The sequence below is a fragment of the Triturus cristatus genome, chromosome 5_1 (genome assembly GCF_964204655.1).
Source record: "Triturus cristatus chromosome 5_1, aTriCri1.1, whole genome shotgun sequence".
Taxonomy (NCBI): Eukaryota; Metazoa; Chordata; class Amphibia; order Caudata; family Salamandridae; genus Triturus; species Triturus cristatus.
The window spans coordinates 42116494-42404851 of record NC_140587.1 but is presented as its reverse complement, the minus strand read 5'-3'; the positions used below and the strand labels follow the sequence as shown (position 1 = coordinate 42404851).

Genomic DNA, 288358 nt, shown 5'->3' with positions numbered 1-288358 from the left:
AATAGATCATCATAGAGCGGAGTATCATGGAATGCAGTGTCATAGAGTGGAGTAGAGTTTAATGGAATAGATCATCATGCAGAGTATCATCGAATGTAGTGTTATAGAGTGGAGTAGAGTTTAATGTAATAGATCATCATAGAGCGGAGTATCATGGAATGTAGTGTCATAGAGTGGAGTAGAGTTCAATGGAATATATCATCATAGAGCGGAGTATCATGGAATGTAGTGTCATAGAGTAGAGTAGAGTTTAATGGAATAGATCATCATAGAGCGGAGTATCATGGAATGAAGTGTCATAGAGTAGAGTTTAATGGAATAGATCATCATAGAGCGGAGTATCATGGAATGTAGTGTCATAGAGTGGAGTAGAGTTTAATGGAATAGATCATCATAGAGCGGAGTATCATGGAATGTAGTATTATAGAGTGGAGTAGAGTTTAATGGAATCGATCATCATAGAGTGGAGTATCATGGATTGTAGTGCCTTAGAGAGGAGTAGAGTTTAATGGAATCGATCATCATAGAGCGGAGTATCATGGATTGTAATGTCATAGAGTGGAGTAGAGTTTAATGGAATAGATCATCATTGAGCGGAGTATCATGGACTGTAGTGTCATAGACTGGAGTAGAGTTTAATGGAATAGATCATCATAGAGCGGAGTATCATGGAATGTAGTGTCATAGAGTGGAGTAGAGTTTAATGGAATAGATCATCATAGAGCGGAGTATCATGGATTGTAGTGTCATAGAGTGGAGTAGAGTCTAATGGAATCGATCATCATAGAGCGGAGTATCATGGAATGTAGTGTCATAGAGTGGAGTAGAGTTTAATGGAATCGATCATCATAGAGTGGAGTATCATGGATTGTAGTGTCATAGAGGGGAGTAGAGTTTAATGGAATCGATCATCATAGACCGGAGTATCATGGAATGTAGTGTCATAGAGTGGAGTAGAGTTTAATGGAATAGATCATCATAGAGCGGAGTATCATGGAATGTAGTGTCATAGAGTGGAGTAGAGTTTAATGGAATAGATCATCATACAGCGGAGTATCATGGAATGTAGTGTCATAGAGAGGAGTAGAGTTTAATGGAATAGATCATCATAGAGCGGAGTATCATGGAATGCAGTGTTATAGAGTGGAGTAGAGTTTAATGGAATAGATCATCATAGAGTGGAGTATCATGAAATGTAGTGTCATGGAGTGGAGTAGAGTTTAATGGAATTGATCATCATTGAGCGGAATATCATGGAATGTAGTGTCATAGAGTGGAGTAGAGTTTAATGGAATAGATCATCATAGAGCGGAGTATCATGGAATGTAGTGTCATAGAGTGGAGTAGAGTTTAATGGAATAGATCATCATAGAGCGGAGTATCATGGAATGTAGTGTCATAGAGTGGAGTAGAGTTTAATGGAATAGATCATCATAGAGCGGAGTATCAAGGAATGCAGTGTCATAGAGTGGAGTAGAGTTTAATGGAATAAATCATCATAGAGCGGAGTATCATGGAATGCAGTGTTATAGAGTGGAGTAGAGTTTAATGGAATAGATCATCATAGAGCGGAGTATCATGGAATGCAGTGTCATAGAGTGGAGTAGAGTTTAATGGAATAGATCATCATAGAGCGGAATATCATGGAATGTAGTGTCATAGAGTGGAGTAGAGGTTAATGGAATAGATCATCATAGAGCGGAGTATCATAGAATGTGGTGTCATAGAGTGGAGTAGAGTTTAATGGAATAGATCATCATAGAGCAGATATCATGGAATTCAGTGTCATAGAGTGGAGTAGAGTTTAATGGAATAGATCATCATAGAGCGGAGTATCATGGAATGCAGTGTCATAGAGTGGAGTAGAGTTTAATGGAATAGATCATCATGCGGAGTATCATCGAATGTAGTGTTATAGAGTGGAGTAGAGTTTAATGGAATAGATCATCATAGAGCGGAGTATCATGGAATGTAGTGTCATAGAGTGGAGTAGAGTTCAATGGAATATATCAACATAGAGCGGAGTATCATGGAATGTAGTGTCATAGAGTAGAGTAGAGTTTAATGGAATAGATCATCATAGAGCGGAGTATCATGGAATGTAGTGTCATAGAGTAGAGTTTAATGGAATCGATCATCATAGAGCGGAGTATCATGGAATGTAGTGTCATAGAGTGGAGTAGAGTTTAATGGAATAGATCATCATAGAGCGGAGTATCATGGAATGTAGTATTATAGAGTGGAGTAGAGTTTAATGGAATCGATCATCATAGAGCGGAGTATCATGGAATGTAGTGTCATAGAGTGGAGTAGAGTTCAATGGAATAGATCATCATAGAGCGGAGTATCATGGAATGTAGTGTCATAGAGTGGAGTAGAGTTTAATGGAATAGATCATCATAGAGCGGAGTATCATGGAATGTAGTGTCATAAAGAGGAGTTGAGTTTAATGGAATAGATCATCATAGAGCGGAGTATCATGGAATGTAGTGTCATAGAGTGGAGTAGAGTTTAATGGAATAGATCATCATAGGGCGGAGTATCATGGAATGTAGTGTCATAGAGTGGAGTAGAGTTTAATGGAATAGATCATCATAGAGCGGAGTATCATGGAATGTAGTGTCATAGAGTGGAGTAGAGTTTAATGGAATAGATCATCATAGAGCGGAGTATCATGGAATGTAGTGTCATAGAGTGGAGTAGAGTTTAATGGAATCGATCATCATAGAGTGGAGTATCATGGATTGTAGTGTCATAGAGGGGAGTGGAGTTTAATGGAATCGATTATCATAGACCGGAGTATCATGGAATGTAGTGTCATAGAGTGGAGTAGAGTTTAATGGAATATATCATCATAGAGCGGAGTATCATGGAATGAAGTGTCATAGAGAGGAGTAGAGTTTAATGGAATAGATCATCATAGAGCGGAGTATCATGGAATGTAGTGTCATAGCTTGGAGTAGAGTTCAATGGAATAGATCATAATAGAGCGGAGTATCATGGAATGTAGTGTCATAGAGTGGAGTAGAGTTTAATGGAATAGATCATCATAGAGCGGAGTATCATGGAATGTAGTGTCATAGAGTGGAGTAGAGTTTAATGGAATCGATCATCATAGAGTGGAGTATCATGGATTTTAGTGTCATAGAGGGGAGTAGAGTTTAATGGAATCGATCAACATAGAGCGGAGTATCATGGAATGTAGTGTCATAGAGTGGAGTAGAGTTTAATGGAATCGATCATCATAGAGCGGAGTATCATGGAATGTAGTGTCATAGATTGGAGTAGAGTTCAATGGAATCGATCATCATAGAGCAGAGTATCATGGATTGTAGTGTCATAGAGTAGAGTAGAGTTTAATGGAATAGATCATCATAGAGCGGAGTAACATGGAATGTAGTGTCATAGAGTGGAGTAGAGTTTAATGGAATAGATCATCATACAGCGGAGTATCATGGAATGTAGTGTCATAGAGTAGAGTTTAATGGAATCGATCATCATAGAGCGGAGTATCATGGAATGTAGTGTCATAGAGTGGAGTAGAGTTTAATGGAATAGTTCATCATAGAGCGGAGTATCATGGAATGTAGTATTATAGAGTGGAGTAGAGTTTAATGGAATCGATCATCATAGAGTGGAGTATCATGGATTGTAGTGCCTTAGAGAGGAGTAGAGTTTAATGGAATCGATCATCATAGAGCGGAGTATCATGGATTGTAGTGTCATAGAGTGGAGTAGAGTTTAATGGAATAGATCATCATAGAGCAGGGTATCATGGACTGTAGTGTCATAGACTGGAGTAGAGTTTAATGGAGTAGATCATCATAGAGCGGAGTATCATGGAATGTAGTGTCATAGAGTGGAGTAGAGTTTAATGGAATAGATCATCATAGAGCGGAGTATCATGGATTGTAGTGTCATAGAGTGGAGTAGAGTCTAATGGAATCGATCATCATAGAGCGGAGTATCATGGAATGTAGTGTCATAGAGTGGAGTAGAGTTTAATGGAATCGATCATCATAGAGTGCAGTATCATGGATTGTAGTGTCATAGAGGGGAGGAGAGTTTAATGGAATCGATCATCATAGACCGGAGTATCATGGAATTTAGTGTCATAGAGTGGAGTAGAGTTTAATGGAATAGATCATCATAGAGCGGAGCATCATGGAATGTAGTGTCATAGAGTGGAGTAGAGTTTAATGGAATCGATCATCATAGAGCGGAGTATCATGGATTGTAGTGTCATAGAGTGGAGTAGAGTTTAATGGAATCGATCATCATAGAGCGGAGTATCATGGAATGTAGTGTCATAGAGTGGAGTAGAGTTTAATGGAATCGATCATCATAGAGCGGAGTATCATGGAATGTAGTGTCATAGATTGGAGTAGAGTTCAATGGAATCGATCATCATAGAGCAGAGTATCATGGATTGTAGTGTCATAGAGTAGAGTAGAGTTTAATGGAATAGATCATCATAGAGCGGAGTATCATGGAATGTAGTGTCATAGAGTGGAGTAGAGTTTAATGGAATAGATCATCATACAGCGGAGTATCATGGAATGTAGTGTCATAGAGAGGAGTAGAGTTTAATGGAATAGATCATCATAGAGCGGAGTATCATGGAATGCAGTGTTATAGAGTGGAGTAGAGTTTAATGGAATAGATCATCATAGAGTGGAGTATCATGGAATGTAGTGTCATGGAGTGGAGTAGAGTTTAATGGAATTGATCATCATTGAGCGGAGTATCATGGAATGTAGTGTCATAGAGTGGAGTAGAGTTTAATGGAATAGATCATCATAGAGCGGAGTATCATGGAATGTAGTGTCATAGAGTGGAGTAGAGTTTAATGGAATAGATCATCATAGAGCGGAGTATCATGGAATGTAGTGTCATAGAGTGGAGTAGAGTTTAATGGAATAGATCATCATAGAGCGGAGTATCAAGGAATGCAGTGTCATAGAGTGGAGTAGAGTTTAATGGAATAAATCATCATAGAGCGGAGTATCATGGAATGCAGTGTTATAGAGTGGAGTAGAGTTTAATGGAATAGATCATCATAGAGCGGAGTATCATGGAATGCAGTGTCATAGAGTGGAGTAGAGTTTAATGGAATAGATCATCATAGAGCGGAGTATCATGGAATGTAGTGTCATAGAGTGGAGTAGAGTTTAATGGAATCGATCATCATAGAGCGGAGTATCATGGATTGTAGTGTCATAGAGTGGAGTAGAGTTTAATGGAATAGATCATCATTGAGCGGAGTATTATGGACTGTAGTGTCATAGACTGGAGTAGAGTTTAATGGAATAGATCATCATAGAGCGGAGTATCATGAAATGTAGTGTCATAGAGTGGAGTAGAGTTTAATGGAATAGATCATCATAGAGCGGAGTATCATGGATTGTAGTGTCATAGAGTGGAGTAGAGTCTAATGGAATCGATCATCATAGAGCGGAGTATCATGGAATGTAGTGTCATAGAGTGGAGTAGAGTTTAATGGAATAGATCATCATAGAGTGGAGTATCATGGATTGTAGTGTCATAGAGGGGAGTAGAGATTAATGGAATCGATCATCATAGACCGGAGTATCATGGAATGTAGTGTCATAGAGTGGAGTAGAGTTTAATGGAATAGATCATCATAGAGCGGAGCATCATGGAATGTAGTGTCATAGAGTGGAGTAGAGTTTAATGGAATCGATCATCATAGAGCGGAGTATCATGGATTGTAGTGTCATAGAGTGGAGTAGAGTTTAATGGAATCGATCATCATAGAGCGGAGTATCATGGAATGTAGTGTCATAGAGTGGAGTAGAGTTTAATGGAATCGATCATCATAGAGCGGGGTATCATGGAATGTAGTGTCATAGATTGGAGTAGAGTTCAATGGAATCGATCATCATAGAGCAGAGTATCATGGATTGTAGTGTCATAGAGTAGAGTAGAGTTTAATGGAATCGATCATCATAGAGCGGAGTATCATGGAATGTAGTGTCATAGAGTGTAGTAGAGTTTAATGGAATCGATCATCATAGAGCGGAGTATCATGGAATGTAGTGTTATGAAGTGGAGTAGAGTTTAATGGAATCGATCAACATAGAGCGGAGTATCGTGGAATGTAGTGTCATAGAGTGGAGTAGAGTTTAATAGAATAGATCATCAGAGAGCGGTGTATCATGGAATGTAGTGTCATAGAGTGGAGTAGAGTGTAATCGAATAGATCATCATAGAGCGGAGTATCATGGAATGTAGTGTCATAGAGTGGAGTAGAGTTTAATGGAATAGATCATCATAGAGCGGAGTATCATGGATTGTAGTGTCATAGAGTGGAGTAGAGTTTAATGGAATCGATCATCAAAGAGCGGAGTATCATGGAATGTAGTGTCATAGAGTGGAGTGAAGTTTAATGGAATCGATCATCATAGAGCGGAGTATCATGGAATGTAGTGTCATAGAGTGGAGTAGAGTTTAATGGATTCGATCATCATAGAGTGGAGTATCATGGATTGTAGTGCCTTAGAGAGGAGTAGAGTTTAATGGAATCGATCATCATAGAGCGGAGTATCATGGATTGTAGTGTCATAGAGTGGAGTAGAGTTTAATGGAATAGATCATCATTGAGCGGAGTATCATGGAATGTAGGGTCATAGACTGGAGTAGAGTTTAATGGAATAGATCATCATAGAGCGGAGTATCATGGAATTTAGTGTCATAGAGTGGAGTAGAGTTAAATGGAATAGATCATCATAGAGCGGAGTATCATGGATTGTAGTGTCATAGAGTGGAGTAGAGTCTAATGGAATCGATCATCATAGAGCGGAGTATCATGGAATGTAGTGTCATAGAGTGGAGTAGAGTTTAATGGAATCGATCATCATAGAGTGGAGTATCATGGATTGTAGTGTCATAGAGGGGAGTAGAGTTTAATGGAATCGATCATCATAGACCGGAGTATCATGGAATGTAGTGTCATAGAGTGGAGTAGAGTTTAATGGAATAGATCATCATAGAGCGGAGCATCATGGAATGTAGTGTCATAGAGTGGAGTAGAGTTTAATGGAATCGATCATCATAGAGCGGAGTATCATGGATTGTAGTGTCATAGAGTGGAGTAGAGTTTAATGGAATAGATCATCATAGAGCGGAGTATCATGGAATTTAGTGTCATAGAGTGGAGTAGAGTTAAATGGAATAGATCATCATAGAGCGGAGTATCATGGATTGTAGTGTCATAGAGTGGAGTAGAGTCTAATGGAATCGATCATCATAGAGCGGAGTATCATGGAATGTAGTGTCATAGAGTGGAGTAGAGTTTAATGGAATCGATCATCATAGAGTGGAGTATCATGGATTGTAGTGTCATAGAGGGGAGTAGAGTTTAATGGAATCGATCATCATAGAGCGGAGTATCATGGAATGTAGTGTCATAGAGTGGAGTAGAGTTTAATGGAATCGATCATCATAGAGCGGAGTATCATGGAATGCAGTGTCATAGATTGGAGTAGAGTTCAATGGAATCGATCATCATAGAGCAGAGTATCATGGATTGTAGTGTCATAGAGTAGAGTAGAGTTTAATGGAATAGATCATCATAGAGCGGAGTAACATGGAATGTAGTGTCATAGAGTGGAGTAGAGTTTAATGGAATAGATCATCATACAGCGGAGTATCATGGAATGTAGTGTCATAGAGAGGAGTAGAGTTTAATGGAATAGATCATCATAGAGAGGAGTATCATGGAATGCAGTGTTATAGAGTGGAGTAGAGTTTAATGGAATAGATCATCATAGAGTGGAGTATCATGGAATGTAGTGTCATGGAGTGGAGTAGAGTTTAATGGAATTGATCATCATTGAGCGGAGTATCATGGAATGTAGTGTCATAGAGTGGAGTAGAGTTTAATGGAATAGATCATCATAGAGCGGAGTATCATGGAATGTAGTGTCATAGAGTGGAGTAGAGTTTAATGGAATAGATCATCATAGAGCGGAGTATCATGGAATGTAGTGTCATAGAGTGGAGTAGAGTTTAATGGAATAGATCATCATAGAGCGGAGTATCAAGGAATGCAGTGTCATAGAGTGGAGTAGAGTTTAATGGAATAAATCATCATAGAGCGGAGTATCATGGAATGCAGTGTTATAGAGTGGAGTAGAGTTTAATGGAATAGATCATCATAGAGCGGAGTATCATGGAATGCAGTGTCATAGAGTGGAGTAGAGTTTAATGGAATAGATCATCATAGAGCGGAGTATCATGGAATGTAGTGTCATAGAGTGGAGTAGAGGTTAATGGAATAGATCATCATAGAGTGGAGTATCATGGAATGTAGTGTCATAGAGTGGAGTAGAGTTTAATGGAATAGATCATCATAGAGCGGATATCATGAAATTCAGTGTCATAGAGGGGAGTAGAGTTTAATGGAATAGATCATCATAGAGCGGAGTATCATGGAATGCAGTGTCATAGAGTGGAGTAGAGTTTAATGGAATAGATCATCATGCGGAGTATCATCGAATGTAGTGTTATAGAGTGGAGTAGAGTTTAATGTAATAGATAATCATAGAGCGGAGTATCATGGAATGTAGTGTCATAGAGTGGAGTAGAGTTCAATGGAATATATCATCATAGAGCGGAGTATCATGGAATGTAGTGTCATAGAGTAGAGTAGAGTTTAATGGAATAGATCATCATAGAGCGGAGTATCATGGAATGAAGTGTCATAGAGTAGAGTTTAATGGAATCGATCATCATAGAGCGGAGTATCATGGAATGTAGTGTCATAGAGTGGAGTAGAGTTTAATGGAATAGATCATCATAGAGCGGAGTATCATGGAATGTAGTATTATAGAGTGGAGTAGAGTTTAATGGAATCGATCATCATAGAGTGGAGTATCATGGATTGTAGTGCCTTAGAGAGGAGTAGAGTTTAATGGAATCGATCATCCTAGAGCGGAGTATCATGGATTGTAATGTCATAGAGTGGAGTAGAGTTTAATGGAATAGATCATCATTGAGCGGAGTATCATGGACTGTAGTGTCATAGACTGGAGTAGAGTTTAATGGAATAGATCATCATAGAGCAGAGTATCATGGAATGTAGTGTCATAGAGTGGAGTAGAGTTTAATGGAATCGATCATCATAGAGCGGAGTATCATGGAATGTAGTGTCATAGAGTGGAGTAGAGTTTAATAGAATCGAACATCATAGAGCGGATTATCATGGAATGTAGTGTCATAGATTGGAGTAGAGTTCAATGGAATCGATCATCATAGAGCAGAGTATCATGGATTGTAGTGTCATAGAGTAGAGTAGAGTTTAATGGAATAGATCATCATAGAGCGGAGTATCATGGAATGTAGTGTCATAGAGTGGAGTAGAGTTTAATGGAATAGATCATCATACAGCGGAGTATCATGGAATGTAGTGTCATAGAGAGGAGTAGAGTTTAATGGAATAGATCATCATAGAGCGGAGTATCATGGAATGCAGTGTTATAGAGTGGAGTAGAGTTTAATGGAATAGATCATCATAGAGTGGAGTATCATGAAATGTAGTGTCATGGAGTGGAGTAGAGTTTAATGGAATTGATCATCATTGAGCGGAATATCATGGAATGTAGTGTCATAGAGTGGAGTAGAGTTTAATGGAATAGATCATCATAGAGCGGAGTATCATGGAATGTAGTGTCATAGAGTGGAGTAGAGTTTAATGGAATAGATCATCATAGAGCGGAGTATCATGGAATGTAGTGTCATAGAGTGGAGTAGAGTTTAATGGAATAGATCATCATAGAGCGGAGTATCAAGGAATGCAGTGTCATAGAGTGGAGTAGAGTTTAATGGAATAAATCATCATAGAGCGGAGTATCATGGAATGCAGTGTTATAGAGTGGAGCAGAGTTTAATGGAATAGATCATCATAGAGCGGAGTATCATGGAATGCAGTGTCATAGAGTGGAGTAGAGTTTAATGGAATAGATCATCATAGAGCGGAGTATCATGGAATGTAGTGTCATAGAGTGGAGTAGAGGTTAATGGAATAGATCATCATAGAGCGGAGTATCATAGAATGTAGTGTCATAGAGTGGAGTAGAGTTTAATGGAATAGATCATCATAGAGCAGATATCATGGAATTCAGTGTCATAGAGTGGAGTAGAGTTTAATGGAATAGATCATCATAGAGCGGAGTATCATGGAATGCAGTGTCATAGAGTGGAGTAGAGTTTAATGGAATAGATCATCATGCGGAGTATCATCGAATGTAGTGTTATAGAGTGGAGTAGAGTTTAATGGAATAGATCATCATAGAGCGGAGTATCATGAATGTAGTGTCATAGAGTGGAGTAGAGTTCAATGGAATATATCACCATAGAGCGGAGTATCATGGAATGTAGTGTCATAGAGTAGAGTAGAGTTTAATGGAATAGATCATCATAGAGCGGAGTATCATGGAATGTAGTGTCATAGAGTAGAGTTTAATGGAATCGATCATCATAGAGCGGAGTATCATGGAATGTAGTGTCATAGAGTGGAGTAGAGTTTAATGGAATAGATCATCATAGAGCGGAGTATCATGGAATGTAGTATTATAGAGTGGAGTAGAGTTTAATGGAATCGATCATCATAGAGCGGAGTATCACGGAATGTAGTGTGATAGAGTGGAGTAGAGTTCAATGGAATAGATCATCATAGAGCGGAGTATCATGGAATGTAGTGTCATAGAGTGGAGTAGAGTTTAATGGAATAGATCATCATAGAGCGGAGTATCATGGAATGTAGTGTCATAAAGAGGAGTAGAGTTTAATGGAATAGATCATCATAGAGCGGAGTATCATGGAATGTAGTGTCATAGAGTGGAGTAGAGTTTAATGGAATAGATCATCATAGAGCGGAGTATCATGGAATGTAGTGTCATAGAGTGGAGTAGAGTTTAATGGAATAGATCATCATAGAGCGGAGTATCATGGAATGTAGTGTCATAGAGTGGAGTAGAGTTTAATGGAATAGATCATCATAGAGCGGAGTATCATGGAATGTAGTGTCATAGAGTGGAGTAGAGTTTAATGGAATCGATCATCATAGAGTGGAGTATCATGGATTGTAGTGTCATAGAGGGGAGTGGAGTTTAATGGAATCGATTATCATAGACCGGAGTATCATGGAATGTAGTGTCATAGAGTGGAGTAGAGTTTAATGGAATATATCATCATAGAGCGGAGTATCATGGAATGAAGTGTCATAGAGAGGAGTAGAGTTTAATGGAATAGATCATCATAGAGCGGAGTATCATGGAATGTAGTGTCATAGCTTGGAGTAGAGTTCAATGGAATAGATCATAATAGAGCGGAGTATCATGGAATGTAGTGTCATAGAGTGGAGTAGAGTTTAATGGAATAGATCATCATAGAGCGGAGTATCATGGAATGTAGTGTCATAGAGTGGAGTAGAGTTTAATGGAATCCATCATCATAGAGTGGAGTATCATGGATTGTAGTGTCATAGAGGGGAGTAGAGTTTAATGGAATCGATCATCATAGAGCGGAGTATCATGGAATGTAGTGTCATAGAGTAGAGTAGAGTTTAATGGAATCGATCATCATAGAGCGGAGTATCATGGAATGTAGTGTCATAGATTGGAGTAGAGTTCAATGGAATCGATCATCATAGAGCAGAGTATCATGGATTGTAGTGTCATAGAGTAGAGTAGAGTTTAATGGAATAGATCATCATAGAGCGGAGTAACATGGAATGTAGTGTCATAGAGTGGAGTAGAGTTTAATGGAATAGATCATCATACAGCGGAGTATCATGGAATGTAGTGTCATAGAGTAGAGTTTAATGGAATCGATCATCATAGAGCGGAGTATCATGGAATGTAGTGTCATAGAGTGGAGTAGAGTTTAATGGAATAGATCATCATAGAGCGGAGTATCATGGAATGTAGTATTATAGAGTGGAGTAGAGTTTAATGGAATCGATCATCATAGAGTGGAGTATCATGGATTGTAGTGCCTTAGAGAGGAGTAGAGTTTAATGGAATCGATCATCATAGAGCGGAGTATCATGGATTGTAGTGTCATAGAGTGGAGTAGAGTTTAATGGAATAGATCATCATAGAGCAGGGTATCATGGACTGTAGTGTCATAGACTGGAGTAGAGTTTAATGGAGTAGATCATCATAGAGCGGAGTATCATGGAATGTAGTGTCATAGAGTGGAGTAGAGTTTAATGGAATAGATCATCATAGAGCGGAGTATCATGGATTGTAGTGTCATAGAGTGGAGTAGAGTCTAATGGAATCGATCATCATAGAGCGGAGTATCATGGAATGTAGTGTCATAGAGTGGAGTAGAGTTTAATGGAATCGATCATCATAGAGTGCAGTATCATGGATTGTAGTGTCATAGAGGGGAGTAGAGTTTAATGGAATCGATCATCATAGACCGGAGTATCATGGAATTTAGTGTCATAGAGTGGAGTAGAGTTTAATGGAATAGATCATCATAGAGCGGAGCATCATGGAATGTAGTGTCATAGAGTGGAGTAGAGTTTAATGGAATCGATCATCATAGAGCGGAGTATCATGGATTGTAGTGTCACAGAGTGGAGTAGAGTTTAATGGAATCGATCATCATAGAGCGGAGTATCATGGAATGTAGTGTCATAGAGTGGAGTAGAGTTTAATGGAATCGATCATCATAGAGCGGAGTATCATGGAATGTAGTGTCATAGATTGGAGTAGAGTTCAATGGAATCGATCATCATAGAGCAGAGTATCATGGATTGTAGTGTCATAGAGTAGAGTAGAGTTTAATGGAATAGATCATCATAGAGCGGAGTATCATGGAATGTAGTGTCATAGAGTGGAGTAGAGTTTAATGGAATAGATCATCATACAGCGGAGTATCATGGAATGTAGTGTCATAGAGAGGAGTAGAGTTTAATGGAATAGATCATCATAGAGCGGAGTATCATGATATGCAGTGTTATAGAGTGGAGTAGAGTTTAATGGAATAGAACATCATAGAGTGGAGTATCATGGAATGTAGTGTCATGGAGTGGAGTAGAGTTTAATGGAATTGATCATCATTGAGCGGAGTATCATGGAATGTAGTGTCATAGAGTGGAGTAGAGTTTAATGGAATAGATCATCATAGAGCGGAGTATCATGGAATGTAGTGTCATAGAGTGGAGTAGAGTTTAATGGAATAGATCATCATAGAGCGGAGTATCATGGAATGTAGTGTCATAGAGTGGAGTAGAGTTTAATGGAATAGATCATCATAGAGCGGACTATCAAGGAATGCAGTGTCATAGAGTGGAGTAGAGTTTAATGGAATAAATCATCATAGAGCGGAGTATCATGGAATGCAGTGTTATAGAGTGGAGTAGAGTTTAATGGAATAGATCATCATAGAGCGGAGTATCATGGAATGCAGTGTCATAGAGTGGAGTAGAGTTTAATGGAATAGATCATCATAGAGCGGAGTATCATGGAATGTAGTGTCATAGAGTGGAGTAGAGTTTAATGGAATCGATCATCATAGAGCGGAGTATCATGGATTGTAGTGTCATAGAGTGGAGTAGAGTTTAATGGAATAGATCATCATTGAGCGGAGTATTATGGACTGTAGTGTCATAGACTGGAGTAGAGTTTAATGGAATAGATCATCATAGAGCGGAGTATCATGAAATGTAGTGTCATAGAGTGGAGTAGAGTTTAATGGAATAGATCATCATAGAGCGGAGTATCATGGATTGTAGTGTCATAGAGTGGAGTAGAGTCTAATGGAATCGATCATCATAGAGCGGAGTATCATGGAATGTAGTGTCATAGAGTGGAGTAGAGTTTAATGGAATCGATCATCATAGAGTGGAGTATCATGGATTGTAGTGTCATAGAGGGGAGTAGAGATTAATGGAATCGATCATCATAGACCGGAGTATCATGGAATGTAGTGTCATAGAGTGGAGTAGAGTTTAATGGAATAGATCATCATAGAGCGGAGCATCATGGAATGTAGTGTCATAGAGTGGAGTAGAGTTTAATGGAATCGATCATCATAGAGCGGAGTATCATGGATTGTAGTGTCATAGAGTGGAGTAGAGTTTAATAGAATCGATCATCATAGAGCGGAGTATCATGGAATGTAGTGTCATAGAGTGGAGTAGAGTTTAATGGAATCGATCATCATAGAGCGGGGTATCATGGAATGTAGTGTCATAGATTGGAGTAGAGTTCAATGGAATCGATCATCATAGAGCAGAGTATCATGGATTGTAGTGTCATAGAGTAGAGTAGAGTTTAATGGAATCGATCATCATAGAGCGGAGTATCATGGAATGTAGTGTCATAGAGTGTAGTAGAGTTTAATGGAATCGATCATCATAGAGCGGAGTATCATGGAATGTAGTGTTATAAAGTGGAGTAGAGTTTAATGGAATCGATCAACATAGAGCGGAGTATCGTGGAATGTAGTGTCATAGAGTGGAGTAGAGTTTAATAGAATAGATCATCAGAGAGCGGTGTATCATGGAATGTAGTGTCATAGAGTGGAGTAGAGTGTAATCGAATAGATCATCATAGAGCGGAGTATCATGGAATGTAGTGTCATAGAGTGGAGTAGAGTTTAATGGAATAGATCATCATAGAGCGGAGTATCATGGATTGTAGTGTCATAGAGTGGAGTAGAGTTTAATGGAATCGATCATCAAAGAGCGGAGTATCATGGAATGTAGTGTCATAGAGTGGAGTGAAGTTTAATGGAATCGATCATCATAGAGCGGAGTATCATGGAATGTAGTGTCATAGAGTGGAGTAGAGTTTAATGGATTCGATCATCATAGAGTGGAGTATCATGGATTGTAGTGCCTTAGAGAGGAGTAGAGTTTAATGGAATCGATCATCAAAGAGCGGAGTATCATGGAATGTAGTGTCATAGAGTGGAGTGAAGTTTAATGGAATCGATCATCATAGAGCGGAGTATCATGGAATGTAGTGTCATAGAGTGGAGTAGAGTTTAATGGATTCGATCATCATAGAGCGGAGTATCATGGATTGTAGTGTCATAGAGTGGAGTAGAGTTTAATGGAATAGATCATCATTGAGCGGAGTATCATGGAATGTAGGGTCATAGACTGGAGTAGAGTTTAATGGAATAGATCATCATAGAGCGGAGTATCATGGAATTTAGTGTCATAGAGTGGAGTAGAGTTAAATGGAATAGATCATCATAGAGCGGAGTATCATGGATTGTAGTGTCATAGAGTGGAGTAGAGTCTAATGGAATCGATCATCATAGAGCGGAGTATCATGGAATGTAGTGTCATAGAGTGGAGTAGAGTTTAATGGAATCGATCATCATAGAGTGGAGTATCATGGATTGTAGTGTCATAGAGGGGAGTAGAGTTTAATGGAATCGATCATCATAGACCGGAGTATCATGGAATGTAGTGTCATAGAGTGGAGTAGAGTTTAATGGAATAGATCATCATAGAGCGGAGCATCATGGAATGTAGTGTCATAGAGTGGAGTAGAGTTTAATGGAATCGATCATCATAGAGCGGAGTATCATGGATTGTAGTGTCATAGAGTGGAGTAGAGTTTAATGTAATAGATCATCATAGAGCGGAGTATCATGGAATTTAGTGTCATAGAGTGGAGTAGAGTTAAATGGAATAGATCATCATAGAGCGGAGTATCATGGATTGTAGTGTCATAGAGTGGAGTAGAGTCTAATGGAATCGATCATCATAGAGCGGAGTATCATGGAATGTAGTGTCATAGAGTGGAGTAGAGTTTAATGGAATCGATCATCATAGAGTGGAGTATCATGGATTGTAGTGTCATAGAGGGGAGTAGAGTTTAATGGAATCGATCATCATAGAGCGGAGTATCATGGAATGTAGTGTCATAGAGTGGAGTAGAGTTTAATGGAATCGATCATCATAGAGCGGAGTATCATGGAATGCAGTGTCATAGATTGGAGTAGAGTTCAATGGAATCGATCATCATAGAGCAGAGTATCATGGATTGTAGTGTCATAGAGTAGAGTAGAGTTTAATGGAATAGATCATCATAGAGCGGAGTAACATGGAATGTAGTGTCATAGAGTGGAGTAGAGTTTAATGGAATAGATCATCATACAGCGGAGTATCATGGAATGTAGTGTCATAGAGAGGAGTAGAGTTTAATGGAATAGATCATCATAGAGAGGAGTATCATGGAATGCAGTGTTATAGAGTGGAGTAGAGTTTAATGGAATAGATCATCATAGAGTGGAGTATCATGGAATGTAGTGTCATGGAGTGGAGTAGAGTTTAATGGAATTGATCATCATTGAGCGGAGTATCATGGAATGTAGTGTCATAGAGTGGAGTAGAGTTTAATGGAATAGATCATCATAGAGCGGAGTATCATGGAATGTAGTGTCATAGAGTGGAGTAGAGTTTAATGGAATAGATCATCATAGAGCGGAGTATCATGGAATGTAGTGTCATAGAGTGGAGTAGAGTTTAATGGAATAGATCATCATAGAGCGGAGTATCAAGGAATGCAGTGTCATAGAGTGGAGTAGAGTTTAATGGAATAAATCATCATAGAGCGGAGTATCATGGAATGCAGTGTTATAGAGTGGAGTAGAGTTTAATGGAATAGATCATCATAGAGCGGAGTATCATGGAATGCAGTGTCATAGAGTGGAGTAGAGTTTAATGGAATAGATCATCATAGAGCGGAGTATCATGGAATGTAGTGTCATAGAGTGGAGTAGAGGTTAATGGAATAGATCATCATAGAGTGGAGTATCATGGAATGTAGTGTCATAGAGTGGAGTAGAGTTTAATGGAATAGATCATCATAGAGCGGATATCATGGAATTCAGTGTCATAGAGGGGAGTAGAGTTTAATGGAATAGATCATCATAGAGCGGATTATCATGGAATGCAGTGTCATAGAGTGGAGTAGAGTTTAATGGAATAGATCATCATGCGGAGTATCATCGAATGTAGTGTTATAGAGTGGAGTAGAGTTTAATGTAATAGATCATCATAGAGCGGAGTATCATGGAATGTAGTGTCATAGAGTGGAGTAGAGTTCAATGGAATATATCATCATAGAGCGGAGTATCATGGAATGTAGTGTCATAGAGTAGAGTAGAGTTTAATGGAATAGATCATCATAGAGCGGAGTATCATGGAATGAAGTGTCATAGAGTAGAGTTTAATGGAATCGATCATCATAGAGCGGAGTATCATGGAATGTAGTGTCATAGAGTGGAGTAGAGTTTAAAGGAATAGATAATCATAGAGCGGAGTATCATGGAATGTAGTATTATAGAGTGGAGTAGAGTTTAATGGAATCGATCATCATAGAGTGGAGTATCATGGATTGTAGTGCCTTAGAGAGGAGTAGAGTTTAATGGAATCGATCATCATAGAGCGGAGTATCATGGATTGTAATGTCATAGAGTGGAGTAGAGTTTAATGGAATAGATCATCATTGAGCGGAGTATCATGGACTGTAGTGTCATAGACTGGAGTAGAGTTTAATGGAATAGATCATCATAGAGCGGAGTATCATGGAATGTAGTGTCATAGAGTGGAGTAGAGTTTAATGGAATAGATCATCATAGAGCGGAGTATCATGGATTGTAGTGTCATAGAGTGGAGTAGAGTCTAATGGAATCGATCATCATAGAGCGGAGTATCATGGAATGTAGTGTCATAGAGTGGAGTAGAGTTTAATGGAATCGATCATCATAGAGTGGAGTATCATGGATTGTAGTGTCATAGAGGGGAGTAGAGTTTAATGGAATCGATCATCATAGACCGGAGTATCATGGAATGTAGTGTCATAGAGTGGAGTAGAGTTTAATGGAATAGATCATCATAGAGCGGAGTATCATGGATTGTAGTGTCATAGAGTGGAGTAGAGTTTAATGGAATCGATCATCATAGAGCGGAGTATCATGGAATGTAGTGTCATAGAGTGGAGTAGAGTTTAATAGAATCGAACATCATAGAGCGGAGTATCATGGAATGTAGTGTCATAGATTGGAGTAGAGTTCAATGGAATCGATCATCATAGAGCAGAGTATCATGGATTGTAGTGTCATAGAGTAGAGTAGAGTTTAATGGAATAGATCATCATAGAGCGGAGTATCATGGAATGTAGTGTCATAGAGTGGAGTAGAGTTTAATGGAATAGATCATCATACAGCGGAGTATCATGGAATGTAGTGTCATAGAGAGGAGTAGAGTTTAATGGAATAGATCATCATAGAGCGGAGTATCATGGAATGCAGTGTTATAGAGTGGAGTAGAGTTTAATGGAATAGATCATCATAGAGTGGAGTATCATGAAATGTAGTGTCATGGAGTGGAGTAGAGTTTAATGGAATTGATCATCATAGAGCGGAGTATCATGGAATGTAGTGTCATAGAGTGGAGTAGAGTTTAATGGAATAGATCATCATAGAGCGGAGTATCATGGAATGTAGTGTCATAGAGTGGAGTAGAGTTTAATGGAATAGATCATCATAGAGCGGAGTATCAAGGAATGCAGTGTCATAGAGTGGAGTAGAGTTTAATGGAATAAATCATCATAGAGCGGAGTATCATGGAATGCAGTGTTATAGAGTGGAGTAGAGTTTAATGGAATAGATCATCATAGAGCGGAGTATCATGGAATGCAGTGTCATAGAGTGGAGTAGAGTTTAATGGAATAGATCATCATAGAGCGGAGTATCATGGAATGTAGTGTCATAGAGTGGAGTAGAGGTTAATGGAATAGATCATCATAGAGCGGAGTATCATAGAATGTAGTGTCATAGAGTGGAGTAGAGTTTAATGGAATAGATCATCATAGAGCGGAGTATCATGGATTGTAGTGTCATAGAGTGGAGTAGAGTCTAATGGAATCGATCATCATAGAGCGGAGTATCATGGAATGTAGTGTCATAGAGTGGAGTAGAGGTTAATGGAATAGATCATCATAGAGCGGAGTATCATGGAATTTAGTGTCATAGAGTGGAGTAGAGTTAAATGGAATAGATCATCATAGAGCGGAGTATCATGGATTGTAGTGTCATAGAGTGGAGTAGAGTCTAATGGAATCGATCATCATAGAGCGGAGTATCATGGAATGTAGTGTCATAGAGTGGAGTAGAGTTTAATGGAATCGATCATCATAGAGTGGAGTATCATGGATTGTAGTGTCATAGAGGGGAGTAGAGTTTAATGGAATCGATCATCATAGAGCGGAGTATCATGGAATGTAGTGTCATAGAGTGGAGTAGAGTTTAATGGAATCGATCATCATAGAGCGGAGTATCATGGAATGCAGTGTCATAGATTGGAGTAGAGTTCAATGGAATCGATCATCATAGAGCAGAGTATCATGGATTGTAGTGTCATAGAGTAGAGTAGAGTTTAATGGAATAGATCATCATAGAGCGGAGTAACATGGAATGTAGTGTCATAGAGTGGAGTAGAGTTTAATGGAATAGATCATCATACAGCGGAGTATCATGGAAAGTAGTGTCATAGAGAGGAGTAGAGTTTAATGGAATAGATCATCATAGAGAGGAGTATCATGGAATGCAGTGTTATAGAGTGGAGTAGAGTTTAATGGAATAGATCATCATACAGCGGAGTATCATGGAATGTAGTGTCATAGAGTGGAGTAGAGTTTAATGGAATAGATCATCATAGAGCGGAGTATCATGGAATGTAGTGTCATAGAGTGGAGTAGAGTTTAATGGAATAGATCATCATAGAGTGGAGTATCAAGGAATGCAGTGTCATAGAGTGGAGTAGAGTTTAATGGAATAAATCATCATAGAGCGGAGTATCATGGAATGCAGTGTTATAGAGTGGAGTAGAGTTTAATGGAATAGATCATCATAGAGCGGAGTATCATGGAATGCAGTGTCATAGAGTGGAGTAGAGTTTAATGGAATAGATCATCATAGAGCGGAGTATCATGGAATGTAGTGTCATAGAGTGGAGTAGAGGTTAATGGAATAGATCATCATAGAGTGGAGTATCATGGAATGTAGTGTCATAGAGTGGAGTAGAGTTTAATGGAATAGATCATCATAGAGCGGATATCATGGAATTCAGTGTCATAGAGGGGAGTAGAGTTTAATGGAATAGATCATCATAGAGCGGAGTATCATGGAATGCAGTGTCATAGAGTGGAGTAGAGTTTAATGGAATAGATCATCATGCGGAGTATCATCGAATGTAGTGTTATAGAGTGGAGTAGAGTTTAATGTAATAGATCATCATAGAGCGGAGTATCATGGAATGTAGTGTCATAGAGTGGAGTAGAGTTCAATGGAATATATCATCATAGAGCGGAGTATCATGGAATGTAGTGTCATAGAGTAGAGTAGAGTTTAATGGAATAGATCATCATAGAGCGGAGTATCATGGAATGAAGTGTCATAGAGTAGAGTTTAATGGAATTGATCATCATAGAGCGGAGTATCATGGAATGTAGTGTCATAGAATGGAGTAGAGTTTAATGGAATAGATCATCATAGAGTGGAGTATCATGGAATGTAGTATTATAGAGTGGAGTAGAGTTTAATGGAATCGATCATCATAGAGTGGAGTATCATGGATTGTAGTGCCTTAGAGAGGAGTAGAGTTTAATGGAATCGATCATCATAGAGCGGAGTATCATGGATTGTAATGTCATAGAGTGGAGTAGAGTTTAATGGAATAGATCATCATTGAGCGGAGTATCATGGACTGTAGTGTCATAGACTGGAGTAGAGTTTAATGGAATAGATCATCATAGAGCGGAGTATCATGGAATGTAGTGTCATAGAGTGGAGTAGAGTTTAATGGAATAGATCATCATAGAGCGGAGTATCATGGATTGTAGTGTCATAGAGTGGAGTAGAGTCTAATGGAATCGATCATCATAGAGCGGAGTATCATGGAATGTAGTGTCATAGAGTGGAGTAGAGTTTAATGGAATCGATCATCATAGAGTGGAGTATCATGGATTGTAGTGTCATAGAGGGGAGTAGAGTTTAATGGAATCGATCATCATAGACCGGAGTATCATGGAATGTAGTGTCATAGAGTGGAGTAGAGTTTAATGGAATAGATCATCATAGAGCGGAGTATCATGGATTGTAGTGTCATAGAGTGGAGTAGAGTTTAATGGAATCGATCATCATAGAGCGGAGTATCATGGAATGCAGTGTTATAGAGTGGAGTAGAGTTTAATGGAATAGATCATCATAGAGTGGAGTATCATGAAATGTAGTGTCATGGAGTGGAGTAGAGTTTAATGGAATTGATCATCATAGAGCGGAGTATCATGGAATGTAGTGTCATAGAGTGGAGTAGAGTTTAATGGAATAGATCATCATAGAGCGGAGTATCATGGAATGTAGTGTCATAGAGTGGAGTAGAGTTTAATGGAATAGATCATCATAGAGCGGAGTATCAAGGAATGCAGTGTCATAGAGTGGAGTAGAGTTTAATGGAATAAATCATCATAGAGCGGAGTATCATGGAATGCAGTGTTATAGAGTGGAGTAGAGTTTAATGGAATAGATCATCATAGAGCGGAGTATCATGGAATGCAGTGTCATGGAGTGGAGTAGAGTTTAATGGAATTGATCATCATAGAGCGGAGTATCATGGAATGTAGTGTCATAGAGTGGAGTAGAGTTTAATGGAATAGATCATCATAGAGCGGAGTATCATGGAATGTAGTGTCATAGAGTGGAGTAGAGTTTAATGGAATTGATCATCATAGAGCGGAGTATCATGGAATGTAGTGTCATAGAGTGGAGTAGAGTTTAATGGAATAGATCATCATAGAGCGGAGTATCATGGAATGTAGTGTCATAGAGTGGAGTAGAGTTTAATGGAATAGATCATCATAGAGCGGAGTATCAAGGAATGCAGTGTCATAGAGTGGAGTAGAGTTTAATGGAATAAATCATCATAGAGCGGAGTATCATGGAATGCAGTGTTATAGAGTGGAGTAGAGTTTAATGGAATAGATCATCATAGAGCGGAGTATCATGGAATGCAGTGTCATAGAGTGGAGTAGAGTTTAATGGAATAGATCATCATAGAGCGGAGTATCATGGAATGTAGTGTCATAGAGTGGAGTAGAGGTTAATGGAATAGATCATCATAGAGCGGAGTATCATAGAATGTAGTGTCATAGAGTGGAGTAGAGTTTAATGGAATAGATCATCATAGAGCGGAGTATCATGGATTGTAGTGTCATAGAGTGGAGTAGAGTCTAATGGAATCGATCATCATAGAGCGGAGTATCATGGAATGTAGTGTCATAGAGTGGAGTAGAGGTTAATGGAATAGATCATCATAGAGCGGAGTATCATGGAATTTAGTGTCATAGAGTGGAGTAGAGTTAAATGGAATAGATCATCATAGAGCGGAGTATCATGGATTGTAGTGTCATAGAGTGGAGTAGAGTCTAATGGAATCGATCATCATAGAGCGGAGTATCATGGAATGTAGTGTCATAGAGTGGAGTAGAGTTTAATGGAATCGATCATCATAGAGTGGAGTATCATGGATTGTAGTGTCATAGAGGGGAGTAGAGTTTAATGGAATCGATCATCATAGAGCGGAGTATCATGGAATGTAGTGTCATAGAGTGGAGTAGAGTTTAATGGAATCGATCATCATAGAGCGGAGTATCATGGAATGCAGTGTCATAGATTGGAGTAGAGTTCAATGGAATCGATCATCATAGAGCAGAGTATCATGGATTGTAGTGTCATAGAGTAGAGTAGAGTTTAATGGAATCGATCATCATAGAGCGGAGTATCATGGAATGTAGTGTCATAGAGTGGAGTAGAGTTTAATGGAATCGATCATCATAGAGTGGAGTATCATGGATTGTAGTGTCATAGAGGGGAGTAGAGTTTAATGGAATCGATCATCAAAGAGCGGAGTATCATGGAATGTAGTGTCATAGAGTGGAGTGAAGTTTAATGGAATCGATCATCATAGAGCGGAGTATCATGGAATGTAGTGTCATAGAGTGGAGTAGAGTTTAATGGATTCGATCATCATAGAGCGGAGTATCATGGATTGTAGTGTCATAGAGTGGAGTAGAGTTTAATGGAATAGATCATCATTGAGCGGAGTATCATGGAATGTAGGGTCATAGACTGGAGTAGAGTTTAATGGAATAGATCATCATAGAGCGGAGTATCATGGATTGTAGTGTCATAGAGTGGAGTAGAGTCTAATGGAATCGATCATCATAGAGCGGAGTATCATGGAATGTAGTGTCATAGAGTGGAGTAGAGTTTAATGGAATCGATCATCATAGAGTGGAGTATCATGGATTGTAGTGTCATAGAGGGGAGTAGAGTTTAATGGAATCGATCATCATAGACCGGAGTATCATGGAATGTAGTGTCATAGAGTGGAGTAGAGTTTAATGGAATAGATCATCATAGAGCGGAGCATCATGGAATGTAGTGTCATAGAGTGGAGTAGAGTTTAATGGAATCGATCATCATAGAGCGGAGTATCATGGATTGTAGTGTCATAGAGTGGAGTAGAGTTTAATGTAATAGATCATCATAGAGCGGAGTATCATGGAATTTAGTGTCATAGAGTGGAGTAGAGTTAAATGGAATAGATCATCATAGAGCGGAGTATCATGGATTGTAGTGTCATAGAGTGGAGTAGAGTCTAATGGAATCGATCATCATAGAGCGGAGTATCATGGAATGTAGTGTCATAGAGTGGAGTAGAGTTTAATGGAATCGATCATCATAGAGTGGAGTATCATGGATTGTAGTGTCATAGAGGGGAGTAGAGTTTAATGGAATCGATCATCATAGAGCGGAGTATCATGGAATGTAGTGTCATAGAGTGGAGTAGAGTTTAATGGAATCGATCATCATAGAGCGGAGTATCATGGAATGCAGTGTCATAGATTGGAGTAGAGTTCAATGGAATCGATCATCATAGAGCAGAGTATCATGGATTGTAGTGTCATAGAGTAGAGTAGAGTTTAATGGAATAGATCATCATAGAGCGGAGTAACATGGAATGTAGTGTCATAGAGTGGAGTAGAGTTTAATGGAATAGATCATCATACAGCGGAGTATCATGGAATGTAGTGTCATAGAGAGGAGTAGAGTTTAATGGAATAGATCATCATAGAGAGGAGTATCATGGAATGCAGTGTTATAGAGTGGAGTAGAGTTTAATGGAATAGATCATCATAGAGTGGAGTATCATGGAATGTAGTGTCATGGAGTGGAGTAGAGTTTAATGGAATTGATCATCATTGAGCGGAGTATCATGGAATGTAGTGTCATAGAGTGGAGTAGAGTTTAATGGAATAGATCATCATAGAGCGGAGTATCATGGAATGTAGTGTCATAGAGTGGAGTAGAGTTTAATGGAATAGATCATCATAGAGCGGAGTATCATGGAATGTAGTGTCATAGAGTGGAGTAGAGTTTAATGGAATAGATCATCATAGAGCGGAGTATCAAGGAATGCAGTGTCATAGAGTGGAGTAGAGTTTAATGGAATAAATCATCATAGAGCGGAGTATCATGGAATGCAGTGTTATAGAGTGGAGTAGAGTTTAATGGAATAGATCATCATAGAGCGGAGTATCATGGAATGCAGTGTCATAGAGTGGAGTAGAGTTTAATGGAATAGATCATCATAGAGCGGAGTATCATGGAATGTAGTGTCATAGAGTGGAGTAGAGGTTAATGGAATAGATCATCATAGAGTGGAGTATCATGGAATGTAGTGTCATAGAGTGGAGTAGAGTTTAATGGAATAGATCATCATAGAGCGGATATCATGGAATTCAGTGTCATAGAGGGGAGTAGAGTTTAATGGAATAGATCATCATAGAGCGGATTATCATGGAATGCAGTGTCATAGAGTGGAGTAGAGTTTAATGGAATAGATCATCATGCGGAGTATCATCGAATGTAGTGTTATAGAGTGGAGTAGAGTTTAATGTAATAGATCATCATAGAGCGGAGTATCATGGAATGTAGTGTCATAGAGTGGAGTAGAGTTCAATGGAATATATCATCATAGAGCGGAGTATCATGGAATGTAGTGTCATAGAGTAGAGTAGAGTTTAATGGAATAGATCATCATAGAGCGGAGTATCATGGAATGAAGTGTCATAGAGTAGAGTTTAATGGAATCGATCATCATAGAGCGGAGTATCATGGAATGTAGTGTCATAGAGTGGAGTAGAGTTTAAAGGAATAGATAATCATAGAGCGGAGTATCATGGAATGTAGTATTATAGAGTGGAGTAGAGTTTAATGGAATCGATCATCATAGAGTGGAGTATCATGGATTGTAATGTCATAGAGTGGAGTAGAGTTTAATGGAATAGATCATCATTGAGCGGAGTATCATGGACTGTAGTGTCATAGACTGGAGTAGAGTTTAATGGAATAGATCATCATAGAGCGGAGTATCATGGAATGTAGAGTCATAGAGTGGAGTAGAGTTTAATGGAATAGATCATCATAGAGCGGAGTATCATGGATTGTAGTGTCATAGAGTGGAGTAGAGTCTAATGGAATCGATCATCATAGAGCGGAGTATCATGGAATGTAGTGTCATAGAGTGGAGTAGAGTTTAATGGAATCGATCATCATAGAGTGGAGTATCATGGATTGTAGTGTCATAGAGGGGAGTAGAGTTTAATGGAATCGATCATCATAGACCGGAGTATCATGGAATGTAGTGTCATAGAGTGGAGTAGAGTTTAATGGAATAGATCATCATAGAGCGGAGTATCATGGATTGTAGTGTCATAGAGTGGAGTAGAGTTTAATGGAATCGATCATCATAGAGCGGAGTATCATGGAATGTAGTGTCATAGAGTGGAGTAGAGTTTAATAGAATCGAACATCATAGAGCGGAGTATCATGGAATGTAGTGTCATAGATTGGAGTAGAGTTCAATGGAATCGATCATCATAGAGCAGAGTATCATGGATTGTAGTGTCATAGAGTAGAGTAGAGTTTAATGGAATAGATCATCATAGAGCGGAGTATCATGGAATGTAGTGTCATAGAGTGGAGTAGAGTTTAATGGAATAGATCATCATACAGCGGAGTATCATGGAATGTAGTGTCATAGAGAGGAGTAGAGTTTAATGGAATAGATCATCATAGAGCGGAGTATCATGGAATGCAGTGTTATAGAGTGGAGTAGAGTTTAATGGAATAGATCATCATAGAGTGGAGTATCATGAAATGTAGTGTCATGGAGTGGAGTAGAGTTTAATGGAATTGATCATCATAGAGCGGAGTATCATGGAATGTAGTGTCATAGAGTGGAGTAGAGTTTAATGGAATAGATCATCATAGAGCGGAGTATCATGGAATGTAGTGTCATAGAGTGGAGTAGAGTTTAATGGAATAGATCATCATAGAGCGGAGTATCAAGGAATGCAGTGTCATAGAGTGGAGTAGAGTTTAATGGAATAAATCATCATAGAGCGGAGTATCATGGAATGCAGTGTTATAGAGTGGAGTAGAGTTTAATGGAATAGATCATCATAGAGCGGAGTATCATGGAATGCAGTGTCATAGAGTGGAGTAGAGTTTAATGGAATAGATCATCATAGAGCGGAGTATCATGGAATGTAGTGTCATAGAGTGGAGTAGAGGTTAATGGAATAGATCATCATAGAGCGGAGTATCATAGAATGTAGTGTCATAGAGTGGAGTAGAGTTTAATGGAATAGATCATCATAGAGCGGAGTATCATGGATTGTAGTGTCATAGAGTGGAGTAGAGTCTAATGGAATCGATCATCATAGAGCGGAGTATCATGGAATGTAGTGTCATAGAGTGGAGTAGAGGTTAATGGAATAGATCATCATAGAGCGGAGTATCATGGAATTTAGTGTCATAGAGTGGAGTAGAGTTAAATGGAATAGATCATCATAGAGCGGAGTATCATGGATTGTAGTGTCATAGAGTGGAGTAGAGTCTAATGGAATCGATCATCATAGAGCGGAGTATCATGGAATGTAGTGTCATAGAGTGGAGTAGAGTTTAATGGAATCGATCATCATAGAGTGGAGTATCATGGATTGTAGTGTCATAGAGGGGAGTAGAGTTTAATGGAATCGATCATCATAGAGCGGAGTATCATGGAATGTAGTGTCATAGAGTGGAGTAGAGTTTAATGGATTCGATCATCATAGAGCGGAGTATCATGGAATGCAGTGTCATAGATTGGAGTAGAGTTCAATGGAATCGATCATCATAGAGCAGAGTATCATGGATTGTAGTGTCATAGAGTAGAGTAGAGTTTAATGGAATAGATCATCATAGAGCGGAGTAACATGGAATGTAGTGTCATAGAGTGGAGTAGAGTTTAATGGAATAGATCATCATACAGCGGAGTATCATGGAAAGTAGTGTCATAGAGAGGAGTAGAGTTTAATGGAATAGATCATCATAGAGAGGAGTATCATGGAATGCAGTGTTATAGAGTGGAGTAGAGTTTAATGGAATAGATCATCATACAGCGGAGTATCATGGAATGTAGTGTCATAGAGTGGAGTAGAGTTTAATGGAATAGATCATCATAGAGCGGAGTATCATGGAATGTAGTGTCATAGAGTGGAGTAGAGTTTAATGGAATAGATCATCATAGAGTGGAGTATCAAGGAATGCAGTGTCATAGAGTGGAGTAGAGTTTAATGGAATAAATCATCATAGAGCGGAGTATCATGGAATGCAGTGTTATAGAGTGGAGTAGAGTTTAATGGAATAGATCATCATAGAGCGGAGTATCATGGAATGCAGTGTCATAGAGTGGAGTAGAGTTTAATGGAATAGATCATCATAGAGCGGAGTATCATGGAATGTAGTGTCATAGAGTGGAGTAGAGGTTAATGGAATAGATCATCATAGAGTGGAGTATCATGGAATGTAGTGTCATAGAGTGGAGTAGAGTTTAATGGAATAGATCATCATAGAGCGGATATCATGGAATTCAGTGTCATAGAGGGGAGTAGAGTTTAATGGAATAGATCATCATAGAGCGGAGTATCATGGAATGCAGTGTCATAGAGTGGAGTAGAGTTTAATGGAATAGATCATCATGCGGAGTATCATCGAATGTAGTGTTATAGAGTGGAGTAGAGTTTAATGTAATAGATCATCATAGAGCGGAGTATCATGGAATGTAGTGTCATAGAGTGGAGTAGAGTTCAATGGAATATATCATCATAGAGCGGAGTATCATGGAATGTAGTGTCATAGAGTAGAGTAGAGTTTAATGGAATAGATCATCATAGAGCGGAGTATCATGGAATGAAGTGTCATAGAGTAGAGTTTAATGGAATTGATCATCATAGAGCGGAGTATCATGGAATGTAGTGTCATAGAGTGGAGTAGAGTTTAATGGAATAGATCATCATAGAGTGGAGTATCATGGAATGTAGTATTATAGAGTGGAGTAGAGTTTAATGGAATCGATCATCATAGAGTGGAGTATCATGGATTGTAGTGCCTTAGAGAGGAGTAGAGTTTAATGGAATCGATCATCATAGAGCGGAGTATCATGGATTGTAATGTCATAGAGTGGAGTAGAGTTTAATGGAATAGATCATCATTGAGCGGAGTATCATGGACTGTAGTGTCATAGACTGGAGTAGAGTTTAATGGAATAGATCATCATAGAGCGGAGTATCATGGAATGTAGTGTCATAGAGTGGAGTAGAGTTTAATGGAATAGATCATCATAGAGCGGAGTATCATGGATTGTAGTGTCATAGAGTGGAGTAGAGTCTAATGGAATCGATCATCATAGAGCGGAGTATCATGGAATGTAGTGTCATAGAGTGGAGTAGAGTTTAATGGAATCGATCATCATAGAGTGGAGTATCATGGATTGTAGTGTCATAGAGGGGAGTAGAGTTTAATGGAATCGATCATCATAGACCGGAGTATCATGGAATGTAGTGTCATAGAGTGGAGTAGAGTTTAATGGAATAGATCATCATAGAGCGGAGTATCATGGATTGTAGTGTCATAGAGTGGAGTAGAGTTTAATGGAATCGATCATCATAGAGCGGAGTATCATGGAATGCAGTGTTATAGAGTGGAGTAGAGTTTAATGGAATAGATCATCATAGAGTGGAGTATCATGAAATGTAGTGTCATGGAGTGGAGTAGAGTTTAATGGAATTGATCATCATAGAGCGGAGTATCATGGAATGTAGTGTCATAGAGTGGAGTAGAGTTTAATGGAATAGATCATCATAGAGCGGAGTATCATGGAATGTAGTGTCATAGAGTGGAGTAGAGTTTAATGGAATAGATCATCATAGAGCGGAGTATCAAGGAATGCAGTGTCATAGAGTGGAGTAGAGTTTAATGGAATAAATCATCATAGAGCGGAGTATCATGGAATGCAGTGTTATAGAGTGGAGTAGAGTTTAATGGAATAGATCATCATAGAGCGGAGTATCATGGAATGCAGTGTCATAGAGTGGAGTAGAGTTTAATGGAATAGATCATCATAGAGCGGAGTATCATGGAATGTAGTGTCATAGAGTGGAGTAGAGTTTAATGGAATAGATCATCATAGAGCGGAGTATCATGGAATGTAGTGTCATAGAGTGGAGTAGAGTTTAATGGAATAGATCATCATAGAGCGGAGTATCAAGGAATGCAGTGTCATAGAGTGGAGTAGAGTTTAATGGAATAAATCATCATAGAGCGGAGTATCATGGAATGCAGTGTTATAGAGTGGAGTAGAGTTTAATGGAATAGATCATCATAGAGCGGAGTATCATGGAATGCAGTGTCATAGAGTGGAATAGAGTTTAATGGAATAGATCATCATAGAGCGGAGTATCATGGAATGTAGTGTCATAGAGTGGAGTAGAGGTTAATGGAATAGATCATCATAGAGTGGAGTATCATGGAATGTAGTGTCATAGAGTGGAGTAGAGTTTAATGGAATAGATCATCATAGAGCGGATATCATGGAATTCAGTGTCATAGAGGGGAGTAGAGTTTAATGGAATAGATCATCATAGAGCGGATTATCATGGAATGCAGTGTCATAGAGTGGAGTAGAGTTTAATGGAATAGATCATCATGCGGAGTATCATCGAATGTAGTGTTATAGAGTGGAGTAGAGTTTAATGTAATAGATCATCATAGAGCGGAGTATCATGGAATGTAGTGTCATAGAGTGGAGTAGAGTTCAATGGAATATATCATCATAGAGCGGAGTATCATGGAATGTAGTGTCATAGAGTAGAGTAGAGTTTAATGGAATAGATCATCATAGAGCGGAGTATCATGGAATGAAGTGTCATAGAGTAGAGTTTAATGGAATCGATCATCATAGAGCGGAGTATCATGGAATGTAGTGTCATAGAGTGGAGTAGAGTTTAAAGGAATAGATAATCATAGAGCGGAGTATCATGGAATGTAGTATTATAGAGTGGAGTAGAGTTTAATGGAATCGATCATCATAGAGTGGAGTATCATGGATTGTAGTGCCTTAGAGAGGAGTAGAGTTTAATGGAATCGATCATCATAGAGCGGAGTATCATGGATTGTAATGTCATAGAGTGGAGTAGAGTTTAATGGAATAGATCATCATTGAGCGGAGTATCATGGACTGTAGTGTCATAGACTGGAGTAGAGTTTAATGGAATAGATCATCATAGAGCGGAGTATCATGGAATGTAGTGTCATAGAGTGGAGTAGAGTTTAATGGAATAGATCATCATAGAGCGGAGTATCATGGATTGTAGTGTCATAGAGTGGAGTAGAGTCTAATGGAATCGATCATCATAGAGCGGAGTATCATGGAATGTAGTGTCATAGAGTGGAGTAGAGTTTAATGGAATCGATCATCATAGAGTGGAGTATCATGGATTGTAGTGTCATAGAGGGGAGTAGAGTTTAATGGAATCGATCATCATAGACCGGAGTATCATGGAATGTAGTGTCATAGAGTGGAGTAGAGTTTAATGGAATAGATCATCATAGAGCGGAGTATCATGGATTGTAGTGTCATAGAGTGGAGTAGAGTTTAATGGAATCGATCATCATAGAGCGGAGTATCATGGAATGTAGTGTCATAGAGTGGAGTAGAGTTTAATAGAATCGAACATCATAGAGCGGAGTATCATGGAATGTAGTGTCATAGATTGGAGTAGAGTTCAATGGAATCGATCATCATAGAGCAGAGTATCATGGATTGTAGTGTCATAGAGTAGAGTAGAGTTTAATGGAATAGATCATCATAGAGTGGAGTATCATGGAATGTAGTGTCATAGAGTGGAGTAGAGTTTAATGGAATAGATCATCATACAGCGGAGTATCATGGAATGTAGTGTCATAGAGAGGAGTAGAGTTTAATGGAATAGATCATCATAGAGCGGAGTATCATGGAATGCAGTGTTATAGAGTGGAGTAGAGTTTAATGGAATAGATCATCATAGAGTGGAGTATCATGAAATGTAGTGTCATGGAGTGGAGTAGAGTTTAATGGAATTGATCATCATAGAGCGGAGTATCATGGAATGTAGTGTCATAGAGTGGAGTAGAGTTTAATGGAATAGATCATCATAGAGCGGAGTATCATGGAATGTAGTGTCATAGAGTGGAGTAGAGTTTAATGGAATAGATCATCATAGAGCGGAGTATCAAGGAATGCAGTGTCATAGAGTGGAGTAGAGTTTAATGGAATAAATCATCATAGAGCGGAGTATCATGGAATGCAGTGTTATAGAGTGGAGTAGAGTTTAATGGAATAGATCATCATAGAGCGGAGTATCATGGAATGCAGTGTCATAGAGTGGAGTAGAGTTTAATGGAATAGATCATCATAGAGCGGAGTATCATGGAATGTAGTGTCATAGAGTGGAGTAGAGGTTAATGGAATAGATCATCATAGAGCGGAGTATCATAGAATGTAGTGTCATAGAGTGGAGTAGAGTTTAATGGAATAGATCATCATAGAGCGGAGTATCATGGATTGTAGTGTCATAGAGTGGAGTAGAGTCTAATGGAATCGATCATCATAGAGCGGAGTATCATGGAATGTAGTGTCATAGAGTGGAGTAGAGGTTAATGGAATAGATCATCATAGAGCTAAGTATCATGGAATTTAGTGTCATAGAGTGGAGTAGAGTTAAATGGAATAGATCATCATAGAGCGGAGTATCATGGATTGTAGTGTCATAGAGTGGAGTAGAGTCTAATGGAATCGATCATCATAGAGCGGAGTATCATGGAATGTAGTGTCATAGAGTGGAGTAGAGTTTAATGGAATCGATCATCATAGAGTGGAGTATCATGGATTGTAGTGTCATAGAGGGGAGTAGAGTTTAATGGAATCGATCATCATAGAGCGGAGTATCATGGAATGTAGTGTCATAGAGTGGAGTAGAGTTTAATGGAATCGATCATCATAGAGCGGAGTATCATGGAATGCAGTGTCATAGATTGGAGTAGAGTTCAATGGAATCGATCATCATAGAGCAGAGTATCATGGATTGTAGTGTCATAGAGTAGAGTAGAGTTTAATGGAATAGATCATCATAGAGCGGAGTAACATGGAATGTAGTGTCATAGAGTGGAGTAGAGTTTAATGGAATAGATCATCATAGAGCGGAGTATCAAGGAATGCAGTGTCATAGAGTGGAGTAGAGTTTAATGGAATAAATCATCATAGAGCGGAGTATCATGGAATGCAGTGTTATAGAGTGGAGTAGAGTTTAATGGAATAGATCATCATAGAGCGGAGTATCATGGAATGCAGTGTCATAGAGTGGAGTAGAGTTTAATGGAATAGATCATCATAGAGCGGAGTATCATGGAATGTAGTGTCATAGAGTGGAGTAGAGGTTAATGGAATAGATCATCATAGAGCGGAGTATCATAGAATGTAGTGTCATAGAGTGGAGTAGAGTTTAATGGAATAGATCATCATAGAGCGGAGTATCATGGATTGTAGTGTCATAGAGTGGAGTAGAGTCTAATGGAATCGATCATCATAGAGCGGAGTATCATGGAATGTAGTGTCATAGAGTGGAGTAGAGGTTAATGGAATAGATCATCATAGAGCGGAGTATCATGGAATTTAGTGTCATAGAGTGGAGTAGAGTTAAATGGAATAGATCATCATAGAGCGGAGTATCATGGATTGTAGTGTCATAGAGTGGAGTAGAGTCTAATGGAATCGATCATCATAGAGCGGAGTATCATGGAATGTAGTGTCATAGAGTGGAGTAGAGTTTAATGGAATCGATCATCATAGAGTGGAGTATCATGGATTGTAGTGTCATAGAGGGGAGTAGAGTTTAATGGAATCGATCATCATAGAGCGGAGTATCATGGAATGTAGTGTCATAGAGTGGAGTAGAGTTTAATGGAATCGATCATCATAGAGCGGAGTATCATGGAATGCAGTGTCATAGATTGGAGTAGAGTTCAATGGAATCGATCATCATAGAGCAGAGTATCATGGATTGTAGTGTCATAGAGTAGAGTAGAGTTTAATGGAATCGATCATCATAGAGCGGAGTATCATGGAATGTAGTGTCATAGAGTGGAGTAGAGTTTAATGGAATCGATCATCATAGAGTGGAGTATCATGGATTGTAGTGTCATAGAGGGGAGTAGAGTTTAATGGAATCGATCATCAAAGAGCGGAGTATCATGGAATGTAGTGTCATAGAGTGGAGTGAAGTTTAATGGAATCGATCATCATAGAGCGGAGTATCATGGAATGTAGTGTCATAGAGTGGAGTAGAGTTTAATGGATTCGATCATCATAGAGCGGAGTATCATGGATTGTAGTGTCATAGAGTGGAGTAGAGTTTAATGGAATAGATCATCATTGAGCGGAGTATCATGGAATGTAGGGTCATAGACTGGAGTAGAGTTTAATGGAATAGATCATCATAGAGCGGAGTATCATGGATTGTAGTGTCATAGAGTGGAGTAGAGTCTAATGGAATCGATCATCATAGAGCGGAGTATCATGGAATGTAGTGTCATAGAGTGGAGTAGAGTTTAATGGAATCGATCATCATAGAGTGGAGTATCATGGATTGTAGTGTCATAGAGGGGAGTAGAGTTTAATGGAATCGATCATCATAGACCGGAGTATCATGGAATGTAGTGTCATAGAGTGGAGTAGAGTTTAATGGAATAGATCATCATAGAGCGGAGCATCATGGAATGTAGTGTCATAGAGTGGAGTAGAGTTTAATGGAATCGATCATCATAGAGCGGAGTATCATGGATTGTAGTGTCATAGAGTGGAGTAGAGTTTAATGTAATAGATCATCATAGAGCGGAGTATCATGGAATTTAGTGTCATAGAGTGGAGTAGAGTTAAATGGAATAGATCATCATAGAGCGGAGTATCATGGATTGTAGTGTCATAGAGTGGAGTAGAGTCTAATGGAATCGATCATCATAGAGCGGAGTATCATGGAATGTAGTGTCATAGAGTGGAGTAGAGTTTAATGGAATCGATCATCATAGAGTGGAGTATCATGGATTGTAGTGTCATAGAGGGGAGTAGAGTTTAATGGAATCGATCATCATAGAGCGGAGTATCATGGAATGTAGTGTCATAGAGTGGAGTAGAGTTTAATGGAATCGATCATCATAGAGCGGAGTATCATGGAATGCAGTGTCATAGATTGGAGTAGAGTTCAATGGAATCGATCATCATAGAGCAGAGTATCATGGATTGTAGTGTCATAGAGTAGAGTAGAGTTTAATGGAATAGATCATCATAGAGCGGAGTAACATGGAATGTAGTGTCATAGAGTGGAGTAGAGTTTAATGGAATAGATCATCATACAGCGGAGTATCATGGAATGTAGTGTCATAGAGAGGAGTAGAGTTTAATGGAATAGATCATCATAGAGAGGAGTATCATGGAATGCAGTGTTATAGAGTGGAGTAGAGTTTAATGGAATAGATCATCATAGAGTGGAGTATCATGGAATGTAGTGTCATGGAGTGGAGTAGAGTTTAATGGAATTGATCATCATTGAGCGGAGTATCATGGAATGTAGTGTCATAGAGTGGAGTAGAGTTTAATGGAATAGATCATCATAGAGCGGAGTATCATGGAATGTAGTGTCATAGAGTGGAGTAGAGTTTAATGGAATAGATCATCATAGAGCGGAGTATCATGGAATGTAGTGTCATAGAGTGGAGTAGAGTTTAATGGAATAGATCATCATAGAGCGGAGTATCAAGGAATGCAGTGTCATAGAGTGGAGTAGAGTTTAATGGAATAAATCATCATAGAGCGGAGTATCATGGAATGCAGTGTTATAGAGTGGAGTAGAGTTTAATGGAATAGATCATCATAGAGCGGAGTATCATGGAATGCAGTGTCATAGAGTGGAGTAGAGTTTAATGGAATAGATCATCATAGAGCGGAGTATCATGGAATGTAGTGTCATAGAGTGGAGTAGAGGTTAATGGAATAGATCATCATAGAGTGGAGTATCATGGAATGTAGTGTCATAGAGTGGAGTAGAGTTTAATGGAATAGATCATCATAGAGCGGATATCATGGAATTCAGTGTCATAGAGGGGAGTAGAGTTTAATGGAATAGATCATCATAGAGCGGATTATCATGGAATGCAGTGTCATAGAGTGGAGTAGAGTTTAATGGAATAGATCATCATGCGGAGTATCATCGAATGTAGTGTTATAGAGTGGAGTAGAGTTTAATGTAATAGATCATCATAGAGCGGAGTATCATGGAATGTAGTGTCATAGAGTGGAGTAGAGTTCAATGGAATATATCATCATAGAGCGGAGTATCATGGAATGTAGTGTCATAGAGTAGAGTAGAGTTTAATGGAATAGATCATCATAGAGCGGAGTATCATGGAATGAAGTGTCATAGAGTAGAGTTTAATGGAATCGATCATCATAGAGCGGAGTATCATGGAATGTAGTGTCATAGAGTGGAGTAGAGTTTAAAGGAATAGATAATCATAGAGCGGAGTATCATGGAATGTAGTATTATAGAGTGGAGTAGAGTTTAATGGAATCGATCATCATAGAGTGGAGTATCATGGATTGTAATGTCATAGAGTGGAGTAGAGTTTAATGGAATAGATCATCATTGAGCGGAGTATCATGGACTGTAGTGTCATAGACTGGAGTAGAGTTTAATGGAATAGATCATCATAGAGCGGAGTATCATGGAATGTAGTGTCATAGAGTGGAGTAGAGTTTAATGGAATAGATCATCATAGAGCGGAGTATCATGGATTGTAGTGTCATAGAGTGGAGTAGAGTCTAATGGAATCGATCATCATAGAGCGGAGTATCATGGAATGTAGTGTCATAGAGTGGAGTAGAGTTTAATGGAATCGATCATCATAGAGTGGAGTATCATGGATTGTAGTGTCATAGAGGGGAGTAGAGTTTAATGGAATCGATCATCATAGACCGGAGTATCATGGAATGTAGTGTCATAGAGTGGAGTAGAGTTTAATGGAATAGATCATCATAGAGCGGAGTATCATGGATTGTAGTGTCATAGAGTGGAGTAGAGTTTAATGGAATCGATCATCATAGAGCGGAGTATCATGGAATGTAGTGTCATAGAGTGGAGTAGAGTTTAATAGAATCGAACATCATAGAGCGGAGTATCATGGAATGTAGTGTCATAGATTGGAGTAGAGTTCAATGGAATCGATCATCATAGAGCAGAGTATCATGGATTGTAGTGTCATAGAGTAGAGTAGAGTTTAATGGAATAGATCATCATAGAGCGGAGTATCATGGAATGTAGTGTCATAGAGTGGAGTAGAGTTTAATGGAATAGATCATCATACAGCGGAGTATCATGGAATGTAGTGTCATAGAGAGGAGTAGAGTTTAATGGAATAGATCATCATAGAGCGGAGTATCATGGAATGCAGTGTTATAGAGTGGAGTAGAGTTTAATGGAATAGATCATCATAGAGTGGAGTATCATGAAATGTAGTGTCATGGAGTGGAGTAGAGTTTAATGGAATTGATCATCATAGAGCGGAGTATCATGGAATGTAGTGTCATAGAGTGGAGTAGAGTTTAATGGAATAGATCATCATAGAGCGGAGTATCATGGAATGTAGTGTCATAGAGTGGAGTAGAGTTTAATGGAATAGATCATCATAGAGCGGAGTATCAAGGAATGCAGTGTCATAGAGTGGAGTAGAGTTTAATGGAATAAATCATCATAGAGCGGAGTATCATGGAATGCAGTGTTATAGAGTGGAGTAGAGTTTAATGGAATAGATCATCATAGAGCGGAGTATCATGGAATGCAGTGTCATAGAGTGGAGTAGAGTTTAATGGAATAGATCATCATAGAGCGGAGTATCATGGAATGTAGTGTCATAGAGTGGAGTAGAGGTTAATGGAATAGATCATCATAGAGCGGAGTATCATAGAATGTAGTGTCATAGAGTGGAGTAGAGTTTAATGGAATAGATCATCATAGAGCGGAGTATCATGGATTGTAGTGTCATAGAGTGGAGTAGAGTCTAATGGAATCGATCATCATAGAGCGGAGTATCATGGAATGTAGTGTCATAGAGTGGAGTAGAGGTTAATGGAATAGATCATCATAGAGCGGAGTATCATGGAATTTAGTGTCATAGAGTGGAGTAGAGTTAAATGGAATAGATCATCATAGAGCGGAGTATCATGGATTGTAGTGTCATAGAGTGGAGTAGAGTCTAATGGAATCGATCATCATAGAGCGGAGTATCATGGAATGTAGTGTCATAGAGTGGAGTAGAGTTTAATGGAATCGATCATCATAGAGTGGAGTATCATGGATTGTAGTGTCATAGAGGGGAGTAGAGTTTAATGGAATCGATCATCATAGAGCGGAGTATCATGGAATGTAGTGTCATAGAGTGGAGTAGAGTTTAATGGAATCGATCATCATAGAGCGGAGTATCATGGAATGCAGTGTCATAGATTGGAGTAGAGTTCAATGGAATCGATCATCATAGAGCAGAGTATCATGGATTGTAGTGTCATAGAGTAGAGTAGAGTTTAATGGAATAGATCATCATAGAGCGGAGTAACATGGAATGTAGTGTCATAGAGTGGAGTAGAGTTTAATGGAATAGATCATCATACAGCAGAGTATCATGGAAAGTAGTGTCATAGAGAGGAGTAGAGTTTAATGGAATAGATCATCATAGAGAGGAGTATCATGGAATGCAGTGTTATAGAGTGGAGTAGAGTTTAATGGAATAGATCATCATACAGCGGAGTATCATGGAATGTAGTGTCATAGAGTGGAGTAGAGTTTAATGGAATAGATCATCATAGAGCGGAGTATCATGGAATGTAGTGTCATAGAGTGGAGTAGAGTTTAATGGAATAGATCATCATAGAGTGGAGTATCAAGGAATGCAGTGTCATAGAGTGGAGTAGAGTTTAATGGAATAAATCATCATAGAGCGGAGTATCATGGAATGCAGTGTTATAGAGTGGAGTAGAGTTTAATGGAATAGATCATCATAGAGCGGAGTATCATGGAATGCAGTGTCATAGAGTGGAGTAGAGTTTAATGGAATAGATCATCATAGAGCGGAGTATCATGGAATGTAGTGTCATAGAGTGGAGTAGAGGTTAATGGAATAGATCATCATAGAGTGCAGTATCATGGAATGTAGTGTCATAGAGTGGAGTAGAGTTTAATGGAATAGATCATCATAGAGCGGATATCATGGAATTCAGTGTCATAGAGGGGAGTAGAGTTTAATGGAATAGATCATCATAGAGCGGAGTATCATGGAATGCAGTGTCATAGAGTGGAGTAGAGTTTAATGGAATAGATCATCATGCGGAGTATCATCGAATGTAGTGTTATAGAGTGGAGTAGAGTTTAATGTAATAGATCATCATAGAGCGGAGTATCATGGAATGTAGTGTCATAGAGTGGAGTAGAGTTCAATGGAATATATCATCATAGAGCGGAGTATCATGGAATGTAGTGTCATAGAGTAGAGTAGAGTTTAATGGAATAGATCATCATAGAGCGGAGTATCATGGAATGAAGTGTCATAGAGTAGAGTTTAATGGAATTGATCATCATAGAGCGGAGTATCATGGAATGTAGTGTCATAGAGTGGAGTAGAGTTTAATGGAATAGATCATCATAGAGTGGAGTATCATGGAATGTAGTATTATAGAGTGGAGTAGAGTTTAATGGAATCGATCATCATAGAGTGGAGTATCATGGATTGTAGTGCCTTAGAGAGGAGTAGAGTTTAATGGAATCGATCATCATAGAGCGGAGTATCATGGATTGTAATGTCATAGAGTGGAGTAGAGTTTAATGGAATAGATCATCATTGAGCGGAGTATCATGGACTGTAGTGTCATAGACTGGAGTAGAGTTTAATGGAATAGATCATCATAGAGCGGAGTATCATGGAATGTAGTGTCATAGAGTGGAGTAGAGTTTAATGGAATAGATCATCATAGAGCGGAGTATCATGGATTGTAGTGTCATAGAGTGGAGTAGAGTCTAATGGAATCGATCATCATAGAGCGGAGTATCATGGAATGTAGTGTCATAGAGTGGAGTAGAGTTTAATGGAATCGATCATCATAGAGTGGAGTATCATGGATTGTAGTGTCATAGAGGGGAGTAGAGTTTAATGGAATCGATCATCATAGACCGGAGTATCATGGAATGTAGTGTCATAGAGTGGAGTAGAGTTTAATGGAATAGATCATCATAGAGCGGAGTATCATGGATTGTAGTGTCATAGAGTGGAGTAGAGTTTAATGGAATCGATCATCATAGAGCGGAGTATCATGGAATGCAGTGTTATAGAGTGGAGTAGAGTTTAATGGAATAGATCATCATAGAGTGGAGTATCATGAAATGTAGTGTCATGGAGTGGAGTAGAGTTTAATGGAATTGATCATCATAGAGCGGAGTATCATGGAATGTAGTGTCATAGAGTGGAGTAGAGTTTAATGGAATAGATCATCATAGAGCGGAGTATCATGGAATGTAGTGTCATAGAGTGGAGTAGAGTTTAATGGAATAGATCATCATAGAGCGGAGTATCAAGGAATGCAGTGTCATAGAGTGGAGTAGAGTTTAATGGAATAAATCATCATAGAGCGGAGTATCATGGAATGCAGTGTTATAGAGTGGAGTAGAGTTTAATGGAATAGATCATCATAGAGCGGAGTATCATGGAATGCAGTGTCATAGAGTGGAGTAGAGTTTAATGGAATAGATCATCATAGAGCGGAGTATCATGGAATGTAGTGTCATAGAGTGGAGTAGAGTTTAATGGAATAGATCATCATAGAGCGGAGTATCATGGAATGTAGTGTCATAGAGTGGAGTAGAGTTTAATGGAATAGATCATCATAGAGCGGAGTATCAAGGAATGCAGTGTCATAGAGTGGAGTAGAGTTTAATGGAATAAATCATCATAGAGCGGAGTATCATGGAATGCAGTGTTATAGAGTGGAGTAGAGTTTAATGGAATAGATCATCATAGAGCGGAGTATCATGGAATGCAGTGTCATAGAGTGGAATAGAGTTTAATGGAATAGATCATCATAGAGCGGAGTATCATGGAATGTAGTGTCATAGAGTGGAGTAGAGGTTAATGGAATAGATCATCATAGAGTGGAGTATCATGGAATGTAGTGTCATAGAGTGGAGTAGAGTTTAATGGAATAGATCATCATAGAGCGGATATCATGGAATTCAGTGTCATAGAGGGGAGTAGAGTTTAATGGAATAGATCATCATAGAGCGGATTATCATGGAATGCAGTGTCATAGAGTGGAGTAGAGTTTAATGGAATAGATCATCATGCGGAGTATCATCGAATGTAGTGTTATAGAGTGGAGTAGAGTTTAATGTAATAGATCATCATAGAGCGGAGTATCATGGAATGTAGTGTCATAGAGTGGAGTAGAGTTCAATGGAATATATCATCATAGAGCGGAGTATCATGGAATGTAGTGTCATAGAGTAGAGTAGAGTTTAATGGAATAGATCATCATAGAGCGGAGTATCATGGAATGAAGTGTCATAGAGTAGAGTTTAATGGAATCGATCATCATAGAGCGGAGTATCATGGAATGTAGTGTCATAGAGTGGAGTAGAGTTTAAAGGAATAGATAATCATAGAGCGGAGTATCATGGAATGTAGTATTATAGAGTGGAGTAGAGTTTAATGGAATCGATCATCATAGAGTGGAGTATCATGGATTGTAGTGCCTTAGAGAGGAGTAGAGTTTAATGGAATCGATCATCATAGAGCGGAGTATCATGGATTGTAATGTCATAGAGTGGAGTAGAGTTTAATGGAATAGATCATCATTGAGCGGAGTATCATGGACTGTAGTGTCATAGACTGGAGTAGAGTTTAATGGAATAGATCATCATAGAGCGGAGTATCATGGAATGTAGTGTCATAGAGTGGAGTAGAGTTTAATGGAATAGATCATCATAGAGCGGAGTATCATGGATTGTAGTGTCATAGAGTGGAGTAGAGTCTAATGGAATCGATCATCATAGAGCGGAGTATCATGGAATGTAGTGTCATAGAGTGGAGTAGAGTTTAATGGAATCGATCATCATAGAGTGGAGTATCATGGATTGTAGTGTCATAGAGGGGAGTAGAGTTTAATGGAATCGATCATCATAGACCGGAGTATCATGGAATGTAGTGTCATAGAGTGGAGTAGAGTTTAATGGAATAGATCATCATAGAGCGGAGTATCATGGATTGTAGTGTCATAGAGTGGAGTAGAGTTTAATGGAATCGATCATCATAGAGCGGAGTATCATGGAATGTAGTGTCATAGAGTGGAGTAGAGTTTAATAGAATCGAACATCATAGAGCGGAGTATCATGGAATGTAGTGTCATAGATTGGAGTAGAGTTCAATGGAATCGATCATCATAGAGCAGAGTATCATGGATTGTAGTGTCATAGAGTAGAGTAGAGTTTAATGGAATAGATCATCATAGAGTGGAGTATCATGGAATGTAGTGTCATAGAGTGGAGTAGAGTTTAATGGAATAGATCATCATACAGCGGAGTATCATGGAATGTAGTGTCATAGAGAGGAGTAGAGTTTAATGGAATAGATCATCATAGAGCGGAGTATCATGGAATGCAGTGTTATAGAGTGGAGTAGAGTTTAATGGAATAGATCATCATAGAGTGGAGTATCATGAAATGTAGTGTCATGGAGTGGAGTAGAGTTTAATGGAATTGATCATCATAGAGCGGAGTATCATGGAATGTAGTGTCATAGAGTGGAGTAGAGTTTAATGGAATAGATCATCATAGAGCGGAGTATCATGGAATGTAGTGTCATAGAGTGGAGTAGAGTTTAATGGAATAGATCATCATAGAGCGGAGTATCAAGGAATGCAGTGTCATAGAGTGGAGTAGAGTTTAATGGAATAAATCATCATAGAGCGGAGTATCATGGAATGCAGTGTTATAGAGTGGAGTAGAGTTTAATGGAATAGATCATCATAGAGCGGAGTATCATGGAATGCAGTGTCATAGAGTGGAGTAGAGTTTAATGGAATAGATCATCATAGAGCGGAGTATCATGGAATGTAGTGTCATAGAGTGGAGTAGAGGTTAATGGAATAGATCATCATAGAGCGGAGTATCATAGAATGTAGTGTCATAGAGTGGAGTAGAGTTTAATGGAATAGATCATCATAGAGCGGAGTATCATGGATTGTAGTGTCATAGAGTGGAGTAGAGTCTAATGGAATCGATCATCATAGAGCGGAGTATCATGGAATGTAGTGTCATAGAGTGGAGTAGAGGTTAATGGAATAGATCATCATAGAGCGGAGTATCATGGAATTTAGTGTCATAGAGTGGAGTAGAGTTAAATGGAATAGATCATCATAGAGCGGAGTATCATGGATTGTAGTGTCATAGAGTGGAGTAGAGTCTAATGGAATCGATCATCATAGAGCGGAGTATCATGGAATGTAGTGTCATAGAGTGGAGTAGAGTTTAATGGAATCGATCATCATAGAGTGGAGTATCATGGATTGTAGTGTCAAAGAGGGGAGTAGAGTTTAATGGAATCGATCATCATAGAGCGGAGTATCATGGAATGTAGTGTCATAGAGTGGAGTAGAGTTTAATGGAATCGATCATCATAGAGCGGAGTATCATGGAATGCAGTGTCATAGATTGGAGTAGAGTTCAATGGAATCGATCATCATAGAGCAGAGTATCATGGATTGTAGTGTCATAGAGTAGAGTAGAGTTTAATGGAATAGATCATCATAGAGCGGAGTAACATGGAATGTAGTGTCATAGAGTGGAGTAGAGTTTAATGGAATAGATCATCATACAGCGGAGTATCATGGAAAGTAGTGTCATAGAGAGGAGTAGAGTTTAATGGAATAGATCATCATAGAGAGGAGTATCATGGAATGCAGTGTTATAGAGTGGAGTAGAGTTTAATGGAATAGATCATCATACAGCGGAGTATCATGGAATGTAGTGTCATAGAGTGGAGTAGAGTTTAATGGAATAGATCATCATAGAGCGGAGTATCATGGAATGTAGTGTCATAGAGTGGAGTAGAGTTTAATGGAATAGATCATCATAGAGTGGAGTATCAAGGAATGCAGTGTCATAGAGTGGAGTAGAGTTTAATGGAATGAATCATCATAGAGCGGAGTATCATGGAATGCAGTGTTATAGAGTGGAGTAGAGTTTAATGGAATAGATCATCATAGAGCGGAGTATCATGGAATGCAGTGTCATAGAGTGGAGTAGAGTTTAATGGAATAGATCATCATAGAGCGGAGTATCATGGAATGTAGTGTCATAGAGTGGAGTAGAGGTTAATGGAATAGATCATCATAGAGTGGAGTATCATGGAATGTAGTGTCATAGAGTGGAGTAGAGTTTAATGGAATAGATCATCATAGAGCGGATATCATGGAATTCAGTGTCATAGAGGGGAGTAGAGTTTAATGGAATAGATCATCATAGAGCGGAGTATCATGGAATGCAGTGTCATAGAGTGGAGTAGAGTTTAATGGAATAGATCATCATGCGGAGTATCATCGAATGTAGTGTTATAGAGTGGAGTAGAGTTTAATGTAATAGATCATCATAGAGCGGAGTATCATGGAATGTAGTGTCATAGAGTGGAGTAGAGTTCAATGGAATATATCATCATAGAGCGGAGTATCATGGAATGTAGTGTCATAGAGTAGAGTAGAGTTTAATGGAATAGATCATCATAGAGCGGAGTATCATGGAATGAAGTGTCATAGAGTAGAGTTTAATGGAATTGATCATCATAGAGCGGAGTATCATGGAATGTAGTGTCATAGGGTGGAGTAGAGTTTAATGGAATAGATCATCATAGAGTGGAGTATCATGGAATGTAGTATTATAGAGTGGAGTAGAGTTTAATGGAATCGATCATCATAGAGTGGAGTATCATGGATTGTAGTGCCTTAGAGAGGAGTAGAGTTTAATGGAATCGATCATCATAGAGCGGAGTATCATGGATTGTAATGTCATAGAGTGGAGTAGAGTTTAATGGAATAGATCATCATTGAGCGGAGTATCATGGACTGTAGTGTCATAGACTGGAGTAGAGTTTAATGGAATAGATCATCATAGAGCGGAGTATCATGGAATGTAGTGTCATAGAGTGGAGTAGAGTTTAATGGAATAGATCATCATAGAGCGGAGTATCATGGATTGTAGTGTCATAGAGTGGAGTAGAGTCTAATGGAATCGATCATCATAGAGCGGAGTATCATGGAATGTAGTGTCATAGAGTGGAGTAGAGTTTAATGGAATCGATCATCATAGAGTGGAGTATCATGGATTGTAGTGTCATAGAGGGGAGTAGAGTTTAATGGAATCGATCATCATAGACCGGAGTATCATGGAATGTAGTGTCATAGAGTGGAGTAGAGTTTAATGGAATAGATCATCATAGAGCGGAGTATCATGGATTGTAGTGTCATAGAGTGGAGTAGAGTTTAATGGAATCGATCATCATAGAGCGGAGTATCATGGAATGCAGTGTTATAGAGTGGAGTAGAGTTTAATGGAATAGATCATCATAGAGTGGAGTATCATGAAATGTAGTGTCATGGAGTGGAGTAGAGTTTAATGGAATTGATCATCATAGAGCGGAGTATCATGGAATGTAGTGTCATAGAGTGGAGTAGAGTTTAATGGAATAGATCATCATAGAGCGGAGTATCATGGAATGTAGTGTCATAGAGTGGAGTAGAGTTTAATGGAATAGATCATCATAGAGCGGAGTATCAAGGAATGCAGTGTCATAGAGTGGAGTAGAGTTTAATGGATTAAATCATCATAGAGCGGAGTATCATGGAATGCAGTGTTATAGAGTGGAGTAGAGTTTAATGGAATAGATCATCATAGAGCGGAGTATCATGGAATGCAGTGTCATAGAGTGGAGTAGAGTTTAATGGAATAGATCATCATAGAGCGGAGTATCATGGAATGTAGTGTCATAGAGTGGAGTAGAGGTTAATGGAATAGATCATCATAGAGCGGAGTATCATAGAATGTAGTGTCATAGAGTGGAGTAGAGTTTAATGGAATAGATCATCATAGAGCAGATATCATGGAATTCAGTGTCATAGAGTGGAGTAGAGTTTAATGGAATAGATCATCATAGAGCGGAGTATCATGGAATGCAGTGTCATAGAGTGGAGTAGAGTTTAATGGAATAGATCATCATGCGGAGTATCATCGAATGTAGTGTTATAGAGTGGAGTAGAGTTTAATGGAATAGATCATCATAGAGCGGAGTATCATGGAATGTAGTGTCATAGAGTGGAGTAGAGTTCAATGGAATATATCACCATAGAGCGGAGTATCATGGAATGTAGTGTCATAGAGTAGAGTAGAGTTTAATGGAATAGATCATCATAGAGCGGAGTATCATGGAATGTAGTGTCATAGAGTAGAGTTTAATGGAATCGATCATCATAGAGCGGAGTATCATGGAATTTAGTGTCATAGAGTGGAGTAGAGTTTAATGGAATAGATCATCATAGAGCGGAGCATCATGGAATGTAGTGTCATAGAGTGGAGTAGAGTTTAATGGAATAGATCATCATACAGCGGAGTATCATGGAATGTAGTGTCATAGAGAGGAGTAGAGTTTAATGGAATAGATCATCATAGAGCGGAGTATCATGGAATGCAGTGTTATAGAGTGGAGTAGAGTTTAATGGAATAGATCATCATAGAGTGGAGTATCATGAAATGTAGTGTCATGGAGTGGAGTAGAGTTTAATGGAATTGATCATCATAGAGCGGAGTATCATGGAATGTAGTGTCATAGAGTGGAGTAGAGTTTAATGGAATAGATCATCATAGAGCGGAGTATCATGGAATGTAGTGTCATAGAGTGGAGTAGAGTTTAATGGAATAGATCATCATAGAGCGGAGTATCAAGGACTGCAGTGTCATAGAGTGGAGTAGAGTTTAATGGAATAAATCATCATAGAGCGGAGTATCATGGAATGCAGTGTTATAGAGTGGAGTAGAGTTTAATGGAATAGATCATCATAGAGCGGAGTATCATGGAATGCAGTGTCATAGAGTGGAGTAGAGTTTAATGGAATAGATCATCATAGAGCGGAGTATCATGGAATGTAGTGTCATAGAGTGGAGTAGAGGTTAATGGAATAGATCATCATAGAGCGGAGTATCATAGAATGTAGTGTCATAGAGTGGAGTAGAGTTTAATGGAATAGATCATCATAGAGCGGAGTATCATGGATTGTAGTGTCATAGAGTGGAGTAGAGTCTAATGGAATCGATCATCATAGAGCGGAGTATCATGGAATGTAGTGTCATAGAGTGGAGTAGAGGTTAATGGAATAGATCATCATAGAGCGGAGTATCATGGAATTTAGTGTCATAGAGTGGAGTAGAGTTAAATGGAATAGATCATCATAGAGCGGAGTATCATGGATTGTAGTGTCATAGAGTGGAGTAGAGTCTAATGGAATCGATCATCATAGAGCGGAGTATCATGGAATGTAGTGTCATAGAGTGGAGTAGAGTTTAATGGAATCGATCATCATAGAGTGGAGTATCATGGATTGTAGTGTCATAGAGGGGAGTAGAGTTTAATGGAATCGATCATCATAGAGCGGAGTATCATGGAATGTAGTGTCATAGAGTGGAGTAGAGTTTAATGGAATCGATCATCATAGAGCGGAGTATCATGGAATGCAGTGTCATAGATTGGAGTAGAGTTCAATGGAATCGATCATCATAGAGCAGAGTATCATGGATTGTAGTGTCATAGAGTAGAGTAGAGTTTAATGGAATAGATCATCATAGAGCGGAGTAACATGGAATGTAGTGTCATAGAGTGGAGTAGAGTTTAATGGAATAGATCATCATACAGCGGAGTATCATGGAATGTAGTGTCATAGAGAGGAGTAGAGTTTAATGGAATAGATCATCATAGAGAGGAGTATCATGGAATGCAGTGTTATAGAGTGGAGTAGAGTTTAATGGAATAGATCATCATAGAGTGGAGTATCATGGAATGTAGTGTCATGGAGTGGAGTAGAGTTTAATGGAATTGATCATCATTGAGCGGAGTATTATGTAATGTAGTGTCATAGAGTGGAGTAGAGTTTAATGGAATAGATCATCATAGAGCGGAGTATCATGGAATGTAGTGTCATAGAGTGGAGTAGAGTTTAATGGAATAGATCATCATAGAGCGGAGTATCATGGAATGTAGTGTCATAGAGTGGAGTAGAGTTTAATGGAATAGATCATCATAGAGTGGAGTATCAAGGAATGCAGTGTCATAGAGTGTAGTAGAGGTTAATGGAATAAATCATCATAGAGCGGAGTATCATGGAATGCAGTGTTATAGAGTGAAGTAGAGTTTAATGGAATAGATCATCATAGAGCGGAGTATCATGGAATGCAGTGTCATAGAGTGGAGTAGAGTTTAATGGAATAGATCATCATAGAGCGGAGTATCATGGAATGTAGTGTCATAGAGTGGAGTAGAGGTTAATGGAATAGATCATCATAGAGTGGAGTATCATGGAATGTAGTGTCATAGAGTGGAGTAGAGTTTAATGGAATAGATCATCATAGAGCGGATATCATGGAATTCAGTGTCATAGAGGGGAGTAGAGTTTAATGGAATAGATCATCATAGAGCGGAGTATCATGGAATGCAGTGTCATAGAGTGGAGTAGAGTTTAATGGAATAGATCATCATGCGGAGTATCATCGAATGTAGTGTTATAGAGTGGAGTAGAGTTTAATGTAATAGATCATCATAGAGCGGAGTATCATGGAATGTAGTGTCATAGAGTGGAGTAGAGTTCAATGGAATATATCATCATAGAGCGGAGTATCATGGAATGTAGTGTCATAGAGTAGAGTAGAGTTTAATGGAATAGATCATCATAGAGCGGAGTATCATGGAATGAAGTATCATAGAGTAGAGTTTAATGGAATCGATCATCATAGAGCGGAGTATCATGGAATGTAGTGTCATAGAGTGGAGTAGAGTTTAATGGAATAGATCATCATAGAGCGGAGTATCATGGAATGTAGTATTATAGAGTGGAGTAGAGTTTAATGGAATCGATCATCATAGAGTGGAGTATCATGGATTGTAGTGCCTTAGAGAGGAGTAGAGTTTAATGGAATCGATCATCATAGAGCGGAGTATCATGGATTGTAATATCATAGAGTGGAGTAGAGTTTAATGGAATAGATCATCATTGAGCGGAGTATCATGGACTGTAGTGTCATAGACTGGAGTAGAGTTTAATGGAATAGATCATCATAGAGCGGAGTATCATGGAATGTAGTGTCATAGAGTGGAGTAGAGTTTAATGGAATAGATCATCATAGAGCGGAGTATCATGGATTGTAGTGTCATAGAGTGGAGTAGAGTCTAATGGAATCGATCATCATAGAGCGGAGTATCATGGAATGTAGTGTCATAGAGTGGAGTAGAGTTTAATGGAATCGATCATCATAGAGTGGAGTATCATGGATTGTAGTGTCATAGAGGGGAGTAGAGTTTAATGGAATCGATCATCATAGACCGGAGTATCATGGAATGTAGTGTCATAGAGTGGAGTAGAGTTTAATGGAATAGATCATCATAGAGCGGAGTATCATGGATTGTAGTGTCATAGAGTGGAGTAGAGTTTAATGGAATCGATCATCATAGAGCGGAGTATCATGGAATGCAGTGTTATAGAGTGGAGTAGAGTTTAATGGAATAGATCATCATAGAGTGGAGTATCATGAAATGTAGTGTCATGGAGTGGAGTAGAGTTTAATGGAATTGATCATCATAGAGCGGAGTATCATGGAATGTAGTGTCATAGAGTGGAGTAGAGTTTAATGGAATAGATCATCATAGAGCGGAGTATCATGGAATGTAGTGTCATAGAGTGGAGTAGAGTTTAATGGAATAGATCATCATAGAGCGGAGTATCAAGGAATGCAGTGTCATAGAGTGGAGTAGAGTTTAATGGAATAAATCATCATAGAGCGGAGTATCATGGAATGCAGTGTTATAGAGTGGAGTAGAGTTTAATGGAATAGATCATCATAGAGCGGAGTATCATGGAATGCAGTGTCATAGAGTGGAGTAGAGTTTAATGGAATAGATCATCATAGAGCGGAGTATCATGGAATGTAGTGTCATAGAGTGGAGTAGAGGTTAATGGAATAGATCATCATAGAGCGGAGTATCATAGAATGTAGTGTCATAGAGTGGAGTAGAGTTTAATGGAATAGATCATCATAGAGCGGAGTATCATGGAATGCAGTGTCATAGAGTGGAGTAGAGTTTAATGGAATAGATCATCATGCGGAGTATCATCGAATGTAGTGTTATAGAGTGGAGTAGAGTTTAATGGAATAGATCATCATAGAGCGGAGTATCATGGAATGTAGTGTCATAGAGTGGAGTAGAGTTCAATGGAATATATCACCATAGAGCGGAGTATCATGGAATGTAGTGTCATAGAGTAGAGTAGAGTTTAATGGAATAGATCATCATAGAGCGGAGTATCATGGAATGTAGTGTCATAGAGTAGAGTTTAATGAAATCGATCATCATAGAGCGGAGTATCATGGAATGTAGTGTCATAGAGTGGAGTAGAGTTTAATGGAATAGATCATCATAGAGCGGAGTATCATGGAATGTAGTATTATAGAGTGGAGTAGAGTTTAATGGAATCGATCATCATAGAGCGGAGTATCATGGAATGTAGTGTCATAGAGTGGAGTAGAGTTCAATGGAATAGATCATCATAGAGCGGAGTATCATGGAATGTAGTGTCATAGAGTGGAGTAGAGTTTAATGGAATAGATCATCATAGAGCGGAGTATCATGGAATGTAGTGTCATAAAGAGGAGTAGAGTTTAATGGAATAGATCATCATAGAGCGGAGTATCATGGAATGTAGTGTCATAGAGTGGAGTAGAGTTTAATGGAATATATCACCATAGAGCGGAGTATCATGGATTGTAGTGTCATAGAGGGGAGTGGAGTTTAATGGAATCGATTATCATAGACCGGAGTATCATGGAATGTAGTGTCATAGAGTGGAGTAGAGTTTAATGGAATATATCATCATAGAGCGGAGTATCATGGAATGAAGTGTCATAGAGAGGAGTACAGTTTAATGGAATAGATCATCATAGAGCGGAGTATCATGGAATGTAGTGTCATAGCTTGGAGTAGAGTTCAATGGAATAGATCATAATAGAGAGGAGTATCATGGAATGTAGTGTCATAGAGTGGAGTAGAGTTTAATGGAATAGATCATCATAGAGCGGAGTATCATGGAATGTAGTGTCATAGAGTGGAGTAGAGTTTAATGGAATCGATCATCATAGAGTGGAGTATCATGGATTGTAGTGTCATAGAGGGGAGTAGAGTTTAATGGAATCGATCATCATAGAGCGGAGTATCATGGAATGTAGTGTCATAGAGTGGAGTAGAGTTTAATGGAATCGATCATCATAGAGCGGAGTATCATGGAATGTAGTGTCATAGATTGGAGTAGAGTTCAATGGAATCGATCATCATAGAGCAGAGTATCATGGATTGTAGTGTCATAGAGTAGAGTAGAGTTTAATGGAATAGATCATCATAGAGCGGAGTAACATGGAATGTAGTGTCATAGAGTGGAGTAGAGTTTAATGGAATAGATCATCATACAGCGGAGTATCATGGAATGTAGTGTCATAGAGAGGAGTAGAGTTTAATGGAATAGATCATGATAGAGCGGAGTATCATGGAATGCAGTGTTATAGAGTGGAGTAGAGTTTAATGGAATAGATCATCATAGAGTGGAGTATCATGGAATGTAGTGTCATGGAGTGGAGTAGAGTTTAATGGAATTGATCATCATTGAGCGGAGTATCATGGAATGTAGTGTCATAGAGTGGAGTAGAGTTTAATGGAATAGATCATCATAGAGCGGAGTATCATGGAATGTAGTGTCATAGAGTGGAGTAGAGTTTAATGGAATAGATCATCATAGAGCGGAGTATCATGGAATGTAGTGTCATAGAGTGGAGTAGAGTTTAATGGAATAGATCATCATAGAGCGGAGTATCAAGGAATGCAGTGTCATAGAGTGGAGTAGAGTTTAATGGAATAAATCATCATAGAGCGGAGTATCATGAAATGCAGTGTTATAGAGTGGAGTAGAGTTTAATGGAATAGATCATCATAGAGCGGAGTATCATGGAATGCAGTGTCATAGAGTGGAGTAGAGTTTAATGGAATAGATCATCATAGAGCGGAGTATCAAGGAATGTAGTGTCATAGAGTGGAGTAGAGTTCAATGGAATATATCATCATAGAGCGGAGTATCATGGAATGTAGTGTCATAGAGTAGAGTAGAGTTTAATGGAATAGATCATCATAGAGCGGAGTATCATGGAATGTAGTGTCATAGAGTAGAGTTTAATGGAATCGATCATCATAGAGCGGAGTATCATGGAATGTAGTGTCATAGAGTGGAGTAGAGTTTAATGGAATAGATTAGGCCTGGGCGGTAAATTCCGTTCCGCTCGCGGAATTTGCGGAATTTGCGTAATTTCGCGTTCCGCGGAGAACGCGAAATTGCTAAGAAGTCTGCTTTCCGCAATTTCGCGAAATTTTTGCTTGTTCGCGATCTCAAAATGCGTGTTCGCGAGATATTTCTCCCCGAGCACGCAAACAGCAATTGTGAACAGGAAAAAAGCATCGCGAACAAGCAATTCCGCGTGTTCGCGGAATTTCTGCGTGTTCGCGGAGATTTTTTACCGTTTCGCGGAGATTTGCGTAACGCAATTCCGCAAATTCCGCCCACCCCTAGAATAGATCATCATAGAGCGGAGTATCATGGAATGTAGTATTATAGAGTGGAGTAGAGTTTAATGGAATCGATCATCATAGAGTGGAGTATCATGGATTGTAGTGCCTTAGAGAGGAGTAGAGTTTAATGGAATCGATCATCATAGAGCGGAGTATCATGGATTGTAATGTCATAGAGTGGAGTAGAGTTTAATGGAATAGATCATCATTGAGCGGAGTATCATGGACTGTAGTGTCATAGACTGGAGTAGAGTTGAATGGAATAGATCATCATAGAGCGGAGTATCATGGAATGTAGTGTCATAGATTGGAGTAGAGTTTAATGGTATAGATCATCATAGAGCGGAGTATCATGGATTGTAGTGTCATAGAGTGGAGTAGAGTCTAATGCAGAGCTTTCCAAACTCTGTGTCGCGACACGGTACTGTGTCGCCTGCCATGTGTGGGTGTGTCGCGTGAGGATGACATCTGGGGCAGATTAGGGCGAATGCTGTACGCGAAGGAATGAGAGGCGTTAGGTGAGCGTGAGCGCACGGCCTCGGACGTCCATTGAACGCGCTACTGTCCACGGAGCTGCCTCTGCTCCCAATCCCAGGCGCTCGGTACGGTAAGTTTAACAATTTAAAAACTCGCCATTAAATTGGCATTAAATTGTATCCCCTGGTGCTTCATTGAAACGGAGAGCCCGTGGGTGGAATGCGCTGTGTGTCTTTCGGAACACTGTATTTTTTCACAGTGAACCACGTGTGATGGACAGGGATAGGCGTGTGATAGCATCGGGTGGCATGCTGGAGTTTCCGACTAAATTTTTTGTTACGCCTCACATGCATGCATGTCTTAAAAGGTTTGCAGTTTCAGATAGCTCATCGCATTCACTCCCATGTGCCAGTATCAACAAACAGACTATGGTTGTTAATTGCAACACCACGAGACCATAGTTCCTGGGCCCTGCCTACATAAACTAGAAATTCAGCCTCTTAGACCCCGCTATGATGACAAGACTCCGGCGAAAATGGAGCGCTAACTATATTTTCTGCACTCTGTTGATATTCATTTATTTTCACCCGCTCCCTTTACTGGGCAATTTACGAGACTGCAGGCATAACCCACACTGTCTTACAGAGTTGAGACCATGGCACGCTGGTGTTAGATGCCTTTCCTGCACCACTCAGGCACGCGAAAGGCGTAAACAGGGAAACTTCCCCCGTTTTTTTTCTTTGAGGACTGCAGATTGGAATCCAACATTGTATAATAATCATTCTTGAGTTTTGATAGTGGCGCTGTGATGCAGACCGGTTCTGCGCCTCAATGTAGCAGTAGTTGTTGCGGTTTAGATCTGGCAGTGCTTGGAGTATTTTACAGAAAGGGAATACTCAATGCCCTCCGTTATTCAATTATTACCCACAGCGTTTTCTCAGCATCAGAGATTTGTGATTCTTGGTGCGTGCTTGATGTATGTATTCCCTGCTCTTTTGTGCACACTTTACAGCCCTGCTGATTTCGTCAACAGTAGAGATTGTTGGGCTATGTAGCCCAGTGCATATATTACTTCGAGGCTGTACACAACGCCCACGGACTGACACTTATTGCTCTGTATTACCGACCGCAGATAGAGTACTTTCCCAGCAAAAGGGACACATGGCAGCGATATAAACTACCCTCGTTACGTACCCCATATGAGCAGTGGAATAGACTATGCGTTTTCTCGTGGCCTCCATATAGGATAAAGATGGAGGCGAGGCAGATGTAATTTCTCTGAATCTGTTTGTAAAAGCACCGTCCCTGCGCGGACATATTGGAGGGTGAAGAGTGTGAAATAATGAAGTCGGGAAAATATGAATGAGCATGCAAAAGGTCACACGGTGTGCTACCTAGCTGCTGTTTTGGATTTTGAGGAATTTGAGCAAGAGAGTGCCCTGTGCATGTGTAACCAGGGCAATCCCAAAGCTTCCCGAAGGAAAGATGCACAATGTGGATTTTTGAAGTTTATTTAACTAACTGTTTTGTGATAGCCACTTTGTAGCGTTGCTGAACACGGTTATCTATGGTTTGTGGTTTAACCAGGTTCCTTTTCTGGGTGATGCAAAGTGGGAAGGTTTTGGCAGTTGAATAATACTTGTGGTATTTTCAGCTCTAATATTTGGCTGGGGTGAATGCAGTTATTGATATGGAACAATAAAACTGCAGGTTCTTAGTATCCCGGAGTGCCTGCGTGCTGTTGACTACTGGCAGTGCTTAGTTTGCGAACAGAAGAGTGCCGGGGCCCGAAACTGTGGTCAAAAAAAGTCGCCGTCCGGTGCACTTAAATTAAAGGTGCACTTACACGTCGACAGGTACAAAGGCTGGTAGTCTTAAATCTGCTCACAGCACTCTCTTGCAGGTTCCTGCTTTCTACCTTCGCAAGTTCCTGCTTTCTACCTTTGTGACGGTTTTGCCATTAAACACTGTAGAGCAGTTTCACATTATACTTATTGCGTCTGTGCTGAAAGGTGAAAAAAATCTCCCTTCCAAATTAAATATGCGTGGGCACTTTGAACTGCCTGAATGTAGTGGTCCTCCAGACAGAGCACCAGGAGCAGATGGGTTGGAAAGATCTCCGTGTTCATCACACGCCATGGTTTGTTTACACATCATAGCTGTGAAGGAGTTCTGGTCTGAACTCTTGGTGCATTCGAGAGTGATTGCGTTAGCTAGAATTACTAATGCTAAATAGTCCGTCCTGAGACATACCTACACCCTCGCTGTATGTGTACGGATGTCAGCAGAACAAGTGATGGATAAACAGTTTTGCCAGTCACTGTCTTTGTTAGAACAGATTCACAATTGCCTTATTAATCTTCCTGCTTTCTCAAATTTGCTTGAAAATGCACCATTTTCCCACTCTTTATTCAAAATTTTCTCGGGGGGGGGGGAGATGAACCCCCTAAAACCCCCTTAGTTGGTTAGGGCTCACGCGCTACGCACGCTCGCTACACTGCATCACCGTGTCACAAAATGTTGCATTTCTAAAAAGGGTGTCACCAGCATGAAAAGTTTGGAAAGCTGTGGTCTAATGGAATCGATCATCATAGAGCGGAGTATCATGGAATGTAGTGTCATAGAGTGGAGTAGAGTTTAATGGAATCGATCATCATAGAGTGGAGTATCATGGATTGTAGTGTCATAGAGGGGAGTAGAGTTTAATGGAATCGATCATCATAGACCGGAGTATCATGGAATGTAGTGTCATAGAGTGGAGTAGAGTTTAATGGAATAGATCATCATAGAGCGGAGTATCATGGATTGTAGTGTCATAGAGTGGAGTAGAGTTTAATGGAATCGATCATCATAGAGCGGAGTATCATGGAATGTAGTGTCATAGAGTGGAGTAGAGTTTAATAGAATCGAACATCATAGAGCGGTGTATCATGGAATGTAGTGTCATAGATTGGAGTAGAGTTCAATGGAATCGATCATCATAGAGCAGAGTATCATGGATTGTGGTGTCATAGAGTAGAGTAGAGTTTAATGGAATAGATCATCATAGAGCGGAGTATCATGGAATGTAGTGTCATAGAGTGGAGTAGAGTTTAATGGAATAGATCATCATACAGCGGAGTATCATGGAATGTAGTGTCATAGAGAGGAGTAGAGTTTAATGGAATAGATCATCATAGAGCGGAGTATCATGGAATGCAGTGTTATAGAGTGGAGTAGAGTTTAATGGAATAGATCATCATAGAGTGGAGTATCATGAAATGTAGTGTCATGGAGTGGAGTAGAGTTTAATGGAATTGATCATCATTGAGCGGAGTATCATGGAATGCAGTGTCATAGAGTGGAGTAGAGTTTAATGGAATAGATCATCATAGAGCGGAGTATCATGGAATGTAGTGTCATAGAGTGGAGTAGAGTTTAATGGAATAGATCATCATAGAGCGGAGTATCATGGAATGTAGTGTCATAGAGTGGAGTAGAGTTTAATGGAATAGATCATCATAGAGCGGAGTATCATGGAATGTAGTGTCATAGAGTGGAGTAGAGTTTAATGGAATAGATCATCATAGAGCGGAGTATCAAGGAATGCAGTGTCATAGAGTGGAGTAGAGTTTAATGGAATAAATCATCATAGAGCGGAGTATCATGGAATGCAGTGTTATAGAGTGGAGTAGAGTTTAATGGAATAGATCATCATAGAGCGGAGTATCATGGAATGCAGTGTCATAGAGTGGAGTAGAGTTTAATGGAATAGATCATCATAGAGCGGAGTATCATGGAATGTAGTGTCATAGAGTGGAGTAGAGGTTAATGGAATAGATCATCATAGAGCGGAGTATCATAGAATGTAGTGTCATAGAGTGGAGTAGAGTTTAATGGAATAGATCATCATAGAGCGGATATCATGGAATTCAGTGTCATAGAGTGGAGTAGAGTTTAATGGAATAGATCATCATAGAGCGGAGTATCATGGAATGCAGTGTCATAGAGTGGAGTAGAGTTTAATGGAATAGATCATCATGCGGAGTATCATCGAATGTAGTGTTATAGAGTGGAGTAGAGTTTAATGGAATAGATCATCATAGAGCGGAGTATCATGGAATGTAGTGTCATAGAGTGGAGTAGAGTTCAATGGAATATATCATCATAGAGCGGAGTATCATGGAATGTAGTGTCATAGAGTAGAGTAGAGTTTAATGGAATAGATCATCATAGAGCAGAGTATCATGGAATGTAGTGTCATAGAGTAGAGTTTATTGTAATCGATCATCATAGAGCGGAGTATCATGGAATGTAGTGTCATAGAGTGGAGTAGAGTTTAATGGAATAGATCATCATAGAGCGGAGTATCATGGAATGTAGTATTATAGAGTGGAGTAGAGTTTAATGGAATCGATCATCATAGAGCGGAGTATCATGGAATGTAGTGTCATAGAGTGGAGTAGAGTTCAATGGAATAGATCATCATAGAGCGGAGTATCATGGAATGTAGTGTCATAGAGTGGAGTAGAGTTTAATGGAATAGATCATCATAGAGCGGAGTATCATGGAATGTAGTGTCATAAAGAGGAGAAGAGTTTAATGGAATAGATCATCATAGAGCGGAGTATCATGGAATGTAGTGTCATAGAGTGGAGTAGAGTTTAATGGAATAGATCATCATAGAGCGGAGTATCATGGAATGTAGTGTCATAGAGTGGAGTAGAGTTTAATGGAATAGATCATCATAGAGCGGAGTATCATGGAATGTAGTGTCATAGAGTGGAGTAGAGTTTAATGGAATCGATCATCATAGAGTGGAGTATCATGGATTGTAGTGTCATAGAGGGGAGTGGAGTTTAATGGAATCGATTATCATAGACCGGAGTATCATGGAATGTAGTGTCATAGAGTGGAGTAGAGTTTAATGGAATATATCATCATAGAGCGGAGTATCATGGAATGAAGTGTCATAGAGAGGAGTAGAGTTTAATGGAATAGATCATCATAGAGCGGAGTATCATGGAATGTAGTGTCATAGCGTCGAGTAGAGTTCAATGGAATAGATCATAATAGAGCGGAGTATCATGGAATGTAGTGTCATAGAGTGGAGTAGAGTTTAATGGAATAGATCATCATAGAGCGGAGTATCATGGAATGTAGTGTCATAGAGTGGAGTAGAGTTTAATGGAATAGATCATCATAGAGCGGAGTATCATGGAATGTAGTGTCATAGAGTGGAGTAGAGTTTAATGGAATCGATCATCATAGAGTGGAGTATCATGGATTGTAGTGTCATAGAGGGGAGTAGAGTTTAATGGAATCGATCATCATAGACCGGAGTATCATGGAATGTAGTGTCATAGAGTGGAGTAGAGTTTAATGGAATAGATCATCATAGAGCGGAGTATCATGGAATGAAGTGTCAGAGAGTGGAGTAGAGTTTAATGAAATAGATCATCATAGAGCGGAGTATCATGGAATGTAGTGTCATAGAGTGGAGTAGAGTTTAATGGAATCGATCATCATAGAGCGGAGTATCATGGAATGTAGTGTCATAGAGTGGAGTAGAGTTTAATGGAATAGATCATCATAGAGTGGAGTATCATGGAATGTAGTATTATAGAGTGGAGTAGAGTTTAATGGAATCGATCATCATAGAGCGGAGTATCATGGAATGTAGTGTCATAGAGTGGAGTAGAGTTTAATGGAATAGATCATCATAGAGCGGAGTATCATGGAATGTAGTGTCATAGAGAGGAGTAGAGTTTAATGGAATAGATCATCATAGAGCGGAGTATCATGGAATGTAGTGTCATAAAGTGGAGTAGAGTTTAATGGAATAGATCATCATAGAGCGGAGTATCATGGAATGTAGTGTCATAGAGAGGAGTAGAGTTTAATGGAATAGATCATCATAGAGCGGAGTATCATGGAATGTAGTGTCATAGAGTGGAGTAGAGTTTAATGGAATCGATCATCATAGAGCGGAGTATCATGGAATGTAGTGTCATAGAGTGGAGTAGAGTTCAATGGAATAGATCATCATAGAGCGGAGTATCATGGAATGTAGTGTCATAGAGTGGAGTAGAGTTTAATGGAATCGATCATCATAGAGCGGAATATCATGGAATGTGGTGTCATAGAGTGGAAGAGAGTTTAATGGAATAGATCATCATAGAGCGGAGTATCATGGAATGTAGTGTCATAGAGTGGAGTAGAGTTTAATGGAATCGATCATCATAGAGCTGAGTATAATGGATTGTAGTGTCATAGAGTGGAGTAGAGTCTAATGGAATCGATCATCATAGAGCGGAGTATCATGGAATGTAGTGTCATAGAGTGGAGTAGAGTCTAATGGAATGGATCATCAGAGAGCGGAGAATCATGGAATGTAGTGTCATAGAGTGGAGTAGAGTTCAATGGAATAGATCGTCATAGAGCGGAGTATAATGGATTGTAGTGTCATAGAGTGGAGTAGAGTTTAATGGAATAGATCATCATAGAGCGGAGTATCATGGATTGTAGTGTCATAGAGTGGAGTAGAGTTCAATGGAATAGATCGTCATAGAGCGGAGTATAATGGATTGTAGTGTCATAGAGTGGAGTAGAGTTTAATGGAATAGATCATCATTGAGCGGAGTATCATGGAATGTAGTGTAATAGAGTGGAGTAGAGTTTAATGGAATTGATCATCATAGAGCGGAGTATCATGGAATGCAGTGTCATAGAGTGGAGTAGAGTTTAATGGAATAGATCATCATGCGGAGTATCATCGAAAGTAGTGTTATAGAGTGGAGTAGAGTTTAATGGAATAGATCATCATAGAGCGGAGTATCAGAGACTATAGTGTCATAGAGTGGAGTAGAGTTCAATGGAATATATCATCATAGAGCGGAGTATCATGGAATGTAGTGTCATAGAGTAGAGTAGAGTTTAATGGAATAGATCATCATAGAGCGGAGTATCATGGAATGTAGTGTCATAGAGTAGAGTTTAATGGAATCGATCATCATAGAGCGGAGTATCATGGAATGTAGTGTCATAGAGTGGAGTAGAGTTTAATGGAATAGATCATCATATAGTGGAGTATCATGGAATGTAGTATTATAGAGTGGAGTAGAGTTTAATGGAATCGATCATTATAGAGTGGAGTATCATGGATTGTAGTGCCTTAGAGAGGAGTAGAGTTTAATGGAATCGATCATCATAGAGCGGAGTATCATGGATTGTAGTGTCATAGAGTGGAGTAGAGTTTAATGGAATAGATCATCATTGAGCGGAGTATCATGGACTGTAGTGTCATAGACTGGAGTAGAGTTTAATGGAATAGATCATCATAGAGCGGAGTATCATGGAATGTAGTGTCATAGAGTGGAGTAGAGTTTAATGGAATAGATCATCATAGAGCGGAGTATCATGGATTGTAGTGTCATAGAGTGGAGTAGAGTCTAATGGAATCGATCATCATAGAGCGGAGTATCATGGAATGTAGTGTTATAGAGTGGAGTAGAGTTTAATGGAATCGATCATCATAGAGTGGAGTATCATGGATTGTAGTGTCATAGAGGGGAGTAGAGTTTAATGGAATCGATCATCATAGACCGGAGTATCATGGAATGTAGTGTCATAGATTGGAGTAGAGTTTAATGGAATAGATCATCATAAAGCGGAGCATCATGGAATGTAGTGTCATAGAGTGTAGTAGAGTTTAATGGAATCGATCATCATAGAGCGGAGTATCATGGATTGTAGTGTCATAGAGTGGAGTAGAGTTTAATGGAATCGATCATCATAGAGCGGAGTATCATGGAATGTAGTGTCATAGAGTGGAGTAGAGTTTAATGGAATCGATCATCATAGAGCGGAGTATCATGGAATGTAGTGTCATAGATTGGAGTAGAGTTCAATGGAATCGATCATCATAGAGCAGAGTATCATGGGTTGTAGTGTCATAGAGTAGAGTAGAGTTTAATGGAATAGATCATCATAGAGCGGAGTATCATGGAATGTAGTGTCATAGAGTGGAGTAGAGTTTAATGGAATAGATCATCATAGAGCGGAGTATCAAGGAATGCAGTGTCATAGAGTGGAGTAGAGTTTAATGGAATAAATCATCATAGAGCGGAGTATCATGGAATGCAGTGTTATAGAGTGGAGTAGAGTTTAATGGAATATATCATCATAGAGCGGAGTATCATGGAATGCAGTGTCATAGAGTGGAGTAGAGTTTAATGGAATAGATCATCATAGAGCGGAGTATCATGGAATGTAGTGTCATAGAGTGGAGTAGAGGTTAATGGAATAGATCATCATAGAGCGGAGTATCATGGAATGTAGTGTCATAAAGTGGAGTAGAGTTTAATGGAATAGATCATCATAGAGCGGATATCATGGAATTCAGTGTCATAGAGTGGAGTAGAGTTTAATGGAATAGATCATCATAGAGCGGAGTATCATGGAATGCAGTGTCATAGAGTGGAGTAGAGTTTAATGGAATAGATCATCATGCGGAGTATCATCGAATGTAGTGTTATAGAGTGGAGTAGAGTTTAATGGAATAGATCATCATAGAGCGGAGTATCATGGAATGTAGTGTCATAGAGTGGAGTAGAGTTCAATGGAATATATCATCATAGAGCGGAGTATCATGGAATGTAGTGTCATAGAGTGGAGTAGAGTTTAATGGAATCGATCATCATAGAGCGGAGTATCATGGATTGTAGTGTCATAGAGTGGAGTAGAGTTTAATGGAATAGATCATCATTGAGCGGAGTATTATGGACTGTAGTGTCATAGACTGGAGTAGAGTTTAATGGAATAGATCATCATAGAGCGGAGTATCATGAAATGTAGTGTCATAGATTGGAGTAGAGTTCAATGGAATCGATCATCATAGAGCAGAGTATCATGGATTGTAGTGTCATAGAGTGGAGTAGAGTCTAATGGAATCGATCATCATAGAGCGGAGTATCATGGAATGTAGTGTCATAGAGTGGAGTAGAGTCTAATGGAATGGATCATCAGAGAGCGGAGAATCATGGAATGTAGTGTCATAGAGTGGAGTAGAGTTCAATGGAATAGATCGTCATAGAGCGGAGTATAATGGATTGTAGTGTCATAGAGTGGAGTAGAGTTTAATGGAATAGATCATCATAGAGCGGAGTATCATGGATTGTAGTGTCATAGAGTGGAGTAGAGTTCAATGGAATAGATCGTCATAGAGCGGAGTATAATGGATTGTAGTGTCATAGAGTGGAGTAGAGTTTAATGGAATAGATCATCATTGAGCGGAGTATCATGGAATGTAGTGTAATAGAGTGGAGTAGAGTTTAATGGAATTGATCATCATAGAGCGGAGTATCATGGAATGCAGTGTCATAGAGTGGAGTAGAGTTTAATGGAATAGATCATCATGCGGAGTATCATCGAATGTAGTGTTATAGAGTGGAGTAGAGTTTAATGGAATAGATCATCATAGAGCGGAGTATCAGAGACTGTAGTGTCATAGAGTGGAGTAGAGTTCAATGGAATATATCATCATAGAGCGGAGTATCATGGAATGTAGTGTCATAGAGTAGAGTAGAGTTTAATGGAATAGATCATCATAGAGCGGAGTATCATGGAATGTAGTGTCATAGAGTAGAGTTTAATGGAATCGATCATCATAGAGCGGAGTATCATGGAATGTAGTGTCATAGAGTGGAGTAGAGTTTAATGGAATAGATCATCATATAGTGGAGTATCATGGAATGTAGTATTATAGAGTGGAGTAGAGTTTAATGGAATCGATCATTATAGAGTGGAGTATCATGGATTGTAGTGCCTTAGAGAGGAGTAGAGTTTAATGGAATCGATCATCATAGAGCGGAGTATCATGGATTGTAGTGTCATAGAGTGGAGTAGAGTTTAATGGAATAGATCATCATTGAGCGGAGTATCATGGACTGTAGTGTCATAGACTGGAGTAGAGTTTAATGGAATAGATCATCATAGAGCGGAGTATCATGGAATGTAGTGTCATAGAGTGGAGTAGAGTTTAATGGAATAGATCATCATAGAGCGGAGTATCATGGATTGTAGTGTCATAGAGTGGAGTAGAGTCTAATGGAATCGATCATCATAGAGCGGAGTATCATGGAATGTAGTGTTATAGAGTGGAGTAGAGTTTAATGGAATCGATCATCATAGAGTGGAGTATCATGGATTGTAGTGTCATAGAGGGGAGTAGAGTTTAATGGAATCGATCATCATAGACCGGAGTATCATGGAATGTAGTGTCATAGATTGGAGTAGAGTTTAATGGAATAGATCATCATAAAGCGGAGCATCATGGAATGTAGTGTCATAGAGTGTAGTAGAGTTTAATGGAATCGATCATCATAGAGCGGAGTATCATGGATTGTAGTGTCATAGAGTGGAGTAGAGTTTAATGGAATCGATCATCATAGAGCGGAGTATCATGGAATGTAGTGTCATAGAGTGGAGTAGAGTTTAATGGAATCGATCATCATAGAGCGGAGTATCATGGAATGTAGTGTCATAGATTGGAGTAGAGTTCAATGGAATCGATCATCATAGAGCAGAGTATCATGGGTTGTAGTGTCATAGAGTAGAGTAGAGTTTAATGGAATAGATCATCATAGAGCGGAGTATCATGGAATGTAGTGTCATAGAGTGGAGTAGAGTTTAATGGAATAGATCATCATAGAGCGGAGTATCAAGGAATGCAGTGTCATAGAGTGGAGTAGAGTTTAATGGAATAAATCATCATAGAGCGGAGTATCATGGAATGCAGTGTTATAGAGTGGAGTAGAGTTTAATGGAATATATCATCATAGAGCGGAGTATCATGGAATGCAGTGTCATAGAGTGGAGTAGAGTTTAATGGAATAGATCATCATAGAGCGGAGTATCATGGAATGTAGTGTCATAGAGTGGAGTAGAGGTTAATGGAATAGATCATCATAGAGCGGAGTATCATGGAATGTAGTGTCATAAAGTGGAGTAGAGTTTAATGGAATAGATCATCATAGAGCGGATATCATGGAATTCAGTGTCATAGAGTGGAGTAGAGTTTAATGGAATAGATCATCATAGAGCGGAGTATCATGGAATGCAGTGTCATAGAGTGGAGTAGAGTTTAATGGAATAGATCATCATGCGGAGTATCATCGAATGTAGTGTTATAGAGTGGAGTAGAGTTTAATGGAATAGATCATCATAGAGCGGAGTATCATGGAATGTAGTGTCATAGAGTGGAGTAGAGTTCAATGGAATATATCATCATAGAGCGGAGTATCATGGAATGTAGTGTCATAGAGTAGAGTAGAGTTTAATGGAATAGATCATCATAGAGCGGAGTATCATGGAATGTAGTGTCATAGAGTAGAGTTTAATGGAATCGATCATCATAGAGCGGAGTATCATGGAATGTAGTGTCATAGAGTGGAGTAGAGTTTAATGGAATAGATCATCATAGAGCGGAGTATCATGGAATGTAGTATTATAGAGTGGAGTAGAGTTTAATGGAATCGATCATCATAGAGCGGAGTATCATGGAATGTAGTGTCATAGAGTGGAGTAGAGTTCAATGGAATAGATCATCATAGAGCGGAGTATCATGGAATGTAGTGTCATAGAGTGGAGTAGAGTTTAATGGAATAGATCATCATAGAGCGGAGTATCATGGAATGTAGTGTCATAGAGAGGAGTAGAGTTTAATGGAATAGATCATCATAGAGCGGAGTATCATGGAATGTAGTGTCATAGAGTGGAGTAGAGTTTAATGGAATAGATCATCATAGAGCGGAGTATCATGGAATGTAGTGTCATAGAGAGGAGTAGAGTTTAATGGAATAGATCATCATAGAGCGGAGTATCATGGAATGTAGTGTCATAGAGTGGAGTAGAGTTTAATGGAATAGATCATCATAGAGCGGAGTATCATGGAATGTAGTGTCATAGAGTGGAGTAGAGTTTAATGGAATAGATCATCATAGAGCGGAGAATCATGGAATGTAGTGTCATAGAGTGGAGTAGAGTTTAATGGAATCGATCATCATAGAGTGGAGTATCATGGATTGTAGTGTCATAGAGGGGAGTAGAGTTTAATGGAATCGATCATCATAGACCGGAGTATCATGGAATGTAGTGTCATAGAGTGGAGTAGAGTTTAATGGAATAGATCATCATAGAGCGGAGTATCATGGAATGAAGTGTCATAGAGAGGAGTAGAGTTTAATGGAATAGATCATCATAGAGCGGAGAATCATGGAATGTAGTGTCATAGCGTGGAGTAGAGTTCAATGGAATAGATCATAATAGAGCGGAGTATCATGGAATGTAGTGTCATAGAGTGGAGTAGAGTTTAATGAAATAGATCATCATAGAGCGGAGTATCATGGAATGTAGTGTCATAGAGTGGAGTAGAGTTTAATGGAATCGATCATCATAGAGCGGAGTATCATGGAATGTAGTGTCATAGAGTGGAGTAGAGATTAATGGACTAGATCATCATAGAGTGGAGTATCATGGAATGTAGTATTATAGAGTGGAGTAGAGTTTAATGGAATCGATCATCATAGAGCAGAGTATCATGGAATGTAGTGTCATAGAGTGGAGTAGAGTTTAATGGAATAGATCATCATAGAGCGGAGTATCATGGAATGTAGTGTCATAGAGTGGAGTAGAGGGTAATGGAATAGATCATCATAGAGCGGAGTATCATGGAATGTAGTGTCATAGAGTGGAGTAGAGTTTAATGGAATAGATCATCATAGAGCGGATATCATGGAATTCAGTGTCATAGAGTGGAGTAGAGTTTAATGGAATAGATCATCATAGAGCGGAGTATCATGGAATGAAGTGTCATAGAGAAGAGTAGATTTTAATGGAATAGATCATCATAGAGCGGAGTAGCATGGAATGTAGTGTCATAGCGTGGAGTAGAGTTCAATGGAATAGATCATCATAGAGCGGAGTATCATGGAATGTAGTGTCATAGAGAGGAGTAGAGTTTAATGGAATAGATCATCATAGAGCGGAGTATCATGGAATGTAGTGTCATAAAGTGGAGTAGAGTTTAATGGAATAGATCATCATAGAGCGGAGTATCATGGAATGTAGTGTCATAGAGAGGAGTAGAGTTTAATGGAATAGATCATCATAGAGCGGAGTATCATGGAATGTAGTGTCATAGAGTGGAGTAGAGTTTAATGGAATCGATCATCATAGAGCGGAGTATCATGGAATGTAGTGTCATAGAGTGGAGTAGAGTTCAATGGAATAGATCATCATAGAGCGGAGTATCATGGAATGTAGTGTCATAGAGTGGAGTAGAGTTTAATGGAATCGATCATCATAGAGCGGAATATCATGGAATGTGGTGTCATAGAGTGGAGGAGAGTTTAATGGAATAGATCATCATAGAGCGGAGTATCATGGAATGTAGTGTCATAGAGTGGAGTAGAGTTTAATGGAATCGATCATCATAGAGCTGAGTATAATGGATTGTAGTGTCATAGAGTGGAGTAGAGTCTAATGGAATCGATCATCATAGAGCGGAGTATCATGGAATGTAGTGTCATAGAGTGGAGTAGAGTCTAATGGAATGGATCATCAGAGAGCGGAGAATCATGGAATGTAGTGTCATAGAGTGGAGTAGAGTTCAATGGAATAGATCGTCATAGAGCGGAGTATAATGGATTGTAGTGTCATAGAGTGGAGTAGAGTTTAATGGAATAGATCATCATAGAGCGGAGTATCATGGATTGTAGTGTCATAGAGTGGAGTAGAGTTCAATGGAATAGATCGTCATAGAGCGGAGTATAATGGATTGTAGTGTCATAGAGTGGAGTAGAGTTTAATGGAATAGATCATCATTGAGCGGAGTATCATGGAATGTAGTGTAATAGAGTGGAGTAGAGTTTAATGGAATTGATCATCATAGAGCGGAGTATCATGGAATGCAGTGTCATAGAGTGGAGTAGAGTTTAATGGAATAGATCATCATGCGGAGTATCATCGAATGTAGTGTTATAGAGTGGAGTAGAGTTTAATGGAATAGATCATCATAGAGCGGAGTATCAGAGAATGTAGTGTCATAGAGTGGAGTAGAGTTCAATGGAATATATCATCATAGAGCGGAGTATCATGGAATGTAGTGTCATAGAGTAGAGTAGAGTTTAATGGAATAGATCATCATAGAGCGGAGTATCATGGAATGTAGTGTCATAGAGTAGAGTTTAATGGAATCGATCATCATAGAGCGGAGTATCATGGAATGTAGTGTCATAGAGTGGAGTAGAGTTTAATGGAATAGATCATCATATAGTGGAGTATCATGGAATGTAGTATTATAGAGTGGAGTAGAGATTAATGGAATCGATCATTATAGAGTGGAGTATCATGGATTGTAGTGCCTTAGAGAGGAGTAGAGTTTAATGGAATCGATCATCATAGAGCGGAGTATCATGGATTGTAGTGTCATAGAGTGGAGTAGAGTTTAATGGAATAGATCATCATTGAGCGGAGTATCATGGACTGTAGTGTCATAGACTGGAGTAGAGTTTAATGGAATAGATCATCATAGAGCGGAGTATCATGGAATGTAGTGTCATAGAGTGGAGTAGAGTTTAATGGAATAGATCATCATAGAGCGGAGTATCATGGATTGTAGTGTCATAGAGTGGAGTAGAGTCTAATGGAATCGATCATCATAGAGCGGAGAATCATGGAATGTAGTGTTATAGAGTGGAGTAGAGTTTAATGGAATCGATCATCATAGAGTGGAGTATCATGGATTGTAGTGTCATAGAGGGGAGTAGAGTTTAATGGAATCGATCATCATAGACCGGAGTATCATGGAATGTAGTGTCATAGATTGGAGTAGAGTTTAATGGAATAGATCATCATAAAGCGGAGCATCATGGAATGTAGTGTCATAGAGTGTAGTAGAGTTTAATGGAATCGATCATCATAGAGCGGAGTATCATGGATTGTAGTGTCATAGAGTGGAGTAGAGTTTAATGGAATCGATCATCATAGAGCGGAGTATCATGGAATGTAGTGTCATAGAGTGGAGTAGAGTTTAATGGAATCGATCATCATAGAGCGGAGTATCATGGAATGTAGTGTCATAGATTGGAGTAGAGTTCAATGGAATCGATCATCATAGAGCAGAGTATCATGGGTTGTAGTGTCATAGAGTAGAGTAGAGTTTAATGGAATAGATCATCATAGAGCGGAGTATCATGGAATGTAGTGTCATAGAGTGGAGTAGAGTTTAATGGAATAGATCATCATAGAGCGGAGTATCAAGGAATGCAGTGTCATAGAGTGGAGTAGAGTTTAATGGAATAAATCATCATAGAGCGGAGTATCATGGAATGCAGTGTTATAGAGTGGAGTAGAGTTTAATGGAATAGATCATCATAGAGCGGAGTATCATGGAATGCAGTGTCATAGAGTGGAGTAGAGTTTAATGGAATAGATCATCATAGAGCGGAGTATCATGGAATGTAGTGTCATAGAGTGGAGTAGAGGTTAATGGAATAGATCATCATAGAGCGGAGTATCATGGAATGTAGTGTCATAAAGTGGAGTAGAGTTTAATGGAATAGATCATCATAGAGCGGATATCATGGAATTCAGTGTCATAGAGTGGAGTAGAGTTTAATGGAATAGATCATCATAGAGCGGAGTATCATGGAATGCAGTGTCATAGAGTGGAGTAGAGTTTAATGGAATAGATCATCATGCGGAGTATCATCGAATGTAGTGTTATAGAGTGGAGTAGAGTTTAATGGAATAGATCATCATAGAGCGGAGTATCATGGAATGTAGTGTCATAGAGTGGAGTAGAGTTCAATGGAATATATCATCATAGAGCGGAGTATCATGGAATGTAGTGTCATAGAGTAGAGTAGAGTTTAATGGAATAGATCATCATAGAGCGGAGTATCATGGAATGTAGTGTCATAGAGTAGAGTTTAATGGAATCGATCATCATAGAGCGGAGTATCATGGAATGTAGTGTCATAGAGTGGAGTAGAGTTTAATGGAATAGATCATCATAGAGCGGAGTATCATGGAATGTAGTATTATAGAGTGGAGTAGAGTTTAATGGAATCGATCATCATAGAGCGGAGTATCATGGAATGTAGTGTCATAGAGTGGAGTAGAGTTCAATGGAATAGATCATCATAGAGCGGAGTATCATGGAATGTAGTGTCATAGAGTGGAGTAGAGTTTAATGGAATAGATCATCATAGAGCGGAGTATCATGGAATGTAGTGTCATAGAGAGGAGTAGAGTTTAATGGAATAGATCATCATAGAGCGGAGTATCATGGAATGTAGTGTCATAGAGTGGAGTAGAGTTTAATGGAATAGATCATCATAGAGCGGAGTATCATGGAATGTAGTGTCATAGAGAGGAGTAGAGTTTAATGGAATAGATCATCATAGAGCGGAGTATCATGGAATGTAGTGTCATAGAGTGGAGTAGAGTTTAATGGAATAGATCATCATAGAGCGGAGTATCATGGAATGTAGTGTCATAGAGTGGAGTAGAGTTTAATGGAATAGATCATCATAGAGCGGAGTATCATGGAATGTAGTGTCATAGAGTGGAGTAGAGTTTAATGGAATTGATCATCATAGAGTGGAGTATCATGGATTGTAGTGTCATAGAGGGGAGTAGAGTTTAATGGAATCGATCATCATAGACCGGAGTATCATGGAATGTAGTGTCATAGAGTGGAGTAGAGTTTAATGGAATAGATCATCATAGAGCGGAGTATCATGGAATGAAGTGTCATAGAGAGGAGTAGAGTTTAATGGAATAGATCATCATAGAGCGGAGAATCATGGAATGTAGTGTCATAGCGTGGAGTAGAGTTCAATGGAATAGATCATAATAGAGCGGAGTATCATGGAATGTAGTGTCATAGAGTGGAGTAGAGTTTAATGAAATAGATCATCATAGAGCGGAGTATCATGGAATGTAGTGTCATAGAGTGGAGTAGAGTTTAATGGAATCGATCATCATAGAGCGGAGTATCATGGAATGTAGTGTCATAGAGTGGAGTAGAGATTAATGGAATAGATCATCATAGAGTGGAGTATCATGGAATGTAGTATTATAGAGTGGAGTAGAGTTTAATGGAATCGATCATCATAGAGCAGAGTATCATGGAATGTAGTGTCATAGAGTGGAGTAAAGTTTAATGGAATAGATCATCATAGAGCGGAGTATCATGGAATGTAGTGTCATAGAGTGGAGTAGAGGGTAATGGAATAGATCATCATAGAGCGGAGTATCATGGAATGTAGTGTCATAGAGTGGAGTAGAGTTTAATGGAATAGATCATCATAGAGCGGATATCATGGAATTCAGTGTCATAGAGTGGAGTAGAGTTTAATGGAATAGATCATCATAGAGCGGAGTATCATGGAATGAAGTGTCATAGAGAAGAGTAGATTTTAATGGAATAGATCATCATAGAGCGGAGTATCATGGAATGTAGTGTCATAGCGTGGAGTAGAGTTCAATGGAATAGATCATAATAGAGCGGAGTATCATGGAATGTAGTGTCATAGAGTGGAGTAGAGTTTAATGAAATAGATCATCATAGAGCGGAGTATCATGGAATGTAGTGTCATAGCGTGGAGTAGAGTTCAATGGAATAGATCATAATAGAGCGGAGTATCATGGAATGTAGTGTCATAGAGTGGAGTAGAGTTTAATGTAATATATCATCATAGAGCGGAGTATCATGGAATGTAGTGTCATAGAGTGGAGTAGAGTTTAATGGAATCGATCATCATAGAGCGGAGTATCATGGAATGTAGTGTCATAGAGTGGAGTAGAGTTTAATGGAATAGTTCATCATAGAGTGGAGTATCATGGAATGTAGTATTATAGAGTGGAGTAGAGTTTAATGGAATCGATCATCATAGAGCGGAGTATCATGGAATGTAGTGTCATAGAGTGGAGTAGAGTTTAATGGAATAGATCATCATAGAGCGGAGTATCATGGAATGCAGTGTCATAGAGTGGAGTAGAGTTTAATGGAATAGATCATTATAAAGCGGAATATCATGGAATGTAGTGTCATAGAGAGGAGTAGAGTTTAATGGAATAGATCATCATAGAGCGGAGTATCATTGAATGTAGTGTCATAAAGTGGAGTAGAGTTTAATGGAATAGATCATCATAGAGCGGAGTATCATGGAATGTAGTGTCATAGAGAGGAGTAGAGTTTAATGGAATAGATCATCATAGAGCGGAGTATCATGGAATGTAGTGTCATAGAGTGGAGTAGAGTTTAATGGAATCGATTATCATAGAGCGGAGTATCATGGAATGTAGTGTCATAGAGTGGAGTAGAGTTCAATGGAATAGATCATCATAGAGCGGAGTATAATGGATTGTAGTGTCATAGAGTGGAGTAGAGTTCAATGGAATAGATCATCATAGAGCGGAGTATCATGGAATGTAGTGTCATAGAGTGGAGTAGAGTTTAATGGAATCGATCATCATAGAGCGGAATATCATGGAATGTGGTGTCATAGAGTGGAAGAGAGTTTAATGGAATAGATCATCATAGAGCGGAGTATCATGGAATGTAGTGTCATAGAGTGGAGTAGAGTTTAATGGAATCGATCATCATAGAGCTGAGTATAATGGATTGTAGTGTCATAGAGTGGAGTAGAGTCTAATGGAATAGATCATCATAGAGCGGAGTATCATGGAATGTAGTGTCATAGAGTGGAGTAGAGTTTAATGGAATAGATTATCAGAGAGCGGAGAATCATGGAATGTAGTGTCATAGAGTGGAGTAGAGTTCAATGGAATAGATCGTCATAGAGCGGAGTATAATGGATTGCAGTGTCATAGAGTGGAGTAGAGTTTAATGGAATAGATCATCATAGAGCGGAGTATCATGGATTGTAGTGTCATAGAGTGGAGTAGAGTTCAATGGAATAGATCGTCATAGAGCGGAGTATAATGGATTGTAGTGTCATAGAGTGGAGTAGAGTTTAATGGAATAGATCATCATTGAGCGGAGTATCATGGAATGTAGTGTCATAGAGTGGAGTAGAGTTTAATGGAATTGATCATCATAGAGCGGAGTATCATGGAATGCAGTGTCATAGAGAGGAGTAGAGTTTAATGGACTAGATCATCATAGAGCGGAGTATCAAGGAATGCTGTGTCATGGAGTGGAGTAGAGTTTAATGGAATCGATCATCATAGAGCAGAGTATCATGGAATGTAGTGTCATAGAGTGGAGTAGAGTTTAATGGAAGAGATCATCATAGAGCGGAGTATCATGGAATGTAGTGTCATAGAGTGGAGTAGAGTTTAATGGAATAGATCATCATAGAGCGGAGTATCATAGATTGTAGTGTCATAGAGTGGAGTAGAGTTTAATGGAATAGATCATCATAGAGCGGAGTATCATGGAATGTAGTAGAGTTTAATGGAATAGATCATCATAGAGTGGAGTATCATGGAATATAGTGTCATAGAGTGGAATTGCAGAGAGTGAAGTGGTATAAAATACAAAGTAGAGTAGCACAGAGTGCAGTGGCATAGAGTGCATTGGTTTTGAGCAAGTGGTGTAGAGTGCATTGGCGTAGAGTGCAGTGACGTAGAGTACAGTGGAGTAGAGTGAAGAGGCACAGAGTGGGATGACACAGGGTGGAGTAGAGTGGTGTAGAGTGCAGTGGCATAGAGTAGATTGTTTTAGGGTAGAACAAAGTGGCATAGAATGAAGTCGTGCACGATAGAGTGCAGAGGTGTAGGGTAGAGTGCAGTGATGCAGAGTAGGCTTACAATGAGTGGAGGGATGCAGATTAGAGTGGCATAGAGTGCATTAGAGCAGAGTAGAGTGATTTAGAGTTCAGTGGTGGAGTGCACAGTTTTGTAGAGTGTTGTAGAATGCTGTGGTGTGATGTAGAGTGCATTGGCATAGAGTGCAGGTGTATAGGGTAGAATGGTGCAGAGTAGAGTTGTGTAGAGAGCAATAGGATAGAGTACAGTGGTGCAGAGTAGAAAAGAGCGGCGTAGAGTGCAGTGACGTAGAGTGCAATGGTACAGGGTGGCATATTGTGCAGTGGTGTAGCGTGCAGTGGCATAGTGTTGTAGAGCATAATGGCACAAAGTGCTGTGGTGCAAAGTAGTTGGCCTAGAGTACATTGGTTTTGAATAAAGTGATGTAGAGGGCTCTGGTTTAGAGATAGAGTCGTGTTGAGTGCAGTGGTTTAGAGTAGAATGGTGCAAAGTAGAGTAAAGTGGAGCAGCATAGAGGGCAATGGCATGGAGAGCAGTGGCATATAAGAGGGGCGAAGAGTGCACCGGCCTGGAGTGGTACAGAGTACAGAGCATTGGCGTAGACTGCAGTGTTGCAGAGTAGAGTAGCATATAGTTTAGTGTCGTAGAGTGGAGTGGCCTAGACTGGAGCCCTGTAGGGTGCAGTGGCGAAGACTGTAATGGTGCATAGTAGAGTAGAGTGGGGTAGAGTGCATTAGCACAAAGTGAAGTGGTGCAGACTGGAGTAGAGAGGCGTACAGTGTAGTGGTGTATAGTGCAGTAGAGTGATACAGAGTGCAGTGGCATAGACTACAGTGGCACAGATTAGAGTGGCGTCGAGTTCGGTGGCAGAGAGTTCAGTGTTGCATAGTAGAGGGTTAAAGAATACAGTGGTGTAGAGTGGTGCAGAGTAGAGTGGGATAGAAAGCAGTGGCATAGAGAGCAGTAGTGCAGAGTAGAATATAGTGGCATAGAGTGCAGTGACATAGAGTGCAATGGTGTAGAGTTTTGCAGAGTAGAATGCAGCTGTGCAGAGTACATTGGTATAGAGTGCAGTGGCCTAGAGTGCATTTATTTTGAGGGAAGTAGTCTTGAGTGTATTGATGTGGAGCGCAGTGGCATAGAGTGTAGTGGTTAGAGTAAAGTGCAGTAGCATTGAGAAGAGTGGTTCAGAATAGAGTCGAGTGGCGCAGACTGGAGTGATGCAGCATAGACTGAAGTCGCGTGGAGTAAAGTGGAGCAGAGTGGAGTTGCGCAGAATAGATTGTTACAGAATAGAGAGATTTGGCATGGAGTGGAGTGGTGACAGGTAGAGAGCAGTGATGTAGAGTGCAGTGATGCAGAGTAGAATCGAGTGGCGTAGAGTGGATTTTCATAGAGTGCACAGGCGTAGGGTGAAGTGGTTCAGAGTAGAGGGCATTGGTGTGTAGTGCAGTGTTTCAGAGTAGAGACAAGTGGCGTGGAGCGGTGCGTGGTAGAGTGGAGTGGTGCAAGGTAGAGAGCAGTGATGTAGAGTGTTGTGGTATTGGGTGCAGTGGTGCAGAGTAGATATGAGTGGCCTAGATTGGATTTCCATAGAGTGCACAAGCGTAGAGTGGTATAGAGTAGAGTGGATTGGTGTGGAGTGCAGTGTTTCAGAGTAGAGTGCTATAGAGTGAAGTGCCATGGAGGGGAGCCATGCAGAGTAGAGTGGCCTATACTGGAGTGGTGTAGAGTGCATTGGCAAAGAGTGCTGTGGTGCAAAGTAGAGCCAAGTGGGGAAGAGTGCATTGGGATAGAATAGAGTGATGCAGAGCAGAGAGGCATAGAGTTAAGTGGTGTAGACTGGAGTGGTGCAGAGTAGAGTGCAGTGACACAGTGTGGAGTGGGGTAGAGTGCATTGGGATAGAGCAGTACAGATTAGAGAGGCGTAGAGTTAAGTGGTATAGAATGGAGTGGTGCAGAGTAGACTGCAGTGATGCAGTGTGGAGTGGTGCAGAGTAGAGTGCAGTGATACTGTGTGGAGTGGTGCAGACTAGAGTGTAGTGATGCAGTGTGGAGTGGTGTAGAGTGAATTGGAATAGAGTGCAGTGATGCAGTGTGGAGTGGTGTGGAGTGCATTGGAATAGAGTGCAGTGGTGCATAGTACAGCAGAGTGGGGTAGAGTGCATTGGGATAGAGTGATGCAGAGTAGAGTAGAGAGGCGGAGAGTTAAGTGGTGTAGACTGGAGTGGTGCAGAGTAGAGTGCAGTGACACAGTGTGGAGTGGTGCAAGGTAGAGTGCAGTGACACAGTGTGGAGTGGGGTAGAGTGCATTGGGATAAAGCGGTACAGAGTAGAAAGGCGTAGAGTTAAATGGTATAGAATTGAGTGGTGCAGAGTAGACTGCAGAGACGCAGTGTGGAGTGGTGCAGAGTAGAGTGCAGTAATGCAGTGTGGAGTGGTGCAGAATAGAGTGCAGTGATGCAGTGTGGAGTGGTGTGGAGTGCTTTGGAATAGAGTGCAGTGGTGCATAGTACAGCAGAGTGGGGTAGAGTGCATTGGGATAGAGTGGTGCAGAGTAGAGCAGAGAGGTGGAGAGTTAAGTGGGGTAGACTGTAGTGGTGCAGAGTAGAGTGCAGTGACACAGTGTGGAGTGGTGCAAGGTAGAGTGCAGTGACGCAGTGTGGAGTGGGGTAGAGTGCATTGGGATAGAGCGGTACAGAGTAGAGAGGCGTAGAATTAAGTGGTACAGAATGGAGTGGTGCAGAGTAGACTGCAGTGAGACAGTGTGGAGCGGTGCAGAATAGAGTGCAGTGATGCAGTGTGGAGTGTATTGAAATAGAGTGCAGTGGTGCATAGTACAGCAGAGTGGGGTAGAGTGCATTGGGATAGAGTGGTGCAGAGTAGAGTAGAGAGGCATAGAGTTAAGAGGTGGAGACTGGAGTGGTGCAGAGTAGAGTGCAGTGACGCAGTATGGAGTGGGGTAGAGTGCATTGGGATAGAGCTGTACAGAGTAGAGAGGCGTAGGGTTAAGTGGTATAGACTGGAGTGGTGCAGAGTAGAGTGCAGTGACACAGTGTGGAGTGGTGCACAATAGAGTGCAGTGATGCAGTGTGGAGTGGTGTGGAGTGCATTGGAATAGAGTGCAGTGGTGCATAGTACAGCAGAGTGGGGTAGAGTGCATTGGGATAGAGTGGTGCAGAGTAGAGTAGAGAGGCGTAGAGTTAAGTGGTGTAGACTGAAGTGGTGCAGAGTAGAGTGCAGTGACGCAGTGTGGAGTGGTGCAGAATAGAGTGCAGTGATGCAGTGTGGAGTGGTGTGGAGTGCATTGGAATAGAGTGCAGTGGTGCATAGTACAGCAGAGTGGGGTAGAGTGCATTGGGATAGAGTGGTGCAGAGTAGAGTAGAGAGGCGTAGAGTTAAGAGGTGTAGACTGGAGTGGTGCAGAGTAGAGTGCAGTGACGGAGTGTGGAGTGGTGCAAGGTAAAGTGCAGTGATGCAGTGTGGAATGGGGTAGAGTGCATTGGGATAGAGCGGTACAGAGTAGAGAGGCGTAGGCTTAAGTGGTATAGACTTGAGTGGTGCAGAGTAGAGTGCAGTGACTAGGCCTGGGCGTAGTTCGCGAAGTAGCACTACGCGAAGCTACGCAAAGTGAAGTTCGCACTACGCGAGCTACGCGTAGCACTTCGCGAACTGCGTAGTACCTTGTTCGCACTGTGCCAGATGTCGTTTTCAATGATTGCACAGTGCGGACAAGCAACCGGCACTGTGCAATCATTGAAAATGGCATCTTGCACAGTGCGAGCTGTAGTTTTCTGCTGCTCGAGTAGATTTTTACTCGAGCTTCAGCTTTCTCAACGCGAACTGGTAGTTTCTCATCGCGAGCGGTCGCGAGCATACGCGACCACTCGCAATGAGAAACCTGACCTCCTCGCGTTGGGAATCTCGCCAGGAGGTTTATTTTCCATGCTCGCGATCGCCAACTTGAAGTTGCTGATCGCAAACAAGGAAAAAGTCTCGCCGGGATGTCATTTTGCTTGCTCGCGGTCGCCAACTTGACGTTGAGGACCGCGAGCAAGCAAAAAAATGACCGTAGCACTACGCAACACTACACTACGCGTGTTCGCACTGTGCTACGTGCAGTTCGCGCAGTGCGAAGTAGCACGAACTTCGCAAACTACGCGAGCGTAGCGTAGTGCTTCGCCCAGGCTTAGCAGTGACGCAATGTGGAGTGGTGCAGAGTAGAGTGCAGTGATGCAGTGTGGAGTGATGTGGAGTGCATTGGAATAGAGTGCAGTGGTGCATAGTACAGCAGAGTGGGGTAGAGAGGTGGAGAGTTAAGTGGTGTAGACTAGAGTGGTGCAGAGTAGAGTGCAGTGACGCAGTGTGGAGTGGTGCACAGTAGAGTGCAGTGACACAGTGTGGAGTGGGTAGAGTGCATTGGGATAGAGTGGTACAGAGCAGAGAGGCATAGGGTTAAGTGGTATAGACTGGAGTGGTGCAGAGTAGAGTGCAGTGACACAGTGTGGAGTGATGCAGAATAGAGTGCAGTGATGCAGTGTGGAGTGGTGTGGAGTGAATTGGAATAGAGTGCAGTGGTGCATAGTACAGCAGAGTGGGGTAGAGTGCATTGGGATAGAGTGGTGCAGAGTAGAGTAGAGTAGAGAGGTGTATAGTTAAGTGGTGTAGACTGGAGTGGTGCAGAGTAGAGTGCAGTGACGCAGTGTGGAGTGGTGCAGAATAGAGTGCAGTGATGCAGTGTGGAGTGGTGTGGAGTGCTTTGGAATAGAGTGCAGTGGTGCATAGTACAGCAGAGTGGGGTAGAGAGGCGGAGAGTTAAGTGGTGTAGACTAGAGTGGTGCAGAGTAGAGTGCAGTGACGCAGTGTGGAGTGATGCAGAGTAGAGTCATGCAGACTTGAGTTAGTGGCATGGCGTGGTAAACAGTAACGTGGAGTGGTGTAGAGTGGAGTATGCATGTGGTAGCACACTGGCATTACAGGTAACACATCTTCAATTGAAATGCCCATTACATTTGCATAGACAAACAGTTTTACTGATTAAAGTCTACAGTGCACAAACGATCATGTGTGGAAATGCCATCACCAAGTATATTGGGTTTTTTTTCATCCCATTGAAATTTGTTTCCAACACACTTCAGTTTTACTGTAAAATGTGCTTCTTTTGTGCTTTTCCAATTCTGATATATTCTGAAATAGCAGCACCGATCATTTACAGCCATTTAAAATGTGTTGTGTGCTGGAAAAAACAAAACAGTGTACAGCCTTCCGTCCAGCACACCACCCGGAGCCAGCATGATTGAAAATACTGTCCACGAGAGCCGGTCTGAAATCCATTCTCCATAAGGAAACACTGTCCACAGGAGCTGGTCTGAAATCCATTCCCCATAAGGAAACACTGTCCACGGGAGCCGGTCTGAAATCCATTCCCCATAAGGAAACACTGTCCACGGGAGCCGGTCTGAAATCCATTCCCCATAAGGAAACACTGTCCACGGGAGCCGGTCTGAAATCCATTCCCCATGAGGAAACACTGTCCATGAGAGCCGGTCTGAAATCCATTCCCCATAAGATAACACTGTCCACGGGAGCCGGTCTGACATCCATTCCCCATAAGGAAACACTGTCCACGGGAGCCGGTCTGAAATCCATTCCCCATGAGGAAACACTGTCCACGGGAACCGGTCTGAAATCCATTCCCCATGAGGAAACACTGTCCACATGAGCCGGTTTGAAAACCATTCCCCATGAAGAAACACTGTCCACGGGAGCCGGTCTGGAATCCATTCCCCATGAGGAAACACTGTCCACGGGAGCCGGTCTGACATCCATTCCCCATAATATAACACTGTCCACGGGAGCCGGTCTGAAATACATTCCCCATGAGGAAACACTGTCCACGGGAGCTGGTCTGAAATCCATTCCCCATAAGAAAACACTGTCCACGGGAGCTAGTCTGACATCCATTCCCCATAAAATAACACTGTCCACGGGAGCCGGTCTCAAATTAATTCCCCATAAGATAACACTGTCCACGGGTGCCTGTCTGACAGCTATTCCCCATAAGATAAAACAGTTCACAGGCCCCAGGCCTTCTACAGGCTCTGGTCCAACATCCATTCTCTGTATTACAACACTGTCCACAGACCTGGTCCAAAATCAATTCCCCGTAGAATAACACTGTCCATAGACCCCGGGCTGACATCCATTCCCCATAGGAAAACCCTGTCCACAGGCTCCAGTCTGACATCCATTCCAAATAGGATAACACCTAGCACAGGCCTTGGTCCGACATACATTCCCTGTATTATAACACTGTCCACAGGCCCCAGTATGACATCTATTCCCATTACGATTACAATGTTCACAGGCTCCGGGCAGACATCCACTACAAATAGGATAACACTATCCACAGGCACCAGTCTGGCATCTATTACCCATAGGTTAACACTGTCCACAGACTCTGGTCCAGCGTCCATTCACAAAAGGATAACACTGTCCACAGGCCCCAGTCTGACATTTATTCCATATAGGATAACACTGTCCACAGGCCCCAGTCTGGCATCCATAACAGATAGAAAAACACTGTCCACAGGCTCCAGTCTGACATCCATTCCCCATAGGGTTACACTGTCTACAGGCCCCAGTCTGGCATCCATATCCCATAGGGAAACACTGTCCACAGGCTCCAGTCTGACATCCAATCACCAAAGGATAACACTGTCCACAGGCCCCAGTCTGGCATCAATAACCCATAGGTTAACACTGTCCAGAGGCTCCAGTCTGGCATCCATTCATCAAAGGATAACACTGTTCATAGGCTCCAGTCTGACATCCATTCACCAAAGGTTAGCACTGTCCACAGGCCCCAGTCTGACATCCAATCACCAAAAGATGATATTGTCCGCAGGCCCCGGTCTGACATCCATTCCCCATAGATTAACACTGTCCACAGGCCCCAGTCTGGCATCCATAACCCATAGGAAAACACTTTCCATGGGCTCCAGTCTGACATCCATTCAAAAAATGATAACACTTTCCACAGGCCCCAGTCTGACATCCATTTACCAAAGGATAAAACTGTCCACAGGCCCCAGTCTGGCATCCATTACCTATAGGTTAACACTGTCCACAGGCCCCAGTCTGGCATCCATTACTCATAGGTTAACACTGTCCACAGGTCCCAGTCTGGCATCCATTCACCAAAGGATAACAATGTCCACAGGCCCAAGTCTGGCATCCATGACCCATAGGTTAACACTGTCCAGAGGCTCCAGTCTGGCATCCATTCACCAAAGGATAACACTATCCACAGGCCCCAGTCTGGCATCCATTACCCATAGGTTAACACTGTCCGTAGGCTCCAGTCTGGCATCCATTCACCAAAGGATAACACTGTCCATAGGCTTCGGTCCAGCATCCATTCCCCATAGGTTAACACTGTCCACAGGCCGCAGTCTGGCATCCATTACCCATAGGTTAACAATGTCCACAGGCTCCAGTCTGACATCCATTCACCAAAGGATAACACTGTCCACAGGCCCCAGTCTGACATCCATTCCTCATAGGTTAACACTGTCCACAGGCCCCAGTCCGGCATCCATTACCCATAGGTTAACACCGTCCACAGGCCCCAGTCTGGCATCCATAACACATAAATTAACACTGTCCACAGGCCCCAGTCTGACATGTTTTCCCCATAGGATTACTATGTTCACAGGCCTTAGGCTGACATTCATTCCTCATAGGATAACACTGTCCACAGACCCGAGTCTGGTATCCATAACCCATAGGAAAACACTGTCCACAGGCTCCAGTCTGATATCCATTCACCAAAGGATAAAACTGTCCACAGGCTCTAGTCTGACATCCATTCCCTGTATTAAAACACTGTCCACACACCCAGTCCAGCATCCATTCCCCATAAGATAACAGTGTTCACAGGCCCTAGGCTGACAGCCATTGCCCATAGGATAACACCTGCCACAGGCTCTGGCCCGAAATCCATTCCCTGTATTACAACACTATCCACAGACCTTGTCTAACATTCATTCCCCGTAGAATAACACTGTCCATAGACCCCGGGCAGATAAATAAATACGTTAGACTCATTCACATATCCTGAACAACAGTGGAAACATTGAAGAAATATCTACTTTTAGCAAAAGGTACCCCATCATATGTGATCATAAGAAAATATAGAGATTCAAATCTTAATACAGTAAATAGCATTAGATCATAATAAAATATGGACAATAAAATGGTGATATGTTTTATATACTAAAAGTAAAAATAATTGTGAGGTTGTAGACCATAATTAGAGAGTCGTTTGAAATAAACTTTCAATTAAATTGGGATGATTTTATATAAAAATCCAGCTAACTATTCACTTTTAACTTTCTGACTGTTTCTTCGTATTGGAAGATAAAAGATGCAATAATGAATGCACAATATTAGACAACGCTCTAAGGAAGAATGCACTGCTTTGTGGATCGCGGTGACTGCACGCGGTGTTGTTTGATTTTAATTATCCAAGACCTTAGTTTCAGGAGCATCATTTGATTGTTTCTATATATATATATATCAAAAGTATCTAGTTTTGGCGCACTTATATAGCTCTGGATGATAATCGTTATTTATATTTATATATAATTTTTGAATTTTCATTTTAGAATACTCACTGGTAAAAGAAAATCCTGAAGAAGGCATTTGCCGAAACGCGTTGGTGGTATTCCTCAAATGACTGCCAGTGTTTTATTCACATTGGCTCGATTTTATTGTAAATTGTGGTTGATTACAACATATATGAAAAATATAATGTGCTGCTAGAATTGTTGTCTCCACATTGTATTGTGATCAAATTAATGTAACACAAAATGTAATGCCAATTTACCTATGTATTGAAAAAGATTATGTTTGAATTGAATTTGCACAAATATGTAATCGTTTATAGATGAACAAAAAGGGTGATAAAATTATAAAAAGATTAACATAAAAGAAAAAAAGTATATTCTTTTAAAAAATAAGAAATAAAAAAGATTATAATCAATTCACGTTGTATGTTATATTATATAGATGTGAGTCCAGAGCTGCGTCATCTCTATGTTATTGTAAAACGGCACTTTACCCGGTGCAACCATTCCTTTTCCAACATAGACCCCGGGCTGACATCCATTCACCATAGGAAAACCCTGTCCACAGGCTCCAGTCTGACATCCATTCCAAATAGGATAACACCTCCCGCAGGCTCTGGTCCGACATACATTCCCTGTATTATAACACTGTCCACAGGCCCCAGTCTGACATCTATTTCCCATACGATTACAATGTTCACAGGCCCCGGGCTGGCATCCACTCCAAATAGGATAACACTGTCCACAGGCCCCAGTCTGACATCCATTACCCATAGGTGAACACTGTCCACAGTCTCCGGTCCAGCATCCATTCACCAAATGATAACACTGTCCTTAGGCCCCAAGTCTGATTTTCATTCCTCATGGGATAACACTGTCCACAGGCCCTAGTCTGGCATCCATAACCCACAGCAAAACATTGTCCACAGGTCTTAGTCTGGCATCCATAACCCATAGGTTAACAATGTCCACAGGTCTTAGTCTGGCATCCATAACCCATAGGAAAATACTGTCCACGGGCTCCAGTCTGACATCCATTCACCAAAGGATAACACTGTCCATAGGCCCCAGTCTGGCATCCATTACTTATAGGTTAACACTGTCCACAGGCCCCAATCTGGCATTCATTACCCATAGGTTAACACTGTCCACAGGCCCAAGTCTGGTATCAATTCACCAAAGGATAACACTGTCCTCAGGCCCCAGTTTGGCATCCATAACCCATAGGTTAAGACTGTCCACAGGCTCCAGTCTGGCATCCATTCCCCATAGGTCAACACTGTCCACAGGCCACTGTCTGACATCCATTCACCAAAGGTTAACACTGTCCACAGGCCCCAGTCTGGTATCCATTACCCATAGGTTAACACTGTCCACAGGCTCCAGTCTGCCATCCATTACCCATAGGTTAACACTGTCCACAGGCCCCAGTCTGGCATCCATAACCCATAGGCTAACACTTCCACAGGTCCCAGTCTGGCATCCATTACCCATAGGTTAACACTGTCCACAGGCCCCAGTCTGACATTCATTCCCCATTGGATAACACTGTCCACAGGTGCTAGTCTGGCACCCATAACCCACAGGAAAACACTGTCCACGGGCTCCAGTCTGATATCCATCACCAAAGGATAAAACTGTCCACAGGCTTTAGTCTGACATCCATTCCCTGTATTAAAACACAGTCCACAGACCCGGTCCAACATTGATTGCCCATAGGAAAACACTGTCCATAGGCCCCAGTCCGACATCTATTCCCCATACGATAAAAATGTTCACAGGCCCCCGGCTGATATCCATTCCAAATAGGATAACACTGTCCACAGGCAGCAGTCTGGCATCCATTACCTATAGGTTAACACTGTCCACAGGCACCGGTCCAGCATCCATTCACCAAAGGATAACACTGTCCACAGGCCCCAGTCTGATATTCATTCCTCATAGGATAACACTGTCCACAGGCTCCAGTCTGGCATCCATAACCCATAGGAAAACACTGTCCACAGGCCCCAGTCTGACATCTATTCCCCATACGATAACAATGTTCACAGGCCTCATGCTGACATCCATTCCATATAGGATAACACTGTTGACAGGCCACAAGCTGGCATCCATTACCCATAGGTTAACCCTGTCCACAGGCCCCAGTCTGGCATCCATTACCCATAGGATAACACTTTTCACAGGCCCCAGTCTGGCATCCATTCCCCATAGGTTAACACTGTCCACAGGCTCCAGTCTGACATCCATTCACCAAAGGATAACACTGTCAACAGGCCCCGGTCTGACATCCATTCCCCATAGGAAACACTGCTCACAGGCTCCAGTCTGACATCCATTCACCAAAGGATAACACTGTCCACTGGCCCCAGTCTGACATCCGTTCACCAAAGGATAACACTGTCCACAGGCCCCAGTCTGGCATCCATTACCTATAGGTTAACACTGTCCACAGGCCCCAGTCTGACATCTATTCCCCATATGAAAACAATGTTCACAGGCCTCAGGCTGACATCCATTCCATATAGGCTAACACTGTCCTCAGGCCGCAGTCGGGCATCCATTACCCATAGGTTAACACTGTCCACAGGCCCAGTCTGGCATCCATTACCCATAGGATAACACTGTTCACAGGTCCCAGTCTGGCATCCATTCCCCATAGGTTAACACTGTCCACAGGCTCCAGTCTGGCATCCATTCACCAAAGGATAACACTGTCCACAGGCCCCAATCTGGCATCCACTACCCATAGGTTAACACTGTCCACAGGCTCCAGTCTGGCATCCATTACCCATAGGATAACACTGTCCACCCGCTCTGGTCCAGCATCCATTACACATAGGTTAAGACTGTCCACAGGCCCCAGTCTGGCATCCATTACCCATAGGTGAACACTGTCCACAGGCTCCAGTCTGGCATCCATCGACCAAAGAATAACATTGTCCACAGGCTCCAGTCTGGTATCCATTACCCATAGGTTAACACTGTCCACAGGCCATAGTCTGGCATCCATTGCCCATAGGATAACACTGTCCACAGGCTCTGGTCCAGCATCTATTACCCATAGGTTACGACTGTCCGCAGGCCCCAGTCTGACATCCATTACCCATAGGTTAACACTGTTCACAGACTCCAGTCTGGCATCTATTACCCATAGGATAACATTGTCCACAGGCTCCGGTCCAGCATCCATTACCCATAGGTTAACACTGTCCACTGGTGCCAGTCTGGCATCCATTACCCATCATAGGTTAACACTGTCCACAGGCTCCAGTCTGGCATCCATTCACCAAAGGATAACACTGTTCACAGGGGCCAGTCTGACATTCATTCCTCATAGGATAACACTGTCCACAAGTGCCAGTCTGGCATCCATTCACCAAAGGATAACACTGTCCACAGGCTCCAGTCTGAGAGTCATTTGTCATAGCATAACACTGTGCACAGGGGTAGGGGTACAGGGTGGGAAGTTAATTAAGTTATATAAAAAAATGCTAATTAGTTTTCCATTTTAATTAATTATATAATTTATTGTTAATTATGTAAATAGTATATTACCTCATGTCAAGTTTAATCTTTTTTCGGTTGGAAGCAAACCATAAAAGCACAGATATAAAATAAATTTCCTTCATTAACAACAGATATATAGTAAAATCACCATACAAAAAATTAGGCTCATTAATCGTCGCAAGAATTTTAGAACAAACCACATAAGATCAATAAAAACATTTTAAAATGTCAATCTTGTCCTAGATCCTTAGCATACTTTGCTATTGATAAAGTGACTAGGTGCATAAGATATTGAAAACGAATCCGAATAAAGATTAAAAAGAAAACATATGAAAAAAAGAATCCCGGAAGAATGAGAAGGAGTAAGTCACCAATTAGCTCATTTTTATTTTTTTTTAATTCTTTTTATTGAACAATCACCAAAACATAATAACCATTACAGAGGAAGCAAATACAGTACATTCAGCAATGGTAGTAATGAATAGCAGATAGTGTATGAACACAATGGGTACAAATTTTGGGGTTGGGGGATCGTCGTGGTCCATTACAAGCGGGGGGTACAGATATGACCTCTGTAGGCGTTCCAGGGGTACCAAATCCTGGATAATTTTTTTGGGGCAGCCACGAGCCGTGTAGACAGTCTTTTCTCTATACATATACCAGTCTAGGTCCTCTTTCCAGGCGTGCACTGCAGGTGTGTGAAGCGCCCCCCACTTTCGCGCTATATTCCTTTTTGCCACCATAAGTCCTAGCGTGGTCCATTGCGTGTGAGAAACATTGAGATCAGTGGGCTTCCAGATGTTTAAGAGGCATCGCCTTGCTTCAGGGAGTAGGACGATAGAAAGCCCCTCACTCCGTACTTAATGGTTCTGGCGCCAATATGTTTGGATATATTCACATTCCCATGTCGCGTGCAAAAATGACCCCTCCGCCCGCACCCCATCCTACAATCCCCAGAGTCGGATCTACCCATACGGAGGCCCTGTGATTTAGACTCTGTGAAGAATTTTAAGTTGGACTAGCCTAAGTATTGCCGAAATGGCCACAACTCTAGGTGAGGACACTGCCTCCTGCCAATCTTCATCGTCTAATTCGAGGCCATCTCGTACCCATTTCTCATGTAGTAGCCCAAGTGGGTCTATCATATTGTTTATGAGTTCTTTGTAGGTTAGTGATATGGCTTTTTTGGGTAGGTGTGCGTCCAACAACCTGTCTTCTAAAGGTGAAGATGCCGGAGGGGAGGAGCCGGCAGGGATTTGGAATTTTAGTGCATGACGAAGTTGTATGTACCTGAAACGTTCTGAGTTAGCCAGTTCATGCTGCTGCTGCAGAGAGGTAAAGGACTTCACTTCGCCCTTGTCCCACATGTCTTTAATCAGTGAGATTCTGATAAGATCCCACCTATCAAATCCCTTGGACTGCCATAAGCTGCCTAGTTGCTCAGAGTCCCACAGGGGGGTTGCCAGTGTTAGTCTCTGCTCCCAGCCCAGATTTTTGTTAACTGTGTGCCAGATGTGGACAGAATGGTTAGTTGGACCGGTAAGGGGGTACCGCTTGGGCTTGGAATATAGAACCCGATTGAAGTTCCCACCTGGTAAAGTCCATCTGTCCATGGCATAGCCAGGGTCATCACATCAAGTGGACCATAGGTCCCCTGATTAATGGCTGTAAGGTGCGCTGCCCAGTAATATTTTTTAATATCGGGGAGGCTGATCCCCCCCATCATACCACTTAAGTGTGAGTTTTGTCAGAGCAATACAGGGTTTTCCGTCCCACAGCAGGTCTCTTTAGAGGCTTTCAACCTTTCTGAAATATCCAGCTGGGACTGGGTCCATGGCATTCTGCAAAACGTATAGGAAGCGGGGCAGTGACATCATCTTGAAGAGGGCCACTTTGCCTAACAGTGACAGTGGGAGAGTTTTCCAACGGGCTATGTCGACCTTAAGCCTTTCCAATGGTGGGAGAAGGTTTCAGGTATAACGGAGTTTGGGGTCTACTGTAATATAAATACCCAGATATTTGAAGCCCACGGTGTTAACTGGGATTGGGCAATTGCCTGGCATAACAGGAGGGTCTCCTACTAGAACGCAAATAAGGTTTTTTTTCCAGTTGATGGAGAATCTGGAATATCTACCAAATATTGCCATGATGTCGAAGACACACACTAACGATTTCCTCGGGGAGGCAAGGTATAAGAGGATGTCATCAGCATAAAGGGAGATACGGTCCTCCCACTCAGGGGACCAGCGCAGGCCTCTTATCTCTGGGTCTTGACAAACCCATGCTGCCAGTGGTTCAAGGGCAAGGGCAAAGAGGAGGGAAATGAGGGGGCATCCCTGTCGAGTACCCCGACTTAGTGTGAATGGGGCTGATTTCTTATTGTTGACCACAACTTGTGCATGGGGTTCTGAATACAGGACCCACACCCATCAGATAAATTTGGGGCCAAGGCCCAGTTTTGAGAGCACCGCAAACAAGTAGGGCCACTCAATGGTGTCAAATGCCATGGTGGCGTCTAGTGACATCACGAGGGTATCATCACGGATAGTGGCTACTCTACCCAGTACACCCTGTAGTCTGCGGAGGTTCAGCGAGGTGTTACGGTGCGGCATAAAACCTGGTTGATCAGAATGGACTGGGCCCCAATCGCTTTGATCAAGCGGTTTTCCAGGAGTTTGGCAAGGATTTTGGGTTCAGCATTTAGAAGGGAGATTGGTCTGTATGAGGCACAATCTGTTCTAGGTCGACCCTCTTTGTGGATAGTGACTAATGTGGCTATCCTCTGGTCCTGCGGTAGTATTCCCAACTCTTTACTTTCTTCAAACATGGATTTTAGATATGGGGCTAGTTTGTCTGGCTTAAGTTTGTAGAGCTTGATGGGCAGGCCGTTGGGGCCCAGGGCTTTCCTGGAATGCAGAGCTCTAATGGCCTGTGCGATTTTGTCATTAGTTAAGGCACTTTCTAGAAAGTGGCAGTCATCTACTGAAAGGGTTGGAAGTCGAATGTCTTGCAGAAGGTCCTGCGCTTCCTCCTCTGTGTGGGAGGAGCTGGAGATATAGACCGTATGGTAGTGGGCGGGAAAATGATTTGCAATAGATTGAGGGTCAGTAATGGATTCTGCATCAGTACCTATGAGTTTGGGCACCAGTCGATCCGTCAACTCCCTCCTGTCAAGCCAGGCAGCTAGTTTCCCTGCCTTGTCTCCCAGTTTGTATATTCTACCCAGCTTTTCCCTACCGAAGCATTCGGCCCCGTCAGTCACTAGGGCTTTATATTCATCCTGTTTGAGGTGCAGAGTGTGAAGTTTTGCCAGTGTGACCACAGTCTTCTAGCCTGCCTAGTTCCACCTCCTGGTCCACTATCGCTTTCTGCTTCTCTTTTTTGACGACAGAGATGAGTGATATCTCTTGACCCCGAATCACGGATTTGAAGGCTTCCCAAAGGGACTGAGAGGAATCCACTGTTCCGTCATTGTCCTGGAAGTATGGGTCGATAGCTATTGACAATGCCTTCCGGATTTTAGGATTACGGAGATGCCAAGGGTTAATGGGGGCGATGCATCCCACCCATGCCTGGCCAAGTACTATCTGAACGCATAATGGAGATTGATCTGCTATACATCTAGCTAGATGCTTAATTTCGCGGATTTGTGCCACTTGGGAAGCTGGGGTCAAGACATAGTCAATGCGGCAAAGGCTATGATGGGCTCCGGAGTGGAATGTATATTGGATATTCTCTGGGTGATAGGTTCTCCATCCGTCAACAAGCCCCAGCGCATCCAGAAAGTCAGGCAGCCACTTGTGGGAAGGTCCAAGTATCCGCAGAGGGTATCGATCCAGTGCACCCGAAGCAACCGAGTTAAAGTTCCCCCAACCACCAAAAGACCTTCCGGAAGAGAGAGTAGGAGAGTGCCCAAATCTGTGAAAGTTGTATTCTGTAGACCTGGTGGTACATAAACTGACAGTAGTGTGAGCGTGTAGCCCTCCCAGGAGCCCGTGACTCCTATGTATCTACCTCTGTCATCAGTCAATCAGATTGATTGAACGGCCAGAGGGAAAGAATTCTTCACCAGGATGCCTACTCCCCGCGAGCTAGTAGTGAAGCCTGCGTGAGCTAGTAGTTTGTAGCCCCACCGGTGAAGTGCTTTGCAGGAGGTACCCACAAGATGTGTTTCTTGTAGCAACACTACATCCAGGGCGTGATGTTTAATGTATTGCAGGACAACACTACGTTTGACTTTATCCCTAAGCCCATTGACGTTCCAGCTAAGTATGTTAATACTTTTGTCCCATTGCGTCGTCATAGTGCCAATGAAAAAATATGAGTTCCTCTGTATCAAGAACAGGACATACCATTGATGTAACCTCAACAAAAAATAACAATTGTACAGTGTCAACCCACCAACCCCCCACCCTGTCCCATTCCCGGTTCCTCAACAATAGGGAGAGGATAAACAATAGAAGAAAAACTCCCCAGAACATCCCTACCCACCCTGCTATCCTGCTGTGTAGGCTCAAAACTACCCCCATCCCCAACTAGCAGAGCACCTGTCATCCCAATAAATTGAAAACTACTACGGGCCCACCAGAGCCCAACTCCAGCCCCAATGAGGAAGGAGGCCTTGTTACGTATTACTAGTAGCACAGTGTCCCGCACACCAAGTGTCCACAACCCTTTATAAAGAACGGATTGTATACATTACAATACGACGTGAAGAGTCTCGGTTGTTGTCGCTTGTCAAGGGAAGTTCATTCACCGCCAGTCACAGACAGAACCGGGCTCATGGATCGAGATCTCCAGGATCGCTGGCTCCGTTTGTCTGATTCCACCCTGCCGTCGTGGGAGCTGGATGGACTCTCACGGGAAGTCCGCTAATCCCCAGTGTTTGTAGGCCTCGTCGCTTGTGCATCTCCTCCATCTAGCCATGACTGTACCTTCGATGGGGTTGTAAAGAACCATGTTTTGCCGTTCACCATGATTTTAAGCTTCGCTGGAAAGAACATCATGTATTTGATGTCCCTGTCTCTGAGAGCACGCTTCACTCCGTCAAAGGAGCGGCGTTCTTGTTGAACTTTGAGGGTAAAGTCTGGGAAGAACCTAATAGTTGTGCCCTCGTACTGTAGATCTCCATGTAGGCGGGCTGCCTGCAGTATTGCATCCTGATCCCTGTAGTTAAGGGTTTTGTTTGTTTGTCCTGGGGGCAGCCCACGGTTTTGGTCGGGGGATGGGGGCCCTATAGGACCGCTCCACGGTGAAGAAGGTAGAGAGGCATTTGGGTTTGAGGTTGTTTAGTATGAGGTCTTCTAGGAAGAGGTCCACACTGGGCCCCTCCGCCCCTTCCGGAACCCCGACCACGCGGATATTGTTGCGACAGGCCCACCCTTCCTGGTCCTCCATCTTGAGAGCCACCTGACGCTGTTGGTGGACCAACTGTTGTACTCTTTCCTCCAGCGTCCGAGTTTTGCTCTGGAGTTCCGAGACATTAATTTCAGTCTGTGTAACGCGCTCTGTTATTTTATTCACATCAGCCCGAAGAAGGTTCATTTCAATGGAGACTTTGTCGATCTTTGTTTCCAGTGTGGTTCCAAGTACTTGGTTCGCTGTCATTATGGAGCTCAGTGAAAGTTCAGAGTCACTAGCAGTGCCACTCGCAGCCCCATCCTCTTGCGTGAGTTACTTGGGAACTGCATATTTGTCCAATTTGTTAGATTGTACAGGTGGACCTCCTTTAGGCTTCATCATGATATTTGGTCAAGCGGTCACGAATAGGAAGTAGTTCGATAACTGGACTGCTGGCTGTAGTTTGGGGCAACGATAAGTTGGCGTGGAGGGCGGTCCAGCGGTGGATGCACAATCTATGGTGTGACGCGAGAGGCGCTGCTGCAGGATTGTGAGGACACACCAGCCCTTGAAGGGAGCCGGGTGACACTCGTGGCTAGCTGTTCTACCTTGTCAGGGGAGTCAGTACCGTGGGAAGTTCGCAATTTATCGGGTGGTGAAGGTTGTGAGACATGCAGGGTGGACGTCTCAAAGACAGCGCCCCGAAATCATAGACAATATGTGTTCTGCTTCCGGGCTCTCCCCCGCCCGCCAACCACTGCGCAGGGACGGAGACCCACTAGTCCGCACTCCAGGTATGTATCCACCAGGCGCCAGGCCATTGAAGGAGCCACTCCCGCCGCAGTGCAGGGGGCTCTGTCCTCAAGAGAGACGGGGCAGCAACAGAGCGATAATGGCCTCGGCCAGGTAGAGGGATATACCATCCGGCGGCGGGACGAGTGTATCCACTTTAGGGTGGCCCCGGAGTGAGCCATCTCACCAGCAAAAAAGAGCAGGTGCACATCACCATAACTGCGCAGTACAGGGGAGCGTTATCTCGGCCACCGGTTCTCTGCTCTTTCAGTAGCTGCTGCAGAGGAGGGGAGGGCTTTCCAGCCGGGCGGAGCAAGGTGGCCAAGCCGAGCACATGGCAGGCGCCAACAGAGGGGATAAAGTGCTGCCGCTGGGCCGACGCCGTCACAAGTGCGCTGTAGAAAATGGCGCCTGGTCCCTGGTTGAAGGAGGAGGACAGGTCTGTGGTTAATATGCAGGCCGCTCCGCCGGTAGGGTTCAGCAGGAGAGTACTCGGGGGGTGGGAGAGGCAAATCCTTACCCCCGGGTTATGGCAGCGGTGTATGTAGGGCATCACGTCCTCTCCTTCAAGACGGGGCCAGGCGGGATGTAGAGATGGCACATGGCGAGTGCAGCAAGGCACGACTCACTCCCCCACCAGGGCCGCAGCCCCACCGCCGGACGCTGATGCCGGTCGGATGTCACTGGCAGTGGCAGACTCCTCAAGGCCCCGTCGTCCAGTGGGTGGATCACAGGCCGCTCAGAGCAGGGGATCGGCCCGGCCGGGTCCCGTACCAGCGCTCGCCGCAGGAGAAAAAGGGGGAGGCAGGAGAAGACCACTGCGAACAGGAGATCCACCGCCCAATGCAGCGGGTGCTCCGCAATGACTGATGACACCCTTGCCTCGTGAGATGCGGATGATGGCAGGATATTAGGGGCTTTTGTCGAGGCTCTGCCGTAGCTTTTCCTTTAGGCCGCCATCTTCATCGGCACCAAGCCACGCCCCCCCAATTAGCTCATCTTTTGACGACCATATACGCATGGTGCTTGGGACCTATTCCCATTACCTATTACCTATTTAATTAACTTATACATTAATTGAGGGTTGCTGGGTTTGTAGAGGTATAGGGTAGACATTTTAATAATTAAAAAGAAAAAGGAAGTATTATTAATTAGGTTTATATTGTCAATTAACTATAACATTGATTCTTAATTGTATAAATGATGTAATACCGATTTATTTAAGTTAAATCATTGTGTAACTTTTGAAAAGGTTTATTTATTTTAATATGTATATTTGTTTTTATATGTTTATTAACATGTATATTGTGATACTGTGTTACTTGTTGGGATGAGTTGGTTGATTAGAAAATAAAGATATATTGATGTTTGATATTAATGTATATATTTATGTAATTTAATAATTGTGAATTGATTATAAATTAATGTGTTTATATGTATTAGTTTGCTAATATTTTATTTAATAGTGTTTGTGAGAATTTGTTACTTTGATGACATTTGTTGTTTAAAATTATTTTTTAAATTATTTTAAATTAAATAGATAAATTATCATCTATTATTGAGTTATGTTTTATAGTTAGTGAAGTTGATAAGATTAAATTTAATTTTCTTTTTTATCTTATATGTTAAAATTCTTTTTTATAAATAATTATATTTATTTTTGTGTACTCTAAATTAATATGTAACCCCTCCGAAGTCCAACACTTTCCCTATTGCTGCTTAGATTTTATATTCTTAGATTGCAATAGTTTTCCTAATAGTGGTTACATTTATTTTATAGTACTATTTGTCTGTTTTATAATAATATTTAAATAAATGCATAATTAAATAATATAAAAAATTATTTATATCATTTGTTTCATTTTTTTAAACAATTTTAATGTTTATAGTATTTTTAGTAACTGTGTTTTTTAGGTTTTTTTAATTTTTCATATTTTATTTATTACCTACCTTGATTAATATAGTTTGGGGTGCCGCTCGTGTGCTGAGACTCTGTGCTGATCGGAGGAGGATTGTCCCCTGCCGGAATACCTAAACCAGCGGGAAGGCTGGGACTGCGCTGGACGCTGTGGGGGCTTGACTGCCGGGACTGCGAGGACCAGGGTTCCTTGTGCGGACTTAATTGAGCACACCTGGTTGCTCTTCTCGGCCCGCCTCCCTCCACAACAAAACGACTCGCGGCCCCCGCTTCGCGGGAGCCGCTCGTGTGCTGAGACTCTGTGCTGATCGGAGGAGGATTGTCCCCTGCCGGAATACCTAAACCAGCGGGAAGGCAGGGACTGCGCTGGACGCTGTGGGGGCTTGACTGCCGGGACTGCGAGGACCAGGGTTCCTTGTGCGGACTTAATTGAGCACACCTGGTTGCTCTTCTCGGCCCCGCCTCCCTCCACAACAAAACGACTCGCGGCCCCCGCTTCGCGGGAGCCGCTCGTGTGCTGAGACTCTGTGCTGATCGGAGGAGGATTGTCCCCTGCCGGAATACCTAAACCAGCGGGAAGGCTGGGACTGCGCTGGACGCTGTGGGGGCTTGACTGCCGGGACTGCGAGGACCAGGGTTCCTTGTGCGGACTTAATTGAGCACACCTGGTTGCTCTTCTCGGCCCCGCCTCCCCACGGTAACGCCTATTGCTATATGAACATCCGCCCACACGCGCTAGCGGGACGCGTGCGGGGCGCACCCCGGGGCGAAGCCCGGGCAAAGGGCGGGCCCTCTTAGGCCCTCAGAGGCCGCAAGAGGCTGGGCAGGGCCTATTCCCCAACGCCCCCATTGTGTTGTACTGATCTGTGCTTGTGCGCTGCTGCTATGGCTCAGAGTGTGGCCAATGCTATCGGAGAAAAGTCGGGGGGGTCCTCAATTGGTACAATCGACAGCTATTTTATAAGGGTCCCCACTGAACTAGACAGGGAGTCAATCTTGGAAGAGCGAAGGTTGGAGCGTCGTCGCTCGGTCGAAAGTCTGAGAAATCGGCCTCTTACAGATCTGATTTCTCAGACTCTCCTCCCGAGTGGCGACAGCCATAATGATATAGATGACCTTACACCTTCTGCGAGCGTCCCTTTTCTGCTACGAGACTCTACATGTACTCCTACCCCGCTAACTGACCAGATTGGCAGCCACCACATGCCTCCTAGCCCTAGTATAATAACTGCTAATCTAACTAGTCCTATTACCAATAGGAGTATATCTGTCCGTCATAAGGTGATTAAAACAATCCCGCCTAAGGCTCATGGCCCCCCTCCAGGTAAAAGAAGGCGAAAAGGGGGCGAATACCAAAAATGTAAGACTAGTTATAAAGATTTTGGTAGGCATGCCAAATTGGACATTAGACCACATCAGGCGCCTACTGCTGTTTCAGCTAATTTTCGCAAATCCACTCTCCTAGACAAGGAAGTTAGTACTATTGTACCTGCCGCCCCTTCTGTTGATTTGGGATTGAAAATAGCCCCCCCCCTCTCCTCTACTAGACAGTATAGAACATCTATTTAGGTCCCTTGTTTCTCCAATCATAGAGGAGCTTAAGAGGGTGGAGAAACGTCTCGAAACCATTGAGTGTGCTATTAGGAGCAAGGACGCTGCAATAAGGGATGTTGCGAACATGGTGATGCCCTCTCCACACCTGGGTGCACAATCGAATAGTCAAACCCCCAAAGCTGCATCAGTACCTTTTAATCTAGGAGAACCCCTTCAACAGAGGCTACCTCCTCCTAAGGTGGCAAATATACCAGCAGCTACATCTGATAATGAATCGAAGAGAGGAACGGATAACGTATCTGCAAATAAACAGCAGGAGGGGGTGGGGAGCCCCAGATATAAAAGGATGCCATTGAACAAAGGTCCAATGGTTGAACTCCCCCCTGAAGCCGTGCCTTATGTGGTTGTTTTGACTGGGGTTCCCTCATTGACAGATCATAAAAGGGAAGGGTTCGTCCAACTAAAAAATAAAATCATGCACTTGCTTAATATTTTTAGACCTATTAAAAGTAATATTAATGGAGAAATAGTGCATGTCAGACGACTCTAATGGCTGGGTGGTAGGAGCAAAGATCTTGAGGGTGATGTAGTTGTAGTGAACTTTAGAGTCCCTCGAGTGGTGGACCATATTTTAAATTGGCCCTCGGGCAATGGAATGAATTCCATCATACCCCGTGCACTTACGTACTTCTATCCAAGATCACTGGTCTTCCCTACATCTTATGCAAGAGGCCAAGGACCTATTTACCAGAACTACCTAGCTCCTCTTGATATGGGATGCCCTGCACAGATTCAACATCCAGTATCTGTTGCCGATCCCTTTGGGTGGAATATTGTCCCCCCCAGGCACAATCTAAACATCATAAGGGGAATGGAGCATCTAAGACCATTTACACCGCTGGAGACTGTAAATAGGTTCGATGTGTTAACAGACATGGAAGGGTGCGACTGAAGTTTACAGCAGTCGAGGGGTTTGAGGACTCTCCAGGACGGGGGCGTGATTAGTGGGAAGCCACTATGCTTTGATCCTCCCAGCAAACAAGTAGCTGGTCTTGTTCCCCCTTTTGAACGAGACACCTCCATTGTTCATGATGATGTTGACGCCAAGAGAGATCATGGTGAACAACTGGTGATGTCTGTTGAGGGCCCAGCTTCCCTGGAAGCAGAAGTCAATTACGTTAATTCTAATGGTCCTATGCGGGATGCTTGTACTGAACCCTTAGCTCTGAGGGGTGTTACTGAGACACAACCAATTCTTACAGCCCCCCCACCCGCCCATCTTAATTATGAAGAGTCTGTTCCAAATTTCGATAACCAGTTTAAAGTTCTTAGCTGGAATATTGCGGGTCTTGCTACTAACATTGGCAATCCAGAATGGTGCTCCTTTATTGACCCCTTTGGAATTTGTCTCTTTCAGGAAACCTGGTCAACTGAACCCATCCATCGATTAGGTTATACAACTTATATGCTTCCTGCTGTAAAGGGACATCGAGGGAGGCCTTCGGGGGGCTTGTGTGTCTGGGTAGGCACTCATCTTGGTTTTAATATCAAGAGGGTTGATATAATAAGCTCCGATATACTGTGCATTCTTTTGTTACATAAAAAGATTCCTAAGATTGCACTTATTAATATCTATTCGCGAAGTACTCAAGGAGGTGGTCGTTCTACCACTATAGATTCCCTGTCACAACTTCTGGAATCATTCCATGACGAGGTAGCGTTGATGATTGGCGGGGATTTTAATTGTCACTTTGAGCCTTTGTCCGGAGTGACTTCACTGACAAATGTAGAAGATGAGGCTAGACTTATACCTCCCCTTAATATGTATCCAGCTAAAAACTGGACTCCGAAGGCCCTTCAGCTAACTTCCCTTACTTATGCTTCCTCTATGAGAGCATGTAATGGTCGATTTGGCGGTGATACCCCAGGACAACCAACTTATAGGGGAATGGGACATGAATCTGTGATCGACTACGTTTTGGTGAGCCTAGATTTATGGCCCAATATCCTGGATTTTAAAGTAATTAGACGCACAGAGAGTGACCATGACCCCCTGACAGTTGCTTTAAACTTTTATTTATTGAACTCAGGGCTAGATACAGCTATTCCTCCAGTGGGTAATTTAAGAATTATACAAGGGGGGAAGAGGATTCGCTGGCAAACCATAAAACAGTCCGAAACAGCAATAGCCAGCTTGTACTCCGATATTCTCCCCCTACTTGATAGGGTGTTTAAGGGTGAGACTAATAGCAGTGCAGATGATGAAACCCTAGATATAGTCAAAATTCATAAAAATCTAGTAGCTATATTGGGCGGTTCCTTTTACATCTCAGGTGCGCCCAATACAAAGATGTCAGGCAAGTCTAATTCTTGGTTTACCAAGAAATGTAGGTTAGCCAAACAGGAACTACTTCAGGCCATTAGAGGAGGTAACCCTCTACTTATCAGGGAAGCCAGGCGAGTTTATAAAAAGCTAATTTCTGCAGCTAAGTCTGAGTGGGAAGAGCAAAGATGGGTCGCAATGAGGCAAGCTCTCGTGGCAAAGGACCCAAGAACATTCTGGAATCTTGTCCACTCTGGAAGCCCTGAGGGCAACACCATGATTGATCCAAATGTTTCCGAGGATGCTTGGGCTTCCCATTTCGAAAAACTATACTCGATTAACACTAGTAGGTGCATCGATCCCCCAGCCACCATAATGTCAAAGGATCCTTCCTGGCTGGCACCCCCCTGGACCCTATCAGCTCCGGGGTTGGATCGTATTCCAGGGGACCTTTACAAAGACGAACCAAAGGTTTGGGCCCCTTACTTCCAAATTCTCTTCAATTCCATCCTACAAGGCTCACCGATTCCATCTACCTGGACGGGCGCGGAAATTATCCCTATTTACAAAAAGGGATCCCCCCTTGATCCAGGCAATTATAGGCCTATAAGCCTAATAGATGTGAGCCAAAAAATCTACTCTAGGCTTCTTCTCCAACGCCTACAGAGTTGGATAGAAGAGAATAATATACTAACCCCACTTCAAGCTGGATTCAGGGCCAAAACGTCCACTATGGACCAACTATTTAGGCTCCAGTTGCTCCATTGGAAACATGTTATTCTGGACGGGGGTAGCCTATATATGACCTTTGTGGATTTGAAATCCGCCTTTGATATGGTGGATCGTAACCAGCTATGGCACCTACTGCTGGACATGGGAGTCCCGCCTTATTTATGTCATCAATTGAAGATTCTCCATGACGGGACCTATGCTAGAGTCCGCTACGGAAAAGTTGGAAATCTGACTGGCCCATTTCCTGTTGCTAAGGGAGTTCGACAAGGCTGTGTACTTGCCCCAACCTTGTTTTCCCTCTTCCTCAATGGCCTTATTGCCGATCTTTTAGATGCTATTGACATTGATGCACCGAAATTGGCCTCCAGAAAATTCCCTGCCCTTATGTTCGCTGACGACACCCTGCTGCTGTCCAAATCCCCGATGGGCATGCAGAGGGTGTTGGACCAGTTCACAAGCTTTTGCAAACAAAGGAACTTGGTGGTCAATATTGACAAAACAAAGTATATGGCCTTCAATGTAAAATCCTCTAATTACCCACATCCTAAAATGGGAGGAGTCACTTTGGATCGGGTTTCTATCTTTGAGTATTTAGGTTTGACCCTAAATGACAAGATGGGTTGGTCCCCACAAATTTCTAAAGCCAATTTAAAACTCAACCAGGCGGTGGGGGGCATCCTTAAAGTTCATAAGAACTGTTGTTTAAAAATTATAAGTGCCCCTCTAGAAATTTACTGTGTCCAATCTAGATCCTCTACACTGTACGGGGCTGAGCTATGGGGTTCTAGTAGCACAAATGATCTGACTATTACTGAAAATAATTTTTTGCGGAAACTATTATCACTCCCAATTAATACTCCGCTCATGCCATTGCGGTTGGATCTTAATATCCGTCCTATTTCTGAGGTCATTGCCATACGTCCGGTGATGTATTGGAAAAGGCTTTGGAGCACACCAGAGTTGGCATGTTACAGAGACGAATTGAAGGTAATCTTGAGTTTACTTGGGGCTGATAAGATTCCCTGGCTCCAGTATGTTAGGCAGTCACTATCCAACATTGGCCTTGCCCATCTCTGGACTAATCCAGAGAATTGTTTAGGCATTTCCAAAAAAAGTCTTGCCCTAACACTCCAAGACTACTTTCTCATTAAAGCTTACCGTCTAGTCAGGCCTTCTAGCCTGACTGATCAGTTCTTGGACGTTAAGTGTAATTACGCCTTTGTATCTGACCTCGACGTTATCCAGCCCACCCTAGCAAAGAAGCTGTTCCTACAGTTCAGATATGGGACCCTTCCTTTATATTCATTTACTGATAAATGGGTGGGTGTCCTTGAGCACAATTGTCCGGGGTGCTCATCTGAACAGGAAACTATGATTCATGTTATGCTTTTTTGCCCAGCATACGCTAGAATTCGGAAGAAATGGATTATTCAGCTTTGCTTGAATCTGGGTATTAGGAGCTACCTTGACTTTTTCAGGGTCTTGCGAAGTGATCTAAATCCACTTGTCGTGGTAACAGTTTCCAGGTTTCTACTTGCAATGTGGCTAATCCGTAGGAAACTGATATGTAACAATACAGATTGATCGATTGCTATAACTTCAATGGGGGGTTTTAATTGTTGATAAAATAGTTAGTCACCTTTATTTCTATCATGGGTATTGTACTGATTGAATATATTACTATGAATTGTTTCATTTATGTACTTTTATGATTTTAAACAATCGAAATAAAGGTTTTTGAATTGAATTGAATAATATAGTTTGTTATTGAATTTTTTGTATTATTTTTATGATTGTTTGTGGCGGGGGCACAAGTTATAGTTATGTTAACTGGGGAATTTTTGTGTTTTTATTTAGTTCTCAACTTTACGTGGCACTGAAATAATCACCTAACTATAATGCCACTTAACCTTTGGTGTTTTCAGGGAATCTGTAAGGTTTTTAAAAAAACCACAACAGATCTTATTATCACACCTAACTATAATGTCACGTTAACCCTTAGTTTTTTCAGTGAATTTGAAGGTTTTTTTAACATAAAGAAATATTTTATCACCATACTTAAAGCCAACCACATCGCACACGGCCAGGGTCGGTTGCAGGGCATGAGCAGCAGTCGGACCCTGCGGCCAACCCACCGCAAGCAGCCAACCCCCCTCCAAGCATTCTTAGCACCCTGGGCAGCGCCAGAGCAGCGCACTGCACTTACCTCTCATTGGACACTGCTAGTTCCTAGTGTGATGCGAACTCTCACTGGACACCGCTAGTCCCTAGCATCACACGAATAAAAGGGCACAAACTATAGATACTGAGAGCCCCATGAATCAACCTAAAAGCCGGTCGCAAACAGGCAGATTCGCAGAATCTGCCCATTTGCGACTGGTATTTTTACATTTGGGATGCATCATCTGGGCCCATAGGAATTAATTGTAATCAATTCCTTAATTGAGACTTGCAAATTGCGAGTCGCATTCAAGGAATTTGTAGGAATCGCAATTTTTTTGCGATTACTACATGCATAGGCAATAGTGATTATTTAATTGCGATTCCTTAATAATCGCAATTAAAATATCGCTATTGTCTATGTTGATGCATGTGCACCTGAATCTCTTATTGTGGGCTAGAGCTACAAACACGAGACTACTACCAGGCTGCCTTGCTTTTACTGCACTATAATTCCAAGGTGCCTCTTAAAACTAAGTCCTTTTTTTAAGCAATGGCTGGCTGGACCGGCATATTTATAACGTGTGTGATGCTCGCATTACATTGGATTTGACTCAGTACTTAATTTAAGCTGGTAGTTTCTGGTGCTCAGCACTGGCACTTATATGAGTCTGTAACATAATGGTGATGTTTGTCTAATTTAGAGATGAGCACAATAACTATTGTTTATGGATTTAATATACATCAAATATGACTACCATCTGCTGCCCAAGCTGTTCTTATAGCTTTGAGGGACTGAAAAAGTCTGAATTGTCACACTTGTAGGAGTGTAAGGGTTGGCAGCTGTGTTGGTAGTGTCATTGGCAGTGCCAGAAGGAAGGGGCTATGGGTGATGCAAGCAGCAATGGCCTCCTGACGAGGGCCCTGGCTCTTATGGTTTTTTTCGTTTTTACAAATTAAGCACTGATTTGACTCAACATAAGTTTCACAATTCCCAGTAGTGAGGCTTTGAGTGTTCAGCAAAATACTTTGGAGAGCAAAGAAGGAAAATTCATCTGTGTATGTGTGTGTGTGAGGGGCTATGTATGTATGTCTTTGTGTGTGTTACTGTGTGTCAGTGTACGTTGCTCTGTGTGTGTGTGTGTGTCGCTTTGTGTGTCGTTGCGCATATGAAAGTATGTGAATATGTGTGTCGCTATGTGTGTGTCTGTGTCGCTGTGCTTGTATGTGTCTCGCTGTGTGTTTATGTCTATGAGTGTGCTTGTATACAGTTATACAGGTGGTGTGTTGAATAGTGTGATAGCATCCTTGAAGCAGGGTGTTCCAGAGGCAATAAAGGGCTGTGTGTGTATGGAGGTGTGTAGGGGAGGATACTGAGGTATAAGTGTAATGTAAGAACTCAGAGGAGGTTGCACCAGAGCCTCTGTGGTGCATCAGAGGCTGTGAAGAGCAGTGTGTGTGTATGGAGGGGTGCAGGAGAGAGTGCTGAGGTGTATGTCTAGTGTGAGAGGGTGCTCATGTGTAAGTGTAGTAGGAGAGAGCTAGGACATGATTGTACCAGGGGCTGTGAAGGTGCTGCAGAGGCAGTGAAGGGCAGAGTATGTTTATGGGGAGGGCATAGGAGAGGTGCTAAAGTATAAGTGTAGTGTGAGAGTTGGGGGGTTTGTACCAGGTGCAACAGAGGCAGTGAAGGGTAGAGAGTGTATAAAAGAGAAACACATACATTTGTGTGAGAGAGAGAGAAAGAGAAGGAGAAATGTAGACCTGGTAGACGGGGGGATGCACATAGGCGTGAAAGTAATGCAGGAAGGAACACCTTGGAAAGTGCATAACAAAGAGTGGCATGGGAGAAGCACACAGCAAGAGAGCAACAACCCCCCAGTGGGGGGAAAGAGAAATACACGAGGAGGACAGATGGGAAGCACATGCACTCTCATGGAGTCCTTAGACAGAAGAAAAAAAAGTAGTGTGTGAAAAGTAAGCAGTGAAAGTACATAAGTAATGTGGCTATGCTCCAAGGGAGAGACAAGCACAAGGAGAGGAAGGGAAGCGTACACAAGCTAACAAATGGAAAGCAAGCAAATGAGAGTGACAATAAGTCAACAGAGAGTTAGTGCTGTCTGGTAGGCAAGACTTAAAACTTAAAATGCCCACTTGAAGGTCACAGGCCAACCAACTGTACAGTTCTTTTACAGAATCCAGAAGTGTGTGTATTTGGGTGTACGTACACAACACATACAAACACGCACGCGCGTGAGCAAAAACACACTCTCCCTCTCTCACTGCTTTTCTTAGGTACTCTTCCTTTCCAAATTGCCACAAAGTTCTATAGATACATTGTAGGAAAGTGCCACTTTTGGGCATGGTTAGCCCCCACTTTTTGCCTGGAAAATGATGTAATTTTGACTGGAAGTGCACAGGGTCCCTGCCAACCAGGTCCCTTGTGCCAGTTGCTCTTTCCCTAAAATGTAAGTTTTGTTACCTAATTGGCACAACTTCAGTACTCCTTGGAAGTCCCTAGTGAATGGAACTCCTGGTACCTAGGGCATTGGCACTTCAGAGGGACACCAAGGGTAGCAACAAGAATTGTGCCACCCTATGGTTCCCTCACCAAAGCCATGCATACTGCCACTGTAGCCTGGGTGCCTTGGAGCAGACAAAACCAAAGAGTTGACATGGTACATCCCTGTGTGCCATGCTCACAGACACTGCATGGGATATTGGTAAGACACCCCTCTAGCTGCCCTTAACCCTGAGGCCGGGTTCACTTCGGGCCGATTCACAGAATTAACTTAAGACAAAATCCTAAACGTACTATTTTTGGTATTCACAGAATGCACTTACTACTTTTGGTATTCACAGAATGCACTTACTACTTTTGGTATTCACAGAATGGATTTACGACTACTAACTTTACGTCCGCACTCGGGCCGGAAATTCCGTCCCGGAGGCGGGGCTTCCGGCCCGGAGGTGGAGCTTCCGGCCCGGAGGTGGGGATTCCGGCCGGTGGCGGAGATTTAGCCATGGCCGAAATGTCCATCTCCGGGCCTTAAGCTCTGCCTCTGGGCCGGAAGCCCTGCCTCCGGGCTGGATCTCCGCCTCCGGGCTGGAAGCTCCGCCTCCGGGCCGGAATTTCCGGCCCGAGTGCGGACGTAAAGTTAGTAGTCGTAAATCCATTCTGTGAATACCAAAAGTAGTAAGTGCATTCTGTGAATACCAAAAGTAGTAAGTTTAGGATTTTGTTTTAAGTTAATTCTGTGAATCGGGCCCTATATCTCCCTTGAGGACACATCTGCATGAGAAAATACACCCCTGCAATATCTATATCGATTCTTGGATATTGGAAGTGAACACAGAAGCCATAAGGAGTACATGGTAAGGACACTCATCATTATGAGTTTCCCAGCTCCATGATGGCTTCACTGTGTCATGGGATGTTTGGTACCAAACAGATCATCTTAATAAACATACACTAATTCCAGTGTCCGATTTATTAAAAATTGCACACAGAGGACCCCTTATAGGGATCCCCTGAAAACCCACTAACACATAGGGGCCTATTACGATGGCGGGCGGACCTACTGTAACGGAATGTGGGACCGTCTGCCATGGGTGCGGTGGTCCTGCACCTGCAATTAGGATGCCACCGTGGCGGTGGCATCCCCCATTCCCATCATTGTAGCAGGCGGAGCTCACAGCACCGCCCGCCACAATGCTGGGAATGCACGTTGTGCACTGACATGCACAAGGTGACAGGCACCACGCCGTGCCTGCCACTGTGCCAATGCTAATGCAGGGGGTACCATAGGTACCCCCCATGTGTACCCCCCCACCCTGGGGGCCCGCTACGGGCCCCCAACAGCGAAGACCGCATGCCTTCGTTGCCGCCATGGAAGGCCTGCTTTCCGCTATCATCATAATATGGATGGCGGTCTCTTGCAGACACCGCCACCATATTATGCATGTTTTCTGCCCGGTCGACGAGTCGAGTGGCGGAAAAGCGGCAAACGGTCTTTCCGTCTGCCGTGGACCCCCCCAGCCATCCTAATATGGCGGGGGGTCTTTGAAGTGTGGATGGTGGACGGATCGCCCCAGCCGGGCCAGCGGTGACTACTGCCCACCATCCTAATGGGCCCCATAGTCTGGTCACTGACTGGTCTAAGCCATCCTGTCACCACCAGACCTAATTCTGACCTCATGGGATGAGTGCCAGCATGCTTAGAGGTCAAGAACAAAGCCTGTCCTGGGCAGAGGTGTTCTGTCTTGACCCCTTTTGGGAGGAAGACTTTGGAAAACCAAGAAAGAATAATAGGTGTACCCCCTTCTGCCAACTCCACCCCACAGGTGTTGGAGGTGATGTGAAGTACATTTTTCAGTGCCCACCATCTTGTAGATGATGGGACTTCTCCAGTCAGGGCTAGGGCTCTGTCCCCCTCCCACCAGAGGTGGGCATATTAGAGGTGTAGACATCCCACTTTACCACCTTGTGGTGAGCTTTAGGGGCAAACTCCTGCTTGCCACCATAGAACTCGACACTCGCCATCCTCCAGCTCGACTCATCGCTGTGTGGCCTCCATACACCCTGGAGGGTCATAAGGACTTTGATAAAATCTCCAAGGTACGCCCTTGAGACAGAGGTATTATCTCCCTGCACCCACAGGCACCAAAAACATCAAAGTCCGGTCCAGCATCGTCCAGCACATCCAACGTCTCTGAGTATCATTCAAAAGTACGCCTGGTCTGGAGGGTCAGCTTGGCCTCTTCACCAAGTCTTGAGGCCCCAGGACCCACCGGAGCTACAAGGTACATATAACCAGGATACCGAATCCCTGCTGCAAAAACCTACAAAACCGAGTTCACCGGCCTCCAACTTTACAGCGAGCCAGCACACAATGAGTGACTTCAGAACTCTGGAGACCCACCTCAGCAGTGGCCCAGCAGCTCCAGAATCGTCGCTCCAAGGTGCCAGCCGTTGACCACTAGGATCAACTTTGTGGGCCTTTGCCCAGCTGCCCATCATCACTGCACCCAGCCCGCCCGGACAGGGCATCTTCAAACCAGCTGTGCTCCAAGGCCCCAGAGCCCTTGCGACCCCTACTATCCCTTGAGAGCCCTCAGACTTGTCTGCAAGTCCTCCTTTGCTTTTCCAGGTCCCGCCCTGGCTTTGTATCATGCCAGATACTAGGTCCCCTTTCTCTTTGCTTCCCGAGACTTGCTGGAAGCTCCAGAGAACTTGGCCTTGGCACTTTGGACCTTGGCTTTGAACCTTATGATTTCTAAAATGGTAACCACACAATCACTGTAGTGCATTGCTTTTTTTCCATTGGCTCTGTTCTCCCATGGGAAATGTATTGTGCGTTATTGCGCACAACTGTGATTATTGTATTTTACTGTGATTTATCATATTGCGAAAAGTATTTACCTTGTACCCAAAGTTCCTGGATAAAATATTTATGTAAAAAGAGGGCCATTTATCTAATCCAGTCTCGACTTCATTCATTGTGTGCCTCTTTTATTGCCTTGGTGTGACAACAAATGCTTAGCACTACCCTCGGATAAACCTAACTGCTCGCCCACACCACTACAAATTAGACTGTTAGTGTTATCTACTTTGCCTCTCTAGACCGATAACGGTCTCTTCGACCTCTCTGCATTATGGTGTACTGTATAGAGAGGTGGGTTTCCTACAGACACCCTCTAACGTGCAGCTCTCCCTCTATTGGCAGAAGCAACACTCGTCTCTACTACAGCAGTGGACCCCTGACCTATAGAGCTCCGCTTAAAACATGCGGCATCGCCGGTACCACCACCTGTTAAGTGTGGCAGCCCCACTCTCTTGTGGCTGAAGCTCCTGGCACACACATTATTCTGCTGACACACTCGTGTCTGGGCACCAGCAGTCCCTGGTATTCCACGCCTGAAGGAAAGAGTGAGCTACCAGAGCTCTTCAGCAGAACCTGTACCCAGTGTTCCAGGACTGAGTGCCATAGAGAGATTCCAATCCAATCAGTAGAACCGGAGATATGCAGGTTTAAAAATGTCAGCAAAAATAGCGCAAAAAAGCACAAAGCGCCATAAAACAATGCGATAAGTCCTGACCGACAGCCAGCACTAGACATGTGAACACATACACTTGATTGCTGCCTCCTGCTAGCTGTGATAGGGTAACAACATAGGAGCTTTGGCAACAGCCTCTCCTGACACACAAACACAACTAGGTCTGACCTGGACTGGCTTTAAGACAAATGAATAGATTTGTCAACACATTTATTCCTAGGGAGGAGTTGACATTATGGCACCTCTCACTCACGCTAACCCCCCACACACAATCTCAGGATGCTTCAAACGAGTGACCCCAGACCACATAAAGAACCTAACAGCAAGTGCATTAACCACTTGAGTTACCAAGTTCCACTGGGCCGACACACTAACTTTTAAAGGGCTGTAGCATCCGACCTAGACATGAAGAGAGCAAATACAACAAGCATTGGCATAGCCAATAGGTCTCGCTTTTGGGACCTTATAAGTGTTTAGCCATGCGACAGTTGCATAACTAAATACTTATAAGGTCCCAAAAGCGAGACCTATTGGCTATGCAAAGCGGCCGTGCGGCCGCGAAAGTAAAAGTGATCGCGATCACGATCAAACATCAAAGCGGCCGTGCGGCCGCTAAAGTGAAAGTAATCGCGGTAAAGCGCGGCGCGTGCGCCCGCGCACATGCACAGTAGCTCTAGGCTGACCTGGTAGCACTTTTTGGAGCCCTCTCAATAAGTCTCGCCAGACCAGCGCATGCGCTGGGTCAGGCGAGACCTAAAAACAACTAATTATTAGCATACACCTCCAAATCCTGCTTAAAGTAATACCTGGAGTGAATAGAGTCAGTTCTCGGGAAGGGGAATCCTGCTTTCATGGATGAGTTGAATGAGCTCTGAAGGGAGCTGTCTCCTCTTCTCATAGATGAACAAAATCAGCTACTTGAAAGGTCTTTAAAATGCTCTTAGTAGTGAATTTACTTCTGAGAGCTGTACCGTGCTATCGGGAGTGCATCGACCTTGCTCAGGAGAGGACTGTACCCTGGTCTCAGGAGTGATTACAATCAGGTGATGGATGAATGCTTGAATTAATCTCATCCACAAGTAATAGCTCCAGCCGTTGTTTTTTGCCTCCACACCACCTCATTTTGGACACGGCCGTATGCAAACCGGCCTTGACTTTTGACGTTCTCCAATGGGCCCTGCTCCAATGGAAACACACCAGCTCGAATTGCCAAGTCAGATCTTCACTGAACCAGAATACAAACAACCTAGGAACGGGTTCTCCCTGATAAGAGCTCATCATCCAGGCATAGCGTCAATCCAGTGGCACAGGGAGTACAGGACCCACCAAAATACAAGCAACCTAGGAGTGGTTTTGCTCTGATAAGGTCTCATTGGACAGGAATAGCTTGATTCCTGTGGCACAATGAGCAAAGGAACCCTATATGGACATACCCGTCCCACTTAGGGCATCAACTGCAACAACAGCAAGGTGATGGATGGAATGCTTGAATTCATCTCAGCCACAGGCACTCCAGGGCCGGATCCGAATCCATTGTTTTCCGCCCACCAGGCCACCTCACTTTTGATCCAGTCATATGCAATTCAGCCTTGACCCTGCTCCTCATGGGAGCAGTCCAGTGCGATGGGTATGCCCAGATGTGAGTCCCATGACACTCTGTCACTGGAACCAACCTATACCCGGCTGATGAGCCCATAAAAAGGGTGAAACAGGTCCTGGGCTGCTTTTATTCCAGCTCAGGGAGAACCTGCCTTGCCTGTTCCCACTGGAGCAGGGTCAAGGCTGCAGGGCCTGGAAGGGGTGTGGGGGACAGACCCTACTAGGGTCCAAAGAGAGCAGAGTGTATGGCTTGAAGGGCAAAGCCTGGCAGGTCGTTTGATGACAGGCAGCATGCCACAGTCTTAGGAGGGCAGAGGCTGGCCTATCCATGGGAGGCTCACTCTGGGACGTGCCTTCCATTGCCAGTAGTCTCCCATTCCAAGTGAGGGGACCTTTGGAAAGGATATTTGATGCCACATTACTAACTCCTAAGGCAGCCTTCCCAATCACATATGGAAGTGTCATTTCTTGTGAGGTAGTTTCCTATTTCTACCTATAAAAGGAAGGAAATCCCTCGACTCCTGTGTCCCGATGTTTGGGCTAGTGGATTTCACGTGTTCCTCACTCCTTGCTCAGTCCTGGTGCCTTCTTCCCAGTGTTTGTGCCTGCTAGCCTCTCTCGCCTCCTTTCTGATCTCCTTTAGCCTTCCCTCTGGCGTTTCTGTGTCTCTCCTGCTGCCATCTTCCTGATATTGGTTGAAGCCTGGGAGACGCCTTTCCGGCATTGTACTCCACTCGTCATCATCGCTGTTAACCACCCAACCACTCCATAGTCAACTTCTTCAAACATTAGGAGTTTGTTTTGCATTGCCACCATTTTCCTCCTTGGAGCTCCTTCTGGAAGAGCAGTGGCATAACAAGGGGGCGGCGCCCCCCCCCCCTCTTACCTGTGTCCATCGCAGGCCGGTGGCCAAGGGAATCGCCAGCCCCCCACCCGCTCTTTGATTCGGCAGCCGTGGACGCTAAACGCAGGGGCTGCCCCCGGCAGCATTGGCCTAGCCACGCCACTGTGGAAGAGACTACCTGCTAGGCACCTACTGTGTCAGTGGCATTGTGGCTACTGGAAGGGGTGGCCCTTGCCTCCGGCAGACCAAGTCTGTGAAGACCAGATCACCCAGAGTAGCCTCAGAGGTCCTGAGTGTCGCCCGAGTGACCCTATCCTGCTGGCATCAGTGAGAAGAATCAGGGATCTGGAATGACCTTTATCGTGTTCTACGGAGCGGTCACTGCTCTCAATGGATGGTGAGTTGGAATCAGGTCAGGGAGGACCTTATTCTGCTCTCAGAAGAAAACAGAATCAGCCGTAGGGTGAGTTGCGTCCTGGTCTCGGCAGTGAGTAGAATCTGCGGATCAGAGACAGATCATCGGAAACACAAACATTGTGTGGGCAGAATATCGTGTCAAAAATATGGAGCACAAGAATATTGAGAAGGTAAGTGCAAGCAGGTAAGTATAAATTTACTGTTCTTAACTCCAGATCTACATACCTTGAACATATATATATATATATATCATCATGGTACGTAAATGTGGCGGTATATATAGTCAAACTTTACTTACCCCCAGAAAATGACCTATGCGATATTCTTGTTCTCGATATTTTTGACGCGATATTCTGTCCCACAATGTTTGTGTTTGCAATATTCTTCCAAATACTGAATCTGCCCTGGAGGGAACTCGGGATCTTGAACTGCACTTTGGGGGAGCACCTCTGTGATCCTTAGGCTGAAGAGAGGGTCTGGAAGCTGAAAAACGTGCACCTGCATGTCTGGGGCCATCAGGAACCTTCTCGTCTGAAGGAGCCCAGAGCACCCAGCAGCGGCCAGGCCACTGATATAAAAGGCAGATCCCTTTCCTCTTGCAGAAATGTTCTAGAACACCCCCAAAGGAACAGGGATCAGATGAGAACACCATCTCTTCTCACATGAATATTCCAAAATGCCCCAATAGGCGTTGTTAAGGGTTATGGGCCATCCTCTGCTTCTGTAAGGGCTCAATCGCTTAGGGGTTTAGATCAATCTCGTCTGCTATAGAGTTCCAGAAAGGCTCAATAGGGCTTCCTCACACGAGGCTCCAGAAACAAGTGCACCCTCATATCTAGCCAAAAAAGGACTTTCTCAGCAAACAAGGGTGTCTCTTCAACCCTCCAGCCCAAAATGAGCCGATCTTAAATGTGGTTTCTCCCTGCCATGCACACTCTAACCTTGTGCGCCAATTAAAGGTAAAGCGTTAATAGAGGAGTGAAAGAGATAGCCATCTAGTGGGTGAATTGTACACCCTGAAACTAGAAAATGTGGGAACAGTCCCAGCTTTCTATCCTGACTAAATTGTGTTATGTGAAACTAAATTTTATTTCATGGAGTGCCCTTTTTTAGGTCTAGCCTGAGACAACGAATGCAGTTGTCACGCATTTTATTTTCTTCCAGGGGGCTTAAAGCCCGCCATTTGCTTACCATTGGTTGGCTTCATCATCACTCTCTTTTTCTTGCTTCTCTTTGGTCAGTGTGTGCCAGCTTAACTTCGTCTTCATGTGTTTGCACCTCCCCTGGAGCACGTTCCAAGTACTGCTTCCTTAGCCAGTGTCCTTCCATGGCTCGCAATTACAAAGATACTTGTTTTATTTTTGTTGCAACACTCCATAAGAATACTTATGATGCAGGCTGTCTCCCCCGTCCCGCTCCTTTGCTTAGTGTACTGTTGCTTTCCAACCTCTGTACAATGTTTTGCCTTGCTTTGTTATCTTGCTCCCTCCCTGCCCACAGTCTGTGCTGCTTTGCCCACACCCTCCCTCCAGGGGTGTAGGAGACACTAAAATTCTGGGGGGGACAGGGACAACCTTGTGCACTTTCCAGTGACCCTATACAAATCACCGCCCGTTAAACAAATACAATCGCATACTTTCGAAGTGAAATATTGAGAAAAGCAGGCATGTAGTCACAGTTTGCATGTATGCTTTATTGTTATTTACATTCATATAGTAATGAGACCAAATGTTTAAAAAAAACATATATATGAATCTTGCATCTTAATGCACAAAGCAAACAAAGGCCGCTGACTTGGGGTGGGGGCGTCGTGTTTGCAAGTGCATTAGGGTTTGAAACGTACCTGCTGCTGCATTCCTGGTCTCCAGCAATTTTCAGGCAACAATAAAAATGTGAAGATAACTTTGGTGATTAATGTTCTTTTTTTGAGAGAGATCGAAGGCTTGTCTAGTGAAAGTTTTAATTCAATAGGTCAGTGAGTTACTGCTTTTGTCTGAGATATTCTTTTGGTATTTGAAGTTTATAAGATAAAATCCTAACATTGAACAGTGAGCTATTAACCGTCATCAAAGAGCTGCATAAAAACTTCAATGTATAGATTAGAACGTTATGATTTTCCCCCGGTCTTTCCCTATCCTAATGTTGGAAAATGGGTTCATTAGGATAGAAATCAATTCTGATTATTGTAGAGAACCCCCCAACCATGGTGTTATGTTTCACATTCTGAGTTTGTGTTTCTCTAGTGTTGCAAAGCCGCCCTGGGCACTCCCCAACTTTTTGCTGACTGGTACTGGTGGTACCTGACTGACTGACCCTGGCCTCTGCCTAAACAGCCAGTGCTATTCTGAAAGAGGCACTTAAAAATACAGTGAAAACACCTACATACACTAGGGTGCACTATGGGTTAGGGTACCCCTATGATTGGCATGACCTCTCCTATAAGGCCCTACTACATAATAGGGGAGGGGGATTAGAACTACTTTTAAGTCCCTAGAATATAATAAGGCATGGCAGTTTAGAGGCCAGCAGCCCTTTCTGCGTTTGCATGTGTGCACTGCTGAAGCCTGAGGTCCGTTTAAAAGTAGCCCTGTGTTATAGGGCTGCTTTTAAAATGCAAATTGTGCCCAAACTCGACTTTTGGGTTTGGGGAACTTACAAATTGATCAACTACAATGTTGGGGCAAAATTAATTGGAAACATGTTTTCCACTTAACTATGGCTGTATCATATTTGCCACATAATACATCATCTGCTGCATAATCTAACGATTTCCTCCAAAACAATTTTGTAGCTCAAACGGATCCCAAATTACTAAAAGAAATGTGACTTGTGTTGCTGTGAAGTTTAGGGCCCTTTGCAAAGGTTAGTAAAGAAAACAATTCCTAAGAAAACAATTGGTCCCAGACACTCCTAATGACACTCAAATTAATACCTGTAGGAGAGTGTAGTATGCAATCAATTCATACAACCAAAAATGTATAATGTAAAGGCACATTCAACAGGGAAATCTCATAGATAAGAGGCCAACCAAAGTCAATTAAATTGCAAACATCAATTTATTTCCCGCTGAATCATATTCATAAAATGCAAACTTAGGGGCTGGCTACGATGGCAGGCGGACTTCAGTACCACCGCCATCGAATCGGGGAATGGGACCTCTGGCCTTCAAGGTGGAGGCCCCACGATAGGCATTACAATGCGACTGCCACTACGGTGTTCGCAGTGCCCATCTTTTACATTGCAGCAGGTGCTGCTGGCTGCATCATCCGCCGCAAAGTAAAAAAAAAAGGAACATGTTAAATATATCGGTGCCTGCCACATGGTGCAGTGATATGTTGTGGGGCATCATAGATGCCCCCCAGGACCCATGTCTGAGGGCCAGGGGTAAAGGGGCCTGCTACGGGCCCCCAATGTCCCTTTCGCCATCATTTCCATGGCAGGTGAACCGCCATTGATAAGCTGGCGGGTAAGGGACATCGTAATCCCTGCTGCGGTGCATGGTAGGCACCACCAGCATTGTAGGAACCACGAGCCCCTCCACCACACCGGTGGGCCCAAGAAGCCCGTCGGGTGCGTGGTGGTTGGTCTTTCCGACCGCCAGGTAACCACCCGCCATTGTAATATGGCGGGCTGTGTTGCAGTCACCAATGGCGGTGGGACCGCCACCGACGGGGTGACGTGGCGGTCCCACTGCCATTATAATCACCCCCTAAGTTTGGTGTGCATGCAAATCCTACATTGCCAACCCCTGGCAAGTTGCACTGCTAGTGCTGGAAAAAGGCCAATGGAGGTACCAATGGGTGAGGTGGACTGGCCTCAAGGGTCTTGTGACCTCAGTGACAGATTCACTGTCGATCTAGGATGTGCTTCTTCATATGCCTGCCCGTAAGACTGGAAGTGAACTGCAGTATGGAATGTGGTGGACAGGTCCACCTGCGGGTGCTAAGACACCTGGGCTTCTAAGGTCTATCGGGCCTTCTAAGGTGTAGCATCGGAATAAGCTCTGTCAGGAGTGTGGTATGGTGAACTGGTCATGAAGGTCTGAACATGGTTCTCCAGTTCCAAATTCAGCAGCTCTGGCCAGAGTGCCACATTCTCTCCCACACTGAACACCATACTGCCCCACTGAGAGAAACTCGCACTGCCTTCAGCACAACTCAATTGTGCTGCGACTAAATTCAAATTATGCACTAGACAACAGTAAAATGCTGCCTGAAAAAAAATGAATAACACCCTGGAAAAAGCAAACACTCATAGGGAATGCAAGAATAAGCAAAGCATGTGAACTGTAATCAGAAAAAAACATGGTTACCTTAACGGTTTTAAACTCATTATTCAGAAATCAGTAAGTGATTTTGCCTGAAAAGTTCAAGACACGGCTACAGGACCAGGATGGACCCCTTTCAATGTCCATTGCTTATATCCTTTCAAAATGTAGGCAGTTTGGTTTAAAAAAGACCACATCCCCAAACACAGAGCCGCATTTTATAAGCTAAAATAATTAAAAAGTTGAAAACGATCATATTAAATGTTTCCACTCTACCCATCAACCAGGTATTGCAGTCCCTTTAGGAATGGCGCACTTACCCACCCTGGGAAAACAATGTTGTTCAAAGAAAGAAGGTAAAAAGAAAGTAGCGCTTTCACTGGCAAACTGTGTAAAGTGGCGCTAATGTGTGTGGGTGTAAATAACAGTCTGGCCTGTCTGCTGTCCACTCTGTATTGCTTTATTTAGGTATTTAACTATTTTTTCTCTCCATTCCGAGGTTTTTCTTTTCAATAGAAAACGGTCAGAAAATGAGGACATTTACAGCCAAAGTGTGCAGCCTTTTTAGGTCTCGGCTGCGAAAGGCTGCGCTTGCGCAGTCTCGCTCCGAGATTTAATGAGTTTGAGTGACTTTGAGAAGAGGGGCTTGCACCCGCCCCTCTTCTCTCCTGTTCTCCATTGGCTGGCCTCTTAAATGCTGGCCAGCCACTGGAGAAGAGGTCCAGTCACTCCGTTGAAGCCCCGTCCTTTTCGGATCGGGGGGCGTGTTTTTTGCGAGAAGTCTCAGGGAGGAGACAACAGCAAAACACGCCCCCCAATCCGAAAAGGACACTCCCTTTCTCCGAGGCATTTTCTGCTGTGCCTCGGAGAAAGGCGGTGGTGTCCCGGCATTGCTCCCTCACCTGATCTCCTTGTTTTAAGTATATAAATCGTTCACGGTCTTCGTTCGCCACTCCGGATTCAGCGCATACTACGGACTTACTCCGGGATCGGCCCCCACACTCCAGGCTCATCAACCCAGACTCCGGACTCACTGCGGATTCAAAACAGAATCACTGCGGATTCAGCCCGCCCTCAAGACTCGCTCCAGGTCTACTCCAGCCGCAGGATGCCGGAGCCAGGGAAGGCACCGGAGCCCCTTCACTATTCCATTGGAATCCTGTCCATCTCTGCAGGTAGGACCCATACTGCTTCGTTTAAAAGGCGCTAAAATCCAATTGAGGTCAGCAAGCGCTGTGTGGATTGAGGGTCCTGGGCTCTGTTTAGATAAGTTGTTTAGGTATCATTTGGGTGTTGTTGTTTTCTGAGGCCCAAGAAAACCGATTACGATGGGGTTACGCAGGGCTTTAAGTGGAATGAAAAAACTGGTGGGGGGGGGGCTCTTAGAGGGGCGAGGCCAGTGTAATTTAAGGGAGTGGCCTAAAACACGTAGGCGAAAAATCTGTGCTAAACATTGTGTGCCGCCCAACTTGTATTTTGCTTTTTCTGTTATTGCATCGAGATGTATGATGCAACAAGTAACCTCATACCTACAAGTCAGGACTATTGGCTTTGTCAATGGCTGTTAGTTGCATAAGATAAATGAGCAGCAACTGTGGCTTGTGAATAATATTATTCCCGTGTTTCAGAAAGAAAAGGGAAATCTTAAGCGAAAATTTTACTTTTTAAAAGGATTTACCTTCCCCATCAACGCTTATCTGGCATTACGTGATGCCGTAACTTCTCTGCTAGTGAGAAGTGAGCACGCGCACGTCGATGGGCCCCCTTACAGTCCGGTAAAAACGGACCACCTGCGCAAGGCGCATAATCGAGCCCCATAGGGCCCCATTTAAATACACTGCCGGGACTCGGCACCGGTGAGGCCCTGCCCACTTAAAGCCCTGGGTTTACGGGAGCCGGGTCCTGGTAGAGCTGGCGGGAGTCCGTAACATGCTATCTTCGCGACTGTTTCAGCTCTACCGGCCTTCTGAGGCAGAAGCGTCTCGGGAAGACTTGGGTCCCCTATAGCTCAGCTCATATCTGAATACAGCCATGAAGGGCGCTTTCTCGCAGTACCTCACCTGTAACCGATCATCAGTAGAATAATAAAGTGAACCGGTGTTTCCTGGGTTAACTGCCGTGCTGGGGAGATCTAAAAGGAACAGGTGTGTGTTTGTCACGGATGTCTTTTGTGTGTCTCCGGCTCTTCTCCAGATGGGAGAGGGGCTGGTGTGAGTGCAAGTTATCATTTCATGTCTGCCAGTCTGTTTCCAGATTCCCTCCTAAAGAGAGAACCTGGCAGGCGTGTTTTATTTATCACTGCATCATGACTGTCTTTGCTGTTCTTCCAGGCTCCCTCCTGCTGGCAGTGACGTCATACAGCTCCTCCAGAGCCACGCCCCTCATTCCCAGCACATCCCTGGGGGTCCTGCTGGTCATATTGGCAGCTCTGCTGGGATATACAGGTGAGATCCCATGCGTGGGGGTTCAGGGGAATTAGGGAGGGAGGCACACGGCTGAGACTGTGTGCGACACAGTGCCTAAATACACCACGATCGCTTCAATGCGCCTATGACAACTCAATATGGGAATGTAGTGCTTGAAACTAATGCTGGGCGTATATGCCCCGAGGGGAAATCTCCTCCTCGTGGTTATGAATGAGAAGAGACCCGTTCTTCTTTCGGAAAATGACAGGAAAGTAAACGTGTCGAAAATCCTGGTGCCAGTTCTGTAGGATAATCTCCCGTTAACAGTGATATGATTTGATCGAGTGGTTGGTGAGCTTGGTACCTATAACCTGTGACCCTCTCTCTACCTTGGGTACCCGTGCGGAAGTGAGCGGTCTGATGTCCGGTGGTTTTTTTTTTTTTTTTTTTGTGCTCCGGTTTGTTTTCAAATGGGTGTGTTAGTGTTTTTCCAGTTTCATTGTCGTTCTGTGAGTGAAATCATCTACACTCAATTTGGGACAGTGAATGTTGGTCTATATTTATTTTTTATGGTGCCGTTCGTCCTATTTATTGTGAGAAATACAGTCGGTGCTTTAATTTTTCGTGTATGTTGATTTGGTCGTCATTACATTGATTTGTTTTGCAATGTATCCCTTAGCCCCGGTGGTTACATTGATAATAAAAATAAGTACTGGGTTTGTGGACTTATGCCTGTACCTAAATGACTGTTCCATTTACTGGTTTTGTGACGGATGTACCATGCCCCTCCTCTTCAGCGCCATATACTGCAATATATGGTTTATTTGGCAATCTTGGTAATGTTTAAATTGAACCTCTTGCGAATGTTTGACTTTTAGACAGTGTGATCATTTCTTGTGGGCTCTTACATTAAAACAGGGCTATTTTGCTTAATAATATATTGAGTTCTTATTTTCTAAAACCACACGTGAGTGATATCCTCGTAATGTCCGTAACACGTGCCTGCCCCAGTAAGGGTATCGGGCAGCTCGGTTGCACAGATAGCCGCATCTCAATACTTTCACTTGAATTTCCACGAGTTTAGTGAGGACTAAGACCGTGAAAAAGGCCGCCCGGGTCATCATCGAGAAGTACTACACCCGGCTGGGCAATGACTTCCACACCAACAAGCGAGTGTGCGAGGAAATCGCCATCATCCCCAGTAAGAAGCTCCGCAACAAAATTGCAGGGTAAGGAACCTTTGACCGCGCTACTGGGTATCTGTGTGCTTGATCTTGGATGGAATACGTTGTTGGAATGGACATCATGTGTCGCCTAGAGTGCAGTTGTATCTGGTGTGGCTACACTGGACTAATACAAGAGGCGTACTGGAATTTGAACGCACATAGAAAGTAACATGGCTTTGGTGAAGCAGTCTATCTCCACCCAGATGTATTGGTTTGCAAATACGTATGTGTGAACTTAAAACACTGAGTGTCATGACTGGGGGGTTTAGGCAGGTCGCAACTTTGGTATATATTGCTGGTAGCGCTGCACATAGCATTTATTTTCATGTTTTGACTAAACTGTTTGATTCCAACTAACAAGCATTTACAATGCATCGGTCTCGGCATTCTTAAAGTTAGAGCTATTGGCATTGCTCATGACAATGCCGTTTCTTTAAATGTTTTAAAAACAAAAACATAAACAAAAATAATGTCATGAGCAATGCCAATAGCTCTAACTTTACCAATGCCGAGACCATTGCATTGTAAATGCTTGTTTGAATCAATTTCACTGGGGAACAAATAAAGAAAAGGAGAGGCAAGAGAGAGTACCTTAAGAGCTGCCTCTTGAAATCAGCAGGTAAGCAGGAGCGAGACAGAGACAGAAAGAGATGGAGGAATAAAGAGAGGAGGGCAGCCGCCAGAGGCAGGTCAGGAGTAGTGGACACGGTCCTTGCCATGAAGGAAAAGAGACAGCGTTTATTTTTTCTCCATTCTCTGCCCTTCCCAGAACGGCTGAGCCTTCCTGCAGCATAACAAAAGGCAGAGGGCGGGAGGCCTCTGACTCCAGGCAGGTCAAGTGCAGGGCCATTAGGTAGCGCTTTCGCGTGCTAATGGCCCTGCGATAACAGAAGGGAGAGGGGAAATTCCTTTGTCCCCTCGTCCCCCCCACCCTTGTCCCCCGTGTCCCCCCCACTCCAAAATCTGGGGGGGATATATCCCCCGCGTCCCCCACACTTCCTACGCCCATGCCTCCCTCTCTGCCATCCCTGTTGATATGCCCCTACCCTGCCCGCCAGTCTTCTGTTTTGCTTTACCCCCACCCTCCCTGTCAGTCGTCCGTGTTGCTTTGCCCCCACCTGTCTGCATTGCCCCAGTACTCACCATGAGAAAATGCGCTATGAGGCAGACACCGCTGGCCGTGTCATAACGCTTTTTCTCCTCCTCCACCCGCTCTCCATGTTGACTCCCGGCAGCCAGCAATACAAAAAAACATGCATTGGCAAAGCCAATAGATCTCGCCAACACAAGAGCATTCTGCTTTGTCAATGCTCTATAGCCACATTGTACAGCAGACTGACTACTGTGTTAAAAAAAAAAAAAAAGCTAAGCCGCGTCCAGCCCTGACTGCATCATAGGGCTTTTTTCTTTCAGCCAGGCTGCTAACACTGAGAAGGCCAATAGCTCTTGTGCAGTCGTGACCTATTTGCTTTGCCAATACTTTTCTTCTTGTCTATGAGGGCAGCATTGACATTCAAGGGTTTGGGATATCATCTGCTCATGTTTGATTTCAGACTATAAAGTTACTCATTCTAGGTCACATACCTTAACACGCCTGACAGCTGACTTGCCTCTTAGTTCACTAATGGCACTGTTGTCGGGGTAGGTAGTGGGAGGAATGAACATTTCTAAGCTCATATTTAACAAGCATTTGCAATGCAATAGGTCTCGCATTACTGGAGGTTTGAGCTATTGGCGTTGCATTATTATTAGCAATGCCAATAGCTGAAAGTTTCAGTAAAGCGAGACCTATTGCATTGCAAATGCCTTTGAGACTGTTGCCTTGTCTTGCGGAGAGGGTGAAGGAGAGAGTGGAAGCAAGAGAGGGAGGGGGAGAGAGAGAGAGAGAGGAAGCAAGAGAGGGAGGGGGGGAGAGAGAGAGAGAGAGGAAGCATGAGAGGGAGGGGGGGAGAGAGAGAGAGAGAGAGGAAGCAAGAGAGGGAGGGGGAGAGAGAGAGAGAGAGGAAGCAAGAGAGGGAGGGGGGGAGAGAGAGAGAGAGAGAGAGAGGAAGCAACAGAGGGAGGGGGGGAGAGAGAGAGAGAGAGAGAGAGAGGAAGCAAGAGAGGGAGGGGGAGAGAGAGGGAGAGAGGAAGCAAGAGAGGGAGGGGAGAGAGAAAGGAAGAGGGATAGAGGGCAAGAGAGAGGGAGAGGAAGAGGGGAGTCGGAGGGAGAGAGAAAGAGGGAGGGTCTATAGCGCTTGAAAGCTCCATTTCCTATCTAAGGAATGTTCTACAAGGCTCATCAGCCTTTGTCAGGAGTCGAAAGCACTCTTTCCTCGCGCAAGAATGTTCTAGAAGGTCTCTATAGCGCTTGGCGAGGAGTTGAATGCACCCTCTTCTCGTGCAGGCTATAGCGCTTGCTCAGCAGCCAGAGCAGAGCACCTTCTCGCGCAGGAATGTTCTAGAAGGGCACTTCAGCGTTTGAAAGAACACTCTCTTCTCGCAGGAATGTTCTACGCTGGTCTGTAGCGCTTACTCGGATGCTGGGAGCACCCGCTCCTCTCGCAGAAATGTTCTAAGAAGGTTCTATAACGCTTGGTCATTAGTTGAATGCGCTCTATAGCGCTTCAGTTAGAAGCACCCTCTCCTCGCCCAGAAATGTTCTGGAAGGGTTCAACTGCGCTTGAAAGCACCCTCTCATCGCGCATGAATGTTCTAGAAGGGCTCTATAGCGCTTGAAAGCACCCTCTCATCGCGCATGAATGTTCTAGAAGGACTCTATAGCGCTTGAAAGCACCCTCTCCTCTCGCAGGAATGTTCAAGAAGGGTCTATAGCGCTTGAAGGGATCTATAGCGCTTGAAAGCCCCCTCTCCTCGCGCAGGAGTGCTCCAGAGGCGATAATAGGCCCTGTTCCAAGGGCTCCGGCGCCCTCTCCTCCCTGAGCAAGACCTCAATGGGGCTGAGATCAAATGGAGAGCCGCCCCCCCTCCCTTTAATGAACCTCCTCGCCGTGACTATGGAGTATTAATGGGGTCTGCTGTCCTTTTCATGACTCGGTGACAGCGGCAGGTGGTGGGGCGGAGGGCTGCCGGGCCGGAGAGCCGGGCATCCCTATCAGGCGGGCCCAGGCCCGGCTCCGAGGCCTGCGCCGCCAGATAAGGCCTCGTCCGCTTGATTAGAAGTCGGCGGGGCTGGGGGGATTAGCCGGTGGAGCTGCAGCCGTTGTAGGGAGGGGGATTACAGTGCCTGGGAGGCGGCCGATAGCAGCCCTCTCACACCGGGGGCCCAGGTCCGTCCGGGGTCTTTGTGCAGACTAGCCCGGCCCAGCCAAGGGGAGCAGGGAACAGCGGGCTGCGAAGTGGCCGGGCCCATGTCATGTGTAACTCTACAAGTCCCAAAAGGCAACAAGGTATTTTCTGCAAAGCCTCCGTGATGAGACATGGGCATTTTACAAACCAGTGCTATCAGGTGTGTGCAGCAGAAGCAAACCTAGACTACAACTCCCAGAATGCCCTGGCTAATGTTGTATTCCACTTCCTGACCTCTGCCTATGAAGGGTGGGGGCCCTGGGTCAGCACCCTCGTGGTCTGGGAGTCAGAGGGGGGGCCTAGCGCGTGCAGCGCAATAATCACACTGCACCCGGCTGCTTGGTTGGGCGCGAACTAACTGGCTCGCCCGCCCGTTTATTATTTATATACGCGCTCACGTCCCCGACGTGAGCGCAACCTACGCATGTCCTTCAGCGCTCTAGCTGAAACGCTAGAGCGCTAACTGTAACAACCCTTCTCAACTCAGTCCTTGACGACAGTTCGACTATTAATTCGCCGCATCACTTACTTGGCGCGCAAAGTCTCTCAGCCGACTGCTGGGCCTGGGGTTCTCCCTCAGCTCATACCTGGCGGCCCTTCGTGCACCCGGGGCCGAGGTCTCAGGTGGCACCTCTTCCCTTGGCCCACCACCTGTGCCGTCGGCGCCGTCTGGCTCAGACTCTGTGTTGCTCCGTGGGTCGGAGCTGGGTGTGTCCCCCGGGGCGTCCCCAGAGTCGTGGTCTACTTCGAGGTCTGCCGTCTCTTGGTCGTCCGCGGGTCTCCTCACCACCTTGAACCACAATATGTTCCGGGTGACCAGGTCTCTCCCTCGACGCGCTGTCACCATGGTTCCTCGGCGGTCGACCACTCTCCAGTACCCTCTTTCATATCGAGTCTTAAACTTTCCTCCTGGCCGGCGCTCTTTTAGGACCACCGTGTCTCCGGCCTGAACTTCTCGGGTCACAGCCCTCCGGGCCTCACTGACTCTGTTGTTTCGCCTTTGGCGCCTTCGGAATGCTTCTTCCTCGTTGAAGGGCGGCGCTACCCAGCCTGGGACTACTGGCAGCCCATCCCTGCAAGCTCCTTGGAACATCAGTGCCCAGGGGGCTTGTCGGGTGGAACAGTGGGGAGTGCTGCGGTACCCCCCTAGGAATCGCTGTAGCTCATGCTCCGGGTCTAGTTGTTCGGACACGGCGATGCGCAGTACCTTATTTATGGTGCGCATGAACCGCTCCACCTCCCCGTTAGCTTGGGGCCATTGCGGGGTGATGCGCCTGTGTCTGATACGTGTGACTTCAGGAGTTCTTCGAACTCGTGTCCTTGGAATGGGGGTCCGTTGTCACTCCGTAGTTCCTCGGGGTATCCGAACATCCCAAATACCTTCTCCAGGGCGGGCCTCACATGCACGAAGGCGGTGGACGGTACGGCCTCTGCTATCGGGTATTTCGAGTAACTGTCAATGATGACTAGGGTGACTCGCCCGTCGGGCAGGCTCCCAAAGTCCACGCTGATCTTTTCCCATGGGGTACACCCATGCTCTTCAGTTATGATGGGTGCCGGTGGTTGGGCCTCCCCTGTTAGCTGGCATGACTGGCAGCTGCGGACAGTGTCGGTGATATAGTCGTCCATACCCGGGAACCAAACTTTCTCTCTCATCCGGGCTTTCATCTTCTCTGTTCCCTGGTGCCCCTTGTGGGCTAACTGTGTTGCTCTTGTCCGGAGTGCCACTGGGACGACGATTCGGGAACCTCTTAGAAGGAGTCCTCCCCTGGTCACGCTCAGCTCGTGGCGTACCCTCCACATGTGTTGAAGGTCCTCTCGGTCTCCACTGGCCCACGAGTTCGCCGTTTGCAGTGTCGTCTGGTCTAGAAGCGCTTCCTTGATCGCCTCATAGGCCTGCTCTTCGGTGTCAGTCCACTGCCACGCCACGTCGGTTTTGGTGAGGCGTCTGAGGGGCTCAGCCAGGGTGGCCAGATTCGGGACGAACCTTCCGCAGTATGTGGCCATCCCTAGAAAGCTGCGCACTTCCGCCACTGACGCGGGGGCCGCAGCCATTTTGATGGCTTGCGACTTTCGGGGGTCTACTTGGATGCCTTCCTTGGTGAAGATGTAGCCAAAGAATTCAATCTTTTGTTGGAACAGTTGGCACTTCTCTCGGTGTAGGGTGACTCCGTGCTCTTGTAGGTGCGCGAGGGTGGCCCGTACATGTCGGTAGTGCTCCTCCACTGTTTTGGAGTAGATGAGGATATCGTCACTCACGTTCAGGACGCCAGGCAGTCCGACTAGGATGTCTCTAATCGTGTTCTGAAAGATTTCGGCAGCCGATGAGATCCCGAAATTCAGGCGTCTGTACCGCCGTAGCCCCAAGTGCGTGCTAAAGGTGGTGATGTACCGGCTCTCCTTAGCTAGGGTGAGTTGGTGGTACCCTGCATTTAAGTCCAGTTTCGAGAACCTTCGGGCGCCGTTCAGATCGGATACAATGTCATCCATGGTCGATGTGATGTGCCTCTCCCTTGTGATGGCTTTGTTTGGGAGGCGCATGTCGATGCATAGCCGGATCTTCCCGGGTTGTCGTGGCTTCTCGGCTATCACCATCGGTGACACCCATAGTGTGGGTCCTGTGACCTTCTCTATGACACCCTGTTCCTCCAACCGTCGGAGCTCCTCCTCTACTAACGGGCGTAAGTGGAACGGGATGCGCCTGGGCCTGAGGGCTGTCGGTTGCACAGCGGGGTCTATGTGAAGTCATACAGGCGGCCTTTTGATCTTCCCTAGCCCTGAAAACAGGCCTTGAAATGCTTCCAGCAGGTCTTCGACTTGCCGGTCTTGGACCACTCTGAGGAATGTGATTAGTCCTAGATCTTCTGCCGCGTGGCCGCTGAGAAGTGTGTCTACTTCCTGGTTGATGACGTGAACGTCGATGACGATTTCCGCCTTCTCTGACTATACTGCCACCGTCATCTTGCCCTTCAGCGGAAGCGGCGTGTCACTTCCATAAGCGAAGATCTTGGCCTTCGACGGTCGGAGCTCCGGCCTTGGCCTGAGGCGGTTGTACTGTTGCACGCCCATCACTGTCACCGACGCGCCGGTGTCTATCACAGCGTTCACCTCCGATCCGGCTACCAATATGTCACAACGTGGCTGAGGTCGCCGGGTGCTTTTGAGGGCTCTGTTGAACGACACAAGGTACGTTTCTTCCCTATCGTCGGACTCAGTGTCTGAGTCTGGGTAATCTCTGGCTTGTTCTCTCCTGGGCCGTGGCTGCGACGATAATGATGTGTGTGACAGTTGTCGCACCAGCTCCCTCACTGGCTTGTCTCGCTTGTGGCTGCTCCTTTGCGTCTTCCTGCGACAGACTGACGCGAAGTGGTTGTCGATGCCACAGTTGGTGCACGTTTTCCCTCGAGCCGGGCATGCCTTGAGGGGGTGTTCGTCGTATCCGCAGTACCCACATTGCTTAGCTTGATCGGGGGCCCGCCGGTCGCGGGGCTTTGGCGGCCGTTCTTTTCTCCGGACTGCGTCCGCCTTTTCCACCTTCACCTCCGCAGCTCCTTTCACCAGGGCCAAATCCATTTCCTCTGCGCGTGCCGCTGACAGGTCGTGAGTCCTGGCCAGGACGAGGATGTCGTTCATCGCGATGTTAGGCTTGCGACGTATCAGGCCTAGTAGCGTTTTGCTCCTGATCCCCAATATCAGCTGCGCCCTGATTTCCTCTTTAGCCCGATCTCCGACCAGGTGCGTATCTGCGAGAACCCTCAGCCGCGCGTGGAGCGCGTCAACCGACTCCCCTTCGCGCTGTTTCGCTTGGCGAAGTTTGAAGTGCTCGTAATCAGGGTTGACTTAGGGGTCAAAATGTGTGTTCAAAGCCGCAACCGCTGCTGCATAGTTCGTCGGGGGTCCCGTGTCGGTCAGGTGCTTGAACAGAAGGTAAATCTCTTCTCCCGCGTAGTGGAGGAGTAGGGAGCGTTTCACTGCTCCATCTGTCTCCCTGGACCCAACAAAGTAGTTTTCCAGCCTACCCAGCCATGTCTGCCACCGCGGAGCGGCGGTCGTGGCGTCCGCGGCTTCGCTAAAAGGAGGCAGCACTCCTGAAGCGGGGTGATGGGGCAGTGTCCCCGCAGGGCCGGGCGTCTCATCGTCACCCATGGTGGTGTCGAAACCACCGACTTGTGAGCAGGGACCGTCGTGCACTCACTTGGCTAGTCGGTAGCTGCACGTGGGCAGGTGCAGCGCGCTGCGCAGTCAGGCGAGGCCTCCTTGGCTGTTCAGCCGGAAGCAGGAGTTCCTGGGGTTCAGCAGTCACCCCTCGTCGCCAGTGTTGTATTCCACTTCCTGACCTCTGCCTATGAAGGGTGGGGGCCCTGGGTCAGCACCCTCGTGGTCTGGGAGTCAGGGGGGGGGGGGGGGCCTAGCGCGCGCAGCGCAATAATCACACTGCACCCGGTTGCTTGGTTGGGCGCAAACTAACTGGCTCGCCCACCCGTTTATTATTTATATGCGCGCTCACGTCCCCGACGTGAGCGCAACCTACGCATGTCCTTCAGCGCTCTAGCTGAAACGCTAGAGTGCTAACTGTAACAGCTAACACAAAAAAGCCAAGAACCGAAAGCAGTGAGATGTCGTGGTTGCAGCTACGTATGCGCCAAGTGGCACCATGTGGTTTGCAAGATCTTAAGCCGTTCCTGGCTTTCTAAGTAGCAAGTTTTGCCTGCAGGGATTTTTGAGCCCATACTTGGTGTACGAAGTAGGCCTGGGTGGGATTATAATTTGGCACGCGGAGTTGGCGGAATGCAGTAACTCAGCGGGACACATGTAATGTGGAGTTCCTGTTAAATTCGGCCATACGGTGCATGGCGGAATTATAATCCTGTTGGCGTACGCGAGGCTTGTGTTAGTGCGTGCTGGCAAGCGTGACAAGATTTGCTGGCCGCCAGTGAGCGTGAGCGAGATTTGCCGGCTTCTAGTGCTGCTTCAAGTTGCCAAGGAGCCTTCCGGCGTAATTTTCATGATGCTGGCGAGCACGAGTGGCCGTGGCTGCTTCTCAACCAGATTCTCTACTCAAGAAGCAACTACATCACCTTGAAAATGCCTTTACAAGTAAATATTCTACTCCAATGGACCGTCCAGGTTGTCTTTTAGTGCAAAAAGATTTTTTTTATTTTACTTTTTTTTTTAACAAGAAGGAAGTGCCCCGGAAACTTTAACTTCCTCTTCCTGTCCAGCAGGCTCCTCCCAGTGCTTTGTCCATCTCCTGACCACTTTTTTTTTTTAACTTTTGAAAACTTTATTTACGGTTGAAACAAAAAATATTACAAAGATCTCGGTGGTGTGTACAATCAATTTCCATGTAGGAGATACATTATGACAATTCCGTTCCATAGTCCACAAAGAACACATAAGCAAAGCTCCGGGCATCAAGGTCCTGTTAACCATCACAGCATTTCCACCCCTCGAACCCAGCCAGGAATACCCCGGACCAGTGACACTCCAGCCGCCCAACAATGCCCTCCAGAACCTCAATCTGTATGTTTGCAATAATCAAGCCCTGTACAGTCCACGATTCTGGGCCCAAAGCAGAGAGGCCCATAGCACTGCAATCATCCCATGGCCCACCCTAATATGCATCTCCGCTGTTGTCCAGTCTACCCAACCCCTGTGGGCACTATCCCCGAGCTGGCGTGTGATTGAGAGGCGCTTGGCAGGTTCGCGATGTATGTTTTATACGGACCCCAGATATCTTTGGGACGGGCCACGGTGGGGAGGAGACTGGAGTAAATCTCGCTGTTCGTGTTGCAGAAAGCCATGGCCGTAAGCCACGCCTTTGCCGTGGGAGCTGCCCTACCACCCCAACGTCGAGCAACCTCCCGCTTGGCTAGTAGAAAGCCCAGCGACGCAAGCCTCCGAACTGTCTTGGGGAAATTTGCAGTGTAGCCCAGCAATGCAACCTCAGGAGTGGGAACCAATGTAAGCCCTAACATCTCATCCAGGATTTTGTGTACTTGCGTCCAAAATGTGTGCAATATCGGACATGTCCAGGTCATGTGTGCAAAATCAGCATGAGGCGCAGCGCATTTGCAGCATGCATGAGGCCGTGTGGGGTCAATGGAGTGGAGTCTGTCCGGGGTCATATAGCTGCGGCGAAAAAACCTATAATGCAGAAGTTTATGACGACTATTGAGCGATACTGTGCTAGCGACCTTGCAACAAGCGGACCATTGTTCGTCCGTAATAGGCCTACCCAAGTCCGCCTCCCAGGCCGCCCGCAACTGGTCATCTGCACAAGGAACCAGCGCTGCGCATGCCCTGTATAGTTTAGAAATGATGTGTGCCCCTCTATCCGTGTCAAGGAGGAGGGTGAGGGGTTCAAAGGAAGCTGGCTCGAGGGGGAATCCCTTGATTTCCGACCGGACCGTAAAGTAAAGCCGGTTCAGGATGAATTTGTCCATGAAAGTGGCCTCGCTGAAGCGTGCCTCCTCTGATATCGAAAATATGTGCCCCCTGTGTATAGATCCCCAATCTTGGTGAGGTTAAACTTCGTTAAAGTGCGCTGCACAAGTTTCTCGCCAGTGCTCGGCAACCAGCCTGCATTGGGAAGCGGGAGAGATGAGGAATATAGAATGGACTGGTCCAAGTAGCGAGACAGTCTATTCCAGGCCCAGCTGGTGGTGGACACCGTTTGGATATCCACCGGACTCCTAGGGACACCCCTGGGCAACACCGCCGATAAGCGACCCGGGAGAACAAAATCCGCCTCCGGACGAAGAAATGGAATCTGAGCGTCAGGGTGGTACCAGGCATAGGCATGTGCACACTGAGCGACCAGATAGTACAGATACAAATCCGGTACTCCGAAGCCGCCCCTGTCCGGCGGGAGCGTGAGAATCTTCCAACGGATCCGGGGGTGTTTTCCACCCCAGACCAGTCTAATCAAATGGGACCGTAGGGTGGCGAAAAAGGATTGGGTGAGGGGAATGGGGATGTTATTAAATAGATACAAAAATTTAGGAAGCACTATCATTTTTATAATGGCGATTCTGGCCGCCATGGAGAGCGGAAGTCGCAGCCACCCGTCAACCTGCGCCTCAAGCTTCGCGACCGCGCAGCCATAGTTGAGGCGAATGATTTCATCCACACTCATATGTATATGTATGCCCAGATGCGTACCGAGTCGGAACACCACTCCAGCGGAAACTCACACTGCCAAGGGGAGGTGCCGCTAGTCAGGGGGAATATTATAGATTTATGCCAGTTGATGCCCAACCCCGAATGGCGGCCGAAGCGCAGGATTTCCTGTATCAGGGGGGCGAGGTTTACCTGTGGCTCCCTGACATATAATATAGTATCGTCCGCATAGAGGGAGACCAACAGCGGCCCCGTCCGAAACTGGAGGCCCCTGTGGAGATGTCGTTCCTGAAAGTGCCTGATTAAAGGGTCCATGGCGAGTATGAACAATAGGGGCGAAAGCGGACAGCCCTGGCGCGTGCCGCGGGTGAGAGAGAATGGGCGGGAGAGGGTGCCATTAAGACGCAAGCACGCCGTGGGCCGACTATAGAGGAGCCGTGTGGTGGCAATGAAGCCAGCTGGCATGCCCATGCGTTGCATCACGGAAAGAAAGAAGGGCCATTCTAAGGAGTCGAAGGCTTTTTCAGTATCGAGAAGAATCGCCGCCGCGGGTGTGTCGGGGTATATTCTATGTAAGACTGTGAATAGCGTCCGCAAATGTAATGAGGTTGAACGATGGGGTATGAAGCCTGATTGAGCGGGCGCTATGATGAATTCCATTAATTGGGAGAGTCTATTGGCCACTATTTTAGCCAGAATCTTATAATCGATGTTTAATAGGGAGAGGGGCCTATACGATCCACACAACGCCGGGTCCTTGTTTGGCTTCGGGAGCAGAACTATGACTGCCTCACTAAGGGTAGGCGGGAGAAGCTCCAGTTTCAAGGCCTCCGCATATACTTCAATGAGCTTGGGCGCCAGAAGGTCGGAGAAGGCCTTGTAAAAATCCCCGGATAAACCATCCAGGCCCGGGGCCGAGGAGCTCCGAAGTACCTTAATCGCCCCTCTAACCTCAGTCACCGTTATGGGTTCCGCCATGAACTCCTGCATTCCCTTGTCAAGGAATACCAGCGCGATCTCCGATAAGTAGGCCTCCTGCGAAGTCGAGGTTTCGCTCTGCTTGGTCTTGTATAAAGTCGAGAAGTAGGCCAGGAATTCGTCCCGAATCTCTGTGGGTGTCGTGCGAAGCGTGCCGTCCTCGCCCCTAACCTCCGTTATAAAGGACTTATTATATGGCGGTCTCAGAGCCTGTGCCAGCGTGCGCCCCGGTCTGTCCCCCTCACCGTATCTGCGTGCGGTATGGTATATTCCGAGATAAAGGATCTCTCTGTCTGCAGCTTCCCGGTAGTCGGACAGGAGGCGCAGCCTCCTAGTGAACACGTCTTCCGACGGAGCCCGCCTCGCCTCAGCGTCAATCGAGGCTAGCTGGACCTCCAACTGAGCGATTGTCATGCGCAACGCCTTTAAGACCCCAGCATGTTTAGCTATGCAAACCCCCCTAATGTATGCCTTGAACCCCTCCCAGAGCACTGCCCAAGATCCTACCGAGCCAGTGTTGATCGCAAAGTAATCCTCAATTGCCTCGGAAACCTCGTGGACGAAGAGGTCATCCAACAGGGCCCTCCCAGGGAATCGCCACTGCCGCTGAAAGCCTTCGGGCCGTGGAACGTCCAAACACAGTAGGACTGGAGAATGATCCGAGTATGTTCTAGGAAAAGTCTGCAGTGTGCGGAACCAGGGCGACAGGCCCGGGGAAAGGAGCCAGTAGTCAATCCTGGTCCATGTGTTGTGCTGCCCAGAGAAGTGAGTGTAGTCAGTGGTACCCGGGTTGCACCGGCGCCAAATGTCCGTCAGTGAAAATTGGTGGCAGAGATCTAAGAGAGCGCGCCGCGCCCTGGGCTTTGTGTCAGAGGCTGCGGAGGTGCTGTCTAACCTCACATCGAGCAACAGATTAAAATCGCCGCCAATTAGGATACTGGCAGGTGCAAGGGAAGCGAGCTGGGTGGCAAGCGCGTGGAAGAAATCCGGGGAGTCAGTGTTAGGAGCATACACACACACAAGAATGACCATGTGGCCCATCAACACCCCCCGCACTATGCAGTAGCGCCCCTCCCTGTCCCCCAGAAACTGCTGGCAATGAAACGGGACTCTCTTATGAATCAACACTGCAGCCCCTCTAGCATAGTTACTGAAATTGGAAAAATACCTGTGCGGGCCCCAGGACGCCGCGAAGCGGGCAGTAGTTGATGAGTGTAAGTGTGTCTCTTGAATAAAAGCAATGTCCACTCGGTGCCGATTCAGGTAATGTAACACCTGCTTACATTTACGCAGGTTGTTCAGGCCACTGACGTTCCAGGACATTAACGATAGGGTGAAGGGGTTTACATTCAAGCCTATTTGAGTCATTGAAACCACAGAGCAAACCATCGGAAACAGAAACTAGTCGTGTCATCATAGATCAGCAAGTTCACCACACACCAAGCAATGTTAAGAAAATCAAAATAACCTACCCCTACCCCCCTCCCCCCACCCAGCCAGATCACGAAAACGTGAGGCGAACCCAGACCTGTAAACAAAAGCAAAGCTCCAAACAACATCATGCGTAATAACCAAACAGTAACAAGTGGAGCATCGTAATCAACAGTAGTCCCAGTGGTATCCACCAAGGGGGGTGACAACGACCCGGTGTCAACCCAGCACAGTATACCAATTGTACGAAAAGTGTCAGATAGTCCCCGTATAGCAAGAGTTTAGAAGAATCGCAGCTTGGACGTAGGCGCTCCCTCACCCATCCCCAGAGCCCGCAAACAGGTCCTGGCTGGCCGCCGATCCCCTGAGAGGGGGAGACCGCCCACCCCCATCTCTCCCGGGAGGGCTTTTGGGTGGTTTGTACGTTCTGCAGAATTCTTGCACTTCAGCTGGATTCTCAGCCGGGCCGGGTAGAGCATGCCGTACTTTAAGCCGAGATTGCGGAGTGTGGCCTTCGCCCCCGCGTATTTCCGCCGGGCCTCTTGGACCATTGCAGTAAAATCCGGATAGAACGAGAGTCTGGAGCCCTGCCATGTTATTTCTCCTTTCTCCCTAGCCAGCCGCAGGGCTGTGTCACGGTCCCGGAAGTTCATGATGCGGGCTATCAGAGGGCGAGGCGGGAGCCCCGGATTAGGCCTCGGCCCCAGGGATCGGTGCGCCCTCTCAACAACAAAGCCCGGTGTAAAGGAGGCTCTACCAAAAATGTCGGACAGTAGCTGTTCCACGAACACGTCCAGTCGGCCCGTAGCCGTGGACTCCAGGACCCCAGTAATCCGTACGTTGTTGCGCCGGCTGCGCGATTCCAAGTCCTCGTTCTTGACGGCCACTTCTTTCAGGATGCGTTCCATCCTATCCATACGCTTGGTGTATTGCGCAGCGCCATCCTCTATGGCGGAAATCCTGGCCTCCGCCTCAACCAATCGCTTGTCATGGGCCTGGATTTTAGCCCCCATTGTCTCCAGAGTTTTGTCTAGAGCGTCGAAGCGGCCGTCAAGGGCCCTGAACCCTGCTCTCATTTCCTGCAACCAGTCTGGTGATGGGGCACGAGCCGCCGGCCCGCCGGACGCACCCCCTGCCTGGGTAGCCATGTCAGTGGCTCAGTAAGCTTTTCAAAAGGCAGCGTTTTCTGCTTCAGGTCCTTGCGACCCATGCCCCCGAACGGCCAACTGGACGCAAGCCAGTTCCACTCAGAGTGACGGCGGCCCAAAAGCTGTGCAGTGACAGTGAAGCGAGGAGGCCCAATCCACAGCCGCTCGGACCAGCTCCAAGGATAGTTTAGTCTCCTCAGGGGGGTCAAGCAAGCCCCCTCTCCGCAGTGATCTGGGCAAGAGCCGCAGCCGAGACCAGGCCAAGCCGTGTGGCATCACCCCAAAAAGCCGGACCTGGGAGCAGCTGTATGGAGCCTCAGGACCCCAGTAGGACAGGGGAGCAATCCACGACGCCTCCTCCAGCCGCCGCGGCGTATCTGCCTCCGTCTGGTAATGGGGGATAGGGTAAAGGAGGGCAGCAAGTCCGGCACGCAGAACACAGGGATCCCCTAGAGTAGGCCGGAAGTCAGGGGGCAGAAGCAACCCGGGCGCTAGGCACTGACCGGCGGTCCCCCCGCCCCCCGCTGCCGCCAATAGACAGTCCCGCCTCCCCCCCAGATCCCCAGTCCGAATTAGCTAGGGGCCCGGGGGAGGAAGACGAGTCAGGCCGAGCCCGCAGCGCCGGACCTACGCCGGACACCCGGCCGGCCCCAAGCCAGCGGCAGCGTGAGGAGCGAGGCTGACCCCCGCCCGACCCCACCCAGGAGCTCAAAACCCCCCCGCCACCCCCTCCAAAGGTACCTGCCAATGCTCTGGCCGCCGCCGCTCCTAGCGCCACTCCCGATCTCCGATACTGGCTGCCATCTTGAAGCCTCAGGCCGCCGGGTCCGATCCGTCCACCGGCCGCACTCGAGCCATCCGCGGCCCCGCCATCAGCGCGACGGGATCCAGGGGGTCATGGGGAGCAAGAGCAGCACTCGTCGCTCAGCATCCGAGGTGACAGGCTGGGGACAGCGGTAAATGCGCTGGGCCGACGGCGGAGCTTCAACGCCGCGCGGCCATCTTAGCCCGCGGCTTGGCCACGCCCCTATCTCCTGACCACTTTTCATTTGGATTTTGAGGTGGAAGGATCACTTTCTTTGTCTGCAATTCCTGCTGCATATATACTATTGGATTTTAAGGACTTTGTTTTTGTATAAATGTGTTGTGTGTTTGATAAAGGCATGCACCGGGATTTATTTGTACTGTTCTTCAATTTTTAGATTTGATTGTGGTGGGTGGCCTGGAGTTGCAGTAGGGGTCTAGTGTTATGTTTTTTGCATTTCATTTTTTATCTTTTGTAAGGGAAAAAGGTTTCACAGTTCAGTAAATTTTCTCCATGTGTTCTTTGTTGTGTCAATGCCTCCTTGCTTGTTGCTTTTTGAACCATATGGCCGGAGGCCATTTGGTGCAGCCTGCCAATGTGCTTTTGCCAAAGGCCTGCATGTGTTCTTTTTTGTCCATGGCTCCTTGCTTGTTGTTCTAGTTTGACCATGTGGTTGACTGCCATTTTGTGTAGCCAGAGAGTGTGCTTTGCCATAGGCCTGCATGTGCTCTTTTGTGTCCAGGCCTCCTTGCTTGTTGTTTTTGTTTAACTATGTGCTCTGTGGCCATTTTGCTTAGCCAGTCAGTGTGCTTTTGCCATAGTCCTGCAAGCGTTCTTTGTTGTCCATGCCTCTTTGCTTGTTGTTGTTGTTTGAGCATGAGGCAGTGGCCATTTTGTGTAGCCAGCATAGTGCTTTTGCTATAGGCCCGCATATGTTCTTTGTTGTTCCTATGCCTCCTTGCTTGGTGTTATTGCTTGACCTTGTGGCTGGCAGCTATTTTGTGCAGCCAGCCAGTATGTTAAATCCTTTTTTCCCAGTTCTCATAGCCATTTTCTAAGAAGATTGATAGAAGAGGGCTTTTTTTGTTTTTTTGTTCATTTTTTTGAACTTTTTTCCATGATAACAGTTTAATATGTTTGAGGATCATTGTAGTGTATGTATATATTAACAGTGTTTAATATTTATATGCACTTTTTTTACATTTTCCCCGGCACCTCTTTGCCTCCCAATAGATTTCTCAAAGTCCGTAGTACACCAGCCATTACGATTTTTAAACATTTTTTAAATGTATTTGTTATTTATTTATTTAATTGTATTTTTTGTTTTTGTTTTTTTTAAAGCAACTTTTTAAAACATTTTCACTCGACCCCCTGCCTCCCATAGGTGCCTGGCACACACCAGCATTAATTTTTAAGAATTGTCATTACTCATTTTCCCCTGGAATTCCTGCCTGCCATAGGCGCTCTCCAGCATTCATTTTTTAATGATCATTCCATTTTCCCCTGGAACTCCTGCCTGCCATAAGCGCACTTCAGCATTAATATTTTAATGATCATTCCATTTTCCCCTGGAACTCCTGCCTGTCATAGGCGCACTCCAGCATTAATTTTTTAATGATCATTCCATTTTCCCTTGTATCCCCTGCCTGCCAGAGGTGTCTCCCCTAAGATACAAAGAAAGCAAAAAGTTACATTTGTATGCTGTGTTTTTTTCTGATTGAAATATTATGTTATGGTGGTGTGGTCTGGAATGGATACACTATTGTTACTTATTTGGGATAACCTCACTAAATTCTATTGTCTGTACTATGAATAATTCATACTACAAAAATAAATTGCACATTTCACTAAATATTTTTCCTGCTTGTTTGCTTTTAGGTGTATAAGTGACATCCACCCACAGCACTGCCAGACATAAGGCCGGCACAAAGTGACGTGACCACAACACGTGAGTTGTGGTCCTTGCCTCTTTTCCGCTTGTGCAGCTAAGTGCCAACTGACAGACCTTGAAGATGGCCCCAAAGAAAGGTGCAGCTAAGAAAGTGGCCAGCGAGGAGGAGGAGAAGAAGCAGCAGATTGCCGCCACTGGCATGCCGCCCTCCATCGTTTTCAGGAAGCATATGCCTGCTGGACCTTTCCTCCGGGCAGCAAGCTGGTAGCAGCACTACTGCATCATCGGCAACACCCCAACCTAAGCCCAAGGCAATGTCTCTCAGCGCGGCAGATGCTGCAATCATGAAGACGAGCAGTGAACCTGAATAGGATTTGTCTGAGCCGCAAGCTAGTACCCAATCGTTGCAGAAAACTGAGCAAAGTGGACAGCAGAAGCCGCAGCCAGCAATAGCAGATCTTCCTGAAGTAGGAGCAGAACAGGAGGTTGAGCTTCCTGCTGAATGAGATGTACCTCTTCTTGAACCTCTGGCTTCCGGGTCTCCAGCAAGTAAAGGAAAGGGTACTCAACATCTTCTCCAAGCCACCCTTCTGATGATCTGGACATGCACTGGACCCCGGCTAAGTCCAAGACCCCCCAATGAGAGACAAGTGAGAAGGAAAGTTCCTAAAATCCTTAGAAATATAGAAGGGGATGAGGAGGACGAGCCAGTCATTGTCATGGAAGCTGGTTCAGAGGACACCGACATTACCTTTCTGTTTTAACCTGCTCCGAGGGATATGACACTGGTTCCACCACCACCACCATCATCACCAGCTTCCATATTTGTAAGCCCACCGAGACCTGCATCCACTACTACCTCAGTTGAAATACGCACTGCAGGAAGGCAATCATCAACAGACCCACCTACGTCCAATTCTTCGGGCATTGGCAGTAGCACCTGTGGCACACTAAAAAAAAGTTCACTTCCCCAGTTTGGGACTTCTTTACGACTAGAAAGCAGGAGGATCACATTGCAATATACTCCATTTGCCATACGAGTGTTCATTGAGGTAAGCCTGCTTCACACTATGGTACTGGAGGTCAAACAACCCATACGAAAAAACATCACTCAATCTGGTGGGAGGAGCACCTTAAAAACAATGCTGCAGGTTGTGGTGTTGATGAGCTACTGGAATCAGCTCTGATCACAGTTGGAGGTGATGAGGAGGAAGAGGATGACAGCTTTATGCATGCTCTCCATGCCACTTGAGTCATGCTATACTGGCTGATGAGGGGTGAAACCCCGAAACCGGTCCTAGGATGCTTGTTTCCAGTCCAGGGAGGACCTGGCCTGGCAGTTCGGGCTGGACTATTCCCATTGGGCACAGGGTTCTGATTGATTTCCATATGATCGGGGGGAATTCTGAAATAGCACCAGCACTGACGCCACTCACCTACCGGAGCCATTGAACGGCGCATTCTTGGCGGGGCACCCACGCTGTTTGTCTCCCCCGCTGCCCTGACGACATCGAGGGCCGCGGTGTGGGGAGACTACAGCTCCCGTGAGCCTCCACTGCCACGCCCCCTTCTTGGTGATTGCGCGCCCGGAGGCGCTTTAAAATCGGCGGCTCCCTCCGCGTCGCGGGACGCGCGCGGGCGGCGCCGGGCTGAGCCCGGGCAGAGGGCGGGCCGTCTGTGGCCGTCCGGGGCAGGAAGAGGCTGGGCTGGGCCACCCCCCTTGCTTCGCTAAAGCCTTACAGGTATTTACATCATGGTGAAACGCACAAAACCTATACCTGCTAATACTGCTACCCCCATCGAGCTGCCCACATCGATTGATGTATTACTGGCTAATGCCCTCACCATGGTTACCAACGAGATAGCGGACACGGAACGTAGGATGTCCTTTGGACTTCCTACTACTACCCTGTTAAACTCCCAGTCCCTTAACGATTCTCCTACCTTGGGTCTCCCCCTCTCCCCTACAGTAACAGTCATCAAAACATCAGCACAAACTGATAATGTAACTTCCATTATTGACTCAACCAGCTTGGTGACTGCACCTGGAACTGTTCAATTAGTGAAATCCGCTCCAGACAAAACAACATGCCCTGTTAAAACAACAAGGGAGAAACGCAAGAGAGGCCAAGTGAAATGCACCATAAACAAAAGGAAACAACCAAGCCACAGTAGAAATCAACCCACGCCACAAAGCTTATGGAATAAAAATAAAGGGAATGACTGTGAAATAGTGTTATCAGGCTCCATTGAGGATTTACCTTCGCAACTTTCACCATTGGATGAAGGAGCGGGAAGATCTACCGTTCCTGCCTGTAGTCCAGAGCCTCATGGCCGGGATAAGGGTATATGTGAGGTCGTCAGACTATGTGATGAGATTGACAATTCGGTCAGCACCCAGACTGAGCATACTGATCGCAATATCCATTCGAAAGTCAATGGTAACCTGGTTGAAACTATCGTTGATACCATTTTTAAGCAAGTCGAAATTCAAATAGCTAAGCAATTTAATCTTGTTTTTAAAAGATTGGACAAAATTGAAACCCTTGTGAAAAAAGAGGAAATTAAAAGGAAAGGCACCATGAGTGTGGATGTCGCCCGGGGAGAAAAAATTATGAACAAATTAGAATCATTATGCAATGATCTGAGGGAGGGAGGTTTGACCATTACTAATGACTCTGGCCACAGTAACACTAAAAACTCAACAGCGGTTAAAGCCGTTCCTTCTAGTAGTACTTTAACCAACATCCAACCTGTACTGACTAAGGGCCCAAATTATGATTCTTTTGGAGCAGCAGGAAGAGCTATTACTAATACTGTGAGCTCGGACGCCAATCCTACTATCAGCCCATCAGTAACCCGAAAAGATAGGACAGGCAATAAACCTGTAAGTGTAAGTGTAAGTAGAGGTGCGACAGTAAGAAATAGCACCACTAATAATTTAGGACCATCACTTCACTTACCCCCAGAAGCCTGCCCATATGTTCTTGTGCTAGCTGGTGTACCAGCCCTTCATGAAAACCAAAGTGAGTCATGGCAACAATTGCACAATAAATGCACTGATTGGCTGACTAAACATAAAGGGGCAAGATGGAACATATCTAATGAGATTATATCAACCCGTCGGGTAAGCTGGGTGGGCCCACAACACAAAAATATCAGTGGGGACTGCATAGTGATTAACTTTTGACACCCGAGTTCAGTAAGATTCTTTTTAGACACACATAATACCTATGCCAATACATCGACTGCAATAACTCTTCACCCATTGGGCCATTTTTATAGGCCTCCACACAGAATATTCCAAACGGCCCCTAACACAATTCCTTTGTTCAACAGATTTTCCGCCCTATCTGAATTAGGCAGCCTAGATTGACCACTATTAACCCTCCCCACTACACCGGATAAGGCTATTAGTACAACGCCTTTGGAAAGGGCAAATTTTATAAATACTTCTGAGTCCTGTCCAGATGGATCAATTTCACCCCTTGTAGTACGCCCCTATCTTCCCATTGTCCAGACTTTTCGCATTACTAATCCACCAATTGATACTTTCAGTATCATTAGTTGGAATATTGCTGGCCTTTCAAGTAAGATGAAAATTAAAGAATGGGTTACATGGATAAGTCATTTTGATGTGGTAATGTTGCAGGAAACATGGTGTACATGTCCTCAATTACTAGAGGGCTTTTTTGCCCATAACCTTACTGCTCTGCCCTCTGTTTCGGGGCGACCAAGTGGTGGTTTATCCATCTGGGCAAAAGTTTCTAAAGACGTGAAAATTGAACCTTTACATGTGGTCAGTAAACATCTGATAGCTGTGAAATATGTTGCAAGGTTAAGAATTTGTCTCATAAACTTTTATAATAATGATTTTATCAACCATCCAAATCCTACTTTTTTGGAACTGTTTAATTTGATTGATGATGTTGCAAATGGGGAAAAGTTTGGCCAATTTGATGGCATTTGTGTTGGTGGAGACTTTAATGCCCACATCCACCAAACATCATTGCCCTGCCGACGAGGTACCGAATTACTGGATTTATTACATAGCAGGGATCTAGATGATGTAATGAGCCTATGTGGATCCTCCGAGGGAATTGAGCCGGCCCCTACCTACATTGGCCGTGGTAGTTCATCTACGATTGATTACATATTTACCTCTTCCCGCCTTAGTGAAGTATTATTTGGCGCTGAGGTTGTTAATAGCCCATATAGCGATCATCTGCCCATAGTAATCCAACTCAAATCTATCAATAAACCTACAGGCCCTTGTGAGACAGGAGCCCAAAATATCACTGTCTCTACAGACAGGCTTAGGATTGTCTGGAGAGGGGTCGACAACCATGAGATCCTATCTACTGTGATCAGGAATAACCCTCTGCTGATCTCCAAATGTTTAGCATTCGAAGGCCCCGACATAATTAAGTCTTTTTGTGATTTATGCATAGCTATAAAAAGGGCAATATCCAGACCGTCAAAAGAACATAACGTAACCGATCAAAGATGGTTTGACACCAATTGCTCGAGGGCCAATAGAGAACTTAGAAAGGCCTTGGCAGTTAATCCCGCGATGTGTCCCTTGTCAGTTCACTGCGCTTTAAATATAAACACGCACTAAAAGTCAGAACTGAGGAGCTTTTAATAAGTCACTGGGATAACCTAACGAAATCTGCTGCCCTAAAAGACTCAACCGGGTTTTGGAGAAACGTAAAGAATTTGAGAGCCCTGGGAAGTAACATCACCCCAATCAACTGCAATATCACAGGAGACTTATGGGTCACCCACTTTTCGAAATTATATGCGGAAGATGGAGATCATACTGAGGATAATTTCCCAGACAGTACTATCGTTATAACACTAGAGGAGGTAGAGGAAGCTATTGGAAATAGTGCCGGTAATAAGGCACCAGGCCCGGATGGCCTGTCTATCGATCAGATTAAATCCAATATAAGATTCTGGGCCCCCTTACTCTGTAACCTTTTTAATAACCTGAGCAAGGAATCTATCCCCCCGACTTGGTCCTGTAGTACTATTGTACCTATTTTCAAAAAGGGAAACAGGTTGGACCCGGGGTGTTATCGACCAATATCGCTGATCGATAATACCCTGAAGGTCCTTGGCAGGGTCTTATTTGATAGAATTAGCACATGGGCAGATGATAACTCCATCATCCACCGCTGCCAGTTAGGCTTTAGGAGCAAACTTGGCACGGTGGAACAATGCCTGAACCTCAACCTTATAATGGCCAAATATACAAGAGCTAAACAATCCCCTCTGTATTTTGGGTTCATGGACCTGAGCTCAGCATTTGATTTTGTAAACCGCTCCCGCTTGTGGTCCATTCTCCTAAACTACGGCTTAGACGAACCATTAGTCCACTTTTTGGCCAACCTCCACTGCAACTTGAAGGCCCGCGTCCGAATAAATAATGAAGGCGAGGTCTCAAACGAAATTTTAATAGGCAAGGGGGTCAGGCAGGGCTGCGTTCTGGCCCCCTTGCTTTTTATATTATACATCAATGAATTAACCCATTCTTTATGCAACCTGACAAAAGACGTTCCTATGATTAATAAGAAACCAATCCCAGCGTTACTCTACGCGGATGATGCGGTACTTATAGGCCGCACCCCGAACGCCCTACGTATTTTAATTTCGGGATTTGTCGACTATATGTCTGACTTAGGTTTGTGCACTAATTTCAGCAAATCTTTTATAATGACCTGCGGTCCTAAAAACTATAAAATCCCAATGATCGCGATAGGCCAAAACTCTTTAAAAAGCACTTGCACTTTCCCATATTTGGGCCTTCTATTTTCTAATAGTGGCTCGTGGCAACCCCACGTTGCAATGGGGAGAAATAAACTCTCAAAATCGATCAATTCTGTTATCTCTCTCCGCCAACCACGCCAGGCGGACGTGGTTCCCAGCCTATTACAAATTTTTCGGAGCCAATGTCTCCCAACTGGCACATACGGGGCTGAAGTTTGGGGGTTTTCGAATTGTTCCGAATTACAGAGAGAAGAGAACAGATTCTGCCGGAAAATTTTGGGGGGAGTCATTTGTGCACCAACTACTGTATGCCATAATGAATTAAAACTACATTATGTTGAGGATTTTATAAGAGCCAGACCCGCACTGTTCTGGTTAAGGGTCTGGAAAAACCCGGCAGCTTCCCTGTCCCGCGAGATCATTATGGACTGTCTAAACTGCGAGAATGTCAACTCAATTCCCTGGATTAATGCGGTAGAAAAGAGCCTCATGAGTGTTAATTATGGTCATCTCTTTACAAATCCCGACCAGATTGACGGCTCCCATAAAAATGTAGTGCGAAGGGCACTCTATCACCATTATCACATAGAGAGGGAAAGAGTAGATTCTGTGAAACCATCTACTATCAGTTATCTACAAATCCAGGAATTATCCCTTGAACTTTCTATGTTACCTCAGCCCTACTTATGCAAAAAACTGGGCAGATGGAAGAGGACCCTACTCTTCAGATTCAGGGATCGGAGTATTATCAATCTAATTTGTTTCCCATTGGGGTACACCAAAAATCTGGAAAAATTAAATTGTCCATGTGACCGCGGCGGAACCCAGAGTATGCTACACTTTATTTTTGGCTGTGGTTTTTACACGAAGTTTACAAGGCACTATCTAATCCCCTATTGTAGAAAACATGATTTGACCGACCTCAATCGCGCTTATAGACATTTCTTAATGTTGGGATCTGATGAATTAATTTTTAGAGTTAGCAATTTTCTTAATGCTATTGTATGCTCTCGCAGGTCCTTGAGAATTGATTAAATTTTATACCAAGATATGCACTTTGCACTTTAAAACGTGATCTGCACTAACCTAATGTGTTATAATGCATTTGTCTTGTTCTCATGATAACTATATTTATCCTTTGCTATACGCCGCTATATATTGTATTAAGGTAGTTCTATGCATTGTATAGTATAAAGGCCATTTGAGTTTTCATTGTTGTTTTTATAAATTATATTTGTAAAAAATAAGTCGCAGCATTACATGTGTGTTTTAAAATTTATTTTGTGCTTTTATGGATGGTTTTTGAAATCCGAATAAAGTCTATTTGAATTGAATTGAATTGATATGATCGGGTTCAAACTGGAATGGCATGGTGAGCAAAAAAAATGGATTTAGGCCCAGATCTCTGTACTGGGGTGAATGTATGACATAGTTCTGCATTCTGTCAATCAATTGTTGTTTTTGCAGTTTTATGCAAAGCAACACTGTCCCCAGAAGTGCACTGTCAGTATCACTCACATCAGCAACTTTGAAATGACTGAAGACTCTGATGGAGAAACCATTGTATACAGTGACTGGCCCAAGACGCACATTGAATCTACCACCTCCTGGTTCTCTCTGGAAGTCTCCTGCCTCAGTGGCACTAAAAACTACCTTTATGGGCATGTTTAGGCAGGATGGGCCCTCTGAACTGAACCACCCAGTGGTACGTTTGTTCAACAGGAAGCTGGCTAAAATGTTAGCGCTGGACCTCCTCCATTTTTTCTTTTGTGGAAGGAGTGGGATTTTTAGAATTTGTGGCGGCCTTTTTGCCCAAAATTGAAGGTTCTCAGCTGGACCTATTTTGCCAGAGTTGCTATTCCAGTACTTCATCTGGATGTGCTGCAATTGGTTGGACAAGCTTTGTAGCAAAGTGCTGCTCACACCATCCACCTGATGACAGACGTGTGGACCAGTTGTCAAACAACTGACTACATATGTATCACTGCACACTGGATCTCGTTCGTGGGGGTTAGGCAACAACGATCTACAGGTCTCAAAGCTGCAAAAACCTGTAAGTGCTTTCAGCAGCATGCAACAGTAGCGATGTTCGCCATTGATAAATCTCATACAGCTGCAAACATCTTGGAAGACATTAACAGCAAGCTGTTTGAAAGGCTGCAAACCAGAGGTCTCAGAATTAGATTTGTTGCCATGGACAATGTCAGTAATATAGTCAAGCCCATGGGAGATGGTGGCTATTTCAAGGTCTTGTGTTTGGCACATTGTATCAACCTGATTCTGCAGGACTTGCTAAAACAATATGACATACTGACCACCTTCATAAGAATCCACACTCATTTCAGCCATTGTTTTAAAGCCAGGAAGCAAATGAGGATCATTCAGCATTCCAATAGAGTGTCAGTTAAAGCCATACAGGATGTGTCAACACGTTGGAACTCGACTTAGTAAATGTTCCAACGTCTGTTTGAGCAGTAGAGACCAATCAATGAATATGGCCTTTAAAGAGGAGAGGATGCAACTTGGAAAAGCATGACCATGTAGGTGGACAAATGGGGCCTGGTCAAATGTCTGACACAGATGCTACTTCCTTTTGAGGTTTTCACATGGGAAGTCAGCAAAGAGGACAGTACGATAAACCAAGCTGTTCTGTTGTTGCATCTGCTATAGGACCAGTTTTAGAAAGTGTTGCAGAGGTACTTCAGTATGAATAGAGAAGCGTACCAATTGGTTGAGAGCTTAATCCTTTGCTTGGCTGTTATTCCATGGCTGCAAAAAGAGATTGTGTCATCCAAAGAGTACATCTATGCCACAATACTTGATCCATGGTACAAAAGAATACTGTCACTTTCATTCCTTTTTTAGAAGGCGGTGCTTCACTATACAAGATGTGGATTGTTGAGCAAGCGAGAGACCTGAAAGAACTGCTGGAAGTCAGAGTCCCAGGCATAAGTTCTGGTGTGCAGCCTTTAACCCCCTTCAACCTCCAGAGAGGGCAGTGCTGTTGTCTCACAGCAGCCAACACCAGCAGCCAATAACAGCAACAACAACACCAGAAACAGAAGAATCAGACCAGGCCTCAATGGCTTGGTTTCAAGTGGTTGGGCTTAAGTCAAGTACAGAGGCGAAGGCAACAGAGGTCAAGCAAGTGGCAGCACCAATGATCACTTAGAGAATGGTCCAAGACTACCGAGATGACCCAAAAGAGGTCTACATGGATCAAAACCCATTGGTCTATTGGTAGGGGAAGTTGTGCCAATGGCCAGAGCTCAGCAGACTGGCAGTAAAGTATCTGGCTAATTCGATAGCCGGTGTGTCTGCTGAACATGTGTTCAGTGCAGCTGATGCAGTTGTTACAGTTAGAAGGACCAGTCTCTCACCTCAAAATGTGGATCGATTGACCATGGTTAAAATGAAGCAACACTTCATACCACACAATAACACTGTTCCTGAAACACCACAGGAGGGGGAGGATGAGGGTGATTGGTCAGACTCAAGTGTGTTAGCTGACCAACTTCTGGGTGAACCCCTTGAGCTTGATAACAAATTCAACTTCCCTGACTGAGTAGGCCACCATAGAACTTTCAGATTAAGGTCAAAGGAAAAATGGATATAGCTAGAGGAACATTGTAAATTTTGTTGGCATTTGACTTATGCAGCCCCACCATTTAGGCACATGTATGGCCGGGTTGGAGTTGGACTAGTGTGCATTAAAGAAGCATCTCCATTCCTTTTGAGGACGTTGGAGACAATGCCTGCTTCCAATGAGAGGTTGCAATACTACAATTGTGTGCCACCATGCTTGGATTGGAACAGGAAACTATTTCACCAATGAGTGATATATTATTGAGTGAGTGCGAGTGATAATTGATGATTTATGTTGTGGCAGACAGTGAGGGTGTCCAACTCATTTGTAAACTTGATTTTGATGATTTGTAATGTTTGGGGGCTGATGGTCGATTTTGCCTACCTGAAGGGGATTGGCCCTTTCACACTTAGCTAGATTTTCTTGTGCAGTCCACTCCTTGTCTTTGTTTTCTGGCTCTTCAGAGACCAGACCAGTCAGTTTAATTAACTTATAAAGATCTACAATCAATGCTCAAATTTGTTTGTTCTTCCTGTTCATCAGCAGTGTACTGCAGGTCTATCTTTCTCAATCTCACCTGGTTCAGGCGTTGGACTGATTCAATACTCAGATGTAGGACTCAGGTGATCAAATCATCACATGATGGATACACTTGGCTAAATGTTATGACAGTTGTGTGATTGATAAGCCAGGTACATGAAGCTTCTTGTCTGGGATTGGTTGTAAAATTGCTCTCACTTCTCAGTTAATTGCACATAAATCATAATGAATGATTGCGGCAGACTATGCTTTTGCTTTGCCTCTTGGTCCACTCTTCATGAAGCATACCTTCTGTCCTTCTCCTTGACTCTACTGTAGTGTAGTTCCTATATCCCTGATAGGTTCTGCGCATTGGAATAACATACACGATAGATTTGACATAGGACTAAGGTCAGTATGTCTCTATCGAGTATATTAAACTTAATTATTTGTGTGTGCCAGCTAACTCAGAGGTCACTAGAAACTTCTCGAATATACAAGAAGGGATTAGTCTCGGACAACCACATAAACATGACAACTTTGTTTCCCTTTAGAATCGAAACAGTCTCAGAATTGTGGAAACAATAGATAACAGTTTCACTCAGTCAATCGTGCATGCTTCGTTTCTACAGAGTTGCACAGAAATAGAGAGACGGGCGTATCAATAAAAGGGTTTATTGAACAGTCTTATTTCTCATGCAAGAGATATGAATTGCTACAATCGTAAGACAGACTGCGAAGTACAATATGTACAAGGTTAGCAGTAAGATAAAATAATACTGCATTAGCATGGTTTGTAGCTATGACATATATTAATCAAAATACATACATAAATAACATAAGCTAAAATGTGATAATCATCTGATGCTTCTAAATTGTTCTACCCCAGTGTACCTAACCTAAGTGCAGTACGAGGTTTGAAGTAGGTGCCATTTCTAAAGTATAGATAGCTATATTTTAGTTTAGCCAAGAGTTGCCAAAAGTTTCTCTAAGTTCTAGTCAGCTCCATAGCTTAGAATGAGAGAGGTTGGAATCTCTTTTTTGGACTCGATAGTCTAACCCCCCGCAAGGGAAGGCAGAGAGCACTGGAACTGGATTCTCTGCGAGGAGGATGGCAGCGTCAGGTCAGTGCATCAGGCTGGAACTCGATCTCCTTCCAAACTTGCCGTGGCGAACTGCATAGTCTGGGTTGGATCGAATCCTCCGGGAACCGCAACTTGCCAGGGCAAGTGCGGGTATATTTATACCTTGAAGGTGTCTAGGAATGCCAGTATTGACGTAAAAGTCAGGCAGAGGAACGTCATGAATGAACCCCTAAGGAATAGATGTTCATGCATACTTAATGAGTTCTTGGAGAAATCAATATTCAAGCTGAGGGAAATTCCTAAAGGCTTAAGGGTCTGGTTTTCCAAGAATTCGTTGTGACGTGGATGGACGGATGTAGGTGGCCATGCCTGTGTTTTGTTTGTACAGACAATGTCTAAATAAGGGCTGAATTTCTGTGTCCAAATAAGGGCAATGTGAATTGTACTTATATAAGGGCATGAATCGGGAAACCTATATACGGAATCTAAATCTGCACACAACACCATTCCAGTTTCGTATGAACGACGTTACTAAATCCTAAACGTTCTAAACATATCTTAAAACAGAGTATCGCATGGGTTTGCTAAAATAAGCTAAAATCATTTCTAAAACATATGTTCTAAAAATAAATTACAAAACCATTGCTATGCATAAATTATTGTACATATTAAAGGCAATGTTCCATTCTAAGCATTGTGTCACACTGGAATGCTAAATGAATGAACCAAAATATATACATGTGATGAAATGGCTCGTAAATACAGAAGAATAAAAGGGGCTGAAACCATTTCATATCAGGTTACACAAGTCAATTTGTTATACATGACAAGGTGGCATACTGTCCCTGGAAGTGTTATCAAAGAATTCTGTTTTCTAGGAATAGTTCTACTAGAAGCAGATCACTGTGCCAAAAAATGAAAAATAAAATTTTGGGGTGGGGAAGAAAAAAAAATGTATATATAATCATAGAAAAAGTTCCAAAGTCAGTATCACGTTTGAAAAAGAATGAAGGCCAAATTCAGAGTCACTCCGGAACACTGTGTGCTTGAATCAAAAGTCAGTGTGTGGGGATGGAGAAAACATAAACATTTCTAATCCTGTAGACAACAAGTCATCTACCATTGCGGGTGAGAGTTGGAATACCTTGTGTAGAAGATCAACAGCACATGGATGCGAACTGTCGCCTTCAGCATGGGAAGCATCAGCAATGTCCGGATTGGATGTTACCTGTGTGCCTGGTGTTTCCTCTCGTACCTCAGCAGTAGCATGTTGCATCTGTGAGATCTCAATGAATGCCGCATCAGGATTGGTAGCCGCTGGGGACAACACATAGCATGGTCCTTTATCGGGTCCAACAGAGTATCGATATCTGTAGGCATGACTGATTGGAGCGTCAGACAAATGTCCAGGACGCATTCTTTACCGCGTAGCAGGTAGCGTAGAACAGGTAAAATGCAATCTTGCCAGATTGGTCTGAATGACAGAAACCAAGTGGTGTTTAATTCTCGTAGACGTGGTAAACCCAGACTTTGGACGATGCGCTCACGACACTTCATCTCCAATAGAGTTCTTTCCATGGTGAACTGGGTGTCGCTGGTGATTTGGCTTGCCATATCGTAGCAGTAGGAGCAAAAATAGTATCCCTGCAACGAGTGCTCAAAGGAGCGGCAGTCCGCCAAACACAGAGTGCACGAAGTTTGGAAAATTCCGAGGACTGCTTGAAAAGGTGCTAACAGTCCTGCACACACGGTCTTAAATACATGTACAATACCGCTCGTATCAGACATGTTTAAGATACGACCTAACATTTTTTGAGAAATGCACAGGGCAGTTTGCAAACAAAAGGGTATGTATGTCCGCAGAAGTCCTTGCAACTTGGAGATCATAGGTTTCTTGGGCAGCGGTCAAATCTACAATTTTTGTAAAAGAATGGCTTTCATTCTGCTTGGAGTATCAATTCGTCTAGAAGAGATATTCAGTGAAGGCCATAAAGGCGACTCCCTGACTAAGTCTATTTGTGGAAACAAGACTTGCATACAGCAAGTGACCCTGGATGTAACTGTTACTAGATATGGGATACCTGGCAGCATGCCACAGCAGCTGTGATCATTCAACGTAATGTAACTCCCATTTGAAAGTTGACCAAAGATTGGATTAATCACTGCTGCCAGTGAACCATGCAGGTGGCAGGATACGTTTGTAGTGGGACCGTCACAGGCCCCGTGTAAGTTAATACCCTGACAAAGGAGAGAACCCCTTAGTGCGTGTTCACAGTTTTCACCGCTAAGAAACACTTCACGTCCCTCACTCCAACATCTATGTATGTAAGGTAAATCCCAGGATGTCTTGATGTATTCTTTACCCAACCTTTGATATTTGCCTGCTGGTATATTTTTTAGGCAATACTGAAAATGGAAAGTCGTAACAGGCAGAGTAATCTTACCATGTATGATCCACTCAGAAGCTGATTTTTCTGCCACTGTGTATGGTAATTTCTCCAGTTTTTCAATGCTCAGCACCGTTCAGTCTGCATCCCTTTGTGCCAGTTTGATCTGTCTATCAGTGAGATTGAATTCTGCAAACAGTGACGTAGTATCGATTAAACGCCAAAGCACATAGCCAGAATGCAGGTTTGAAGCGTCCAGCCTAATAGCATGATAGAACGTAGCTGTGACTGACCATGTTGCAACATGACCAAGTCTTGTTCCAGGATGTTCATGACAGAGGATACAATGCTGTCCAAAGAATATATCCTGGACGACAGAGTTGTTAACCCATTGTCTACTACAGAGAGAGATTTCTCTAAATTAATACGATCAATTTCTCATATTCGTTCTGCAGTCTCTGCTTGGGTGACCTTCCATGCTTCATTATAAGCAGCGTAGATACCGGCATATATGAAACGTTTTTGACGCAGTTTTCTTGGTCCTAGCAAGAATTCCCCGAGGTCTGCGCCTTCTTGAAGTAAAGTTAAGTGTTGTTTTACTTCCTCTAGTGTGGCTTTCTGTAGCCAATCAAGGCAAAGTTTCCCTACACTGTAAGTTGTTACTACCCCCGGATGCTGTCTTTTTGACATTCTTAAAGTAAAATGTCTCTGCATTCGAGATATTAAACCCTGAAAAATATGGAAATTTCATTGCAAATATTTTCAAGCTACCCTTTGGTGGCATAGGACAATGTTCCCATTGGTTATACATAAATAAATTTCTAGGTGTTGCAGATTCATGCAAGAAATGATGACCATAGTGGTTATAACAATACAGTTGTTCATAGTCTGATGACCCTTGTAAATATTCATTATTAGTGAGTGCAGTTGACATCTCTAGATCAGACATCATATTATTAACAGTCTCGAAGTCTCAATCATTAGAAAAGGTACTGGAGGTAATAAAGTCACTTAATGAAATTTTAAATAAATGTGGAATTTTCAAAACCTCCGACGGGCCAAAAATGTCATATTCGGTTTTGTCCCAGACTATACCATCAGGTATAGGAATCGCTGTGATGTTCCCTGCTGACAAGTCTCTTGCTTCACGATGGGATGATTTGTGTGGCTGGAGAAATAAGTTCACTCCTTTACTTGCTGAGTCCATTTGAACATATCTTCCATTAATCAGCATACCCAGAGTTCTTAACAGAGCTAACCAAAGTAGAAAGAAGAATATTCCCAAAACAATCCATACTTCAATCCATGGTTTTCCAGTAGATTAAAAAAGTCTGTTGCTTGTTCTTTGAAAGTTCTTTGTGCTAGCGTTGTTTCAGGCTTGCTGGGATCCTCAGAAAACGTATCAAAGTTCATGAAATAGCCAGAGGCAGTTCTGTCAGTGGTTGGAATTGCATCCGTATTTGATGAAATAGCTGGAACCAGTTGATCACTTGTTACTTCGTTGTAAACAGGTGTATCTGGATGAACTGTTATTTGGGTCTCAAGAGGTACAAGGTCCATAGCATTGTTGCTTAGTCCTCTATGTTTTTTACTGTTGAATCTTCAAAGGTGATGAGTCTCTCAGTTTGAACCTCTTGGATTATAGCTAGAGGAGTGCGTCTGCTACATTGGCGGCGTCCACTTGGCCTACTGTTCAGTATCGGCCACGTAGTGTGATTTGATCAGGTCGATGGATACAAATCTTTTCTCCTTTTTACCAGCAAGGGGCGGCAAAAGTACTGTTCTTGATCCGTGGATTGCTAGGACAGGTACTGGTTATCTGTAAGAAGGCCCAAATTCTTTCTTGTCCGCAATCTTTTCTTTGACTAGATCACCAAGCTTTGAGATCCAGACAGGCCTTGCTGGGACGGCCAGATTTTTCTCAGTGGTAGTTGGCTTCAGGACCACGTTGCTTTGTTGCGTTCTAAATTCATTTAAGTCCTGTAAAACAGCTAAATGATCTTTGATATGAAATTGTTTGTTTTACACCACTGTGCCTTACATATCTAAGTCCGAAACCAACATTCTAGTCCCAAACAGGACCTCATATGGAGTGATACCCCCTAGAGAACTTCTTGGCAAGTTGTTTATTGCGTGCTGGACCCCATATAAATGTTTGACCCACCCATCACCCAAATCTAATACCCTAGCTGTTATAGACTGCTTTATGGCCTGTTTTTTTCTTTCCACAACAGAATGTCCTTCAGGATGGAATGGAGAAGAATACCACAATGCTACGCCCAGACTGGCCATGGCTTCTTTGTAAGTCCTAGAGCTAAACGCAGGACCCTGGTCAGAATGTAGTGTGCCTTTTGCGTATGTGCCGATAAAGACTCGCAAATATTTTATAACAGTTCGAGCATCAGCCGAGCTCTGAGGCCACATCCATAGAAACCTAGACTTAGTTTTTCTGGGATTGCATTTGTCTAAGAGGACGCCTGCACGTAGATAGTCTAATGCTATCTAATAATGGTGTCTGAACTGGGCTGGCTATGTTGTAGTCAGGTATCTGGTGGCGTTCTGTACTGCGATCTCTATGCAGTTATTAATGAAGATGTGAATGAAAGTATTCCTCCCTGGCCACCAGTACATCTCTTTTAGTTCTAAAATAGTCTTTGAGATCCCCTGATGTATCAGACCCTCTCGCAGATGCGCTTCGTAAATCAAAGCTGCTCTGCGTTCCCTGTTTGGAATTACTCCATCCCCCACTCCAGGGATTCGAGCAAACGGAATGCCATTCGCATCAATTATATATGAGTGTTTGAGTGGAAACTTTTTAGGTAATGCCGCACCTCTGCCTTTGCTTGAAGCATTGACAGCCAGCATTATCTCCCTCTCTATTTTCGTTTTTGAACGAGTGATTGCAGCTACGGAAGCCGTTTGCACAATGAATTCCCTTCAACGTGAACGCCATCACGTTGGTGACTCAGCGTGTGTATCACGTGAAGGTTTTGTAGTCCGTTTCACAACTGAACTACTTGTTCCCAAAGCAATTTGTGCTTGATTGTGCCACCTTTTGCATCTTTGAAACCATTTTGAATCCAATTCTGTAAATATTCATTGTAAGATTGAACACAGTAAAAAGAATCGCACACTATTAGTGTGGGGAATTCGCGATCTGTATTTTCAAGTGCCATCTTAAATAAAGAGGGTGTAGGCACACTAAAGGTAGAAAACCCATTGGGTACTACCTGACCTCCCCTAAAATGCCCCTACATTCAGTATTTAAGTGGTTTCCTGAGAGCCTGATTCAGATTTGTCGGACACAAGAAGATGATGGAAGAAGACCGCTGCAGTTCCAGAACTGAGACCCAATGCAGAAGAAACTGGCACAACCCCCGCTGCTTCTAAGGACTCGACCATTGCAACCTGCTGTCTCTCCTGAAACCTTCCGTGCCTCCAACAAAAACCTGGAGCCCTTCAGCCTTCTGCAAATTGCCAAGAATCTCCCTTTGGGCTAGAGGCTCTATTCGCTGGCGCCTGCCAGTACAGAAACTGACGTGGTTGAGAACAGGCAGCCCCGCGCTGACCTGACACTCCACTGAAAGAAACGTTGCAGCCTCCCAGGCCTGTTGGTTCACCAGTCAGGTAGAAATGACCCCGGTATGCCTATATCAACTTGAGAGATCCTCTCAGAACAACGATCGATGCTGAAAACAGCCCCATTCCTGAGAGCCTGTACCTTCCTGCCAGTGGCATCGATGGCGTGAAGCAGCAACGTTGACACAGCCGCCTCCTTCGTGACAGTCTGCCCTAAATCACACCTGTGGACTGACTGCTGCAGGGGATGTTTGAAATAAGCACCCACGACCTTCAGTACTCCTGCTCCAGGTGAAACTCGACTACCTGCTGTACCCGAGACCTTCATCCCACCGGTAAAGACGACCTCTTACCTTCCACAGGACCGTGGTCATCCAGAACTCCTTGGCAGAGTCCTTCTACCAGCGACTGCGAGGGTAACTGAGTCAGCGGTCCTCCACAATTTGAATCCACACCAACATCCAGGGACCGCGACCACCGGGTTGGTGGTGTTCCGAATCCTTTCACTTCCTGCGACCTGCTGCCTGCGACTGCGACAGTAATGGTGTTAGCGGTCTACTGAACTCCATTGCAGCTTTACACTTCCATTGCTTTCCTCGCCAACCGCGATGGTAACTATTTGACTGTATCAACCGCCAAGTGCCTAGATACCAAAAGTACTGCATACTTTGAACTGCACTGCATTTATTTCAGTAACCGCAAGTATACAAAATATTCATTCAAGTATTGAAACTGTACAAAGCATATTTCGGATTTGAAGTCTTGCTTCTCAAAACATATATGAAGAATCTTGTTATTTTTATACAAAATTGGTCTCGGATTTATTCGAGTGTGCGTATCATTTATTGTGTCTGTAAGTACAACAAATGCTTAACACTGTCTTCTGATAGAACTAACTGCTCACCCACACTACCACAAAAGAGAGTATTATCTACTTGTTGCCTCTATTTTCCTCTGTGGATATCTCGCACTCTCCACATAGTGTACTTCATTGTAGTAGCCTGTACAGAGAGGCGGTATCTTACAGACACCAACTCACTGCGGGATCTTCTCTTACATGAGCAATAGCCCACAGCTGACCCACTTTCCCACCAATGCATAAAAAGGATACATAGTCATATATAGCATATATATATATAACATCATTCTTCAACATTATCATTCAGGCCTTGTTTTGTTTAAATGCTTAACCTTCTCCTGTCCTGACCCCACTCCTCCTGAATTGAGGATTTCATAGGTTTATTATTATTTGTTTTAATAAATTAATTAAAGAATAGCTCCCCATTGCTCAATAGTTACTTCTTCTAGGTTTACTATTAGGTCTTTGTGTCATGGTGGTAGTCTGGTCTCAGTCTTTGATAAGATATGATATAAATAACCTACTAACTCTGTGTTTTCTTTAAATTTAGTTGCCTGTGATGGTCCTTCTGTTTAATCCTACAAATGGAGTTCACCTAAGTATGAGTGGGAACTCGCTTGTGATGTCTTCCCTCTTAGCGCACTGGCCTGCTACCACTACCACCACCATTAACAAGGCACCTTGGGGAAACCCTACAATAGGGATTTGGAAGATTGGGAGAGGTAGTATCCATTGCTTTATCTATTCAGGCAATAGATCTAAGAACTAAAGTGAATTAGTTTAGTTAGTCACTTCTACTGAAGATCCAGATTTGTTTTATGTATGTTTTAGGCAATATAGCCCCTCCCCCCAGTGGTCAATATAGTTATAGAGGGTAATAGGACAAACGTAAAACTAACTGGTATTTACTTTGATAAGTGGCTGGGTGCTTCAAAAGTGGCAAAAGTTAACATCTTCAAGAAATAAGACAGACCTAGTCTTTGTTGTTCCCACTCTGGTAGCAGGGTATTGTTTGGGTGTAAGTAAAGTAAGCAAGCTAGCAAATAAATAATTTTTTGGCAAGGTACTTCAGGATCAGCTAGGGAAAGTCAAGGAGGAAAAGTCTACGTACAGTTACGTGAATGTTCCAGGGGCAGCTTTTTGTCAAAAAAAAAAAAAAACAGGCTGCGTTAAAAGTGCAAAGACAAAAGACATATAAAGAAACAATTTCTTTTTTTTACAAATAAAAAAAAACCCACCCTCTCCACCCACAACAGGCCCATCCGTAGCCGTAAACAAATAAATAAATCACCACAACCAATAGCCAAAGTAAGTCCAACAAAGTCCTCCTCACCCCAACTGCCCTTCCCAATACCCCCTCTCTCCACCCACAACAAAAGTCCGTCCCAACAAAGAATATATTTGTTAAAAAAAGGGCTTAGAGGGCATCTATCCGGGTGTGAAGGCATGCCACCTCTTACGGAAGCAGTGCCAGCTCCATAAGGAAGCTGGGGAGGAGGCGGTCTGTGAATGATGATGAGGAGGGAGCACTGGTGGATCCCGGCTGCCAGCAGTGCTGGCGATGGTGTGGCTGGGCTGTGGACGCTGACACCGGAGGGACTTGGGGCAGTGACACCTGCCTCCATCTCTCCTCCAGCCAGTGATATTCAGCCTGGATGGCCTCCATCAGTGATACCACAGCCCGGCGGCTATCTTCTGCCATGATGGTGGACCAGCATGAGTAGCTATATCAAGAAAGAAAAAAATAAAGACACATTGTAAATAATGCTCAGTGCAAACAACTGTTTATATAATGGCACAGTAGTAGAACACTGCTAGTCCCCAAGGCCATTGGAACTTTTGAGGTGAATAGTCACAGAACCACGTTTTCCCCACACACGTATCATATAAAGCACTGACTGCAAGGAATTAAGCCAGAATACCACCAGAATAAAGTTATTTTTATTTAATAGTAAAAACTAAACAGACACTTTGCGTGTACAAAGAAAACTTACCTCTCATAAATGAGTAAGGCATGTATGCAGCACAATTATTAGCATTCTTGTTGTGCAACCTTATTGGAGGCATGCTAGCGTCGGGTTTGCTATTCTGTGCTGTCTGCACCTGGGGCAGGTGTAATGGACATTTATTATCTTACTTTAATTCCAGTGACCCTGTATTTCTCCGACTAACTTTCAATTCTAACCTGACTCCAAGAGACACATAAATAATAGAAATACTATGTCACAAACGTCATGTAAAACACGAATATCCTGTCTGCCGTAAGAAGACAGTGTAAAAAGCTCTGCACTGCAGCACAGGGAAGGAAACTGAACATATATTATAGTTGGCTCCTCCATCACAGTGTATCCCTGTCTCCAAACTCTAAATCAGGCACTTAGGCCCTCTTTGTTCCCTGGCCTCTCCCTCCACCACAAATGATTTTAAATAAATACATTAACTTGTTAGTAAGTAAAGTTACTCTCCTGCAGGGTAAGTTAGATGGATTAAGCTAGGTAGAGGTTTTGCTATATGTAGGAGAGTAGGATCTGCACTTATGTTGCCCCCACTTTTTTCCTGATGTTAACACTGGTTTCTGGCTATAGTCTGGCTGGGTCCCTGCTAATCAGGGCCCCAGTCTCTCTGATCTCTCTAAACAACTTGGTGCGCATATTAGATGCACTAATGATTGGATACTGTGGTACCTTATGAGCCCCTAGTATATGGTACCTTAGGTACCAAGGGCATAGGTACTTCACAGGCCTACCAGGGGCTGAAGCATGTATTATGCCACCCCTGGGAAGCAGACAAAATCTGACACTACAGGCCTGCTACTGCAGCCTGGGTGAGGTAGTGTTAGCACTCCTCACTGAGGTATAGGTTCCCTATATCTCACCATACACACACATATAAACCTATCAGTCACCCCTAAGGCAGGCCCTATCAGTCCTGAGGGCAGGGTGCTTGGTGTACAATGTGAGGGGGTGCCTCTGCCTGAGCAGGGTCCCTCTGCAGCTGGCAGAGTCTATTCTCTGTGGCTGTTTGTGGATGCGGTTAAACCATATACTCTTAAGTGCATTGTAACCTAGCGGTAAATGCTAACTTTAGAATGACTGCATCAAAACATGTCGTGTTTGGTGTCAAACAACTTGGAATCATACCCCGACACCAGTAATTAGTGTGGGAGTATGATCCCACCCTTCTAGAGGGAAAGAAATGTACCTACTGTGGAAACACGGTAGAAATCTGAAAGAGCCCTGGCATCACAAAATGGATGCCACCAGCAAAGACACTGGGCTGCCCTCCTGTTGCTGACTGAAACTCGCAGTGGAGGAGGCCCAACAATAGGCATCCTGTCACAGGGAGGTGTAACCACCTTCCAGACAGGATTTAGTGTATTGGGGCTGGGTGGGTGCACTCCTAGAGTGCTTTGAAGTCCTGCACTGGGGGAGCAGTAGGCTCCTCTGTGCATATGCCAGCTCAAACCGGTTCAGGGGCTACCTGTCCCTGTTCTGGCATGAAACTGGACAAAGGGAAGTGGGTGTAACCACCCACTACCCTGACCCTCCCATAGGAGTGGTCATAGAGCTAGTCCCTCCCTTTCCTTTAGTATAAGATAGGGAAACCTTGCCATTGCAAATCAGATATCCCTGGACGACGCTCTACAAGAAGAATCCTGGCCCTTTGATGTTCCACTGCCTTTGGAAGACTGAAGAATCTACCTTGGAGTCAAGGAGTGACTCCTCTGCTTGGCAGGCACCAAAAACTTGAATCAACGGTTGCAAACTTTCCCGCTGGAGTCCAAAGTCCCTGCTGCCCCGAAAGTGGATTTCCTGACGGCCATTGTGAGTCCCCAGCAAAGCTGAGGCGAGTGGACCCCACGAGTGACGAGGAACAGCAATACGCAGGTACCGTGCACTATTGTTGAGTGCAACCCCTTCACGATGTTCTAAGAACTTGTGTGTTGGACCACGTGTGGTTCAAGCCTCCAGCACAATTTCCCTTGAAAATCAGAGGCCTACCTCATTCCTGAGTGATCGTGGGCTCCTGTGAAGCGAATCCTCACGAGGCGTCTTCGCGATCCCTTGCTGGCTGGCTTGTGGGTCCCCTGAAGACTTTGTCATCAAACCAAAGGACTCCCCTGGTTGCTCCAGGACTGCCCTGACTTACCCTTGCTGGGTGAGTCCCTCAGACCTTGCTGGTCTGCACCGCTGACTTTCTTCACTTTCCACAAGACTTGCTGTTCCTAAGGCTTGTTGGCTCCAATCTGGTTGCCGACACCTCAGTAAGCTGCAGACTTTGTGGGACACTCTGAATCCAGCTCCTGGTTGTCGTCGATGCCTCCTGGACCTCGTGGTTGAAGAGTCAAAACACCCTTGATCACCTAAAATCACCCGACTTCCGTGGGCATCCATCTTCATGGCCCCGGGTCACTGGAAAGTGACTGTGAACACTGTCCCTTCTGCTTTCAGGTCTTCTTCATCCTGAATCCAGCCTTCGATTCCACTGGACACTTCTCCAGTCTTCACAAGCAGCAAAACTTCTTCGGCTTCCATTGAAAACGACGACGCGACCCGACACCAAAAGACACCTATGCACTTCCCTGGGTGAGGTAACTCATGCACTCCGGTGCTCCTGTGGGTGTTGGCCCTCAAACTACTTACCTTGTAAGTGGCTTGGTTGTAGACTCTCTAGAAGTACCCTAAAACTTTAAAATTCCAACCGCGACCTGCTCCATTGAAATCAATGGGGAGCCCGCGGCTGTGTTCTCACACTGCACGCGTCTCCCGTGGGTCCTTTACTTACCTGCCTTAGGTGGATTAGTGAGGCCTCAGTGATTCTACAGGCCCTAGGCCTTGTCCCCTTGCAAGTCGACAATCCTAAACCTCTTTTTTTAGTATGTTGTCTGGTACGCCCCTAGGGCCCCAGCCATATTTGTGCTTAACGTATTGTGAAACGTTGATATTTGCATATGTTCCTGACTTCTAATCTCATAAAGAGATTAGTAGAGTGTGACTAGTAATAAATACATATATATTTGATATATATACCTGTGTGGTGTCCTTTCATTTGGTAATTGAAGAGATTATAAGGTAAAACAAGCTGCTTTACATTCCTCTGAGACAGCCTGAAGGCTGGTCTCCACAGCTACCACTAGGATAGCTTTCTTTAAAAGGTTGTCTTAAACCTATCTACCATAGGAGTCGAATTGGACTGGTGCAAGGTGGCCACTATAACTAGTGACCAGCATATGCCAGGCCAACTTCTCACACTATAGAATGGTGAGGTGTCATTGATCATCATGTGCTAAACCTTTGCTTAGTTAATCACTGTAGTTCACGAAGAAGAAAGGGAAACATTTTAAGAGTTGTAACTCCATCATGGAAGCCATGAAATATATGTACATAAATCACTTGGCCAGAAAAATTGATTTTTCGATCTCTTGGTACGCTGGGACAGGACTCAGAAAAGAATCATGGGGTAAAGTAATGGTAGGAGTTGACTGGGTGGGCACTGGGAAACACACCTTGTTTTCGGTTTGTAATGCATTGAAAACTTTGTAATGCCGCACTATCTCAAGCAGACGCACATTGCACAGCCAACACTGCAGTGTGGAATGAACCAGGCTGCAGTTAGGTCACAGGGGGTGAAATGCCATGGACAGGGTGGTGATGAATGATGATGTGTGGGATATCTGCCTCGCTTAACAAATGCAGTATACTTAATTTGTCAATAAGCAAGCAACATGACTTACCACCACCATTCCCTACCACCGCTGGGACTTCTCCCCCTCCAACCTCCTGGGCCTCCTCTGTCACACTGGCTCTGCCGCTGGCCCCGGCACTGATGGTCTGGCGGGCTAGAAAAAAAAATACCCATTTCCGATACCAGATTAGCCTCCTAAGTAAATATTTTTATTTTTGAATAAAGTACAACAGCAATACCTCACTACAGTTCGGTTAGCATTCTTCCATTAAAACTATCACTTTGGGAAGTTTGTTGATTGAAATGTTAGAAAATCCAGGGGGTCAAGCGCAATCAAAATTGGGATCTCATACTTTCCTGCCATGCTGCAGTGTCAAGAAAACTGCTAGTATACGATACAAATGATTGATAACACAACATTGACAGGGGCATGACCAAGGCCACTCTCTTCTTTTCACTGTTTAACCATGAGCAAGAAAGCCTTCTCAACAAACGTGTGATGAATAATAGCTTACTTGAGCCTGAAGTCTTCACAGAACCAAACATCTATTCTCTTAGTCTTATAGTACTGCAAGACAGATAAGGGTAGAGGGAAAGTTTACAAACAAAACAGAAGAAACCTACAGACAGGAGAAAGTCAGCTACAGAAACATGAATATAGAGACAAGGATAATGCAGGGATAGCAACAATGTAACAAACATGAGACAGAAGAGTTGAAAAGAAAAGAAACAGGATAAAAAAATATACAAGGCGAAATTATTCATTTTCATTTCTTTGCTGCTCCTGGTAGTGGGGCGATGCTCCCCCGCCTTAGCGAAGGAGCCGTCACTGCGTACTGGAGCACTCTCCCCCACAGCAGCCAATGCTCCCGCATGGCGTATGCTGTCTGAGGCCTGCCCCCTCTTGCCAGCATGGAGGAGAGGTGGCGCTGACCCCAAATAACCAGCGCGGCCACTTCTGGGGTAGGGCTGTAGCTTTGCACGGCACTGCCGCCCACAGAGTCATGCTTTTTCTGCAATGGGCCGGGTGAATAGAAATAGAAGCAGGACAACACAAAGCAGAAAGGAAGAACAGAAGGAAGTGGAACACAAGGAAAGGGAAAACAAAAAAAGTACAACAATTCACGAAAAAGGGGGAAAAAGACAAAAACATAAAATGCCCCCACTGAAAGACACACACTGATAAAAAATAAGTAAAAATAAAGAGGGATGGATGAGTGGGATGGGGGGGATTGGCACACATTAAAACATAAAAAATAGGCTCAGCACCATTCACAGAACAGCAGATAAAGCAGTTAAAACAAAATGCTGTTCTCATGCGCACAACGTGGTGCCGCTTGTGCTGATTTTCAGCGTGAAATGCGCTACCACCATGAAAACCTGGACTAGAAAGGCTACTGACTCGTGGGAAACTTGTGAGCTCAGAGATTTAAAAGTGTTGTAGGCAAAAAAGAAGTCAGGATTCATTTAAGGAGTCACCTTGACAACTAGGGTGACCTGATGGCTTCCTCTCACAGGGCACCCCTTTTCCATTCCTGGACTTTGAACAGTGATATGTAAAAGCAAGTCTGGGAATGGGAAAGTGATATCATGGTGACATGGAGCCATCTGCCCCCCTAATGACAACTCCAGACGCACCACTCATCTTACCAGAAGGATAGTAATTAATGGAACAATATTAAAAACGGAAGAAATGTGTTCGCTATTAATGAACTCAAAACTTGATTATAATTTCCTCAAAATAGTTGTAATTTGATTAGAATTTGAGTTGGAACTTATAAAGCGCATTACACAGCTCTAAAGTTGCAAGGCAAAGGGCATCCTTTAAATCCACAAGAGCTGCAATCACAGAAGGGAAAAGAGACACCAGTACCCAGATTCGCAATATGAGTGGGGAGAATGTTCCATAGTTTGGCTGCAGATACTGAGAAGGAGCGGCCACCCCATCTGGCTTTCTGAAGTCTTGGAATGATCACCTTCCTAAGGGGAGGTGGTCTAAGATGTCTTTTTGGGGTGTACCAGTGAAAAGCTGTTCTCAGGGTCTCTAGATCAAACTTCTGGTTTTCACTTTGTAGAAATCAAATGCAGGTATAGCATTGGCAGCTACACCTCATCCGTTAGGAAGAAGACAGTGCTCCATCGGATTCATTTATCACAAATCAACATTCTCGGGAGCCTCAAAACAGGCTAAAACATATCCTAATTTACAATCAATGAGATGTAACAGAGACTAAAGGCAGTTTCACATCTCATATGTTATGGACTTTTTGTATAATCAGTATTATTGTAAAAAAATAAAGTTCAGAACAAAAGGTGCTCCTGGTGAAGGTGCACTGCAAGTGCAATGGTGTACCAAAAGTGAACATATGCGCGAGAACAGTTTATATACAAGGAAAGAGTCCTCTGGTTACTGAAACTGACCAATTCCAATGTCTGACCGAATATCAGTCCAGGTATCATGCAAGTTATGTAAAGTTCATAACTTGAATGCTATGTAAATTAGCGGTGATACGTAAACGTTTCAACCCTCTTAATTGCTTACAGTTGATCTTCTTCAGGAAAAAGCAGTGTTTCTAATCAGATCAGTGTCATGTCAAAGTAAAGTATCAGATTCTGTCAGCTCTTCCATGAACTACATCAGAAAAGTTGCAATCCAGGTAGGACTCGGCTTGTCCACACAACCACTAATAAGATCCATTTGGGTTTCAGAATGACCAACTCAGGCAATTTACCTACTCGGTTGATTACCAAACCCCGTCCAGCTCTTGGGCCTGTAATTAAGTTTTTACTATTTGAAGTAGGGGTTCTCAATGCACAAAGTGCAGGTAGTGATAGCTCTTCACTGACTGAAGGGTTCACACCTGACATGCGGCTACTTGATGATTTTACAAACACTACGCAGAGCCCTGACCAGAGTACAGGAAGGAAAGGGCAGGATGACCCATAACTATCAGGTATAGTGAGGGAGAATTAGAGTAACCCACCCAGGGTGACCCCTGACCATAGCAAGATAATGCCAGGATGACCCCTACTCTAGGGATTAGTGAAAGGGCACAATGATGGCCCATACATAGAGCACAGTAGTGCCGGGAGGTCCCCTAACTCTAAGGAATAGTCGGGGGGTCCAAGTGTGGCATGTGACCATTGCCAGACAGTGCCAGGGTGAGCACCTATCCATAAGACATGGTGAGCAGAGCGCCAGAGTCACCCCGAAATGTTAGTGTGAGAGAGAGCACCAGAGATATCTCCCTCTCACATAGTGAGTGAGCGTCAGGAAGACCCATCTTCATAGTAAGGTGTTGAAGAAGGAAGTGTGAAGATTACCCCTTAACATAAAACAGGAAACACAGTGAGAGAGTGTCAGGGGGGGCCCATCACCATAGCACGGTAGTGAAGGTAGTTCCAGGGTGACCCCTAACCACAAGACATAGTGAGAGAGAGAGGGCACAAGAGTGACTCCTAAACATAAGACACAGAGAGAGAGAGCACCAGAGTGACTCCTAAACATAAGACATAGAGAGAGAGAGCACCAGAGTGACTCCTAAACATAAGACACAGAGAGAGAGAGCACCAGAGTGACTCCTAAACATAAGACATAGAGAGAGAGAGCACCAGAGTGAATTCAAACATAAGACATAGAGAGAGAGAGAGCACCAGAGTGAATTCAAACATAAGACATAGAGAGAGAGAGAGCACCAGAGTGAATTCAAACATAAGACATAGAGAGAGAGAGAGCACCAGAGTGACTCCTAAACATAAGACATAGAGAGAGAGAGAGAGCACCAGAGTGAATTCAAACATAAGACATAGAGAGAGAGAGCACCAGAGTGAATTCAAACATAAGACATAGAGAGAGAGAGCACCAGAATGAATTCAAACATAAGACATAGAGAGAGAGAGCACCAGAGTGACTCCTAAACATAAGACAGAGAGAGAGAGAGAGCACCAGAGTGACTCCTAAACATAAGACATAGAGAGAGAGAGAGCACCAGAGTGAATTCAAACATAAGACATAGAGAGAGAGAGAGCACCAGAGTGAATTCAAACATAAGACATAGAGAGAGAGAGAGCACCAGAATGAATTCAAACATAAGACATAGAGAGAGAGAGCACCAGAGTGACTCCTAAACATAAGACAGAGAGAGAGAGCACCAGAGGGACTCCTAAACATAAGACATAGAGAGAGCACCAGAATGAATTCAAACATAAGACATAGAGAGAGAGGGCACCAGAGTGACTCCTAAACATAAGACATAGAGAGAGAGAGAGAGCACCAGAGTGAATTCAAACATAAGACATAGAGAGAGAGAGAGCACCAGAGTGAATTCAAACATAAGACATAGAGAGAGAGAGCACCAGAGTGACTCCTAAACATAAGACATAGAGAGAGAGCACCAGAGTGAACCTTGAACATCAAACATAGAGAGAGAGAGCAGCAGAGCGAGCACACCAGAGTGACTTCTAACCATAAGACATAGTGAGAGAGAGCACCAGAGTGAATTCAAACATAAGACATAGAGAGAGAGAGCACCAGAGTGAATTCAAACATAAGACATAGAGAGAGAGAGAGCACCAGAGTGAATTCAAACATAAGACATAGAGAGAGAGAGCACCAGAATGAATTCAAACATAAGACATAGAGAGAGAGCACCAGAGTGAACCTTGAACATCAGACATAGAGAGAGAGAGCAGCAGAGCAAGCACACCAGAGTGACTTCTAACCATAAGACATAGTGAGAGGGAGCACAAGAGTGACTTCAAACATAAGACATAGAGCGAGAAAGAGCACCAGGGTGAACCTTGAACATCAGACATAGCGAGAGAGAGCAGCAGAGCGAGCACACCAGAGTGACTTCTAACCATAAGACATAGTGAGAGAGAGCACCAGGGTGAACCTTGAACATCAGACATAGAGAGAGAGAGCAGCAGAGCGAGCACACCAGAGTGACTTCTAACCATAAGACATAGAGAGAGAGAGCACCAGGGTGAACCTTGAACATTAGACATAGAGAGAGAGAGCAGCAGAGCGAGCACAGCAGAGTGACTTCTAACCATAAGACATAGTGAGAGGGAGCACAAGAGTGACTTCAAACATAAGACATAGAGCGAGAAAGAGCACCAGGGTGAACCTTGAACATCAGACATAGCGAGAGAGAGCAGCAGAGCGAGCACACCAGAGTGACTTCTAACCATAAGACATAGTGAGAGGGAGCACAAGAGTGACTTCAAACATAAGACATAGAGCGAGAAAGAGCACCAGGGTGAACCTTGAACATCAGACATAGCGAGAGAGAGCAGCAGAGCGAGCACACCAGAGTGACTTCTAACCATAAGACATAGTGAGAGAGAGCACCAGGGTGAACCTTGAACATCAGACATAGAGAGAGAGAGCAGCAGAGCGAGCACACCAGAGTGACTTCTAACCATAAGACATAGAGAGAGAGAGCACCAGGGTGAACCTTGAACATCAGACATAGAGAGAGAGAGCAGCAGAGCGAGCACAGCAGAGTGACTTCTAACCATAAGACATAGTGAGAGAGAGCACCAGAGTGACTTCAAACATAAGACATAGAGCGAGAAAGAGCACCAGGGTGAACCTTGAACATCAGACATAGAGAGAGAGAGCAGCAGAGCGAGCACACCAGAGTGACTTCTAACCATAAGACATAGTGAGAGGGAGCACAAGAGTGACTTCAAACATAAGACATAGAGCGAGAAAGAGCACCAGGGTGAACCTTGAACATCAGACATAGAGAGAGAGAGCAGCAGAGCGAGCACACCAGAGTGACTTCTAACCATAAGACATAGTGAGAGGGAGCACAAGAGTGACTTCAAACATAAGACATAGAGCGAGAAAGAGCACCAGGGTAAACCTTGAACATCAGACATAGAGAGAGAGAGCAGCAGAGCGAGCACACCAGAGTGACTTCTAACCATAAGACATAGTGAGAGAGAGCACCAGGGTGAACCTTGAACATCAGACATAGAGAGAGAGAGCAGATACAAAAAAAGAGAGTTTCCCAGGTATACCAAAAGGGACCGGGTATGTAGAGTATTCAAAAAGAGCTTCCCTTTTGTATTGATTTAAGTTATCCACTCATGGAGTCGTATATACTATATTGTGAACCCGAGATATAAAATCTACAAACTGTCGCACCACAGAAATAGGATATGATGTTTTTTATTATTAAAATTCTTATTTCACAAATGGAATTTACAATATTGCATCCAGGACTGCTTGAAGTTTTACAGTCTCCATCAATGAATGCAGTTCATACAATCCCAGACCTTAATAACACACATATTTAACATTTGAAATCAATAATTACACATAATTGAATTGAACATATAATAAAACACTTATATAAAATAAACAATACAAGCAAATATAATTTTTGTCCTCTTGTCCTAAAACCACTTACATAAAATAAACAATACAAAAATATAAGAACAGCAAATATAATTTTTGTCCTCTTGTCGACGCGTTTCGATGTAATATCTAGTATGTAACACCTTCTTCAGGACCAATACTTTAAAACAGCTCTCAATATCGATTAAAAACAATACTAAAATGGGGCTTCAATTTCGTTATCAAAGATAGCCGAGGGAGAGTGTCTCAATTCACTGCCTCCCTATTTGTTGCGCTAATGTCTTAGATTAATGAATCCTCAATTCTTGTTCGTGTTTGCACGTGTACTTTCGTAGTAGATTCAACAAGCTCGTTTAGGCATTAGTAGAGATTTATTTGATTCTTCGCTCATTCATTCATAATCCATATGATGCGTTACTTTCGAGTTGCTACTTGCAATTTCTATGGTTCTCTTGCTTGTATTTAAATTCAAGCAGAAGCCAGTACCTTGGTCTGCCGCGTAGCTGAGCGTATCACGGGGTTTTCAGATGCCTGTTGCAACCATATAGTGAGAGAGAGCACCAGAGTGGCTCCTAACTATATCATCATCATCATTTAGTCGTTATTTCGATTTAAAATCACAAAAGACAATTCATTTAATCCAGGAGGCGAAATACATGAGCACAAAGGTAAACATATTTAAACATTAAAACGATTTTATACAAAAAGTGTAATGGGTCCTCAATGGTGAAATGCATAAATATATAATAAATAACTAAAAACTGCTAAAAATGAACTCGGGCTTAGCTGCCACCAAGGTATATACAAATATTCATGATCCTGCATACAAAAACCAGCTTAGGTTCATTCTAAACTAATACAGCAATGTACAAAATACAAAATGCTTTTACCCCAGACGGGGGAGCGAAGGGAGAATTAACAATACCTCCTCTCGTTAGCACGTATCAACCACGACCAGCCTAGGAACTTGGCAACAGCGATCACTGTGGACTCGTTAGTAGATGTTTTTAGGATCCTAAGTGCTTCGCTACTCAGCCTAATGCCCATAATTGAACATAGGGGTTTCAGCCATCTGGTCCTAGGGATGATATATGCTGGGCGAACGAAGAGAATGTGTGCCAGCGATTCATTATGGCTGGACAGAATGGGCATTTACTGCTAATCAAGGTATGCCATTTACTAACAAATGAATTGGTGGGAAGAGAACCCACCCTAAATTGGTGATAAAGTTTCCTATCTGTTGAAGAGGTAATGAGATCTCAGTAATCTTTGTACTCCACTTCATGCTTATGCTCTATTAAGTCTCTGGATAGTGAGGGTCTAGTTAAGGCGGAAAAACGCTTCATAATAAGCGAATTCCAATACACTGCCTTAAATTCACTCTTCGCTGGGAAGGGATTTCCGACGGGATTTACCCACAACCTACTCATCCCCATCTCGCAAAGAGTGATTTTTACTCGCCTTAGCCACAGGATTTTACTCATACCGTCAGCCTCCCTAACTTCCAGAAGAGCCTGTGCGTAGTGGGAAAGCTCTGGAGTGACCCAGAGCCTTCTCCAGTAAGCCACTGGCCTAAAATGTGCCACATCCTCAATTGAATAGCTACCCAAATCTAGAAATAAGGGCAATAGCAGTGTAGACTGTGGAAGGCCGATTAATGACCTCAGAAATTTATTCTGGGCTGTTACTAGGGGAACTAGATTGGCAAAGCCCCACAATTCGGCCACATACAAAATTGAGGCGCAGATTTTTGTGGTGTATATTTTTAATACTGGAGCAATTGGTTTGGTGTATGGAAAACGCTGCTCCTTCAGCAGGGCACCTGAGAGTTGGGCATGCTTGACAGTAAGTAAATCAATCTGAGGCTTCCAACTGAGTTTACTACCAATAGTTACCCTCAAATAAGTAAAGTTCTGAGTCTGTTCCAAAATACCTTCCTTCATTTCAACTCTACCCGTAATATTCTTATGTTTGTGTAAGACCATAAATTTTGTTTTCTCCACATTCACTAGAAGATCATGGTCCTGACAAAACTCCTCAAATCTCGCTAGGGCACACTGTAAGCTCTTTCATGTCTTAGAGAGTATAAGGGTATCATCTGCAAACATAAGCCGCAGGATCTTCATACCTACTAGAGTTGGTGCATCAGTAGCGTATTTCTGAAAATACTGTACTACCTTATTATTATATAGGGAGAAGATGGTTGGTGCTTAAACACGCACCCCTGACGAACCACCTGCGCTATAGGGAACCTTTGAGTAACACTTCCTTGTGTATCCCAACGTACCTCCACGTAATTGGCATCATGTAAAGTAACCAGGAAAGCCAAAATTTCTAGCGGCATGCCTAATTCCAAAAAGGCTCTCCACATTTTATTGCGGGGGACAAGATCGAAAGCCGAATTAAGGTCGACAAAAGCTGCGTAGATAGTACCCCCCTATAATTACTATATGCCAATAAATCAAAATAAACCTAAAAACCTGATCAATAGTGCTGGTTCTTGAACGGAAGCCCACCTGGAGTGGAGACAAGATGTCATATTCCTCAACCCAGGCCTGGATACGGCTCAGAACCAACCTAGCTGAAACTTTCTGTAAGGCTTATCGGCCTATAGTTGGCTGGATTAGAGCGGTTCCCTTTCTTTAAGATAGGGAGAATTTCTGCTCCTGACCATGTGCCGGGCATAGGTGCTGCACTTGCTATAGCATTCACGAGGAGCTGTATGTAGGATGCCCAGTTATATATATCATGGAGGAACAGATCCGCAGGAATACAGTGAGGTCCTGGCGCCCTGCCTCTCGGCATTAAAAGTAATACTGTTTCCACCTCTTTCTTAGTAAAATGCAGGGTGGATGTGGGAGGCGGCAAATCAAGTTTTTCCTGTGCCTCATCCATAATTGCAAACTGGGCTTTAAAGCGAGATACCCACTGGTCTGGAGCTACGTGGTTCACTGGCACCCTGCTAGGTTCGCCACTGCCCCACTTCACTAAGTGCCAGAAAAGGGGCCATACTGCTCCCAGAGCATGCCTCAAGCAGCTCAGCCCAGTGCTGTTCGTCCCAGTCCCTTTTTGCTTGATGTTGGGCCAGCTTGTACCCTGCCCTCGCCCTTTTTATATTACCCCTTGTTGGACCTAGAGTCCCAGGGTAGCTTGGCTCAGGTGGAAAGGCCTTATTCCAGAGTAACATGTCGTGCTTGCATCACACTCACTTCACACTCCAGCGTACCACCACTAAAAATGACGCTACACCAACTAATTAGAAAAGGTAGAAAAGCTTTATCTTTCCTTATATCATGTATTTCTTTTCTTTCAAGCAAATTCAATCAGTTTTTATCTATACCACATTAGAGTCAAAACATTTCTTTTCTTTCAGTGAGGTTAATCAGTTTTTATCTAAACCACATTAGAGTCAAAACATATCATTGTGACTAAATTGGCAATACTATTTTACTTTAGACCTGGTATGAAATTAAGCGCCACTTGGTGGTCCAATCCAGCACAGTAAATTCCATAGCGCATTAAATAAAGTCATTAAACGTAGCGCTGCACATAGCATTCACAATGCGCTTGAAATCAGGTCTTTACATAAAGCGCTGCACGTAGTAATCACAATGCGCTTGAAATCAGGTCTTTACATAAAGCGCTGCACGTAGTAATCACAATGCGCTTGAAATCAGGTCTTTACATAAAGCGCTGCACGTAGTAATCACAATGCGCTTGAAATCAGGTCTTTACATAAAGCGCTGCACGTAGTAATCACAATGCGCTTGAAATTAGGTCTTTACATAAAGCGCTGCACGTAGTAATCACAATGCGCTTGAAATCAGGTCTTTACATAAAGCGCTGCACGTAGTAATCACAATGCGCTTGAAATCAGGTCTTTACATAAAGCGCTGCACGTAGTAATCACAATGCGCTTGAAATCCGGTCTTTACATAAAGCGCTGCACGTAGTAATCACAATGCGCTTGAAATCCGGTCTTTACATAAAGCGCTGCACGTAGCATTCAATTCTGGCAACACCTTGATGCATGAAATATAATCTTACATAAGCTCATTACACATGGCTGGTCATTGCAGCATAGAACATGCCTTTCCCTTGGAGCGGGAAAACTGGCCTTTCAGGACATTAAACTTGGCCTTCGTTAGCAGACTCCTGTATACCCCCAAAATGCCCGGCTTACTATGTAAATGCCTCGTCTTTCACAGGGTGAGAATGCAGGGGGCCAGGAGCAGAGTTATTCTCTCTGCTGGGCAGTGGGAGCCCACCGGGCTCAAGGAGAGACTTCCCCGGGGGAGGGGCGAATCCAGGGCCACTCCGGCCTTCCGCCCTCCTCCCCAGGGGTTTCCTTACTTGTGGGCCTCTCGCAGGTCTTTTCGGCCGGTTGAGGACTCGCTCCTCAGAGAGCTCCTCTCGCCGGCAGGCCCCACTCTCTGGCGGTGTCCGGGGGGAATTGAAGCGCTGACGTGGGGTCGTCCTTGGGCCACACAATGTCTCCTGAGGCCAGGGGGACCGGTCTTAGTGGCTGCCGGGAGGCACGGCAGCAGCCGCAAGAAGCAGCGCGGCCTGTGGGGGCGCGGCCTCCTCACCCAATCGGCCAGCGGCAGGGGCGGCGTTTCGCAGTCCGCCCCCGGCACGTGATAAGAGTGATGCTGGCTTCAAGGCCTAATGCGGCCTTCTTTTACCCTCCGGTGGCTCACTCACAATTCTGGGCTGCGCCGCGCGAACGTATCCAGTCACAGTGGGACCCCAGTCTTCCCCGCGGGCCCCGTGGATGTCAGGCGCTACTCTACTCGGCCCCGGGGTCGCGGTAGTGCTTTTCAGGGCCCCCCTCAGCGGGGGGGGGGATAGAAATTAAGGGGGGACCTGCAGATTAGGAGGTTGCGATTGCTTGGGCGCCTAGCACCCCCTTTCTCCCTCAGAGATGCCCCAGCTCAGGGCAGGCAGGCTGGGAAGTAGCAGGCACACGCCAGTGGCAGAATAAGATAGGGGGGGGGTCCCAGGCAAGTCAGGGAAGCCGGAGTTGGTGACTCTCTTCCCCCGTTCTCTTCAGAAGTCCTGGCCAGGGTCAGAGGCTGAAGGCAGGGACAGGCCACGAGGTAGGGGGTAGTGTCAACCGAGGGGAAAGAAAAAGCAGGCCCTAAGAACAGTCAGTTTCCCCCTTCAGCGCACCTACCTCCCCACTCAGGTGCCTTACTCCTGACTACCTCACGTCACACAAAATGGCCGTCGCACCTCACCTCTATATATAGCCTGGGCCCTGACTGTCCAGAGTGTTCCAGAAGGTTCTGGAACTCCTCATGCCAGCCTATGGCCCAGGTTCTGAGGTGACAGTTTAGGCCACCATTTTGTGGACGAGCTCTCTCCCTCCCTCCATTTTAGGGCAGCACCTTGCGCCACACCATCAATTAATGATAATGGGGCACTCAGAGCCTCTAAGTCAACACCAAAAAAACTAGTGGACAGAAAAATTAGAGGGTAAAGGAAGAAAAAAAAATGAAGAGGGGACAGCCAAAGGACTGGCAGGTCTAACACCCCTATTCTTCGACCTGATCGCCCTGGCTAAGATTCTATAGGCCGTTTGACAAGATTGGTCATACCAAGCAGCCGCCTTAAAACCAGAATGTTTCTGAGGTTTTTTAATTGTAGTAATAAAAAAGCCTTTAAGCTTATTAAACAATTCGCCATGGACCTGCACAACTTTTAAGTTAGTCTCTTCTTGGGTGGCACAGTTCTGAAGAGTAACTAATGCACTAGCCACCAATTTATTCATTTGTTCTAGATGCTCTTTTTTTAAATAACATTTGACCATTTAACTCTCCTAGTATCATTAGTCAAAAGTGCCTCCACGTGGCCATTACCAGGCACCTGACTAACAGCAAAAGAAATACCTATGGGATGCATGGAAAGCACTAAGGGGTTGTGGTCGCTTTCAGTGCGCTCTCGAACCTCCATGTCTGTTAGGGAGGGCCAAAATTCCTCATTAAGCAGGATGAAGTCAATGCGACTACTACGCAACCCGTTATTATAAGTGTGTACACCCTGCTTATCAGAGATGGTTCTCCCGTTAGCAGCCCTAACCCCCTGTTCCATGCAAAATACTTTTAATTGCAAAGCTGCCCCTGTCCATTTTTTAATTGGAGGAAGGTCCGAAGGTGGAATATTCCACTGGGCATCCTCCTCTAAGTTAAAATTAACATTGTTTTCATCAAGGGGTTCAAAGGAGCAATTAAAATCGCCAGCAATTATCAAATTGTTTGCGCCTCTATGTTCAGTTAAAAAGTTATCTAAGAGCTCGACGATGGGAGAAGCTTTTCCCCCTTGCACCCCCCTAGCATAAACATTAATAAGCAGCAGCTCAGGAACATTTACCAACTGTAGCCTGATTATTAAAATGTCCCCGCTATCAATATGCAATTCCTCCACCCTGTAGCATTCTGACTGTCTCACCCATGTTGTAAGTACCCCCCTCGGTCTTCCCCTCTGACCCCCTTGCGCTTTCTTAGAGCAATTTAGGTAGCCCTGTCGATATACATGGTCCAAAACCCAGGTTTCCAGGAAAATCAATATACTGTGGCCTTCAATAAAAGTGGACCAATCTCCTGAGGAAGTTTTTGGTGTAAGCCCTGCTATATTCCAGGAAGCTAAGTTAAATCCTATGGCTGGGTCTAAATTGTTTCTACTGCACGGAAAGTGCTGTTTCCTAAGTTCGTCTGTTACGCCAGTAACCCCTACATGTGAGGAGATACTAATGAGTGATGGTCTACACTCCCCAGCCTCACCCAACATGTTAACAGCCAGGGCTCTCCCACTCCTATGAACAAAAAGCGGGGTTGGTATGGAGCCTCCTAGATTGTTGATGCCTGTTACGCTTTCACCCTCACCCAAATCATCACGTGGGTGTATGACTGAATTATTAATACAGAATTTGGTCCAAGTCAATCTATATCCTCCAGATTAGAGAAAACTTCAAATCTATTACGTGTGGGAGCCGCATAATTAAAGGGGCCTGTTACCAGATCTGGTTCCCTTAGACCTACCCTTCCTCTTACATGGGCTACAAAGTTACGATAGAAGAAACCTAACGGTAGTATATTAATATCGCCCTTGCTTAGGTGACCAGACCCTGCCCTGTCTAAAATAGTCTGGACTAGGCACGGGGACCCAAAGCTTAGGACCACGCAGTCTCCTCTAAAGGCCTTCGGGGATTTACCAACCCACGGAATTCTTCACACCATTTTGAAATCACTAAATAGTGGGTTACCCACCCCAGGTCTAGAATTCAACAAATGGAGGGCCTTATTCTTAAGTGATGACCAGTGTTTATCAACACCAGAAGGAAGCACGGGTAAATTTTTTAATACAACCGTATATGGAGTAGCTTCTGGTGGAAGATGTAAAAACATACTGGTACTCACGGCCCCTCCTTGTGGCAACACGGAAGCATGGAGACCCACTAAGTCCCCTCTATATGATGTATTATCATTGGGTGGTTGTAAGCCCGTAGGATTAGCCGTGGGAGCCCTTACTTCGCTATGGGGGGGAGGGGGGGGGGGGGCAACCATCTACATTATTAGGTAGTCTAGTTTCAGTCATGCTTTCATGTCTAGGTTCATTAGATCCCACTAACACACCCTCACTCACTCTTTGGGGAATAGTGAATAGATACTGCTCAATTTTAGTCAGTCTTGTGTCTATACCAGACAGCATCAACAAAAGCGGATCTAACATGGCCTCATGTTTTTCCTCAAGCCTTGTTAAGAGGGCAGGCTCTAAATTGCTATGAGGCTGTGGATCTGTGGCCTTTGTACTAATATCGCCGGTACCGGGGATAGCTGGAATCAAAACATCCTTTAGGCCACCCTAGCTGCCCGAGGGTACCGCCTTTCGTTTCACCACTTTGCAAGCCTGGTGCGTGGTTTTAGGCAATCCACACGCTTTCCTTTTTTTATGAGTGGCTTCCCCACCAGGGACCAATATGGACCTTTGCTGGCGGGTAAGTACCTTGGCAGGTAATATGGGCGGTGATGATAAGGTACTAGCTACCAGGGAAGACCAATTTAGCTGATGCACTGGAGAGATATGGCTCGGTGCGAGGGTACAGTCAGCTACTACTCCAGATTCTAACACAAGGACTGGAGGAGTTGAGATGACTTCAATGGGGAGTCTTTGGGGTTCTAAAGAAAGTCTCCTTCCAGTCTGCTCAATCTCGTATATTAGCACGGACTCAGCCCGTGTCAGAAATGCATCCAACGTGCCCACAACTCCTGGCCCCCCTCCCCATTGCGCTTAATCTTACTCATACTTTGAGGGTGCCAACAAACAGGAGTAATATAAATGCATGGTTGCACAAACAACTAAAAAGAGAGCTAACCAGTTTATGCGGTGACAGATGTAAATGAGATGGCCCAGCCCGGTCTCCTTCGGGCTCCGACAGGCTCAGATGGGCCCGCCCTTGGCCCGGGCTTCACCCGGCACGTCCCGCGCAAGTCCCGCACTGCGGGGGTAGAGGCCGCGCTTTATGCGCCAAGATCGTCCGGTGCCTCCCCCACGTCAGGAACACCTGTGATGACTCAAGTTGCACCCTGGGCGTTGAAGTTTGACAGAGTGTTACCTGCAGGCAGCGCCGAGGGCTGAAAGTCTGCCAAAGTCAGGAACCCCTCCTGGGTAGGCGTTAGCAGTAATTAAGAGATTGTCACCAGAAACAGCATGGGCAAACACAGCAGAGACCCCAACCATATCATAAAGAGAGAGAGAGAGCACCAGAGAGAGAGCACATGAGTGACCCTTAAATACAAGACATAGTAAGTGAGAGCAGCAGAGAGAGAACCAGAGTGACCACTAGTTATCCCTAAATTTAAGACATAGTGAGAGAGAGCACCAGAGTGACCCTTAAACATAAGACATAGTGAGAGCACCAGCGTGACCCTTAAACATGACACATACCGAAAGAGAGCACCAGAGTGTCTCCTAACCATATGACAGAGAGAGAGCATCAGAGAGACCCCTAAACATAAGACATAGTGAGAGAGAACACCAGAATAACCCATATACATAGAAACAGTGAGTGAAAGCACCACAGTGACTCCTAACCATAAGACACAGTGAGCGAGAACACCAGAGGGATTTCTAACCATAAGACATAGTGAGTGAGAGCACCAGAGTGACTCCTAACCATATGACACAGTGAGTGAGAGCACCAGAGTGACTCCTAACCATAAGGCATAGAGAGAGCACTAGAGTGACTCCTAGCCATAAGACACAGTGAGAGAGCACCAGAATGAATTCAAACATAAGACATAGTGAGTGAGAGCACCAGAGTGACTCCTAACCATAAGACACAGCGAGTGAGAGCACCAGAGGGATTCCTAACCATAAGACATAGTGAGTGAGAGCACCAGAGTAACTCCTAGCCATAAGACACAGAGAGAGCGCACCAGAGTGACTTCAAACATAAGACATACTGAGTGAGAGCACCAAAGTGACTCCTAGCCATAAGTCATGGTGAGTGAGAGCACCAGAGTGACTACTAACCATAGGACAGAGCGACATAGTGAGAGAGAGCACCAGAGTGACTCCTAACCATAAGACACAGGGACTGAGAGCACCAGAGGGATTCCTAACCATAAGACATAGTGAGTGAGAGCACCAGAGTAACACCTAGCCATAAGACACAGTGAGTGAGAGCACCCGAGTGACTCCTAACCATAAGACACAGCGAGTGAGAGCACCAGAGGGATTCCTAACCATATGACATAGAGAGTGAGAACAACAGAGTGACTCCTAACCATAAGACACAGTGAGTGAGAGCACCAGAGCGACTCCTAACCATAAGACATAGAGAGAGCGAGAGAGAGAGCACCAGAGTCACTCCTAGCCATAAGACACAGTGAGTAAAAGCACCAGAGTGATTTTAAACATGAGACATAGTGAGTGAGAGCACCAGAGTAACTCCTAGCCATAAGACACAGTGAGTGAGAGCACCAGAGTGACTCCTAGCCATAAGACACAGTGAGTGAGAGCACCAGAGTGACTCCTAACCATAAGACTGTGAGTGGGAACACCAGAGTGACTCCTAGCCGTAAGACACAGTGAGTGAGAGCACCAAAGTGACTCCTAGCCATAAGACACAGAGAGAGCGCACCAGAGTGACTTCAAACATAAGACATACTGAGTGAGAGCACCAGAGTGACTCCTAGCCATAAGTCATGGTGAGTGAGAGCACCAGAGTGACTACTAACCATAGGACACAGCGACATAGTGAGAGAGAGCACCAGAGTGACTCCTAACCATAAGACACAGGGACTGAGAGCACCAGAGGGATTCCTAACCATAAGACATAGTGAGTGAGAGCACCAGAGTAACTCCTACCCATAAGACACAGTGAGTGAGAGCACCCGAGTGACTCCTAACCATAAGACACAGCGAGTGAGAGCAGCAGAGGGATTCCTAACCATATGACATAGTGAGTGAGAACAACAGAGTGACTCCTAACCATAAGACACAGTGAGTGAGAGCACCAGAGTGACTCCTAACCATAAGACACAGCGAGTGAGAGCACCAGAGGGATTCCTAACCATATGACATAGTGAGTGAGAACAACAGAGTGACACCTAACCATAAGATACAGTGAGTGAGAACAACAGAGTGACTCCTCACCATAAGACACAGTGAGTGAGAACACAAGAGTGACTCCTAACCATAAGACATAGAGAGAGCGAGAGAGAGAGCACCAAAGTCACTCCTAGCCATAAGACACAGTGAGTGAAAGCACCGGAGTGACTCTTAGCCATAAGACACAGCGAGAGCGCACCAGAGTGACTTCAAACATAAGACATACTTAGTGAGAGCACCAGAGTGACTCCTAGCCATAAGTCATGGTGAGTGAGAGCACCAGAGTGACTACTAACCATAGGACACAGCGACATAGTGAGAGAGAGCACCAGAGTGACTCCTAACCATAAGACACAGGGACTGAGGGCACCAGAGTGACAACTAACCATAGGACACAGCGACATAGTGAGTGAGAGCACCAGAGTGACTCCTAACCATAAGACATAGAGAGAGAGAGCATTAGAGTGACTCCTAGCCATAAGACACAGTGAGAGAGCACCAGAATGAATTCAAACATAAGACATAGTGAGTGAGAGCACCAGAGTGACTCATAACCATAAGACACAGTGAGTGAGAGCACCAGAGTGACTCCTAACCAGAAGACATAGAGAGAGAGAGAGCACCAGAGTCACTCCTAGCCATAAGACACAGTGAGTGAAAGCACCAGAGTGACTCCTAGCCATAAGACACCGAGAGAGCGCACCAGAGTGACTTCAAACATAAGACATACTGAGTGAGAGCACCAGAGTGACTCCTAGCCATAAGTCATGGAGAGTGAGAGCACCAGAGTGACTACTAACCATAGGACACAGCGACATAGTGAGAGAGAGCACCAGAGTGACTCCTAACCATAAAACACAGGGACTTAGAGCACCAGAGGGATTCCTAACCATAAGACATAGTGAGTGAGAGCACCAGAGTAACATCTAGCCATAAGACACAGTGAGTGAGAGCACCAGAGGGATTCCTAACCATATGACATAGTGAATGAGAACAACAGAGTGACTCCTAACCATAAGACACAGTGAGAGAGAGCACCAGAGTGACTCCTAACCATAAGACATAGAGAGAGCGAGAGAGAGAGAGCACCAGAGTCACTCCTAGCCATAAGACACAGTGAGTGAAAGCACCAGAGTGACTCCTAGCCATAAGACACAGAGAGAGCGCACCAGAGTGACTTCAAACATAAGACATATTGAGTGAGAGCACCAGAGTGACTCCTAGCCATAAGTCATGGTGAGTGAGAGCACCAGAGTGACTACTAACCATAGGACACAGCGACATAGTGAGAGAGAGCACCAGAGTGACTCCTAACCATAAGACACGGGGACTGAGGGCACCAGAGTGACTACTAACCGTAGGACACAGCGACATAGTGAGTGAGAGCACCAGAGTGACTACTAACCATAAGACATAGAGAGAGAGAGCACTAGAGTGACTCCTAGCCATAAGACACAGTGAGAGAGCACCAGAATGAATTAAAACATAAGACATAGTGAGTGAGAGCACCAGAGTGACTCCTAACCATAAGACACAGCGAGTGAGAGCACCAGAGGGATCCCTAACCATAAGACATAGTGAGTGAGAGCACCAGAGTAACTCCTAGCAATAAGTCACAGTGAGTGAGAGCACCCGAGTGACTCCTAACCATAAGACACAGCGAGTGAGAGCACCAGAGGGATTCCTAACCATATGGCATAGTGAGTGAGAGCAACAGAGTGACTCCTAACCATAAGACACAGTGAGTGAGAGCACCAGAGTGACTCCTAACCATAAGACATAGAGAGAGAGAGTGAGAGAGAGAGAGAGAGAGAGCCCAAGAGTGACACCTAGCCATAAGACACAGTGAGTGAAAGCACCAGAGTGACTCCTAGCCATAAGACACAGAGAGAGCGCACCAGAGTGACTTCAAACATAAGACATACTGAGTGAGAGCACCAGAGTGACTCCTAGCCATAAGTCATGGTGAGTGAGAGCACCAGAGTGACTACTAACCATAGGACACAGGTACATAGCGAGAGAGAGCACCAGAGTGACTCCTAACCATAAGACACAGGGACTGAGAGCACCAGAGGGATTCCTAAACATAAGACATAGTGAGTGAGAGCACCAGAGTAACTCCTAGCCATAACACACAGTGAGTGAGAGCACCCGAGTGACTCCTAACCATAAGACACAGCGAGTGAGAGCACCAGAGGGATTCCTAACCATATGACATAGTGAGTGAGAGCACCAGAGGGATTCCTAACCATAAGACGTAGAGAGAGCGAGAGAGAGAGCACCAGAGTGACTCCTAGCCATAAGACACAGAGAGAGCGCACCAGAGTGACTTCAAACATAAGACATACTGAGTGAGAGCACCAGAGTGACTCCTAGCCATAAGTCATGGTGAGTGAGAGCACCAGAGTGACTACTAACCATAGGACACAGCGACATAGTGAGAGAGAGCCCCAGAGTGACTCCTAACCATAAGACACAGGGACTGAGGGCACCAGAGTGACTACTAACCGTAGGACACAGCGACATAGTGAGTGAGAGCAAAAGAGTGACTCCTAACCATAAGACATAGAGAGAGAGAGCACTAGAGTGACTCCTAGCCATAAGACACAGTGAGAGAGCACCAGAATGAATTCAAACATAAGACATAGTGAGTGAGAGCACCAGAGTGACTCCTAGCCATAAGACACAGTGAGTGAGAGCACCAGAGTGACTCCTAGCCATAAGACACAGTGAGTGAGAGCACCAGAGTGACTCATAACCATAAGACAGTGAGTGGGAACACCAGAGTGACTCCTAGCCATAAGACACAGTGAGTGAGAGCACCAAAGTGACTCCTAGCCATGAGACACAGAGAGTGCGCACCAGAGTGACTTCAAACATAAGACATACTGAGTGAGAGCACCAGAGTGACTCCTAGCCATAAGTCATGGTGAGTGAGAGCACCAGAGTGACTACTAACCATAGGACACAGCGACATAGTGAGAGAGAGCACCAGAGTGACTCCTAACCATAAGACACAGGGACTGAGAGCACCAGAGGGATTCCTAACCATAAGGCATAGTGAGTGAGAGCACCAGAGTAACTCCTAGCCATAACACACAGTGAGTGAGAGCACCCGAGTGACTCCTAGCCATAAGACACAGTGAGTGAGAGCACCAGAGTGACTCCTAACCATAAGACAGTGAGTGGGAACACCAGAGTGACTCCTAGCCATAAGACACAGTGAGTGAGAGCACCAAAGTGACTCCTAGCCATGAGACACAGAGAGTGCGCACCAGAGTGACTTCAAACATAAGATATACTGAGTGAGAGCACCAGAGTGACTCCTAGCCGTAAGTCATGGTGAGTGAGAGCACCAGAGTGACTACTAACCATAGGACACAGCGACATAGTGAGAGAGAGCACCAGAGTGACTCCTAACCATAAGACACAGGGACTGGGGGCACCAGAGTGACTACTAACCGTAGGACACAGCGACATAGTGAGTGAGAGCACCAGAGTGACTCCTAACCATAAGACATAGAGAGAGAGAGAGCACTAGAGTGACTCCTAGCCATAAGACACAGTGAGAGAGCACCAGAATGAATTCAAACATAAGACATACTGAGTGAGAGCGCCAGAATGACTCCTAGCCATAAGTCATGGTGAGTGAGAGCACCAGAGTGACTACTAACCATAGGACACAGGGACTGAGAGCACCAGAGTGACTCCTAACCATAAGACACAGTGAGAACACTAGTGACTTCTAACCATAAGACACAGTGAGTGAGAGCACCAGAGTGACTCCAAGCTATAAGACACAGAGAGAGAGTACCAGAGTGACTTTAAACATAAGACATAGTGAGTGAGAGCACGAGAGTAACTCCTAGCCATAAGACACAGTGAGTGAGAGCACCAGAGTGACTCCTAGCCATAAGACATAGTGAGTGAGAGTACCAGAGTGACTCCTAACCATAAGACAGTGAGTGGGAACACCAGAGTGACTCCTAGCCATAAGACACAGTGAGTGAGAGCACCAAAGTGACTCCTAGCCATAAGACACAGTGAGAGAGAGCACAAAAGTGACTTCAAACATAAAACATAGTGAGTGAGAGCACCAGAGTGACTCCTAACCATAAGACATATCGAGTGAGAGCACCAGAGTGACTCCTAACCATAAGACATAGAGAGAGAGAGAGAGAGAGCATCAAAGTGACTCCTAACCATAAGATACAGTGAGCGAAAGCACCAGAGTGACTCCTAACCATAAGACACACTGAGTGAGAGCACCAGAGGGATTCCTAACCATAAGAGACAGTGAATGAGAGCACCAGAGTGACTCCTAACCATAAGACACAGCGAGCGAGAGAACCAGAGTGACTCCTGACCCTAAGACAGAGCGAGAGAGAGCACCAGAGTGACTCCTAACCATAAGACACATTGAGAACACCAGAGTGACTCCTAGCCATAAGACACAGTGAGGGAGAGCACCAGAGTGACTCCTAGCCATAAGACACAGTGGGAGAGCAACAGATTGACTTCAAACATAAGACACAGTGAGTGAGAGCACCAGAGTGACTCCTAGCCATAAGACATGGTGAGTGAGAGCACCAGAGTGACTAATAACCATAAGACACAGTGAATGAGAGCACCAGAGTGACTCCTAGCCATAAGACATAGTGAGAGAGAGCACCAGAGTGACTCCTAACCATAAGAAACAGTGAGTGAGAGCACCAGAGTGACTCCAAGCCATAATACACAGTGAGAGAGCACCAGAGTGACTTTAAACATAAGACATAGTGAGTGAGAGCACCAGAGTGAGTCCTAGCCATAAGACACAGTGAGTGAGAGCACCAGAGTGACTCCTAGCCATAAGACACAGTGAATGAGAGCACTAGAGTGACTCCTAACCATAAGACATTGAGTGGGAACACCAAAGTGACTCCTAGCCATAAGACATAGTGAGTGAAAGCACCAGAGTGACTCCTAACCATAAGACACAGCGAGCGAGAGAACCAGAGTGACTCCTGACCCTAACTCAGAGCGAGAGAGAGCACCAGAGTGACTCCTAACCCTAAGACAGGTTGAGAACACCAGAGTGACTCCTAGCCATAGGACACAGTGAGTGAGAGCACCAGAGTGACTCCTAGCCATAGGACACAGTGAGTGAGAGCACCAGAGTGACTCCTAACCATTAGACACCGTGAGTGAGAGCACCAGAGTGACTCCTAACCATAAGACACAGCGAGAGAGAGCAACAGAGTGACTCCTAACCATAAGACACATCGAGAACACCAGAGTGACTCCTATCCATAAGACACAGTGAGTGAGAGCACCAGAGTGACTCCTAGCCATAAGACACAGTGAGAGAGCACCAGAGTGACTTCAAACATAAGACATAGTGAGTGAGAGCACCAGAGTGACTCCTAACCATAAGACACAGCGAGTGAGAGCACCAGAGTGACTCCTAGCCTTAAGACATAGTGAGAGAGAGCACCAGAGTGACTCCTAACCATAAGACACAGCGAGTGAGAGCACCAGAGTGACTCCTAGCCTTAAGACATAGTGAGAGAGAGCACCAGAGTGACTCCTAACCATAAGACACAGCTAGAGAGAGTACCAGAGTGACTCCTAACCATAAGACACAGCGACTGAGAGCACCAGAGTGACTCCTTTTTTTTTTTTTAAGCACATTTTTATTCATTTTACAAAAGGAACGCACCAGCCAATCCGCACCGTATTGCAATGATAGAGGATTACAATCACAATTTCTCAATACCCAACGTACAAACATTAATAAGGCAAAAGTGAGATGTAAACAGTCGAACCCCTCACGGTTAGACCCCCCCTCCCAACCATTTCCCCTAAATTCTGCGGTATTTCTTAGGGCAACCCCGTGCTGCATACATAACTTTCTCCTGTATGGTGCACCAGTCCACCCTATTCCGCCAACGCCCCACACTTGGGGGTTCCGGGCATTTCCAAGAGGCCGCAATGTCTCTTTTAGCTACCACTATAGCTGTAGTAAAGAACAGTTTTTCGTTGCGTGACCCATCCAGCCCATCAGTAATGCCCAGGAGCGTGTGTTTAGGGTCGTGTGGAACCCCCCACCCCAGAACCTCAGAGAGTTCTTCTTCGATGCCCTGCCAAAATCCCGCCATGTGGGGACAGGCCCAGACCATGTGGAGGAAGTCAGCAGGGTCCTATCCACACCTGGTACAGGCTGAGGACGGACTAAGCCCTGCGCGATGAAGGCATGCAGGGGCGAGATATGCGGCATGCAGATAATAGAGCTGCACCAAGCGCAGGCTAGTGGAGGCGGTGACCGTTCTAGAGGCCATAAGGGCATCACGCCAGTCTTCTTCCTCCAAGGGGTCCACCCAGTCCACCCATTGTGTCCGCAGTCGGTCCAAGGAATTGAAGAAAATTAGTTTTTACTAGGTTCTATTAATTTCCTTACATTCCTCCATTCCTTGCCATCTCGTGACATAACCCTGCCTACAGCCTCCATTTCTGCTGACGCTCAAAACTGTCGCATACCCAAGTCCCCCTGTTCTTTGCAGTTAGCCAATTCATAAACAGAAAGCCATGAGACACCTACGCCCTGTGTAAATAAGCTTGTTTTTCATCTTCTGCTTCCTGCTTGGTAAACATCCTTGACACCTTGATCAGGTTATCTGGACAATGGTCTGAATGCCGAGCCTTGATCAAGCTGATTGAACAATGGTCTGAATGCAGAGCCTTGATCAGGTCATCAACTACAAACATCGCCTTGATCAGGTCATCAACTACAAACATCACCTTGATCAAGTCATCAACTACAAACACCGCCTTGATCAGGTTATCGACTGCAAACACCGCCCTGGTTGAACAATGGCCTGAATGCCAAAAGAGTGGAGTAAAAATGTATATAAGGCTTGTTCGCTGTGGAGTAAAGCAGCAGCCTCCTGGGTTTTGTCTCTGACTAGGTTGGGACTCTGTTCCATAGCCCGGGCTAGTGTAATAAAGGTGGTTCTCTCTGCAGACGAAGGTTTCCGGGTCCACTTTATTATACAAGGAGGGTAAGAGTAGACTCGGGTGATTCCTGCACCGCCAAGCCCCCACTCCTCCTTGAGGTGGGCTTTACTTGGTTCTACAAATGGCGCCTGAACAGGGACACCACGGAGACGTAGGTCTGGCCCGGTGGTCGTGAGGGGGCCCGTGGTGGAAATCCGACCGAGGTACCCTACCCGAGGGACCATTTTGAGTCCCGTAGACCAGAAGTCTTGCACACGGTCTTCCCCATCCGGTATGGGCCAACTGATTGCGTCCCGCTGGTGTCCCCTTAAGTGCGGTCTCTGTCTGGATCTGGACTCGTGCCTATGTCTGCAGAAGAGAACAACATTTTCAGGTAAGGGTGGACTGATCATCCACCACTTGTGCTCTGTTTTCTGTCTGTATTGACTTTTGCAAAAGCCAAGCCAGTGAGGTGGGTGTTTTTATCCCACTGTTGTCTGCCTGAAGTAAAAATATGCCAGTCAGTAGTGAGTTTTGAAAGTTATGTTGTTGCGTATGTACAGAGGACTCCCTTCTGGAGGCAGCCTGCCCGCTTCCTCCAGAAGGAACTCCAAGTTAGGAGATGTATGTTAAATATGGGCCATCTGCTATCATGTTTTCTTCCGTATGGGTAAAATATACGAAACAAAGCAATGTTGAATTACAGTGGCCACAGTTTGGCTCCTTTCATCTCCAGGCCCTTTCGAGCCTGGTGGAGCAGCTGCTCCGCAAACGGTCTCGTCAAGCCATGTTTGACGCCACCGCGTTGTGGAGGAAAGAAATAGATCAAAGAATGAGAAAAAAGCAAGCGTTGAATAAAAAGAAAGAGAGGATGTCTATGGCTGATCATGCGAAAGCGCATTTAGAAAATAAGGTTCAGGAAGGGGTTGAAATGGCAGATAGGCATCATAGGGCTAAGGCGACAAAATGTTACCCCGCTCGTTCTCCAAGGGACCTTGAGGTTGAAGGAGAAGAGGGGGACTCATTGTTGAATGCTATTCTTGAAGGTCCATCTCCTGCCTATGCTCCGGCTCCTATGTATCCCGCTCTTCCTCAAAATGTTCCTAACGCTCCACCCCCACCAGTGGTGGTTCAGGCTGCCCCACCCATTGTACCACTGCCTGCTCCTTTGACTCCCGTCATCCTGCCAGCACCCCTCCCTCCAACAGTTCATACCGCCCCACCTATTGACCCCCACCCCGACCATACATTCCCATCTGCTTGATAATCAGTCTATTGGTACCCCTGTTGGTGACCCTTATGCCACTCCGGACCGAACGAGATGGTCCTCTCTTATGCCCAATACCCTGTTTGGATTCTTCAGTACCCCTAGAAAGGAGTCTTTGAGGTCTGCTGAACTCACTGGGGGTAGTGAAAGGGACGGTATGCGAAAACAATGTGCATTTTGGGTAAATAATGGTAATATTTATGGCGTTGAAAATATCTGGTCGACGTTTAGACAATGGACGGCCATACAACAAACAGACATGGCCGAGTATATGTGCACACTTATAATGAAAAGATACGAAGCATTGTTCATAGATACTCCCCGGGGATTGATTGATTTAAAACTAACTATTGCCAAGGGTCATGTTCAGGGAGATGATATGCATGAAGCCCTTGTTACCATGATTGCGTTCAGAGACACAACGGCTTTCCCGCCACCTCCGAATGACAAAGCCATGCCTATGAGAGAGACAGCTCCCGTCTTTATCCCTGCAGTGCTCGCCAATAACCAGGGTGTTGGAGCAGCCCCAGCCCACTGGCGTAGGATGTGGGTGCATGTCCCATGGAAAAGAGCAAATGTTCTTCAATTGAAATCCCAATTACCAGAACTGCGTAAGAATCCAGCTCTTTACTATCAGGAATTAGGTCAGATTGTTTCCTCTAGTGTCCTTACCGTAGAGGATATTGACTTATTGTTCGGGTCAGTAGTACCACCCGACATATGGGACAAAATACGCCATGCCAACCATAATGCCGCTTTGCATGGTGACTGGACCGACTTTGAGAGGATGGAGAATGACAGAGAGGGAGGGACTAAGCCTCCCAGGCCATCTGTTGCAGCTCATGAAGACCCTTTTGCCCGAAATAGCTGTTAATTGGGATAAGATAAATGCATGTAAACAACGTAAGGATGAGTCTGTTGATGATTTTTTCACCCGCTTCGAAACTGAGTACAAAAGTCACAGTGGATTGGACCCTAGAGCCCCTGGCTTGGGTTCAGTGTTTATTGATAAATTTGTATCTAATTTATTACCGGATCTCTCGGCCCGCCTCAAGAAGGTTGAGAGTACGTGGTCAGCTCAGACTATGGCAGGCATCCTTGCCATGGCCCAATATCATGAGAATTGAGAGAATGAAGATAAAGACAAAGAGGTTAGGAAGAACAAGGACCTTAAAATGAACGTTTTGTTACAACAAGCTTATCCACCCCGGGGACAAAATGCTCGAGGCCAAGGTCCACCTTCGGACCAGTTCCAGAGGCTGCCCCAGCGCCACCTTCAGTCTCCTTTACAGAAGTCCATCAGTTCGGCAGGTCCCGTTGATAAAGACCAGTGTGCCTACTGTAAGGATTATGGCCACTGGGTTAGTGAATGCCCGGTATTAGCCCAGAATATTCAGTCAGGAAAAACTAGGCCCGAACCCAAAGGGAAAGAAATATGGGACCTCCTAGGCAGACGCGTGCACCAGATCCTAATGTTCGACCCCATATGGATCCGCCCCAGGGTACAGTTAACAGATTTGACAACGGGTATGAGGCCACTAGGACCTACTTTAACGATGATTATGATGAGACCGATGAGACAGGTTTCTACCAGCCATAGGAAAGCCAGGAAAGGGGTAATGTAAGAATGCCAATTCCTGTGGATCAGCGAGGTCCTTATGTACAGATGTCAGTTGCAGGGGATAAAAATAAGTTTCTCCTAGACACCGGGGCTACTAGATCCTCTGTTGCGCACACCTTGATACAGAAGGCACCCCTTTCTGGCTCCCTCAATGTCTCCGTGGGTTTTTCTGGGGTCCCTGTCACCAACCCCGTCTCTAAGCCTCTCCCGCTGGATCTCGGTCCAGCTCATATGGATGCTCCTTTGATTCTCACGAATGGATGTAGTGAACATTTGCTGGGTATGGATTTGTTAAAGGCTTTACATGCTACCATTTCTTTTAGTCCTGATGGCGTGTCCCTTACCATATCACCAGATTCCTCCGCCACTATGTTCCTGTCTGGACCCCTCCCTCCCGTTCTGCAGGCCTTACCCTCATCACTTTGGGCCACTTCTGACACTGATGTAGGACTTCTTGACATTTCTCCACATACTGTCCGTATACAGCAAGGTGCCCAACTGCCCCGGCTTTGCCAGTATCGCCTTCCCCAGGAAGGTGAGGCTGCCCTATTAACTATAATATCAGATTTCGTGAAAACGGGAGTAGTTGAGGAGACACGTGGTAATGAGTGTAACAGCCCAATTCTTCCAGTTCTTAAAAAATGTATTGATCCCTCTCCCGCGGCCCCCAAAATCTATCGGTTTGTCATCGATCTGCAGGCTCTCAACAAAATTACGGTCTCACAGTATCCCGTTGTCCCTGATATCACAGCCCTCTTGACCATGGTCCCAGCGACCGCCACTAATTTTTCTGTTATTGACCTAAAGAATGCGTTTTTCAGCATTCCCATACATCCGGACAGTAGACATCTTCTTGGTTTCTCCCTTGTAGGGCGGAGTTTCCGGTTCTGCCGCGCCCCCCAAGGTTCTACTGAAAGACCCAGCATCTATAATCAGGCTCTCAAGAATCAGTTGGACTCCCTGACGCTCCCAGCAGGAGCCACTCTGTTGCAAAATGTAGATGACCTCTTAATTGCAGCCACTACGGCTCCACTTTTTGAACAAGCAACAGTACGTCTGCTTCACCACCTTGCCTCCCACAATCATAAGGTTTCCTTGAACAAATTGCAATTTTGTCGAGAGAAAGTGACCTACCTCGGCCACCTCCTCTCCAAGGAGAGAAGACACCTTACCGCTGACCGAGTGTCCCTTATTACCTCCATGCCTCCCCCTTTGACACAGAAACAAGTACGTGCCTTTATAGGCCTCACTTCCTATTGCAGACAATGGATCCCTAACTTCTCGGCCATTGTCAAACCTCTTTTAGCTCTCACTACTAAAGATATGCCAGAAAGAGGTTTTCCATGGACAACTGAGCATGTGGCTGCCTTTCAGACACTCAAAGATGCCTTATGTACAGCTCCAGTGTTAGGCACCCCAGACTGTGGCAAACATTTTTTTCTTTTTGTCCATGAGACACATGGCTGCGCTTGCGCGGTCTTAATTCAGATTTTTGGAGACAAACATCGCCCTTGTGCTTATTTCTCGGCTACACTTGACCCAGTAGCCCGAGCCCTCCCTGGATGTTTACGCGCAACTGCTGCTGCTGCACTTATGGTCCGCCAGAGCGCAGGTATTGTTATGTCTTCACCCCTGACCTTAATGGTCCCACTTGCAGTAGATCCCTTGCTCAACAACACCAAGACACAACACCTTACCAGTGCACGACTTACAGGTTATGAGCTCACTCTTTTTACCAGTCACATTGACATTAGGAGATGTAATATTCTAAACCCAGCTACACTACTCCCGACTGAGACACAAGGGAAAAATTCTGACCCTCATGACTGCATATTACGGACTGAAGAAGAGACAAAGGGTCGTGTGGATCTACAAGACACCCCCCTAACAGACGCTGAGGGAACACTATACATAGATGGTTCATGTCTTAAAAGATCGGATGGAACCACATCTGCTGCATATGCCCTCACCACTCTTGTTACAGTAGTTGAGACAGCACAAATTCCACAGGCATCGGACCGAGCGGCTGAATTAATGGCCTTGACATGAGCTTGTGAAATCAGTAAAAACATGACTGTTAATATCTATACGGACAGTCAATACGCCTTTGGGGTGGCTCACAATTTTGGCAGACTCTGGAAAGAAAGAAATTTTCTCACCTCACATGGGACTAGAATACAACATTATCCCCTGATACACAGACTTCTAGATGCCTTGACATTACCTAGAAAAGTTGCAGTGATTAAATGTAAAGCCCACCAGAAAGTGACTGATGATGTAGGGGAAGGCAATGCCCTTGCAGACCAAACAGCAAGACAGACTGTTCTAAGTAAATCAGATGGAATGTTTGTGACAGGACCAGCCAGATGGGTGGTGGAAGGAGAAATGTTGTAAAATACCAGTCAGAGTGTGGTCGAGATTCAATCTCGTGCCACTGCAAAAGAACTGCACACATGGGAGGAACATCTGGCAGAGAAAGAGATAGAGGGATGTTGGGTGCGTATATCCGAAGGGAGGCAATAGATGTTACCAGACAGTCATGTCCCCCCGGTTGTCACTATGGCCCATGGCCCTGCTCATATCAGTGTGAAGGGAATATGCAAGTTACAAGAGCCAACATGGTATAATGAGAAAATACCCCTATATGCTGACCGAGTGATTAAGTCATGTATGATCTGCCTTATGCACAATCCAGGAAAAGGTACAGTGACCCCCGCTGGTGGCTTCTCCCCTCCTACGTTTACTTTTGAGGCCATCCAGATGGATTATATCCACATGGACAGGTGTGCAAATTTGAAATATGTCCTTGTAGTGGTCTGTGCCTTCAGCAGATGGGTGGAGGCCTACCCCACCAAGGATTGCACTAGCTATTACAACGGCTAAAGTTTTGTTGAAAGAATACTTTCCCCGATTTTGGGTTGCCCCGTTTGATTTGGAGTGACAATGGCCAACATTTTACAGCCAATGTGGTCCAGTTTGTGTGTTCCGGGCTTGGTGTCAGACAAAAGTTTCATGCTGCTAATCACCCCCAGTCAGCCGGGTTGGTGCAGAAATACAATGGGGGACTTAAATCAAAATTGGCCAAAATAGTGGCAGAAACAGGTGTTACCTGGGTAGATGCCCTCCCCCTTGCTCTCTTGTCAGTAAGGACGACTGCCCACTCAAGGATAGGATTATCTCCCTACGAATTGGTATTCGGTAGACCAGCTAATGTATGGGGCGTACCAAGGGCAAAGAAATTGTCTGATGTTGAGTTCCCAGTATTGACTGATTACCTATACCAGTTAACTGTTTCTTTCGTACTCTTTATCATCAGGTACACGCTGCTATCCCTGACAAGAGCGAAGGCCCGGGTCACACCATCCAGCCAGGTGAATGGGTGGTAATCCGAAATTTCCAGCGTACCAAGTGTCTGGAGCCCCGCTGGTCGCACCCCCGACAGGTTCTTCTGGTCACCCGCACTGCTGTAAAAGTCTAAGGAAGAAAGAACTGGATTCATGCTACCCACTGCAAGAGGGTGCCTCTCCCCCTTCCATACGACCAATGGGGGAAAGAAGGACTGCCGGATTGCGACACAGAAGTAGTACCGACCTTTGTCCCTTTCAGTGATGCTCGACTTCATTACACCACTACGAAAGCCGAAACTGATCCAATCTTGGGGGGTGCAGTCGTCCCTCCTCTGCAGGATCAGGGGAAGGAACAAGAAGCTCTCTTTCCAGACCACTCCATACCTTCTTCCACTCGCTACAACTTTAGACCATGAAAATGGCTGGCCCTTGACTCTGTTTGGTGTCTATAGGCTGTAGGGCTGTGATATCCCGGCTGAGACCGGTGCTGGTATGCTGGACCAAGGGGATGTCCATAGGACTCTTGGTATCCACATCCAGTGAAGCAACCACCAATCACAGACAGCCGCTAGTGACAACAGGCGGAGCACAATGGCAGCAGTCCGAGGATCTGAAGCGCACAAGAAATATGTCAAACTTCTGAACAATAAATGTTTCCTTTTCACAATAGTTATACTTTTTACTCTCCTCATCCTGCTGGTTGTGGGATGGCTTCTGTTACTGACCTCTCCCCCAGCTCCTCTGGTTACGACACCGACACCTGCGGAACATCTCCACGCCACCTTGTCACTCCATGAACTACCACGATGCCTGGAATTCATGAACAATACTTTTGTACAATTATTGCACCAGCATCAGCTTGTGATTAATACTTCGAACTGTTGGGTATGTGGGCTCATGCCACACTCTATGACACACACTGTCCCCTACCTCGTCTATCCATTTTCAGTTTTTGGGTCCTCTCTGGCTTGGAGGATGCTCGTCACCGATGCATATATGATCAATGGAACAACAAGCTCCATCATTGGCGATTTTTATGACACTTTCACCCGAAACAGAACAGGCAATGTCAGTAATCCTTTCTGCCGTACTGCGACATCTGACATCTTGAACATTTCTCGTGCTGAATGCAATGAGATGGTTGTGTTCAACACCTCGAGTAGAATAATCTTTTCTTGCTTCCAGTCCAGACGCAAAGTTCCCACCAAATTGCAGGCTTTCAATGTGATCAGCACGCATGGCCAGGTGTGCCTGAAAGGATTGGGGACCCAGGATGTAGGAGTCAGGGACTGCGTAATAGTCAGTACACTGAATATTACCTCACCACCACTCCTAATCGCTTCTCCAAATACATATTTTGTTTGTGGACAGTCTGCTTATACCTGGCTTCCCGGAAATTGGTCAGGTGTGTGTTATTTGGTCTTTCTACTCCCCCCTACCTTTACTGCTGTTGGGACGCATCACTTGACCAATCCCCACCTCCACCATCGTATGCCTAGGGGAGTAATTGAAGCCAATGACACTGCAGGACAGGAGGCGGGGGATTTCTTCAAAGGTTTTCTGCCGTTCTTGGGTCCTATGGTCAACAGCCGCAACATACGACACCTTACCCGAGTGGTGGAGGCCACCGTTAATGAAACAGCAGGGGCATTGGGCAACATCACCGCAGAGCTTCAGGCGGACCGCCTGATGACACTACAACATCGAATGGTACTTGACATCATCCTTGCTGACCGTGGTGGTGTATGTAAACTGATCGGCTCCAACTGCTGCATTTACAGACCTGATAACACTCCATCAGTCTATCAAGCTATCCAACGTCTGCATAAACTTTCCTCTGAGATTCATCAACAACATGGGCTGGATTTGGGGCCTCCTTTCCAGATGGGGATGGGGTTCCTCATTTTTCTTGACTTGGGTATGGCAGTCATCATCTCATGCTGCCTGTGTATCCAGTGCTTGCCTATGCTTTGTGCTATGTGTACACAGACCCTTAAAAGTTCCCCGGCCAGTACACGTGACACCAACGTAAGGATAATGCTTCAACAAGAGATTGGCGACCTAATGCAGATAGACATCTCCTAAGAAACATGTTTTGCCACTCAATGGCAAAAGGAGGGTCTGAAGAAAATGAGTTTATACTAGGTTCTATTAATTTCCTTACATACCTCCATTCCTTGCCATCTCGTGACAAAACCCTGCCTACAGCTTCTGTTTCTGCTGACGCTCAAAACTATCGCATACCCAAGTCCCCTTGTTCTTTGCAGTTCTCAAATTCATCAACAGAAAGCCATGAGACACCTACGCCCTGTGTAAACAAGCTTGTTTTTCATCTTCTGCTTCCTGCTTGGTAACCATCCTTGACACCTTGATCAGGTTATCTGGACAATGGTCTGAATGCCGAGCCTTGATCAAGCTGATTGAACAATGGTCTGAATGCCGAGCCTTGATCAGGTCATCAACTACAAACATCGCCTTGATCAGGTCATCAACTACAAACATTGCCTTGATCAAGTCATCAACTACAAACACCGCCTTGATCAGGTTATCATCTGCAAGCACCGCCCTGATTGAACAATGGACCGAATGCCAAAAGAGTAGAGTAAAAATGTATATAAGGCTTGTTCGCTGTGGAGTAAAGCAGCAGCCTCCTGGGGTTTGTCTCTGACTGGCTTGGGACTCTGTTCCATAGCCCGGGCTATTGTAATAAAGGTGGTTCTCTCTGCAGACGAAGGTTTCCGGGTCCACTTTATTATACAAGGAGGGTAAGAGTAGACTCGGGTGATTCCTGCACCGCCAAGCCCCCACTCCTCCTTGAGGTGGGCTTTTCTTGATTCTACAAATGGCGCCTGAACAGGGACACCACGGAGACGTAGGTCTGGCCCGGTGGTCGTGAGGGGGCCCGTGGTGGAAATCTGATGGAGGTACCCTACCCGAGGGACCATTTTGAGTCCGGTAGACCAGAAGTCTTGCACACGGTGTCCCCTTAAGTGCGGTCTCTGTCTGGATCTGGACTCGTGCCTACGTCTGCAGAAGAGAACAACATTTTCGGGTAAGGGTGGACTGATCATCCACCACTTGTGCTCTGTTTTCTGTCTGTATTGACTTTTGCAAAAGCCAAGCCAGTGAGGTGAGTGTTTTTCTCCCACTGTTGTCTGCCTGAAGTAAAAATATGCCAGTCAGCAGTAAGTTCCGAAAGTTATGTTGTTGCGTATGTACAGAGGACTCCCTTCTGGAGGCAGCCTGCCCGCTTCCTCCAGAAGGAACTCCAAGTTATGAGATGTATGTTAAATATGGGCCATCTGCTATCATGTTTTCTTCCTTATGGGTAAAATATACGAAACAAAGCAATGTTGAATTACAGTGGCCACAGTTTGGCTCCTTTGATCTCCAGGCCCTTTCGAGCCTGGAGGGGCAGCTGCTCCGCAAACGGTCTCGTCAAGCCATGTTTCACTCCACCACGTTGTGGAGGAAAGAAATAGATCAAAGAATGAGAAAAAAACAGGCGTTGAATAAAAAGAAAGAGAGGATGTCTATGGCTGATCATGCGAAAGCGCATTTAGAAAATAAGGTTCAGGAAGGGGTTGAAATGGCAGATAGGCATCATAGGGCTAAGGCGACAAAATGTTACCCCGCTCGTTCTCCCAGGGACCTTGAGGTTGAAGGAGAAGAGGGGGACTCATTGTTGAATGCTATTCTTGAAGGTCCACCTCCTGCCTATGCTCCGGCTCCTATTTATCCCGCTCTTCCTCAAAATGTTCCTAATGCTCCACCCCCACCAGTGGTGGTTCTGGCTGCCCCACCCATTGTACCACTGCCTGCTCCTTTGACTCCTGTCATCCTGCCAGCACCCCTCCCTCCAACAGTTCATACCGCCCCACCTATTGACCCCACCCGACCATACATTCCCATCTGCTTGATAATCAGTCTATTGGTACCCCTGTTGGTGACCCTTATGCCACTCTGGACCGAACGAGATGGTCCTCTCTTATGCCCAATACCCTGTTTGGATTCTTCGGTACCCCTAGAAAGGAGTCTTTGAGGTCTGCTGAACTCACTGGGGTAGTGAAAGGGACGCTACGCGAAAACAATGTGAATTTTGGGTAAATAATGGTAATATTTATGGCGTTGAATATATCTGGTCGACGTTTAGACAACAAACAGACATGGCCGAGTATATGGGCACACTTATAATGGAAAGATACGAAGCATTGTTCATAGATACTTCCCGGGGATTGACTGATTTAAAACTAACTATTGCCAAGGGTCATGTTCAGGGAGATGATATGCATGAAGCCCTTGTTACCATGATTGCGTTCAGAGACACAACGGCTTTTCCGCCACCTCCGAATGACAAAGCCATGTCTATGAGAGAGACAGCTCCCGTCTTTATCCCTGCAGTGCTCGCCAATAACCAGGGTGTTGGAGCAGCCCCAGCCCACTGGCGTAGGATGTGGGTGCATGTCCCATGGAAAAGAGCGGATGTTCTTCAATTGAAATCACAATTACCAGACCCCCATAAGAATCCAGCTCTTTACCATCAGGAATTAGGTCAGATTGTTTCCTCTGGTGTCCTTACCTTAGAAGATATTGTTCGGGTCAGTAGTACCACCCGACATATGGGACAAAAAACGCCATGCCAACCATAATGCCGCTTTGCATGGTGACTGGAACGACTTTGAGAGGATGGAGAATGACAGAGAGGGAGGGACTAAGCCTGCTCCGGCTATTCTGGCTCTCCCAGGCCATCTGTTGCAACTCATGAAGGCCCTTTTGCCCAAAATAGCTGTTAATTGGGATAAGATAAATGCATGTAAACAACGTAAGGATGAGTCTATTGCTGATTTATTCACCCGCTTCGAAACTGAGTACAAAAGTCACAGTGGATTGGACCCTAGAGCCCCTGGCTCGGGTTCAGTGTTTATTGATAAATTTGTATCTAATTTATTACCGGATCTCTCAGCCCGCCTTAAGAAGGTTGAGAGTACGTGGTCAGCTCAGACTATGGCAGGCATCCTTGCCATGGCCCAATATCATGAGAATAGAGAGAATGAAGATAAAGACAAAGAGGTTAGGAAGAACAAGGACCTTAAAACGAAAGTTTGGTTACAACAAGCTTATCCACCCCGGGGACAAAATGCTAGAGGCCAAGCTCCGCATTCGGACCAGTTCCAGAGGCTGCCCCAGCGCCCCCTTCAGTCTCCTTTACAGAAATCCATCAGTTCGGCAGGTCCCGTTGATAAAGAGCAGTGTGCCTACTGTAAGGCTTGTGGCCACTGGGTTAGTGAATGCCCGGTATTAGCCCAGAATATTCAGTCAGGAAAAACTAGGCCCTGAACCCAAAGGGAAAGAAATATGGGACCTCCTAGGCAGAGGCGTGCACCAGATCCTAATGTTCGACCCCATATGGGTCCGCCCCAGGGTACAGTTAACAGATTTGACAACGGGTATGAGGCCACTAGGACCTACTTTAACGATGATTATGATGAGACCGATGAGACAGGTTTCTACCAGCCATAGGAAAGCCAGGAAAGGGGTAATGTAAGAGTGCCAATTCCTGTGGATCAGCGAGGTCCTTATCTCCGGATGTCAGTTGCAGGGGATAAAAAGAAGTTTCTCCTAGACACCGGGCTACTAGATCCTCTGTTGCGCACACCTTGATACCGGAGGCACCCCTTTCTGGCTCCCTCAATGTCTCCGTGGGTTTTTCTCTAAGCCTCTCCCGCTGGATCTCGGTCCAGCTCATATGGATGCTCCCTTGATTCTCACGACTGGATGTAGTGAAAATTTGCTGGGTATGGATTTGATAAAGGCTTTACATGCTACCATTTCTTGTAGTCCTGATGGCGTGTCCCTTACCATATCACCAGATTCCTCCGCTACTATGTTCCTCTCTGGACCCTTCCCTCCCGTTCTGCAGGCCTTACCCTCATCACTTTGGGCCACTTCTGACACTGATGTAGGACTTCTCGACATTTCTCCGCATACTGTCCGTATCCAGCAAGGTGCCCAACTGCCCCGGCTTTGCCAGTTTCGCCTTCCCCGGGAAGGCGAGGCTGCCCTATTATCTATAATATTAGATCTCGTGAAGACGGGAGTAGTTGAGGAGACACGTGGTAATGAGTGTAACAGCCCAATTATTCCAGTTCTTAAAAAATGTATTGATCCCTCTCCCGCGGTCCCCAAAATCTATCGGTTTGTCATCGATCTGCAGGCTCTCAACAAAATTACGGTCTCACAGTATCCCGTTGTCCCTGATATCACAGCCCTCTTGACCATGGTCCCAGCGACCGCCACTCATTTTTCTGTTATTGACCTAAAAGATGCGTTTTTCAGCATTCCCATACATCCGGACAGTAGACATCATTTTGGTTTCTCCCTTGGAGGGCGGAGTTTCCGGTTCTGCCGCACCCCCCTAGGTTTTACTGAAAGCCCCAGCATCTATAGTCAGGCTCTCAAGAATCAGTTGGACTCCCTGACGCTCCCAGCTGGAGCCACTCTGTTGCGATATGTAGATGACCTCTTAATTGCAGCCACTTCTGCTTCACTTTGTGAACAAGCAACAGTACGTCTGCTTCACCACCTTGCCTCCCACAATCATAAGGTTTCCTTGAACAAATTGCAATTTTGTCGAGAGAAAGTGACCTACCTCGGCCACCTCCTCTCGAAGGAGAGAAGACAACTTACCGCTGACCGAGTGTCCCTTATTACCTCCACGCCTCCCTCTTTGACACAGAAACAAGAACGTGCCTTTATAGGCTTCACTTCCTATTGCAGACAATGGATCCCTAACTTCTCGGCCATTGTCAAACCTCTTTTAGCTCTCACTACTAAAGATATGCCAGAAAGAGGTTTTCCATGGACAACTGAGCATGTGGCTGCCTTTCAGACACTCAAAGATGCCTTATGTACAGCTCCAGTGTTAGGCACCCCAGACTGTGGCAAACAATTTTTTCTTTTTGTCCATGAGACACATGGCTGCGCTTGCGCGGTCTTAACTAAGATTTTTGGAGACAAACATCGCCCTTGTGCTTGTTTCTCGGCTACACTTGACCCAGTAGCCCGAGCCCTCCCTGGGTGTTTACGCGCAACTGCTGCTGCTGCACTTATGGTCCGCCAGAGCGCAGGTATTGTTATGTCTTCACCATTGACCTTAATGGTCCCACAAGCAGTAGATACCTTGCTCAACAACACCAAGACACAACACCTTACCAGAGCACGACTTACAGGTTATGAGCTCACTCTTTTTACCAGTCACATTGACATTAGGAGATGTAATATTCTAAACCCAGCTACACTACTCCCTACTGAGACACAAGGGAAAAATTCTGACCCTCATGACTGCATATTACGGACTGAAGAAGAGACAAAGGGTCGTGTGGATCTACAAGACACCCCCCTAACAGACGCTGAGGGAACACTATACATAGATGGTTCATGTCTTAAAAGATCGGATGGAACTACATCTGCTGCATATGCCCTCACCACTCTTGTTACAGTAGTTGAGACAGCACAAATTCCATAGGCATCGGCCCAAGCGGCTGAATTAATGGCCTTGACATGAGCTTGTGAAATCAGTAAAAACATGACTGTTAATATCTATACCAGGGGTACTCACAAACTTTCTGTCGTGGGCCAAAATTACAGTGTGGTTAGTGGCCGAGGGCCGCACTGGTAGGGGTGGAGTCAGTGGGGGCGGGATCAGTGGGGGCGGAGCTAGAGTAAAAAAAAAACTTTCAAAACATTAGACAATGCTGTATGTCACAATTAGATGCAACTACAAAGAGCACATTTTGATAATACATTTTTATTTGAAGGCATTTAGTGAAAGTAGAACAGCAAGTACAAAGGCAAACATAATGGGGGAAAAGTATTTCCCAAGGCACAGAATTTATCCACTAATTTTACATTTCATGTCTGCAATTAACTTCTTGTATTCTGGAACCTTTTCAGAGAGTGCAAGTCTCATGAGATGATCCAGATGTGCATCAGTCAGTTTGTTTCTTAGTTTATTTTTTATAGCACCCATTGTAGAAAAGGAATACTTGCATACAAATGTGGAGCCAAACATGCAAAGTATTCTCTGTGCCAAGGTAAAAAGAAGAGGGAATTTTTCAGGTGGCACACTTTGCCAGAAATCTTCTGGTTCCTTTCCCAAGAAAGAGAACTCGAGCACAGAGCTGTATTGCATGTCAATTAGTTCCATCTCAGCTTGTGCCCTTTTCAAACCAAGAAGTTCAGCAGCTTCAAGATTCCTTGCACTAACCATCCATGGATTTTCTACAAGCCTGAAAAGTGGGGTGGGAACTCTGAACTGAGAAAATCGCCTCTTAATGTCCCCAGACATTTCCTCCAGATACGCACACAGATTGAGACTGAACATCATTTCCAGAGCTTTTTCAACCCTCTGTGTTAAAGCCTGCAACTTAGGAAAGTGTGTGAGATCACCATCGTTCATCTGCTCTCAGAACAGCTCGAGTTTACTTTCGAAGGAGTATATGGCACTCATCATTGAGGACACATGTTTCTGTCTGCCTTGAAGTGCCAGATTGAGTGTGTTGAGATGTGAGAAGATGTCACACAGAAAATGGAGCATGGTGAGCCATTGCAAGTCATATAATTCTGGGAAGGACTGCCCTCGGCTGATTACAAATTGTTCAATTTCTGGAAGCAAACTAATACATCTTTCTAGCACTCTACCTTTGCTCAACCACCTAACCTCAGTATGCAACAACAGATCTGCATATTCACTTTCCGCATCCCTCAGCAATGATTTAAAAAGTCTGTGGTTGAGTGCTTTTGCTCGAATATAATTAACAATTTTAACGACTTGCTTCATAACATCATTTAGCTGCCCTTGTTTTATGTTTGCGCATAATGCTTCCTGATGGATTATACAATGATAATCAATTAAAGTGGACGATTGAAGTTTTTTTCTTAACAGAGATACAAAGCCCTTCTCATGTCCAATCATGGAGGGTGCCCCATCTGTATTGACACTTACAGGATTGTTCAATGCCAGGTGATGAGATTCAAAGAAATGACACATGCTGGCCAATACATCCTCTCCTCTTGTGTGACCATGCAATGGCAAAAGGCAGAGAAGCTCTTCCTTTGGAATGATTCCTTGTTCCAAATACCTCACCCAAATCATTAACTGTGCCACATCACCTACATCTGTTGACTCATCCACAGCAATGCTAAAGAAAGGGGACAGCTGGACTGCATTGATGACCTGTGCTAGAACATCGTCACCCTTTGACTCGATTCGACGTGTGCATGTGGAATCTGACAGTTGCAATGCACCGTTTTCCTTCATAATGTTTGATTTATTAGGATAGTTGGCAAATAAAATGTCTGCTGCCGAGAGAAAACACTTCTTAACCAGCTCTGCTTCTGCAAATGGCTTTTTATGTTTGGCAAGTAAGTAGCAAATTTGGAAGGATGCCTCGGTTACTGCCTCGGATTCTTTCATCTGGCACAGAAGGAGCTTTTGTTGGGATAGAAGGGCTTCCTTTAGTGATGCCACCTTCGCAGAACGCAGTTTGGAGTTCAGTGGAAAGTTTGCAGTGTATCCAGAGTGCCGCGTTTTGTAGTGCCGTTCCAGATTATACCTCTTTAGCACATTTACTTTCTCTTTGCAAAGCAAACAAGTGGCTTTTCTTTTGGGCATTGCACAAACAAGTACTCTTCTTCCCATGCTTCCTGGAAGGTCCTGTGTTCGCTCTGGATCGATCTGGGTCGTTTGCAAGGCTTGGAAACTGGACTGTAGGCCATTGCGGAGGAATCGGATTTTCCGCCCGACAGCACCCTACGACTGATAAACCGACACACCCCACGACCGATACTGCGTCACGACCGATGGACCAACACCACTTCTCGCAACAGATCTGTGAGCAACATCAAAGTAATGTTTTGTTTAAACATACAACATAATGGGTAAACCTGCACATGTCACTCAATAGGGATTTGAAATAAATGGCATGCACACGTATCTAAAACCCACGTTCACGCGCAGGTATCTTGGCGCTACATAACAGATGTTTGTTGCTACCCAACTCATTTTATCGACCTCAGATGGATGAAGGGCAGGACCCGCCGGGATTTGAACCTGTGACCATGAGGTAGAACGCAGGCCCCTGCAGTGGACAAGGGGAGGGCCCTGGTTTCAGGTGGGGATTAGTATGGTATGCAGTTTCTGTCATCAGTACTTCTCACCCCTTTCCCCACAAGAGCAGTTTAAACATGCATGAGAAAATATCCTAGTTTGCAAGTACTATGAGTAACCCTGCACTAGACAAAACACCATCTCTCTCTACTAAGAACAGTAATCACTGGAATTAGCAAGACATTTTTATTGTTGCCCAAAAATGTTGGAGGCCAGGAAGGAGGCAGCAAGTGCTTTTAAAACCATATTATACATACAAACACTTCAGCAGCTCTGCCCATAGCACCACATCCTCTCCCCCACTGATCATCATACTGCCCCACTAAGAGAAACTTGCAGTGCACTGACCCGCTATAAACACCTGGATGTGACTCAATTCTAATTACGCACTTGACAAGAACAATATGCTGCCTAAAAAAAATTAACATCCTAGAAAAAGCAAACACTCATAGGGAAGGCAAGATTAAGTAAAGCATGTGAAATGTAAGCAGTGAGTGCTTTCGCATGAAAAGGTAAGGCCATGAATACAGGGCCCGGAAAGGACCCGTTTCAGTGCCCATTGCTTATATCCTTTCAAAACATAGGCGGTATGGCTTAAAAAGACCACATTCGTAAACACACAGTGGCTGTACACATTTTGTTTTCCAATTCACCCATCAAGCAGGTATTTCAGTACCTCCAGGCAAGGTGCACTTTCCCACACAGGGAAAACAATGCTGTTCAAAGAGGGGAGAAAACAAAAGTAGCGCTTCACTGGCAAACACTGTAAAGTGGCGCTAATGTGTTTGGGTGTAAATAAATCAATCTGGCCACCTTGCAACCACTCGGTCTTGCTTTAATTAGTTATTTTTTACATTTGGGATGTTTTATTCCTCTCCACCCCCGAGGCTGCACTGGTGTCAGAAAAAGACGTTCCCAGCAAAAATGTTTTCTTTTGTGGATCCATTTCACAGGGGAGCAAATAAGGAAAGGAGGAAAGAGAGGGTAATACCTGCTTCCTGAAGTCTTGGTTTTCACTAACTGAGGAGCGAGACCGAAAGAGAGGGAAGACTCGGAGGCTTAGAGGCCTCACCGGGGCATGCGCTCACAGTTTAATTTATAGGGGCTTGGGGAGGCTGCGCGCAGGAGCCATATGGACCAAATGTACATAGCTGTGCTTACGAGGCCCCTGCCACTGATGGACTTACCCTCAGAGAGAAGATGAGTGCGGCTATCCCCAGAGATAGGCAACAGAAAACCATGGTCACTACGGAGTAGCCCAGGTACGAAGGCACCTTCTCTGGAGGCAGGGGCGGCCTCGGCAGCTCCAGGCCTCTCACCGCTGTTGGCCACTGACTGGGGTCTTCCAAGTAAGGCGGGTAGAGGAATCCAGGGTGGGGTGGAGGCAGGGCGTCCGCCCTATATCCCTCCGTCGGAGGAGGGGGGGTGGGGTACACCCCGGGTTCAGTATTGGTATGCTCAGCAGGATCCACAAACCAGGCAGAGCGCCAGAAGTCGCCCTCCACGTAGGGGGGTGGGGGGAGGCTGTGTTTGTCAGCTTCAGTTTCAAACGCCATGTTGTTCATGGTTGGAGGTCTCTTTGCTCTGCCCGTCTCTCGCTGTCTCCACTAAGTGCCAGTCAGCACTTCTGCTGAGCCGCTTATCAGACAGTGCCAGGCATGATTGTTAATCAATAGCTGAACATGAATAGGGAAGTGAGGTCACGTGACGTTCTCCCGCGATGGTAAACTAACATTAGTGTGAAAGTTTCACAAAAGATTAAAGATAAAAAAACATACCTGTGCAGGCGCTGCTGTGACGGTTCTCCGGGGCTGGAAGGACGTCATGACACCAGGGGCACAGGAAGCTCACCAAAAGGTCCTTTAAAAGTCAGTTGTAACTAGCGCTAGTTACAGCTGACTTTTAAAGGGCCTGAGCTTCGTGTGACGTCAGAGGCAGGCAACCCAATCGGAGACAAGCAGTAAGCAGAGACGATGGCCGCAGGAAGAAATGATGTGAATACGTATTAAACGCGTATTCACAACGTTTGCTCCTGTGGCCATCTTCCCTGCTTACTCCAGAGAAGTGTACTGTACTCGATCAAGGTCCGTGGGTCACCAATGAAGGCCGGGCGGGCCGCCAGCGGCCCGCGGGCCGTACTATGAGTAACACTGATCTATACGGACAGTCAATATGCCTTTGGGGTGGCTCACAGTTTTGGCTGACTCTGGAAAGAAAGAAATTTTCTCACCTCACATGGGACTAGAGTACAACATGGTCCCCTGATACACAGACTTCTAGACGCCGTGACATTACCTAGAAAAGTTGCGGTGATTAAATGTAAAGCCCACCAGAAAGTGACTGATGATGCCCTTGCAGACCAAACAGCAAGACAGACTGCTCTAAGTAAATCAGATGGAATGTTTGTGACAGGACCAGCCAGATGGGTGGTGGAAGGAGAAATGTTGGAAAATACTAGTCAGAGTGTGGTCGAGATTCAATCTCATGCCACTGCAAAAGAACTGCACACATGGGAGGAACATCTGGCAGAGAAAGATATAGAGGGATGTTGGGTGCGTATATCCGAAGTGGAGGCAATGGATGTTACCAGACAGTCATGTCCCCCCGGTTGTCACTATGGCCCTTGGCCCTGCCCACATCAGTGCGAAGGGAATAGGCAAGTTACCCTCGCTGGGTGAGTCCCTCAGACTTTGCTGGTCTTCACCATCGACTTTCTTCACTCTACACGAGACTTGCTGTTGCCAAGGCTTGTTGGCTGCAATACGGTTGCCGACACCGCAGTCAGCTGCAGACATCGTGGGACACTCCGAATCCAGCTGCTGGTCATCGTCAATCCTTCCTGGACCTCGTGAGCGAAGAGAAAAAACACCCTTGATCACCTGAAATCACCCGACATCCGTGGGCATCCATCTTCCTGGCCCCGGGTCACTGGCAAGTGACTGTGAACACTGTCCCTTCAATTTTCAGGGCATCTGCATCTAGAATCCAGCCTTGGATTCCACCGGACACTTCTTCAGTCGCCGCAAGCAGCAAGTCTTCTTTGGTCTCCATAGAAAACAGCGACACGACCCGACACCAAAAGACACCTATGCACCCGGCTTCCCTGGGTGAGGTAACTCGTGCACTCTGGTCCCTAGTGTGTGTTGGCCCTCGAATTACTTACCCTGTAAGTGGCTTGCTTGTAGACTTCCTCAAAGTACCCTAAAACTTAAAAAATCAAACCGCGACTTTCTCCATTATAATCAATAGGGAACCCGCGGCTGTGTTCACACACTGCATGCGTCTCCCGTGGGTCTGTTACTTACCTGCTTTCACTGCAGTAGTGAAGCCCCAGCGATTCTACAGGCCCTAGGCCTTGTCATTCTGCAAGTCGACTTTCCTAAACCTCTTTTTTAGTATATGGTCTGGTACGCCCCTAGGGCCCCAGCCATATTTGTGCTTAACTTATTGTGAAACGTTGATATTTGAATGTGTTCCTGGCTTCTAATCTCATAAAGAGATTAGTAGAGTGTGTCTAGAAATAAATATCTATATCTTTGATATATATACCTGTGTGGTGTCCTTTCATTTGGTAATTCAAGAGATTATAAGGTAAAACAAGCTGCTTTACATTCCTCTGAGCCTTAGCCTGAAGGCTGCTCTCCACAGCTACCACTAGGATAGCTTTCTTTAAAAGGTTGTCTTAAACCTATCTACCATAAGAGTCGAATTGGACTGGTGCAAGGTGGCCACTATACCTAGTGACCAGCATATGCCAGGCCAACTTCTCACATTGGTGGGCAGCGTGTGGGATTCCAGCTTGCCATTGTTTACCAGAAAATCTCTATTTGAATTACTAACTGAAAACCACTAAAGGTACTCAAGGTACATATTAAAATCAAGCTTAGTATCAATAAGTTCTACTGAACTTAGAGTTGTTTGTGAAGGGATAGCACACCCTTGCTACAGCTCAAGCTAGGTTCAGTAGGCCACAAACTAGTGTAGGTAGTGCAACAATGCATAACACTAGAATGCCCTCAAGGGATGGAGCCAGTGGGTCCACCCAACCCCAGTATAAGGACATGACCTTTGTTGACTTGAAGGCCATGTGTGTTGCAAGACACCTGGGATTAGGACCGAGTCCCTCCACACAACACCTGATAAATCTACTAGTAGCAGATGATCTTAGACTAGCTATAGGAGCTAGTGGATCTGGATCAGGGGGTGGGTCAGCCATATTCTCTTATTAAGAGAGTTGGCAGAGTGGAAGAGAGGCCTTGATCCCTTTCAAGGGAATATAACCACTCATATCACTCTGACAAGGATTCTGTCCATCAGAGGAACTCATACTTACATAGAGAGACCTCCTCTGAGGTACAAGATGCTCCAGTATGAGGAAGCTAGGCTTGCCCTCAGAACCAAGCAATTGGCCTTAGATAGAGAAGCCTTTGAGCTCCAGAGAGCTTCTAGAAAAGAGGGGTTAGATACCCCTGGTGGCAGCAACAGTGTCCCTAGAGGCAGAGATTACATTCTAGACCATAGGAACCTGTCCAAGGTTGTTCCTCCCTACCAGAGTGGGGATGATATCCACAAATGGATAACTGCTATGGAGAGGGCCTGTAAAGTTCAACAGGTCCCCCAGAAACAGTGAGCAGCAATCTTGTGGCTCTCCTTTTCTGACAAAGGTAGAGACAAGCTCCTCACTGTTAGAGAAGAGGATGCTAATGACTATGAAGCCCTGAAGAGTGCATTAATAGATGGGTTTGGCTTAACCACTGAACAGTACAGGTTGAAGTTCAGAGATACCCAGAAAGCACAGACTCAGGATTGGACTGACTTTGTTGATTGTGCAACCAAGGCTCTAGAAGGTTGCCTGGTTGGTAGTAGAGTTACTGATTTTAAGGGATTGTATAATCTTATCATGAGAGAACAGATCCTTAATAATTGCCAAAACCAGTTGTTGCATCAGTACCTGGTGGACTCTGATCTGACCTCTCACCAAACATTGGGAAAGAAGGCAGACAAATGGGTCAGAACCAGGGTGAGGCAGAAAACCCAGAACCAAGGGGGTGACACCAAGAAGCAAGATCCTAAAGGCTCAGATAAAGGTGGGGATAAGGCAAAAGACCAGAAGTCTTCACAAGGGCCCCAGAAATCTGCATCTGGTGGGGATTCACAGTCTACAAAGGGAAAAAGCCAAAAGAAGCCCTGGTGCAAATTCTGTAAACAGAAAGGGCACTGGACTTCTGATTGTACTAAGTCCAAAGACCAAACCACCACAACTCCAGCCCCTAAGGCACCTGTTCCCCCTAGTGCAGTCATTGGTGGAGGTGGTAATGAGAATAAGGGTGTAGTAGGGTTGACCCTGGGTTCTGATGGGGACTCTGGCCTAGTCAGAGTACCAACACAGGCATTGCTAGTTTGTGAGGGAGACCTTGATATGTCCTTCCTAGTGAGCCCCAGTAATCTGGGCAAGTACAAACAGCAGCCTATCATAAATGGCAAACAGGCTTTGGCATTCAGGGACACAGGTGCTAGTGTCACCATGGTCGCAGAGGATCTAGTGGACCCTGCACAGATCATCCTGGGTGAAATGTACCAGGTTACCAATGCAAGCAATGTCAGGACCAACCATAGGCTGGCAGTTGTGAATTTCTCCTGGGGAGGGGTAACTGGCCTAAAAAAGGTAGTAGTCAGTGCAGACCTCCCTGTCGAATGTTTGTTGGGCAATGATCTGGAGACTTCAGCCTGGTCTGAAGTGGAATTATGGACTCATGCTGAGATGTTGGGCATCCCTGCAAAGGTATTTGCTGTGACCAGGTCACAGGCCAAAATGCATAAAGCTGAACCAGCTCTGGATCCTGAAACTAGGGACCAGACGCTACCCAAGAGGAGGAGCAGTAGGGTTATGGCTGTGCCTTCCCCTCTGTCTCAGATCTCAGATTCCCCTCCTGAGGGAGGAGAAGCAGAGCCTGAAGAAGGAACTGCCCCAGAGGAACTTGAGCCTGGTCAGGTTGAGTTCTTGGGGGCAGGGGGACCTTCCAGGGAAGATCTGAGTAAGGAGCAACAGTGCTGCCCCTCTCTTGAACCCCTCAGACAGCAAGCTGCTGCTGAGGCTGCTGGGAGTGCTAGTGGGTCCCATAAGGTTTATTGGGATGAGGGACTCCTATTTCTGAGGCTTGAGATCCTACCCCTGGAGCCACCAGGAGGTTGGTAATACCTCAGAAGTTTAGGGGGTTCCTCTTGACCCTAGCAGGACCCATTGACAGGACACTTGGGCCAAAACAAGACCTGGGACAGGCTTGTCCCTCATTTTCATTGGCCACACATGTCAGAGGACACCAAGGAGTTTTGTCGCTCCTGTGTCACTTGCCAAGCCAGTGGCAAGTCAGGTGGCACAACAAAGGCCCCACTGATACCACTACCTGTGGTGGGGGTTCCATTTGAAAGGGTAGGGATTGACATTGTTGGTCCCCTTGACCCTCCAACAGCATCTGGGCACAGGTTTATCCTGGTGGTAGTAGATCATGCCACCAGATACCCAGAAGCAATTCCCCTCAGGACCACTACAGCCACTGTAGTGGCAAGAGCCCTCATTGGAGTTTTCTCCAGAGTGGGTTTCCCTAAGGGGGTTATATCTGACAGAGTACAAACTTTATGTCAGGGTATCTAAAAGCAATGTGGAAGGAGTGTGGTGTAAACTACAAGTTCACTACTCCCTATCACCCACAATGCAATGGGTTAGTTGAAAGGTTCAACAAAACCCTAAAGGGAATGATCAAAGGCCTCCCAGAAAAGCTTAGGCGAAAATGGGACCTTTTACTTTCCTGCCTTCTGTTTGCATACAGGGAGGTCCCACAGAAGGGTGTTGGCTACAGCCCTTTTGAACTTCTGTTTGGGCACCCTGTCAGAGGCCCATTACGTTTGGTGAAGGAGGGCTGAGAGTTACCTCTCAAACCTCCCAAACAGGATGTGATGGACTATGTACTTGGTGTCCGCTCCCGGATGGCAGAGTACATGAAGAAGGCAACTAAAAACCTTGAGGTTAGCCAAGAATTACAAAAAGCTTGGCATGACCAAAAGGCTATCCTGACTGTTTATCAGCCAGGCCAGAAAGTGTGGGTGTTGGAGCCTGTGGCCCCAGCAGCTCTCCAGGACAAATGGAGTGGCCCCCATATAATTGTTGAGAAAAAGGGAGAAGTCACCTACTTGGCGGATCTTGGAACTCCCAGGAGCCCCCTTGGGGTGCTCCATGTCAACAGATTAAAGCCATATGTGGACAGGGCTGCCATGGGTTTGCTCATGGAAACTGATGAGGACCAGGAGGTGTAGAGTGACCCTCTCCCTGACCTGCTCTCACAGAACCCTGATGATGGGTCAGTTGATGGTGTTGCTTTGGCAAGCAGCCTCACTGATCATCAGCAAACTGAATGCAGACAAGTTCTGCAACAGTTCAGACATATGTTTAGCCTGACCCCAAGTCAGACTTCCTGGTGCACCCATGAGGTGGACACTGGAGACAGTCTGCCTGTCAAGAGTAAAATCTACAGGCAACCTGACCATGTCAGGGACTGTATCAGGACTGAAGTCCAGAAAATGTTGGAACTAGGTGTTATTGAGCCTTCAGATAGCCCTTGGGCTAGCCCAGTAGTCCTTGTGCCTAAACCTCATACCCAGGGTGGTAAGAAAGAAATGAGGTTTTGTGTTGACTACAGAGGCCTCAATGCAGTCACCAGGACTGATGCCTATCCAATTCCCAGGGCAGATGAACTAATAGATACTTTGGCCTCAGCCAAGTACCTCAGTACATTTGACCTAACAGCTGGCTACTGGCAAATCAAGTTAGCTGATCATGCCAAGGCCAAAACAGCATTTTGAACCCCTGGTGGGCACTATCACTTTGTGGTAATGCCCTTTGGTTTGAAGAATGCACCTGCCACTTTTCAGAGGTTGGTGAATAAAGTTCTGACTGGTATGGAAACTTATTGCTCAGCTTATCTAGATGATATTGCTGTCTTTAGTTCCACCTGGCAGGATCATCTGGTCCACCTCAGAAATGTTTTGGAGGCCCTGCAAAAAGCAGGCCTCACTATCAAGGCCACTAAGTGCCAGATAGGGCAGAGTCAGGTTGTGTACCCGTGCCACCTTGTAGGTGGAGGTCAGGTTCAACCATTGCAGAGCAAAATCCAGACCATAATGGAATGGGTGGCTCCAACAGCCCAGACACAGGTTAGAGCCTTTTTAGGCCTGACTGGGTACTATAGGAGGTTTGTTAAGGGATATGGATCTATAGTGACCCCCTTATATGATCTAACCTCTACGAAAATGCCAAAAAAGGTTCAGTGGACAGCTAGCTGTCAAAAGGCATTTGATGACCTAAAGCAGGCAATGTGCACTGCCCCCATCTTGCAGAGTCCAGACTACAAAAAGAATTTCATTGTTCAAACAGATGCTTCAGAGCTGGGTGTGGGAGCTGTACTGTCTCAACTTAATGATGAAGGTCAACACCAGCCATTAGCTTTCATAAGCAGAAGGCTGACCCCTAGAGAGAAACGTTGGTCAGCTATAGAGAGGGAGGCCTTTGCTGTGGTGTGGGCCCTGAAGAAGCTGAGGCCATACTTTTTTGGCACTGACTTCATAGTTCAGACTGACCAAAAGCCCCTCCTATGGCTCAAACCGATGAAAGGTGAAAATCCTAAACTGCTCAGGTGGTCCATTTCCCTACAGGGGATGAACTATACAGTGGAACATAGACCTGGGACCCAACATGCCAATGCAGATGGACTCTCAAGGTATTTCCACTTAGAACATGAAGACTCAACTGGTGAAGGTTAGTTTAATGTCCCTGCGTTTGGGGGGGGGGGGTTGTGTAGGAGAGTAGGATCTGCACTTATGTTGACCCCACTTTTTTTCTGATGTATACACTGGTTTCTGGCTATAGTCTGGCTGGGTCCCTGCTAATCAGGGCCCCAGTCTCTCTGTTCTCTGTAAACAACTTTTAGTGCATACTAGATGCACTAGTGATTGGATACTGTGGTACCTTATGAGCCCCTAGTATATGGTACCCTAGGTACCAAGGGCATAGGTACTTCACAGGCCTACCAGGGGCTGAAGCATGTATTATGCCACCCCTGGGAAGCAGACTAAATCTGACACCACAGGCCTGCTACTGCAGCCTGGGTGAGGTAGTGTTAGCACTCCTCACTGAGGTATAGGTTCCCTATATCTCACCATACACACACATATAAACCTATCAGCCACCCCTAAGGCAGGCCCTATCAATCCTGAGGGCAGGGTGCTTGGTTTACAATGTGCGGGGGTGCCTCTGCCTGAGCAGGGCCCCTCTGCAGCTGGCAGGGTCTATTCCTTGTAGCTGTTTGTGGATGCGGTTAAACCATATACTCTTAAGTGCATTATAACCTCCCGGTTAAAGCTAACTTTGGAATGACTGCATCAAAACATGTCGTGTTTGGTGTCAAACAACTTGGAATCATACCCCCACACCAGTAACTGGTGTGGGAGTATGATCCCACCCTTCTAGAGGGGACGACATGTACCTACTGTGGTAACACGGTAGAAATCTGAAAGAGCCCTGGCATCACAAAATGGATACCACCAGTACAGACACTGGGCTGCCCCCCTGCTGCTGACTGAAACTCGCAGTGGAGGAGGCCAAACAATAGGCATCCTGTCACAGGGAGGTGTCACTACCTTCCAGACAAGATTTAGTGTTTTGGGGCTGGGTGGGTGCACTTCTAGACTGCTTTGAAGTCCTGCACTGGGGGAGCAGTAGGCTCCTCTGTGCATATGCCAGCTCAAACCGGTTCAGGGGCTACCTGCCCCTGCTCTGGCGCGAAACTGGTCAAAGGGAAGTGGGTGTAACCACCCCCTACCTTGACCCTCCCAGAGGAGTGGTCCTAGAGCTAGTCCCTCCCCTATCTTCAGTATAAGATAGGAAACCTTGCCATTGCAAAGTAGATAACCCTGGATGATGCTCTACAAAGAAGAATCCTGGCCCTTCGACGTTCCACTACCTTTGGAAGACAGAAGAATCTCCCTTGGAGTCAAGGAGTGACTCCCCTGCTTGGCAGGCACCAGACACTCTAATCAACGGTTGCAAACTTTCCCGCTCCCGGTGGAGGCCGAAGTCCCTGCAGCCCCGGAAGTGGATTATCTGACTTCTCGACGGCCATTGTGAGCCCCAGCAGAGCTGAGGTGAGTGGACCCCACGAGTGACGAGGAACAGCAATACCCGGGTACTGTGCACTATTGTTGAGTGCAACCCCTTCACGACATTTTACGAACTTGTGCTTTGGACCATTTGTGGCCCAAGCCTCCAGCAGGCTTTGCAGTGAAAATCAGAGGCCTACCCCGTCCCGAGTGACCGTGGGCTCCTGTGAAGCATTTCCTCAAGAGGCGTCTTCACGATCCCTTGCCTGTTGGCTTGTGGGTCCCCCAAAGACTTTCTTATCAACTCAAAGGGCTCCTCTGGTTACTCCAGGCCTGCCCTCACTTATCCTCGCTGGGCGAGTTCCTCAGACCTTGCTGGTCTGCACCGCTGACTTTCTTCACATTCCTCGAGACTTGCTGTTGCCACGGCTTGTTGGCTCCAATCCGGTTGCCGACACCTCAGTCAGCTGCAGACTTTGTGGGACCCTCCAAATCCAGCTGCTGGTCATCGTCAATCCTTCCTGGACCTCGTGAGCGAAGAGTCAAAACACCCTTGATCAGCTGAAATCACCCGACATCCGTGGGCATCCATTTTCCTGGCCCCGGGTCACTGGCAAGTGACTGTGAACACTGTCCCTTCAATTTTCAGGTCATCTGCATCTAGAATCCAGCCTTCGATTCCACCGGACGCTTCTTCAGTCGTCACAAGCATCAAGTCTTCTTTGATCTCCATAGAAAACAGCGACGCGACCCGACACCAAAAGACACCTATGCACCCGGCTTCCCTGGGCGAGGTAACTTGTGCACTCCTGTGCCCTAGTGTGTGTTGGCCCTCGAATTACTTACCCTGTAAGTGGCTTGCTTGTAGACTTCCTCGAAGTACCCTAAAACTTTAAAAATCAAACCGCGATTTGCTCCATTGTAATCAATAGGGAACCCGCGGCTGTGTTCTCACACTGCACGCATCTCCCGTAGGTCTGTTACTTACCTGCTTTCACTGCAGTAGTGACGCCCCAGCGATTCTACAGGCCGTAGGCCTTGTCATTCTGCAAGTCGACTTTCCTAAACCTCTTTTTTAGTATATGGTCTGGTACGCCCCTAGGTCCCCAGCCATATTTGTGCTTAACTTATTGTGAAACGTTGATATTTGAATGTGTTCCTGGCTTCAAATCTCATAAAGAGATTAGTGGAGTATGTCTAGAAATAAATACCTATATATTTGATATATATACCTGTGTGGTGTCCTTTCATTTGGTAATTCAAGAGATTATAAGGTAAAACAAGCTGCTTTACATTCCTCTGAGACTTAGCCTGAAGGCTGCTCTCAACAGCTACCACTAGGATAGCTTTCTTTAAAAGGTTGTCTTAAACCTATCTACCATAAGAGTCGAATTGGACTGGTGCAAGGTGGCCACTATAACTAGTGACCAGCATATGCCAGGCCAACTTCTCACAGAAAGGATTGGATTCTGGGGAGGCCCAGCTCCCCTAGTTCAAGCCTATAGGCAGGATCAGACCACCCCCGTTGAACCAGTCATGTATGGTAAGAAGTCGTGTGGCTAAGTAGTATAGGTAAAGGGGAGTAATCCCCAAACCCCCGTCGAACGAAGGGATCCTGCAAGTACTGAGCGCTAGCCTGGACCTACCCTTTCCCCATAAGAACTGGCTGGCTAAGCCATCACGTTCACGGAACCAGGCCCTGGGAAGGCACATTGGGGTGTTCTGAAGCATATAAAGAAAGCGGGGAAGCACCAACATCTTAAAAAGGACCACCCTCCCCATGGGGTTGAGGGGCAACGACTGCCTCGGCTAGAGGTCCGCCTTGGCCCGCTTCACCAGTGGAGTGACGTTGAGGGCCCAGCTCAACTCAGGCAGCAAGGTCACCCAGATCCCCAGGTATTTGAATGATTGACGACTTCGAGGTATTTCGGACTGCCAGTCAAAGCATTCCTGTGAGAGGTGAAGGGGAAACAGGACCGCTTTGTTGGGATTCAAAAGGAGGCCCGAGGCCTGTTCGAAGGACTGCAAGATACGTAGACAGTGGGGGCCGGACCGGACAGGATCTACCAACTAAATGAGGACGTCGTCCGCGTAGAGGGGGATTTTATTTGGTTCAGCGCTGGGCCATTCCCATCCCCGCAACCGACCGCAAGACCGCATCAAGGCCGCCACGGGCTCCATCACTAAAGCAAAAAGCAGGGGAGAAAGGGGACAGCCCTGCCTCGTCCCTTTACAGACCGAGAAGGGCTCCCGACAGGACTCCGTTTACTAGAACACGAGCCCTGGGAGGGCGTACAGAACCTTGACCATGGCCCGAAAGCAAGGACCAAGTCCCATCATGTCAATAACCTCTTGAAGGAATCCCCAGTCCACCGAGTCGAAGGCCTTCTCAAAGTCTACCAGGAGAAGCACTAGGTATGGCGTGAGGAGGTGGCGATGGGCCAAGGCAGAGTGCAGTCTGCGAAGACAGTGTCGGGTGCCGCGAGAGGGCATAAACCTGCATTGGTCAGGGTGGACCAATGTAGACAGATGGGGTTTGAGGCGCTGGGTAAGGAGTGTTAAATGGTAGCGGCAGTTTCAGTCGATAACCTTTCAAGTATTTGCCCGGCGGTAATCGCCTCTTATACCACTCGATAATTTACCAATGAAAGAGGCAGGCGCCGGAGACTGGAAGGCAGGAAACAAAGTTTTATTCCGTCGGAGCAGAACACATCAGATCAGACAGCAAGGTATCGTCACGAGGTGCTCTAACTGCATCTCTGAGACCTGGTCTCTTATACACTGGTTTATTGCTTTATTACACATAGTACATTCTTGAGATTCCCGTGATGCCTGAAAGAACATCCCCTTGAAGCCCCGGCTCAGATCCGATCCCACACATAGATACAGTAGAAGTTCCCACCCTACCCGCAGTGGGAGATGGCTATCGCGCAGCAGGGAATTCCGCTAATTCCCGGGGGTGTGTGCAACTGGCCGGGTCTCAGGGGGTAGGGGCTTTGATCTACTGTAATCCCTTTGATGTGGGGTGTTTCCCTTACAGTAGGGGCAGTAAACTGCATCCGCAGGGCTAGGTGATGGCCTGGGACCGGTTCAGACAATGGGGCGCAGAGGAAGGGGGTTTATCAAAGGAGAGGCATGACCATGTATGGGTTGTCGGTTGGAAGTGGTTCCGTAGCAGGGTCGCGCAGGAGGAGAGGGTTTATGGCCTGTATGAGAGAGCGGGGGTGGCCGGCGCGCGGGGGATGCTTGCAGCGCCAGGGGAAAGCGCTGGTGGTCGAGGGTGAGCGGGGAGAGAGTGGGGTGCCTAAAATGGCGGCCGTGCATTCGCTGTGCGTGGCGCTGGGGAGAGGCAAGATGGCGCAGATAATGTTCAGTTTGCACGCTAAATTTCCACAGTCCTCCCTTTTAACATGTCTCGCCAGCTTGCCTAGTTTGGATCTATCCCCATAATACCCCGTACCTCCACCTCGTTCAGAGCTTTCATCCGCTCAGTTTCAAAGTCCAAAGTCTTAGGGCAGATGCAGTTCATAAAAAGCGAACATAAAGGTGGCAGACACTGAATCCCCAAGCAACATCCACATAGTATCATGATTGGTATGAGGATGAATGAAAACAACCTCCATCCCCAACCTTTAATAGTGTCCCAAAACCAACTCCCCAGTGACCATTCCTCTTGTTCTTGATGGACCTCTGTGGACAGTCTGTGGAGGTGTTCAATTGCTTTGTAGACTGAGGGTGAGTTATCCGGTACGTAGGTACAACAGCTGGACCCAATGATGCGGCATGCTCCTCCGCGGTCAGCCAGAACCACATCTAGAACAAGGCGGTTCTGGAGAGCCACCAGGCGGACGGCCTGAAGCTCAGCGGTGTTGTTGGCGAGGGCGCCAGCTGTAATGTTCATTGCCGTTTCGACTGCCTGGGTTAAGTGGCGGATGGCACGGCTGTTTGCCATTGGACCCCAGAGTGGAACAAGGCCTTTGACTGCGTCCATGAACTGTGCTCCGGTGGAGTCGGCCTGCACAATGTCTTTGGCCCGTTTCTGTCGGTGATGGTTTGCTGGAGCCACATACGTTGGAGGAAGGACAAAGGCGATGTAGCAGGTGCCTCCCCAACCTTTTGGAAGCCAGGTGTAGGCCTTAGTACCACAGATGAAGTACATATTCGGGGAGGCAACAAAGGAGGGTGGGTCAACTGAATCCAATGTTCGGGTGATGAGGCAGGAGCTGTGGCCCACCAGTTGTGCCCCCAGGCCTTCGAGGCATACAGATCCAGTGATGTTGATGACGGACAGGGCCACTGTTAGGGTGGCGGCCGTCCGTTTTCGGAGGTAAGAGAAGGTGGGTCTGGCTGGATTGTTGAACACTTGCATTTCAACTCGTTCTTTGGCAGGGATGTCCATGTGAAAGGAAGTGTTCGATCTCAGAGGGCAGAAGAGGGCGGAAGTTCTACCAGTTTTGTTCAGCCAGAACCCATGGTAGAAGTGTGACATGGTTCTGCCGGAAGTGGCATTGTCCTTGTAGCTCTCCTGCAGGAGGATCAGCCAGGCGAGGCAGGAACCATGGACAGAAAAAGGTGAAGGGATGAAAGGGATTGAGTGCCCAGTGGCATGTGGTAGCAATCCACAGATCCAGCAGTTAGTGGCGTTAGTGGCAAGATTGTGTTGGTGGAGTAACTGCACAAAAGAGTTATTCCAGAATTCCTTACGCCTTTCTCGGAGTTGGGGTGAAAGTGAGATCAGATGGTGTTCTTTCGTGGTGGTAGGTTGAACGGTAGTCAGCAATGTCTTATGAGCGGGTGTGCTCTCCTCCATGATCCAGAAGGTGACCATGAGGAGAAGGCAAAAGAGAAGGGTAATGAAAAGTGCAATAGTCTTTAAGCTGTGCATTCGGTCAGTCTTTGGGTTTCTGTAGTGGATCTTCGGACGTCCGGTTGCTTCCATCACCTTCATGTCGGGCGCTTCCATCACCTTCAAGAGACTCGGTAGCGGGCAGAACCACAGACTTTGCTTAGTTTCTCTCCTGGTGGCCTTTTAGGTGACTAGGCTACCGCTCTGAGATTCCCACTTAGCCTGTGGTCTGCTTAGCCGAAGTCCTCTCCTTTCGTCGCAAGTTATACCCTTCTTTGGATGGCACAGTGGGATCGGGATATTCAATCAATTCAAGTGTCTCTGTATCCGGGCAGCGGCTCAGGGATGGTCGGTCTTTGTCCAGAAGATCCTCTTGGGCGGTGATGTTGTCCGTGGTTGTCAGGGTCGGTGATACCTTCTTGCAGTGGTGTGCGTGCAGCCAATTGCGCTTCCCCTCCACTCGAAGAGCTGTTCGGGTGGTGATCAGGACTTGCAGGGGGCCCGTCCACCGGGGCTCCAGACTCTTGGTGCGCTGGAAGTTGCGCACTAAGACGAAGTCACCGGGTTGGATGTCGTGTCCCGGGCCCCTGGAAACATCGGGAATGGCGTGCAGCACCTGCTGATGGATAACAGACAACGTCTTAGTTAGGTTATACAAATAGTCAGACATGAGGACGTCCGGGACGTCGTGGATGGATGTTGGTTTTGGTGCAGTCCAAAGGTTCATGGGCCGCCCAAAGACGACCTCGTAGGGGGTTAAGTGGTGTTTGGTGGGGGTGGAACGCATTGATAGCAATGCTAGCGGGAGAGCGTCTGGCCATCTTAGCCCTGTGGTGGCGACTATTTTTGCTATCTTAAGCTTCAATGTGGCATTGTGTCGCTCAACCAGGCCTGCAGATTGGGGATGGAAGACCGCATGGAACTTCTGTTTTACACCCAACCCTTTTAAGATGAGTTGGATAACTTCGGCTACGAAGTGGGGGCCGTTGTCGCTCCACAAAATTCGACAGAGGCCGTATCGGGGGAAGAACTCCTTCAGTAGTACTTTTGCGGTAGTCATAGCGGTGTTGTCATGGGTTGGGTAGGCTTCCACCCACTTGCTGAAGGCACACACAACGACAAGTACATACTTCAAACCTTGGCACCTTTCTAGCTGGACATAGTCCATTTGTAGGACTTCAAAGGGGTGATTGGGGACCCCAAACCCTCCCCGGGGTACAGCAGTTCCTTTCCCAGGGTTGTGTTGGAGGCATACTAGGCATTGTTGGACCAGACGTTTGGCTGAGTCTGGTATTCTGTCGTTGTGCCAGACTTTGGAGATGAGTTCGATCATGGGGGCAGACCCTATGTGTGCGGGGGAGTGTGCCATGGTCAACATGGGGATCAAGTATGAGTCGGGTAGCAACCATTTGTTCGAGTCTTTAGTTCGCCAACAACCGTCATCGTCCTTCAATCCTACCCGGGCCCATTCAGTTAATTCGTGTGGTGTGCTGGCTAGTTGGATATCCCTAATCGTTTCCCTAGCATCCTTCCATTTCTCAGTTTGTGACCTGGTCACGTACATGCGGGTCGTGGACCTATTCTCGGCTGTGGTTCGGGCAGTAATGTCAGCTAGTGCATTTCCCTGACCTATAATGTCTGTCACCTTCTTGTGTGCCTGGCATTTGATCACGGCTAGCCGTGTGGGGAGGAGGACTGCTTCGGTCAGGGCAGAGACTAGATCTCCATGCAGGATGGGTGTGCCATGAGAAGTCAAGAATCCCCTCTCTTTCCATAAGAGTCCGAAGTGGTGAACTACCCCAAAGGCATACTGACTGTCTGTGTAAATGTTTGCGGTTGTCCCCGCCGCCAGGATGCAGGCTCGTGTGAGGGCAATTAGTTCAGCCGCCTGTGCGGATCGCTGTGTGATGCGGGCTGTCTCAACAACTGTTCGAGCTGTGGTGACTGCATAGGCAGCTGAGGTGGTGCCATCGGGGAGCTTGATGCATGAGCCATCCACCCACAGTTCTCCGTCAGGGTCCAGGAAGGCAGTATCCCGGAGGTCAACCCTACTCTTGGTTTGTTCGTCGGTGAGGGTCACGCAGTCATGTATAGGGGATGCATTGGGGTCAGTGTCAGGGAGAGGTAGTAGTGTAGCTGGATTCAGAGTGGTGCATCGTTTCAATGTGATATGGGGTGCAAGCAGAGTCAGTTCATACCCAGTCAGTCGTGCGCTAGTCAGGTGTTGAGTCTTGGTTTGGTTCAGGAGGGTATCAACAGCATGGGGTACCAATACTGTGAGGGGGTTCGAGAGCACAATCCCCTCACTTTGTCGGATAGAGACAGCAGCGGCGGCTACTGCTCGAAGGCAGGCGGGCAAGGCTCTGGCTACGGGGTCGAGAGTGGCAGAGAAGTAGGCACAAGGGCGTTGCTTAGGGCCTATGGACTGGGTTAGGACAGACAACGCACATCCCTCCCTTTCGTGGGTGTAGAGGGAGAAAGGTTTAGTGTAGTCTGGGGTTCCTAGGACTGGGGCCGAGCAGAGGGCGTCTCGTAATTCTTTGAAGGAGGATTGGCATTCGGGTGTCCAGGGGAGGGGGAAGGGGACATCCTTGGCCAGCAGGGAAAGCAGAGGCTTTACGGTGAGACTGAAGTTTGGCAACCACTGTCGACAAAAGGAGGTGAGGCCCACTAGGGATCGTACTTGCTTCTGAGTTTTGGGAACAGGGGTTTCTAGGATGGTTTGAATTCGGTCAGGGGTAAGTTTCCTCCCGTCTTTGGATAGTAGGTGGCCTAGATAAGTTACCTGGGGCTGGCAGAATTGCAATTTCTTTCTGGAGACCTTGTGACCGTTCTCCGCAAGGAAGCGGAGGAGGTGAATGGTGGCTGTGACAGCAAGAGGAGTGGTGTCGGCCGCCAAAAGAATGTCATCGACGTACTGTATCAATACCACTCCATCGGGTAGTTGGACTGCATCCAGTTGCCTCTTGAGGGCTTGGCTGTAAATACTGGGACTCTCAGTGTAGCCTTGGGGTGCCCTGCAGAATCTGTACGAACGGGCTTTTAAAGTGAAGCCGAACAGGTAGCGGCTGTCTGGGTGGATGGGAATGGAAAAGAATGCGTTCTTGAGGTCTATAACAGTAAAGACGGTGGCAGTGGATGGGATCAGGGTGAGGATGGTGGTGATGTCTGAGACTACGGGGTACTGGGGTATGACTACTTTGTTAACCTCTCGCAAGTCAACAATGAAACGGTAGGCTTTCTCGTCCCCCTCGCCTTGCTTCTTTACAATGGGTAGGATGGGGCTGTTGCAAACATTACTCACTACTTCTTCTACCACTCCTGCCTCGACCAAGGACTCGATGATTTCCACCAATGCCTTCTCGCCCTCGGGTGATATCCGATACTGTGGAAGCTTTGGGAGCACTGCGTCCGGTCGGACGGTTATGTGTACCGGGTCGATCACCATGCGCCCTACATCTGAGTCGGTTTTAGCCCATAGATGAAGGCAATGTGTCGAGTAGGGACATATCAGCATCGGTTATAGAGAGCATACGCCGTGTGTGACAGGGTCTGGACAGATCTGGGTTATCGTGTAGGATGACTCGAACTCCGTCTGGGGAGCATCTGATAGTGGCTCGAAAATGTTTTAACAAATCAAGTCCCATAATAGCATCGGGGGTGTTGGAGGAGAGCAGAAAGGTCGTGTCAGTGGTGTTATCTTCTAAGTCAAAGGAGATTGGCGCTGATAAGGGGTTAGTGGAGGGCGTTCCGTCAAAGCCTATTGAGGTTACGTGCGAGCCAGACAAGGGTGCCCTAGGAATCAGTCGTTTAGATAACGCACTACGTGTCGCCCCAGTATCTACCAGGAATGGAGATTTTGTGCCCAAGACCTTAGCGGTGACGTAAGGACCTTGCTGGTCAACACGGAGTTCGACTGGATCCCTCCCTTGCCCCTGGCGGTCCTATGCGAAGTCATGAGTGCTCTCATAGTCGGACTGCTGACACTGGTTTTGGCGGGGGCGATCAAAGGTGTTTGGTCTGCCTGGCCTGTCGTTGATGGTGTTGTTCGTGTGCCCTCGTCCCTGTCCTCTATTTCTGGGGTCGTATGCTGCGTCTCTGGGATCCCTATTTTTGTTTATTTCCAGGAGGACCGGGCACTGGGATTTCCAGTGTCCGAACCCTCTACAGAACGCACATTGGTTCCCATCTAAGTCTCTCCGTCCGTTGTAGGGTGTGGGTGTATGGTCTCTAGGCGGTAGCTTTCTAGGGGCGGTGGGTTGGTAATTCTCTTTTGGGGGTTCCCTTCCTATGGTCACCCCTTGCAACTGTGCTATCATCACCCTCTCCTTTAATTCCTTTTTCTTCTTCTCTGACGCCCTATCGTTCTCGTTCTTCTGGTTTTCGTAGTATTGGGCCATCTGGAGAATTGCTGCGGGTTTGGAGGCTGCCCAACCGCTCTCGCTGGTCTGTAGCTTCTGGGAAACTTCTTGAGACAGACCCTTTACATAATTCTGGACAAAGAGGTGGTGTCCGGTTGCGGTGGTCATGTCTTGGCCACTGTAATCGGAAAACACAGTCACGAATCGGGAGAAGTATTCAGACACATCTTCCTGGGGTTTCTGGCGGCAAGCCGTCACTATCGACCAGTCTACCTTTCTTTCTGGGATTAGAGTCTTCAGCTTTTGTACAATCTTGTCTGGGAGCTCTAAGATGGCTTTCGGGGGTTTCTGTCCTGGTTCTCGTTGTTTATCTATGGTATCGAGTTGTACCCAGGTATATCCGAACGGCTCAGCGTGGTCAACCTTCCGGATTTGTTTCCACACATCAGCCGGCAGACATAGCCCAAAGAACAAGTCGATATCTGCTAACGTCATTATCGTTGAGCCTAGGGCTGTACCTAATTCAGTGTAGAAGGCAGTCGGGTTCTTTCTCAAGTCAGGTAGGGTCTTTCTAAAAGTCAAAATATCTTGCCGGTCCCACGGCTGGTAGACCCAGTTATATACAACCCTTCCCTTCGCATCTTGGTGGTTGATGTCGTCGTGTGTTCCCTGACCCCGTGGGGGGACCCAGTAGGGGGCAGCTTCTTTAATGGGCATCATGGCATCGGCCCTTCCTCCCTGGGGCTTAGTTGCTATGGGGGTTTCTGTTTTGGTGGTCTGTCCATGTTCTTTAAGGTGTCGGTAGACCTCGAGTGTACGAGTGAAGAGGTTCGTGATATCGCCCTCTCCTTCTTCCCCAATGTCTACCTTCCTATATAGAGCCGTTAAGCCTTCGGGACCTTTATCGTGGTATCTGTCCTCATATGCATTCAGGGCGTGATAACAGAGCCGTACGACGAAGTGTCGTCTGCGGCTGTCGGCATACGAGCTATACACGTCTGTTATATACTCCTCACTTTCCTTTCGCTCCACCAGCGTCCCTACTATCCTATCGATTCCTGCTCGTTCATCCTTAGTTAATCGATTCATTCTGGTGGACTCTTTCTTTCCCATCTCGAGGTCGTCTAGCGTTGTAGTCGACATTGGGTTCAGTACAAGAGGTTCAGCCGGCGCTGAGGCCGTGAGGGCCGAGGCCCCTGTACTGCTTTCGCTCGTGTTCGGGGGTTGTGGGTGTTGCACTACCGATTGGGAGGGTGCATATGGAGGGGGCATGTAAATGATCGGGGGACCTAACAGTAATTCGTCATTTGTTCGCTGCTTGGAGGACAGCTCAGGGTAGAGCAAAGAAGGGGTCCTAACAGCGTACTGGCCTGAGGTTTCGGGCTCCTGTCTTAGTTTAGTTTCCCTTCTCTCCTTTATGTCTTCTTCTAACTTTTTAGCGGCAAGGTGAGCTGCCTTTCGTAATTCCTTTTCTGCTTTTACTTCTTCCCTCTTTTTCCGTTGCGTCGCTTCTTTGCGCCACATGCCAATACTGTCAAGCATAGTAGGCGTCGTCTTATTGCTACGCAGAGCTACTTCTAGCGCTTCTATCTTGCGGTCGTCGAAGGATCCCATCAGTGGCCACTGACTTTCGGGGTCCTTCTTGGTATATTTATGCCACAGTTTGCTATAAGCTACGGCGACTAGTCCATATTTAGTGAACATGTCCTTATTAGGGGTGCCTTCCAGTGGAGCCGGGTGGTTCACCTCTAATAAGCGGTCCGGGCAGAACCAACTACCAATCAGTGGGGAGAAGATAGGCATGACAGGTTTCAACGGGGACAAAAGTCAGCACTACCTATCTTTTCACTGCTTGCAAAGGCTAGACAGAATATCTCTATTCCTCGTTATTTGTAAGCAGAGAATACCTCCAAAGAACCAATATCGAACAACTAGTGTTCGGACAATCAATCAATCAATCAATGGGGAGATAAAGATAGGCACGACGGGTTTCAACGGGGACAAAAGTCTGCGTTACCTACCCTTCACTATTTGCAAAGACTAGACAGAATATTCCTATTCTACGTTATTTGCAAACAGAGAATATCTCAAAAGCACTATTCTTCAAAACAATCAATGTTCGGACAATCAATCAATGGGGAGATAAAGATAGGCACGACGGGTTTCAACGGGGACAAAAGTCTGCGTTACCTACCCTTCACTATCTGCAAAGGGAGAGAGAGAGAGAGAGTATTTCTACTCCTCCCCGTTTGTAGACAGCGAATATCTCAAAGAGAACAATCAATGAGCACAATCAATGAGCAATACTAGTATTCAAATAATCAATCAATTATTTCGCACTTTTGTCGTATTTCACGACCTTACCCGGACCGCGTGGACAGTTTCTCGTCTTCCGCCTCCAGCGCCCGACCGTCCTCTATTCTCCGTATTTGCCGCGGCACTCCTGATGGTTCCCAGTCAGGACCGTAGATCACTCGAGAGAGGTCTGCTCGGAACCAGTGAAGTTCGGATGATCGGCTGCCAGACGAGGGTCTATTGGGCAGGAGCTCTCCCGATCGTTGCAGTCGTTCACTCTGTCGTCGGGACCTCTCCCACTGGATCCACGTGTCGCTGATGGGCCCCACGTTTGGGACGCCAATTGTTAAATGGTAGCGGCAGTTTCAGTCGATAACCTTTCAAGTATTTGCCCGGCGGTAATCGCCTCTTATACCACTCGATAATTTACCAATGAAAGAGGCAGGCGCCGGAGACTGGAAGGCAGGAAACAAAGTTTTATTCCGTCGGAGCAGAACACATCAGATCAGACAGCAAGGTATCGTCACGAGGTGCTCTAACTGCATCTCTGAGACCTGGTCTCTTATACACTGGTTTATTGCTTTATTACACATAGTACATTCTTGAGATTCCCGTGATGCCTGAAAGAACATCCCCTTGAAGCCCCGGCTCAGATCCGATCCCACACATAGATACAGTAGAAGTTCCCACCCTACCCGCAGTGGGAGATGGCTATCGCGCAGCAGGGAATTCCGCTAATTCCCGGGGGTGTGTGCAACTGGCCGGGTCTCAGGGGGTAGGGGCTTTGATCTACTGTAATCCCTTTGATGTGGGGTGTTTCCCTTACAGTAGGGGCAGTAAACTGCATCCGCAGGGCTAGGTGATGGCCTGGGACCGGTTCAGACAATGGGGCGCAGAGGAAGGGGGTTTATCAAAGGAGAGGCATGACCATGTATGGGTTGTCGGTTGGAAGTGGTTCCGTAGCAGGGTCGCGCAGGAGGAGAGGGTTTATGGCCTGTATGAGAGAGCGGGGGTGGCCGGCGCGCGGGGGATGCTTGCAGCACCAGGGGAAAGCGCTGGTGGTCGAGGGTGAGCGGGGAGAGAGTGGGGTGCCTAAAATGGCGGCCGTGCATTCGCTGTGCGTGGCGCTGGGGAGAGGCAAGATGGCGCAGATAATGTTCAGTTTGCACGCTAAATTTCCACAGGAGGGTGGCGAACAGTTTGACCTCAGTGTTGATGAGGGAAATGGGGCTGTAATCTGCGCACTGTGGTGAGAGGGGCTGGGATTTCGAAAGGACTACAATGGTGGTTATGTCCGTTGCCCAAGGGAAGGAGCCCTTCTCCACCGCCTCGCGAAATAACGTGTACAGGTGGGGGATGAGAACATCCCAGTATTGGGCATAGTTTCCTGAGAAAGGCCATCTGGGCCCGGTGTCTTGCCGGATGACACAAGAGCAATTGCGTCACCAATTTCCTCGCGGGAAATGGGACGATCCAGATCAACTTGAACGGCAGCGTCCACACATGGAAGGCGGCCACCCTCCGCGTCCATCAGATCCGTAAGGGACAGGGTTGGGGCTCGGGCCTCGGGCCTCGTATAGCTTACGGTAGTAGGCGGCAAAGGCTTGTGCCATTTCCAATGGGGCACGACACGTTGACCCATCTGGTGCTGCTATTTCTGGGATTATACAGTTCGCCCTTGGGTACATAGCCAGGCGGTGAAGGAGCGAGCCATTCTTGTCACCCCATCCATACACCCTGGCCACTGAGGAGCGCCAAAGGAGTTTGGCCCCATCCAGCGACAGCTGCTTGATCTCCGACCAGAGCCGGGTCAGAAGTCTTGTGTCGGAAGCATCTGGGGATCGGGCCGAGGCACGCTCGAGGCACAGAGCCTGCGCCTCCCGCGAGGTAATCTGTTCCAGTTGGGCTTGCCCCTGGAGCTTGAGTTGACCCTTGGCAACCCCCCTAATCGTGGCCTTGCCTGCCTCCCATAGGGTGCCTGGGGAGGACACGGAGCCCTCATTAGCGAGAAAGTACTGTGTTAGCTCTTGCCTCTCCACCTTCCTGAAACCCTTGTCTTGAAGAAACCAGGCATTGAACCTCCAAGTTTGCCGGACAGAGGCGGGGGGGACCCGTGCGGATCATCACTGGCGAGTGGTCAGATATACCTCTCGGGAGAAGCGAGACGTCTTGAATAAGCAGACAGTCCGTCGAAGGAACGAAGATGGCGTCAATGCGTGCCTGTGTGTGGTGCACCACTGAGGTGTGTGCGAATTGTTTAGAATGAGGGTGCCATAATCACCAGGCATCGCATAAACCTAGTGACGGAGACCAAGACCTCAGCTGTTTGGCCTGTGCAATTCTACCAGGGGATGGAGGGCCCGTCGTGTCAAGGTCAGGTGATGAGACTGCATTAAAGTCGCCCCCAAGAAATGTGGGACCAGGGGGCAGGTACGCCAGGAGGTCAACAGACTTAGCTAGGATCGTTGTCAGCATTGAGGGGGGAGAATAAAGGGACACCAGGTTAAGCGGGTTGCCGCTTAGTGTACCACTGAGGCCATGAAAGTGCCCTGCACATCAAGAGTCGTGTGGACCGTCACCAGAGGAAGGGAGCGTCTCACCAGTGTCGCCACCCCTCGGGAACCCCTTATAAAACCCGAGTGCCACACTCTATCATAGCCATACCACGTTAAGAAGGGACAGTGATTACCCAACAGGTGGGTTTCTTGTAAGAGTAAGATGTCCGCCCCTAAGCGCTGCTCGTATCTGAGGATAGCCATGCGTTTAAAGCGGTCCAGGAGGCCATTAACGTTCCATGACATGATGCGCAGGGGGGCGTTCATCAATGGTGTGTCGGACATGACGCTTGAGTTGGCAGTAGGACTCCAAGTCTGAAATGGGAGGCCCAATCTGTCTGCCCTATTGGGTGTACGTCAGGGTGCTTTGTGAATGCTGATGTGGTAGAACTAAAAAAACCAAAGCCCAAAACAGGTCCATCGGAGCATCTGAAGGGAGATCTGTATGTCTCACGGGGTGCAAATACGGGCGCCATAGGAAAGCTGGTGGAGCGAGACTAAAGAAAAGGAAAAGAACCAAAAATACAACTGAAACACGGGACAACGGTCTCACCCCCCCAACCCATCTCCCACCTCCCACCCTACACTTCAGGAACGGAAGCATCTGTCGCCCTAACAATAAATCAGTGAGTAACAACCAAACTAAAACGTTTGGGAGTGGGAAAGCGTGGAGGACCCCTCCTCGTGTCCGGATGTGTGTATACGAGTCCATCGGGAAAGTAAGAAATGTTCTGGGTTAGAGCACCATCTCCGGCCGCGGAGCTAGGCCCGGCGGGCAGAAATCAGCTCAAGCAGGGTCGTGCAGGAGCATCGGGCTACGGGAGAGGTCCAATTCTGGAAGGTCGGTCGCAGAGGGCCCGGGTGAAGCCCTCCTGCCATCCAGGCAGCCGGAGGAGCCGGAGCGCCTCCCAGTCGAGGGTCCTCTGGAGAGAGACACCGGTTGCTGTGAGTGACCCAGCGGAGAGGCCGAGCGGGCCCTTCTCTGCCCACGGCACCTGCGGGAGGGATTAAGCTGAGTTGGAGGAGCGGGGAGGTCAAGACCGCCCTCCACCCTCCCACCCCCCGAGTCCAGCGCCTGATCCCCGGCCGGAAAAGGGCACTACTCTGTCGCCCAGGTCCAGGCTGCCGTCGGATCGTCAAAGAACAGAGTCTTGTTCGCGAGCACCACGCGCAGGCGAGCCGGGAAGAGGAGCCGGTATTGAATGTTGAGCTCCCTCAGCTTTTGCTTGACCTCCTCAAAGGAGCGGCTCTGGCCCTGGACTTCGCGGGTGTAGTCTGGGAAGATCATGATTGCACAATTTTCGTAGCGCAGCCGCTGTTGTTTGCGGGCTTCAGCCAGGACAATGTCACAGTCCTTGAAATTGAGAATCCGCATGATGAATGGGCGGGGGGCGCACCCGGCACCGGCTTCGGGGCCAAAGACCGGTGGGCCCGCTCGATCGCAAACCATGGGGGGAGAGAGCCCCTCGGGACCCACGACCGCAGCCACTTCTCCAAGAAATTCGCCACGCAGCCCTGCTCCACTCCCTCCGGAAAGCCCACCAAGCGGAGGTTATTGCGTCGAGATCTATTTTCAGCATTCTCTGCCCGGCGGTGCAACTTCTGAGTGTGCGACTGAAGACGTGCCACCTGCCCCTTAAGTTGTTGAATGTCATCTTCGACAGTGGAGATGCGGGCTTCAGTCTCTGTAATCCAGGCAGTGGCGTTACGGAGGTCCTGCCGAATGAGAGTCATGTCGACTCGCACTTCTGCGATTTTACCCTCCACCGAGGTCTGGGATGCGTGGATGGCCTGGAGGATGGTGGCCAAGTCTGCGGACGGAGGGGCCTTCTGTTCAGCCACTCCCCCGGTAGCCCCCGCTTCCAAGATAGTAAAGCGATCCATCTTCGTCTGGGTGGCAGGGGTCTTCGCCGATCTGTCTGTTCTGCCCATGGCAGCTCCTGGGAGTCAAGGATTCCACAGACCCCACAAGCAGACCCCACAGTGGGACGTCAACAAGCTGAAGCGGGTGAGCAGTGGGTCAGTAGGGACAAGCAGCTAGCGTAGGGACTCGGCATGGGACAAATTGTCACCGCCCGAAATGTGCGGCCGGAGTCTTAGAGGAGGGAGGGAGAAGGACCATGATCAAAGGCTAAACAGGGACCTCCCCGCCAGTGCCACAGAAAGCTCCGCCGGACAGCTACACACAATGTCTGCAGGGATATTAGCGGGTCCAGGACTGATGTGGACAGGTGACCATGGAAGCGCAGTAATGGTCAGTGCCAGGCCCAGAGAGGAGAGGCCCAGCAGGGTCAGTTCACCTCAGCCACAGGTCGCAGGAGGCGCGTCGGGAGTGGGGGAGAGGGGAAGGAGGCGGGATGGAGGGAAAGGAAGCTGTGCTAACCAGGGCCCCACACACCCACCTGCCACCCGACCGACGGCCGAATCCTCCACCCAAACCCAGATGCCTCAGCACCCCCACTCCGTACCTCCAGTCCAAGGCGCAGGGGCTCGCCGCCCGCCGCAGAGCTCCCACCAACTGCTAGCGGTGCCTGCAGCAGCGGTACAGGCCTCAGGTTCAGCAGGGGCAATCAGGAAGCGTGCAGGCCTCTCCCATGTAGACTCCGCAGGCCCTTCACTCTCAGAGATGTTGTTTGGGCCCAGGGGGTGGCGGGGGAGAGCACCGCTCTCAGGAGATCGTCCAGCGGCACCGGTGATATCCCCCTGTGGGATACCACAGCCCCAATGGATCATGCAGCAGGCGGAGGCCCACGACACCGGTGGAGTCCGCTCAGGGCAGAGAGGGGGGCAATGACAGAGCGCCACCTCAGCAGTCCACACAGCGAGCGAAGGCTCGAGGCTACGTCAGGAATCCGCCTTGCCCAACCAAGTCTGCTGCCGTGGCGCAATGGAGGCCCGCGGCGCCAATTGTTTCCAGTCCGGGCCCCGAAGGACGGCAGGTACCAGCCCAACAAATCTCGCAGCTGTGGTGTGGTGGGGGTCCGCGGTGCCAAAGTTTCAAGTCCAGGCCCCGGGGGATAGCAGGGTTAGACCTTCAAGTCCTGCAGCCGCGATGTGATGGGGGCCCGGGGCACCAACAGCTGCAGTCCGGGAGAGCGGGGCCCACTGCCTCCAGACATACACACCACCGGCAGAGGCACACGGTACTGGGCACACCGGTCCAGGTCACAGGGTGGAGACAGGGATCGTCGCCCCCCGCGGGATGCACCGCAAACACCAGTTCCCAGCGGTTGGCGCGCTAGGCCAGGCCTCGGCCTCGGGAGCAACAAGGAAGGCTCCGGCGTCCCCAGGCACACTGCACAGGCATACCAGGATCACTGATTGCAGGCGCAAGGGCCCCCGCAGAGCCGAGTTATAGCAGGCAGAGCCAGGCCCACGTCGGAGGAGCGGACAAGCCTTGGGCAGGAGCGTCGCAGACCTCCAGGCACCGTCAATCCGCAGTCCTTTGCCGCCTGACCGACGGCCGATGTCACCGCCGTCTCTCGGCGGCCATCCAGTGCGCCAGCGCTCGGTTCAACCAGGCCTTGCAGGGGGGGAGACCGGCCGATATCAGCAAAGCAGGGGGGTGCCAGTTACAACAGGGGCCTCACTGTGTAGGCAAATGCAGTCAATCCAGGCTGGCGGGCCGGCAGCGGGTCCGGGACCTTCGTGGCAGAGGCCGCCATTTTAAAGGTGCCGCGAGGTGGGTCCAGGAGACCTGGACCGCCCACACCAATCCAAATCACCACCACAGTCCCAAACGTAGCTGCGGAGACCCCCGGGCAGCAAGGTGCTCGATTCAAGTTGTCAGGGAGTCCCGATGGTAACGGATGGCCAAGCGGATGAAGGAGGGGTCCGGAGCACACCTATGGTGTGACCGCCATCTTGACGCTCGTAGCCACGCCTCACCAGAGTGACTCCTAACCATAAGACACAGTGAGAACACCAGAGTGACTTTTAACCATAAGACACAGTGAGTGAGAGCACCAGAGTGACTCCTAGCCATAAGACACAGTGAGTGAGAGCACCAGAGTGACTCCTAGCCATAAGACACAGTGAGTGAGAGCACCAGAGTGACTCCTAGCCATAAGACACAGTGAGTGAGAGCACCAGAGTGACTCCTAGCCATAAGACACAGTGAGTGAGAGCACCAGAGTGACTCCTAGCCATAAGACACAGTGAGTGAGAGCAACAGAGTGACTCCTAGCCATAAGACACAGTGAGTGAGAGCACCAGAGCGACACTAGTGAGTGAGAGCACCCGAGTGACTCCTACCCATAAGACACAGTGAGTGAGAGCACCAGAGTGACTCCTAGCCATAAGACACAGTGAGAGAGAGCACCAGTGACTCCTAGCCATAAGTCACAGTGAGTGAGAGCACCAGAGTGACTCCTAGCCATAAGACACAGTGAGAGAGCACCAGAGTGACTCCTAGCCATAAGACATTGAGAGAGAGCACCAGAGTGACTCCTAACCATAAGACACAGCTAGAGAGAGTACCAGAGTGACTCCTAACCATAAGACACAGTGAGTGAGAGCACCAGAGTGACTCCTAGACATAAGACACTGTGAGTGAAAGCACCAGAGTGAATCCTAACCACAAGGCACAGTGAGAGAGCACCAGAGTGACACCTAGCCATAAGACACAGTGAGAATACGAGAGTGACTCCTAGCCATAAGACATAGTGAGAGAGCACCAAAGTGACTCCTAACCATAAGACACAGTGAATGAGAGCACCAGAGCGACACTAGTGAGTGAAAGCACCAGAGTGACTCCTAGCCATAACACACAGGGAGTGAGAGCACCAGAGTGACTCCTAGTCATAAGACACAGTGAGTGAGAGCACCAGAGTGACTCCTAGCCATAAGACAGTGAGTGAGAGCACCAGAGTGACTCCTAGCCATAAGACACAGTGAGTGAGAGCATCAGAGTGACTCCTAGCCATAAGACACAGTGAGAGAGAGCACCACTGACTCCTAGCCATAAGACACAGTGAGTGAAAGCACCAGAGTGACTCCGAACCAAAAGGCACAGTGAGAGAGCACCAGAGTGACTCCTAACCATAAGACACAGTGAGTGAGAGCACCAAAGTGACTCCTACCCATAAGACACTGTGAGTGAGAGCACCAGAGTGACTCTTAGCCATAAGACACAGTGAGAGAGAGCACCAGTGACTCCTAACCATAAGACACAGTGAGAACACCAGAGTGACTCCTAGCCATAAGTCACAGTGAGTGAGAGCACCAGAGTGACTCCTAGCCATAAGACACAGTGAGAGAGCACCAGAGTGACTCCTAGCCATAAGACTTTGAGAGAGAGCACCAGAGTGACTCCTAACCATAAGACACAGCTAGTGGGAGCACCAGAGTGACTCCTAACCATAAGAAACAGTGAGTGAGAGCACCAGAGTGACTCCTAGACATACGACACTGTGAGTGAGAGCACCAGAGTGACCCCTAGCCATAAGACACAGTGAGTGAAAGCACCAGAGTGAATCCTAACCACAAGGCACAGTGAGAGAGCACCAGAGTGACACCTAGCCATAAGACACAGTGGGAACACCAGAGTGACTCCTAGCCATAAGTCACAGTGAGTGAGAGCACCAAAGTGACTCCTAGCCATAAGACACAGTGAGAGAGCACCAGAGTGACTCCTAGCCATAAGACATTGAGAGAGCGCACCAGAGTGACTCCTAAACATAAGACACAGCTAGTGGGAGCACCAGAGTGACTCCTAACCATAAGACACAGTGAGTGAGAGCACCAGAGTGACTCCTAGACATAAGGCACTGTGAGTGAGAGCACCAGAGTGACCCCTAGCCATAAGACACAGTGAGTGAAAGCACCAGAGTGAATCCTAACCACAAGGCACAGTGAGAGAGCACCAGAGTGACTCCTAGCCATAAGACATAGTGAGAGAGCACCAAAGTGACTCCTAACCATAAGACACAGTGAATGAGAGCACCAGAGCGACACTAGTGAGTGAAAGCACCAGAGTGATTCCTAGCCATAACACACAGTGAGTGAGAGCATCAGAGTGACTCCTAACCAAAAGACACAGTGAGTGAGAGCACCAGAGTGACTCCTAGCCATAAGGCACAGTGAGTGAGAGCACCAGAGTGACTCCTAGCCATAAGACAGTGAGTGAGAGCACCAGAGTGACTCCTAGCCATAAGACACAGTGAGTGAGAGCATCAGAGTGACTCCTAGCCATAAGACACAGTGAGTGAGAGCACCAGTGACTCCTAGCCATAAGACACAGTGAGTGAAAGCACCAGAGTGACTCCGAACCACAAGGCACAGTGAGAGAGCATCAGAGTGACTCCTAGCCATAAGACACAGTGAGAGAGAGCACCAGTGACTCCTAACCATAAGACACAGTGAGAACACCAGATTGACTCCTAGCCATAAGACACAGTGAGTGAAAGCACCAGAGTGAATCCTAACCACAAGGCACAGTGAGAGAGCACCAGAGTGACACCTAGCCATAAGACACAGTGGGAACACCAGAGTGACTCCTAGCCATAAGTCACAGTGAGTGAGAGCACCAAAGTGACTCCTAGCCATAAGACACAGTGAGAGAGCACCAGAGTGACTCCTAGCCATAAGACATTGAGAGAGAGCACCAGAGTGACTCCTAACCATAGGACATGGTGAGAGAGCACCAGAGTGACACCTAGCCATAAGACACAGTGAGAATACCAGAGTGACTCCTAGCCATAAGACATAGTGAGAGAGCACCAAAGTGACTCCTAACCATAAGACACAGTGAATGAGAGCACCAGAGCGACACTAGTGAGTGAAAGCACCAGAGTGACTCCTAGCCATAACACACAGGGAGTGAGAGCACCAGAGTGACTCCTAGTCATAAGACACAGTGAGTGAGAGCACCAGAGTGACTCCTAGCCATAAGACAGTGAGTGAGAGCACCAGAGTGACTCCTAGCCATAAGACACAGTGAGTGAGAGCATCAGAGTGACTCCTAGCCATAAGACACAGTGAGAGAGAGCACCACTGACTCCTTTTTAAGTTTGAAAGAAGAATTTTATTGAGACAAACAGAGGTATCCATACTGCAAGCAATAACAATAAATACATATCAAGGTAATCCATTGACATAGAACAAAAAGAAAGCGATAATTTCATGCCATCACATTACAATAGACTTATACTGCTTAAAAACAAACTCATGAGTAGAAGATAGGCTAGTGATGCAGAGAAAATAGCTCAAAACAGTATTAAAAATTTGGAAATAAATCTGGGAACGCATAAGGGGTTCATGGGGGCTTTAAGACCTCTGGTTGGGACGGCTTTAGCTGAGAGGATTTTTTAGCACACAAGTCGAGGTACAGTGTAACAGGGGACCACAGGTCCAGACGCTTCGTTGCCAACTGCATTGGATATACAAAGGAGGTGTCCAGCCTGTGATTATGGCAAACTACGTACCACCACGCCTTGTAAGAAATTTTTGTAGAGTCTTTCCAATTAACCGTGATCTGCTGAAACGCAGCCGCTAACAGCAAATCAACAATTTTAGTATTGCCTGGGACATTCTCCCAGCATGGTGAAAGACTCCCCAAGAAAATATGAGGGATAGAAAAGGGAAATGTAGTGTCAAAAATTAAATTTATTTGGGACCAAACTCGCTCCCAAAAGCTTTGCACAAGTGGGCATAGAAATAGCGCATGAAATATGTCAGCGTTTGGGGACGAGCATGACCAACACGTATCTGGAGTAGATGCGAATCTTCTGCTCAAAGCACTTGGCGTAAGTAAAATACGATTATATACAAAAAATAGCGTTTGTGTGAGATTTGCTGCCCTGGAGGATTTACGCAACTTGAGCCAGATATTATTCCAAAGAGATAGTGGCCATGTAAGTTGAAGATCGCGCTCCCAAGCATCCTCCACCTTAGATTTCTGTCTAAGAACGTCTGCCCCTTGCAAGTGTTTATATATGTTAGAAGCCGAGGGTTTAGACTTAAGTAAGGAGGAGAGTTGTGAGAAAGAAGTCTGGGATGTGGGGACCTGAGGCAAAGCAGATAGGTGATCAAACCTATCCATCACAGCCAACTTGAGTAAAGGATATTTATGTGTGAATGAGGCAGGCAAGTCAAAACGCTGTTTGAGTGAGTGAAAGGACATAAAATTTGAATCTGAGAAAAGTTGGTGTACCCATATTAAACCCTTTCGACGCCAGGTCTTCCAGAAGAATGGTTTACCACGGACAACCAAGTCCTTATTATGCCAAATTGTTGAATTTAGGAAGTAGTCAATCGAATCTGGGGGAGGAGAAGGTGAGGACAGCAGGAGCTTGGAAGTCAATTTAATTATAGGAGAGGACACCGCCTGCGGTTTGCGTGAAAATGAAAGGTATTCAGAAAAGGAGAAAGGAGAAAGGAAAAGACGCTCTATCCTAAACCATAGAGGACAGTTCTTCAGGGGGTCAAGCAACCAGAGTGAGGCTTGTCGTAGAAGGAAAGCTTTTTGATAAACCTGGAAATCAGGAAAATTAACTCCTCCCTCAGCCTTTGGGCGAATTAATTTAGCTAATGACATACGAGGCCGCTTTGAATTCCACAAGAAGGAAGAAAGGGTGGAATTAATTTTTTTAAAGAATTTGGCCGGGATGGGGACTGGAATGTTGGATATGGTGTATAGTACAATGGGTGCAAGCATCATCTTTATGGTGTCTAACCGACCCCACCACGATAGGTATAGTGGATGCCACTTGGCCGTTAAGTCAGTAATTTTTTGTGTACATTTATTTAAACATAGCGCTACTGTGTCAGATATTGAGGGAGTAATATACATGCCCAAGTATTTAATATGAGAGGGGCTCCACGTAAAATTTGAGGCGCTGAAATCTGCTTTAAATGTGTACTTGGTTAGGGGGAGAATCTCACATTTATCGCTATTCAATTTATAGCCAGAGATGTTAGAATATGCCTGTACATCCGCCAAAAAGGCAGGAACAGAAACACTAGGGTTGGACATAAAAAGTAAAATGTCATCTGCATAGGCAGCTAATTTAAGGTGGATGCTCGTTGATTGAAAGCCGAATAAATTTGGATTCTGACGAAGCTTAGAGAGAAAGGGCTCCAAAGCCAAATTAAAAAGAAAAGGAGAAAGAGGGCAGCCCTGACGAACTCCCCTGCCCAATTCGAAAAATGGGGAAATCAGACCGTTGGCACAAATAGCCGCACGCGGGTTGGAATAAAGGAGAGAAATCAAGGACACAAACTTGGGACCGAAACCAAACCAACGAAGAGTATAAAACAAATACTTCCATTCAACCCTATCAAACGCCTTCTCGGCATCAAGCGCTATTGCTGCCAGGGGATGCTTCAGGGACGAGGATTTGGTCAAGACATCGAAAAGAAGTCTGGTATTGTCCGTGATAAATCTGCCCTTGACAAAGCCTGATTGTTCCGCTTCTAGTAAGTCAGGCAAGTAGGAGTCAAGACGTATGGATAAGGCTTTTGAGAAAATCTTATAATCTATATTGACCAAAGAAATAGGCCTATAATTTTTGCAGTGTCTATGGTCTTTTCCTTCCTTCGGTATCAGGCATATGTGTGCCTCCGAAAAGGAACCTGAAGAACAACCCAGTGTGTTAAAGGAAGCTATAAGGGAGTGCAACTTGGGTAACAGGAGCTTAGAAAAGTGCTGGAAGAACTCTACTGTGAAGCCATCAGGCCCCGGCGCCTTATCTTTCTTGAGCAGTTGGAGTGCTGCTGACAGTTCTTGGTGAGTTAGATCGGACTCCAGGAGACTGAGATCCGGCTGATGACAGGGAGGAGTCTGAAGTGTTGAAAAAAACTGGGAAAGAGAGCCATCAGAGGGCTGCGATTCTGAGGTATAGAGGGATTTATAAAATAGGGAGAATTCGTTCAGAATATCCGAATCTTTAAATTTTAAATCCAGGCAGTCATCATATATGGACTCGATATTAAGTCTATTCTGTTTAACTTTCAGGTAGTTAGCTAATATCTTCCCTGCCTTGTTTTTGCCCCCATAAAATTTAGCACTGGACTTCAACAAGTACAAAGAAGCATCTTCCGTAGATTTCTTGTTAAATGCTAATTTGGCGTTAATGAGGGCTGTGAGGGAATGGCTCGAATGCGAAGTGTAAAAGGAGTGTTCCAATGCTTTGATGTCCCGTAAAAGGTCAGCAGTAAATTTGCGGGAGAGTTTCCGCCTCTTAGCAACAAAGCCAATCACAAAATCTCTCGCTGAGGCTTTGAAAGCATCCCAAATGGTTGAGAAGGGCATGGATTGGTCAGTATTAAATACAAAAAACTCTTCAAAAAAAGTTGTAAAAGCAGCGGTAAATTTCGGGTCCAGAAGGAGGGTATTATTAAAGCGCCACCTCTTAGGACCTGTGGCTTGAGGGAGAATTTCGAGACCAATTGACACAGGGGCATGATCAGATAACAAAATAGGGCCAATTTCTGCGTGTGTAAGGGTTTGTGAGATAGAGTGAGAAACAAAAATGTAGTCAATTCTTGATTGAGTGTGATGTGAGGGGGAATAAAAAGTGTACTCTCTGGTGGTTGGGTTACAGAGACGCCAGGCGTCAAAGAGTTGGTGCTGGGAAATAACTCGTACAAATGATTTCTGAGGTTTGTTGGGAATATAAGGAACCTTGGAGCTCCTATCAATGAAGGGGTCAAAAACTTGATTACAGTCACCAGCAAAAATAAAATTGTCCTCTAAACCCAGGGCAATCTAAGCAGCTAAAGTGGACCAAAAAGATGGTTCTCCGCAAGTTGGGGCGTATACATTAAACAGAGACACAGGAACCCCTTTAAAGGACAGTTTGACATCACCCCATTCCGTTTGCCATCCCCAGGAGAGAAGAAGACCTCCCCTACCCAGCCCCTTTTCAACTTTAACGATTCATCAGCGGAGAGGTGGGTCTCTTGTAAAAAAACAATGTCCGCATTTAATTTGGCCAGATGGGTCAAGATCCTTTGCCGCTTAATGGGAGAGTGTAAACCCCTAACGTTCCATGTAACTAGTTTCAAAGACATAAGCAATCATAAGTCATACAGAATGCAATTCGAAAGCATAAAGTCAGTGCAGTACAAAATCCGTAGAAAATGGAAAAGATGCATGGCACAAAAGAAATCTTTTGATTAAAGAGAGAGATAGAAGAAAAAGACAAAGCAAGCATAGAGAAGAGGATAAAAATAAGTAGGAGAAAGGAAGTCGGAGCAATAGGGATACCATAAAGGCAATGAGATACACATGAAAGAGCAGAACACCGAAACAAAAACAGTACACCAAAGAAGACGCACACCACAATGTAAAACATACCTACAAAAGGAGAGAATGGGTGGGAGGGTGGGTGAAACCACATGGAGCAGACACACGTCCAGGGAGGATCCGGTGGGGAACAGGGAAGACCGCATAAGAGGACATCATAACTGTGAAACAAGAACATATGACAAAAATTAATCTCAAGAGGCAACTGTAAAAGACAAGCACCAAGAAAATACGAGCCTAAAAAAAAAAAAAGAAAAATATAAAAGAACAATACTGTAAAAATGCAGAACCCTTAATGCAGTGAAAAACATCACAAATAACTAGCACTACTATATAGAATAAAATGGGAATAACTTCAACTAGCAATTGGAGAGACTGTGGAGCTGGAAAAATGATAGAAAGACAAAAATATTTAGTAACGATTAAGCAACATGTGAGGAGGAAGCTTCCGAAGAGGTGGTGGCATCCATCCTGTGTGATTCGATAAAGCTCTGCAGGCACCCAGGATCTTCGTAAGTCGTAGTCCTGTTATTGTACGTGACCTTGAAAAGACAAGGGTGAAAGAGGCCAAATCTAGCCCCCATAGAACGAAGAACAGGTCGGAGATTCAGGAAAGCTTTACGCCTGTCGGCAGTGGCCTTAGAGTAATCCTGCGCAAAGAACAACGTGGAACCTGACCATGTGACACGTTGAAGAGCTTTGGCCGCCGCCAACACCTTTAGCAAATCTGTGTATTCTAAGAAATAGATGATGACACCCCTCGGTCGTTGGGAAGAGGAGCCAGCAGAGGGAACACGCCCTAGCCTGTGGGCTTGTTGAATGTTGAGCATAGTTCCGTCCGACAGGTGAAGGACTTTAGGGAGGAAGGTCTTAAAGAACGCAATAGGGTCACTCCCTTCAAGTCCCTCCCCCAGGCCAAAAATGCGGAGGTTATTCCTCCGATTGCGATTTTCAAGGTCTTCGACTTGTTTCTGGAGGGTAATAATTTGCGAGTGCAAGACAGGAACAGTCTTAGTAGTGTCACTAAGGGTGGCAACATTATGTTCAACCGCTGTAAGCCTTGTGTCGAGTTGCCCCCATTTGTCAGAGAGGGCTTGTAATGTGGAATTTGTTTCCTCCATAAAGGGTCTAAGAGCCCTTATCTCATGTAGCAAAAGTTCCATGGAGATATCCGGGGATGTTTTGGGAGGTGAGGGAGGGTCTTTTTTTTAGCCTCTTCACGTTCGACTTAGCAGTTGTAGCCGGTGCAGGATCCATCATCGAATGCTCAGCCCCTTCCTCAGGCAACTGCGAATCTTCCAGCTTGGAAAGTTGTGAGAATAAAGTAGAGTTTTTGACAAATGAACGCGGCGGCAGGGGCGGACTGGTATGAGCGCCCAGCGTCCTACCCATCAGCTAGTAGGACTAGTAGCAAGGCGCAATAAAAAGAAGAAACCACCGAATATGGTGCGCATTAGCTGGTCGTGAGTCAGCAAGCAGGGTGGTAGCGAGGGCGAATAAAGCAGACCAAAACTTATTTGCCAATAAGGTTATTGGAAGCTGCAATCCACGAAAAAAGTGGTACTGGAGAATAGCAGCTAGGAACTTTCGTGGACCCAAAGCACGGCTTTGCAGATCGAGCCAGGCGCCAAACCAGAATTGGGCAGCAAAAATACATCAGGAGAGAGCGATGAGGCGAGTCGTCACCTAAAATGGCGGCCACTGCTAGTATTCATGCAGGCTGAGGTAAAAACAGAGACAGCAACAAAGAAAAACTTGGAAAACCGGTCTTGCAGGCATCATGGGTAAAGGAGACATCAATTGCCACTAGAATCATGTCTTTAGAATGCTTTGTGGAAGAAGCTCATGAAGGGAGAGGCCATTCCGCCGAAATTCAAAATGGCGGCCGCGCTGCAGCTGAGACGAGCAAACACTCATTACCTGATGAAGGTAAAACAAATCAGCTCAAATCTGTTCGTAAAACACTGTGCGCGATGCAGGAGCACTTCCGATATTAAATGTTGCCAGCTGCCTCTCAGGAAATCATCGCGGAAACGGACTTCTCCGCTCCAGGACCGGGAGCCTCACGCAGACGCGTCCATACTCCTTGGGCGTCTAGCCACGCCCCCCAGCACCATTGACTCCTAGCCATAAGACACAGTGAGTGAAAGCACCAGAGTGACTCCGAACCAAAAGGCACAGTGAGAGAGCACCAGAGTGACTCCTAACCATAAGACACAGAGTGAGAGCACCAAAGTGACTCCTACCCATAAGACACTGTGAGTGAGAGCACCAGAGTGACTCTTAGCCATAAGACACAGTGAGAGAGAGCACCAGTGACTCCTAACCATAAGACACAGTGAGTGAGAGCACCAAAGTGACTCCTACCCATAAGACACTGTGAGTGAGAGCACCAGAGTGACTCTTAGCCATAAGACACAGTGAGAGAGAGCACCAGTGACTCCTAACCATAAGACACAGTGAGAACACCAGAGTGACTCCTAGCCATAAGTCACAGTGAGTGGGAGCACCAGAGTGACTCCTAGCCATAAGACACAGTGAGAGAGCACCAGAGTGACTCCTAGCCATAAGACTTTGAGAGAGAGCACCAGAGTGACTCCTAACCATAAGAAACAGTGAGTGAGAGCACCAGAGTGACTCCTAGACATAAGACACTGTGAGTGAGAGCACCAGAGTGACCCCTAGCCATAAGACACAGTGAGTGAAAGCACCAGAGTGACTCCTAGCCATAAGACACAGTGAGAGAGCGCCAGAGTGACTCCTAAACATAAGACACAGCTAGTGGGAGCACCAGAGTGACTCCTAACCATAAGACACAGTGAGTGAGAGCACCAGAGTGACTCCTAGACATAAGGCACAGTGAGAGAGGGCACCAGTGACTCCTAACCATAAGACACAGTGAGAGCGCACCAGAGTGACTCCTAGCCATAAGACACAGTGAGTGAGAGCACCAGAGTGACTCGTAGCCATAAGACACAGCTTGTGAGAGCACCAGAGGGACTCCTAGCCATAAGACACAGTGAGAACACCAGAGTGACTCCTAGCCATAAGACACAGTGAGTGAAAGCACCAGAGTGACTCCCAGCCATAAGACACAGTGAGTGAGAGCACTAGAGTGACTCCTAGCCATAAGACACAGTGAGTGAAAGCACCAGAGTGACTCCTAGCCATAAGACACAGTGAGTGAGAGCACCAGAGTGACTCCTAGCCATAAGACACAGCTAGTGAGAGCACCAGAGTGACTCCTAGCCATAAGACACAGTGAGAACACCAGAGTGACTCCTAGCCATAAGACACAGTGAGTGAAAGCACCAGAGTGACTCCCAGCCATAAGACACAGTGAGTGAGAGCACCAGAGTGACTCCTAGCCATAAGACACAGTGAGAACACCAGAGTGACTCCTAGCCATAAGACACAGTGAGTGAAAGCACCAGAGTGACTCCCAGCCATAAGACATAGTGAGAGAGAGCACCAGAGAGACCCTAATAAGAAAGAGTGAGAGAGAGCACCAGAGTGACTCCTAGCCATAAGACACAGTGAGTGAGAGCACCAGAGTGACCCCTAGCCATAAGACACAGTGAGAGCACCAGAGTGACTCCTAGCCATAAGACACAGTGAGTGAAAGCACCAGAGTGACTCCCAGCCATAAGACACAGTGAGTGAGAGCACTAGAGTGACTCCTAGCCATAAGACACAGTGAGTGAAAGCACCAGAGTGACTCCTAGCCATAAGACACAGTGAGTGAGAGCACCAGAGTGACTCCTAGCCATAAGACACAGCTAGTGAGAGCACCAGAGTGACTCCTAGCCATAAGACACAGTGAGAACACCAGAGTGACTCCTAGCCATAAGACACAGTGAGTGAAAGCACCAGAGTGACTCCCAGCCATAAGACACAGTGAGTGAGAGCACCAGAGTGACTCCTAGCCATAAGACACAGTGAGAACACCAGAGTGACTCCTAGCCATAAGACACAGTGAGTGAAAGCACCAGAGTGACTCCCAGCCATAAGACATAGTGAGAGAGAGCACCAGAGAGACCCTAATAAGAAAGAGTGAGAGAGAGCACCAGAGTGACTCCTAGCCATAAGACACAGTGAGTGAGAGCACCAGAGTGACTCCTAGCCATAAGACACAGTGAGTGAAAGCACCAGAGTGACTCCTAGCCATAAGACACAGGGAGTGAGAGCAACAGAGTGACTCCTAGCCATAAGACACAGCTAGTGAGAGCACCAGAGTGACTCCTAGCCATAAGACACAGTGAGAACACCAGAGTGACTCCTAGCCATAAGACACAGTGAGTGAAAGCACCAGAGTGACTCCCAGCCATAAGACACAGTGAGTGAGAGCACCAGAGTGACTCCTAGCCATAAGACACAGTGAGAACACCAGAGTGACTCCTAGCCATAAGACACAGTGAGTGAAAGCACCAGAGTGACTCCCAGCCATAAGACATAGTGAGAGAGAGCACCAGAGAGACCCTAATAAGAAAGAGTGAGAGAGAGCACCAGAGTGACTCCTAGCCATAAGACACAGTGAGTGAGAGCACCAGAGTGACCCCTAGCCATAAGACACAGTGAGAGCACCAGAGTGACTCCTAGCCATAAGACACAGTGAGTGAAAGCACCAGAGTGACTCCCAGCCATAAGACACAGTGAGTGAGAGCACTAGAGTGACTCCTAGCCATAAGACACAGTGAGTGAAAGCACCAGAGTGACTCCTAGCCATAAGACACAGTGAGTGAGAGCACCAGAGTGACTCCTAGCCATAAGACACAGCTAGTGAGAGCACCAGAGTGACTCCTAGCCATAAGACACAGTGAGTGAAAGCACCAGAGTGACTCCCAGCCATAAGACACAGTGAGTGAGAGCACTAGAGTGACTCCTAGCCATAAGACACAGTGAGAACACCAGAGTGACTCCTAGCCATAAGACACAGTGAGTGAAAGCACCAGAGTGACTCCCAGCCATAAGACACAGTGAGTGAGAGCACCAGAGTGACTCCTAGCCATAAGACACAGTGAGAACACCAGAGTGACTCCTAGCCATAAGACACAGTGAGTGAAAGCACCAGAGTGACTCCCAGCCATAAGACATAGTGAGAGAGAGCACCAGAGAGACCCTAATAAGAAAGAGTGAGAGAGAGCACCAGAGTGACTCCCAGCCATAAGACATAGTGAGAGAGAGCACCAGAGAGACCCTAATAAGAAAGAGTGAGAGAGAACACCAGAGTGACTCCTAGCCATAAGACACAGTGAGTGAGAGCACCAGAGTGACTCCTAGCCATAAGACATAGTGAGAGAGCACCAGAGAGACCCTAATAAGACATAGTGAGAGAGCACCAGAGAGACCCTAATAAGAAAGAGTGAGAGAGAGCACCAGAGTGCATGGCGAGAGAGTGTCAGGGCGCTATCATCATGGCAAGGTAGCGAAGGCAGTGCCAGGGCGACCCCTAAACCCAGGACACAGTATGAGAGCCCGAGTGGCCCCTGCACAGAAGACCCTTAGATTCATCAGAAATCGCAAGAGTTTTAAGAATCAATTAAACAGGTGGCTGTTTGTGCTACCATAGCGCTTGGTACTCTGAATGCCCCCATCACACCGCTATGTTGTCACAAGTAGAGTATGTTGTTCTCAGGCTGGCTCCAGGGCGTGCCTAGAGGCAATAACAGCTCTTTATAAACACCACTTAATTAATTATTTAATTCGTTCATTCATTCATTCATGCCGGTGCCGGTTGTGTGCCGCTCTTGTGTGCTACAGTGAGTGCGGCCCCTGTGAGTGTCGTGCTGCTCCTGTGAGTGCCGTGCTGCTCCTGTGAGTGCCGTGTTGCACCTGTGAGTGACGTCCTGCCCCGTGACCACCACTGTGTGTGGTTTCCTCAGTGATAGGAAATGTTATATAAACTTTAGTGATTTCCCCACAACCCACCCCTCGCCGCCCCCTGAGGTCCAGCCCCTCCCCTCGGCCTCCGCGATCTCCGGCCGGGCTGTGATGGAAAGGACCCCTGGACCATGAACATGGAGCCCCTCTTCTGCCCCCTCCCCCTCACGCCTCCATCTGTGTATTGTGATTAAACCATGAACTCTGTTTTCAAATTAGCCCCGACACAGTGGGGGCCTCGGGCCCCTCCCAGGGGCCTGTCTCCCTCGTCTCTTCTCCCCACTTGCTTCACGGCTGCAGAGGAGGGGCGCGTAGTCTCTGATGCGAGAGAGTTAATCCATCTCAAACAACATCTCCTTCTCTGAGGGCCGAGGGAGGGGGAGGGGGGGCTTGTATTCACATGTAAATGACCCCGGTCTAGCCACGTTTAGAGGGATCAGCATTTGATGCGCAGGTCGGGGGTTCTGAGGCTGTGGCTGTGTCAATGCACATTTCAGCAGACCTCATAGGGACTCTATACTCAGCATACCTCACAGGGACTGTGACCATGAACCTCTCAGCAGCCCTCACAGGGACTGAAGCCTCAGCTGACCTCATAGTGGCTGTGTCAATGCACATTTCAGCAGACCTCATAGGGACTCTATACTCAGCAGACCTCACAGGGACTGTGACCCTGAACCTCTCAGCAGCCCTCACAGGGACTGAAGCCTCAGCTGACCTCATAGTGGCTGTGTCAATGCACATTTCAGCAGACCTCATAGGGACTCTATACTCAGCAGACCTCACAGGGACTGTGACCCTGAGCCTCTCAGCAGCCCTCACATGGAGTGAAACCTCAGCACACATCACAGACTGTGACCATGAACCTCTCAGCAGCCGTCACAGGGACTGAAGCCTCAGCAGACCTTTTTCAATGTGGCTCTCTGAATCCCTCACATTTACTATATATTTGCACCTCTGGCTGTGTCCCTGCATGTCACTAGGACTGTGTCCCTACACTTCACAGCTCTCCTCAGGGACTGTGCCCTCAGAACATCTCACAGGGACTTTGGCCTCTGTAGACCTCACAGGGGCTGTGACCATGAACCTCTCACCAGCCCACACAGGGACTGTGTCACTGGGTGACCTAACAGCAGTTGTGAAGATCTCAGCAGACCTCACAGCAGCAGTGTCCATGAACCTCTCAGCAGCCTTCAGAGGAGCCATGTCCTTAAGAGACCTCACAGCAGCTGTGTCCATGAACCTCTCAGCAGCCTTCAGAGAAGCTGTGTCCTTAAGAGACCTCACAGCAGCTGTGTCCATGAACCTCTCAGCAGCCTTCAGAGGAGCTGCGTCCTTAAGAGAACTCACAACAGCTGTGCCCATGAACCTCTCAGCAGCCTTAAGAGGAGCTGTGTCCTTAAGAGACCTCACAGCAGCAGTGTCCATGAACCTCTCAGCAGCCTTCAGAGGAGCTGCGTCCTTAAGAGAACTCACAGCAGCTGTGTCCATGAACCTCTCAGCAGCCTTCAGAGGAGCCATGTCCTTAAGAGACCTCACAGCAGCTGTGTCCATGAACCTCTCAGCAGCCTTCAGAGAAGCTGTGTCCTTAAGAGACCTCACAGCAGCTGTGTCCATGAACCTCTCAGCAGCCTTCAGAGGAGCTGCGTCCTTAAGAGAACTCACAACAGCTGTGCCCATGAACCTCTCAGCAGCCTTAAGAGGAGCTGTGTCCTTAAGAGACCTCACAGCAGCAGTGTCCATGAACCTCTCAGCAGCCTTCAGAGGAGCTGCGTCCTTAAGAGAACTCACAACAGCTGTGCCCATGAACCTCTCAGCAGCCATAAGAGGAGCTGTGTCCTTAAGAGACCTCACAGCAGCAGTGTCCATGAACCTCTCAGCAGCCTTCAGAGGAGCTGCGTCCTTAAGAGAACTCACAGCAGCTGTGTCCATGAACCTCTCAGCAGCCTTCAGAGGAGCTGCGTCCTTAAGAGAACTCACAACAGCTGTGCCCATGAACCTCTCAGCAGCCATAAGAGGAGCTGTGTCCTTAAGAGACCTCACAGCAGCAGTGTCCATGAACCTCTCAGCAGCCTTCAGAGGAGCTGCGTCCTTAAGAGAACTCACAGCAGCTGTGTCCATGAACCTCTCAGCAGCCTTAAGAGGAGCTGTGTCCTTAAGAGACCTGTAGTGAGGAGTCACGCATGAGTTACTGGAAGCATGTAGTTTAATATGGGTTTACATCCATCCAAGAAGGGGCTCTGGAGCAACTGACAACATGAGAATCTTGGTACAGGAATATAGAACACTTGCTCCATGAGCTCACTACATTCCAAGTCAGAAGCTTAATAAGTACACATTACCACACATCCCCCTTTTTAAATAAAGATAACAGGCAAATTTAAAAGACAATAAAACAAAAATACAAAACCTGTGCATTCCTAAAAACATACAAGTCCAAAATAAGAGTGCATATAGATCAATAAAAACATCCTCTTTGAAACAAAAAGAATACATAAGAAACATGGAATGAATAAAGCAATTCAAATAAGAATACACCAACCATCATTCCTTCCCCTTTTAAAACTTTTAACGAAAAACAAAATCATTAAATCTTGTGGGTCTCCGGTGAACGCGATCACCCCTACGTGGAATAGAATCACCTCTTGAAAAGTCTGCAACTGCCTTTGGGGCAGAAACATTACGTGGAATTAAAGCTACACGAGAGATACCCCACCAGTTACCATCAGGAAGTTTCACAGCATTCTTCCTGACCTCACAAACTTGAACAGGATCTTTAAACTTGGAAAAACCTTTCCCAACCAAGATGGGATTCCTGACATGGACCCAATCCCCTACTTTTAGTCTGCAAGGTTTCACCGAAGAATTCTTTTTATTTTCTAATTTTTTTGAATTGAACAAATTTGAGTTATATTCAGCGGACTCACACCAAGTACCAACGTTCCCTGGTTTGGGTAACACCTTAAGAATCCAAGACGGACATAATTCAGTAGCAGCTTCCCTACCCCTCATGAGTTCAAAAGGAGACCTGCCAGTGACAGAATGTGGAGTAGTGCGGTGAGACCACACCAGCTCATGAATTGATTGAGCCACATCCATATTGCTCTTGATAGAAGCTTGAATGCATTCAACTAGTACCTTGTTGAAACGCTCAACTTTCCCATTACTCTGGGGGTGATAAAGAGGTGTCCTTACATGTTTAATCTTACAATTCTCTAAAAAGGAAGACATTTCGGATTAAACAAATTGAACCCCATTATCAGTCAAAAGTTCTGCTGGAAAACCTTCTCTAGAAAACACTTTCAAAAAACACTCAAGCACTTTTCTCGTGGTTGGTTCCGACACAGATTCCACCTCAACCCACCTGGAAAGATGATCTACCATCACAATGAAGTATCTTAAATTATGAGGTAAAACTTGGTATGGTCCTAAGAAATCAACACTGACACGTTGCCACGCTCTCTTTGGACACAGACTTACTGATTCAACTTCACGTTCAGTTATCAACACCTTATCACTAGATTTACATTTGGAACAATTTGACACAAAATCTTCAATCTGTGAATCCATACGAGTCAGGGTAGAGCCCAAATGCCCACTGTGAGCCAACTTTATCACTTGCTGATAAAGAGAAAAGGGTACTACTAACTTCTCTCCACGAACTAGCAAACTACCTTCTAAAGACAATTCATCCGCAACCTTCCAAAAAGGTTGTAACTCTCTAGTTAATTGTGATTCTTTTGGCCAACCAGATTGCAATAATGTGGTAACTTCACTTAACGTGCAATCTGATTTGACTGCAGAAATCCATTCACTTTCTGAAAAGCTTGCATCTCCTATGTATGCAATAAAACATTCTTCAATCTCGTCTTCCCAATCATGACTGTCGTATTCGTCAATAGGAAGTCGAGAAAGACAATCAGCTCGGGAGTTTTTCCCTCCAGGAATGTACTCTACTGTAAATGAAAATTCTAACAGTTTGGCAGCGAGTCTTGAAATTCTAGCTGTAGTACGTTTGATTTTTTTCCCCGAAAGGATATTGACTAAAGGACAATGGTCAGTTTTCAGCGAAAAATGTCTGCCCCAAACATATGCTTTAAATTTCTCAACACTCCACACACAGGCAAGCAACTCTTTTTCAATCACAGAATATTTACGTTCAGCATCTCTTAATGTACGAGAAGCGAAACCAATAGTAAACTCACGTCCATTCTCCATTTGCGTGAGGACAGCCCCTAAGCCATACTCACAAGCATCCACAGTAATGACAGTAGCCCTTTTTTCTGAAAAAGATTGAAGAGCTGGAGCATTGACAATTCTTTCTTTGATGACCTTAAAAGTCTGATCACAAGAATCAGACCAGTTATATTCCGCATTCTTCTTAAGTAAAGGCCTAAATGCTTCAGTTAGGTTTGCAAAATATTTCAAAAACTTAGCATAAAACTCGCAAAGACCCAAAAAGGAAAGTAATTGGTCTTTGTTCTTCGGAGCCAGGGCATCCAAAATGCTTTTTACAAGGCAAGGTTTTGGTTTGATACCTTCAGCTGAAAAAACATGACCCAGATATTCTATTTCTTTAGTTTTGAATATGCATTTGTCTTTCCTTTAAGTGGCACCTCTAGATTCTAATATACTCAAAACATTTTCCACAACAATGTTATGTTCACCTCCACTTTCTGTAAACACCAAAATATCATCTTGGAAAACCACTACCTGAGATAAGTGATCAAACATGCTAGACATTAATCTCTGAAAAACTGCTGCCGCAGAAGCAATACCAAAGGGCATCCTGCAGAACTGAAAAGTTCCCTCAGGAGTAACAAAGGCAGTTAAATGGCGAGAAGATTTATCTAAGACAACTTGATGATAAGCCGACCTAAAGTCTAGCTTTGTAAACCAACATGAATGACCAATTTTGGTGATAAGATCCTCAATCCTTGGCACAGGAAAATTATCCACCCAAATTGCCTCGTTGACACTCCTCAGGTCAACACACATCCTAAGTTCGCCATTATTTTTCTTAGCAAGAACTATGGGAGACAACCAAAGGGTGCCCTCCATTTTCTCAATGATGCCTTGTTCACATAAATGTGAAAGCATGACGGAAAGTTCTTTCCTCAAACTTAGAGGTATGTTGCGTAACTTATGTTTGACTGGGGCACCCTGGTGTTTGACTTTTATTGCAAAAACAAAATCTGAAATTTTTCCTAATTTGTCTTGAAAAACCTTCTCGAATTTTTTCTCCCAATCTAAATCTGACTTCAACTGTACCTTGTTGTCACCAGACAGATCCACAGAACAACAACAGCTGGGAACAATTCTTTCAATTGTGACAAGATTATTTGAACCAGGCCTTATAACTAGTTTCAATTCTGCTTGATGAATTAGTCCTAGAACATTAATACGCTTGCGAGCAACATAAACTTTGCCCTTGATATGTGAATCAAGAAATTTGATATTGGCCACGAAATACCCAAGTAAATCCACTTTGATGCCCTCAAATGCCACCGTAGAAACATTGGGAGGAAGCAAAGAGAGTCTGCTCCAAGAAAATGTGTATTTTTTATAATCGATGATGGTAATGCGAGCACCAGTGTCTACCAGGAGTTTGATAGACACTCCATCAATCCAAACTGGTAAAAAACTTGAACCTGTGAACAACCAAGTTTTTTGATTTTGCAAAATACTTGTCAAGTTGAGCAATAGCTGCATCAAATTCATCAATGTCCTCATCGGAACCATCATAATCAGGAAGATGGTCAAATACATTTTGCCCCTCAACACCAAGATGGTAATACATGAGACCTTTTTTCCTGTCTGGTTTGAACTTGGTAGCATCAATAGCTACTAAATAAGCTTTAAATGAACGAATCCAAAGTTTCCACTCTAGAGGAGGATCACCAGGATCGTGCAGGAAAGAAGCTGGCGCTGTGATATTTTGCATGTTGGTTCAACGCCAAAAAACAAAAATCTTAAAAACACTAAACGTTGAATAGTTGATTAAAACCAACTTGCACCAGGTACGAAGCGTGCAAATCGCTGAGATAACAAACACCAGTGCAAAATAAAACAAATGTTGCTAATCAACAAGAAAAACACCCAAAAAAAAAATTATGTTAAAATTGTGAGCGTAAAACAGAAAGAATGTACGTGCAAAAAGTTGAAAAAGCAAATTCCCTTTTCACAGAACAAATGTGTGCACGTCACAGAAAAATGATGAAGAAACAAGCTTGCAATGTTTAAACGCACCACTGGGAGTGCTGCAGTCATGAAGCATGCCACTGGACGTGCTGCTTTAAACTCTATGGTCTGCTTAGTCAAGGCGAAAGTACAACGGAGAAGAAGCAGAGGTGGGAGTCTTCCTATTTTATCTCCTTTTCAAAAGCCTTAAATGCTGAAAAATAAGTATAAATTGTGAGCGTGTTGATTGTCTTTGATTTAACTGCTGCGAGTAAGGGTTGAACGTGCGAGATGCAAGCGCGAGCGTGTAGAGGCTCGAAATGTCGTCGCGAGCAACACCGCTCCCCTTTCAAGAATTGTTCCAATAATACGAGTGTTAGAGGCTCAAATTTTGTAAAAGAACAAAAATTAAACAAAGCCAAGTCTTAGTTATTGCGCAGCCCTAGGTCTTAAAGCACCGTCACTTGTCACGGATTCAAAAGACCCGCTTCGCCGCGCACCATGGCAACTCAGCGACTCCCTTTTTACAAATTCCTCGCACACCGCGAACTAATGCTGAGTTGCTCCTTCTTAAAGCGGGGCAGCTAAGAATGAATGAATTTCTCACCTCGCTCGTCGTGTGGGTCAATGGAAGTTCAAAATACCCAATTCAATACTTCACTGATTGAAATCCATTGAAGTGTTACACCGCTTCATCCTCTGGCCCCTTCTTGCACGTTTGGAAGTAAAACAATCCCGGTCGTCGCCAATCTTGTAGTGAGGAGTCACGCATGAGTTACTGGAAACATGTAGTTTAATATGGGTTTACATCCATCCAAGAAGGGGCTCTGGAGCAACTGACAACATGAGAATCTTGGTACAGGAATATAGAACACTTGCTCCATGAACTCACTACATTCCAAGTCAGAAGCTTAATAAGTACACATTACCACAAGACCTCACAGCAGCAGTGTAAATGAACCTCTCAGCAGCCTTCAGAGGAGACATGTCCCTGAGAGACCTCAAGGCAGCTGTGTCCATGAACCTCTCAGCAACCTTCAGAGGTGCCATGTCCTTAAGAGACCTCACAGAAGCTGTGTCCATGAACCTCTCAGCAGCCTTCAGAGGAGTTGTGTCATTAAAAGGCCTCACAGCAGCTGTGTCCATGAACCTCTCAGCAGCCTTCAGATGAGCTCTGTCCTTAAGAGACTTCACAGCAGCACTGTCCATGACCCTCTCAACAGCCTTCAGAGGAGTTGTGTCATTAAGAGACCTCACAGCAGCAGTGTCCATGAACCTCTCAGCAGTCTTCAGAGGAGCCATGTCCCTGAGAGACCTCACAGCTGCAGTGTCCATGAACCTCTAACCAGCCTTTAGAGGTGCCATGTCCTTTAAAGACCTCACAGCAGCTGTGTCCATGAACCTCTCAGCAGCCTTCAGAGAAGCCATGTCCCTGAGAGACCTCACAGCAGCTGTGTCCATGAACCTCTCAGCAGCCTTTAGAGGTGCCAGATCCTTAAAAGACCTGACAGCAGTTGTGGCATGAACCTCTCAGCAACCTTCAAAGGAGCTGTGTCCTTAAGAGACCTCACAGCAGCAGTGTCCATGAACCTCTAAGCAGCCTTCAGAGGAGCTGTGTCCTTAAGAGACCTCACAGCAGCTATGTCCATGAACCTCTCAGCAGTCCTCACAGGGACGATATACTCAGAAGACCTCGCAGCAGTTGTGGCCTCAACAGACCTCGCAGGGGCTGTGTGTCTACACTTCTCAGCAGACCTTATGCAGATTGTGTCCCTGTACCTCACGAGGGCCGTGTCCCTGTAATCTCTCAGTGGATCACACAGGAGCTCTGCCCTCAGCAGATCTCAAATGGGCTGTGTACCTCACCCTGCAGCTGTCATCAGACCTCCCGGGGGCCTGTGTTTGTGCACCTCTGAGCACACTATACAAGGGCTGTGACACTGCATCTCACAGGCCTCACAGGGGCATTTCTCAGTGCCACTCAGCAGACATCACACCAGCTATGTCCATGCACCTCATACCACCCTCACGAGGCTGAGTCCATGCCCCTCTCATCAGTTTTCAATGGGGCCTTGAATATCTCATCAGGTCTCACAAGGATGTTATGTTAATACGCCTTAAAGACTCGGGCATCATACCAGACCTTATGTGGTATATGTGGGCCCAAGCCCCTTAGCGGGTACCCAAGAGCTCCATGAAGTTCCTGCATCTCTGCGCAGTTCTAGCGTGAGCTGTGTTCCTGCCCATTAAGCAGACCTCACAGGGGATGTTTCTTAGGTCATCTCAAATGGTGTAAATCTGTGCACTTTTTAGCAAACCTCATAGGGGGGATTCCCTACATTACTTAGCAGATCTATCGGGGGGCTGTGTAGGCCCTAACCCTCTTACTAAACCTCACAGGGACATGCTTCTCATGTCTTAGTAGTCTTCAGAGTAGGCTGTTGATGTCCTGAACCTCTTAGTAAAGTTCGCAAGGACAAGTCCACCCTTTTGCCTTTAGAAGACCTGCCAGGGACCACTTTAAGCTCTGCACCCAGGAGGGCACATGTGTGAGTCTGCACCTCTCATCAGGCCTCAGAGGGCTGATTCAACACCACAGCTCTCAGTACACCCCTGATAGGCTGTGTTAGCCCTACTCCATGGATATCTTGAGAGGCTCAATATTGAGGGTCAGGTGTAAACCCAAGAAGAGAGATCCAACAGCATTGTCATGCTGGTCCTATACCAATGGGGATGTACAAAGATATATGTAAAACTGGAAAAGTTACACATGCTCATCCGTCTAAGAGAGGAATATTTACCTGTGGAAGCTCCACTTGTCTCAGGATAGCAAAACAATCTGCAAAAAAGGATTCCCTAACCCCATTTTGACTATTCCAGGCTTCTGCTTATTGTACCACGAAGAAGGCCGCGGTGTTTCCACTAGTATGGATCTTCTTCAAGGCTAATAAAGAAAACAAATGTGTTTCATTTATTCTAATATATTATTGAATGTTTTAGACCAACATGTAGTTGGCAATTTTAGCAAATAGAAAAAGAAACACATATTCATATTCTTTCATGCAAATTAGGAATAAAGTAACCAATACATAATCTCAGTGTTCAAGCAGCCCATGTGAACAAGGTCCAACATCAGAAAACATCCACAAATATATTGAAAAAAATTAACACTGAATTTAGTGTACAGGTACTTGTTACTGACCAGTTGATGTTTTGTTCACATTCTATGCCAGGGCACACATTTAACTCAAGTAAAAAGATGTGTTACTTTAAATCTGTATTTAGTAGCTTTAGGGATTCTAAGGTTTCAAATCGTTAGATTCCAAGTGTCATCACTCAAGATTTCTCTTGCCTCCTCTCATCTGATCAATATCGCTGCAATGTTTCACTTTGTAGCTATGTTTCCGGAGAAAATGTCTGTCATCCAGCATTGTCTATCGATCTTTTCCACGGCTCGATTGTGCTACAAGACATGTTTAGAGACTTTTAATCCTGTTATCAAAGTATTTTTGGAACACATACCTATCAACATACAAAGAATACTGTTCATCTGACCTGCTGTTTTATTTATAATATTAATTGACCAAAGATTATGTTTTTAACCCATTGCGTGCGTTCGTCGGCCAACGGCCGTCGCGAGCACTACCTCCGTAGTGCTGCGCACGTCCATTGGCCGACGCAGCCCCACCCACTCCGCTAAACGGCCGCACCGCAGAATTTCCGCCGCGGTTAACGAGTTAATTAATGTTAGTGTGATGTGTTCTAGTAGCAGGGAAATTAAAAGTATATACTATTAGTTTGAGCTCTTTTTATTAGTAATGTATTCCTAAATTCAAATCCAAAAATATATTTTTTTCATTACTTGCAGAAATGGTTAAATTTGGATTAAAATTACTTTTACCGAGTAAATGAAAATACTCTTCTAACCATTGCTGTGCCATCCCAACGTACCGGAATGTCATCAATAAATCTAAGCTCTTTGCCACCAACCAATGTAAAGGGTGACAAAAGAGGGTGCAGAGCTAGTCCCCATCGCTGTGCCCTATTGTAGAAAATATGATTCCTAAACAGAAACAGTGTATGTTAAACAATAAAAGAAAGGTCTTACAACATTCGAGCATGTTCATTAAAACGGCTTGATCCAATTTAAAACACACTGGAGATTCACATGATCACAGATGTGAAGTTATGTCTTGATTTATTAGCATCCAATAAGTTTCTCAAGGTAAATTGGCAAGTTAAAAGGCACCGTTTAAATCAGATTGCAGCAACTGCCACCCCATGGAGTCGGTGTGAGGCTCATAAGACGATTCTCACTGTAAGTACCTACAAGGCCTGTATCAGCCCCAAAGTAAAATAATGAAGGCCAGGTTCAGGGAGCTCTGACATTGCTTCTTCCTGGCCACGGAGAGTCTGGCAGGATCCAGGTTCTATGCAAGACTAAAATCTGATATTTATATTGCTAGAAATTGGTAGATATTCTCCTATCTTTTTTGCAGATATGGCATCTGAGGTGTAGGGCACACTCTTAAGGGGGCCAGCAGGATTCATCATTCACGTCAATCTGCTGATAATTTGCTTTAACCCCTTCAGCGCGGCGCGGATTTCCGCGACACGCTGAAGATTCCGTGCGCGGGCGGGGCCATGACGGAACGGTTCCGTCATGCGCACAGCGCAACCGACGTGCATGACGGAACCGCTCCGTCATGCGCGTCGAAGGGGTTAATTTCATTTTTTATTTTTTACTTTGTAAAACCCCCCACCAATGCTATTCCTAAATATACTTTTCAATTAAAATGCACTACAATATGTGAATTAGAGTTTTTGCCATGCACCACTCTTCATACGTTCTGTAAGGGAACGCCTCGTTTTGCATGATCACCCTCAATTTGTTTGGGGTGATGCTGCTGGTCTTTCGACTCTGATGGTGCACTGAGTCCTTCTAAACAGGCCTTACTTATATCTCCCTAGTATATGGTAGCAGGGCCCTGTAAGTTAAAGTGTCACTTGTGGACTGCAGCACTTATTGAGCCACCACGAGCGTGCCCGAGCAGAGTATGAGTCACAGCCCACCACTGCTGGCTGGCAGAGCAGTTTTTGACCGCAAACGCGACTTTGCCATTGAAAATGATGATGGCAAAGCCCAACCTTCCTTTTTAAAATATATGTCACCCCAAAGGTAGGCCTACCTGGCCCTGAAGCAGGGTACTGTCTTTTTTAGAGTAGGGAATATGTTTTTATATGGCCTAATAATAAAAGCCCTACATTGCCGTTTTTCCTGTAGAAAGGCTGGTAGTCGCAATGGAGAGTTAGGGGTTACACGCCGATCACTCAACAATGCTAACTTCTGAATGAGATTGCTCAAGTGGATGCTTCAGGATATCAAAAGAATCATTGCATTAAACCCGACTTGATGCTCACATCGAATTTAATGTAACTTTTGCACAAATGGCAACATTAGTAAGTAGCCACCTTGTCCAAAGTTTTCCAGTGACCGATTATGGTTGCTGGCCACAAGAAAGCTTCTGCCCACCTGGGTGGGGGTGTGAGTGACTCTCAGGAAGGAACATAAAGGGCCTGCTGTTGGAAGAGGTGTGGCCTGTCCCTGGCGGGAAGGCCAAACAAGCTTTAAACGGGTAGCCACCTTTGAAGGGCAAATAGTGAACGCGCGCAAGAGGGGCTACGCTTTCGTTTTTGCACCGAAGGGTTCTGCCTTGTTGGGAGTGGGCAGAATAGTACATTTGAGCTCAGATTACAATGAAGCATACGATTCCAATGTGGGCAATTTACTGACATCCCTTAAGCGAAGTGTACGCAACTAGCTGATATTCCCGATGCCCTTAATGGGGCGTATCGCAATTAGTAAAAGGATCATGCTACCTCGAGTACTATATGCAATGCAACACATGCCAATGTGCATACCAGAATCTTGCTTCCGCAAACTGGATTAAATGAATTGATTGCTCTACTGGGGGTCAGGAAGGGCACGGATAAGTTTGGAGTTAATAAAACTACCATGGGATAGTGGATGGTTACAGGCACCACATTTTAAGGCCTATTATTGGGCAGCTCTTAGTCAGGATACAGTGCTGTGGTTTCAGGAGGGGCTGGTGGCACTGATCCACTGACAGGGATGTTGGCGCATTTTGTACACCCTCGGAAACCACTGGCATTGCTCTTAGTCCCTTGCAAGAAACTGACAGCTCTACTATTGCAGGTTAAGACCCTACTGGATATATGGGGACAGACAACTTAAAGAGAAGGGGATAAGTACATTTATATGCAGCAGCTGATTCCCTGGCACTCTGGGATTAGCCCAATGATGCCGTCTTTCCTGAGACATAGAGGTGAGGGTGAAGCCCCATGTGACATGGGAGACCTGTTTGGGGACGGCCGAATGGTAAACTATGCAGATTTTTGTGATAATTGGGGGCTAGGTGATGGAGGCTTCCTGGTATGTGCTGGTTTGGTGACGACTGTTCACAAGGCCTGGGCAGGGTTCCACGAGAACCGGAAACACATGTGTTATACCAGACCATTCCAAACAAACCCATCACTCGAATTTACTCATTGTTGATACCATGCACAACTACCCATATAACTACACTGAAGACACAGTGGGAAGGTGACATGGGCATGGCGCTAAGGAAAGGGGACTGGACATCTATATTGGTTAAGGATAGGATAGGATAGGATATCCACTTGTAAAGCGCGAACAAATGCCGAGGCGTCTTGGCGCTAGTACGTAGAGAGAAACCACCCCATCTAACACCGGGTCACATCAAAAAGCCGTGTTTTTAACAATTTTCTAAAAACTTGATGACTGTCAGTTAATTTAAAAAAACCAGGAAGCTTATTCCACAGGCTGGCAGCATGAAACGAAAAAGCTCTGCCGCCCCATCTAACTTTTTTGACACGGTTTAGTTTAAGCAGGCTTTGAGTGGATGACCTGAGTGCCCGACCCGGGGAGTAGGGAGTAAAGAGCTTCTCAACCTCCTTAGCTCCCCCCCCCCAAACACAGCCTTGTGAACCAGGCATAGCGCCTTGAAATCGATCCGCTGCTGGACTGGGAGCCAGTGCAATGCCTTAATTCCCTCAGCGACAGACTGATCTCTAGGGACGTCTAACAGGAGTCTGGCTGCCGCATTCTGCAGAACCTGCAATCTCTTCATCAAGGTCTTGTTTATTCCTAATAATAATGCATTACAGTAGTCCATTCTGGACAGCACTAAAGCCACCACCACATTCCTGCGAAGATCAGGATTGATAAAAGGGAAAATCTTCCGCAATGTCCTGATTAAATAAGAGCAGGAAGAGGCAAGATTACTGACATGTGCAGAGAAGTTGAGCTGGTTGTCAAACACCACTCCCAGGTTTCGGACCTTGAGCACAGGACAGGGGCATTCACCAGCCTCGGCCGGCCACCAGGAGCTATTCCACACGGGATTTCCCGGGCCAAATTCTATTATCTCCGTTTTCTCCGTATTGATTTTGAGGACATTTTCTCGCATCCATCTCATAATTTCTGACATACAACTATGGAACTTAATAGCCGTGTCATTCGCTTCTTCAGCAGCAGAGACTATAAGCTGGGAGTCATCAGCGTAGGAGATTATAGTGAAGCCCTGAGCCCTAATGAGCTTGGCCAAGGGGGCTAAAGAGGAGATAAAGAGGAGCCCTGTGGCACTCCACATGGTAGGTGAAAAGGGTCGGACTGTAGACCATCCCATAACAAGCTGTGGTCTCTACGCTCCAAGAAAGAAGCTAGTAGGGCCAATGCCGTTCCCTGTACCCCAAACTCCTGGAGCCTTCGAATCAACACCTTATGATTAACGGTATCGAAGGCAGCCGAGAGATCCAACGTCACCAGGACTGCCCGACCTCCCCCGTCTACTATAGTACGAACATTTTCTGCTGCCATCAACAGTGCTGACTCTGTAGAGTGCTGGGCGCGAAAACCATGCTGGGAAGAGTCAAGCAGATCGTGGGCCACCAGATATGCCGTCAGGGCACGGTTTAGCTCCTTCTCCAGAATCTTGGCCACCATGGGCAGAGCGGCAATTGGCCGACAGTTTTTTAAGACAAGGGGGTCTAGTGTGGGGTTTTTTAGCAGAGGCTTGATTATTGCCCTCTTCCAGCTAGAAGGGTAGCAGCCGGATTGCATTGCTATGTTAATTAACTGGGACAGCTCTTCCGCAATCACCTCGGCAGCCAGATGAAAAACTGATGGCGGACAAGGATCTTAGAGGTGATCCTGAGTTGGTTGAAATGATCAACCTACGGGTTTCCTCCACCGTAATTGGGGCAAACTCACTAAGTCCCATGTTGTCCCTAGGGCCAAGTTCCTGCCTCAGCTCTCCCCCCTCTAAGCTAGGGGACATACTACTAAACTCATCGTAGATAACCTGAACCTTCTCTTGGAAATATACCGCTAACTTTTGGCAGGTTTCTAGGTCCGGGCGGTAGGTGTTACCCTGCGGCGGTTTAGCAAGAGCTGTTATAGTCCTAAAAAGCTCCTTGGCCGAGTTGCCTGCCTCCCTGATTTTGGTTGAAAAATAAGAACTTTTAGCTGCCACTATTGCATGCTTGTAAGCTGCAAGGGTGCAGTTATAATGTGCTTTGCCCTCAGCACAGTAGTCCATTCTCCACAGCCGCTCAGCCCTTCTACATGTACCCTTCAAGATCTTAAGTTCGTTGTTATACCAAGGTGTGGATGGTTTGGTTCTCCTGGATCCAAGCAGCTTCTGAGGGGCTACCCTCTCCACTGCCGCCGCCAACCAATCCTTGAAGAGCATCGACGCCTCAGAGATATCATTAGTGTAGGAGGGGTGTGATCCGGCCAGGATAGGGAGTAGTTTCTCAGCAGTCACCTGAGACCATGGTCTGATCGTATGTTTCTCTGCCCTATGGCCTGAGGGAATGACTGATATCCCGGTCATAACAGTGAAATTCACTGCCTTATGGTCGGACCAGGGAAGTGGCATGATGTTAACCACCTTCAGATCCATATTATTGATAAATATGCCGTCTAAGGTATGTCCCCCACTATGCGTGGGGCTAGAGACTACTTGGTTAAAATCCAGCGCTGCTAAACTTTCAACTAGCACAGCAACCTCAGACTGATCCGTGAGTTCTAAATGATAATTAAAGTCACCCAGGATCATAAAAGGATGATGATCCATCCGGGATTCTAAAAGATGCATAAGCATAACCGGGAAAGTGGACTTAGAACCTGGTGGACGATAAACTAGAATTCCGTGGAATTTATACTTATTAGCTACATAGATGGTAAAAAACATTGCTTCCGCGGAGAGGTCCAGGTGGGTTTCCACACGAATTTTCAGCCGTGATGAATGAGCATCAGCTATTCCCCCCCCTTTCTTATCAAGTCTATCCTGGAAAGAGACAACATACCCACTCGGTAGGGCAATGTTCCAGTCCGGACCAGACGCATTGTCCGTCCACGTTTCGGTTAAAAAAATTAAGTCATACGCCCCATTCCCTATCAGGTCGTGAATTTGGTAGCTATGTTTATGAAGCGACCGAACATTCACCAAAACACAACTAAGCGACTGAGGTGGGTAAAACCTCGTCATGGGAAGGGACATTGCCCCGCTCTTATTCGTGGGCTCTCCCACCTGCTGCCTGTTCGTCAAGGTCCTCACACCATCCTCCCTACCGTAGTTCCGAGACTGGACATCACACTCTAGACAGGATCTTATCCCTGAAACCCTCCGACCTAGATCCCAATCATGGGCCCTACATGGGGAGTTGTCCAGAGCTAACAGCTCCCCTCTGCTGTATGTGTTCAGGTAGCGAGGGGCAGGGGTCATGGCGCTGGGCGTGGATGGGGCGCGGACGGGAGCAGACGGGCTTGCCTTTGGCGCGCCTTTGCCTTGCCTTTGGCGCGCCTTTGGCGCGCCTTCGGCGCGCCCGCTGCGCGGCCGTCCCAGCACCATTTTTAATTTGCAGATAGTCACGCCCCCTGTCTGACGCGTCGAACCCAGGTGCAGTGCGGCGCCGCCTACAGCCGGGTCCGCTTGGGTCGACCGTCGGGAATTTAGCAGGGAGAGTGTACGAGAGGAGCCTTCCCCCGGTAAGAACGATATCGTGCAAACAAGCAATGTGCAAATACTGAATGCCAGCAATGTTAAAATATGGACAAGATTATTTTAAAATACGGGCAGCAGCAATATGTCTCAAAACACTTCAGTAATTTTAGTAAAAAGTTAAAATTTTTAATTTGCAGATAGTCACGCCCCCTGTCTGACGCGTCGAACAGCAGGAGAGTTCCACATAATGCACGCCTAAAACGTATACATTATACATGTGTACATAGGGACTAGATCACGCCACAGTGGCTGCACAGACTAGATTCCTCCAGACCAGAGCAGTGCCCCAAATGCAGAATAACAGAGGGAAACTATTTTCACATGTGGTAGACATGTCCGGGTGTGCGTGCCTTTAGGGGTGAAGTAATTCACATTCTAGGAATACTAATTGATTTGCAACTACAGCCAATGATACAGACATGTTTACTGGGACTAATCATTCATAAGAAACACACTAAATATGTGGAGACGGTATTGGAGCTAGACCTCACTGTAGCAAAGAAGTGTGCAGCACTAAGATGGATGTCCAAACGACTGCCCACACGAAAGCAATGGTTATGGGAATTTGCGCGGTGTGTACGAGCTGAATGCGGGGTGCGCCACGGGTTTGTTTACAACGGAGTGGAACAGGGAGAAAGGATGGATACAACAGGAAATGGGAGACCCTCAACCAGCACATGATGTGGAGGGGACAGGTGACTAATACTCTACAGATATGTCTGCGATGCTGATCTGTTATAATTTGATGCAAAAGTGCCAATTATGCTGCTTAAGTGATCCAATGTTATAAATGGATTTATATTTATTTGCACATGGTGTAACTCACGTCTCTCTCCTTGATTAGGGGTGGGGGATGGGCAATTTAATCAATTGTAATGTTATTTTATTTTTATCATCAATAATAACAAATTAAACCTAAAAATAAAATGGTGCTCTCTGGGCTAGCTAGGTACCACAGTTGTCACTAAATCAAAAGAGACCTGGTAGCCTATTGGCCGGTAGATGCCGCATCCCCTAAGTGCACAAACTGTGCATAAAAGTGGCACCCCTGGCACCCAAACCATATCTGTACTGAAGGAGGATGACTGCTGTTCCCTGGACCCAGCAAAGAGAGGCTGCGCCAAGGATGGACTGCACCTGCTGCCCCTGGGGCTAGCAAAGAACTGTGCCTGCGGTGCCCTGCTTCAGGACAAGTCATCGCAGAGGCTCAGACAGAGGTGATTCCAAGAGTCAGTTGGCTGACTTCCTGTTACAGCTACAGGGCCACAAAAACGGAAGACGTGTGACTTGGTAAGTTGGTAGTCAAGGACGCCTGACCACCGAAATGCAGCCGGGAGACTGACTCCCGACCCTCAAATGTTCCACCCAAGTCTGCTGGACCTGGGAGAGTCTTTGGAGTGCCGTTTAGTTACCCTGCAAGGAAGTTACTGCTAGTTAACAAGAACCACTGGTTTTACTGTAACCGGAGACCAGTAGTCCATTGACAACTGGCTTTTGGCTGGACTTCAACAGGACTTTAAGGGACATTGGCCTGTGTGGTCAAAGTCGCCCCACCATGTTCGTGGACAGAGGGGTGGGCCCAGGAAGACCCCTGTCACCAGATCAGCATCCTTCAGCATTTTCAGCATCCTGTATCCCTCGCATCAGGACCACTCCTTTGAAGTCTAGGCCGGTTCGCCCATGAAGCCTGGAACTGGCCTGGAGACTGCTTTGTGAGGTAGCTGTCCAACTGGACCTCTTTGGTCATTGTGACTCGTACCCTACCGGACCTAATCACCTAAAGCAGGCACAGTAGTTTACATATTTATAAAAGTTTTACAAAATGTACTACTGTAGCAGTCCATTACAATGATTTATTGCGTTAAATGAAAAATCAGTGATTTACTGTTGCTCTGAAAATTCATTTCACCGGAACCCTCTGGTGGATATTTGTTGTCGATTAAAAGATAAAAATAAAACTTATTTTAATAATTTGGTGTTGGATTCTTACTGAGTCAGGTTCCTTTCTTATTCAACTGCTTTCATACTTCTAAATGCTTTACATTTGTTCCTTTGATGAAGCCTGACTGCTCAGAGCCACAACTACCGAGGGTTGAGCTAAAGTTTTTCAAACAAACCTGACTGGACCCAGTACAGGCAGTTTATTACACTATGAGGTCGCACAACCACACCACATAATAAACCTCTTTCCTCACATCAAGTCTAGCATTGGAGAGTGCTGCTAGCAGGCTAGCACGTGTCCTGTGAGTTTCATTAGGTGCCGGGTTTTCATTTCTGAACTAGATAGATACAACACAGGTTATTTCGGGGTTCAGCCCAGCAGAGTAGGTGCACCCTTCTCTTGATCCATTTTGCCAGTAGAAAGATAAATGCGACATAACTTTCATAAACTGTATCCTTCAAAAAATAATCTGTTGGTGGTAAGCTCCACGGTGATATTCGCCCAGCATAACTTGGCCTGTCTCTCTTCTCTCTTGAATTGTGACCACTTCCTCCTGGGAGAAAGCACCAGCATCGTGTTCAAGTCTTTGTTCTCACATGCCCTCAAAGTACATACAGCAAAAAAAAAAAAAATGTTGCTTTATATAGTGTGAACTTGGCCTAAAGGCATCAGAGCACTTTACGTGAGCACGGGGAGATCAAGTGATTATCCCCAAATCACAGGATGTTGAGCTGACAGGAGCACTTGAACCTGGTTCTCCAGTTCCAAGGCCAGCAGCTCAGGCCATTAAGCCACTCAGAAACTTTTACTTACTGGTAGAACAGGCGGAAACTCTCCCCTACCAGTAGAACACCCAGAAACTCTCCCCTACCAGTAGAACACCTATAAACTCTCCCCTATCAGTAGAACACCCTACCAGTAGAACACCCAGAAACTCCCCCCTACCAGTAGAACAGGTGGAAACTCTCCCCTACCAGTAGAACACCCAGAAACTGTCCCCTACCAGTAGAACAGGTGGAAACTCTCCCCTACCAGTAGAACACCCAGAAACTCCCCCCTACCAGTAGAACACCCAGAAACTCTCCCCTACCAGTAGAACGCCCAGAAAAATTCTGTAGTATTATCATGTTATGCTGCAATGTTCCCTTTCACCTTGTCCCTAGCTGCTCAGCCAGTGTGAGTGTTCCGTGTCGAATGTTGGTGTGAGTGACATGAGTGGGATGCTTGGGTGCCTGGTGTGTGTGTGTGTGTCAGTTGGAAGATGGGCTGAGCAGCTAGCCGGCTGCTCCTGGTGGGGCTCGCTGTAACTTCTACTTATGGACTTATTAAATCACATCAAACTCACCTCGGCCACGTCTACCATGTCACCTGAACACGTGGGGTCAGCTCACAACATTTTGGCGACGATCTTGATGGGATTTATCTACGCTCAAGGTGCCAACCAAGAGGAGTTAAGCTAAAGCTGATGGACCTAAGAAGTAAGGAACTTGGACCAAGTATCAAGTAACTCAAGGAAAAGAAACCGGTCAAGCACGCCTCGCAGCCCCACCAGTGTCCACTATACCGGACAGCCCCAGCCCAGGCGTGCTGACCTCTGATTTATGTACTTTCAACATCTGGTAATATGTTTTCAATGCAGCCTACATCGTGCTGCACATTTGTTTTTGCTACAACAAACGTCTAAAGTGCCTCAAGAAGTAAGGTACTCAGTGGCTGCCTGAATTTCGGGCAAGAAATATACCGTTTTTATTTTGTTTCAAAGAATGTTTTGCCTTCCCTTCCGCGAGGTCAGTAAGAGTATACAGTTGCGCTTTGTTTTTAAATTCAAAAACGCGTTTGTTTGGATGTACTCTGTACACGTCACAGTCTAAACTGCTTCTTGCCTCTTAAGTACGATAGTATATAGCACCCACCGTAATACTACACAGTACCCACCGATAGTATATAGCACCCACCGTAATACTACACAGTACCCATCGATAGTATATAGCACCCACCGTAATACTACACAGTACCCATCAATAGTATATAGCACCCACCGTAATACTACACAGTACCCATCGATAGTATATAGCACCCACCGTAATACTACGCAGTATCCACCGATAGTATATAGCACCCACCGTAATACTACACAGTACCCATCGCGATAGTATATAGCACCCACCGTAATACTACACAGTACCCATCGATAGTATATAGCACCCACCATAATACTACACAGAACCCATCGCGATAGTATATAGCACCCACCGTAATACTACACAGTACCCATCGATAGTATATAGCACCCACCGTAATACTACACAGTACCCATCGCGATAGTATATAGCACCCACCGTAATACTACACAGTACCCATCTATAGTATATAGCACCCACCATAATACTACACAGTACCCATCGATAGTATATAGCACCCACCGTAATACTACACAGTACCCATCGCGATAGTATATAGCACCCACCGTAATACTACACAGTACCCATCGATAGTATATAGCACCCACCGTAATACTACACAGTACCCATCGATAGTATATAGCACCCACCGTAATACTACGCAGTACCCTTCGATAGTATATAGCACCCACCGTAATACTACGCAGTACCCACCGATAGTATATAGCACCCACCGTAATACTACACAGTACCCATCGATAGTATATAGCACCCACCGCAATACTACACAGTACCCACTGATAGTATATAGCACCCACCGTAATACTACACAGTACCCATCGATAGTATATAGCACCCACCGTAATACTACACAGTACCCATCGATAGTATATAGCACCCACCGTAATACTACACAGTACCCATCGATAGTATATAGCACCCACCGTAATACTACGCAGTACCCACCGATAGTATATAGCACCCACCGTAATACTACACAGTACCCATCGATAGTATATGGCACCCACCGTAATACTACACAGTACCCATCGCGATAGTATATAGCACCCACCGTAATACTACCCAGTACCCATCGATAGTATATACCACCCACCGTAATACTACGCAGTACCCATCGATAGTATATAGCACCCACCGTAACGCTACGCAGTACCCACCGATAGTATATAGCACCCACCGTAATACTACACAGTACCCACCGATAGTATATAGCACCCACCGTAATACTACACAGTACCCATCGATAGTATATAGCACCCACCGTAATACCACACAGTACCCATCGATAGTATATAGCGCCCACCGTAATACCACACAGTACCCATCGATAGTATATAGCACCCACCGTAATACTACACAGTACCCATCGATAGTATATAGCACCCACCGTAATACTACACAGTACCCATCGATAGTATATAGCACCCACCGTAATACTACACAGTACCCATCGATAGTATATAGCACCCACCGTAATACTACACAGTACCCATCGCGATAGTATATAGCACCCACCGTAATACTACACAGTACCCATCGATAGTATATAGCACCCACCGTAATACTACGCAGTACCCACCGATAGTATATAGCACCCACCGTAATACTACACAGTACCCATCGATAGTATATAGCGCCCACCGTAATACCACACAGTACCCATCGATAGTATATAGCACCCACCGTAATACCACACAGTACCCATCGATAGTATATAGCGCCCACCGTAATACCACAGAGTACCCATCGATAGTATATAGCACCCACCGTAATACTACGCAGTACCCATCGATAGTATATAGCACCCACCGTAATACTACGCAGTACCCACCGATAGTATATAGCACCCACCGTAATACCACACAGTACCCATCGATAGTATATAGCGCCCACCGTAATACCACACAGTACCCATCAATAGTATATAGCGCCCACCGTAATACCACACAGTACCCATCGATAGTATATAGCACCCACCGTAATACTACGCAGTACCCACCGATAGTATATAGCACCCACCGTAATACTACACAGTACCCATCGATAGTATATAGCACGCACCGTAATACCACACAGTACCCATCGCGATAGTATATAGCACCCACCGTAATACTACACAGTACCCATCGATAGTATATAGCGCCCACCGTAATACCACACAGTACCCATCGATAGTATATAGCACCCACCGTAATACTACACGGTACCCATCGATAGTATATAGCACCCACCGTAATACTACACAGTACCCATCGATAGTATATAGCACCCACCGTAATACTACACAGTACCCATCGATAGTATGTAGCACCCACCGTAATACTACACAGTACCCATCGATAGTATATGGCACCCACCGTAATACTACACAGTACCCATCGCGATAGTATATAGCACCCACCGTAATACTACACAGTACCCATCGCGATAGCATATAGCACCCACCGTAATACTACACAGTACCCATCGATAGTATATAGCGCCCACCGTAATACTACACAGTACCCATCGATAGTATATAGCACCCACCGTAATACTACACAGTACCCATCGATAGTATATGGCACCCACCGTAATACTACACAGTACCCATCAATAGTATATGGCACCCACCGTAATACTACACAGTACCCATCGATAGTATATAGCACCCACCGTAATACTAAACAGTACCCATCGGTAGTATATAGCACCCACCGTAATACTACACAGTACCCATCGATAGTATATAGCACCCACCGTAATACTACACACTACCCATCGATAGTATATGGCACCCACCGTAATACTACACAGTGCCCATCGATAGTATATGGCACCCACCGTAATACTACACAGTACCCATCGATAGTATATAGCACCCACCGTAATACTACACAGTACCCATCGGTAGTATATAGCACCCACCGTAATACTACACAGTACCCATCGATAGTATATAGCACCCACCGTAATACTACCCAGTACCCATCGATAGTATATGGCACCCACCGTAATACTACCCAGTACCCATCGATAGTATATGGCACCCACCGTAATACTACACAGTACCCATCGCGATAGTATATAGCACCCACCGTAATACTACACAGTACCCATCGATAGTATATAGCACCCACCGTAATACTACACAGTACCCATCGATAGTATATAGCACCCACCGTAATACTACACAGTACCCATCGCGATAGTATATAGCACCCACCGTAATACTACACAGTACCCATCGCGATAGTATATAGCACCCACCGTAATACTACACAGTACCCATCTATAGTATATAGCACCCACCGTAATACTACCCAGTACCCATCGATAGTATATGGCACCCACCGTAATACTACCCAGTACCCATCGATAGTATATGGCACCCACCGTAATACTACACAGTACCCATCGCGATAGTATATAGCACCCACCGTAATACTACACAGTACCCATCGATAGTATATAGCACCCACCGTAATACTACACAGTACCCATCGCGATAGTATATAGCACCCACCGTAATACTACACAGTACCCATCGATAGTATATAGCACCCACCGTAATACTACACAGTACCCATCGATAGTATATAGCACCCACCGTAATACTACGCAGTACCCTTCGATAGTATATAGCACCCACCGTAATACTACGCAGTACCCACCGATAGTATATAGCACCCACCGTAATACTACACAGTACCCATCGATAGTATATAGCACCCACCGCAATACTACACAGTACCCACTGATAGTATATAGCACCCACCGTAATACTACACAGTACCCATCGATAGTATATAGCACCCACCGTAATACTACACAGTACCCATCGATAGTATATAGCACCCACCGTAATACTACACAGTACCCATCGATAGTATATAGCACCCACCGTAATACTACGCAGTACCCACCGATAGTATATAGCACCCACCGTAATACTACACAGTACCCATCGATAGTATATGGCACCCACCGTAATACTACACAGTACCCATCGCGATAGTATATAGCACCCACCGTAATACTACCCAGTACCCATCGATAGTATATACCACCCACCGTAATACTACGCAGTACCCATCGATAGTATATAGCACCCACCGTAACGCTACGCAGTACCCACCGATAGTATATAGCACCCACCGTAATACTACACAGTACCCATCGATAGTATACAGCACCCACCGTAATACTACACAGTACCCATGGATAGTATATGCCACCCACCATAATACTACACAGTACCCATCGCGATAGTATATAGCACCCACCGTAATACTACACAGTACCCATCGATAGTATATAGCGCCCACCGTAATACCACACAGTACCCATCGATAGTATATAGCACCCACCGTAATACTACACAGTACCCATCGATAGTATATAGCACCCACCGTAATACTACACAGTACCCATCGATAGTATATAGCACCTACCGTAATACTACACAGTACCCATCGATAGTATATAGCACCCACCGTAATACTACACAGTACCCATCGATAGTATATGGCACCCACCCTAATACTACACAGTACCCATCGATAGTATATAGCACCCACCGTAATACTACACAGTACCCATCGATAGTATATAGCACCCACCGTAATACTACACAGTACCCATCGATAGTATATAGCGCCCACTGTAATACTACACAGTACCCATCGATAGTATATAGCACCCACCGTAATACTACACAGTACCCATCGATAGTATATGGCAACCACCGTAATACTACACAGTACCCATCGCGATAGTATATAGCACCCACCGTAATACTACACAGTACCCATCGATAGTATATAGCACCCACCGTAATACTACACAGTACCCATCGATAGTATATAGCGCCCACCGTAATACCACACAGTACCCATCGATAGTATATAGCACCCACCGTAATACTACACAGTACCCATCGATAGTATATAGCACCCACCGTAATACTACACAGTACCCATCGATAGTATATAGCACCCACCGTAATACTACACAGTACCCATCGATAGTATATAGCACCCACCGTAATACTACACAGTACCCATCGATAGTATATGGCACCCACCGTAATACTACACAGTACCCATCGCGATAGTATATAGCACCCACCGTAATACTACACAGTACCCATCGCGATAGTATATAGCACCCACCGTAATACTACACAGTACCCATCGATAGTATATAGCGCCCACCGTAATACCACACAGTACCCATCGATAGTATATAGCACCCACCGTAATACTACACAGTACCCATCGATAGTATATAGCACCCACCGTAATACTACACAGTACCCATCGATAGTATATAGCACCCACCGTAATACTACACAGTACCCATCGATAGTATACAGCACCCACCGTAATACTACACAGTACCCATCGATAGTATATGGCACCCACCGTAATACTACACAGTACCCATCGCGATAGTATATAGCACCCACCGTAATACTACACAGTACCCATCGATAGTATATAGCACCCACCGTAATACTACACAGTACCCATCGATAGTATATAGCGCCCACCGTAATACCACACAGTACCCATCGATAGTATATAGCACCCACCGTAATACTACACAGTACCCATCGATAGTATATAGCACCCACCGTAATACTACACAGTACCCATCGATAGTATATAGCACCCACCGTAATACTACACAGTACCCATCGATAGTATATAGCACCCACCGTAATACTACACAGTACCCATCGATAGTATATGGCACCCACCGTAATACTACACAGTACCCATCGCGATAGTATAAAGCACCCACCGTAATACTACACAGTACCCATCGCGATAGTATATAGCACCCACCGTAATACTACACAGTACCCGTCGATAGTATATAGCGCCCACCGTAATACCACACAGTACCCATCGATAGTATATAGCACCCACCGTAATACTACACAGTACCCATCGATAGTATATAGCACCCACCGTAATACTACACAGTACCCATCGATAGTATATAGCACCCACCGTAATACTACACAGTACCCATCGATAGTATACAGCACCCACCGTAATACTACACAGTACCCATGGATAGTATATGCCACCCACCGTAATACTACACAGTACCCATCGCGATAGTATATAGCACCCACCGTAATACTACACAGTACCCATCGATAGTATATAGCGCCCACCGTAATACCACACAGTACCCATCGATAGTATATAGCACCCACCGTAATACTACACAGTACCCATCTATAGTATATAGCACCCACCGTAATACTACACAGTACCCATCGATAGTATATAGCACCCACCGTAATACTACACAGTACCCATCTATAGTATATAGCACCCACCGTAATACTACACAGTACCCATCGACAGTATATAGCACCTACCGTAATACTACACAGTACCCATCGATAGTATATAGCACCCACCGTAATACTACACAGTACCCATCGATAGTATATGGCACCCACCGTAATACTACACAGTACCCATCGCGATAGTATATAGCACCCACCGTAATACTACACAGTACCCATCGCGATAGTATATAGCACCCACCGTAATACTACACAGTACCCGTCGATAGTATATAGCGCCCACCGTAATACCACACAGTACCCATCGATAGTATATAGCACCCACCGTAATACTACACAGTACCCATCGATAGTATATAGCACCCACCGTAATACTACACAGTACCCATCGATAGTATATAGCACCCACCGTAATACTACACAGTACCCATCGATAGTATACAGCACCCACCGTAATACTACACAGTACCCATGGATAGTATATGCCACCCACCGTAATACTACACAGTACCCATCGCGATAGTATATAGCACCCACCGTAATACTACACAGTACCCATCGATAGTATATAGCACCCACCGTAATACCACACAGTACCCATCGATAGTATATAGCACCCACCGTAATACTACACAGTACCCATCTATAGTATATAGCACCCACCGTAATACTACACAGTACCCATCGATAGTATATAGCACCTACCGTAATACTACACAGTACCCATCGATAGTATATAGCACCCACCGTAATACTACGCAGTACCCATCGATAGTATATGGCACCCACCGTAATACTACACAGTACCCATCGCGATAGTATATAGCACCCACCGTAATACTACACAGGACCCATCGCGATAGTATATAGCACCCACCGTAATACTACACAGTACCCATCGATAGTATATAGCGCCCACCGTAATACCACACAGTACCCATCGATAGTATATAGCACCCACCGTAATACTACACAGTACCCATCGATTGTATATAGCACCCACCGTAATACTACACAGTACCCATCGATAGTATATAGCACCCACCGTAATACTACACAGTACCCATCGATAGTATACAGCACCCACCGTAATACTACACAGTACCCATCGATAGTATATGGCACCCACCGTAATACTACACAGTACCCATCGCGATAGTATATAGCACCCACCGTAATACTACACAGTACCCATCGCGATAGTATATAGCACCCACCGTAATACTACACAGTACCCATCGATAGTATATAGCGCCCACCGTAATACCACACAGTACCCATCGATAGTATATAGCACCCACCGTAATACTACACAGTACCCATCGTGATAGTATATAGCACCCACCGTAATACTACACAGTACCCATCGATAGTATATAGCGCCCACCGTAATACCACACAGTACCCATCAATAGTATATAGCACCCACCGTAATACTACACAGTACCCATCGATAGTATATAGCACCCACCGTAATACTACACAGTACCCATCGATAGTATATAGCACCCACCGTAATACTACACAGTACCCATCGATAGTATATAGCACCCACCGTAATACTACACAGTACCCATCGATAGTATATGGCACCCACCGTAATACTACACAGTACCCATCGCGATAGTATATAGCACCCACCGTAATACTACACAGTACCCATCGATAGTATATAGCGCCCACCGTAATACCACACAGTACCCATCGATAGTATATAGCACCCACCGTAATACTACACAGTACCCATCGATAGTATATAGCACCCACCGTAATACTACACAGTACCCATCGATAGTATATAGCACCCACCGTAATACTACACAGTACCCATCGATAGTATACAGCACCCACCGTAATACTACGCAGTACCCATCGATAGTATATGGCACCCACCGTAATACTACACAGTACCCATCGCGATAGTATATAGCACCCACCGTAATACTACACAGTACCCATCGCGATAGTATATAGCACCCACCGTAATACTACACAGTACCCATCGATAGTATATAGCACCCACCGTAATACCACACAGTACCCATCGATAGTATATAGCACCCACCGTAATACTACACAGTACCCATCGATAGTATATAGCACCCACCGTAATACTACACAGTACCCATCGATAGTATATAGCACCCACCGTAATACTACACAGTACTCATCGATAGTATATAGCACCCACCGTAATACTACACAGTACCCATCGATAGTATATAGCGCCCACCGTAATGCTACACAGTACCCATCGATAGTATATAGCACCCACCGTAATACTACACAGTACCCATCGATAGTATATAGCACCCACCGTAATACTACACAGTACCCATCGATAGTATATAGCACCCACCGTAATACTACACAGTACCCATCGATAGTATATAGCACCCACCGTAATACTACACAGTACCCATCGATAGTATATGGCACCCACCGTAATACTACACAGTACCCATCGCGATAGTATATAGCACCCACCGTAATACTACACAGTACCCATCGCGATAGTATATAGCACCCACCGTAATACTACACAGTACCCATCGATAGTATATAGCGCCCACCGTAATACCACACAGTACCCATCGATAGTATATAGCACCCACCGTAATACTACACAGTACCCATCGATAGTATATAGCACCCACCGTAATACTACACAGTACCCATCGATAGTATATAGCACCCACCGTAATACTACACAGTACCCATCGATAGTATACAGCACCCACCGTAATACTACACAGTACCCATCGATAGTATATGGCACCCACCGTAATACTACAAAGTACCCATCGCGATAGTATATAGCACCCACCGTAACACTACACAGTACCCATCGCGATAGTATATAGCACCCACCGTAATACTACACAGTACCCATCGATAGTATATAGCGCCCACCGTAATACCACACAGTACCCATCGATAGTATATTGCACCCACCGTAATACTACACAGTACCCATCGCGATAGTATATAGCACCCACCGTAATACTACACAGTACCCATCGCGATAGTATATAGCACCCACCGTAATACTACACAGTACCCATCGATAGTATATAGCACCCACCGTAATACCACACAGTACCCATCGATAGTATATAGCACCCACCGTAATACTACACAGTACCCATCGATAGTATATAGCACCCACCGTAATACTACACAGTACTCATCTATAGTATATAGCACCCACCGTAATACTACACAGTACCCATCGATAGTATATAGCGCCCACCGTAATACTACACAGTACCCATCGATAGTATATAGCGCCCACCGTAATACCACACAGTACCCATCGATAGTATATAGCGCCCACCGTAATACCACACAGTACCCATCGATAGTATATAGCGCCCACCGTAATACTACGCAGTACCCATCGATAGTATATAGCACCCACCGTAATACTACGCAGTACCCATCGATAGTATATAGCACCCACCGTAATACTACGCAGTACCCACCGATAGTATATAGCACCCACCGTAATACTACACAGTACCCATCGATAGTATATAGCACGCACCGTAATACCACACAGTACCCATCGCGATAGTATATAGCACCCACCGTAATACTACACAGTACCCATCGATAGTATATAGCGCCCACCGTAATACCACACAGTACCCATCGATAGTATATAGCACCCACCGTAATACTACACAGTACCCATCGATAGTATATAGCACCCACCGTAATGCTACACAGTACCCATCGATAGTATATAGCACCCACCGTAATACTACACAGTACCCATCGATAGTATATAGCACCCACCGTAATACTACACAGTACCCGTCGATAGTATATGGCACCCACCGTAATACTACACAGTACCCATCGCGATAGTATATAGCACCCACCGTAATACTACACAGTACCCATCGCGATAGCATATAGCACCCACCGTAATACTACACAGTACCCATCGATAGTATATAGCGCCCACCGTAATACTACACAGTACCCATCGATAGTATATAGCACCCACCGTACTACTACATAGTACCCATCGATAGTATATAGCACCCACCGTAATACTACACAGTACCCATCGATAGTATATAGCACCCACCGTAATACTACACAGTACCCATCGATAGTATATAGCACCCACCGTAATACTACACAGTACCCATCGATAGTATATGGCACCCACCGTAATACTACACAGTACCCATCGATAGTATATGGCACCCACCGTAATACTACACAGTACCCATCGCAATAGTATATAGCACCCACCGTAATACTACACAGTACCCATCGCGATAGTATATAGCACCCACCGTAATACTACACAGTACCCATCGATAGTATATAGCGCCCACCGTAATACCACACAGTACGCATCGATAGTATATAGCACCCACCGTAATACTACACAGTACCCATCGATAGTATATAGCACCCACTGTAATACTACACAGTACCCATCGATAGTATATAGCACCCACCGTAATACTACACAGTACCCATCGATAGTATATAGCACCCACCGTAATACTACACAGTACCCATCGATAGTATATAGCACCCACCGTAATACTACACAGTACCCATCGGTAGTATATAGCACCCACCGTAATACTACCCAGTACCCATCGATAGTATATGGCACCCACCGTAATACTACCCAGTACCCATCGATAGTATGGCACCCACTGTAATACTACACAGTACCCATCGCGATAGTATATAGCACCCACCGTAATACTACACAGTACCCATCGATAGTATATAGCACCCACCGTAATACTACACAGTACCCATCGATAGTATATAGCACCCACCGTAATACTACACAGTACCCATCGATAGTATATAGCACCCACCGTAATACTACACAGTACCCATCGATTGTATATAGCACGCACCGTAATACCACACAGTACCCATCGCGATAGTATATAGCACCCACCGTAATACTACACAGTACCCATCGATAGTATATAGCGCCCACCGTAATACCACACAGTACCCATCGATAGTATATAGCACCCACCGTAATACTACACAGTACCCATCGATAGTATATAGCACCCACCGTAATACTAAACAGTACCCATCGATAGTATATAGCACCCACCGTAATACTACACAGTACCCATCGATAGTATATAGCACCCACCGTAATACTACACAGTACCCATCGATAGTATATGGCACCCACCGTAATACTACACAGTACCCATCGCGATAGTATATAGCACCCACCGTAATACTACACAGTACCCATCACTATAGTATATAGCGCCCACCGTAATACCACACAGTACCCATCGATAGTATATAGCACCCACTGTAATACTACACAGTACCCATCGATAGTATATAGCACCCACCGTAATACTACACAGTACCCATCGATAGTATATAGCACCCACCGTAATACTACACAGTACCCATCGATAGTATATAGCGCCGACTGTAATACTACACAGTACCCATCGATAGTATATAGCACCCACCGTAATACTACACAGTACCCATCGATAGTATATGGCACCCACCGTAATACTACACAGTACCCATCGCGATAGTATATAGCACCCACCGTAATACTACACAGTACCCATCGATAGTATATAGCACCCACCGTAATACTACACAGTACCCATCGATAGTATATAGCGCCCACCGTAATACCACACAGTACCCATCGATAGTATATAGCACCCACCGTAATACTACACAGTACCCATCGATAGTATATAGCACCCACCGTAATACTACACAGTACCCATCGATAGTATATAGCACCCACCATAACACTACACAGTACCCATCGATAGTATATAGCGCCCACCGTAATACCACACAGTACCCATCGATAGTATATGGCACCCACCCTAATACTACACAGTACCCATCGATAGTATATAGCACCCACCGTAATACTACACAGTACCCATCGTGATAGCACTTCTTTCACATGAACTCTGTAGCGGTTTTCTGTGTTTTGTGTTTGCCGTATGATGTTTTCATCTCTTCAGTTGTCCCTCTGTTTAGCTTAATCTTTATGACTTTCAGATCTGCACCTATGACCTGTAAAGCGCTCTGTTACTCGCAAGAGTCTTGTTCGCGCTATATAAAACTTTCAAAATAAAATACAATTAAAAATGTCATCCACCTCAGTCCGATGAAAAGCGGAGTCTGCCCAGCAGGATTTGAAAATGCAAACTGCGCGTTGCGCTCTGCAGCAGATTCCTGGACCCTTCGGCCGATTATATAAATTATTAGTTTTTTTTAAAGGGGACTTGTAGCACCTTAGTCTGTCGCACTTTTTGTTTGGGGAGCGCAGCGGAAACAGTAGGGCTAGTAAGCAAGCCTGCACCCTGAGCCGCTACACATTACTCACCGACCCGGGAAGCATTGAGTTCTGGGAAGGCCCTGTCGGGATCGAACGCTTTGATTCCCAGGCGGCGCTCGCAGCTCCGCAGCAGGCGCATTCGCCCGCCGAGCTGTGTGCTCGTGTCTCGCTGCTCTTTTGTGTGGCTGATATTGTTGCGACGGCCAGACTGCTGTCTGCCTGGCTGCGCCCGGGCCCGGGGTGTTAAGTTGGCCCCTGGGGGGAGATCTTTCCGCCATTGATACTATGGGGAGGGGCGGGGCGGCGGGGGCATCCCCTGTGCCGTGCACCTGCTGCCCAGGCGTCTTGTGCAGAGGGATGCGGCGCCCTCCAGTGGTGGCAGGCGCGCACTGCAGCTCGTCAGGGAAGGATGGCACTGTATGGTGGAGGCATTCAGAGATGGGCGAGTACATTAGTACAAGTGATGATAACCCCGCAGATTTACCTCCTGTTGACTGGCAGATGTCTTTCTGGATGCTTAGTAAATACAATGACCTGCCACTAACAAACTGGACTTGTTCCCAACATCAAAGCAGCGAGCGCCTTCTCGACTTGGAATTGGTTTAATTTTAATCGCAGACACGAACAACTTTGCTCGACCCTAGCGTCAGGTGAGAGGTCTCTAGTTTGAAAACATTTCAACATCTGTACCTGTGGCTTTACTCCCATAATTGGGTGCACATTACCAGCTGTTAAAACTCTCACAGGTTTGAAGAGCCCTCCTGTGAATCTGCAATTGGGGCACATCACAAGACTGTTTTGGGGAAGGTTCATGGTTTTCGAGTCGGAGCACTCACATAGTGTCACAAGTGCAATAGTACACAATGTGCAATTAATTGTGCACGTAAAAATGAGTTGGTATTAGTGCAAGCGCGCTTTATTTAGTTTTTTTCTGCATGGCAAAAATATTTCCCTGTTGAGAAATTCCTTCTATGCTCACAGCAGATTTGGGGGTGTCCCCTTCCTATCCCGCTCAGAAAACGGACTCACTCCTGAAATTCATAGAAGTAAATCTATGAATGCTTCCAGGGTGAAAATGGGTGGTAGAAGAGACATTGAACAGCAACAGATGCGTGAGTTTGTGTTTGTTGGCGAACTTTTAGTGCATTGTGGCATCTGAACGGCCGCTTCACACCCTTGGAGAAGATTTACCCAAGTGTGCCTTTGCACAATACTTTGATGTTATTATGTGTGAATATATACCTTTCAATCAATCAATCAGGATTTATAAAGCTCTGCAAATCACCCGAGAGGGTTTCAAGGCACTGGGGTTGATAGCTGCTTCGCGGTGATCTGTTCATTGGAACCACCAGGTCTGGAGTCCTTTCCTGAATTCCCGGAACGATGCAGCGTTCCTAGGGTGCAGGGGAAGGTTGTTCCCGGCTGTGGCCGCCAGGTGAGAGAAGGAGATTCCTCCGCTGTGGACTCGGCGGATGCGAGGAAGAGTAGGTGGCTGGTCGGTTGGTGGGAGGTCATTTGTTTGTTGATGTCGGCTGGTCCTTACTTGTGAAAGGCTTTATATGTGTGGCTCAGCATCTTGAACTGGCATCTCTTCCGTGTTGGGAGCAAGTGTAGCTTCTTGAGGTGCGGGGTGATGTGAGTTCGTCAGGGGAGGCCGAGTATGAGTAATGCCGCTTGATTTTGTATTGTCTGTAGTCTCTTCAGGAGGCATGTAGTGATTCCTACGTAGAGAGTGGCCCCGTAGTCCAGCCTCTTGGTGACGAGGACCTGACTGACGGTCCTTCTGGGTGTTGATTGGCAGCCACCTGAAAATCTTACGGAGCATGCGTAGGGTGTGGAAGCAGGAAGAGGAGACTGCGTTTACCTGTTTCTGCATAGACAGCTTGCTATCTAAGATGAAGCCGAGGTTGTGGGTGTGGTCTGTCAAGTGAGGAAGAGCCGAGTTCAGAAAGCTACCAAGTGTCGGTGTTGTTCCCAAAAATGAGGACTTCCGTCTTCTCCGGGTTGAGCTTGAGATAGTTGTCCTACATCCAGTCGGCGACTTTCATCATATATTTGTGGAAGTTAGCTCTGGTGGTGGAGGGGTCTTCTGACAGTGAGAGGTTGAGCTGGGTGTCATCAGCATTGGTGATGATGTTGAGTCCATGCGATCTAACGGTGTTGGCCAGGGGAGTCATGTACGTGTGGAAGAGGGTGGGGTTGAGGGACGATCATTGGGGGATGCCACAGATGATCTTTTTGGGTTCCGAGGTGGATGGTGGGAGACAGACTCTCTGGGTTCTTCCGGTGAGGTATGAGCCCAGCCATCTGAGCGCGTCTCCCTGGATTCCAATTTGGTGGCATCAGCTGCTCAAGATGTGGTGGGAGATGGTGTTGAAGGCTGCTGACAGGTCCAGAAGGATGAGGGTGGTTATTTCGCTGTGGTCCAGGAGGGCCCTGATGTCGTCAGTGGCTACGATCATGGCTGTCTCGGTGCTGTGGTTGGATAGGAATCCGGATTGAGAGGGCTCCAGAAGATTGCAGTGTTTCAGGTGTTCGGTGAGTTTCTGGTTGATTGCCTTTTCGAGAACCTTTGCTGGAGAGGGGAGCAGGCAGATGGGCCTATAGTGGAAGGAGGACATAGTGTTGGAGGCATTCAGGACTTTCTTGAGGTTGTCACCAATCGTCTTGCTCCCAAGGTTGAAGATGTGGTGGGGACATGGGTCTGTGGGTGCTCCCGAGTTAACAGAGTTCATTAACAGCGCAAAGTGACTGTTTTGAGATTTCAAAAGTGAATTTGCACTCGGTAACCCAGGCCATTTACCAGTGAAAGTTTGACTCACCTGTGAAAATGGCTGTGTGAATCTAGCTCAAAAAGAAACTACTGGCGCATGTCATTCACTCTCTTTGTGGATAACTGACATAGTTGCAAAGTCTAGTTTGTAAAGTGAACAAGTATTTTATGTACATGTGTGTTGGATATCTTTTGGCAGGCTACAGCCTTCTCCTTTCACACACCCCTACAACAAGAGCTCAGCAGTCGAAGTGCATTACAAAATATGACAACTATGAGGCTGTATGCAATGGGGTGGGGGTCAGTGAGTATGGGGTCAAAGGTGTGGCAAAAAACCCAAATATTCTGTACGCTTTTTTGGTCTTTTACCGTCAGGTAGCTACATATAAAATAACATGCAGCATAAATGAAAACTAAATTAAAAATATTGTCGGAAATGCATTATAATATAATATGAAACCTCTATTAGTTAAACCATTTCGACATAGACTACAATGAGCGCTATGGAAAGTCTTCCAATGTCCATTTCGGACATTGGAAGACTTTCCATAGCGCTCATTGTAGTCTATGTCGAAATGGTTTCACTATCTACTCTTAAGCTAAGGACCTTTGTTCTTTAAAATAATTAATCACCCGAGGTCCTTAGGCTACCTGATCGGGTCCCCTTGTTATTTTTACTTCCTCCCTCTATTAGTTAATGCACGGCAGAGGCCAGAGAGCCACATAATTAAATCTTGGTTTGTGCAGTGGAGAATAGTGATTTGTGTATTTTTAGTGCTACGAGACCACAGCATGTGGCACAAAACACAGTGTGTAAGATAGACTGCTACAAAATGCGTGAAACATTTTAAGATGAAATGGTGCTTTAGAATATAGATTTTAGTAATGCCCAGACTGTACGTAATGCAATTTCTTTTACATAACTGTCCATTCAACACCTCGTCAGGGGTAGTAGGCACTATTGAAAGCAAACACTTCACAGCTCAGTTGTTAACTCTTTGCACTACCAATCAACACGAATAAACCTTTCTCATCTGAAAGGGATTCGGTCAACTAAAGCCAGTACGGGCTCCAAGCATCCTTTACATTTGCAGTTTTAACTCGTTGCATACATTTGCATTTCTTTCAGACAAGCAAGCATCCTGGCAGGAAGGCTTCTTTAGCTGTCTGCCGGGCTTTGGTTTCACAGCACAGGAGACTCACTGAATGACACTTCAGATGAAGCAGTTAAACTATCAGAATTAACCGTCCCAGGATAGCTATCTTTTTACAAAAAGTTGGGGAACGGTTTTTCATAAATCAAAAAAGTAGGGGCACGTCGCGCCTCCTCCGATCCTGCCCACTTCAACCTCTGCTAGAGCTCGAAGTGGGCAGGGGAACGGGAACAACAGTCCCAGGATTTATTATTTTGAACAAAATAGTTCCCATATTTTTATTTAAAAAACAACATTTCCTGGAAGGTTGAGTTCCTGTGGGATGAAAGATGAGAAGAGTCTCCTCTATTGTGAGAGAAGGGAGGGAGGCAGCTAAGGAAGAAATGCGTCTTCTCTCCATAGCGTCTGCTACCTCACAGAAATGTAAATGTGGGCAATTAGTGTGAGAAGTTGGCCTGGTATATGCTGTCCACTAGTTATAGCGGGCACCCTGTACCAGTCCAAACAACCCCTTATTGATGATAGGTTAAAGACAACCTTTATTGAAAGCCATCCTAGTGGTAGCTATGGAGAGCAGCCTTCAGGCTAAGTCTTGAAGGAATGTAAAGCAGCTTGTTTTACCAGTCAATAATCTCTTGAATGGCTAAATGAAAGGCAACCACACCAGGTATATATATAAAATATATGTATTTATTTCTAAACACACACTCCTAGACTCTTTATGAGGCTAGAGGTCAAAACACATAAGTTACACTTCAAATATTACAGTAAAATAGCACAAATACACGTCAGGCCCTAGGGGCGAGCCAAACCATATACTAAAATAGTGGTATAAGAACCATGACTTAACTAGACACAAGAACTAGAGCCTGTAGAATTGCTGGGACCCCAAGGAACCACTCAAGGTAGTGACACAGGGGACCCTTGGGGCCGTGTGCAGTGTGAGATCACAGCCGTGAGCTCCCGTTAGCTTCTGTGGGAAAAGTCGAGGTTAGAGTTTTAAAGATTAGGAACACTTAGAAACGAGTCAGGACCAAACTCTTTGGGACTTAGGAAGTTCTAGGGTCAACACCCACGGGAGCACCGGAGTACTCGTGTTACCTCACCCAGGGAAGCCGGATGCATAGGTGTCAAATGGAGTCGGGTCGCATCGTAGATTTCAATGGGAGCTGGCAAAGAAGTGCTGCTGCCGGGAAGATGCAAAGTGTCCAAAGAGATCCAAGCCTGGATCATAGTCGAGAAGAACCTGAAAGCAGAGGGGACAGAGTCTGGGTCACTGGCCAGTGACCAGGAGGACAATAGGTGGATGCCCACCGATGTCGGTTGATTTCAGGTGAAGAAGGTGAATCTTGACTCTTCAGCCACGAGGACCAGGAGGCGTCGAGGATGACCAGGAACTGGATTCGAGCTGTTCCACGAAGGATGTCGAGGGCTGCAGCATCGGTGCCCGGGTTGGACACAACAAGCTTTGGCAACAGCAACCCACGCAGAAAGGAGAAAGATGCTTCGGTGCAGACCAGCAAGGTCTGCGGGACTCACCACTCACCACTTAGTAGGGAGTCAGGGCACATCTGGAGCAATGAGAAAAGCCCAAGGAAAATCAAAGTTGCCTTCACAGGGACCCACCAGTCGACGGACCAGGGATCGCGAAGGAGCCTCTAGAGGAAACACAAAATGGCGGCCCACGGATCACTCGGGGTGACTAGGCCAACAATCTTCAGTGGATTCTCTGCTTCAGGTGGGGGCTACAAGTAACCCCAAGCATGACTTCAAGAGACGTTGAGAAGTCAATGCACTTGCAAAAGTGCACGATGACCAGGAAGTCCAGTTCCACGCTACTCACGAGGGCTGCGGGTCTCAGCTTTGCTGGGGACTCGGGTCAGTCTCTGAGATGTCCGGAAATTCTCTTCCTGGGCTGCAAATACTTCAGAGTCCAGCGGGAGCTTCGGAAATGCAGACCGGCAAATTGCTTTGTTGGTGCCTGCCAAGCAGGGGAGTCACTCCTTGACCCAAGGGAGATTTCTTCAGTCCTCTAGTCTTTAGTAGAGTGTTGAAGCTCCAGGATTCAGCTTCAGAGTTTTGTCCAGGGATATCTAAAATCCTGTTGCCAGGGGTTCCTTACTTATACCTAAGGAAGGGGTTGGACTAGCTCTGGGGACCCACCTAAGGGAGGGTTTGGAAAGAGGGGTGGCTACACATATTTCCTTTGTCCAGTTTCACGCCAGAGCAGGGGCTGGAAGCCCCTGAACCGGTTTGAACTGGACTATGCACAGGGACACCAAATGTGCCCCCAGTGCAGGACTTCAAAGCACTCTGAGAGTGCTCCCACCCAGCCCCAATACACATCAGCCTGTCTGGGAGGTGGTTACACCTCCTTGTGACAGGAAACCTATTGTCCAGGCCTCCCCTGACAGAGTTTCGGTCAGCAGCTGGAGGCCAGACCAGTGTCTGTGGCTGCAGCATCCATTTTGTGATGCCAGGGCTCTGTTGGTACCGGGTATACCGGTGCTGTCATGTCTCTCCCTCTAGAAGGGTGGGACCAAATTCTCACATCAGGAATTGATGTGGGGGTATGATTCCAAGGTGTTTGACACCAAACACAACATGTTTCAGTGCAGCCAGTCCAAATCTAGCATTAACTGTTTTAGATATAATGCACTTAAGAGTATATGGTCAGGCTGCACCACTGACAACCCCAGAGGATAGATTCCGAAGGCTTCAGAGGGGCTCAGCTCATGCCTGGGCACCCTCTCACATATAGCCAAACACCCTGCCTTCAGGATTGATAAGGCCTGCCATAGGGGTGACTGATAGGTTTCTATGTGCAGTGATAGGTGAGATATAGTGAACCTATATCTCAGTAAGGGGTGCATGCACCACCTTACCCAGGCTGCAGTAGCAGACCTGTGGTGTCATTTTGGAGGGCGTTCCAGGGGTAACATCATACATGCTTCAGCCCCTGGTAGGCCTCTGGGGTACCTATGCCCTGGGTACATAGTATACCATATACTAGGGACTTATAAGGGCACCTCAGAATCCAATCTGTGATGTACCTAAGGTACATGGAATCAATTTGCAAGAGAAAGCAGACAGGCTGGGGACCTGATTAGCAGGGCCCCAGCCAGACTAAGTCAAAAAGCATCAAAGCATCAGGAAAAAAGTGGGGGCAACCATGTAGTCAGATTCTACCTTCCTACAATTAGTTATTTTGCAGATTTGGAGGGTGCTTGGGAGCCTGTGTATGGCTTTAATTGCTAGAATCTGGAATTTGCCATTTTAATGGAAACCTATAAAATAGGCTTGCACTAGATACAACAGCGTATTATTAAAAGCATACATTTTGAAATCACTGTAAACATTTAAACAAAACTATTTTGCAGGTTTTGCGACAGCCTACTTACCCTGTGTGCAGCCTATCTTGTACTGTGTGTAATACATGTTTAACTAATGACCCACTCACTTACAGTGCTGTCTGTCTCTTTTGGACCTCTTGGCACTATAAATTCACATCACTATATCCGCAGTGCACCGACCAGACTGCCCGGTAACACCCACAGACATCTAAAGTGATCGCATTAACCTACCGAGCTGTCCTACCAGACAAATGCATGTCCCACACTTATCCTGGAGCACACAGGGCTCCAATGGGGCTATGACCCAAACCTTTTGACCAAGCTGAATCAGAGTGGCATTCTGATCGTGCCAGTGTTTCATCTCTTCCTGGCTGGCTTCCAGATTTGCCTCAGCAAGTTTTCTGAAACGTCGAGTCTTGTTCCTGAAGGCCAGCATGTAACTAAACACATCCTGGGGAGGTTTCCTGGGAGATTGCTCCCAGCCTTCCTTGACCAGACTCATAGGTCCTCTTACCGGGTAACCATACAGCAGTTCAAAGGGACTGAACCCTACGGACTTCTGTGGCACCTCACGGTAAGCAAACAGCAGGCATAGCAAGAGGACGTCCCACTTACACCTCATGGACTCCTCTAGGCCCATAATCATGGCCTTAAGGGTTCCGGTTGAATCTCTCAACCAGTCCATTACCTTGGGGGTGGTAAGGAGTCGTAAACTTGTAAGTTACCCCACACTCCTCCCACAGGGACTTCATATATTTGGAAATGAAGTTAGTATCCCTATCAGACACCACCTCTCTGGGGAACCCAACACGGGAAAAAAATCAGTGCACGTCCCACCATGGGGGCTGTCACCATCCTGAGTGGGATGGCTTCAGGGTACCGGGTAGCATGGTCCACCAAGACCAGGATGAACCTGTTGCCCATGGCTGTCTTGGGGTCCAGAGGCCCCACGATGTCAATGCCCACTCGCTCGAATGGGGTACTGACAACTGGAAAGGGCTGGAGTTGGGCCTTGATCTTCCCCCCACTCTTCCCACTTTCCTGGCAAGTTTCACATGTCCTGCGGTGAGCGTCTGAGCTGCTGCGCATCTGGGGCCAATGAAAGTGGGTGACCAGCCTTTCGAAGGTCTTGGTCTGCCCCAGATGTCCGGCCAATGAAACATCATGAGCCAACCCCAGTAGGAAGGCTCTGAAGCGCTGGTGTACCACCAGCACACGGGCTGACCCAGGCTCAGCAACCTTAGGCTCGCTGTAAAGAAGGTCATTTTCCCAATCAATCAGATATGACCCTGACTGATCACCTGCTGCCTGGGCTGCAGCCTGTCGCCGCAGCCCCTCAAGAGAAGGGCACGTTCTCTGCTGTTCACAAAATTCCTCCCTGGTGGGCCCTCCTTCCTGCTGCCAATGGGTCAGCTAAGGGAGGTCCCCCAGTTTGGCTACCTGTTCCCCTGTAGGCTCCAGGGCATCCCCCTCAAGGTCTGCTCCCTCCTGGGCCATGGGAGCTATGGGGGCTGGTTTCCCACACCCCCTACCCCTTCTCTTTAAGGCAGGGGCCTGGGCCATAATTTCAGGCTCCAGTTCCTTCTGAACATCCTGACTGGCTGCCATGGACCGAGTGGTCGCACACGCCCACTCAGGCAGACCCAACACTTCCAAGTGAGATTTCCGCTCCACCGTAGCCCACGGCGAGTTCTCTAAATCGTTGCCTAACAGACAGTACCCGCATGGCTGGCCTCACAGCTACTTGAAGAGTTCCTGAGACCCCCCACTCGAAGGGAACTTGAGCCACCTCACACTGGCTCTCAGAGTTGTCTGCTGACACTACTGGGCAGAATGCATGGGGACAACCTGCTCTTTGGACACCAACTGGGAGCTGATAGCAGTCCCACTAGCTCCTGTGTCTCTCAGAGCCTCCACCCTATGGCCATTGCTGGTCACCCACTGCCTGTACTTCTTAGTGTTATCAGGTAGCGTGGGGTTAGGGACCTTCTCAAAGTCTCCTAGCGAGACCAGGGTCAATTCTACGGGATCCCACCCACCTTGGGCACCCATCTTCTCCCCTCCCAGGGCTACACTTGCAATCTGTGGGAAGGAGCACGGGGCGGTGCATTGGAGTCCCTCTGGGGACACTGGGGATCGTAATACCAGTGGCCCACTTGACCACACTTAAAACAAGTAAGGGGGCCCCTCTGAACAGGCCTACCTGTCAGGGGTACTGGCGTCTTCTCAGGGGGAGACTGGGACACCACTCCTTGGTTCCCTTGGGAATTACTTTGGGGCCCTCTCTGTAACTCCCTCTGTTTACCCCTGTCCCCCCACTTCTCTGCTGGGGACCCTACCCACCTTTGGCGAAGTCTCCCACATGGCCCATGCTCACCCAGCGGTCCGCCTCCTCAGCAAGCTTCCTAGGGTGAGTTAGCTTGCTATCAATAAGGTGCTGGCATAGCTCTGGAAAACAGTTACTAGATAAATGCTCCCATGCAAACAAATCATACAATTGCTCAAAAGTTTCCACCTTGCTACCCTTTACCCGGTGATCCATTGCTCTGCAAAAAAATGACACATATTCAACCCAAGTGGTACCCTCTAACTTCATACAGGTTCTAAATCTCTGCCTGTACATTTCTGGGGTCAAACCATATCGCGTCATCAAGGCCTCTTTCATATGGGCATACACCATCCTGCTCTCGTCAGGCAGATCCAACAGGGTATTCCTCCCATCACTCAAAAAGCGTCCCCACAACCCCCCAATCCTTCTCAGGGACCCGGTGGGACACCATGGCTATCTCACATGTGGCAAACCATTGCCCAATATCCTCACTCTTATGGAAATCCTTGATGACATCCTTGGGTATGTACACTCTACTCTTGGTAGGTACTAAAGGTATGCTGCCACCAGAGGGGGAGATCTCCAAACTCTAAGCTTTGAACTCCAACTCCCTGAATACTCTCTGATGCTCAAGTTTCATTTTCTCAAGTTCAAATGCCAACCTGTTATTCTCAATATCCAATGTCTTACTCTCTAGGTCCTTCTGACCTTCTAACTTGGCCATCTCCAAACTATGCCTCCTATCTCTCTCCAGGTCCTCCATCTCTTCTGGAGACAAACCCTTTGAGGACACACTAGTACCTGGGTTGGAAAGTGCTTTACCTCCCACTAAATCCACTTCGTCATCCTGCTGCCTCCAGCATTCTCTCCCTCATTCCTAGCGGACTCTCTCGCTTCTAACCAGGCCTTCAGGGCCTTCTGATACTCCTCTTTCCTAGAGAGACCCGAAACAGGGACTGTGAATTGCTTGCAAAAGACTTTTGCTTTTTGGCAGTGTAGGTTTCTAACCTGTCTTCCTCAAAGATGAGATCCTCCGAAGCATTGGACGTTGGCCTACCCATTGTAAACATAACTGGCAATTACAATCAACAATAGAACAAAATCAAACTGTATGTGGTTGCGCCTAGGCCTACACTTACTAGTAGCGTACACTAGTTATTGTATGTGCATCATAAATGCAAGTCCTGATCCTCGCCGCTGACCGCCAATGTTAGAAATGGGGATCTCTAGTTGGCAGCGGCTGGCACCGAGGTCCAAATAGGGATCCTTCTTCCTAAGTCAGAGTAAGGGGGCTACACCCTTTGATAACCCCTGCTCAACCCTGTGGTAACCTAGCACGAGCAGTCAGGCCTATCTTCAGAGGCAGTGTGTGAAGCATTTATGACCATACACAATAACGCAGGAAGGACGCTACAAACGGACAACACAAGTAGTTATAGAAAAATAGTTATCTTTATATAGACTGAACACAAGGCTTAAAAGCACTCAAGAAACCACAATTCACACAATTACAGATTCACTTCAAAAGCAATCAAGGCACTCCTAAAGCGTGTGGAACGAACTTAGTTCGAGGCCGGGGTTCACGCAACCCGGTGATGTACAATGTACCTGAGATTTAAAGGGGGCACGGCACGCAGCCTAACAAGGAAGCCGCGGTGATGACAGGCAGACTCGCAGCGGCCACAGCTCCCGGCTGTAGTGGTCCGCAGCGTGCACTCACGATAATCCTGGGGCGGGGCTTAAGGCGGTTACCCAGCGGCACACGCAGGTGATAAGAAGATCCTGGAAGTGGTGACTAGTGCGGGCACTCAGCGGCACAACTCCTCTGCTGCAGCGGCCCACACTAGCGATGGCAATGATTCTCGTAGGACGGCAAATGCGGGCACTCAGCGGCACAGCTCCTCAGCTGCGGCGGCCCACAATAGCGATAGCGATGATTTTGGTAACACAGGCAAATGCGGGCTCTCAGCGGCAACAGCTCCTCAGCTGCGGCGTCCCACAATAGCGATAACGAGGACTTTAGTAACACAGGCAAATGCGGGTTCTCAGCGGCAACATCTCCTCAGCTGGGGCGGCCCACACTAGCGATAGGATGATTTTCGTAGTACGGCAAGTGCGGGCACTCAGCAGCACAGCTCCTCAGCTGCAGCGGCCCACACTAGCGATACGATGCCTTTCAGCCCACGTTCCCCGCAGTAGAACCAGAGGCTCTGGATTACTCAACAGAGGCCTCACCTGCGAGTAGAATTCCCCTCAAATAGGAATCCGGGCCGCTGATGGGTGAAGTTTAATGTCCCTGAGACGTCAGCAGGAGGCAAGCTCAAATCAGGCCCTTGGGTGTTGCTTCAGCAAGATGGATGAAAGTTTCAAAGTCCTTTCCCTCTAGTTACACGGACAGAGGTTCGTCTTGACATCCAGAAGTAATACTGTGTAGGGGTTTTAGCACAGATCTTTACACCCCAAAAGTCTTTGTTCTCAAAAAGTCACAAATCACTGAACCCAGCCAGAACCAGTTTGGTGTCGTACGGGAGCACTTTGTTTACAAGGCTGCATCCTGCCTTTCAGGGAGAGGGGGTCTGCCATAAGACGCACAGTGGGAGGTGGAGCCCTCATTCACCTTGCCAGGTACAGCCCTGCTCCGATCAAAGGGTCACCCCACCCCATACTCCAACTGCAGACCTTTCTATTTAATCCAGGTCGGTCTCAGCCTGCCCTGACCCTCCAAAACCAGACAGCCAATACACATAACAGTAGAGCACACTGGAAGGCTTAGGCAAGAAAATACCCACTTCCTAAAAGTGGTATTTTCACCAAAAGAATATAGAAATAATCTTCACTACCAGATGCACTTTAATATTCTGAGCTCAGGCATACTAAATTTGGCTTTCATATCAGGTTCCTTGGGTCAATTAGGATTATAGAAGGTAATGCAGTTAATTTACAATAGGGAGCATTCGCGCTGTGGCACTGAATGGCAGTGGCACAACGCCCAGAGCATCTAACACCAGCAAACACAGAGGAGGCGAAAGCGAGAAATGGAAGGGAGACCCACGCCAGTGGTGCCAGGTCTAACACCACAGATAAATGTAAGTTTCATTTATTTTTCATTTAAAGTGTGTGCATTGTTTTTTATATGCAGTTGCCTGTAGGTGAAAGACCAACAAAGAAATGACAGAATATATTTTTCTCTTTTTAGCCACATCTCTGACCTCACCTCCACATTTGCTGACGAGTGAACCCCCGTTGTACAGAGGATTACATTTCCGATAGTTGTCCATGCACTTCGACCGCTGCTTACAACGTGTCTAGACAGCTATGCACTTTGCAGCCACAGAAAGGCGACTAAAGTTCGGTCTAGTTTTAAAATATTTAGAAACACCATATGAGATGCTGCCTCTGTCTTTAAAATCACTCAAAAATATTGTCCAATCTCTGTATTCACTCTTCCTACTGTTTTTGGGGTGCTGTAGCACCCCTTTGCTCTATGTCTGTTGTGTCATGGCCTGGAACCGGCAGCAGCAAGGACACACAGCTGTCTTAGGTTGTCAGAAGGTGCCCGCGTGGGTGGAGCAACCCCTTTAATTTTAACCATGATGTCACCGCGGAGTGTTCCATCGCTTTACACTCCGTGGGGAGGTCCAAACAAAGCAACACACCTCTTCAGCCTGGTACTAATGGGGACTCCCAGTACTACATTCCTCCTTAAATCCAGATACAATAAAGTTAACACAAGCTAATAAAACAAAAAAGACACAACACTGAAAGATTTCTTGGGCCCTGTGCTTAATTTGAGCTGGTGGTTTCCGGTGCTCATCACGGCACTTAATTGTCAACCCGGGCACTGACAGCTGTCACATAATGGCGTATTTGTGTAGTTTAGAGATAGCAAAAACCAAAGGAAATGATGGACGGAGTGTTGAACATTGCAAGCACTCACCCCCAGTCAACTGATCTGGGTTTAATCCATCACCGTTCTTTAGCCCACTCTGCCACCCCAGTTCAGACATGGCCATATGCAAATCAGTCTGACCCTGTGCCTCATGGGAACAGTCCAGCCCGAACTGCCAAGCCATGTCTTCCCTGGACCGGAAACAAGCTTCCTAGGACCGGTTTCTGGCATTTCAGCCGTCTTCAGCCAGGCTTGCTTGAATCCAGTGGCAAAGTGAGCAAGGGACTCACGTCTGAGCATACCCTGCCAACTTATGGCGAACAAAGCAAAAACCAAAGGAAATGATGGACGGAGTGTTGAACATTGCAAGCACTCACCCCCAGTCAACTGATCTGGGTTTAATCCATCACCGTTCTTTAGCCCACTCTGCCACCCCAGTTCAGACATGGCCATATGCAAATCAGTCTGACCCTGTGCCTCATGGGAACAGTCCAGCCCGAACTGCCAAGCCATGTCTTCCCTGGACCGGAAACAAGCTTCCTAGGACCGGTTTCTGGCATTTCAGCCGTCTTCAGCCAGGCTTGCTTGAATCCAGTGGCAAAGTGAGCAAGGGACTCACGTCTGAGCATACCCTGCCAACTTATGGCGAACAAAGCAAAAACCAAAGGAAATGATGGACGGAGTAGTTTAGAGATAAGCAGAACAACAGTTGTTTATAAATTCAAGATACACTAAAAGCAACTAATACCTGGCGCCCAAGCTACTCTTATATCTATGGCGGCCTCGAACGGTCTGAATTGTCGCACTTTAGCCGTGTGATGGTCAGTAGTTGTGTAGGAGCTGTCTTTGGCAGCGGTGGCAGTGGCAAAGGGTGGTACAAGCTGTGGTGGCACTGCTTGGGCCCCCAAGTCCAAGTTTTTAGATTGTATCACGCGGGTCCCACCCGCGGCTTTGGGATTCTGTTGCAGACACCCTGATGGTGTCTCTTCGGACCCCTCATGCTCTGGGTTTCTCGCATCCTGTCCTGCAAAGAGGACAAACCTCACAACGTCATAATGTTGCATCAAAGTAGATTTTGCTAGAACTTGTCAAAAACCTTTGGACTTGGAAAAAATGGACTCCTGGAGCTACCGTCTCCCAGAAAAGTTGCAGCTCAGGCGGCTTCAACGCGGCAGTTTCCTGCTCTTGAGACTACAGCGGGACTGACACACATTCAACATTGTGGTGTCCAGTCACCCCTCACGTTCTTCTGCCCTCAAGAAATGTGTCTAAGTCCGAAGGTGAAACCTTTCAGCAGCACCACCCGTACAACACCAACCCCGACCTATTTATTTATCTTTGTTTGCAGGTTTGTGTAGTGTGGCCTCCACCAAAGGGATTGAAGCGCTTTACATGGGCACCAGTTACATTTCACGAGGTCGGATTCATATGTGAGGCATGGGGAGGTCAAGTGATTTGCCTAGAATCACCGGATGTTGAGCCAACGTCGTGAGCCGAACCAAGTCGGCAGATCTGGTGGTAAGGACACACCCTGAACCCTAATATATCCTCAGTGGCTTGGCAGGGGGCACAGAAGATTGAGGACGCAGGCAACACTTTGCCATTTTTCACATATTTTCGCATTTTCCCATCGGGTTACATTGACCAGATTTTCAATTTCTGTTTTTAGGGTGGAGCTTCTGTTTTGTATATATCTTTTGCTCCCTTCATCTGGTTTTCATCAGTTTGGTGTTTTTTTTTTTCTTATTGTTTAGTATTTTTGACCCATGTAAGTTCCTTATTTCTTGACTTCATTGCAGTTTGACTAGTTGTCTGCGTGTTACATGAACACACCACGTATATTTCTCGGAGGAAGGCTTTGCTGCTTGTGCCAGCTACCGAGCGAGAGTCAAGGTACTCCTCGCAGAACCAGGCATGTGTGGGATTGTTGAAGCCTGTTGGGAGCAGAGTCAAAGTTGCCCAGCCTAGGCTTCCGATCCCCTACATCAAGGATACTGGGTGCAGGTTAGGGTAAAATAAAGGCTCGATTACAGACCATTGATGAGGCAATGGTGTCCCGGCAGCTGCCTTACAGATGAACTGCCTGCTTTACAGCTGGTATCCAACGTACCACCGTTCCTCGTGGAAACATGAACGGAAGAAAGTATCTCTTCTTCCACGAGTAAGAAAGCCTAATCTAGACCCTCCACATGCTAACACCTATCTGCCTACTTCACAACTGCCGGCCTATTTCAGAACTAACGGCCTATTTCACAACTAACGGCCTATTTCACAACTGCCGGCCTATTTCAGAACTAACGGCCTATTTCACAACTAACGGCCTATTTCACAACTGCCGGCCTATTTCACAACTGCCGGCCTACTTCACAACTATCGGCCTATTTCACAACTGCCGGGCTATTTCACAACTGCCATCCTATTTCACAACTACCGGCCTACTTCACAACTAACGGCCTATTTCACAACTGCCGGCCTATTTCACAACTGCCGGCCTATTTCACAACTGCCAGCCTACTTCACAACTATCGGCCTATTTCACAACTGCCGTCCTATTTCAGAACTAACGGCCTATTTCACAACTAACGGCCTATTTCACAACTGCCGGCCTATTTCACAACTGCCGGCCTACTTCACAACTATCGGCCTATTTCACAACTGCCGGCCTATTTCACAACTGCCATCCTATTTCACAACTACCGGCCTACTTCACAACTAACGGCCTATTTCACAACTGCCGTCCTATTTCACAACTAGCGGCCTATTTCACAACTAGCGGCCTATTTCACAACTGCCGGCCTATTACACAACTGCCGGCTTATTTCACAACCGCCGGCCTATTTCACAACTGCCGGCCTACTTCACAACTAACGGCCTATTTCACAACTGCCGGCCTATTTCACAACTGCCGGCCTATTTCACAACTGCCGGCCTATTTCACACCTGCCGGCCTACTTTACAACTAACGGCCTATTTCACAACTGCCGGCCTATTTCACAACTGCCGGCCTACTTCACAACTAACGGCCTATTTCACAACTGCCGGCATATTTCACAACTGCCGGCCTACTTCACAACTGCCGGCCTATTTCACAACTGCCGGCCTATTTCACAACTGCCGGCCTACTTTACAACTAACGGCCTATTTCACAACTGCCGGCCTATTTCACAACTGCCGGCTTATTTCACAACTAAAGGCCTATTTCACAACTGCCGGCCTATTTCACAACTGCCGGCCTACTTCACAACTGCCGGCCTATTTCACAACTGCCGGCCTATTTCACAACTGCCGGCCTACTTTACAACTAACGGCCTATTTCACAACTGCCGGCCTATTTCACAACTGCCGGCTTATTTCACAACTAAAGGCCTATTTCACAACTGCCGGCCTATTTCACAACTGCCGGCCTACTTCACAACTACCGGCCTATTTCACAACTGCCATTTTCAGCAAAGATTATTGAAAAAGCAATAAACACTGAACTTACCTCTTTCATCAACGAAAAACAATCTGTTAGATGAAACCCAATATGGCTTTAAAAGCCATCACACTACTGAGATAGCACTTATCATGGCCTCTGAAGAAATCACGCAAACCCTTGACGTAGGAGGGAGTGCCGCCTTGATTTCATTGGCTCTCTCGGCGGCATTCGACACGGTCAGCCATTTTCTGCTCATTGACCGCCTCACCTCCTTGGGCATTAGGGGC

At 45.6% G+C, this 288358-nt stretch overlaps 1 long non-coding RNA gene across 2 annotated transcripts; it reads right to left on the bottom strand.

Moving 5' to 3' along the window:
* Nucleotides 1-152333: 152333 nt before the first annotated feature.
* On the bottom strand, nucleotides 152334-271379 carry LOC146830111 (uncharacterized). Of its 2 annotated transcripts, XR_014961128.1 has the most exons (4): nucleotides 271204-271379; nucleotides 232524-232633; nucleotides 156706-156810; nucleotides 152334-152695 (listed from the first exon to the last, which is right to left on the bottom strand). It is a non-coding gene; the product is annotated as an uncharacterized LOC146830111 (long non-coding RNA). The 2 variants fall into 2 exon arrangements; XR_014961127.1 differs by lacking the exons at nucleotides 232524-232633; nucleotides 271204-271379 and adding an exon at nucleotides 198206-198609.
* Between the last annotated feature and the right edge of the window lie 16979 nt (nucleotides 271380-288358).